This window comes from Buteo buteo, chromosome 6, assembly GCF_964188355.1.
Source record: "Buteo buteo chromosome 6, bButBut1.hap1.1, whole genome shotgun sequence".
Lineage (NCBI taxonomy): Eukaryota > Metazoa > Chordata > Aves > Accipitriformes > Accipitridae > Buteo > Buteo buteo.
In genome coordinates, this window is record NC_134176.1 from 39,208,549 (window position 1) to 39,471,617 (window position 263,069).

General features: G+C 43.5%; 5 protein-coding genes across 9 annotated transcripts; 1 reads left to right on the top strand and 4 right to left on the bottom strand.

The window, feature by feature from the left end:
• Positions 1-7,232: 7,232 nt before the first annotated feature.
• On the bottom strand, positions 7,233-56,939 carry COX16 (cytochrome c oxidase assembly factor COX16). Its single transcript, XM_075030537.1, has 4 exons — positions 56,782-56,939; positions 43,828-43,905; positions 21,425-21,487; positions 7,233-7,610 (listed from the first exon to the last, which is right to left on the bottom strand). The coding sequence occupies exons 1-4, from the start codon at positions 56,863-56,865 to the stop codon at positions 7,494-7,496; spliced, it is 342 nt and encodes a 113-aa protein (XP_074886638.1). The 5' UTR covers positions 56,866-56,939; the 3' UTR covers positions 7,233-7,493.
• A 3,387-nt stretch (positions 56,940-60,326) lies between these two features.
• SYNJ2BP (synaptojanin 2 binding protein) lies at positions 60,327-158,617 on the bottom strand. 3 transcript variants are annotated; one of them, XM_075030534.1, is made up of 7 exons: positions 158,082-158,617; positions 153,983-154,119; positions 83,929-84,001; positions 82,497-82,590; positions 81,320-81,461; positions 69,145-69,202; positions 60,327-64,021 (listed from the first exon to the last, which is right to left on the bottom strand). In XM_075030534.1, the coding sequence occupies exons 1-7, from the start codon at positions 158,152-158,154 to the stop codon at positions 63,795-63,797; spliced, it is 804 nt and encodes a 267-aa protein (XP_074886635.1). In that variant the 5' UTR covers positions 158,155-158,617; the 3' UTR covers positions 60,327-63,794. The 3 variants fall into 3 exon arrangements, with proteins under 3 accessions (XP_074886635.1, XP_074886636.1, XP_074886637.1); XM_075030535.1 differs by lacking the exon at positions 69,145-69,202 and having other exon boundaries at positions 60,331-64,021; positions 158,082-158,601; XM_075030536.1 differs by lacking the exons at positions 60,327-64,021; positions 69,145-69,202; positions 81,320-81,461; positions 82,497-82,590; positions 83,929-84,001 and adding exons at positions 149,358-150,853; positions 152,353-152,448 and having other exon boundaries at positions 158,082-158,490.
• Positions 158,618-162,191: 3,574 nt separating this feature from the next.
• On the bottom strand, positions 162,192-165,062 carry LOC142032195 (disintegrin and metalloproteinase domain-containing protein 20-like). The gene has a single exon (XM_075030530.1). The coding sequence runs from the start codon at positions 165,060-165,062 to the stop codon at positions 162,630-162,632; it is 2,433 nt and encodes an 810-aa protein (XP_074886631.1). The 3' UTR covers positions 162,192-162,629.
• Positions 165,063-167,266: 2,204 nt separating this feature from the next.
• MED6 (mediator complex subunit 6) lies at positions 167,267-182,606 on the bottom strand. 3 transcript variants are annotated; one of them, XR_012650774.1, is made up of 9 exons: positions 180,178-180,244; positions 179,396-179,555; positions 178,286-178,377; positions 174,421-174,503; positions 173,606-173,714; positions 173,018-173,133; positions 172,208-172,235; positions 171,358-171,607; positions 167,267-167,420 (listed from the first exon to the last, which is right to left on the bottom strand). XR_012650774.1 is itself a non-coding variant. In XM_075030533.1 (8 exons), exons 1-8 carry the CDS (start codon positions 182,527-182,529, stop codon positions 171,477-171,479), a joined length of 741 nt encoding a protein of 246 aa, XP_074886634.1. In that variant the 5' UTR covers positions 182,530-182,606; the 3' UTR covers positions 170,677-171,476. The 3 variants fall into 3 exon arrangements, 2 of the variants coding, with proteins under 2 accessions (XP_074886634.1, XP_074886632.1); XM_075030533.1 differs by lacking the exons at positions 167,267-167,420; positions 180,178-180,244 and adding an exon at positions 182,508-182,606 and having other exon boundaries at positions 170,677-171,607; XM_075030531.1 differs by lacking the exon at positions 167,267-167,420 and having other exon boundaries at positions 170,677-171,607.
• Positions 182,607-203,427: 20,821 nt separating this feature from the next.
• Positions 203,428-232,701, top strand: TTC9 (tetratricopeptide repeat domain 9). Its single transcript, XM_075030538.1, has 3 exons — positions 203,428-203,907; positions 226,217-226,399; positions 231,554-232,701. Exons 1-3 carry the CDS (start codon positions 203,538-203,540, stop codon positions 231,631-231,633), a joined length of 633 nt encoding a protein of 210 aa, XP_074886639.1. The 5' UTR covers positions 203,428-203,537; the 3' UTR covers positions 231,634-232,701.
• Positions 232,702-263,069: the final 30,368 nt, after the last annotated feature.

Genomic DNA, 263,069 nt, shown 5'->3' on the forward strand with positions numbered 1-263,069 from the left:
GACATTTAAATTTGTGATTATTTAAAATTCAGGGGGCATTAGCTAAACTGAAATGTACCATGAATAGTCCCAGCTGTTCCTCTGCAATGACTTCCCTAAGTCAAGTTGCAAAACACTGTCTGTCATAATTCACTTTTAAACCTTCCAGAAAAACCCCCCGTATCAGGGCCAGGGTGAACTTTAAAAAATTCGATCAAACTGCATTCAAGTTCATCTTGATTTAAAGGATGATAAAAATACAACATACGATTTTGCTGTCTATTATTCCAGCACAGCCGATAAGGAATTTTGCACTTCACAGGGAGCACACAGCCCAAAAGGCCCATTATATGAAAGGTGCAATCTCAGACTTTTGTACTGAAATATGTGTTTAACTTTAATCACATCTACAGCCCAGTCAGGATGTCTGCAAGGCAAAAAAGCACCTGCAGTGGGGTGGATAGCCAAATAATGGTAAGACATGACTCCAAAACTGCATGGACAATAGTCACTTCAAATATATATGAACATGAGTAGGAATGGAGTCTTTCCGTCTTTGATTGCCAATCTGTTCCTAGACAGGTAACTTAAAATGATGGAAACCCTAGACTTAGCACTTAAACAGGGGCGATGCCTTTTATTAGACTGGGGAAAATGTTGGGTTTCTTCTTATTTTATTATGACATATAAGCATGCTGTTTGAATATCTAATAAAAAAATGACATTATTTAAGATGAACTAAAGAAATAAATTTAGGTTGTAGTATTAGTGAAAGCAGGGAGGAAGGGGAACTAGTTTTTAGAGGCAACTTCATCAGTTTATGTAAAAGTTACAAGGTCATTACCTGGGATAGCAGAACATTGGATGCAGTAAGGGGTAGGTCTTTTCTTATGAGTTACCGAGTAGCAAAATCCTCTGTTAAATTGCAAGCATGCAACTTTCCAAATGCAGGTGTGCTCATCTGGTGGGGAGAACACTGGCATATGTAGCCACAGAGGTGTACAGTCACACACTCGTCAGCGAGCAGGACCAGTGTTCACCAATTAACGAAGGAGGAACTGACTGGTACAGCTGATAAAAGATCTTCTACAGTTTGGGTTTTTTTTTAATCTGGTTGATTGACATTTTGCAACTGTTCATTGAGAGGGATCTATTCTGATAGATCTTTACTCTTATTGAGAACACTTTTATGAAAAGTTTTGGGAACTGTTGAAATATTTTGCGCTGAGAGTCTTTTTAGTGAAAAACATGCTTTTAAGATCAGTGGTGGTTTTTCATTTCTAGAGTTAAACTACCTGAGGAAAAAGAATCAAGAATGGAAAAACATGAAAATCAAAATAAAACATTGCAGTTCACCCAAATATAAGTATTTCTAAAACCACTAGCTTGCAAAATATTATACCTGACTTTTCATTCTGACTTGAAATGAGTATTTCTTGAGCTCAAGTTTTTCCTAAGAAACAATTTTCCTTCCTACTCTATCCAGAGGGACCAGTCAGAAAGAACACTCTGTTTTCTATTACTATTTTTGTCCCTACTCTTTTTTCTTTCCACATTTCTTCTTTCCTCTTATTTCCTTTTTTCCCACTTTCATTTTCCTTCCTTTTCTTTCTTAAAAATGCCCTATCTGTTGCAGAACAGAAGAAACTTGAGCCTGGAACCAAGATTCTTTGCTCATGCTTTCCTCTTTTCCTCTGTTTATTCAGAAGGAGTATGAAAAGAGCTATATTAAGTTGAAATTTTATTCTGCTGTCCTCTGTTCAACAAAAGATAGTCCACTAAAGCCACTAAATCACAGATAACACTTCTCTGGGCAACATTATTAGGAACTGACAGCTGGTGATGGATGAAGATCTCATCTTTTAAAGAAAAATATACATTTAATTTCCTTTGTACATAAAATAGAGAGCACAGCATTGTGAATCTAAAGATAAAAAGAGACCCAGTGTATGCTGGGTGCCATACTTAAGGGGATATAATACTGGGTCTGTGTTTCTGAGCTTATATTTTCAAATTAATTTAGAAACCACTATTCTTCAGTTCTTAGTAGAAAATGAACTTTAAAAAAGAGGGTGACATTTTACAGCCAGTTCCATTAGAAAAGGGCAGTTCAGAGACTGAGCTGTTACTTTTTAGAAGGAACACCGGAAGACAGGACAGAAAGAAGAGGGAGAAGGGGTTATGTAGGGCAGAGAGATGGGTTTACCCCTGATCCTGCCTGGGATTAAGCCATACTCCTGCAAGCCACTGGGCCTCCTTGAGGCTGATACCATAATGGATTTGGTACTGAACACGCACAATGGAGTTGGTATTGAACACCAAGGATCTCATCTACCTTCAAACAGACATGCTAAATAAGCATGGTCATTTTTTTCCATCAACTGAAGCACATCAAGCCAGACTCCAAGTATGCTGGGTGAAAGTGCATAAATTTCTTCTACAGAGGCACTGGGAATACACAGTACTTCCTTATTCCTGGTTTTCGAGTTTTGTTTTGGGTTTGGTTTTTTTTCCCAAATGACCTCAGACTATACTACTTTTCTTTTCACATTTGCAATGTATAACCATATTTTACATGTCCTTTCTGCAGCACTACCAGCTGCTGCTTTGGTTGAATTTAATTTTAACACACCTCCCAAGCAGCACAAAGATGGTGAGGGTGAAAGTTTAATTGCCTGTCTGCATTAAGCAAGACAGTTAAACATGCAGTTAAAGCTCACGTTCAACAATAAAATATGGTCGGTCTGATTCCAGTGGTATGAAAGACTGCTTTGGGCTCCTGGGGTGAGGACAAGTTTAAGAAAAACATATGCATGGAGTTTTTGTTTCTAAGTCTAGAGACTATTTGTGTGTTGGCTGAGTCTGGCTGCAAGACCTTGTAGGAATAGAAGGTCTACCAGTGAGCAATTACCTTCTTTTGATTAAAACCTTCTAGTTAGCTAGTCTAAAATAGAGTGGAAATTTTTTTCAGAACTGTACTCCACTGAAGGATGAAAAGCGGTTTTCCACTAAAAACACTGACAAAAAGCAGCCTTTCTAACCATAAAAGTTTATGGAAAATTCTTTGACCATCTTCATGTAAAAATAGTTATTCTGCTTTCCCTAAGACTTCAGATCATTCCCTGATTTTCTGTTTCTTTATTCTTTTTTTTTTCCAGTGGATATAAGGTAGTTAGTAGCAAAGGATAATATTAGGCTTTCCCATTTCTTGCAGAAAGAAAAGCCTCTGGAAAATACAAGTTATAAAAATGAAACTTGCCCTGGACTTGTGCTGGAAATTCAAACATAGCAACTCAGAGCAAAGGCAAGATCATCAAGAAATACAAGGGTCTATGTAGTTATTTCAGAAGGTGAAACCTACTGTTTTAAGTTTCACCTATACACATGCACATACAGTTAAACAAAAAGTGTCCATGTAAAACATCCAGTGAACAGTGACCTTTAAATCACTCCAAGTTGCTGCTTCTCTGTGAAGAAATGGTTTTCTCTGCTTTTTAGAAATGGTGCCCAGCTGATGATGGGGTATGTTTAAGTAGCTTTTCAGAAGTTTCCGCATTCTATGTCCTGGTCAAAAACTCCTATCACTCACCTCTTATTATGCCATAACCTACCTTTTTTGGGTAGCTGGAGCTACTTTCAAGACCTTGGAGGATCACTATTGGCAAGACTGTTCTCTGCATCTTGATTCTAAATGTTTTTAACACCCAGCTGCTCATCCAGATGTATTTAGGAGCTTTGAAACTCAACTGTGATGCTATTGAGCAGGTTTTGAAACCTTTTTTGGATCACAGTATCTACAGCTTTTGCTAAACCTCTCCATCTGTGTTACAGCTGAACTAAGAACATTTTCTCTTTTGGGTCATCCATGAGTCTGCAAATTCGAAGTGCTACAGGAGAAACACTCAATAAGCAGGATCCACAGGGCTGATCTCATAGAAAGAGCTGGTTAGCATTTTGGGCTGCACATAGCTGCCGCTAGGAAACATCCAGCTGGATACCCACTGGTGCTACACTGAGCTCTCCCTATCCCTGGAGACAGGTGCCCCAGATCCCCTCCACTTCTGTGCCCAACTGCTGTTCTTGTTATGGAAGATCCCAGAGACCAACCTTGCCACAGTTTCTTTGAGCAATAAACCCTTTCTCCTTTCTTGTCCAAACAGGGATTTTGAAACTATTTTTTCAGTCCACATACACACAGACATTTAGCCAGACTTCCTTCTTTATTTCTAATTTCAGCAACACTGACTAGAAGATCTGTCTTCTTCAGTCCTCTCTTTTACCCCTTTAATACTCCATACCTCTCACTAAAGCCTTGTTTTCATTCCCCTCAGACAAGTATATGCCAGTTACCAATGAGGATGCAAAAACATCAATCAGTGTCTCAGACTGACAATTGCATTTAATTACCACTGACCCGCTCAGCTACAGATGTTCAGAATAACAGTTCAGGAATTCAACAAGGTTGTTCCCAGGTGCCTTAGACATAACCAGAAGTGCTGTAACATGGCTTTCAAAAGGATAGGTCAAATAAGCAGCCAAACTAAGCACGAGTCCTGAAGCAACTGAAGTTTGCCTCTCTTGCTAGTGTCGTGAACTATAATTCTCCACATTTCTGGAGTGCCTTCTACTTTAGGATGCGTGACAACTTAAGAGACTTTAATTGACTCTCAACACACCTTTCATAAGTATTATTTCCATTTCAATGGCCAAGAAAAGCACAGCATAAAACATGAAGCAATTGTCCAAGTGCATGGCAATAAAGAGAAATTGCTGAAATAGCTCTCCCCGATTTATGAAAAGTACAGTTTCTGTACCTGCCAAAACTTTTTCTTTTTTTCTTTTTTTTTTTTTTTAATTCATAGATGAGTGAACAGCATTAAAAAACAAGAGGTGGGTGGTTTTTTTAGTGGATTGTCAATAGATATGGGCTGTCTCTTAAAAGGGAAGTTGAAGAGAAGGGCAAGTTGGAAAGTTTTCCAACTGCATGTCAGTGTTTCTCAGAGATGCCAAGATAAATCCTTCACTTTCCAGAGATGCCACTTCAAAGGCAGTTATAAATATGCCCTCAGAAACTACAGGAAATTTAGTGCCTATAAAAAAAGGGAGCAGTGGGGGGACCCCACAACCAGCAAGCAACCACCTAAAACTGGGTCCTAAGTTACGACATAAAAAGTGTTCTCCATAGAAGTAATTATTTACAACCACATTCCAGACCTGCTGAAATAAGATGACCGTTCCAAAATAGTTTTGTGGGATATCAAATTACTAAACATACACAGGATATTTCAGTAAGTGTTTTGTTCATCAAGAAACCTGATAAGCCTAAGGGCTTCATGAAAGAGAAATATCTTTGCTTCTTCCCCTGGGGGAAGGGGTAGCTTTTCCTACACATGTTCCTAGAACGCCATGTGTTTATTTCAGGGGTAGTTTTGGTTCATGTTGTGAGCCAATGTTGCAAGACTGGGAGCTGATCATGCTTCTCCATATGCAAAGCAATGGCAACTTCCCCTCTCCTTCAATCAAGGCTCAGCAAAGGAAGATACGTGTCCTCTGGGAAGGACACAGTGAACTTGCAGTGTCCATAGAAGATGCATCTATCCCACAGAACGTAAAGAAACATTTCCAGTAGTCCAGCTAGTACCCTAACAGTAGCAATGATGCTGCAGGAGCCTTAACTCAGAGAATACTCTGTCAGTGTAGTCAATGCATTGATGTCCTTTGAGCAAGCAATCTTGCTGCTGTCAGTGGAACCAAACCAGAATTTGATTTTAAGAGCTGAAAAAATGCTTAGCAAGGTATGCAGTTTTAATTACTCCTCATCTGTCCTATTTTATATCTTACTTGCCTAAGAATATTGTTTTATGTCTTAGGTAAAACTAATGACAAAACAATTAAACCAGTTTCCTTCTTGTCTAGGTCTAGCACAGCTTAATGCCTCCATATTCTATTTTTTCAGTTGTTTCCCTACAGCATTTATGATTACCTCACTCTCGTATTGCTCCTCTTATTCCTCTCCTGGTTGGTTTAATTTGTTAGTACATTTATTTAGAACCAAAGATATATATGATATTGAACAGGGAAATACACAAACACATGGCTCCAACTTTGTTCCAGATAACCTGCAACAGTTTCTGATGGTCTTCACAACTCTATCAGAACAAAACATACACAAAACATGGCTAAGATATTTCATGTAATGCTTTACGAATTGATTTACAACTCTCTAAAAATCAGCGTTGATTCTTCTTCCTGAGAGAAAGACTGGACCTCATCACAGAAAGGCTGAAGAAAATTAAGTGATGAGGGAAGATTTACATGAGGACAAGGAGGCTACCCTAAATAAAGTGTTAGATTGCATTTGACACATGTTGCAGAGAGGAAGGAGACCACACCTCTTCCAAAACCAGTTCCAAAAGGATTTATATATAGGTGTCACTGAACGCTTTGAAACTAGAATCTACTGTTAATCTGTGCTCTACCACTCCATTCCTCTGAAGAGGAGTTTTACAAGTCTTTTGCTACACTTTATCAAAAGCTTCATTTCATTTGAAAAATTGACTAGATGCTTCTTCATTGAACTGTCTCAGCAGAAGGGTCCTGAACGTTAGCATGGCTTCCTCTAACAGCAAACATTCAGCAGACAAAGACAACTATAAAAAGACAAGCATTTCAGAAGAATTCATCAAAAGATAAAAAAACATCTGTGCACGTGCACAAATATACAGGTAATAACATATGCAAGATGAGCTTTACCATTATGTAGTGGTTCAAGATTCTGTTACAATACTTGCTCACAGAGAACCAGCACAGCTTTTAGTGAGGAAGAATTCTTCCAACTTAAACTGAGAAGTTCCAGTGCAAAGGTCCTGCCTGCATGAAGGTATCAATAAACAAAAATCTAACTACAGCTAAACAAATGTTATTTGACCAATTACCAGCTGACACTCTGTATATGCCTCTGGACAGCCAGCTTCCTGGAAATGAAACACAAGAATATTATTTAGCCAAAAATGGACTCACTGTTCCGAACAGTTCATATGCCTGTGGAGTCCTTTCCAAGCTTAAGAGCCTGAAGTCATGCAGGGGCTCCCTGAAGCAGCATTTATCTGGTCACGCACATCTAGATGACAGCACTGTTGTTCTCATTAGGATGACAACTTCTAGTACTGACAAGTGACTCCTGCAATGTTATTCCTTGCTGAAGCATCTCAGTTTTGAATGATAGGGATTGAAAAACAATAGGATATTCTCAGTAGAATAATCAGCTATTTTTTTAATTGAGAATTGATATATGCAGCCTATGGAACTCTGTGCAAATGGATGCAAACAAAGAGTTTCATATAATACAGTGCCTTTTGGATTGATCTCACAGTTACTTATACATACACCAGCATGAATTGTTCAGTGCAATCCCCCCCTCCCGTGTCTGTTCCTGATACTGGATTAAAAAATACGACAGTTCAGACTGAGACTTTTTTTTTTTTTTGCAGAGGCACCAAAGTAGGCTTGCTCAGTCACTCTGTCTTGAGACGGACAGCCTCCCGCCGTTGCTTCTGAACAGTCCTAGAATCTTCCCACAGACGGGGTCCTCTGATGTTCTCCCAGTTATCCAAGTCAGACTTTTCCAGCTTCTGCAGATAAACAGCAAAAATAACAGTGTCACCTTGACAGCCCCATGATTTAAGTACGTTATTATTCTAAATAGTTTTCTTTTTGCACAAGAAACTCAGTATCACTATTGGGTTGACGAACTTTCATCTACCCTGCAAGAGAAGTTCAACAACAAGGAAAAAAAAAAGTGGGAGTTATCCATATAGCTACATAAATGACTAGGGTGGGCATTACTTATCAACAGATAAATAGCATGTAGGACAGGAAGCACTATAGCATCTGAACACAACTGAAGATAGCTTGTATTCACTTTTTCTTTCTTCTCTCACCTAGTTTTCCAGATCTGTTCTCCAGCTGCAAGTCTGCCAAGTACTGACATACCAGGAGTGATAAGCATTGGTATAGCTCAAACAGAAGATTAGTAATTAGTGACCTGAAGTATCCTGTCAGCACAGATATAAAGCATACCAGACAAGATAAATTATCTAGCACAAAGAGAGACAGTAACAGTGCAATCCCCTTCAATCCATGATGTGGTTTTAACTTGAGAGAGGTATGCGATGCTTTCTGCTGCCTAGTTTCTCATGGCAGCCAACCATCACAGATTGGTCTCTCACTAAGTCATACATGAGATATGCTAACTGGCCGAACTGTGAGATACTTAAAAACTATCTAATTACCTCCTTGTCTATTCCTATCATCCCCACTCAGAAGTATCAATGACTGCAGTATTTATCTAGCCTTAGAGGCGCACAAAAATGAAGAACAGGTGCCCTCCTGATGTCACCTACCAAGTGCTGCAGTTGAAGATGACAAACATATACTGCACCTTCACAGTCCTACCGGCAGACACAGAAGTCCCTTCCCAGCAGACACAGACGTCAAGTCTCATATACCGGCCTGCAGTCTGGAACGGTACATCAGACATGACAGGGCTCTGCCAACAGGAGACTGAGGAGGGGGTCTTGCACCACTGCCAGAAACAGGGCTATTCTACATGCTACTGAAAAGGGCAATACTGTATACCATTCATGACACGTACTGCAGTGGGATTTAAACCTCTGATTTGTGATCAGGGTCTCATCTCAGCAAATGCTGTAAAAATACACCAGAAAATACTTAACCCTGCCTTGAGCCTGTGGTCTAATTTGCCTGCCTTCAATCATCCAAATAAATGGCAAATACTGAGGGACTTGAATAATAGTCGCAGAATAATTTAACAGCTAGAACAGAACAGACCGACTTCTATTAGTTCATGTTATGTAAAAGTTTTTTGCCATTTCTACAATTGAGGAAATTGCAATGAGGTTAGTCAGATATCAAAAGAAATTAGGCAACATTCAACAGAAGATATATGAGAATGCACGCACAAACACAGCAGACTTTCACAAGGTAGGAGCAACTGAATTTTTTATACAGTGGAGCTGGCATAGGTCTTTCTGAAGAGTTCTCTTTACTACTTTATACATCTTATGATTAGCTGGTACTTCATTTCAACCAGAAGGGATCCAAGCTGACATGGAAGGAGGGAGAAGGAGGGAAGGTACCCATCATCCCACACAGCAGTGACTATCCACTCTGATTGCAAATTCAGAATTTAACATCTAATTCTAATGGAAGCTTCAAGGAAACTACACTGAAAATAACCTTGTGCTTTAACAGAAGGGAAGCATGCTGATTTTATTAAACACAAAGGTACCGCACAGCTGTGAGGATCTAAATTATTCCCAAAGGTACTCAGCCCCCAAAGTCTGAACAAGAATCAACATTTAAAATATATACAACAAAACTTGTAGTATCTAAAGATAGGCTACAGAAAGAAGTCTATCAAGACAGACATGCATACCATTCATATTAATCTGCCCCTGAAACTTCAAAGGCTTTCCAGAGAGGAGGTTTGTCCAAAACAGGAAATATTTCAAAACTATACAATCTAAACAAACCCGTACAAGAAAGTATTTTGGCAGTTTCCAACTGAAAGCATAAAGCTACCTGGAAAACACACTGTGATATACTGATAGAATAAAACAACCAAGAGTTATGTACAGTGAATGGCATTGCTTCAAACTACAAATGAGATCTATTGACAGAGTTAGTTTTTGTCAATTAAAATATAAAGAATTAAAGATTCTAATGAATACATAGAGACACTTTTTTAAAATTTTCTATTCTCATTATATTTATAGAGATCATTAACATTTTGTGTCATGTCTGAAGACTGTGTTTGATACCTTGCTACAATTCAAGAAGAAAGCACGTCCCTTACTGGCACACAACAGTGTCTGCAAAAATTAGTAGTTTACAGGACAAGTGTCTGTTCAGTCATCAGAAGGCAGCATGATTAGACAAACCAATTTTCTAAACTGATGCTATCAAGTTTTGAAAGAATAAAGGACTCCTGTTGCATGTGGATAAGCATAAGAGTATCACAGGTAAAAGTGGACCCGAAAATCTGTTCTGCAGTGCTTTCCTACTGTATAGCTATTTTCACACGTATCTGCCTCTGCTGTTTTTGACTGGGATAGAGTTGATTTTGTTCATAGTAGCTAGTACAGAGCTATGTTTTGGATTTGTGCTGAAAACAGTGTTTATAACACAGGGATGTTTTCATTATTGCTAAGCAGTGCTTACACAGAGGCAAGGCCTTTTCTGCTTCTCAGCTCACCCCACCAGCGAGTGGGCTGGGGGTGCACAAGAAATTGGGAGGCGACACAGCTGACCAAAGGCATATTCCAGACCATATGACGTCATGCTCAGCATATAAAGCTGGGAGAAGGAGGAAGCAGGGGATGTTCAGAGTTACAGCTCCCAAGGAATGGTTCCCAAGGAAACGCTATGTGATGGAGCCCTGCTTTCCTGGAGATGGCTGAACACCTGCCTGCCGATGGGAAGTGGTGAAAGAATTCCTTGTTTTGTTTTGCTTGTGTGCACGGCTTTTGCTTTACCTGTTAAACTGTCTTTATCCCAACCCACCAGTTTTCTCACTTTTACCCTTCTGATTCTCTCCCCCATCCCACCGGAGTCAGGGAGTGAGCGAGCAGCTGTGTGGGACTTAGTTGCTGGCCAGGATTAAAACACGACACTACAACACATACAACTAAACAAAACCTAACCTTTTTGCTTGGTCACTGACATGAAAATTCTTACAACGGTATAACCTCAGAATAAATGGCTACATTAGATGTAGGCCAAAGACATGTATGTAGCTACTTTTAAAATTAACTTAGTGCTGAGAATAAGACCAAACTGACAGTCCTTCTATCGATTAGGTGCAGCACAAGCTGCAAAGTTACACAGCTCCTTCAGATTGCCTGAGCTGTACAGTGAGAATTCAGGCAAGCAGCTAGTTCTCCTCTCAGATGAACTCAACCTCTTTCATTCTAACTGGCTGGTTCTTTTAATTTCTTATTTTATTTCTTTTTTTCTTTTTAGCCACCTGGACTCTGCCCACCTAACTTCATGGAGACATCACATAAAGATGGTAAACTACTTGAGCTTTTACTAAATTGAAATCCATATGAACTGGCAGTCTAAAAACCAAAAAGCTTTTTCTCCCAATTCAAATGTACTAAATAGTATGTCATTGGAGACTACAATGAAATGTAATCAGATCAGACCAGCACCACTTTTCCTGCTTGTCTCAAACAGCCCAAAGGATATTGAAAATTAGCTGTTTAAAGTAAGATCAGCGTAGTCCATTAAATCTACTGATTCACTTCCTAAATCAGCTAAACTGCCTCTTAAAAGTACAGGACTGACAGAAGCTGTAAATTCAAGAAAAAAAATGCAGCTATGCAGACAGGCACAGCGAACAAAAAAAAAAGTTCAACTGTTTGCCACACACTTGACTTTTAGGACTTTTGTTAAACAGCTTGCCTGGTGCAAAGGTACCAATAAGGATGTAAAGAGACCTTCAATTCTTAATTGCTGGTTATGCCTGACTTGATATTATGTAAAAGCCATAATCCTCTGTCAGCTTTAAAATACAATAAATTTTAAAAAGAGTTTGAATTCTACTCTTGCAGTACAGTCTTCATGCCACAATAAACAAACTGAAATCTGCAGAAATTCATTTAGAGCTATTGGTGCTCTGGCTGAGTTAATTCAATGTGGTCACTTGCAAAAAATGTTTGGCTTTAGTCTCTGTTTCCCACATGTGAAAGGAGGGATAAGAAAATCCTGTTTACTTTACAGCTTGATGCAATAAATTCTGTGATGAGCACCACAGAAAGAAATTGCTCTAATTCAGAGAGACAATCATTTCCCATCATTATAGTAAGCAAACCCATTGTATTGGGTTTGTGTGGCAAGGTTTTGGTAGTGATGGGGCTACAGAGGTGGCTTCTGTGAGAAGCTGCTGGAAGCTTCCCCTCTGCCTGATGGACAACCCACATGTCCCAGTCAGAAAAATGAAATAGATTAGGAAAACAAATACATACTGGTTATGAATGAATCCTATTTAAACATAAGACTATGCAAACACTTGAGCTGGCACAGCTGAAGGAATCTCTGGGTGAAGAGAGAACAGAAACATCTTTTAGTGGCTATGTTGTAAAAGACGTGTATCAAGGAACTGCACCACCAATTTGTCTCTGCATCATTTTCCCAATTTGAAGAATGAGAACAGGACTTGCCTCCATCTCAGAGGTGTCACAGAGTTTAATTAATGTTCACAGAGTGCTCTCATAGTTTTGTGTGAAGATGCTACAGTGATACAAACTACTCAGTAAACAGAACAATTATAGCACTCAGTTAAAACGACATGATTATGCAGCCTTGAATTTTTAAAATAACAGAAAATAACATTAGGCAGATAGACTTCCATCTAGGAATTAGGGTTTGCCATGATTTCCTTCTAACTGACAACCTCCTAACTGACAATCCCTTCTTAAAATGAAGAATGTCTTAAAAACCACATTAAATCTCAGAGGATAACCCAGTGCCATTTATGCATTACACCTGCAGATCACCCAAGATGGACTTCTCGGTCTAAAGGATTCACAAGCTCTATGGGTAAAGTCAAGAGAACTCATGCATGGGTCATTTTCTTTCGGCTTATCTTCTTTTCTGGAGCAAAAATGAAACTCTGAACCATCCAACATAAAGAATAGCATGAGTGCAATAGTATACCTTCAAGATCAAACATCCAAAATTCAGCAAATTCCACTTTTAATTAAGCAGTGAAGTACATTTAGGACCATTTTAATTTCCCTTGTATATGGAAGTTTTATCAAGCTATGGTTAATGTGCCCCAGAAAGAGAAGTGCTGCTTATTAAGGTTTATCTCTGAATTTACAGCTTGGGAGACCTAGCCAAGTTAATAGGACCAAGGAATTTCCCAACTTTGAGTGCTTGATCTTGCCAATTTTGTATCATATCAAACTTCGTAAAGGTATGTCCTAGTTACTGCAGCACAACCCTCTAGAAGAGGAGCAGCCAGGGACAGCCTTTTGGGATGTCTGCAGGATCTTTTTCAGCTATATGAAGCTGAGCTTGGCTGAAGAGGTATGTGATCTTTTACAGTGCAGGAGAGCAGTAAAAGCAAAAAATGACAGTTCTGTGGCTAGTAGGAAGAGCATATGGATTTCCACAGCATGTCCCTGTCTGGAGCCCACAAAAGCCTCCTGACACCACAGAGAAGATTTATTTCAAACATCTTGCTAGAACTATGAATACTTGGTAGCGTGGAAAATTTTTTTACTTTGTATATATAAAATTTGGCACACTATGTCCTTCTAATAATGATAAAAAGATACTCTAATCAAAAAAGAAAGAGGTGTACAAGGATCAAAAAATACTAGATCCATGAGTCACACATGGTGTTTTTCCTTCTGAAGAGATCTGAAAAATAAGCTTTTACAGGTTTCTTATGTGAGAGGAAAAAGCTGTGATGAATATCACAGCGAAGGGCTGAGATTACCACAACAAGAAATGATCAGTTACCACTATGAAACTACTAACAGAAGTGAGTGGGCCTAAGAAAATAAACAACTAGAGAAGGTTTACAACAATAATGTCAAATTAAACTTAAATCCAGGACATTAAATAACTGCCTTAAAGTAACCATGGTCCTTCAAATCAGCAGTCAACCTTATTAAGTAGTTGACCCTTCTGAATTGGTGAGTTAAATCTTCTGCCTTTCACATACTGCTCCTCTATCCTCGCCTCAGTTAGTTCAGGTAACGTTCACACAGAGTTAGTGTAGTTTAGGACTTTTGTTTCTTATCTACACTTTCCTGCTGATTTTCCACTCATCCTTCTTCCAGAACTTCCTTGTCAACTTATATGCTGAAACAGAATGCTTTTCTCGGTGTAAAAACTATGGTTTTGGCTAAATGTTAACAGAGCAACTTCAATCCTTTCAGCCATAACTAGTTTTTCAGTGACATTAATGGCTACTGTTTGATGTATGCTGTTGGGCAAATTTCTCATAAGAAAAAAAAAACCCTCCTGTTTCTTCTCTGTGGCTAACATCCCCTGTCTATTTGATGAGGATAGTAATATGAGTGTTAGTCCCCTGCTATATCGCAAGTGACACTAAAGCTACTTCTCAGCAATATTGCTGCATGTACAGTACTCAAATAACTTGTGAATAAATCTACCTTTCATTCTATCAGAACCAACAGGTCTTCAAATCAGAAAGACTTCTATCTGAGAAGGATCAAGGCGTATATCTAAATTTTTACAAGAATGAAGAGGAAGTTTTAGAAGGTAAGGTCTGGCGTCTTTCTATGTTTGGAGGGTATTTTGGTTTTGAACTGCATCGTGCTTAAAGACTCCGTCTTTATTTTCATGTTAGAGCTCTAAGATGGCACAGGAGGACACTGGCTCTCCAATGACTTGCTGGGAAGATACCATGAACAAGATGGAGTACTATATATTGAATTGCCAATAGCATTTCCTCCAGCCTCTAAACTTCTCAGTGACGTCTCCAAGCTATAGCTGGGCAAAACTCAAGTCTTACCACATGTACGATGAAGTCAAGGGTTGAAATAGGGAACTTTTCCGCTCAATTTTTTGAAGTTTGATTATTTAGTTAAAAAGTGTGCAAACTCCATGGTCAGTCTCCACCATCATCTCACGTCTCATTTTTCCATTGGATCAGTAAGCCTCTTAGGACAGACAGTGACCCACTCTCTGACAGTAACTTGCTACTGCAGAGTACATTTGTTCAGTACAGTTTGAGCATTAAATAAGATGGGTAACAATAATTTGAGAAGCAAAGAACATGCAAGAATTGTATAACAATCTTTTAAAGCAGTTCAAATTTAGCCTGATGATGTCCATGTGGGCATCATCTGGAATTAGGCTGGCAGTCACAGAATATTCCAGGTACTGTTTATGAAATTGGTCAAAAAAAAGAAAAAAAGCTAAGCAAAACAAACAGGAGGATATTCTTGCAAAAAGCCACTTTGCCTGGTTGCTGAGACAAGAGCTACCTGTTTTGCTGTATCCTCTTCAGAGGCAGTCGATGAGAGGAATGTATACAGCCTCAGCTGTGTAGTTAAATTCCCATACTAAAGTTACTTCAGAGGTATTTCATACCAAAGATCTAGCAATTCCCCACTGGGGGCCTATTAGTATGACAGAAGTGCTTAACATTTCCACCTAGTCAGCTGCATAAGAAAATGTTCCCAATACTGCCTGGTAGAAACTACCAGCATCCCTTAGGACAATAAATGAAAGAATTCAGCCATGCTGTGTGGATGCCACTTTCCCTACTCAAACTTTTTTTTTTTTGTGACCGAGACAACACAGTGTTGGCCCTAACATGGTTAAGTGTTGGTTGGTTCCTCTGGGATTAAAAAAAAGCCTACAGGGAGCACAAGCAGGTACAAAGGTTTCTATTTCGGAGAGGAGAAAGGGTGAGGAGAAGAGATTATTTATAACCGGCATTTGTATGCCCCGACCATGTTTGCTGTCTGATTGCACTGTTAAGTGCCTTACTTTGTTTACCATCTATGAGAAATCTGTGTCTTCTTATGGGGTAAGAAAAGTGCAAATGCAACACACAAGAAAGAAACAGCTCACAAGTAAGGAAAATCCTGTGCAAAGAGGTATGTTATAAACATGACCAGGAAAGAATTTACAGGACTATTTAATAGACATGAATTCCAGAAATAAGACCAGTAAAAGGCAATACCCTGTGAACTTTCCTCTGGAGGCTAAGTGTCTTTCTTCCTGCAAGAATGCTTTTCCACCAGAACTCTTCCTACACCATACCCATCACCAAATCCCACCTTCTTGTGTTTCTCTGATCATATTTTGACCTCTGGCACACAAGACTTTTGAGATGTCAAGAAGAAAAGGAGCAAACTGTAGCTTGGCTATGGGTTGTACATCCACTCAGAATAAAATGCCTAGCCCAAACTATTTTAACTAAAATCCTTTCCCATAGAAGTCTCCATTAATGATAAACTAACACCACTTTGTCCTTCTCTACAAAACATTAAGTGAAAAAGACTCACAGTGAAATAAAAACTCTCAAGACCATTTTACATGTGAATAAACAAAAATGCAAGAAAGTCCATTCATCCCAAACACAACCTGGAGGACAGTCAGAATCTAACGGCTAGGCTGGACAACGCACCAACAAAGAAGAGAGCGTGGAAAGGACGGAGTGATTAAAGAGGGAAAGAACAATATCTCCATCTCATTTAGTGTCACAACAGTCACTAAGGAGGGATTTTTTTCCCAACATCTTTGTCATCTCTCAAACAGCTCAAGGTATTTAGCCACTAGTATCTTCACAGACACTGAAGTAAATCAATTCAATACATTAATCTGTTAATTCTTAAACAGCAACAAAACCGGTAATCCTCTAGTACTGATAATGGCAGCAACAAGATACTTGCAGATTTCAACTACTGGCATTCAGGAATTACCTTCCTTCTTGAGTAGTCGCCATTGTCCACACATTTTGATGCATCTATTTAATACTATAAATTACTATGTTACTACACCATCCCTTCTTGAAAAAAATGTTTCATCCATTCTGCTGGCACTACAATCCCCAAAGTTAAGTCAAATGAGCTTTAAGTGGCTTGAATCTTTTTTAGAAGAGCTTATTCAAATTCTTCTTTTACTCTTAAGACAGTAAGTATACAGGTTATATTCCCAAACCACCTCACCACATACCTGCTTTTACGTCTTGAACTATCCTGAGCAGGACACTGCAATTAAAATGCTTTTGCTGTAATTCTCAGGACAGTTACACAACTTTTGTCCAGAGCTAATGCTGACCTTTGGTGATTTATCAAATTTTAAGGAACAAAAACTGCTCAATATTCATATACTTTAAGTCAAGAAAGCAGCATTCTCTAGACTGACTATTCAGAGACCAGCATTTTCCCTCACTTACGCCATGCTGAGTCCAATAGCTTGCAACCAGTTAAAGGAAAACTTTAAAAAGTTTTACAGTTTTGATATTCTGAAAGACAGAGAACGCATTTTTCTTGCTGTTGTGTTCAAATTATGTTCCCCTCTATTAATAACAGACCTTACTTCTCATTTTAGTATCTTTGCTGCAGTAAAAAAAAAATCTTCAATAGCTAGAACTTTCTTCTTATTAAGGTATTTATATATAACTAACATTCTTTTTTGTACCTTTAAAAAGATTTACATCTTTAAGTTTCTTTTAAGGCATTTTCTCAAGCCCTAAGTAAATACATTCAGCCTGTTCTGCAACCTATACCATTTTTAAAGCCCTGTTCAAAATGTGGACACCAGAAGTAGATCCAATATTTCAGTACTAGCGCCACACTCAGAAGTAAAATCACCGGTTCCTACCATCTACCATTCCTGTTTATATTCATGAAGACTGAAATAGTTCTTTGTGCCACAGCATCACAGTAGAAGATCGATCTGAATTATTTGTTCACCGACTCCTAAATTTTTTCCAGAGTTGCTGCTTTCCATAATGCAGTCCACTCTGGCCTGCATTTCCAGTTTTTTAAACAAATAACTTTGGCTACTTTAAAAGGTACTTTGCTCATTTAATGGGCCCAGCTTACCAAGTAATACGAACAGCTCTCTGTCCCTGCCTTGCCATACTTTTACTGCTTCGATACTTTCGTCACTTGTGCATCACTTGCACATCAGTGATGATTTTACAGTTTCTTCCGTATCACTGAAAAAGGTACTCAGTATTGCCCAGATATGTCCCAAATCTCATAGAACACTTAAAATGATCACTCTCCTGCCTAGTGATGATTCCCGGAGAACCATCATTCCTAGATTGAGATTTTCAGCAGCCATTGAAGTCTTCCAAGCATTTTCTTGGAACACGGCTATAAACCATCAGAGCCTAATAGATATTAAATAACTTCTTGTTTGGTTATTAAGAGGTTTGGATGTACGTCCCTTGTCTCTTCTGATTTGAATACAAAGGACTTTTTTCTCTAAAAGAAATACAAATATATTTTTTGAATGCTGCTACTTTGCCAACATGGTTACTCATGATTTTACATCCTCATTATTTTATTCTTAGTTTGCTGCAACACTATCCTCTTACCCACACCCTTGTCAGCTCACTTATCAGACAACTCTCTGATGTCCTTAGTATCTTTTATCAGTCTTCTTTGCTTTCTACTTCTCATTTACTGTTTCCATAGCAATCCTTCACATTTTTTATTTATTGTGGGTTTTTTTCCTCTGCCTTCAATTGCCATTGGTTCCCATTGGATATCACATATTTGATTCAAACTTAACTGATTTTTCCATTGTAAAATGTTAATAAATTCTTCTTAAAGATGTTTTTACTTGCTTGAAAAACCCTAAACAACAATTCTTTATTTTGGGGTCTGATAAAACTGACTTGAGGCCAGATATTTTAGCGTGTACTAGACCATTAATTTCACAGAAGTACAGAAACCAAGTGCTAGAATAAGGAATATTATTTTGAGATTGCATTTAAACCAATGAAAAGGAATGTACTGTGATTGTTAAACATCCACGAGAATGTTTTTAACTCATCATATTAATCAGTTTTTTATCCCCCCTCATTCAAATAATATTTTTGTCCTTAGAAATAAAATACTCTAGGCTTTTATCACAGGTCAAACACTTGACATTTTTTACAGTGTGTTCTACAAGGCCCAGCTCAGCAGCAGAACTACATTCACATTAGTACCAGTGTCACTAGTGGACAAAGCCATGATTTATTAGGCAAAAGGGAACAGCAAAGGCTAATTGGCCACATGAGGACACATAAGTGAGTGAGAGGAATGCATAAACAATGGAGAACACATTCAAAGGTAGCTTGCTCCTCTGGCATGCCCCAAGGCACAAATAAATGGCATTATTAACAAATCTGAGATATAAGAAATGCAGTGCAAATTACACATGCAAATTCTTTCTTCCTCAAAAGACCATCTTGGTCAGAAATACTCTTATATGAAATAAAGTAAATTTTGTATAGTTTGAGAAGATATAATTTAGGAAATTAGAAGGTGAGAAAATGTCTTTATGTTAAGTTCCTCACAGTAAATTGATTAAACCTGCGATTACAGCTTTTTTCATCATTACCACCACCACAATGGAGACAAACAGACTTCAACATGTTTGAAATATTGGAAATGTCTTTATCTTTTACAATGTGCCCATAAAGGTGTATGCTTATAGCAGAAATGATGACATTCTAGAAGAATTCAGTATGTGTTCAATATGCACATATCTGTAAGAACAATAAGATATTTTTAAAAGTCTTAGAGAGGGCCCATGGACATTTGCATGCATCAGGCAATCATGCTTCAAAAGAGCTGGCTTGGTATCCTCAGTAACAGCTGCAGATATAATGCTAATAATATTGTAAAATAAGGCTTTACATATCAGAACAGCAACTTTTTTTTTTAACAGCCCTTGATCTCTTATCATACCATATTTAGTAACAGCCACCAGTGTAATCCTCCGATGTGACCTATATATAGAATTAGAAGATGCTCTTAAGAGCTGTTTTTTGGGCAAGTAAAAAACATTAAAAAAGGAGAAAAAAACCTACCCAAGACCCCCTAGCCTGGAACACACAGCTATGCTCCTAAATGTCGGCTGTAACTCAGTGATTGGTTAGATTTTGTCCACCAGAATACAGAGGTAACATTGACTAAAATTGTCACACAGTCAATGTGGAGCCTGCGAACCATGTGCATGACTGCTGGTAGTTCCACAAGTTTCACTGAAGTAAGAAATCAATATGCCTAGTGCTTGCAAGTTGGTGCCCACAGTAAAGTATATATTGAGAATAGAGTTCAAAACAATAATCTGAATCTATTTTCATTAGGTGGAAATGCAAATCCATTTGTTTTGTTGAACTAGTCTGCTCCCTATAACACTCAAATGCTACTTTGGAAGAATTTCAGCCTGGGAACTCTCTGCAGCTTCCATGGAGAAAAAAATAAGATGGCTTCTGTCATTTCTGTCCATCAGGAAGGAGCCTCATTACCCAAGTAGGCTTGTAATATGTAGTTATGCCAGTTGTATTTTATTACCATTGATTTATCCATAAAGATAATGCCATTATGGTCATTTAAATATTATCCTTCAACTATTTACTTATCTTCTGGAGAAAAAGCAAGGCATATCTGAATACAGATCAGTTGATTTTGAGGTTAGGTAGTGAGTTAAAGAGAGAGATGTGGTTCTTTTTCCTACTTGTGGTTCTTCCACATAAATGAATCAGAGCAGCCTTATAGTATATTCTATGGAAAGCGAGAGGTACAATAACCCCAGAGGCAATCAGAACTTAATGGATTTGTATGTTTTGAGTTTCCATTGGAGCTTTCCATATGTACTCATGGATCAAATCTTTTTATTCCCTACACCATAAAACACAGTTCTTTGTAGAAGAGAGACAGCCCAAACTGTTTGCAATAATGGTAAAACACTATCACAAACCTAGCAGGTAAGTAGATGTTCTGTGAAATTAGGCATGTGAAAATACAAAAGGTAAGTTTTATTTTTATTTCAGACAAATCACAAAAGAGTAATATAAGGTTTTATTAGCAAGATCACGTACTGCCATTTGGACGCCTAAGTATGAGAGCTATGGGTGCAATCAAGCTCTTGAAAGGCTTGTGACAGGAATGTGCTATGGGAAGAAAAAGAAAACCTGTGTTCAGCATAAAGACCACAGAGATAGATAAAGTGTTAGCTGGACATATGATACAAGTAATTTTAAAACATAAAAATTATCTTAAGTAGCTTTATACTTTGTTTCTGGATACAGGGAGGCTCTTTCCACTTTTCCTAACATGGCTTTTTGTAGGCCTGAAGATTTATGAAACTCTGGATATTAAACTGGCCAAAATAGCCATTTTGGAGCTCAGTAATGTTTGAAGAAAACACATTGTTGAGGAAGGAGTGAAATATTTCTCTATAAAATTTTCTGAAATAGTGAAAAAGGAACAGCAGTTGTTTGAAAGATGCATGTAAGTTTCAGAAGCAAGAAATAACAGAAAGCACATCAAGCACATTGTTCTGTAATTTGGTCTAAAGATCATCAAAACTCATGCAACAGAAGTGCTGACATACACATACACACATTCCGTCTAAGGCCAACATCAGCCTTACATTTATAGGCTAGGTTAACCACAGAAATCATGGAATTTATTTGTACCACTGTACTTGGCACCTGGACATCAAAGTAAAGCTGTGTTCAGAAAAAAGCACTGCATGTTTTAAAACCTTTCTTTACATAAAACCTTGTTTTTATTGGACTTCAGTGAGTCAAAGGCAGATGGCTGATCTAATTTTAGTTAGGGACAGATACAACCCACCAGCGGCCAGGGTAATCAAGGGTAGCCAAAGTTATGAGCCCCAAGCAACAAATTTATTTTACCTCATATTCAGATTCCAGTGTCACAGTGTTCTGTTTTAATTTTTCTTTCAAAGCTGGATCAACCTGCAAGACAAACAAAAATACAGCAAATATGTTTGTTTTTAAGAATTTTTTGGTTTTTAAAGAAATCTTAACGTCAAAGAAACTAAATATTGGTACATGCAAACCCTCCTCTCCTCTAAATGAGCTTATGTGCAGTTTGTTCAGATACCAGGATGATGAACACAGTACAAGCATTGGGCTGAAAATAGACAGGTCAACAACCAAACTTTTCAACTCAAAACAGAAGTAAATTTGTAAGGAGCCCTGCACTTGCATTACCTTAGATATTTATCTCTGTAACAGTTTAGTTTGAAACTGTCAAGCTAAACAAAGCCTTAAACAAATGAAACAAGAAAGACCAAGAAAGAGAAAATTGTGATCACATTACATATTTTACTCCTGAATGTTGTATTCAGTGAATAGGCATACAACATATTCTGGTTTTCAAAGTCTAAGCATGAGTCAAGCTTCCAATTTTCTGAACATACAGCTCACTCTCTACCAACAATGTTGGCGATTCCTGCCACCTTTCAGAGAAGTTTGTTCAAAGAACAAATCTAAAACCAGACATGTTCTCCTCAAACAGACATCAACCACATATGCAGTATTCAGACACAGTCTTTAGGCTAATCAATTAAAATATCAAATAAATCTACCATCAGAAAGCATTCTCATTTTTAGACTTTAAATACAATCAGTGTTAAACAAACTAGACATGTAAGAAGACTGGTAACGTGTTTAGTTCAGCATCCATGGTACACTAGTCCAACTATGACTAGTTCAGTGAGGAAAAGTTGTTATTATTCATTTGCTGCTTCTTGATCTGAATGAAAAGGGCTCATTTACCCTCGTCACAACCAACCTCAAATGTCTATAAGCAGTCTAGAAAAGAAAAAGGAGGGAACACGTTATAGAATTTGCCCGGTCGATGACAAGATCCACCTTCACATTCTGCCCCAATACAAGCTCCTGATCCTCAGAGGTACTTAAAATACACACCTACCATCTGTATTGATGGGAACTGCTCTGAAGAATCTCCCTAGGCCATAATGTTCCCCTTGATTACAGACACTGCCTGCTAGTTAGTATGCAGCCTGTGAGACCTCAATTCCTAAGGATGCTAAGACAGGAAAGTCTAACACCATCTGTGCATGGCCAGAGGTTTGATTTCGCTATCTGATCGGAGATCTGGCCATAGAAATACACGAATTTGCAACCTCCAGACTCATTACACTTGGGAAGTAAGCCAAAATATCTAAAATGGTTGAAGTTTGTACAGGATACAGCTCCCACTTTCTCTGCAATTAAAAAAAAAAACAAAAAACCAACCTTGTAAAACAAGGCACTGTCTCTGCACTGGCCCTCTTCATCAAATAAAAAAATGAAATGCTACATCTCTGCTTTGGCATTCAAGGCCTCCATAGAACTGCCCCTCATTAAAGAGGGATTGCCTCTTTCCTGTGACCATGAGCTCCAACAACAGCCACGCTTCATTAGAACAATGAACCCATCCATCACACAAGCAGAAATGGGAACTCTCTGGGCAGCCAGACAGGCTTTGGAGCTTGCTTTCACAGAGATAAGAGTGATCGTGGACCTCACTGTATTCAGAACTAAATGCAAACACTATTTGTTATGCTTGGTGTTCTCACAATACACGTATGGACAAGGGGAAATAAATGCTCCAGCAAGTAAAGAAGCAAGAGAGTTTTATTTCCTCTTATGTTTTCCCTTCACTTAATAATAAGGCACCCAAGATAACATGGTTGGAGCAGCATTTTTACTTAATTAACCGCAGCCGGAATTTAACTTACAAAGACAGTTCAATATCGCCAGTATCAAGTTTTATTTTAGCAATTTTTAGTGTTTTTTTTAAATGTGTGGTGTCTGCATAGGCACATTTGTGTAAGGTAAAGGGAAACAAGCAGTGAAGTTACTGCTGCTTCTTCTCCCTTCCAGGCCCTTCTGTCTTCAGACTTCCTCATGTGTTCATTCTCCTCTGCCTGCACAAAGGGAGAAGACTAGCTGAAACGGAGACAGAGCGTCCCAATACTCCTAACTGTTTGAAGCTGCAGCTCTAATATTGACAAAAACACAGAAATGAAGGAGGCTAGTTGAAATTTCTCAGAAAAAAGTTATCCTGCAAATGAGAAATGAAGAGAAACTCCTCCTCCTTTAGAAGAAGGAATTTTATTCAGCAAATTAACTTACCAAAAAAGAGTAGTTAAACCCTGCTTTGAGGGCAAACTATACACGCATCTTGGCAAGCTCTTAATATTTAACATACAGGCACATGAAAGACATAAGCCCACTCTGCAGAACATGTTATTTTGCTCCAAGTTCCACAAAAAAAAAAAGGGAGCAAGTATGTACTTCCTTTTATCTTTACATTTTCTTGTTCCCTACATACTTACCCACGTAGAATAATTTAAATGTACTTGACTCCACACAGAAATTGAGTCATCTGCATGTTCTAAAGCCTTGGTTGCAAACCCCTGCTTTTCAGTTGCCAAATGGAGACAGGTTACGAATTGTTTTCAGAAGCAACATGGCAACTGAAAAAAAGTATATGATAAAGATCTGTTTCCACAGTGTTTGTACCATGCTGCACTGTATTTGCAACATCGCAAGAACAAAAAAAGGAAAACAGAATGGTGCTATTTTCACTCTGAAAAGGCAGATAAACATCAATATGAGCCACGATCACAGATCATAACCAGGGAACACTTAAAATGTGGGCAGAGCCAGGAAAACAGCCTTGCCAAAGTGGTAGCTCCTTTACATTACACATCTGCCACAAGATCCGAACACAAACACATGCATTTCGCTTCCATGATGACTGCTATGCCAAAACACATACTGCCAAATGAGCTAAAAGTATTTAGTTATGTACTGGCAAATGAATCATCAGCTAAATTACGAACACAAATCCCTATTAGTAAATATGACGGAGGAAGCAGACAAAGCCCAAATGCCGTAACAGTCTCACCATTATTTAGGAGGCAGGAAGGAACAGAAGACAATATCCCTTTATACTAGAGGACTCCTCCTTGTCAAGCAAAATCTCAGATTTAAGTTCCATTTAAATTCAAGCTTTGTCTCTAAATATGGAATTCAAGGATGTGTGGACTTATAGCATAACTTCACAAATTCTTACTGAAAAACTATCAAAATACTTGATGTAAGTTTTCAGACGGTTTTCATGAGAAGCTGTCTGCAAGGCTTCAAAAACAATACTGTAAATACAGTATTTCAAGGCTTTCCTATTTTTTATTCTGGGGCATTGGGGTTTTTTTCCCCTATATAGCACTTGCAGCAAAAATGAATGAAACATCCTCAGAGTATTTTGCACTATAGAGGCTTATTTCATATTACATCAATTCGAAGTGCAAGGGCAGGTATATAGACAAACCTCAAAAAAGGTTTAAGAACAAAGTTTTCAAATTAGAATTTTGTCCCCTTTCACACTCCACTGTTCCTTCAGATTTACCCTTACTACACTTCAAAATGTTCCCAAAGATAGAGACTTAAAAAATATTCTTAGGTGGCTAAAAGTAAGAGAGGTTAAGCACAAAATTATTCTTAGAAATCTTCATAGGTAGCTATTTGAGGCTCTAAGTACCTAAATCCTTTTAAAATCTAGCTGTCACTTCTCATTTTAAGGCTGACATTTCAGTTTTTCAATTAGAACCTGGACAGGATTTCTGGGTGGAAAACAAGGTGCACCTCAGGGTGCAGACAAGGGGCATCACTTCAGACCAAAGCAGGAATACCTGGTGCTTCCAGCCCCTACCAAACCAGGGACTCCTGCAGTGCACTGTGATAAACTGTTGGCCTCTCTACACTCTTTTCATTCAAAGGTATTTTTTGTTTCTGACACAAATATTTCTGGTACAGTTATAAACCTAAATGTGCTTCTACTAAAAAAATTCTCTAGCTAACAATTCTGTGCTGATCCTCAGTGACCACAGTTCATTTTGGTTCAGAAGTAAATAATACAGACAGAGAGCAACTGTGAAATTTTTGAATGTCACTAACTTTACCTTGAGGATATGGAAAGGATAGCTCTTCCACAAAGGAACCCAAAGAACACCATCACTATCCCCTTTTGATGTTCAGAGGGATGGAACAGCTCCCCTATGAAGAAAGGCTGAGAGAGTTGGGGGTGTTCAGCCTGGAGAAGAGAAGGCTCCAGGGAGACCTTATTGCAGCCTTTCAGTACTTAAAAGGGGGCTTGTAAGAAAGATGGAGACAAACTTTTTAGCAGGGCCTGTAGCAATAGGACAAGGGGTAATGGTTTTAAACTAAAAAAGGGTAGATGCAGACTAGATATAGGGAAGAATTTTTTTCTGATGAGGGTGGTGAAACACTGGCAGAGGTTGCCCAGAGAGGTGGCAGATGCCCCTTCCCTGGAACATCCAAGGTCAGCTTGGACGGGGCTCTGGGCAACCTGATCTAGTTGAAGATGTCCCTGCTCATGGCAGGAGGCTTGGACTAGATGACCTTTAAAGGTCCCTTCCAACCCAAACTATTCTATGATTCTATGAAACACAGGAATACAAAACAGATTAGCAGTGTCCCTTCTGTTCAGCATTCAGAGAGGAGGAACAAGTTGATTCACGTTCTAATTTTCAGGGTAGCATCCCAGTCATCCACAATATGTGCATGCCTGGATCTGTAATTTAAATAGTCAAATTTCACAGGCAGTCTCTCTGTCTCAGCTATAGCCATTATTATTTATTTGTCCACTTACTATTTGTGGCCATGAGTTCTAGGGCAAATCAAGTCTCAAATATATTACATCTTCTCAAATTAAGGGTTCAATTACTACACAAGGAAACTGTCAGGAGACAACCATGTCATGAGAAGAGGACTGTGCTTTTAATAGTCTCCTCTCACATAAGTCAGCACAGTAAGTTGTATACTTGTGTCCAGAGACTGGCATGTACTGACCAAATATTTGTATGCCAAAGTCTTACAAAACTTTCCCTCTAGCAAGCACTTCCAGAAGGCAGTAGATTTTTACTAAAACACGAGTATCCTTTCCTACCCTATCCTCCACAAAATAACATCCCACTGAGAAAGATTTCAGCTTTTACTTTGGAAATGGGCAAGGATGATGGCTTGAATGTAATGAACATGAATTAAGCTTTTTTTTCTTTTTCATCTGCTCACACCAGCATAAACAGATGGGACACAGTTCTCCTGCAGCATCCACAACTCGGAGAGGCCACAAAATGACTGTTTATATGAAATTCTTCATTTTGTTCTCCCCACCCATTTTTTAAACTTAGACTAAACCAGAACCACCAGTTCTGGCTCTCCCAATAGAATATCTTCTTTGAAAACATTTATCATACGCCTAACTCCTCTAAATGGAAAATCGGCAATCTTGTGTGGATCAGTCAACTTTAATCTTCCTTGAGAAGAAAAGACTCCTGTAAATTGTTACAAAAGTCTGTGTCATAAATGTTCCAAATTGTGGTTTATGAGCATAGTGAGAAGCTGTAGACAAGAGAGGATAAATCCCAGCACTCAGGAAGGGCAGTATAAACTACAGCCAAGCTGAGTGCCATTCTACTTAAGGAATTAAGGGAACAAAGCTTGTAAACACTGTAAAGTACAACAATGGTTGTACTTATGCCAAACTCTTTGGCATACAGGCTTTGGTAACAGAGAAGGGCAAGGCAAAACATACCATTTCGTGCAACTTCATTCACAACATCTTTTAACTGAATTATTTATAATATCTAATACATGAAAAACACTTAGGTAAGGCTACTGCATATGGTTGGATAGGAATACTTCTGAACACTGGGGAGACAGTTGAGACTAGATGCAAAACCTGGCTTTGTGTCCTTTGACTCCTTCCTAAGATCTGCATAGAATACAGACAGTTAAGCAAAAAAATATTTCATCCAGCCTCTGACAGAAATCAATGCAGACATTTCCAAAGGAGCAATATAAAGTCTTATTACAGCAGCAGTTCCCAGAGTTACAGTACATGGTGCAGCAGTGATCTCTCTAAATCCAAATCTTCTACTTGCTTTCAGATGGATCAAAAAAAAGACCTACAATCCCAAACTCTGGACCATACATTTTCACATGTTAATGCCACAGGAAATGCAATTAAGATAAAGGCTAATATGATGACGAAACCTCCCATACTTCAGCAAGCACTTCAGCATATCTAGATTTCTCATATATAAGGTCATCAAAACTAACAGCAGTTCTACAGCTTTCAGTTCCGAGAAGAAAGTACTCAAGCATTTAATCAATGATTTGTATGCTTTCGCATCCAGATTGATTTGCAGGTGCACATTTGTTTATTTGATTTATAAAACATAAATTAGTGCCTTAAACCTTGGCTCTGAGTATGTTAGCATAAATTTCATTTCACAGTAAAATTCAGTGCAAAAACTGTTCCTTCCAATATAAAATAAAACATGCCAATAGAGAAAAAAAACCCACAAGTGTGGAACTAACAGCAAGACCCTTGGTGTTTTTGAAAGGTCCCTGCAAGGAAAAGCAAATTTTGCTGCATTCATAAAGACAAACCAGCTCTAAGTATAGACCCAACCACACCTCTCGCCTTAAGGTCAGAATGGTAGAGCTCTCCAATACAGGATCTCAAAGCTGGCATTCCTGGGCTTTGCTAAATCTTGGTTACTCTGCAACCCAATAGTACAAAGGGAGGAAATTGCTAAGTATTCTGTGCAGTTTTTCCCAAATTTCCTTTTTACTTTCTTCCAAACAAGAAACAAAAGTGTAAGACCTCCCAGGTGAAAGGGACAGAACCGCTGAAGATCCATGGTGTAAACTATGCAAGAAAGGCAAGAATGGTTCAGCCTGATTTACTATCAGAGGATTTAATGTGTTTATTTATTATCACAGAAAGAGGTGAAAAGTAAGGCAATAGCACATTCTTTCCTGTCAGACAAAATGGGGACCACGGGTCACAAAAGAAGATTCTTAGCCTGGAACAAGAGTTGCAGAATTTGTTGAGTCAGCCATCATAAAGCATTGACAGAGAAAACTTGCCCACCTCTCAAGGTGCCTTTGTAAAGTCTCTTTAGTATGCTATACCTGTCCTGCTACAGCCACTTAAACGTCATGAAGTACAGGACATAAACTAAACACCCTTAAGGTATCAGTTCAGAAAAAGGAAATGTTGCATAAAGCAGTACTTTAAAAATTCCTTTTCTTCTCCTCAGTGTGCAGGTATAATTTATAAAAAAAATTAATGAAATCTACTAAAAGATTTTAAGTTCTTAAATATCAGTTTCATCGTACCTTAAAATACATACGAGCTCTTTGCAATGTTTTAACAAACCTCTCAAAATTCCTTATAATGCATCTGCTGCTTATATATTTGACATTTACATTTTCAAATGCATTTTCTGCATATTTCAGTTAACCCATCACCATGTTATTCAGTTACTATTAGTTCAGGATTAACCATGTATGCAAAAGGAAAGTCCAGTTCTAATATGAAAAATGTCCAGCTCCTGCATTCAGAATCACGTGATCTTTATTGGCAAAAGCAAAAGCTTTTACTTTGAATAAAAGTTGCACAAATACAAAAGGAACTTCGGTAATAGTTCTTAAACATTTACTAAAGGATGATTTGCTGTATCCAAATTACAGGGTTAATCGGTCCCATCTGTGCCAACTTTCTGAAAGTAATGGACATGCTACTGAAAGCACACCTAAGGTATATGTAAGGACTCACAAAGAGTGTGAGCTTGTGACACCAGTATTTAGGCAAAAAAAACCCCTTTTTGCCTCTAAATGGAAGATACTTAATAGCTAGAAATAATAAAGACAAAATACAACTTTTGGATGCAACTCCTGCAGACTCAACATTTTTTTATCATATTTTTAAAAGATTGTTTTTTAATGGCTATGTATCTACTATGCAAGTTAAAGCTGGAAAATTACTGCAAATATAGTTTAAGTTTTTCCTTATCGCTCTCTTAGTCATATCCCAACTCTGGACACAATCAACTTCTTTGTGGTAACTCTGAAAAACAGAAAGGTCACTTAAGTTTCTGTTAAAAGCAAGTAACTTCAAGAGAGAAATCATGAATTGGCAGTTGAAGGCAGCATGCAAGCAGCCTGTGTTCTGTGTTCTTCTCGTCTTAATCTTTTCATTGCTGTACAAGCAGACAAAATAAGATTGGAAAGGGTGTCCTCTTTAGTTCTGTACTTCAGCAGAAATACCTGTGTTCAGGTGTTCACTGATTGTTCAGTTAGGCTCATCCTGGTAAACTAGTCCTGGTAGCAGCTTACTTTAACAATATAGCAAAACCAAAGGCACCATACTCTATCTAAACCACTATCTTTCACTTGGTGTACCAGCTCAGAAACACAAAGGAATTCATTTAAAGGGAAACGTCTTAACTATCTCATAGGAGACCAAACCTTAAAGCTTCAATAAAAGCACTGAAGCTTCAATAAAACACCACCACCACAAAACACCCAACAAACCCCAACCCACCAACCTTTCTCATGTAGGAGCAGAGAGAGTCTGATCTTCAAATGCCATATAAACACATAATACGGTTAAAAGAATGCAGAAGCACACTTACAGATTAGTAATGCTTTCCTTAATCAAACTTAAACATATATAAATATACATGCATCTTCTTCTTTTCTAAATGCATAAGTTAATGCCTAAGCCCTGTCTTGAGCCATGTGAAAATATACTTGCTACCCTCATACAAACAAGTCCAGTTTTCACAAACCAACAGCAAGAAAATATACAGTAACATTTTTGCTGACTCAAAATAATCAACATAAAACAAAAGCAAGAAGTCTGCTGGTTTTAACCCTAAAAATTGTTTTAAATTATGTTTTTAAATGTTATTTTGATTTATAATACAAATCTCAAAACTTTCTGTAAGTACTGAAACAAATTTTGATTTTTTAATGTCTATTTGAACAGAAACAATTTTCAGAATTCAGTGTGAACTTATCAAAATTGCTTTCATTGTTCTGAAACTGCATTTCTACAATAAATTACGTACTAAGAAATCCCCCAACTACCAAATTCTAATAACCGCCATCCTAAATCTGCATGTGTTAAAGGCATTAATGCTTCTCATTCTACAGTTCACATAGCATTTAAGTAAAAATACTTTCCACACTGACATCTAGTGAAGTTTTACAGTACGAAGAAAAAGCCTCTTCTAATAATTTGCACTTCCAGAAAGTTTTTCATCTTCCAAATTACCTGTATTTTAGATTAATAGAATTTGCAACACATTTGTACATCACACGCTATTTTCTTTTGAAAGATATTTTGCCACTATTTGTAATAACTAACACGTTTACCTGCCAAAGGGTCAGACATTCTGATGGGTACATTAGAGAAAGTTATAATTATAAGATCTGGTGTAATTAAATTTAAAACATGAGTAGCCAAGTTACTGTTTTGCTATTATGCCGTATGTACTTATAAGGGCTAAACGTCCAACATTAACAAAACAATTTACCAAATTCAGTGGCAATTATGAATGCAGAAGATTTTAATTCATACGTTTTAGATATTAATAAGACAAGTCATCTCTCTTCTCTGTGCAATATCCAGAAAGCTTGTACTCCTACATTCTCTTTGTAATCAATGAAGAAAGACGGGTTCCTCTGGGAATACCTAAATTAGTCTCCTGCTCTGAATCATCCCAGAGCTTACACTTGGTAGGCTTTATGAACAAGCACACATAGTCTTTGAGGGTGCAGAAGTGGAGGGACTGTTAGGGAGAGCTTGTGAATTTCTTGACCCCATAGCTGCCCGTCTACGCGCATAGGGACAACATACAATCTCAGATACCTTCTACTCTCCTTGAGCTACGCTCCAGGGAGGCAAGACATGATGTTGTACCAGCTACAACATTAATTTCAGCACTCATTAAGGTTCTAAAGGCAAAGTCTCATTTTTATGCCTCATCAAAAAAAGGCAGTTAAGCACTGCCTGACACAACATACAGGAGGTTCAGTGCTAACTCTGGGGAAAATGCATCACCTATTGAATCACAAGCAAACCTATAAATGCTTTCTGCAGTGACAGATATTCAAAGAGAGACAGATTATGCATTTTCCCCTCTCATTAGTGGTTGTAACTCCAGCTACGAGTTTGGGCTCTGCTTTTTCAGACTGCCGCACAGAACCAATTGACTTCTTGAGTCTTTCTCGCCTCAAAACACAAAGGAGAAGGGAAGGTTCATTTAGACAGAGATCACACTTAAAACGGAAACATTCCTGGGCAAAGGGTTTTCAAAACCTTCTTGGTAAAAACTACAAGTCCAGAAGTGCAGAAAATCCTGATCTAGGGACTGGGACCCCAGTACTTCTGTTTGAGCTTCAATCTGCTGACACCATGGCTATTGGCTTCACAAGATGAGTCTGGAAAGCTAGATGTTTTCTGGTGCTTGAGGGAGGTGAGGGAAAAAACAGCTGGATACTAAATTATGTTTTGGCTAAAAGCTGCCTGAAGCTAAATTACACACTTGTAATCACTTAAATTGCAAAGCAAAAATACTAGTAATTAATTGTGGCAATGTGATAGGATTTAAAGCAACCAAACAGAATTCTTGGTAGTATATAAAATATAAAAATCTGAAAGCTAGCAACATTTTATGTACTGAAACTAGTTCCACTTGCAATGGCATAAGAATGAGTTTCTCCAGTCAATAACCTTCTCTTCATCTGAGTCTAATCTTGACAACAGAAACATCATGAAGAATTATGAAATGGAAAAAATGGCTTCTGTTTAAAACGAGGAACTCTTAATACTTGTGCTCTATTTTGTACTTCATCACAGAGAAGCTCAATAATCTGAGGTAAAGCTGCCAGATGTCCAGGTTTCTCCAGACACAGCCCTTTTTTTCTACACAGAAATTCTGTCCTGGCAAAAAAAAAAAAAAGAAAGAAAAAAAGACAAATTTGGCCATTTGCCTGGAATTTCCAGATGCTGGGTACCACAGTCAGGTGGTAGCTCTAATGTGGCTGCTTGATGCTTGGAAATCCTGAACAATGTATATCCACTGGGACTTTTATGCATCCAAATAAAGAGTTACCTTGTGTGCAGAACATACCTAGCATGCTCCCTTTACTGAGTACTCCTGAGTAAGACATGCCAGATAGGATCCAAATTCTGTCCTGAATTTCCTGGACATAAATATGAGAGGCCTCACATGAAGCACTCACTCTAAGGCAATCTTCTAAGTGCATCCACAACTTGCGTACGCATATGAGAAAGCTGGAAAAATGCATAGGGTCACCAAGGTATTTATTAGTTCAAGATAGGTAGCAACAGGCACATACATGTTAGTATGCACATGTGAAGATTCAGAAGTAGATTTACATGGACCTAGCACCTGGTTGTGTAGCCCAAATTAAGACTTCTGGAATAAAAAAAATTTTTTTTTTAAAAGTAAGAGAAGATTTAGATGCTTAGAAAGGGGACACACACTGGGCAGCAATTAGAGCAGCAGTAACTACAGACAGACAAGAGGAAAGGCTGAAGAGTTTGTAAGTACTACACAGCTTATCCTGAGATTTGAGAAGATACCTCCTTCCAGTTAGGATTCATAGTCTTTAGCCATTGCGGAGTGAGGTGGACCAGGTTTTGTTTGTTTGTCTTAAAGAAAAAGAACACATCCCTCATTTCAGAGAAAGAACAATGCCCTAAAAAAGGGGGCCCCAGCTTCAAGATGTTTAATATCGAATACTCATTTGATTAAAATACAGAAATTCAAAATGGCATAGGAATTAAAGCCAGGTTTCCCTTACTTGGCATATATAATGTAACTATCAGGTCACAACCACATTTTCTCCCTCATTCTTCCAATTTCTTAACTAATTCCATATAGAAATGAGTTTTAAAAAGGAAAGCTGATAATGCCTGCAGGTCCAGGCAATCCACAAATTTACAGTTACTGCATGTTTCCCAGAGAAAGGCGATGTGCCTTGAACCTCTCATCCCCATCCTGGGTACCTCCGGCTGAACCAGCAGGTCACAGAAAGCAGCATCCCTGCTTCTAACAGCCATTTTGTGTGATGCCTCACAAGTTGCACTCAACAGCTCACTTAGCGGCGGTCACCTCTCAGCTAACACAGATTGAGGAACCTCTATTTAATGGAGCCTAAAAGATTTTCTATATATTTAATAGATGCCAAGCTATGCAAAACCGTGAAAACTGTGGTATGAGAGAGCTTGGCCAAAAGTGGTGATGCAGGATGTTTTTCTGAGTACAATGGCCTTGCTGTTTCTTTGCCCGATTGTTTGCTGATCAGTGGTGGATGGGGGTTCTGTATGTTGCAAAATGTGTGAGAAATTGCTTTTGGATGGCCTTGCAGTTTCTGAAGAAGATAAGGACTTTAGCCGTTTTAGGTAGCTTAGCTTAGAAGTATCCATATGAATTATGTCAAAATGTAAGCATAGATAATAGAAGCACTCACGAGCATTCTTTAGGATAAGATGTATCAAACGTGCAGAAGATCACACTGCGCAGAATCATCTGAGAAGGGTCAAGTAGTGGACAAGTGAGGAAGACTATGGAAGACCACCAGAGGACTCCTGAAGACCACCAGAGACCTTCAATGTGCCTGCATAAAGGACATTTGCACATGCTAATAGTTTCCCAGAAAACTAATGAATATGTATAACATGTCTTGGAAATCTAGTGAATATGTATATAGAACATGTACTTAACGTGCACAATTAAGCCTGACAGTGTGCACGATAGGTGGAGTGATCCCCCATGCACCCTGTGCTGCAATAAAGAATGCCTGCTTTCTAAAACTCCAAAATTGAGTCTTCGACCAGCTTTTTTGGTATCAGCGGAATTTTAGGTATGTAAAGGATCTTCAGTCCAAAAGCAATATGCATCCAGGTAGCCGCAGAATGGAAGTTTTAAGAATCAAAACTTTAGATCTAGACAGATACTAAGCCCCTGAAACTTTAAGTCCATTTTTCCAATCTTTATAAAAGGCACAAGATCTCTCTGTCTCTCAGAGACATGCTGTTTTGGTTGGACTTGATGATCTTAGAGGTCTTTTCCAAACTTAATGATTTGATTTGATTTTTGATTCCATGATGTTTGTTAATGTATACTTACATACAGGATCTAGCATGATATCCTAGCATGGATGGCAGAAAACCCCTGTGATTTCTACAGTAGTAGTAACCACTGCATACATGGAAACTGATAGGTAAGGGCTTTTCTTCATTAAAAAAAACTTATTAAAAAAGCTTGACAAGGATTCAGTGAAACACTTTACCATGGAAACCCTGAATATTATTAGTTAGGGTCTCTGGCCAAACTCAGTATCATTAACAATACATTTTCATATTCATTGCCAAAAAATTATGCTGGCACAATATTACAAGATTGAAACTAAAGATTCATTTAAAAAACAGATATTTCAAAGTTAAAAATTAGTACAGCTTTAATTCTTCATCAGCGAACAACACATATTACCAAAATAATCTCTGTATTACTACTGTTAACAACATCACATCCAGATTTAATGAGACTGCCCCAGTGTTTAACAACCATATTGTGATTTTGAGAGCCCATACCTGTTTCAGGTTATTAACAGAAGTCTTCTAATATTGACAGATCTCCTGATCTCATCAAAACAGGCTAGGTGGCCTTGGTCTCATTTTTTCAACTTGACACAAGATGGTAGAAAAGGGCAGGCATGGGCAATACCTTATTCTCCAGATTGTCCTACAGTGCTGTAAGCTGTTTGTGGTGACAATATGCAGTGGGTCTAGGTGGATCCAATCCCTGGAAACCATTCAAAAGCATACACACAGTGTCAGCCCCAGAATGGGGCAACAAAAATCTTACTGAATCCCAGACTGACTGTGTATTTGCCTTTTACAGAAAAATGGTGGTTAATATGCTAAACTGAACGGATGTCTGAAAAATTAAAACACACATCTCTGGTATCATGGCAAATTCAGTAAGTAGCTGTTTAGAGACAAAATGGGGAAGTCATCTGAGCTCAAGCAAAATAGATTAGTTTTTGCTGAAATCAATGCAAGGACCCAACACTAGCAGCTGAACTCAAAATCTTCAAGAATAGCATGGATAAAAGAGCTCATTTCCATACAATCCCTCTGGACTGATCTGAAACAAGAAAGAAAACTGATGTCTGAACATCTGGTACCACCACAATACAGAGTATGAACAGCTCTGCTACCCTTTCATTTCTGTGCCATATTGAAGGACTGAAATTACTACCTTGGATGATTCTGAACCATGGTCAAAAGATGTAACAAGTTCCAAATTCCCCCTGCCAACAGAAACAAAGACACTGTAAGGGCACCTGCTTAGCCATCAATCAGGAGCCAGGCTGCCTCACTTAACATCCAATTCTAAAACCCTCCACTAAGCAGGCCACGCTTGAAAGCAAGGTCTGCTTTAATTTAGTAAAATGTGCTTCATTACATAAATGACTGACAAAGATCTTTTTTTTTTTCTCTTATAAGCAATCATAAACGTATGCCTCTCACATTCTTTAAAGCACCAAACAACATTTCAGTGTATTATTTTCTTAATTTTTGGAGGACCTAGGGCCAAGCTCATTAATGAACTTAGTCTTTGAAAATCAACTAAATCTACTTACACAAGGAAACTAGCCAAAGTTTGTCTTCATTAGAGTTGAGACTCAGGCCAACCTGACCTGCTTAAGGAAAAAAAAGAAGAAAACAATAATCACCAACATCAATCCCTTGCCACACTGTGCTTGTGTAATTAGCTTACTGAAATCAATTAAACACATGAAAATGCATCTATAAATAAATAAATGCTAAAATGCTAGATGAGAAGACTTAATTATTCTTCCAAGTTCAGTGACAGATGCTCAAATCATCCCACGTTCCCTTGCTGACAACTTTAGAAATGATACCTTTCCCATCCAAAAAATTCTACCAGACACCAATTAAAGATATTCTGATTTTGTTCACACTCAAATCAAACAGGATGTTTTTAATACAACCTCCTATGAAATCATGGAGGAAACTCTCCAGAATCACAGAATACCTCAAACACAAACAACAGATTAAATAAGATTCCTTCTACCTTCAAGCCATCTGCTAGTTTGCCAATGAAACTTCAGATAAAGAATATTTAGGGCGGGTTTCATCTCACCTAATTTTATCCATCTAAACTTTTGACTTGAAGCATAAAGTCTCTATTTAGGCTTCTCCTGCAGTCAGCTGAATAGAGATGGGTGTTTCTAGAGAAAGTAAATCCCACTTGAAGATATATGTCCAAAACCTTAACTCATCTGCACCTTAAGTTAGGCAGAGGTTTATCTCACCTACCATTCACTGGTCAAATTAAATATAAATACATTCATACACTAAGGATGGTACTCATCTCACTGAAATGGGGTAATAATAAAGTGTTGAGCTCAATCTCTCTACTTTTCCATTGGTCAAAAGAGAACAATATATTTCTCGATCATGTATTTTAAAATTGAATGAAGCATATTACGGGGGCATTTCTCTCTCAAACCATCTATATGGGCTGCCTGCATAGCTATGTCAAACTAGGCATTTCATTTAAGACAATGGAAACATGAGCAAGATGAATCCCTGACTTAGTGCACAGCACCACAAACATATGTTTAGATTTAGCTGAGCAGATACTGAGTGTTTAAATTTCACCTCCCTAACTCTAACAATATAAATAACCCATTTAGAGTATTTTGAGTACTAACAGTGTTAATGTAAATTGACCTTAGCATTGGTAGGGAGTGTTGGCACACCTGGAAGTCTAGAGGATGAGTCTAAATCCATGTGGAACAAAATCAAGCAGAAAGCCTGCAGAACACAGAAGATAACTGAATGCATGGAACGACCTGGGCTGGCAGCAACAGCATTAAGTCCATTAGTTGTCATTAGAACGAACTACACCACCATGGGCTTTGCCAGTCCAGTCCAAACACAATGAACTGGCCTATCCAGATTACTCCTTGAAATGGCGAAGTCAGTCAAGTTTTGGTCAGACTTATGATCTTTGGGAGCACCAGGGTGTAATATGATTTCAAGCACGGATGCTTATCCATTAAGAACTGCAATAAAAACACTTTGCAATTTTCAGTCAACTTAACAATTTGGGGGAAGAAAGTGAAAAACACACCTTTATATCCTGCTACAACACTGTTCGCTTCCTCAGTTAAATTCTTAGTATCTCTGATGGCTTTGCAAATAGAGTAAATACTGTTTTCTAATACAGATGCAGGTCCTCAAATAAGATAAACAAGACAGCTTGCTGTAAAGCAGCTCTATTTAGCACTAGTAGCTTGCAATGTGTTTAATGATGGGGACAATCTGCTGACATGCCACAAATGTAAGTGTAATTTTTAAATGCCACAGATATTCAGAGGTTTAGGTGATTTTGTTTTAAAACCTTCACCTCATATGAAATACATTATTTAAAGGAAGAAAATGATGTGACATATAGAAACATGACAGATTGTTCAGAAATCATACTAACTACAATAACCTTTTAAATTATGTTTAATTCTGTAATGCTTCTTTTTCAGAAAAAAAAAAAACACACAACAAACCAAAGAAACAAACCAAACTTCTGGGGTACAGAAATCCTATCCAGATGGAGTTCATAGGCAGGTAAAATACAAGCAATAACCAACAGACAATTTTAGTTGTAATGTCAGGGCACACCTATGTGTGCAACTCCTGCAGACATACCTGAGCTAGTTTACATAATATCAGCAATATGAATATACCAGCCAGCAACTCAGCAAAGTGTTGTCCAGCGACTCACAGATTCACTCCCCTTTTTGGGTGGATGTTGCAACCTCATTTAAATACTTTGCTGCTGCAGTTGTCACCATCTCAACTCAATGCTTTGAAACAAACTGCAGTATGTCTGTGAACCAGAGTAATGTTTTAACTGCAACACAAAAGCATTCTAATAGGCAGACACCACTTACTTCTCAACTATCCACTTACAATAATGAGAAAATGCTGGACTGATTTCCTGGACCTTCTTGAGGCAAATGTCAGTTGTGTTCTCCTCTGATATAAAAGCCTCATGGAAACTGGTCAGTTTTACTGCTCCTGTTTCCTCCTGAACTATTTCACCCTGACCCAAAACACTCGAATTAATGGATCTCACCTGAGGAAATATTTTTTTAAATACTCATTTGAATTTAAATAATTCCTTCTATTTGATTTAATTAACTTTCCTGTTCCCTATGTAAAGTAGAGCAGCATTAATTATCTCCCTTTTACAGACTGAGAAGGTGAGACCGACTAAAATTCAGTGACTTGCTCACAGGCAGAGAAGAGCTCCATGATAGAGAAGGAAACTGAAGCAAGAACCTGAACAAGATGGAAATAAGATTTCCAATGAGATCAGTGGCAGTTATTTAAATCACATGCTGCTGTAGGTCCCCTGACACTCATTTGTGAGCTTCAAGATATGATGTTAAAGGACAACATCAGGGGCCCACAACAATATTCTAAAACTGTAATACTGAGCAACCAGACAGTCAAGACACTTAAATAACCAACCAGAGAGTCAACACACTTAAATCACTATCAAGCCCAATTATGAGAACAGTGTAAACCAGTAAAATGTCAGAGTATCATAAGCAATCGTATTAGCCTTCTTTTCTCTTCTACTCCCCATTTTTTTCTTTTTTCAAACGACAGCAAGGTTTCCAGGATAATCCTCTATGCACCATATGTGCTCTTCTTCCCAACTCCAAGGTCTAGGATTATAAAATAGAAGCTGAGATCCTCACAGGTATATAATTTCCTGAGTTAGGACTTCAAGAAACCAAGTAAATTCAATAAATGAGAATTGACAAAGGCAACACTAGCACCTTGCACGTGTCTATAAGCAATGTCTCATGGGTAATTACATGCCAGACAATTGGTCAAAAAGATTAGCTAAGAAGCTCAAAACACTGCCATTTCCTTCATAGAAATTTTAAAGGCAATCTACTCAGTCTGCATAAAGCAAGCTTTATGCTCTTAGCACTTACTAATGAGTATGCTTCACACCACCACCATTACTCCTTTTATACTCTTTCTGGGTTTACAGTTTTATTGCTCAGATGGCGCTCTGAAAGAACAGGTCAGGTATTTTCATTTTGACTTGGATTTTAACTCCTGGAGTGCCATGCGATGGTCATACATATTTTAACGCACAACAGCTGATTCAAGGGTGAAACTCATGTAGGAGAAAAGACTGAACTTCTGTCATTTTGAGTCTTCACTGCCTCTACTTTCTGCCTCAGTAAGACGGAAAACATTATTATTATTATTATCATTATTATTATTATTATTCTCGTTTCTTAGCATTCTACTTTTGGGGTGCACTCACTTTGCATAGGACAAAGGAAAAGTGAACAGCATCTGCGTAGTTTGTGAACACTAAAGAGGTCAGTATAGTAACACTGTCATACATAATCCACAGCAGGACCTATTTGCAGACTTGAACGGCTAACTGATGTTTTGTTTCCTGACAAAATGACCTAGAGATTCTAGCTTTCCTAGAAGTGCTTCTGCTGCATGTTACCCTGAAGGAACTTGCTCAGTCCTATCACCTCCCCATGCTCTGAGAACCTGCCTCGCAATAATACTTCAACAAAGCAGTTTTGGAGCTTAGAAACTCTATTTTATTAGTCTAACTGGTTTGCTGAGGGGCTGAAAGCCTAGATTTTCCCAGGTAGTTAATATGTTGCTCCTCTTCAGCCCTCTACAGTAACTATCAGCCAATAGTACAGACCATTCCACATAGCTGAGATTCTTATATCCAAAATTAGATCTGAATCAGCAAGTCTCTACCATACCTTAAATGACAACAATGGGCACACAGTAAATAAAAATAATTTATTATTACATAGTTGAAAGGAAATATTTTTTGTATATTTAATGGAAGTCACATTTTCTGTTAAAAAACTTAAACAAGCATCTCTATTCAACTGCATACACAACAAGAAGACAAAGAAAGGGCCTAGTTTTCCATTTGAGAAAAAAGGTGTTTGGAACAATGCCTATACAAACCTACTCATTTCTTCTCCATTAATTCCACATGATTTTCCCGTAAGCATACCTGGTTTTCTATAACCAATTTTGATTTGCATAAATTCTTCCCAGAAAAGAAACAATTACCTAACCTAATGATTTCTCCATTAATGGACATTTTGGCAACAATAGATAATGGAGAAATCCTTGATTAGTTTCAGGAGAATAAACACACATTTACATCAATAAGAGTCTCAGCGTAAGTCCACTTTAAACGCAGAATATTCAGTGTGCTGAGGGAATATGACTGATCTAGGTATCCCGAGTAAATTAAGGTGTACCCCAAATATTTTTTTGCTTTTGCAAGAGATGGGCATATACAAAGCCCTGATATCCAAAGATGCTACACTAAATGGATAAAATATCTGTCCTCGAGATGCTAATAGCCCCTCTTCAACTGCAGCTCTGGACTCTGTCTCTCTATCATACACATTGTCTGAGCCTCAGCCCAAGATCCCAACTCACGGCCCAAATGAACAAGAGAACAGAATTCCTTTTGCAGCCCCTTCCCAGCCCCACTCCAGCTACAGCTCTAGCCTCTGTCTCTCTCCTAATCCCAGCCCCAGCCCCAAGCACCACCACCAAACCATACTCCCTTGAAAGTCCAAACCACCATTTTCTCTTGAATTTTATCTCCTTTATCAAGGAACGTTCTTCAAAAGCCAGCTTGACATTAATAACACAGGCATTATCACTAATGCAGCTTTTGCTCATTAAGTCACAAGTACACAGAGAAAGTGGCAGTCAACCCCGTAGTCACTGAAACACAGACACTAGTTCTACTATAATGCTTCTTTCAAAATGTCACTGTCAACTGAGAACTTGCCTACTACTGTGGTATCCCTCTCAGCACAGTGAGAATGGTTAGACTGAAAAAGGAAAAGGACAAATACTTTTGAATGGAAGGGATCATAGTTTAGTATTTGAAATGTAGTAGAGATATACCGCAGAAGGATTGTCTAAGTTCTGTCTATCTAGCAGTCGAATTAGCAAGAAAACAAGTTTAGGAGTCATGCTTACAAAAGGGGGTGTACTATAGTTTGCACATCCTTAAAACATGATCATAAAAGATAGGCACTCAGGTATTACAAATCCTAGCCTAGTTTTGGATGAGTTGCTTAACTTTTTGCCACCTCCACTTTTTCAGCAGTTAAATGGAAATAATAATCCTGCCTTTTCTGACAGTAAGGCTACGAAGCTTAATTCATTTAAATTCTGTGAAAGTCTTTTGAGGTCCTTATATGAAAAGTGTTATTTAATTAAGCATTGCTATTATTCCAAAGGAGCAACTGTAACAAAAAATTCCTATTTTATTGCCTATTGCAATTTGCATATAACTGTCCAACCCCCCAAAAGGAGCACTTGTCCCTGTTCCGATAAGGACTTACACTAATCAAAGTATGTTATACGAGAAAAGCATAATCTACTCCAACACAAAAACATTTTAACCAGTGACAAATTAAACAGATGTCATGACCATCAAGATTTTTAATAGCATTTTTAAATCACTAAGATTAATGTTCTTTTCCTGAGTTTCATGTACATTTTAAACTAGGTTTGTTCTCTTTATCAGTTAAAATACATTCTAATCTCTTTTGCTGTCTTATTTAATGAATTAGAATGGTTCTTAACTCTATTTTTATGGACACAGAAACAGAAATTCATGCAACACATTACTTTGATTTGTCTGTCTACAAATGAGCCCAAAGTTGGTGTTGCTAGTTCTCAGCCAATACTGCATTGTTCTTCATTTAAATTTCATCTATTCCTAAATAAAATCATAATAAAAAGAAAAAGAAAACACAAAAGAGATGTTGCAGCCTTAAGTAATACCAGTTAGAGCAGAACCTAGATGTCTTCTTTTAGCTTTTCAGAGCTTAAGAACTCCAGGGTGTAGTAGCTTCCCCTCAGAGCTTTCATGTACTACTGTCTAATTCAATGATGCTTCCCTTGATTATAAATGCTGGGACAAGGAGTCTCATAGATCTGAATGAGCACAACTACTACCTGTTTTTTTCCCTGAGCTGCGGTCATAGTGCAGATCACGGAGGCCAAATGTAATTCACTGAGTATGAATCTGACCAAAAAACTGACAGAAACACAGCAGGCAAATTCTTGCCCCTGTTATGATCCCCATCCGGTTGGAGAAAAACTTAAAGGCTCCAACTGGTCCTAAAAGCCCAGGACTGATAGAAAAAAACTACCCAGAAGACAGCACTGGAGAAAAGATTTGTAAGATTACTCTCCCCTGTCTACGGGCTATGTCAAATACGGGACTGAGCAGGAGTGGGCCACATGGTGTTTCAAAGGCCACAGCTAGGTATGCAACACAAGGAACCATGAGGAATGATTAAAGTAATTTAGATGGCCCACAACAAAAGTCAAAGACAAAACAAGGGGGTCTCCAAACTCTCAACAGCTCAGGACCTCAAAGATTTGACCACAGGAGAAAGCCACTGTGTCCAGAGTCTTACACAAAAATTTTTTATATGAAGTGCCATATAGTCTTTAAAAAAAATTCATGCCACCTGCAAGTCAGCAGCACTGAGACCAGAAAGTCTCTCTGCATTGCAATGGCAGACCTGCATATTACAAAGTTAGGGAAAGCAAGCCAATATTATTTTCTGCTGAACTGACATACTCCTTTCAGATCAGTTCATATACAACTTGGAACTAGTGTTACACTTGGAGGTGTAAGTAGCACTAGTAAGCAAGCCATTTCCTTCATTCAGAAGGGTTCTTCCATATAGTACATTCTGACGTACTGAGTGAAGACTAGCTCCTGTTTCTTTCACAGAGCTTAAAGAACAGCTGTAGCACGATGTTAAAGGTATCTGCTTATCTCAGTCAACACAAAGCCAAGCCCTGAAAACCATCTAACAATATATACTTAATGCCAAGTATTGTTTTAAAACAGAACCTTTTAAAATACCAGTTTTCTTAGTCTAAATCAGATACAATATCTTTATAATAACCTCCTTCTAGATATGCTACGCTTCTTTCTGGGGATTCAGAATTGCCACTTACAATCAACGAAAGGAACAAAATTTTTCTATTATTTATGTTGATCCATTCCACAGACAGTAAAAGGATTCATCATCATGTCAGCCCCTTTATTGTTACCTATGCTACTCACTGCCTAAGAGCCTCAGCTGTAGCCCAGGGCGCAGTGGTGAAAGGCAAATCCCCAATATCAGTAGTTTGCTTGTCCTAGCAATCCTTTCGCAGGCAGTACATACACAAAATGAAATGAAAAGGAAAAGTAAACTGTTTCAACTACCTTGCCATGTAGTTTGTGGACATCGTATCTTATCTGAGCAAATTCACGGAGTCCAAAAGATCCTCCAATAAGATACAGCTGAAAAACAACAAAATGAAAACAGAGGTGTTAGGACTATTATGAAAACAGACCACTTTGCATACTGACCCAATTCATTCACCAAGGGACCCTACTCTTCTTCCAACAGAAACACCAGGAACTGAAGATAATAATCAAGTGGAAGGTATGTATAGAAGAAGGAGTATATGGTAAAGTCAGAGCCTTTTCTTCCACGATCTGGGCCTGAATTTCACAAATTTCCTCCTTTATACAAAGACAGCTGCTTCATGACTCACATTTTCTAGGGACTTCCCCTCCTCTTACCCCTTCTTTTCCCTCCCCATATGGCTTCCTGCCACAACTGCAGCAAAGGAACCTTTACCTCACCACCACAGGATTTATTCTTATCATTTTCAAACTCTATGGGGAAGTAACAATGCCACATTGACTTACTCTGATGTCTGTGGGTAAGAGATCTAATTAAGCTTCTGAACAGACCAGCTGATTGGAGCTGTGGTTCAATAATACATTATCACACAGGCTAAGAAATCATATCCAGCACACCTGCACTTTTGTTATTGCCTCCTTAGTTGTCTTGCAATTCCCTCCACACCTGTGAAGCATATGAATAAGTATAATAAAGGGTGAAATGGGGGGAAAAACACCTTCATATCCACAAAAAGAAATTGTTAAATTATTCTTTCTTATGACAGAGGGATATCATAAAACTGTCTACATATTTTTACCATTAAAAATGGACAGACCAACCAAAAGATCAAGTATTGTTAACAAACACAATTAAGGATGTGAAAATTAGCTTAGAAGTCTAGGTACTTTGTGGAAGAATAAGGCCTCTTGCTCCTGATGTGGCCTGACAGACCGTCTGCTATTCTCTGTTAAGGCAGATGCACAGAGGCCAAAAAGGCTTCATATCTAGAGATGTGCATCTAAGGAAGGTGGAAGCATGAGGCAACTCTAAGGACCTCAGTGGGAAAAAAAAACCAAAACCAAACCCCAACACCACCCTATTTTATCACACCGCATTGCTGTTACAGCCCTTCATTATAGGCTGTCGCTGCACCGGTAACTGTTTTCTACACAATGCTGGCTGATTTCTTGCGACATATTAGGTTTGCAGCAATGGCCTGTGTCCAAGAATTGTTATAATTATGCTGCACAGGCAGTCAAAATGTATGTTCTTTCCAAAATGTATGCTATCTTAAGTTCAGGTCACTGAGGCCACAAAGCCATATTAATTCAATTTAAATTGGGGGGTTGGGAGGGGAAGCCTTCTACATTTATTCCTTCTAAAACTTGCAGGACTACATGATTTCCCATCAAGCAAGTAAAATTACTCACAACCATATGAACGCACTCCCCACACACACTTAGATGCTGGGAAGTTACAGACTGGTACCCAGGAACTAATGTGCTTTGTTCACAGAACAGGGAACCCGTCACCAATAGGCAGGAGTTAAAGGCTCTACAGTCTCTTTCTGGCCTGGCCCTTTCAATAAGCCTAAGAATCTAGCTGATAATTAGAAACAAACAGACCAAAATTTTGTGATACAAACATCCAGCTGCTAGGCCACAGAACTCTGATTTCAGAAAGCCAATCAGAAAATCATCATGTGGTTGCAAGTTAACTTTCAGCAACTAGAAATTTGACCTACCAAAAATGGGATGGCATCATACTTGTATCATAACTGTTCAAGGAATTAATGATGCTTTTGCAAATATTGAATCATCAAAATACACAACAGAAAAAAAGGTATTCTTATAAAGGAGGGGAAAAAAAAGTCTTCCTCTTGTCATTATCTTGGTAAGAAGGAATAACAGGAAACAGAAAATAAAGTATTCAAAACGGTTAAAAAGAACCTGAACATTATTCAAGATTTATTCCAAGTAGAAGATTTGTCAGCTGAAGATATGGTAACGCATAATGCTGAAAGTCTCAAGGATCAGACTATAATTGAATTTCAATATGGCTGACACCTCAGCATTAATGTTCATCAGGTGATCTTCTTTAACTCCTAACAAGTATTACATTAATTAACAGCCAATGAGTTAACTTAACAAACTTTGAGTCCTAAGTGCTATAGACAAGTTTAAGGCTGTTACAAACCACAGCTTATTGCCTTTGTGTATATTAGTATGTTGTCAAAGAGTGGCTATGGCAGGGCAAAAGCACCTGCACTAAGAATCGTTCAGTACACAGTTGCTAAACCAGGCAGAAAGTAGCCATTACTTGTGACATCAATTAAAAATTAGTTTGCCCAACAACAAACTTGCATGAAGTATATACCATTATGAGAGGCAATATGAACAAGTGGAAGACCTTTAACTGGCCTGTTCCTCATAACCCAACTATTATTTAACATAATTAAAAGGTACACTGTGGCTTACAAAGCCATGCTCCAAGCTAAATATTACATTCTTTAGCTTTGATCTTTTAAAACTATGTAATGTACACTGTAACTAAGGGAAATCAAATAGAAGGTTGTTGCATGAAATAAGTCATGTGCTACTCACTTCGTCTGATCACATCCTATCACTTGTTTGACAGCAACCATCTGTTATACAGTGCATTTTACATTTGCAGCTATACACATGATAAAGAAGTTGATACACACACACCTCTCAGTCCCTTTAGACAGGTTTTGGCTCGAGACTGTAATTTTACTCACGTCACCTTTATACCACTAAAGGGAAAAAACCCACTTGGTTTCTGATGTATTTTTGCTCTTCATTCAGCATAAGCAGTGTAACTAGCCTGGGAAATTGGCACATTTCACTCATCAGACATCACTAGCATAGTTGTCTTTACACTTCAGTACTGCAATGGTTGATTTATCTTATGATGAAACACCAGTTAGGCTGCATCAGAATCAAAGCACATTGATGCTGTAAGAAATTACAAATGCCACTGAAATATTACACAGTGTAATGCTGGAAGGAAGGTTAGGATTAAGATTAAATAATTTTCAAAAGCACGGAAGACACACAAAAATATAAATCATATGTTTACGAATTTACTTGACCAATGTTCTGAAGAACCAAACACAATGTCTAAGACTTCACTGCAAAACCAGACCAGAATCAGTCATATTCAGCACTTATTTAATCAACCAACAGCACGTCAATACAGTTAGCTGACAGCCCTGAGCATGAATTGCCTTGATCTACACAAGCCAGAGCAGCAATGGACAGCTATTCAGTCAATTAGATTTTTGAAAACTGTGTTCAAAAGCCAATAAAAGAAGGTATAAATGAATTTATGCAACTATAATAGCATTAAAGGTAGTAAAGGACTCAGTGACTGACAATGCATTGAGTGGAAATATTAGTCTTGCTTTAAGCGTTTACTTTCTCTTTTCTGCATTATGAGGGAAGATGTCCTCACTATCTTCATTTAAGTTAACTTTATTTAAAAGGAAGAATGCACACATACAAACAACAATGAAGAATCAAGAGGCAACAGTCAAAATAATTAGAAATGGGATAAGACTCAAGCTAAAAATTCCAGCAACGTTACCAGCTTGTTGGCTTTGCATATTCTGTATGTCTCACATACATTTCTAGTTTCCCAATTTGTAAAATAATCTCTACATTCCTTGCAAACACTCTTCAGTTAAAAAAGCGCTACAATGGACAGATCTGCTCAATGTAAGCCAAGGGCAACAGCGAAGTCCAGTATGTTCCATCCACTAGTCCAGACATAAAAGAGACAGTAGAAGTTATTCAGGATGCCAAATAAATAAAACAGTTAGGTTGGCAACATCCTAATGAAGTCAGGCTCAAGTTCACTCTCCAGTTAACTGAAAGGGGAAAAGTAATGCCACATACAACATAAATTAAGATATATTTTTCTTCATTCTGATTTTAGAATCATACAGATACTTAACTTACACCATAAAATATTAAGGCATTGGCATCTGAAGAGTACTCAAGCTGGAATGTTCAAATATACCTGCTTTCTTTCATTGTGAAGGAACTATTTGTTTTATATGCTTCAGAATGTGGAGCAAAAAACATTATGTAGTGAACATCATCTGTCTTAGTTACTTGAATACATTCAGCAGATTGATGAAATGATAAGCAACCTGCTCTAGTGGAAGGTGTCCCTGCCCATGGCAGGAGGGGTTGGAACTAGATGATCTTTAAGGTCCCTTCCAACCCAAAACATTCTATGTTTCTATGATAATAACTTCTCACTTTCTCCTTTACACCTGAAGTTTACCTTAAGAAGGCAAAAATCATAAAACATACTAGTTAGCCAGCGCTTAACACCAAAGCAAGCAGCCTAACAGCACTGCTAGCACAAACCCCCATTAAAGATCTCACATTGGATTATTCCTTTATGTTTCAGTGAGTACACAAAAAAACCCCTACAATGTTGTAATGCAATTACGCATGCATGGAAGACTTGCATGTTCCAAAACAAAATGAAAGATAGGATGTGACATAAGAGCACCATCTGTCACATACACTCAGCAACCTCAATAAATGTTTTATGTAAAAAAATGACATAAAATTCTCTTTAATAACACTCTTTTAAAAATTCTATTTGTTCACTTCTCCATTGGGAAGTATGTTATGCAATCAGTTATGGATGGCATCAGACTGATCCCCTGAACTGCACCTTAGGATGGGAAATACTCATACTTGTCACCAACTACAGTGTGATGGTCACTGAGGACTCATAATAGGAGAAGAACTTGGGACTTACAGAAGATGCCCACTTTTTTATTTCCTGCATCATCTAAAGCAGCCACCTTCAGTTCCTTGGGTTAACAAAATAACAAGAAACTATTTCTCTGGCAGCACCAGCAGTTTGCCATATTACAGGTGTCCCTGTTGTTAGAGAAAGCCACTCCTGCTATAGTACCAACTGTGAAAGCCAGACTACAAAATTACATTTGTCATAAATCCCTAAATTAACCAAATCACAATATTCAGTGCTGGCAACACAGATCCTGCAGTGGTGGAAAATGTTATGATACATATCACTGGAGAAGAAACATGATAATTTTCTAAGCTCTTCTTCAAGGCTGCTGCTACAAAACCCTCCAGGTATTCATCAGGAGCTTCAAAACAGTCATGTGAATTATTTTATTTTAGCTTGCAGTGATCACAGTAAAAAGGGTTTTGGGGTTTCCTTTTTAAAGAACTGTCACATGTGCAGTGCAAGACTGGTGAAAGATGGCAATTTGACAGCCCAGAAGACTGAAGTCTCTTTTTTGTTCCCTAAATAACGTAGCAGGGCAAACTGCCAGTCCCAGAAAAGACCCAGGCAAGTCATCTTAACCTGAAGCGCCCCCCTCTGCCAGCTCTAATTCTCAAGAGCTTATTTCCCACAGCCATTCCAGTAAAATGCCTCTAACACTGAAACTGCTGAGAAGAGAGAAAAATGGTTCAAAGTCTTCTCAGAAACTTACTAAATCCTGTCCCCACCCTCGATGGGAGCAGAAGAGCATCTACCTTTTCTTCTTGTCTGCAACAAATGGAAATCGTTTTAAGTTCAGATCAGAGGCCTCCTTTGGGGAAAAACAAAACCCAAAACTATACATCTCTTATAACAACTTAGTAGTTATTTAATTCAAAAGCATGACAAAGTTAAGAGAATGCACTGACTTAATACGTATACTAGAATTCACAAATTGCAGAAAGATTTTACCGCATTACATTCAAAAATGGATGAAATGTGCCAGTAGATGACCACATGGATACCATGCTGGCAACCCAGGACAGCAGGTGGTATAAACTGGAGCCAATCATAACTCACTGATAAAGCCTAAGAGTGTAGTTTTCACAGCATGTAGAACTCTGTGCAGAATATTGAACTTGACCCAAGGTATTGGGCTAACTGGCTCTATATAGAATATGTTCAAAGCAGTGATCTGAAGATGCAAATATGAACGGCTACAGGCCAAAGTACAACAAAAATTGTCTGTATCCTCTCAATGTTATTACTCTATGTCTTAGAAAGAAAACAAAACCTTTGTCTATTACAATTTCCATTTCATAACAGCTTGGAAAGCACAGAAAATGCATTTAATAGAAACCAATCTAAGAACAATGCAGAAGAGACAGAAACCCATATGCTCCTCAGCACAAGCATTAGCGAAAAAGGACATTTTCAGCCACAACATTGTCATTTTGCATTACACACATTGCTTGGGCTGGTCAGATGACAAGGGAATTTCACTCAGCAGCTGCAGCAGTTTGAAAACCAAGTCTGCCATGGTGGTCAAGCTGCAGTTTCTGAACACCACCTTCTCTTTCTTCATAAGCTTCTAAAAGTCAAAATTTCGATTCCTTATTAAAATTATGATTCCCATTACTCACAGGTTCAAATCTAGCCAAGGTACACTACAGTGAGAAACTATTTACATCTCACGGCAACCTGGTGTTCTTGTGACGTGTTAGTTCCAGCTCAAAACAGCAATAAACTGAAACTTGCATTAAAGAACAAAAAGAAACCACTACTAGTCAAGTAATACTTCCCTATTGACAACACTGGACAGGGGATGACGATGAAATGTACTATAGAGTAAATATTAATCTTACATCTTTACCTTCACCACCCCTTGAAGAAGGTGGAGTCTTAGAGCAGGACTAAACACACAAAGTGAAAACAGGCAAGTCTGTACTTACGTTCCTGTACTGAGGCTCAATACAGAACCTCAGTTGCCCTGAGTGCCAGATTAGTCCATTCTAACAGCATTAAACAATGCAAATATCCTCTTCATGTTTAAAATGAAACAGAGGGGAAATCTGGAGTACTAAAGAGTGCCTATTTGTTTATTTAACATTTATCTGGAAAATAGCACTCAAAGATTAAGAATCAAAAGAAAAGTTTAAGGTGATGATTCAAAAGATGAGCTCAGAAATTTTAAGGCCTCACAGTCAACTGAAAGATGGAAGTCAGCTAATTCAGGTTGCACAAACTGGAGTCCACAGAAGCCCTTTCAGCTTAAACACACTGGCTTCCACTCCAGCACAAACAGTTCCAGGCAGTGGTTTTGTCTGGAACAGCTCCACACTCCACTGTGGATTCAAACACACACGGATGAACAGGAGATGCAAAGCAGAAGCACAACAGAAGTCGAAGACATACGTCATCATAAGCTTAGAGACCCAATATTTACAAGTCATTGAAGCATAAAAGCAGCACTGTGATTCGCTGATTGGGCGCAACCATTTTAAAATTCTAAAACCAGTTTGGTATTTATTGCTTTTCTAGGCTACAAAAGTAATACTTGTGACTTTTACAGGCAATCACAATTTATCTACAAATACTAGAAGTCAGAATTCTTTTCTCATGGGTAAATGTTAACTTCTATTCATCTCTCAAAAGCATATTAACATTTAAATCAACTGTTCTGCATATGTTGAATTTTATTGTAAAGTTACATGAAGTAATAGATATTAATAAAAGTCCTGCAATTCAATATTATGAATTGGTCAAGGCAATGATGTGAATGGTGTTAACAGTAACACTCTAATATCTAAAACTGAAAAACAGCTGACTGTAGTAATCCATTTTCAAATAATATAAGAAGATAATGCAATAACAGTTTCTACACATAGACACTGATGGCAACAAGAGATCTCAGAAATGTGATTGCTCCCAAGAAGAATTTTCCATATTTCTCAGCATCCATAGCATCTTTTATGGGCAGATCCTCCAGAATCCATGGGAAAGAAGTGTGCTTTGTATTCAGCATACCCCAGGACTCAGAATTCAGCAGCTTTTTATGAGATGAATTAGGAATGTTGTATTTAAAGGACTCTTTGGAAACTTAGTTATTGAAATACATTGAAGTGATAAAAACATAGCTTCCCTACCCAGTTACCCCGTAAAACTTCCACTTTCAGTGACTCACAGCACAATAAAATACCATTTCACAATATTTGCAAAACATTTCTGAGCATCAGTCATGGTTTCTGGATGACCCTGACTTCACCAGTGAACAAAACTAATCCACAGACATGTAATTTCATGTCTTGATGTCTGGGAAAAGTGTTTTGTTTATCGAAAAGCTTGAGAGACAACTGCTTCATTAACAAGGGCCCGAGATGCCACTGACCTTCTCTAATGGTGCCTGGAAGCACTGACCACATTTCTGCAGCATTGTTAGGGACTCTCTCTAATCTGACCATTTTTCTTGTCCTGTATGCATGACATGCATTCTTGGTGTCTCTTGACGAAGTATTTATCAAAGTAAACTTGCACTGTTCAAGGCAGCAAAGTAGATGGCATTGTAGTACAGTCTGTGTGCATAAAAACTGATGGAAGTAAATTTTAGAAACATGTTTATTCACAGAAAAATCTTTCACTGTTCCAAGCTACCCTCATCTTTTTGGCAACACAAGGCACAGCATGTAAAACACCAAAGACAAGATCCAGAAGGGGAAGCAAAGTATGTGTAAAAGTACAGTCACTACAGGATGAGGAAAAAAAAACCCAACAGAAAAATGAAAATAAGTCAATATCTACAGCTATAGAGAGAGAGAACATTGTAACATACTGCAAATTTGAAACTTGCAGCACTACATATATAGTGCAATATACTTATTTCAGGTGTGCAATGAAAATCACCAAATGAGCCACAGACTATATTTTCTGTCTGCTAAGATGCCACTTCAGATCCTCAGAATTTAATTTTTCCCTTTTAACATGTTGACAGCAGAACTGGAACTGCATCTATACATTCATTTTTTCAACTTAGAGAGTATGAAAGATACCTGTCTAGAATCGAACAGAGACAGAACCACAAACATAAGTTTTGGAAAGTGGTATGAGCATAAGAAATAGCGGGTTTTTAATGTGTGTTTTAAAACTGTTACTGCTTTGCAATTTTGAAATCCAAACATGTTTCCTCAACGATCTAGAATCACCATTTATACTTGTCTGAAAAAATACCTTCCAGCAACCTTCAAACATTCTAACTGCACTAGAGAAGTAACCTTACATGTTCAGTGTCTCTTAACAAAGGTATGACACTGGATCCACTAGCTGTAATACCAAAGAGCCTTGCTCTCTCAAGGTCTTACAGAAGCATCACAGCAGCAATAGGACATTGATAGACACATCCCTTTTGGTCAGGTAGAGTTGACTGTGGAATATAAAGCAGCAGTGACTGAAGCTCTTCTTTTATAACAGAACCAAGTATCCTGAAGATTTGTAAGCTAAGGTTCATGTGATAAGGAAAGAGTTCCCATTAACATGATAAGAAACAGAGATGTCGATACAGCTGTCAAAGATGTTTAAGTTACCACAGAGGTGGCACAGCCCTCCATCATAACAGCAAATTTTACAGATACATCTGTAAGGTCACTAGAGTTCATCCCAACATCTACACAGATGTTACCATCTTCACCAATGCTTTAGGACTACTAACCCTGCAGCACGCAAGCTGTTAAGATATCCCATGCCAGGTTACATCACTCTCTCCTGCATGCTTACTGGTTTATGCCATGAAGAGGTATCTTATCTGCTAAGTTTACAGAGTTAAAGGAAACACTCACAAATCAAGGTTTCCTGCAGGTTTAATTCCTATCCCCTACAGTCTTGTTGGTGCTCACAAACAAACACTCTTATCTTCTGAGAAAGTATGACTGAAAACTGTGATTTACACATCTTGCTCCGAAAGCTGTTGTCAGTTTGAGGTTTAAAGATCAACCAAGAAAATTCCTGCTGCACTGAAATATTCAACCAGCCCCAAGCCCAAAAGAACAAAGAAAAAAGGATCAAGGTAATTTACACTAAAAAGTAAGAAATATTTTTAATATATATTTGTGCGTGCGTGTGTATAATAAGATGGTCATCTGCCTTTGAATTATAATCTCTTTAACCTTGGAGCCTTTAGAAAAAGTGGCACAGGGACTTTTCATTCAAATACGCAGTGTAAGAAAGGAAGATGTGAAAGCTGTTTGATTTTTTTTTTCATAAAAAAAGCAAATATGGTACTGATGAAAAGTCCAGCAGTACTGAAGTATGAAGTCCTGTACCTATCTAGTGAAAAAAATTATGTACAGGATGCAAGAATCTAACAGAAACCTTTGGTTTCAGTATTATCAACAAATTCAGCAGAATTTAAAGGGTTCCAAAGGCATGCTGCTCCCGATTCTGTGCATAGATTCAGTGTCTTTTTTGCTGTTATCGATCTTTTAGCACAACTCTGTTCAGCTTCAGAGATGCTTTCAGAGTTCAATAGACAGCTGGGGAACTAACAAGAACTGCATGAATTTTCCTTTTTCTTACTCCTTGGGAAGCCTTTGGGCAGCAACACAGAAACATTCTGAAATATTGATGGGGAGAACAATTTTAAGGCAGGGAGACATGAAACCCTGGAAATAAATATAATATTTCTCTATATAATATTGTCTCTGGAGGAAAGAAAGAGCTCTGCGGTAACAGAAATGGAATGAAATTAGGCAGTACAAAGTCAAAGAAACCAGTCTCAAAAATTTATGGTATGACCCATGGCAAATCATGCAAAAACACTAGAAGGGCCAAAAGGACAACCACAGCTCTACCTTGGCCTGGGAAGCTGAAGTCCTAGCTCCAGCACCGAAGCACAACTGAGAAAATCTACACCATTGCTGCCAGATGGTTGTTCAACCTCTCCTTGAAAACCCTAAGTATGTATCACAAGTGCTCTTTCCTAACAAAAAGTAATATTTTCCTAACATCTGATCTAAAGCTCATTTATTTTGGTACTTCTTTCCCAAGCTATAAAAAGCAATCACCACTCTCGATATATGATGTACGTCTCAAGAGTTTTCTAAAATAAATTAAGTCAATTCCTTCAGGCATTCCTTAAAGGTGGAATGTCTGCTGTATATTTCATGTTGCTCTCCTCTAGACCTCACAGCTTGTCTTCATCATCTCTACAATAGCACCACAAAGCTGAAAACTACTCCAGCTGAGGACTTTAAGCAGACTGGAAAAGACCTATTCCATGTTTCACTTTAGACAAGTTTCTGTGTCTTATAATGACATTTCTGTTTTTTCACAATATTTTTCTGCAGGACCCACCTCACCTAAGATACCTTTCAATTTGGAAGGCAGCTGATAACTACATTCTACATTTTTTCAATTCTTCGAGAACACAAATTACAAAAAGTATATCTTTGCCGTACTTCTCACAGGGAAGGTAATGTAGAAAGCTTTATCAAAGTCAAGACCTTGTGTATCAGTTGCGTCTCCTCACCTACTATACCAGTTCACCTATCAAATACCAAATCTGATATATTTATTATCGAAAAGCAATGATGACTTTTTTCTCCACCAGGTCACCACCTCTAAGTATCTCTAATTTAATGACATAATATTTTCCCAAAGCCTTTTATGGAGTTAAAATTGAGCTGGAGAGTACTAAACTGCCTGGGTTCGCCTCATTTTGAGACAGAAGTAGCAAACCTCAAATAATTACATAAACAATAGGACTGTGACCTAAAACTATATCCAATGTCAAACATCTAAGAAAGCTGTTATTAAACTAAAGAATAATGTCAGAGCACTGAAAAAATGACATGAAAAATTATAAAGCAAAATAAATTCAGTCTAAGCATGAAAGCAGAAAAGTTCTGGACAGCCTTTTAGGTATACCTGCAATGCAGCAGGATATCTAAACAGCTCTAACACTATGCTTGATCACTTTATCAAGGTCTTACATGAAGAGGTTGTCTGCAATATTAGGGAGTAGAGCTGCTGATGCAAATGATTCATACAATTGTGGTATTATCACACTAGTTTGTTGGTTGGTTTGGGGGTTTTTTAAATCTGTTTTCATTTCTTACAAATGACTTCACCAATATTTTGAGAAAAGATACTTCAGTGTATTCAGCTGCATGAGTGTTTCCACTTAAAGTCCTTACTCTAGAACCTCTGTAATACCGCTTTAAAATAAATGGCCTCAGACTTTTTTAACTCTAACAAGTGTCGCTGTCCTTCTTTGGACCAATCCATCTTTCTGGGGCATGTTCCTGGACATTTGAGGAGGATGACATTAATTTCTCTAGTAGTATTACAAATATGTTGGAATTATCCTTTGCCCTACTCTTTATCCACCTTGAAATCTACTGACTTTTTCTAAACCAATTGTATATATGGAAATGAGACATGAATTGCATAAAGAGAAACCACACTGTCGTGGCTGCTGCTTTTGTCTTCCTTCCTGAGTTTTTATCCGTACGTGCATCTGAGTTGTTTAATTTTTCCCCTAATGCGCACAGGTACTTAGGTAGGCAAGTGCAATCTATTATGCTGTCCGCCTTATCGTTTTGTTTTATTCCTTTGACTTTATTGATCTTTTCCAACCTCGACTATTCTAAACAGTTACGCTTCACCTATCACTTTGAACACAACTGCAACCATAACCCATCAACTCACTTAACTCAAATCCTTTCCACTCATTTAGGCGCACAAATTACGAGACCAACGCTGCCGCCGCGGTTTAAAATCCGTTGGAAAGCTGCAGAAGCTCAGACGCAGCACATAAGCGGCGTTGTAAAGGAAAACCGCCACACGATGCGTCTTCCTCACCCTTTAGTCAGGAATAACTTCAGGAGTGCGCTTCCACACCCTCTCCCAGACCTCCGAAGGCCACCGCCGAACCGGCGGGCACAGCGGGCCTCACGCCCCCGCCCCGGGCACCCTCCAGCCCCGACCACCGCGGGGGAAAGGAGGCACGGCCCGCCACCTGACACAAATCCCCTCCTCTTCCTCCTCCTCCTCCTCCCGGCCGGCATTAATTCCTCCGCCGTTGTCCCCCTCACACACGGCCTGGGCCGTGCCCTCACGGTGCCAGACCCCCGCCCCGTCCCTCAGGCAGCGGCGGGACCGCGGCACCCCCGGAGCCGGCTCCCGGGCTGCCGGTGCCCCCCCCCCCCCGCGGTGCTCACCAAGAGGGGGACCCCGAAGGTCATGGTGCGGCCCCTCCACAGCTTTCGGAGCCTCTCCATCCATCCCCCTCCCTCCCTCCCCATAGGCCCCGGGCGGCCACCTGCCGCCTCCGGACCGGCCTTCAACGCTTCCGGCGTGGGTCCGCCCGCCACAGCGGCCCCCTCCGCCGCCGCAACGCGCCCGGGGAAACTGCGTTCCGCCGCGGGGGCTGCGGCCTGCGCTCCCTCCCGTGGCATGTCTGGGAGAAGGGGTGGGTTTGGGCATCCAGCCGGCCGCCCCCTGCGCTCTTACCCGCGCTTCTGCAGGCGTAGCTGATCGCTGGTTAAAATAATCCTGAAACAGCGCAGTCAGACTCACTCGGCGAGCCGGGCGCTTCGCCTGACATGGCTGCTGCGGGCAAGTGACCGGCTGTAGGCCCACAGGGTACTTCGCGGTCATACACACACGCACACAAACGCGTATCGCAAAAGCTCTTTGAATTAACGGGCGTTTGTCGAACGTACACAACCGGTACGCTGGTACCAGACTGGCCTGTGAGTGGTTTCATCTACCCCGCTGCCTTCCCTGAGGAGAAATGTTTGTTGGGGAGCACGTTCCCCGTGTCCTAACGCCAGCTGTAGCCAAGTTGCTTAGATTTTTAGGTGGCTTCCACTGTATCTATGAGAAGAAAAGGATGGGGCTGGAGCCATGCTGTCGCCCACACAAGAATGCAGCTAGGATTTAATGCCAGGGGGTGCCATTAAACAGCACGTGTGTGCCGAGAGGGGAACTGACGCTTAAAACGATCAGGCTCCGTGGCTGCCGAACCTGGGCTGTCCTGAAGCCCCTCTGAGGCTTCTGCCCCTGGGTTTTTTCATCCGCCACCTACAGCACGTGGAATGAAATCTCCCCGTCCATTATTCCTCCTGGAAACTTTTTTGGACAAACGTGCTATTTTTGTTAGGTGTTTGTACCACTCCTAGCACAGTGGCATTCTAATTTTTGGATTAGGAATGCTACACTTTATGCTCTTATTCTTACTGTTGATTACTTTCGGTACCTGTGAATACCCATTCACTCATATCACAAAACATTGTATGAGTATACTGTGCTATTATATGAAGGTAATTACATCCATGAGCAGCAATTCAGTCTGTCTGTATGTCAGGACTGAAAATTCAAGTTAGTCACTACAGCATAGTCCCTAATGGTGAGATGAAAGCACCATCCACAAAACTGCAGTAACCCAGGCCTGACCTGGAATTATCCTACTAAGATAAAATTCCCTTTGCATGTGTGTGGGGAAGAGTAGTTCACCTTCAGTGAGGTTACCTCTGAAGTCACAGAAATGAGAAAACAACAAAAGACTACAAAGACGACTTGCAAGATAGCCCTGAGGCTGATGAGGAGCTCAGTGCTACCGTGTGGCCAGGTGGTTTGGCACAGGAAGCCCCTCAGGAGAAGTTCCCTTCAAGAACCTCAAAGGCAAAAGAAAGAACATGTTTCCCCAGACAAGTCCATTCCAGCAGACAGAGGAAAAGCCTGCAGCAAATAGTTTGGGAAGAAATGAATGCTCATGCTGTGCATAATGAAGAAAAATCCATGCGAGCATGGGTAGCTTCTGCAGCGTTCCCAGCAGTGAAGACAGTGCTCTTCTACCTGTCAGCAAGGCGAGAATTGCCTTTTCTCGCTCGAGGAGGTCTAGGTACTGCAGACTGGAGCCTAGAGAAGATTTAGCACTGCATATACATACTTTGTAAGAACTTCCAGCAACAGAGATGTATTTCACATATGTAGGGTTACTAGCCTCTGAGCATACCTATCTATGTTGTGTTGAACTTTTACAAAGACTGTCAAGTGAGAGGACTTGACTCAGATTACTAACATTTTTCAGTGTTCTGAACTTCCTTTTGTGCTTCCATGGGGTATTTGGAAAAAGGACTTGGCTTGGGTAAAGTGGACCTCAGAGGCAAAAATCTGCCACTCCGCAAAATCACAATCAAATGATGACTAGTTCAAATAACTGACTCGTTCACTGAATCTCAACAGAGCTAGGGATTTCACCTCCCCACACACATCAGAAAAGCCAGCCTGCAGAACTGAGGTCAGGGAAGTTTCAGGAAAGCAAGTGGCAGCAAGAGGCTAATTGCTTCTGCAACTTACACCTGGGATACCTTGGTAGGGTGGGAGGGCTAGAACAGCAGCAAACATTGCCATTCGGGATCAGTAAGCACGGAGGGCACCACTAGGGAGAAACATATGCAGCCTCTGCCATCTCCAGTGAGAGCTGAAGGCTGTGTTACTATTCACCCGGTGGATGACCAGAACTTAGCCAGCTGAGTCTTTACTTCTAACAAGAGACAAGCCAGCTCAACACTTAAGCCACACATGCAGTCCCCACCAGCTTTTTTGTGGGTGAACACACATCTTTACTGAGGGCCGCCTTGTGTAATTTTGAACTTTCCATCAAAACACGTTGATTAAAGCAGTCATCAAGATCTGGCCACTAGCCATGTCTTTCATTCTGTAGCCTGGTTTCCTAAGCAGAAAAGATTGCCATGATCATACTGCCTGTTTTCCTGACTTCTTATTCCTTATCCCAATCCCATCGGACCCCCATAAACTTCTACAGCCTTTTCAAAACAAAGCTGGCTACAACCACACTAACGGACAGTCTTACTCTGAGATTTAGAGCCATTAGTTATTCATTGCTAGTAGTAATTAAAAGTGCCCTGTCACCCACTCAGACACCTCTTGGCTAGAGCCACATGCACAACAGTGGAGCGCTGACGTGTTGGAGATAAGAGCATGTATTCTCCACGCACAGGCTATGATGTTTTCACATATTATTGCAGCCAAAGGCTCCAACATGTTCTGGTAGCTTGTGGCAATGGTAGAGTGGAGCTGGCATCATAAAGTTCCTTTCTTAAATACATCCTGAGTCAGTACACAGCCTTTCCACAACCCAAATCATTGCCTGATGGTGAGCACAGCAGGGGCAAAGTGGAACAGGGCACCTGCTGCCTCAACTCAAAGAGTAATTTAAAACCATTTGAAAATGAAACACTGATGATTACTTCCTTTGGTCTTCTCCATTAATCACATCAAGGAATTGGTGGAGGTACTTTACTTAGTTTTCTGAACATGTCAGTAAGCCACCACATATATGCAAACTAAAATGAGAAGAAAATCAAACACATATAATAAGAAGATAAGCTAACATTATTGCCACTAACTTGTTCTGAGAGCCTCCCCAGCCTAGAGACAAATAAAGAGAATGGAAGAATAAAGAAAGTAACATAGCAGGAAATGACTGCTTCTTGAGTACCTCAATAACACAAAGGCAACATGGGTCTGAATTCCAGAAATGCGAACTCTCAGCTGGGAGCGATGAGAGCAAGAGAACAGGTCTGTGTCCATTCCTGCGCTGTGCTGAGACCGGGATGAACTCATCACAGAGCACAGGCTCAGTGCTGGGGGACCAGCTCACCTGGGGCCTCTGAAAGCACAGCTGTCCCTTTTAAAACTTTGTAAGAGTTTGAGAGATACAGGCCTCAAATCACAGACTCAGGAAGAGGAAGCACACTGACAAAAAAAAATTCAGTAAGACTAATCTCCTGAAATTAAGAGAGTTACTATTATAGATACAGACATGCTGAAAAGAGAGATTACTTACCTCTTTCCTCTCACCCTAACTTTCCCCAGAAACAGTTTGTACTGTAACTCTAATATTCCAGCATTAGGCTAACCTCACCTTCAGCCTTACTGTCCCACCTGAGGACTATTAGCGCTCTGCTAGAGAGGTAACCCACAGCTGCTGTTGCCCATTTGAAGAGTTGGTGCCCTCTCATTCCAACTTTTAAAAGGGCACCAAAAGTCCTGGCAGTAAGAAGAATGGTTAGGAGTTTGTGTTGGTGTTGTGGGCTGCTCTTTTTAAGATTTATAAGCTGCTCTTTTGTTTTCATTGGTAACTGTTGGTATCTAAAGTTTTCTGATGGTGTTATGCTCTAAAATAACAAGAGAAAGCAAATGTGTAACTAATACAAATATGACAGAATTACATAATAACAATAATTTTGTGACAATTGGAGGGATAAGAAAAGTGCCTAAAATAAACAGGCTGTGCCAGAGATGAACAGTAAATTAGACTTTTAAAATGTCTTTGTGTTTAATAATCTAAAATGCTGTTAAATTACATAGGTAAAGCTATCATCAATATATATTTTATTTCCACAGTGTCCCTTTGTTCTTGTCATTATTGGTTGGTTGCCTTGAACAGAGAGGGGTGGGGAGAAACGCTTTTGAAGATTGGAGTATATTCTGGTTTTGATTTACAACAGAGGTTTGATGCCTTCTTGATGTGACCCATACTGTCATAAACAGATGGACAAACATAAAAGTAGATAAACATCTGGGTTTTGTGACATTGACAGCTTGCCCCAAGTGTTATTCACAATACTTCAAGCACATATTCATATCCTCAAGGAGGCTGAATGTAGCTTTCTTGTCCAGGTTACCACACAGCCAGTTAAGCATTTTTTACTTTGTGAAATACTGTGAGAGGGTTTTCCATGCGAAACGTGCCTCTGGAGCCCTAGTTCTCTCCTAGATGTATACATGGTGCTTTATCTGGAGTTCAGGTGCAGAGCAGAAACACAAGGCTGATGGCTGGCTGGCTTTTGTCACATCAGGAACTAGGTGTTTCTGACTGCAGTTTCCCTGGCCTAGACAAAAGCTCTGGGAAAGCCTCTTCTCACTTTCCTCCAGAGAAGGACTTAAAAAGAGATTTTAAAATTCACTGCACATAACGTGCTGCTGGCTATTGGCAGGCGCCCTGGGAACTTCAGACAAATGAAGCTTGCGCTGCTGGTTTAGGCTGCAATGACCATGACTGCAGGGGAATAGGGAGTGCAACAGTACATTGTGTAACGTGGTTTCTGGGCAGTGGGATGGAGAACAGGATGGAAATCTTATTAAACATCCCTGGACAAGACAGGGTAATCAAGATCTGTGCTGGACTGGATACCAGGAGCTGCAGAATTGCTCACAATGCAGTATTGGCTGTGAGTGGCCAAGGTTAATAAGGAACGTGACTTTAGTTCAGTACAGAACTTGCAGCAATTTGTTCAGAGGATGAAAATGAGAGGCGTTTTGTAAAGGTTTTGTTGCCCAAACATGCATTACTTCAGGAGGCGGTGGAGTGAGGCCATCCTGTGAGTTTTATTTCCATCCAACAGATCTCTCCAAAGTCTCCTGCTTCACTAAGAGCGTGCACATGTAACAAACCATTAAGCGCTGTCTGTGCAGACATGATGTACATCGTAGCCAAGACCTTCAGCCCTGAATGCACACGCTTCTGTATACCTGAGCTAAAGAAACAGCTGGTTGGACTTAGCATGCTATTGCGACCAGTAAAAGGAAACTACCAGCCATCTTAAGGGCTGCTTGTAGTTCTTTGTGGGTGAAGGGTGGAAGTCCCGACTTGGTGGTAGCTGCTTGAGAACTGCATTTCTAAAATGACAACCCCTTCTCAACACTGTGCCTGTTCCATTTTCATCCTCCTTTGTGTAGCCAAGAGGAGTCGCAAGGAAGAGAGGGGGCCTGGATTTTCCCTTTAATTCTCTCCTACCTCTTCTGACTAGAACTCCTAGTGAGGTAATTGAGTGGAAGAGTTGGTGTACTTGTCCTTTCCTCCTCCTCTGCTTTCTCATCAGCTGTCAGAATGAGCATAAATACATCCAAGAACCAGATTCTTGTCAAGAGAGAGCCTGGAGAGGCCAGTGAGCCAGCTACGCCCATTTTTCATACCACTGAAATAGTGGTCGCAACAGAAGGCACCATGGTGGCCCATGCATTGGAAGGGTCATCCATGCTTTCCAGATGTGGCCCTAAGTTTCCCCCTCCACCTCCAAAAAGGGAGGAGAAGGAAACATGTTGACATTCTTTGGGTTCATCACTTATTTTTTACCTTCTTGGGTTGGCTCAAAAATAGGCTGGGGGAGGGTGACTCTGGAGCCACGTTTTAGGTCTCTGAGTACATGAGGAAAAGCTGAAGGAAATACTGACTTTCCCAACAGATTCTCTCCCCTCCTCCTTGTGCTCAAGAGGGCCATTCTCCCAAAAACAGCCAGCAAATGTCAGCTATGAGAGAGATTCCTCAGGGAATCTGGGGGGAAAAAAAAGAAACCCAGGAACACTGCCTACCATTAGGGGGACTGAGAGGGTTCTGTGCCAAAAAGCACCAATATGGTCAACAGTCATCTCTGCACCTACTTAGTAGCTGCCTCTAAGCACTAGCCCCATCCTCTTTTTGATCCCAAAGAAAAGCCACGGTAACACATTCATTTTCTAGGTTCTTTGTTATTATTTTCAAGAGCAGGACAGTCATTCGAGCTCTTAAATTTGAGTACTGAAAACTGGTGGTTGTAGAACAGCAGCACCTTTCATTTGTCCTTCACATGAGTTAGAAACCTGATAATTACAAAAGGGATGGGGCTGAGTGGAGCTTGTTGCTGGTCTAAGAGATGAGAAGGTTGAGTTCTGGCTCTGCTTCCTTCACTGGGTGTGGGCAGGAGATTTGTCATAGGGGAATGGCAAACCCAGCCAAACTAGAGAGGAGGCTGCTGGGCTCACATGGGTGGGGGAAGAGATAAAAAGATAAAACAGTTCCAGAGAAGGAACATCACAGTATGGAGCCCCCCTGCCCATACGAATGATCTCATGCCCGAGAGAGCCAGCAGTTCTCCATGGATCGAGGAGCATAGGGGCTCTGGAGGGAGAATCCAGTTTAGTCGCCACACTCCTTGGTTCAGCGTTGGGGTTCACGGTCATTTTGCCGAACAACTGTAGTGGCAGCCCTCGGAAAAGGGACTGAAGCTTCACCTCCTTAGTAAAAATGGTCTTCCCTCCCCTGTGTTGTCCGCTGAAGAAGAGAGAGACCAAGGTGTGTGAAAGGGTGTGAGAAATAAATCGTACAAGAGAGAGGGGGATGTTATTTGAGGGCATGCTGGGCACAGTTTAGACCCGGGTATGTCTACAGGTTCGCGAAGTGCCTGAGGCTGAGGGGGCTGCAGAGGTGGAGGGGGACTCCTCGTCCGTTGTGTCCCCCTGCTCCTCCTTGTGGAGGCCGAGGCTGATGTGGCTCTGCAGGGCTGCTGGGGTCAGCCACTCCTTGGGGAGACAGCTCTGGAGGAAGGGGATGCACGAGCTGAAGTAGGCCAGGCGGTTCACCCAGCGGGGGATCTCTTTCCCACATAGTATCTGTGGAGCAAACCGAAAAGGAGCATGGTTAATAGTACCAAAACACCTCTGTGGTGGCAACGTCATCCCCATCCTCACCACCACCTCAGCAGGGTGAATTCCCTGTTGCTCAGAAGAGAGCTGTTTGAAACGTAGGGACCATCTTCTGCAGTCAGAAACAGCTATGGCTACGCAACTGCTCGACACGCACGGAGAGCCCTGCCAGCCATAGCCCTTGTCGGCGTCGTAGCAGAGACTGGGGAAAATGGTTCGTGGCCCTCGGTGGCTTTGGACACCCTGTTCTCCAGGCAGTCCGTGGGTAAAAGGACAGGCCTGCTGGTGCTTCTCAACCAAGACAAGGACACTCATTTTCCAAGTAGCTCAAAAATTTTGGAAAAATACGTAGGCTGTTGCTGGCCAGACCCTAAGGAGCCCAGAAGCTGAGCCTGACTAGGTGGATGGAGATGCCTGAGAAGCTGTTCTTGCTGGTCACTTTTCTTCCTTGGGCTGACACACTGCATCAGTCAAGTTAGAGTATCTGGGGGTCCTTTTCCTATCCTAGCACATCACCCTTTAATTTCTCCTCATATGGTATTTCTTAAATGTGGGAAAGCAAGCAACAAACAGAAAAATACTAGCTTCTCACTAGGCCTGTGTTTCATTACAGATGCTCCTGGCACTGATTTGGGTTACACTCTGCTAACACAGGTATTTTTTTCCAAGGTCATCTCATATTCAGCACAATGAAACAACCTGCTGCATACAGCAGCTCCCTCCTGTAGCATTTGACCACACATACATACAGGTGCTAGATTTTAGTAGCTGTATTTGGTTAGGCCACAGGAGGAAAGTTTCCCTTTACATTTACCATTTCCCTTACCACACACAGAAGAGGTACGTGGAACTGATCAGCTGGGGTGCCTCAAGAGCCTGTCTTTAGTAAATACACTGCCTGTGTGGCCCTACACCAGTATAGTAGAGCCTGAAGTCTGTGGCAGGTACAGTAGTCATAACACCCGAATTCTCCTTCCCTACCAGCGCTGTCTCCCATGGAGCAAGAGAGGCAAGGAGGAAACTCCACCCCACAGACCTTGTCCCACAGTTTACATGGATTAGTGGTTCCAGGATTGTCCATAGTGCACCTTCTGCCAATACTAAATTCCTTTGCTCTTCCTTCCGCCCTCTTTCTGTCTAAAACTACACTTAATTTAATACTAATTACTGCAAAAACTAAGAGGGTGTTTGTCTGTAATCCACTAAAGAGATTATTTGGCAAGATGTCTGTTATTGACAATGGAAATGCAGTGCTTGGAGGTTTCAAGAGATTTTCAGGGAGCACGACTGGAGCAGTTGCTAGAGGATGGGCTGTGCCGCATTACAGTTGTTACGGCTGACGACCAGCTGGTCCTTCATGCATATGGCCTGGGCAGAACAATCTAAGCCCCACTCCAACAGTCACCTTGAGGATAAGGGAATTAGCTTGCTCCAACAGTGTGGAGTTTCCAATGAGGTGTGGAGAAGGAGGCAAACCTGTGAACGTGCTAATTTGACTAAGGAACTCACTTTATTTTGACATGCATTGTTTAAAAATCAATGTGTGAAATTGAAGACATCATTATCATTAGGTACCAGAGAATAAGCAGAGCCATTTAGCTGCTAAAATTACTTGCAGGCATAGACTGTTCTTTACCTAATACACCCCAAGGACTTTTATTTCAGTTCTTACCAGTGCTGCATTCTACTTAACCTCAGATACAGCTATATGAATCTGTATTTTTGAAATTTTTAATCTGGGGACAATTACTTTCTGAGCAATTCTTTGCCTCCATCCAGATTCCTGGTTTCCATTGCTAGAGATATTGCCTGAGCATATAAGCACATTACTTCTCCACCTGTGTTTCTGTGCATTCATAGACAATTTGCTGATCCATTTGATTTTCTCACCAGACATATCTGATCATTTTCACAAGAATACTGCTGAATTTTTTAAATTGTATTCAGTATGGTCTACTCAAACGCTGAACCTGAGCCAAAGCCAAAAAAATGCAGCACAATTGTCTCTATATTTTGTAGCATTTCTCTTTCTTCCTCTCCAGGAACTTAGGCAACATGCTGCCAGTGTAGAACGTGACTCAGTTTAGGCTTGTGATGTATGCATGCACGTGAGTTTAGTTCTCAAGCAGCCATATGTCTTAATAAAGACTTCCCCCCAGATATTAATAGGAAAACAAAACCAGGGTATGATTCTTCGGAAAATTAGCTGAAACAACAGAACAGCACAAGGTAAGACTGCCTGAACTAGAAATAGTGTTTTTAAGAGTTGGCTTTCTTTTCTAAGCATATCCACTAGCAACTGAAATAGCACTTCCCAATGTGGAAGCAATGCTGAGATGTTTGCCTTTTGTTTAAGGGAGCTTCTTCACCCAGAATGAATCAGCGAGGCAAGGAAGAGCCAGAAAAAGAACAGAGATGTGTGGGCATAAGGCCATCAATCAGCAAAGGGCAGTTTGTGGAGCTTAAGGATAATGATGAAGTCAAAGTGGTTTCCCTTTCCTCAGTCATGCTTGTCCTTGCCTCTTGTCAGCGAAGACTCGTTACTATTCCACAGCAAAACACAATGCTCAACAGGAGCAAAAGGGCAATGGCAGGGAATGCCACTAACACTACAGCCTGCTCCTGTGTTTTTCACTCCTTGCCATAAAGCATATCATGCTGGAGAATCCAGCAGTACTTTGCTAATGGAGAAGCATCAAATAAACTGACTGCAGTGGGATTAAGCCAAGTGAGTTTAAATAAAACAGCACAAGCAAGATGAAGTGGGTTTTTTCCAATTGCATATGAAGACACAGAAAAATCTAGCTACTGCAGCTCTTCAGGGTAATTCCCAACTGAAAACCTCACCCTGCAACAATAAACTCACAGAAGCCTGTTACTGTCCATTGTTTCCACCAGCAGAACTCTTTTTTAGAGGACTCCAGAGTTTAGGATTTTAAGTGTTTTTTTCCTGCTTGCCAAACAAGTGGAGTTTTCTCTTTTGAAGGGAGTAAACTTCTCTGGGATGGGTCATGTACTTGTCCTGTCAGACTTAGCAGATAAACTGTTATGGGTCAGAAATCACTGGTCCTGACCATCATACCGATTGTCCTCCTACCATCCCTTCAGGAAACTTCACATACCTGTAGTGGAGCCTGAGCTTGACACCTGACAAGAAAGCAGCTGAGCCTCTTAAGCTGACTGGAGAAGGAACTTTAAAGAAATGAACAGTCACAGAAGGGCTAAGCCTATGCGAGATGGAAGTCTGAAAGGTAGCTCAGGGTTTAGTTATGGCTTCTCTGAGGCAGAAGAGTGTTTGGGATGGGAAACCCTGCGGAGTACATGAGAGGCTGGACTACCAGCAGCAAAGCCTGCAACACCTCAGCCCAGCAGGGCTTCCCTAAGCTTTGCAAACCTCCTGTGACTAGTGTCCAGCTATCATTGCCGAGCATAGCTCTTGCTCATCTTTCTGTCACTGTCAGGGCCCTGAAGGTGTGAGTTATTCCCACCCAGCAGAGGCAGCCAGTCCCTCCACGGTCTGAAAACCATCATTTCGGATAGCCAGCGCAGCTTAATCACCAGCCCACCAAGAGACCTGTCCCCGTTTCAGGCAGGAGCTTCGGCAGAGGCTGCATGTACTTGCAGCTTCCACTGAGCGGCACCTCGGGATAGAGCCACGTCTCCCATAGCTGCAGCTTCTTCTGGAGACTCTGCCGAAGAGCTGCGAGTGACCCGGCTGGCAGCTGCAGAGTCAAGTGGAAACAGCAGTTCAGACAACAGCAGTTCAGACATCCGTGGCTGAAGCCAAACGTGAGGGAGAAATGGGACATGACAGTTTGGGTGCTATTTCTGGGCAGCTGTCAAATCCGCACCCAGATTTCAACTCGCCAAGAAACAGCTAATTTAGGATACAGAAAGATCCTCTGAGCGTCCTTAGCTGTGTCATTTTGCACTAAACAGTTGCTGGCTAAAACGTACAAACTGCCCTGGGAGTAAGGACTGCATCCTACCGCTCCTCCCTCCCCGAAGTGCCCGAAGAACTAGGCTTTGTTGCTCGGCAAGGCCTTCAGGCTCCCTGCAAAGCTTTACTCTGGGCAGGGGAGCAGCCTAGCAGCTGGGAAACATGGGGTTAAATGGAAGGCCACAATGGAAGAGGCCGAGTCTTCTGCCTTCTAGAGGACAACGCTATCGATGTGCTGCCTTGTGTGAGGGCTTTGGGTCTATGGGCATATGCTAGACATTATCTGAGATCGTCTAACAGGCTGAGAGCCTTTCAAAATAAAGTGAAGGGCAGATTAGTTGTAGATCCTAAGAGAAAGTTCTTGAATGCAATAGGTACTGCACTGTGCTGGGTGATGCAATTGGGGCAATTCAGGCCATGCACAGAAGTATAACTCAAGGCACTTAGGAATTTTTTTTAAGTGAGCCTTCCCAAGGGCACCATGTAGTGCTCCGATCCATGAAAATCAAGATGAGCGGAGGCAACATTACATTCCTCCAACAATACATGCTAATTACTTCAATTCTTGTCTTCAAACCAAGGCTCAGAGAGTTCAGCACTGAACATCTGCTGAACCACCCCCCCGCCACTTCCACTTAGCAGCCTTGCTAAAAATGAGGTGGCATCCACACAGGGCATGTATCCATTTGAGCTACTGTACAGTATTCCCCTTGGTGTGCCTTAGAGAATGCAAACGGCTTTTACTGGTGCCTGAGGAGTCTAACACACACCCCAGAGCACTTTAAGAGCAAAGTCTTTAGAGCCCAAGGGGAATCTTTCCAGTGTTTGCATGAGTTGGCTCCTATGAGGCCTAGACAATATAGCATAGATGATGCTTATCAGAATTTCAGAATAAGGACATCAGATACAAACCAGCACATCTGCTTAGGCAAAGCTTGCAGGCTGTGCTAGGGTAGCCAAAAAACATATGTAGAAAGAGAAGCATGGCAATGCGATGAAATTAGTACGTGGACGCATGTGGAATAAACCATTAATTAACCCAATGCACAGGGACATTTTTTTTACTACCTTGCAAAAACTAAACTGGTAGTATAACTGCCCAGTGCTGGCAGAGATAAGAGAGTCTTGAGTGCGTCAGTGAGGAACATACCTCTAGCTCCGCACTCCTGATCAGCTGCTGCACATGGTATACGCTGGAAATGCCATTCCTGAAAGAGAATGGACACACAGCCTTCGCAACACACCTGGAAGCACAGTCTCACCTTGGTGGAGTTGGCATGCTAGGATCACTTGCTTGAAAGAGATCTATTGTATAGTTACTGTGTAAAAATGACAATTTCTACTCTAGGGAATATAACTAGCCTGTGGGGATCAACATAATAAATGAGGGGGGCCGCTTCACTGGGCCCCGAACCTGCCTGCAGCACGCATTCAGCAGAGCCAGGAATGGCCTGCGTCTTGCAGGGGAAAGGGTACAGCTGTGAAATTGTAGGTGAGGCTGAATGAGCTCAGTAATGAGGCTGCTTTCTGGGAGCATCTCAAGCCAAAGGCAGGAAGGGAAAAAACTTTAAATGAATTTAAGCAACTCTCTAAAATGCCCCCATTCTCCTATGCAATCTCTTTTTCTTCCACAACAGGCAGGGCACTGCCACTCCTACGGGTCCTCCCCAGGACTGCAGGTGTTTCTGCCATGTAAAGCAGAAGAAGCATCTGCACCACCTCCCTGAGACCAGCCAAGAGTGAGAAAAAAGGAAAGCACTGAAAGGAGGGACTAATACCCACAGTCTTGCTCCCCCTGTGATGCTAGTGGGAACATGTCAGTCACCTCTGTGGTCTTGTGGTGGAAGGACAGAGCTGTCTCTATGCAGGAATCTGCATGCAGAGAGTTGCCAAGAACAGAGACGATGGAGTAGATAGCTCTGGGTCAAACGAGACAGCTGGCTTATAGCACCTCAGCACTCACAGCGCTATTTCAGCTTCACTGGCCAGGCCACCAGTGGAGAGGCACAGTGGCTGCAAACGTGATATCTTGATGGACCACATTCAGAGCTGAATTCTGAGTGGCATCACTGATTGGTTATGTACCAACACTGGAGTATGGCAATACCCTCTTTGAGCATGAAGTTCCTTATACGTACAGCCAGCAGCTGCAGGATGACAAAGTAGGCAGCGAGTGGCCTCACAACAGATGACCATTTGGGGAATACTAAGTATAATTAAGTCTGGGCTTGTTAGTGACATTTAAAATAATGACTCTCCCACCAAATGAATGAGCAACTGCAATTCATTTATATTATCATGATGGTGTGAAGAGGAGCTGCCTTCTAGCAGGTGCTGTTTCGAGGGCAGTGGCCGAGAACAGCTGTTGCCTAACAGGGTCGTTCTTTCCAGTGTTACAGACACGCCGAATGTGACCAGGCCAACCCATATGCATAGAGGGGCAGACATCAAGAGCATCTGTTTTTTCCTGCATAGCTAACCAAGAAAATCCTGCGTTTCAGTCTCAAGCCTTGTTTCCTAACGTTAGTGAGCAGCAGGTTACTGCGGATGGAGAAAAAAGGAGAAGAGAGAATACAGGAACTCAGAGGAACAGGGAGAGACCTTCTGTCTGGCAGTGTTGGCAGGACTCCTAAGCAAAAGGTTCCAGTGTCTAAAGCCTATCACCACACTTAGACAGTTCATTTACACTCCTGACACTTTTCATTTATCAACAGGCAGCTGGTGAAAAGGACAGGGTTTTTCCTTGCCATCTTCATTCATGGAAAGGAGGCATCTGTTCTCAGGCATTCACACACACAAAGGTTCAAAGGCTCCATGATGGTGCGACTAGAGATGAATTCCCCAGATAGTACAAACTAACAGCTCCAAGGTATTATCCTTATTTATAACAGGTAAGGACACAGGGCTTTTGGTTTGGGAAGACAGATGCAAAAAGCAAATAAAATAAAATAGATGGTGCAAAATACCCACATTTACACCAGCCCCCAAAAGCCTGAGGTTTTATTTGTTTGTTTGTTTTAAATTCACTCTTAAAATATCTTCACATTTAATCTTTTTTGCTAGATGGATCACTTTAAAGGGAAAACCTGAACAGTTGCAGAGGCAGATGTGGCAAAACCAGACCATTTTCAAAAAAATTGAAATGATGTACTAAAAACTTGCCCGGGGGGGGGATGATTTCTGTTTCAAATTACTTGCCACCTCATACTATTCCCCTGCATGCATAGATAGATAGGGAGAATAGGATGGACTGAGAGAGCTGAAAGATCCATATGAGAGTTATTCCACTAATCATTTTTGTTGGGCTATAAGACTTATTCAGGATAGCAAGGCTAGAAAGGTTAATGATGGAAAAAGACTTTTATATTTTTATAGCAGCCTTTATTCCAAGGACGTCCCAAATACTTCATAAATTTCAACTAATACACAAACTACACCTAGAAATCTCATTTTGCCCCAGCAGAGAAGCCACATCTGGAATGCAATATAGCAGTTTATTAACTGCAAGCAGTCAAAATTGTCCATACTTACAGGCAGAAACAAGAAAAAATGACATCCACCTGAAACTATGAGAATAATTTACGGATGCAGGATGTCTTTATTAATAAGCTCCTTCTAAACATATGTGGCAGTTAAAAACCTCAAAACAAACACAGCCTGTCCCCCATAGAGCTAACAACATTCAAAGGCTGCTGCAGTGAAGCAAATCTTTCCATCAGCTTCAGTGAAGTCTGGCTCAGGCGCCAGGAAATAGAGCTTTCCTAACGTGCTTTCATGCCCTGTAGTTGTTTGTTTGTTTGTTCGTTCATTTCCTTCTGTCCTTTCTGTCTGTTGGGAGCATCATGTCCCCTGCCATTAACAGAATCTCACACAGGCTTTTACACAACAAAACACCTATCTCCTCCTCTACAACAGAGTCAACTGAAAAGCAGTTGTTGACTAAGGAAAACACAGGTATTACTTGTCTACTTAGGATCTGCTGAAGACTGGGTTATAAAAGCTTCTGCTGCTTTTGACTATGACTCAAATACCACCTGAAGCTCCCTTCTCTGGTGTTTAATCCTGTCTCTCTGATAGCTTTCAGGCTAAGGAGAGCTTCCTAGTTTTTAATAACGTTATGATGAGAACTCATACGTGCCTGGAGATGGACCTGAAAAGCTTTAAGCTTGAATTATTCACTGATTATTAAAAACCTGCCCTCGTTTTGTCGTTGATTCAGCACACCTGCCTTTTTCAGAGAATTTACTGAAAGTCAAGCTCCTCTAAGGGAAGTAGAATTCTGATGCAAGTTTGTTATATGCTGTCAGCTTTGCCTTGGCTGAAAAAGGACAGGTGAATAGCCAGAGAGAAAAGAATATGCACTGGCTACCATCTCCTGTCACTTCAGCACAGCTCCACACCTTCTACCAGTAAAGTAAGATCCCTCTGTTCTACCAAAGCTCCAACCACATTGACAAAGGACAACCAAGACAGCCATGCTGTCAGGGAAGTATAAATCAGACATAGGTCTAAAGCCAATCACAGAGATATCTTACGCTGCACTTCAGTTACGAGAGATGCTTATTTCCTGCTATCACACTCATACACAATGACAATGCCTCTCTCTGCTGCTATCAATAGGACAGATCTTTACCAATAATACAGAGGAAAGAGGAAAGAAGCCTTATCATCCAGCCTAGATGTGAACCACATGCAAGCAAGCCTGATTGCACCAAGATCAGCCCCTGCCTCCCAAGGAAATTCAGACTGTGTGGCTTCACCAAGCATTTCCATCCAATCTGGCAGGCAGGTTTAATAATATCACTGTGGTATCAGCATCAGTAGTGGGTATGCTCAATGCCTACTTCAGTCCTCTGCAACCATGAGGTTGCAGGATTCCCTGTGCAGACTCCATCTGTTACTTTTCAACTTATTTCCTATTGGAGACCATCCTTTTAGGCTGATTTGAGAGAGTCCTGCTGACTTTGGGAGACTGGGAGTTATTTACCTCCCAGGTTGAGCATTGCAGTGCTGCAGCTCTAAGACTGTGGCTGCAAAGCATTTGCCTGTGACAGGGTCCGTAATCCCTGCCCTGTAGGAGTCAGCCCCATCCAGGATGCCAAAGAATTTTCCAAGGCTGACCTAAGCCACCTCAGATGCTTAGGAGACTCTCTTCCCCTCCTGTGTCCACAAAGAATGGGCCAAGCTCACTTCATTAACCCCCAGGCCTATTTTCCAAGGTCCCTTCAGCCCAAGAACAAGACCCCCAGTTCCCCAAAATATTTCTCTCTCTCTGGAAATTTCTGCAAATCCTACAACTTCAAAATGAGCTTCTAAAACCACAAGCACACAAATTCTGATTTAGGCCTCTCTTCTCCTGCTGAAATGTGTTCTCTCCCTGTTTATGTAAATAATTAAAGTAGGACAGTTCCCACAGGAGAGGTTGAGGGACTCCCAGCTCCAGAACACCTTGTGGCTGATTTTCAGGAGAATTTTTGCTGAAATGTAGGAGAAAAGGTAATGAAATCTTTAGTCCAACTTGCTCTCCCACACCCCAGCAAGCTCCTCTCTATCCAGGAAGCTATCAGTTACTTGAGGATGAGTATGTCTCACCAGCTAGTTCTGCCTGAACTCACAAAAACGCCCTAGCAAAAGTTTTACTAAATCTGTCAGATCCCTCTAAAAGGCTCCACTTTTGATGACTTGGTTTAATCTGAAGATCCTAGTTCAGCTCTAATAATTAGTTCAAATTTTAGCCATTTACCCAGGTGGCATCTCTGAGCACTGTCCCCTGGATCCAATCCTTTGTATCTAGAAATGCTGAGCAATAAGGAAACAGATCCTTTAATATTCAGAGGAATAAAGGGGTGAAAAGGAAGAGTGAGTACAAAAAGAAGCTGGATAATGAGATACCAATCTGTTTTCCTGAAGGATTTTTAATCCCTCAAATCCAAATGACCTTAAAGAGCCTTCTGAAGAATGGTCACATGTGGATGTGAACCATACACATTAACTTCAGAGTTGGTTCTAGTCTTTTTTAATAGATTTCTCTGGATATAAGAGAAAGTTGTGATAATTTAGGAAGCAAATAGGGATGTTTAACTGTGCTTTACCATCCCGCAGTCACGTGGCCAAATTCTGCTTTCATTGACTCTGGGGGAATTTGTACTAGATCACTTGGGTGTTTCTGAGCTAGCTTCGTCCCAGGGGCTACTGGAGATTCTCTCACCATACTCAAAGAGACAAGTAGGTCCTACTAACACAGATTCAGCCTTCTCCTGCCTGCCTTTTTTTAATTTAAAAAGAAAAAAAAAAGAAAAAAAAGAAAAAGAAGAAAAAAAAAGAAAAAGAAAAAATAAAAAAGAAAAAAGAAAAAAAGGAAAAAAAAGAAAAAAAAAGAAAAAAAAATAAGTAGGGTAGTTTTAGAGCAGTTGCAAGACAGATAAATAACTCCAGGCTGGGAAGCTGCTACAAAATACAGAGGGTTTTTGACCTTTTCTGGTACTTAAGATAAATTACACATACAAATGGGAAAAAAATCATTCCCCTTTCAAGAAGAGGGAGGAAAGACATGATAAAAGAATAAAACCTTCTGCCACTGCTGTCCTCAGGTAAAGTTCCAACATCAACAATTTTTAAGGAGAATCAGATCAGTACCTCTCAATTAATTTCCTAATTATGATGAGCATCAGCTTCATATCTTATCAAAAGGGCTCATAAGACCCACTGACTTTATTGCTATTCCACCACTGGTAAGGATGTTGGGGAATAAAAGGGACTATCTTCCCTGGTGCTCAGAAGCCACACTTTTTTGATAATTATGTGTCATGTGTCCTATAGCAAGGTGCTAAAGAGTTTCCTTAAATAGAGATCATTCCAGTTACTTGGCAGTAATCACATTGATGAAGGGAGAAGGAGTGGTTTCCTTGAGTCATTCCACCTATCTTCCAGTTCTGGTGCTGATTCAAAAGTGTTTTTCTCCCTTCCCATGGTGGTTTGCCCTTTTCTGAGACATGCTGTTGCAACTGTCATCGCTCTGGTAAGAACACAGCTCCATAGCTTATCTTAAGACAGGAAACTTCAGAAGCATGGAAAATTGCTGGTGGGAAGTCAAATGAGTCATCTTCTGTTTGTGAATGGGCTAAGCAGCAAAAGATTTTTCAGAGTCTTTAAGCTGCAGTGACATGGTGTGATCGTTACACTCAATACTGAGGAATATCACCAGGCTGGAACCTAGAAGCAGAAAATCTTCATCCTCCCTCTAATCCTCTAGTTACTGCTGTCTTCTCTAAAGATGATGTCCTCAGGCATTGTATGCTCACCATACGCCTATGCATCAGCAAGGCTTATATTCTTATATGCCCATATATGAACCCCTGGCCGTCAACCTTTTTCCTTTACACACTTTTGGGGGTACAACCTGTGCCAAGTTTGCTTTTGCCTTGTCTAGTAGCTGCCTTCCACAAGCCCAAACTATATTATAGGCTTGCAGGGCAATCATGAGCCATGCTCTCGCATTGAAAAGAGCCCTCTGACAGCAATTTCACTGTTCCCTGTATCTGCGTGCACCTACCCTTATCTATGCCCAAAGAACAGTCTTCATGACAAAGAGTGTGTAACTGCACGTCTGTCTTGGCACCTCATGGCATACTTCGTTGTTGCCCACTGCTGCAGTGACAAGTGCTCCTGCAAAGCAATGGCATGGCTGGGACTTCAAACCTGCGGGTCCTTGCAGGGGAACTTACAGCCCAAGAATTATTTTGAGTTTGGCTTTTTCCTGAAAGCACAGATGTATTCCTCTCCCTTTATGTCTGCTTTACAGCAATTTATAACTTCTGTCCTTTTGCTATATCACATCTCCTTGTTCTGAAAAATCAGGGAGTTCAACAAATCACATCATGTAAATAACTAATTATTCTAGACTTTCTGTTTTAAAAGGTTTTTCTGATGTTCAAAAGCCAATATTTTTTCCATCTGGCAGAGTTTAAATAGCCTCTTTCATCAGCCAGGACAACTCATAAAGAACATAAATATTTTGCAATTCCTTGAAGGGCCATTTGAACGTATTGCTGTAAGTATACACGGGGGATTGTTAGGAACACAGTGACTTAACAACAGATGATCAAACAGAAGGGCTTTACCCAATATTGATGTGGTCCTAACTGAATTCCCCACACATGCATAACCTTATCAGAATGCTAGAATCCCTGCTGTTTGCCAGCAGCATTACCCACCTGGAGTACCAACACGCAGAAAGGCACATAAGCTCAGAACACAATAGGAAGTTTGAGCTCTGTTGCTGATGGCCTGGCTGATTTTTCTTTGCAGAAATTGCAATCATAACTCCTCCAAAAGGATTGCCCATCCTCCTGGACAGTTTCTTCAAAGAGAGTGGTACTGATACTACTTGATTTTGGGGACTGTCAACATGAGCAACATGAAAGGAATAAGCTTCTTGTAGGCAAGTTGCTAATCCCGGTTTGAGGAACATCTTCATTTTAACCCACAAACAATTTGCGTAAGTGGTTTATAAATATAGGTACCATGGGACCATGTTGCAGGAGACAGAGTGGCTGAGGCAACCCTAACCAGATTTTCACTGCTTAGATCAAGCCCCCCTCAGCTTCCCACACTGACATAGATGGTGAAGGTAAAGGGAGACCACAAAGGGGTATTAAGTGGTGTGTGTACCAGCAACCTGAAATTGAAGCTGGGCAACTGCACAGGGATTGCATCCGTTTTCTTTCTCATAACTATCCACTAGGAAATTCTGCCCTGCTTTACACCAGAACTCCCTTCAAAACTAAGTAAGATGGTGTGTGGCACTTCCTAGGCAGAGACTTACGCTCTCTGGTAGTTCTTCATTTCTTAAGTAACTCAAAGTTCCCTGATGAAGAAGAATTTCTCAGGAAATCCACAGAAAGAGAATCCTGATCATGCAGCATGTTCACTGAATCACTTACTGAGAAGGCTGCCATGAAATGGCATTGCAGAAGATGAAGTCCAAACTGCTGCTGCTGAAATCGGGGCATTTTCTGTTTTCTTTCCACAGGAGCTGCTTTGTGAGTAGACCCAGCCATGCCTCTCTGATCCAGTAGCTGCTCGTTAGAAGTCCATAGGGAACTGGCAAAGTGGGGAGAGATCTAAGTCTTGAGCAAGTATGAATATGCTTGGCAGTCTGCAGTAGGGAGTAAGGAAAATTCAGAGCTAAGTGCCAATGAGGGAGTAACAAAGCCCCTTGCAGCTTACAAGTGAATGTGGGCAGGAAGATCAGAAGAGATGCGTGGTGTTGTAGGGAGAGGCTCAATGCCACAGCAGCACGCAATTAGGCTGCAATCGCACTGCAAAGTGAGTTTTTCCAAAGGGAGATAGCAGGTCGAAGGCATGCACAGTGGTTAAGTAGAGCTTATCTGCCTGGGCTGGACTTGCTACAGTCCAGGGATTTTTCGTGGTGCATGGCCAAATGGCAGAGTCATGAACATAGGTCTGGACATGCCCCTAACCATTAGCAGTCAGCCTGCATATAACCGTTAAAGATAACAGTTACCAGTCACCGTGGTGGGACCTGAGGCATCATTGGGTTAAACAGGAATTTGACAGAAAAATCATTCATAAACAGATGTAGATGGAAGATTTCTGAATGGCTGTTCTATTTGCTGAGAAAACATTAGTAAAGGACAAGAAATCAAAAATTTGAAAATAAAGCCTGACTCCTGTGGCTTCAGCCGTCCTTCTGAGGCTGGGGAACCTGGCTTACAGGTCCTGGCAATTAGACATGCAGCCGTTGTCTCACAGTGTGATCCTGAGAAGGCTGATCTGGGAGGGAGAGCCAGCCTTACACCTCCTTCCCATTCCCTCTGCAGAGTTGTGACCTCAGCCAGCAGGACACGTGGCTGCATCTGCCCTCAGTCCGTATGACCAGATGGTATCTCCAAACCAACGGCCCAGCCAGCGGGGCAGCATCTGCATGGATACTAATGAGCAAGCCCACAGCCAGATGAGGAAGTTAAGGTGGCCAAACACGGCTACGTAGCACGTGGCCGTACGGCCAAAGCTCAAGGCCTGCCAGACGGATTTGTGTAAAACTCTTACATCGCCACACGGCCCGGTTTTGTGTGCTGATACAGAACAATATGAGCCATAACCCAGCTAGTTAACCTTGGCAGATAAGAGAGCTGTCATCCAAAGATTTCCGAGCCCTTTTCGAAGGAAGGAAATAACCCAGCATACAAGGAGGGATACTTAGGCACAGAGCAAGGATGCAACCTGCCTGGCATCACCCAGGAGGCTCAGAACAACCATCTCCTGAAGTTGGCACAACTCCTTATGCCCATGGGCAGAAAGGCCTAAAGGGCTGTAGGGAGCAGAGCTAGTCATTCCCTCTCTCATGCTAAAAATTAGCCTCCACCCTGACCCCTCTCTGTGGTGAAAGGGCACTGCGGTACTGATAGCATCACCTTTCAGCTGGGTTACAACAACAGAGAGACGGAGAATTTATACCCACTTAAAATCCTTGGCTGCCTTTTGTGTGGCTGGAGTTAAATCCCAGTCCCAGTGAGCAATTCTATTCTGTTGAACAAAGTTTCTACATCTTTTTTTTTTTAATTCTTTGAATACATTTCCCAGTTTCCTGTCTTTAACTGCCGCGTAACACAGCTATGCATAAAGAGATGCTAATTATTATTATTATTATTATTATTATTATTATTATTATTGCTGCTTCACAGGTGAAGAGTCTGAAGGAAAGGGCAATACAAACACTAAACAGACTCATCTCAGAATTGGGTTTAGGGCACAAATATCAGTTCCATTTTCTGCCCTCTGTGGTGACACATATCTACACAGTCTTGAGAGCTGCTCGTCATGTAGCTAGCATGTTCTGCGCACTATAAGGCTGCACCTTATAGCTCTACATGGTAGGGCCTGGAGCTTCCTAATGTGGTGATTTTTGTTTTGTTTAGTTTTAATGGGAACTACAGCAAGAAGAGGGGAAAAAAAAAAAAGCACTAAGGCTGTAAAGTTAAGCAAGAATTTGGATGTTGGGAAATGAGAATAGAAACTTCCACTGCTTTCAGGTCAAGCAGGTTCTGTCTCAACAGTTTCCAAGCGGTCTTTCCTCCAAGAGGTCAGAAGTATCCCAAGATAAGCTATGCTACTTTTCACCCAGCTCTAAAACACAGCGATTGCCAAGTTACTGTGTTTATCAGAAAGGATGTAGACATCATTCATAAGGCAGCCACATGCATTTCTCATGTTGCTGACTAAGGCACGTTAAATGGCTAGGACTTTTGCTTAGTGTCTTAACACCAGCTATTTCTTTAAGAATTTCAGCTCCCATTTTCTGTATTTTGATGCTAGAGACCATCCAGGGCCTTCTGCTCCTGGGCCTGAATTGCATCTCCTCTGGTTTTGCCTTTGTAAAATATACTTTAGAGAGGGGCGATAAACACAGGCGTATGTGAAGAGCAACAGCAACAAAAAAATCCTGCTTGCCTACGAAGGGCTTATTTAAACTGACCAAAATCCTGAGTAAATTCTGCTCCTGGGAGCAGAAGTGTCAGAACTAGCCATTTAGGCTTTTGTTTTATTATCTGGACAGGTTATGGGGCAGTGAATGAGCACACAGAATCCACCAAGAAAGCTCTTGCAGGAAAACTTAACCCTAAATTCCACTCCTGTAAAGACATTCACTGAAGATGTATTGAAAGCAAAATTTAAATTAAAAAATACTAGGGTATTTAAGATCTCTTATTTGACTTCTGCTTGAAGGTTGGACAAGGAATGGGCAGCGAAGGGTTCACTGATATGTAGCAGCAGAATCAAGGAAGAATGGCTTTGATCGTATGGCTTGGACATGAGACAGAAATTTTACATATCAAAGTACGTAATAAGCAATGACCTTATTTCACTGCTGCAGGTAAAGGCCTTTTTTTAGCTTTTGCTAAAAATCACACAGCTGTCTCTTGGGTTTCCTTCATAATTTTTAAAGTTCCCATTTTCTGTTGTAGTAATTTGATTATTTGACTCCAAAACAGTACTGTGGCTAACACTGATTTGACCAGTGTACTGCTTGAAACTTCATTCTCTGTTTGTACCAATACAAGTCCTTCCTGTTTATTTTTATTTGCTAACATTTACAGAAAGGACTCAGTCATTTTCTCTTTCTATAATTAGCAAGGATTAAATCAATAGAGAACTGGTTTTCCTAAGAGCCTAAGCTGGTCCCTTGTAAATGAATGGCTGGTTCTTGGATTCACTAGGGATTTTCTTACAAAATCATGCAGTATTTTTTCTACGGAATCTCGTCTTGCTCGGGATCCATGGTGGGTGTGTTTGAGGATGAATGGACACTTGTGGCAAAAGAGGTTGCTGGCATAGGACTCTTGTCCCACATGATGAAGAAAGGTGAGAGATACATAATGAATGATGATGGAGACTCCAGAAAGAGAAATTAAAGTTTCACTGTTAAAGCAGTTGAACTCTATTGTGAAGAATGATATTCTCTCCTTGTGTTTGCTGTAAAACACTTCTGGAAAGCACAGAAACAGTATTTATGGAAGGTCACTTCCATTTTGTGCTTTTCTCGTCTTTCTCTGGCACTGGGTCAAGATCCTGAATTCGGATTTACACAAGTGCTGAATGCTCACACCTTAATTCAAACACACATTAAACACCTCATCTGGGGGTGAGGAGGAAGGCAGCTTCCCCCCCAAATAATCAGATCTTTGGGAATCAAAAATCAAACATGCCGAATTAGCAGGTAGGTGGGATAAATCTGTGCTTCTCTGTGCTTCAGTTCTCTCTGAAGAGAAGTAATAGCTCTGTTATAATTCACAGTGGTTTTGTGAATGTGAAAATGAATAACCACCAAAGATGAGAAAATCAATACTTTTTTTAATGGGCTTTGGATGGTGCACATTACATAAGGAAAAGGGACGCCCACTTCCTGAACACTGCAAACTTTTGTTTGCAGAGCACTGATAAGCCATTTTTATTCCTTTACAGATCATGTACGGTTATTTGTGTTTGTTATTAAAATGATGCACATTTGCATGCGAGCCAGGTCCGTCCTTCCAATTCCTGCTCAGCGAACCAAAATATAGGCACTTCTAATTTCCCACATAGTTTAGACCAAACGTGTGTTAAACCTGCTGCATCTCCACCTCCTGATCCCATCCCTTTCAACAGCAAACGGCTTCCAAAAATATTAAAGGCAGAGACAGGAGATTTGGCTATAGGCTCTGGCCTGGCAGGCTGTGCTGACCCCAGTTCCCTTTCTGTGACCACTACTACAGATCTGAAGCAGAGAAAAAAAAAAAAAAGAAAAAAAAAGAAGCTGCGCCCACCTCAGCCAAAGCAGCAGAGAAGTGATTACAGTTCTTGTGCATCAGGTGGTACGCGTTTCCTTTGTACTCCTTGCCCAGCTCTTCCATAATCTTATCCACATCCTCTTCTGTGAAGTCTGTGGTGCCCAAGGCAATGGATTCTCTAGTTTAAAACAAAACACACAACAGGGAACATGGAAAGATACAGTGAAGAGAGTGGTACGTAGCCAGGGAGAAGGAAGTTATCAGATATTGGCAAGAAGGACAGGCTTAAAACATGGACATGCATACCTGGGGCTATCAAAGACTCTCACTAATAAAAACGGCACAGTAATATGCCCAGCTTATGCACAAAGCAGGTTACAGCACAGGCAACAGCCCCAAGAGCCTCATCACCAGGGAGGTCTCAGCTCTCGGTGCCTGCTTCCACTCTGCCCATCATCCCACAACAGAAATTTCCAGTAGGACAGAAGAGATGCTTTTTTCATGATTGAGAGGGTTTCCATGGGGTGGGCCAGGAAGGAGCAGACTGAAAACTTTATGCAGAAACCTATTGCTTCTCCCAATGTTCACTCAATAGCGTTCGTTCTTCTAAAAGTCTCCAACGACCCTCAGCATCAACTGGCAGTCTGGGAAGGTCAAGCCTCACCTCCCGCGGCAGTTCCTTGACCCACAGCCCCACAGTCTGAGCACCTTGAACAACACATTAATGCAGCATCCTCTCGGACTCCTCTAGCAGCTGGTCTGTCCATTGTGACAGAGTAGCAAAAAACACAGGAGATGACTTCTGGTACTCTGTGCAGTATCCACAAATAGGCAATACTCATAAAAAGACTAGGTTTTGTTTTACCCCTGCGCATTGGCTCGGTGTAACACACAGTTACTCCCATTCTTGCTGACAGGTGAAACTGGGAGCACAGAAAACAAAGAAAATGGGAAAAAGAACTGCATTCATTTGTAAGTATGCTTTTAAGCCCTGCCAAACACAGTTCAGCACTCTTCCCTGTTTGGTGTACACACTCTTTTATCCACCTCCAAAATCTCTGCAGGGCTGCCTTTGAACCAGGATCATGTAAAGGATGCAGTGAGGGCACTTATGAGGAGAAGGAAAGGGGGACCCAGAGGACAGGACTTCCCTGCTCCCCCGACACTGATGGCTACCAGGGCCAGAGGGGAAGATGTAGAAAAGGGCTCTTACTTGAATTTAAAGGTCTCGCCAAGTTCTACCGCACTGCCAGGTGTGATCTCGAAAATCCCACTGAAAGGGTAGGGATGCCCTCCATAGGCAAACTCTGACAAGGAAAGAAACAGACTGTGAGTAATTGAATGAATGCAATATCAGGAAAAAGTCTATGGCAGCTGTCTGCACGGCTCAGCATCAGCACCAGGGGCTGGGCTCTTGCCAAAACCCATTTCAGCCAGATTCTGAAAGCCGTTTTTTCTGTCCGGTTACCTATTAGCCTGAGGATGCCCTCACAGCCACCTTCCATGCTAACACTACTGCTTTCCCACAGGGCCAGGAAAACTCTCCGAGTCTGCCTCTGTGCCCGTCCAGGTGGCTTCCTCTCAGTGGAAAGTTGTGCTGTGGAGGCATCTAGATAAACTGTGAGAGGCTGGCAGTGGTGGTACTGAGCTGGAAGAAGTCTTTCCTAGAGTAGGGACAAATCAAATCATCTTCCAGAGGGATTTACAGGCAGCGAGTGGGAATTCTTTGCAGGAAGGCAAGCTGATTGCCCTCTGCTGCCTCAGCACGCAGGTCAAGCCAGGAGGTCCCTCCATGTCCCCCAGGCCATCTCGCATGGCCCGCGAAACACCGCCCGGGACCTCACAGGGTCATACGGGCCATCTCGCGTGGCCTGTGAAAGCTTCTGGGCTTGAGACGGAACGTGGCACCCCAGGGGTTTTGTCTACTGCATGGCACTGGCTAAAAATACCATGAGTGAGTAGCCCGAGTCATTCCCATTTAATGCTGAAGAAGGAAACCAAGTCTGTGTTGCTAGTCTGTCCTTCACTGCGCTACAGCTGTTTTCCCAGATCCCTTGACTGCGTCTTTTGCAATGGGTGCTCTAATCAGCTTCAACCCCATCCAGACCATTTCAAAAGTCTTACAAGACGTTTTCTTTTCCTTGTAACTCTGCTGTTTCAAAAGGACAGTTTCCAAGATCTGGAAATCTAGATTCCAAGATTTCTAGTCCTTAGACATTCACAAAGAACTACTGCAAAATGGAGTTACCCTGACAGGGAATTACGCATATGCAGGTCTCAAGACAACCACTGATCTACCTCTCTTCCTCCTCCCCCATTTCTCCCATTCTCTCTCCCCCTCCTTTCCTGGGGAACAGCTTTCCAACATTGCTTGGTCCCTCCTATCTGCCATCCTGCTACACGCCTGCACAAGCTCTAGAGGCTGCAGTTACATGCTGAAAATAAGAAAGGCTACATGGTTCATGACAGAATTGCACAAGTTCCTGCAGGACTCCACGATAGGCTGTAAAAAGGGAACTGGATGAGTTTTTCATTCCTCAAAACATTCCTTGCCAAAAGCTGTAAGTTGGGGTGCTTTTCCATATCAGACTAGCCATACAGTTATACTCATGTTGTGTGGGTAGCAAAAAGGAAATACTTCATACCTCTGCCGTAGATCTCGATGCCAGAGTGGAAGACACCAATCCCCAAGGTGGAGGTGTATTCATTTATCCAGTACTACAGTAAGAGAAAAGCCACATTTGGAAGCATTAGTGGAAAAGAAACACACAATCTTGATCTAGGGTATATCCCCCATCTCCCGTCCTCAGGGCAACTTCTCTTAAGGACAAGAGTGATTTTGAAATTATCTTGAGACAAACAAATTGAGACTCCTTACAGACCAACAGAAGTGGGCACTGTGTTTATACAGCTGGCTGGGATCAGGTCTCAAAAAAAATGCTCATTTAATCCTCTCCACATAAGGCATTAACCTGTATTAAGATATAACTGGACCTGAACCTGCATAAACCCAGCTGCTACAGGATGTGTGATTATTTATCTATCTTCTCACTTAAATAGCTGACACTGAGCCAGTTTTACCAATGCACTTGTCTTCAAAATCTTGAGTTAGAGAATCCCCAGATATTTTCCACACACCTTTTTACATCACCTCCCGACATCTACTTTTTATTGAATTGGTTTTAGGCAATGAGATCATAGAGACAGAGGTCCGTTCCCCCCACAGGTCAGAGGAGCACCATTTAGTAATTATCTATATGACATTGGCAACTGCTTTATAAAAAAAAGAAACTCAGAGCATGCTAGTCAAAATTTTGCTCAGAGGTACCATATACTATCAAGCACTGTTTTCAGAAGAGACAAAGGCTTGCTGCTCCAAAATTAGGTCCAAGGTGACCACAACTTCACCCAAGTCAAAGACAAATTTTCAAGCGGAGCTGTTAAGTGACTTCATTGCTCCGGAGTCCAGCACTTGCCCATTACATTAAGAGCAGAGTAATACTGCAGTCTGGTGCATGCATGCGATGCTCCTGCACCAAGCACTGCTCAGGGCCCGTTTCCACCATACCGTGAAGGACAGTGCAGACACCCAAACAAGTCCAAGCTAAACTAATTCTGGAGCGGGAAGCCATACAGCCATGCCAGGGCAGTGCTGCATTGGAGATAATTAGCGCTGCTCAGCACCAGTATTTATTAGGTTAGCTGCAGAGCTGTGCTGCTACAGAAATTATGTTTTCAGGCACTGAGTGGAAACTGCCCATGCCTCGTATATTTGCAGTTCACCTGCAGCTACTGTGCAGTGAAGATGCATCTCTAGTAACTCAGAGCAACTAAATTCTTACTTTAATCAAGCACTGCAAGGAAAGTGAGTGTTGTTGGCTTGTCCCTGTACAAGGACATGACAGGTTCATTAAGCTAAAGTTCTCTTTTGGGTCTGGTAGCTGCTTCTGGTGGAGCCAGAATAAACTGCACCTTCCCTGGTGTCTAACATCACTGAGCTGCCATGGTATGAGTAAGAACCCCTCTGCTGTCAGGTAACCAGAGGTCTGGCATACTCCATCTACCTTCCTCACACTGCTTGCTTATGTATTTTTGATGACTGCAGTAGCTGTGTAAATCACCTGGAAATGCTTTCTGCGAGACCACTGCTACTGTGGAAAAACACAGTAGCTTTGATACAAAAAGTGCAGTCCCAAGCCTGACTTAATGTATGGCCAGTCTTTAAACCACGTCCCCAGTAATGCTTGCCTCTGGCAGCACAGCAATTCCTTTTCCCTCTAGAAAATGCTGTAATGCTTCTTGTTCTTTGCGAGTTTTGGTATCACAGATGATGTATTACTGCAGGAGGGCAGCAAACCACCTGACCCCAGCTGGGCCCCTGCCCACTGCTCTCTTCAAACCTTGTATAACCTCCATTTACCTCTTCACTTGAATTATGCAAACTCTGGTTTTTAGGATACATCAGAGCATTGGGCTGGAGCTAGGTCAGGTAGCTCTCAATCTCCGCCAGCTGAGACAGCGCATTAGCAGCGAACCCTCTGTTGAACGCCCTGCCTGGTATTTAGGGACATGATGTGCCCTTGCCTTTTGCTGCCCTTCTCCACAGTTCTCTGTTGCCCTGTCCTCTGCAGCAGGAATATCCCTGCTCTCACTGGGGAAGAAGACACAGAGGTGGAGGCTTCATACAGGAGCCCATATGACACAAGCCACATGTGCTGAGGAGACCACAGCCTGCCTCCCATGGACACGTAGCCCTCAGTTCAGTTCTTTGATCTCCCAAATCTCGTGGGTTAACTCCTCAGATATAGTCTCAGTAAGCTTCAGAGAAAAACTGGTTTCTAGAGTGCCACTGTAACAACTCCCAGAGGATATGGTAAGTAGGTTGTCTTCTTCCCTCAGGCTGAGCTATTGTCTCACAGCAACAATACAAGCACAACATGCCCAGGTCACGCCAGCTGCTTTGCTTAGAGGAGTAACTAATAGGAAGAGAAGGGAGACTTTTTAAATTAGAAATGCTCCTGCCAGTTATCAAAGTCAGGGCTATCTGCAGAGGCTGGTCTGCATCAGGCTTTGTATTTTAAACAAGACAGTTAAACTCAAAGCCACTTTCAGCTATAGCTTTTTCTTCTTCCATGTTAAACTTTATGTTGGATTCAAACAACAAATGAGCAAACAAGCAGGAAAAAACCAAACCCCTCTCCTTGATTAACATGAGAGTAATGCACTGAGACCTGTTCACCTCATATGTGCAGAGCGCTGTCAGATCACAAGCTCGCCCTGTCCCCCAACCACTCTTGTTCCCAGAACAGAGCTGCAGCCCCCCAAACCCACCCTGCCCAACTCGGGGAGCCGAGAGCCGGGCTGCAGGACAGCTCTGGAAACACAAGTGATGAGGAGGCTCCACCAGAGATAACGGAGAGAGGAGCAAAAGTGCTTCTCTGGCTGATGGCAGGTGTTGCAGGATTACAACTGTCACATGGACATTTCTGTATTTAAATAGTGTATTTTTTGGCATGAATTCCTTTAATGAACTATTATGGACTGAACCGCAACAACCTCAGCCATACCTGAATTCGAACCGAACAGCAGCTACACTGGTTTAGTACTTTCGTTCAAATAACTTCAATAACACCTTTGTGTTATTGAAGTGGGATGTCATTTGCATCTTGGTTCACTGCAAATAAATACTTTCAGTATGACCTACTAGCAAGACCAAAATGCAAAGCAGCTCTGAATCATGGCTGCTACTGTCCTCATCTCACCCCTGTCTCCAGGGTGCTGCAGAATCTGCCTCTGGTGTGCGACTGAACACGCAGCGAACGCCTCACGGCACTTTGGCACAGCCCACGGCTTGTCTCGGGAGGAAGCTATGCTAAAGTGAACATGTCAGTCACTTGCTGAGCTGGAAGAAAGAATCCAAGCCAGATTTGAAACCAGGTCTGTACACACATGCACGAGCTGGGCTCGTTTTCCAAAGGGTTCGCAATTCTGAAGAACAGCAGCAACAGTCAGCAAATACTCATCTCTGAACTAAATTGGCTATTGCTTAGACTAAAAACAAAAATCTGCAGCCTGTTCTGAGTCAGATGAAAGAGCCAGGGAATCAGATACAGCAGTATCTTAAAAGGGAGTTGTGATTCATGCCTGCATTGCATACTGCCTGCAAAATCATGCCATAAACCCTACACAGAGAGACTTGGAGCATTCTGTCTCATTTCCATCTTCAACAGAGACAGAGAACAGCTCAGAAGCTAAGAGAGGGAGGGAGGAAAGCTAACCAGAGTGTAGTTGCTTCGCAAAAGCAGCAGATAGCTCAGGACTCAAAATTCAAACCCAGAGAGGAACCTCTTTGCATTTATAGTTTGTAGTGTATCAGTTAAGAGTTTTTAATGCTGGTCCCTGATGAAGTCGAATTTGAAATTTTCCAGTTTTTATTCAAGTCTTCCCTGATTTCCTGGTTGTTTGGTTCAGAGAGCAGAGTATCTGGTGAGATAGTTTAGATTCTGGCAGATACTCTGAGTCTGTTGTTGTGTATTCACTTCATTTATCTATCTTTCACACAAAGGTAGAAGTGAAAGTCCCACTCAGACAGTGAACCATGCCCTAACTTTCCAGAAAGGAGAGAAGCTTAAAAGCTTCATTGTATTGATATGCTTCTGGTAGGTCTAGGATGGAGAAGCAGATGGTGTGATACTAGCGGATTATGTCATCCTGGGACTTTTCAGAGCAGGAGTTCCGGGGAACTCCTACCAGAAACATAGGTTTCCAGATAGAAGAGGCCCATCCATGTAACCGCTAACTTCTACCATCAATTAATATCATACTATAACGCTGAAGTTTCTGTCACTAACTTTCTCTTTACCTCCCTACTTCAGACTATTGTTTTCCATGGTGTGTCACCAAAATCTTTCCTGCATCACTGTGCTGAGTGGCTTAACTAACCAGCTCCCTAGAGGCTGGAGACAAGATCACCTCTGTGAATATCTCAGATATTACTTTCTCTAAGCAGCCAACACACTACGCAATATTCCATTTATCACTCCAGTACAGACTGGATATTCCACTCCACCAGATCCATCCACTACCAAACAGACACTAACCCATCCTTTCTTATGATCTGTATGAACATATAGAAGAGAAATCCACTGGGAGTTGCTAAATAAATCTGGTTTTGGCAAATAGTTGCAAACTCCGAGTACTCAGTGTCATAGATACTTGCCGTGCTCTTCTACTCTTCACTAGGTATCATCACATATAATCATCAGCTGAGCCAGGATACCAGGCTAGACAGAGCTTTGCTCTGACCTAGTCTGGTTGCTCTGCTGTCCATGTATGAAAACACGCTGCTTTGAACAAGACGCCTTTACCAAGGATGGGTGCAGATGATAAACCAGTAACTAACTTAACCGTATCTCCTCTCAAAGCACCATCTGCCTATAATTCAGTAGAATTACTTCCTTTTCCCCGTGAATCTACTGGGAAAGCTTTGCTTCTAGGAGGAAGTAAAAAAACCAGTAAAGGAGGACAAGAGATACAGATGATATTCTGACATTGCTCGTGAACAAGGAGCACGTTAAGGGACTGAAGGAAATGGCCAGATCACCTCATCCTCTGCTAGTCTTCATGGAGCACTGCGGCCAACACAAGTCCAACAACAGACTGTCTGCCCTTCCACCTAGGCTTGATTTTAATCCTTTCATCTTTGAGGGCCAAGTCACACACTAACCCCCAGCTCTCCTTTGCAGAGGTGTCTCCTCTCTGTAGGATGGGAAAGCTGGCTCAATGCAGAAGAGACCCTTGGCTCAACAAATCCAAGTGGAGGACACCCAGGGCTCCAGCTGCTAACTAGTGGGCTCCATGAAAGGAGTCAGACTGGCAAGGAGCATTTCTTCGCACCTCTGCCTTTATACACTGTGTAAAGCCTTTTCCCAGAGGCTTTGTCCTGGGCTTAGCAGTGCTTGGCCCCTGCGGTCAGCTTACCGAGGCAGCCTCACGAAAACGTGCAGAGGAGCGTGTGTACTAATAAATGCACTGATCGGTCATAGCTCAAACACCAGGAAAATTCTCTGCAATGTTAAAGCTCAACACAAAAGCCGGTATTAAAGGCAACATCAGATTCATGCAGGGATGATGCAGCCAGGGAACACGAAAGTAATATCTCGGCATTATTTTCTGAGATTTATTTTCTGAGATGTGTTGATCCAGATGTGAAATATGAGAGCACAAAAGACAAAACTAGAGGGGAAAGCTAAAGAATATCACTTCAAGAAACCAGCAAGTAAAATCCCAGCCCTATATGGTCAGCAACTTCAGAAGAGTTTCAGTTTCCCCCAATACATTTTTCTAAACCAGGATCCAGAATCTTGGGCCCACAGAGGTGGAAGGAGAAAGCCCAAACCAGATCCGACTTTATTCACTGAGTAATGCCTGCAGGGGTGAAGGAAGCATTACCTCAACTACAGACACGCAGGACAGGGGTCTTCCCGCAGATCTTTGCCAAGGCACTTCAGTCATGTTGCAGTAGCGCTCACTTCTGTTCCACAGCCCTAGGCATGCAAACGGTTCTGCCAATATGTCTCCGTCCTTCTGCTCTTCACCCCTTCTGGCCTGGAGCTCTAGTAATAAAAACTCACTATCATGCGGGATGACATCAAATTATCCAGCATGGCTGCTATTAGTAAGTTTTCTTTAGCAATTGGATGAGACCCAAGCTCATTTCAGTGTGACCTGTGTCTCTTACACTCAGTTCTCCAGAGGTCCAAGGCTTGTATAGTCACCAAGCCTAAACCGCTATTTTCCTAATATACTGTGAATACTGATTAAGCAGGAAAGGATTTAAATGCATGTGGGCAGAACAGCAACTAAAAAAGAAGCTTAGCAGAGTATTGAGAAGAGGGGTGATAACACAGACCTGTCTTTGGTACTTCATACCCGGGAAAAAGCTGGGTGGGCCCTCACTCCAGCACACGCAGACTGTGACTTTTCCTGGCTGGAGGATCACCTCTTATGTCAGGTTCTCTTCGCTGTTGGCAAAAGCTATCAATCTGCAAGTCAGGGACCAGGGTGTGACAGCCCGTCAGGTCACTCCAAACCCAATTAGCCAAAAGCACCTGCTTTAGTCAGGTATGCTAACTTTCGCTTAAAATGCCAGATAAAGAAACAAAATACTGCAGTAAGCAGGTCTCTGTTTACAGACAGGCTCAGCCTCCAGTTGCAATAGGCAATAACTTGTAAGTCTGAAGAAAAACAGTTCCCAGAGTGTGAGCATTGGCCTGTTTACAAACAACCCAACTGGCAGAACTGATCAAAGCTTGAGGAACTACAGGTTTTCTTCCAGGAGAGCATCCAAGTACTGAGAAATCTGCAGCTTCAATGCAGCCAGAGAGCTTGATGTAGCTCTGATGAAGCAGGGATACAGGGTTATACAAGGACCCCACTTCAGACTTGGACTGGGACACTTCAGACTTGGACTGGGACAGGAGAACTGGCTGGAGAATAGACATCTGAGGAGCAGAGTCACATTACAGAAAGAAGAAAAAGACAAGGCATCTCTTGGTGTGCAACTGGCTCCACTCTGCTGCATTTTGAATGAAAGGAGCTGCTGCTGAGGACAATTCTCCACCCTTCAGGTTAATACACTCTAACAGACCGGGAATTTTCTGGGAAATGACAGCCTGAAATTTACAACTTATACTGCTAAACAAATTCCCTCATTCCCTCATGCAAACTCACAAATGCTAAGAGAAGAGACGCACACAAGGCAAGATGCTCAACTGCACCCTTGAGAGGAACAACAGCCCAAGCCTCTGTAGGACTGCGACAGCCAACTCTGTCTCAGCAGCTCTTCCATTTCAGCCAGGTTCTGCTCTGTAAAGGATCTTTTCCTCTCAGGTTGGGCTAAATACATTCCTTAGCTGTCTTTTCACAGAAATTTCTTTGGAGGTTGCCATGGCTTTTCAGACATTATAATATGCTTCTGAATTGCCTGATGCATGAGCCAACACTGAAATATTTGCAATCATGAAGCATAAAGAGCTTACTTCACAGTGGCTTCTAAAACGCTGTATGTGGATTAAAAACTGATGCTCCTGCTGAGGGACAGTTGAAAATCTACTTATGCCTCAATGTTGTGACGCAATGTGATTTTACTGGACAAATAGCAGGACAGAAGAAAATATTAATCATGCTGCAGAAAGGAAATGGTATGCATTTCAGCAGTTAACTTTTGGGTGTATTCAGAATATTTTTAATTAAATGTTTTTAATTTAAAATAACAAACAAGATTTAGGGAAACCCTCAGTGATTCCACTTACAGCCTCATCCTACAAAAGGGCAGGCACAGTCCTGGCTCAATATACTGGTATTACTTGAAGTCTTTTATAATTTTCTGCTTTCTCCATTACTGTTCCACTTTCTACCACGTTGCACTGACAACAGGCATTGTCCTGAGCAGAGCCTCCTTCCTGCAGCCACATCTGGGAGGAATTTTACCACTGTGTATCTTTTGCCTCAAGCTGTACACATTTGTAGCCTGCTATTTAGGAGGTAGCTGATCCAGCATGCTTTGCAGTAAATACAGTTGACTCTTGTTGGAGACAGTAAACACTCATCCAATCTATGTTTCAGGGCTTGAGTGAGAACCTGCCTTACCAATAGAGAGACAGGGCAACTAGCTGGGTAAGTTAAGCAACCATTTTCTGTCCCTGCAGAATGAACATCCCTGTTTGCAAGTTCACACAGAAGCCAGCAGAAGTTAATCTACCAGCCCAAGGGTTTATCACACCAGTCACGACACTAATGGCCTAGCTTGGGTGTCTGTGTACACAACATGGTATTTGCAGTAGATTGTTTGTGCCATATGAGAAGCAATATCCCATTTTTCAAACCTCCACCTGCTTCCCTTAACCTCAGTCCTGACTCTGCCTGAAGGAGTCAGCTGAAGGGGCTGGGGTGGGACTGGGGGCATCAAACAGAAATCACTGAGGGGGACTCGTGCGACGTGGGTGCAGCATGTGCCAGTACCGAGAGCCTGTCCGAGACGGTCTCATAAGCAGCCCTGCAGAAGGACTATCCATGCTATTGCACACCACTTCACATGTTGTATCTATCTCCTTAGTTTTGACAACTTTCACGTACAGTCTTAACCTCAAGTACATGAAGCCAGAAAAAAAAGCGTCCAATTGCAGGATTACACTGAAGTGTATTTACTCAGGGAACGTGCCTGAGAAACTTGGATGTGTTATAAACTTAGTAAAGTGATAATGCCTTTGCTTTAGATGCATTCACAATGACAAATTGAGAGGTATTCAAAAAGAACAGCAGCAAAACGATCAGGGAAATGGCGAGACTGACTTATAAGAGAATTAATTCAGAAGAGTTAACAGCTTGGCAAAGCAATGACTACAGATGACAAATTTGCAAACATTTGAAGGGCTGACATGAATTATGGGAAAAGACTTCTTAAGAATGATATGAAAGGATTCGAGTAGGAGTAACATACTCAGCTTAAAAAGAAGAGACTTTGGCTAAGCGTTTAGAAGTTTCCTAGCAGTAAGAAAGCACAAGAAAACATGTGTATGACTGAAAGCCAGATACCAAGAAAGCCTTAATGTGCCTGTGCAGGACAGACTATTGAATGGTCCGACATGTTTTCCTCTGCTAACATCTAGGAGGCTGTTAACATCCTCAGCTGAGCATATTTCAGACCCTGCACACCTATGTGCTTTGTAAGCCCGCAGCCAAGTCTTCAGAGTGCGTTAGGAAGTAGGCTTCCTGTCAAAGAGGGTTCAGGTCACTTGAAAAGAAACATAGGAAGATAAATACCCTACAACCCCGTTCACCAGGAGATGTCTGAAGCACAGTGCAGATGCTTTAGGTCTGGAACCAGCTTGGTCCTGGCAGGCCCGGTAGGGTCAGCAATATGGCCTCAGGGCTCTCCACCCTTCATCTGGCAGGAAAGATGTAACTTAGACCGGTAATAATAAATAGGGCTGTTAAATGATTTCTCAGATGGGGAGTAATGATGTGGCTAGGCCCTGCTCAGACCAGGAAACATTAGCACCTCCTTCTCCTTGTTGGTAAGGATCCTTGCTGTCTTCTGTGGACCTCTACCAGTCTTTCTCTCCAAAGAGATGATGTCCAGCATTACAGAGGGAGAACGGACGTTTAGTGCATCCTTCGAAAATGCACTCCAGTTGACATATCGGTTTTGCCTAGGCCAAAGCATCTGCCTTTGTTCAGAGAATCAGGCTGCAGGTAACATGCACCCCAAGCCCCCCCAGAACGGCCGATTGCCTAACAGCTGTAGCATGTCCCTGAAGCACTGACAAGCAGAATTCCTCTCTCCGCTTTGGCAAATTGGTAGCAGGGATTTGAACTTCAGCCTTTCATATCCAGGATGAACATCCTAATCACCAACTAGAGCTTCTCCATCAAAGTGATACATGTACATCGAAACAGCTGCAGCAGAAGAGATTGAGCAATCCATGCCACCAAATAAACTGGCAGTTAAGACTTTTCTACCAAGGGCTCATCTAGATCCCTGTTCAGGTTCCTAAACGTGTCTCCCATAGTAGCAAAATGCTAATATGACACTAATTCTTCCTCACTGGCTTGCTCTTTCTTGGAGTGTTCCTGCCTGGCCAAACAAAAATACCTACTTTTTGGCTAGCTCAGGCACACCAACAGTCCATGCCTGACCACCTAAGGCAGTCTCTTCTCAGGTTTCTAATGAGAACATCCAAAACACTGGTATCTTTCAAGCAATGGCATAGTTTGAAACACAGTAGTTGGAAACACCCTCCACTTTGTTGTTTCCATTCATAAGTAATTCAGGAACGAAGTATTGCTCAGCAGGATCCAATTCATAGGTACAGCCATCAGAGCCTTTGGGCGAGAAAATTAATACCTATGACAAAAAAAAAAAAAAAAAAAGTCTGTTTGCTCATCCTATTAACAAGGGGCAAAGCGCCATGGCTTGGTGGACAGGAGCATCTGCTCTTCTTCCCGAATGCCGTTTCTTTTGGTTATCCTCTGACAGTCACTCAGACCTGCCAGGTGATCCAGACAAACATAGTCAGTCCTCATTTCATACGATAAGGCTTGCGCACCTGCCAAGATCAGTCTGCCTTTTCTCCAAACCATATCAAGTCAGTGGCAGGGGAAGGGAGAATCATCTCCAAAGTGGCAGGCTGTGACCATCCTGAAGGGGGGGGTGCAATAGACTAACAATAAAGCCCCTATTGTCAGACATATGACCTTGAAAATTTTGATTGGCTGCATGCAGGCCACTTTTAACTTAATTTTGGCAGGAACATTCCCTTAAGTGCTGCCATCTGAAGGCATACTGTGCTGAGGTAGAACAGGAGTGGGGAGAAAAACTCTGAGATGACTACCAAGTGGAAGGAATTAGGAATCAAGCTTGACTCAGAGCTAGAAATTTCTGTAAAGATGAAAGGATTAAAAACCAAAAAGAAACAAAGCCAGGGAGGGGGCAGGTTCATTATCATCTGGCTTTTTGCCTATCCCTGGAGAAGTAAACCTCTCTGATGTAATACTAGGGGGGAAAGTTGCTCAGGAATTGCTACTCTGGAAACTATGAGGCTGAGGATTGTTCCTGTGTATGGCAGAAAAGGCAACTATTGAGGTATACACTTTCTATAAATTTAAAGATATACTCAAAGGTTTTGGGTTGGTCTTTTTTATGGTCTCAGATCAGGTGATTTCAACAACACTCTGCTTCTCTACTTTGCAGTTCTTCCTAGGATTTCAAAATACTTTACAAGCATTAAATTGTTAAGCCTCACAGCATTTGTGTGAAGCAGGAAAACATTCTTCATTTTAGAGGTAGGGGAAGAAAATACCAGCATATAGCTTGTGCTATGACTACAAAGACACAGCAGATCAGGAGCAGAGATGAGCTCAACATCCTGGCTCAAAGGTTAACAATCCAACAAGACTTCCATACTGCCCACCAAAAAGAAGTGATCTACAGGACTGTCATGAGGTTTGTTGAAGTGGAAAGGAGTGAGGCTGACCCACCACAGTTCCTCTTCTGAACAGGGATATCACAGCGGCTTCCTTCGGCAAAGACACTATAACCTACTGAAAAACTAGCATCCTATTGGACAAACAGAATTAGAGAAGAACATCATGGAGGAGGCTTTTAAAAGTTTCAGCTGTGATTTTTCAGCTTGAACTATCTCCTGAGGAGTTCTAGCCTTAAAAGTCAAACCTCTTATTGCCAACACTGTACTCATTTTTGCATTGCAACCCAATTCATTAATGCTTTCACCAAGGACAACAGCCTCCTAGATACACAAGACAGGGACATCTACTGTCTTTATATCAAGTATAAGAAACTAGTTAGAACAACTTCTGACTTCTGTCAAGTTCCTACATGGATAACTACTTGGAGAGGACTGAGATAACAACAAAGTCATTGTAATTACAGTCATCACAAAGGGATGAGAAGTCCCTTTATGATGTCACAGAAGGACCAAGAACACCACAGGCAATGGAATAAATAGTTCCTTTTGTTCCACCCCATTAATGCAGAGCACAACAGCATATTGTTTTCAACCTGTTGTGCAGAGACCCAAGGGAGACAGCAAACTGCTTCAAAGGACTCTGCAGGCTGGCAGGCTTACATTTGTTAGACAAAAGCTGACATCTTCAGTAGGAAAAAAAAAAATAAAAAAATGAGAGGCACACAGATGTTAAAGGAAAGAAAATTTTTGCCAAAAAAAAAAGCAGAGAAAAAAATCTTGGGTTCAAACAGGAGGTGGAAGCATATTTGAACATTGCTAGACAACTACTGATGGATAGTCCCATAGCTAGGATGTCAAACAAGGACTTGAGAGGTTCATATTCCCTGCTCTGCTATGGACATACTACAGATTTACTTCAGACCAGGTCAAAACTAAAATTTCATCAGCATGATACTACATTCAAATTCAAAACTGTCATCCTCCACATTCTTCTTCAAGTTGCCATTTGCCCTGAAGTGTTTAACACCATCAGTATCAGGAATCTGAATGGAAGACCTTCCCACTCCACTACAGCTAGAACAGGTGGGCTCCATACTCAGATAATGAGAATCCCCAATAGAGATAGGGATCCCAGCTCTCCTTTTCAACCCTGATTGTTTGCTGCTGGAAGTTCACAGACATAGGCCTCACCCTGGGGTTCCCAATGGCAGCAATAGCACCTCATACCCAGGAGTTAAACCTACCCACAAGCCAATCTGGATCCCTACAGAAAATAAAAAAGAAAGTAACAATCCCCAGATCTCCTCTCCATGCCAGTGCTATCTAAGGCCAAAATCCAGTCAAGCACTTACATGTCATATAGGCATGTAAATTCTCACTCCCTGTCCCATTCCCCCTCACTTGCCAAAACCAGTTGTGCCTGTCCTGGGAGCCAACAGCAGCAGCAGCAGCAAAGAGCAGGATGGGGGCTCTTTTGCACCTAGGGAATCTACACTCTGTGCTGGCTTTGGTGTGGCGCGGTGGCACGTGTTCAAAACACTTTGTGGTGCCCGTGACAGAAATTGACTGCCTGCCGTTAGCATTAGTTTGCTATAGCAAAAAAAATCAATATTTATCTCTAAGCTTCTGAGAAGGGAATCTCTTCTCCAGCATGGATGGGGGAAACCCTTTCACAATGTGAGCTGAGATTTTTTTCCTGGAGAGGTTCCAGGGGCCATGCCTGGCTGGCAGCATGCCTAACCAGCTTAGCTTAGAAAAATATTGGGAAATACACATTCCCGCAGCTAGTGACTTGTCCTTTTTCCCTACAGTGCTTTGTCCTGTCTTGGATAAAACTCTTCAAATACAGTGCCAATTTCACACAGTGTCTCATCTCTCTGCATTATCTTTTCCTACAAGAAAAAGGATATGGGTGCATTTTTTGCCATAATCATACACTCTCTCTGTCTCTGCTGTTCCAGCACAATTACCGAAGAATCGCATTGCAGTGATGTCTCCAGATTAGAATTTAAGGGATAAAACAGAAAGCAAGGAACCTGAATATAACAATGATAAAATGCTGTTGTGCCATGCAGATTCGAATACACTTTCCCCCAAAAACCCAGTTTCTGCTGGTCTGAAGAAGACAATTTAAAAAACCAAACCAAACAAACAAACAAAAAGGAGTGGAGCAAGGAACCTTTCCTTGAAAAGGGAACTGTCTTAAGAAGGGGTAGCTGTATAACCTAGCCCAATGCTAAATTGGGTTGTTGGAATAATTATCTTCTACAAAGCACAAAACTGATATAAAAATGACTGGGGAAGTTCAGACAGAAACTCTTTTATAACTCATGACCCAAGGGCTTCTATGCTGAGTGATTTTAGCACTGTTTAAAATGACCAAAGATACCAAACACTAATCGTTTTGAAAATGAGTAATCATTTCTGATTGTTGGCATTTAGCTATTGGATGCTGACAAACTGCTTTAAGGATACTTTTGCCCATACAAATATGCAACAGAATGATTAATATATATGCAGCATGCTATGATGGCTGGGAAAAAATTTAAAAGCTGTGGGAGTATCTTAACGACTCTGATGTAATGTGCTCTGCTCTGGTTTGTCTGGGGGCTACGGGGGATTTTTTTTTTTTTTTTCCCAAGGATTCCCACTGTCTTTATTTAATGAGCAGCACTGGACATGCAGCTCTGCAATACCATTTAATAGCCATCCCTTGCTGAAAGACAGAGATGATCATTAGCAGCGGTGCCTGGCAACAAATCATCAGCGTTTAGTACTATGAAGATACTGCTTAGGGTGAAAACCATTTCAAATTAAAATATGGGTGTTTGTCCCTTCAAAGGGATGGCCTCTGTGCTTGCTTCTCCCAAGCATCATACACACCCTTGCATAGGGAGAGGCACAAACATGCCAGTGCAGCTTCTTTGGAAAACATTAAGTTATCCTTGCTTTCTTCTTCTTGCCTCCACCTCCTAAACAGCACAGCATGTATGAGACCAGTGTTGGACCAGCATTTCAGCTGCCCTAAATATTTACCTTCTGCTGGGCACAGTAATAATTTTACACTTGTGCTAAAGCAAATCTTCTGTGCTGGTCCACTGTGTGTTGCATACATCGAGAAACAGACCTGAAATGACCCTAGTGATTCAGCCAACTGGTTTCTTCGTGGACATGCATCTGAGGGCATCTCCACATCTGAAAGGTACTCAGTGAGATCAGGGATTGAAGGGGAAGAGGGAAGATAAGGAAATACTTCAGTAAGATCAAGGAGGAGAATTTGCCTTATGTAGCAGGTTTCACTGGGAACATTCCTTCCCCTTCCTCCCCACCATTTGTATTTATTTCTATAAAAATCCATTAGATACTGCAACTACATCTTGGCTTCTGTTTATTTTAGTGAAAAGAGAAATGGTTGTATATTTGTACCATGGGATGCAAATGGTATTGTCTGCCAGATACCTCAGAGACCTGCCAAAAAATTCTCCTGCATGCAGAGTAGACATCTAATCTGAACTGTGGCCAGGCTACCATAGGAGAAAGAGGTAAGCACTGTAAATGTCTCATCTAGCTCACAACATCCCCTAGTATCAAAGACATCTGCTCTCAGATTAAACTATCCCCCTAGTTTGGCCCTTTTAAGAACCTTCTAGATGCCCAGATATCTATTGTAGGAAAACAAGGCCTTACTCAGCCCTAGCTGACAATGGCCCACTACCTTTCTCAAAAGCAGACTGTAACTTGTTTCTAGGAGTGAAGAAGCACGCTCCAAGCACACCCTCATTTTGATTAGTACCAAAAATAAGAGCCCATGCTCTTAATAGGACACTACACACATAAGTCATATTCCATATTCACCAAAGAATGCTTCCCAGAGAACCAGAGACCTAAAACAATTACCACACTCTTTCCGGAGTGATCTATAGGGCAGGAGAGCAAGAGCAGAACTCCATACAATCAGGCTCAGCTTAGATATGGACACGACTCCCACAAGAGATGAAGGGTATTGTACAACAGATGTGGATCTCAGTTCTCCTGTGTTGTTTTCTTCAAGTTCACTCATGCAAGCTAGGGAATACAAATGGTCATAAACCTATAAATTAAGCTAATTATCCTGCAGACCAAGAGAAAATAAAGATTTCTATTCCTATGTAACAGGGAAGTATCTGGACACTCCAGCAATGAAAGTCATGCAAGTGATGCATCATGCAAGTGATGAATGGATAGGTCTGAGACCATTCAGTTCCCACTCCATATATCTGCCTTCTCCCAAGTTAGATGGATGCATGCAAGAGGTAAACAGATTCATCAAACAAATAAGATCAGCAGCCCAGCCCGATATATTTCATCTCATGCGAAACTTCTGTTTGCTCTATAAAGTATGAGTTCGGTAGCATCTATATAATTCATTTTACTGTGCTTCCCTTTAACACCTCAAAAATCTTGCTCAGCCTCACTTACTGGAAGAGACCAAAAAGGGATTAAAAAAAAATTAGTCAGTATAAAACTTCATAGTGGAAACAAAGTTGCATTTGACTGGGCATTATGACCAAAGGAATGCTTGCATCAGTGGGTGATCTCAACTTGGAAGGAGGGGTTAGGGTTGCCAGATGGAGTTAAACCAATCGCTGTTTGCATGCATCCTATCAGATCTAGATGAAAAGTAGCCTGTAATCTCTTTGGAGCCAGAACTCTCTTTCTTGTTCTCATTTATACAGTGTCTTCATGAAATATGGTGGAATCCCAGTTCACGGCTGGGGCTCGTAGTTGGTATCACAAATAATCCATTAACAGCAGGACAAGGCAAATGCTAGCATGCCGTAAGCAGGAGAGTGTTACCTCATTCTACAGGAGAACAGAGATAAAACTTGCACAAGCAAATAGGATATATTTGCTCTTGCATCACATGTGCAAACATATAACTACAGTCTGTACATATACAATGAAGTCTTAGAGAACAGCAGTGTTTTAACTCTCTGGTTTACATGAGGTGTCCTGCTAGCAATAAGCAAACACGCCCAAGAGTATGTACAAAGCCAGCCATGGAGAGACTGACAATCAGCCTTCTTTCACATACGGCATTTTAGTAATCAAGCCTAGAAACAGGCCCAGTATTGCACCAAAGCTGCAGCACTATGGATTTGTCCTTGGCAGGTCTCCTTATGGGAACAATCTTCTCCTAACCATCTCCTTCCAGAACATGGTCACTTGCCCAGGAGTGCTGCTGAATCCCTAGAAATGCCTATGCTTTCTGTAGCAATAGTTAGCACGCTCAGAGGACAGCCTCCTTCAGCAACTGAATTACAGAAGATGCAAATTTTTTAACTCTCTCCCAGCTTACTTTATCCTCCAAGGTGCATTTGTACATTGTGAACAATGAGAGTAAATACACAGTGTGGTTCGCTACCCTTCAGCAGCAGCAATGTCTGGATAACCAAGCATGAAAACAGTGCTGGATAGATAAATCCTAGCCGCCCATGTATCTTCTTCCTCTCTCTAAAAAAAGACCACACACTCTAACATGAGCTTCATTTCTAGTTTGTGTAATCGTGTAGCCATGGGTTCTACCTCACTTGATCACTAATACCATCGGGGTTTGTGCACCTGTGCTTGCAAGTACCTTCTTTGCCTTCCCTTCCAACTCAGTCCTAGCAAGGCATGGGCTCTTTTTCATCCGTTTGATCAGATGGCAATACACAACGGATGTGAGCAAGACCAGCCTGACGCTGAATTGCTGTGTTGGTGCCAGTTCTAAAGAAAAACACGCCCTCCAAGAGAAAGAACACCAACTAGGTTCAGCAGAGAGATGGGATGGAGAATAACATGCTTCACATCACAAGTGAGCCTTTGGAAGGTGGCTGAAGTAAACAGGAATCAGTCTTGAGTTTTAAAGGCTTAAGAAGACCTAAACTTTTGGAAGCACCCAGATGCTCCATTTCTTTGGAGTGTGGAACTGCTTAGCATTGTAGCACTCAAACCTTAGTTCAAGAGCACTCCCATAAAAGATCGAGACAACATGAACCCACAAATTAGGGGTGGGAAAACCCCAAGATACACAGCAGAGAGCACTGCAGACAGACAGTTCTCTTACTGATCATTCCTCATCCAAATGGCCTTGGGACCCTGTGCTTTCAAAACCAGGTGAAAACATTGTCACTTTTAGCTTCTACATGGACCTAAAAAAGATAAAGATAGCCTCTCCTGTAACATTTAGCTATTTCTTCAATCCTTTCTCCAACATGTCAGAAAACTCTGTACGGCCACGTGATGGCGAAGCTGTAAAAGGAGAACTCAGACCTGACACAGCTGTTGCAGAGAAAATAAATTAAATCTTTGCATCAGAGCGTTCTTGTTTCCACCATGCCCGAACCTCCCACTTTTATTTTTGTAGAAGGAGTTAGGGAGAGTGAGGAAATGAGAAGAGGCTCTGTTTAAAGTTGACATGGACAAGTGTATGATACAGAGAGAGTTGGCCCTGGAGGATCCCAGGGGCAGAACAACACTTACCCAAGAGTAACAGAGGAACCACAGGGACAGAATAGCTGAATTACTAATGATTGTGGGCACCCTTTCATGTAAAGTGTCTCTGGGACCTGAGCACCAGAAGGTAGCAACTGTAATGCTAATCTTCAAACAGAGGTCCACATGACAGCCAGGGAATTACAAGTCTGCAAGCCTGGCATCTAGACTGGATTCATTAGTAGAAGCAATAACAAAAGATAGCATTAACAGACAATAAATATGATCTTTTTGTTAAGGATCAACATGACTTCTGTGAGGGGAGGTCCTGTGACACCCACCTCTCGGTATTCTTTGGAGAAATCAGTGATCTCATTGACATAGTTAACTCATTTTAAAAAATGTCTTTAAGGATGTAACTAGTTATGAGACAAAGAGATATGGTGGGGTTCTGCAGGTGGCATGAAAAAAGCGGATAGGAATTGACTATTCTGTCAGATGTAAAACCTATCAGAAGGAAGCCATTAAAAAAAAAACAACCAAAGATTAAAAAAAAGGACTTGGCTTTTCTCTAGGTAGTAGACCTGCAAGCTCCCTGGCAAGGGATGATGATACAAAAGGTTACATTTGTTCAGGAGAACTGAATGGAAGAAAGAGCCATCAAGGATTAGTAGAGAGGTAGACATCAAGCTCAGAGAAGCCCCAGAGTTGAAAATGTTCGGAAGCTGTGGAAGTGTTAAAAGGAAATGTCATATATGTTCGCGCTGCTCCATCTTCGATAGTGGCCACAAGCAGGCACTGAGGGAAGAATAAGAATAATACTGGACTAGATGGACCCTTAGTCTGAGCCAGTTTGGCCATTCTTATGTTCATGTGTTCTTCTGTGTGAAGAAGACTGAAAACATTGAAAGGAAGCCTTGGAAATGAGTTCTCCCATCATATTGCAGTGATTAAAAAAAAAAAAAAAAAAAAGTAACAGAGAGGTCTTATTTCCCAGAAGAGAGGGAAAGATAAAGAGGGGAGGTATTTCAAACACCCACCTGAAAAACTCTGGGCAAACCTTACAAATCACTGGAAGAGAATCGGCCTCACACTTTGATAGTCAGGATACAGTTTAAGCAAAGGTTTTGAGATTACATTCTAATTGCCCAATTAGCTCTTGCGTGCAAAAGGGATTCTCTTGCATTTATCCATATCCAGCAGGGCAGAAATCCAAAGCTTTCTGCCCTCTGTGGATTTGCTCTTCCAATTCATTAGGATTAATTTCACCACCCACACAATTCTCTGAATCTCATCCTCCCCTCCTGCCCCATTGCCACCTGTCAAAGTTATAAAGATGATTGGTGCTTCTTAAAAGCAGCACAGAGCATCTTTATCCATCTATTTACTGACAGATGCTTCTTTCCCCCCTCCTTTGCTAGACTAGTTCTTTCCAAAAGCCTGCAGTCTGTCAAGCTGTCCCCAGAGCACATATGTGCATGCAGTGTTTAACCACATCACCTCCTGTAACCCTAGCATGTAATGTAACTGTGTTCCTATCCCCCTAAAATCCTAGGTAGCATTTTATTTTGACAAGTCCCAAGTAAAACCACAAGAAGATTTTCAAATCTATTAGCCATCCAAATAAATGATAACCTGTGTAAACTGGCCAGCATAAAGACTTCAGGCTGCCCCAGAGGTATCATTTTTATTTCTAAAGCAGAGGATAAATTTTGGTAGATTAACATGCATGCAATCCTGTTGTCGAGTCATTGGGCAGAACCAGGACAGACTGTTTCTCCTTACCTCTCCCTATCTCAGTCCAAGGCTTGTACAGAGTCATAGGAAACAAGGGGGGGCATTAATCTTTCATGCTCTGGCTCCTCTACCCCTGTTTATTAAGTGACATATTTTCAGAAAGCCTCTTGAATTATGGTACCAGAGCTGCTCTGTAAATTAATTGGTTTGGGAAGAACCATCTCTGATCTTGTTGGCGTCACAGTACGAAATGAAATCCTAGGAGTTTTCTTTCAAATTGGAAATCGTGATAGCAACAGAAAGCCTGCACTTCCATTTTAAAAAGACCGAGCGCTGGAAGAGTGCTTCTGACCCCCAGTTCCCTCCAGTGCTGGAAGCTATCTAAACTCCATCAAAGGGGAGCACAGGTAAACTGGGAACCCTCAATAAAATGCTTTGCTTTGAAACTTCTATCACAGTCCTTGAAAAGAAATCAGAGCATTTTCAGCAGCCAAAGCTGGAGAAGAGGAAGAACAGTCTGACAAACATAACTTCACATCAAAAGCCAAGGGACAGCACAGCAACAAGGCGCCGAGTCATAGAATCCCTCAAGTTGGAAGGGACCTGTAAGGATCGTCAAGTCCAACTCCCTGCTCTTTGCAGGACTACCAAAAACTAAACCATAATGACTAAGAGTGTCATCCAGACTCTCCTTGAACTCTGACAGGCTTGGTGCTGTGACCTGTTCCAGTGACCTACCACCCTCTCAGTGAAGAACTTTTTCCTAATCTCCAGTCTGAACTTGCCCTGATGCAGCTTCATTCCATTTCCTGGTGTCCTAGAATCAGACAAGCCAGCCTCTCTGCACACCAGTGCCTCAGCTGCGGAGTGGGAACAACAGCCTTTTCCTTTTCCAGAGAAATACTGGGAAGTACACTAGAGAAGAGGGAGAAAGGATCATGTGCTGGAGTGGAAAAGGCTAAGCAGATCTCTTGGGTACCCTCCTGTTCCAGCGCCTGCAATGGCAGCACAACATGGGGATACTCACATTTGCTTTAAACTGGCAAGTGCCATCAGCAGGGTCCAGAGCACAGAACTGCTCAGAGGGAGCTAATGTGTCCTTGCGAGAAGCACGGCACACAGCCCCCTCATGCTGTGTTGTTTTCTGACCCACTGTTTCTGCACCCCCAACCCCTTGAACAGTATCCACCGTGCTGCAACACGAGTGTCTGCAATTTTTACACTGTCATCTCAAGTTGCTTGGGCTTTCCTGACAGAATTAAATGAACAGCAAATTGAGTGCTCTCGTTCCCTCCCCCTTACTTCACTCTCCCCTTGCTTTTGTACATGCTGAAGTAAAAAGCTCCCTCTGAATCAGATTTCAGCTGTCACAAAGCCAGCAGTTTTCTCCTAGGAAGTCTGGGTGCTAATGACAGAAATAGCAGCTGCCTCCAAATACTTCATCTGCTACGTGCGGTCAAAGGGCAGTAAAAGCCAAGGCCAGGAGCAGGTGGGGGGGCTGACTGGCAGCAGACCCTCCCTGCCCTCCCCCAGCAAGCTCCGGTGGGGAAGGGAGGGGGACCACCGCCTCCTGATTGACGGGAAGCCCAGAGAGAGCCCCTGAGGCAGCAGGAGTCAGGCTGCAACAGGGCACGGGCTCACCTGGGCACCGGTCAGGCGGGTGCTGCCAGCAGGACGCGGGACCGCTGCCCCTCAGCCCGCCACCCAGAAACCCTGCTGCTGCCTCCCATTCCTATGGGATCCACATCAACCCAGGCAGTTACATCCTGGACGCCAAAAGGGGTTTTGACCTCTCAAGCATCCCACAAGCATCTCCTCCCACCCCAACAAGAGCGCTCTTTCCCATCTTACAGGTGAGACAACCCAAGGCAAAGAGATCGAAGCGACTTGCTGGAAGTGTGATTGAGGTGGGAACTAGGACTAAAGCTTTGGTATTTCTCTTTCTCAACATCCAGTGCTTTACTCAAAAAGAAGGTTTGGTTGTTCTCGGCTAGGGTCCAAGGACATGCTTTGTTGGCAGCATTACGCAATCTGTTTAGAGCTTTTTGATTCCCACATGTTCAAAGCACTTGTACTTTTCACAAAACAGTGTGGTGTCATTGAACACGATGTTATGTTTGAACTGAAAGGAGGAAAAAAACATCTCCATCTATTATTACATGTAAATAAGAGTTGGTCTCCTACAATCATGCTATCTTAGTAGAGAATGAAATAAGAGTGAGCTTGACCCTAGCTGGCTAATTAGTGATGATCTATCATCAATTTACTGAGACAAAAAAGCATCCTGTCAGATCCACCATCATTTCTTTCTCTCTGCATGAAGGCATCCTGGGATAGAAGGGAGGGTGGAGGAGAACACAGAAGTACCCGAGGACCTACTCATGTCATAGGGACACTAAAGAGCACAGTTTAAGTTGTGTGCATGATCCTGTTTTAATAGGGTCACTTACCTGCATCACCTAAGTCTTCCCACAGTAGGAGTTGAAATGGTGGCAGGGAAGTGTAATATTGCCTGCAGGTGTCAGCTTCAGCAACTTATTAGAAACATGCTCTTACGGGAGAGAGCCTCCAGAGTACTCCAGCAAATTTTTGCAAAGGGCACAGAGGCTGGCAGTGCTTAGTGAGAGCTACCCCTGTGACAAGTGCCAGCTGCAGGCTTCAGGAGATAGTTTAGAGAAGGTATCTTGTGCCACATTGCTAAGACAGACTTCAGGACCTATCTTTTTATTTGGGTCATCCTGAGAGTACGACATTATTTAAAGTGCTGCTTCTGCAGATAGGCAGAAGGAAACGAATTTATTCCTTGTAAAAACTGCCCTACAGATGAGTGGAAAGTAGCCAGGATTTTGGTTTATTTTCAGATCTGCTTCAATGTATGTTATCAAAACTAAACCAGAAATAAATTCTGGTGCCATTCGATTTCCACTAGAATAGTCCCAGCTAGAAGGAGCAGGGGGGTCAGGTTCTCACGTTTGAATACTCCCAACAGCAAGAAGTGCCTTGATACAAGCTGAGTGATTTTCTTCTTTCATGCCTACTCTCTGTTCTGTCTCTGCTCAGTCTCTCTATTTTAGAGTAGCATACAAGCTGAATACAGAGAGCAGGCAAGTCCTAGAGCCCCGCAGAAGCTCACATGTCTCACTGTTTCTAGAGCAATGGTAAGCAGCAGCATCCCAAAGACAGGCACAACAGCCACCCAGCCAACAGTCACAGGAAATTAGCTGTGCCCCCCAAGATTTAAGAGGCCCTCAGGTATCTTTCAAGAGAGCTAAATACTTAAGTATCTTTCCCAGTAGGTGCTCATAATGGGCCACATACCTATACTGCAGTAGCATTACAGTTCTAAACATATCCAATGGTACAGCACCGGTTCTGTTGCAGGATCCATGATACAAGTTAATTTTCTCTTCTCGTTTCCCAATTCACAGATTTATTGCCCCTGCTAGTAGCAGGTCATCTGGTGTGGGGCTCAAGTGAGTTAACTATCACTTCTGGGCACTTAAGTTCTTCGACAGAACAACTTTACAAATAATGAGTGGCAGGGCACTAAAACCTTTCCAACTCAACTGTTAAAGCAGTTCTCCATGCTTCATGGGCAGTTCAGATGCTTGACATAAGGGGTATTGTGATGATTAATAATTAACTGGCTGGAGACACTGAGAGCCCAAGGACAGATGCCTCCCATCTGCAAGCCCCAGGAGCTGAGGCTGCACTTTGCAGGAGGGAGGAAGGCGAGCTGGTCGGGTGACAAGGTGACAAAGTTGGTGTGCCCCTGAAAGTCAGCAGCCTTTTCAAGACACTTTGTCTTTTGTCTCCCAACACAGAAGAAGGTATAATCCTGCACTTCTCCAGGTGGCTTTCACTATCCTAGCCACCGGGGGACCAGAGCAGCTGTGATGCCTGCCAATTGCTGGTGACACCTCACCTAAATGAGATGCATCATTAGAAGCTACATTCATGTTTTTAACAGGCTTTAACATCAGCTTTAATGAGACACCTCTGAGACCTCTGGAGAGGCAACAGACAGCTGGAAACATGCTTTAACATCCTGTGGGTATGAGAAGTAGAATCCAAGTTCAGAGGTACCAAGTACAGGACTTTTAAGCACCTGATGTGTTAGAGACTATTAGATTGTTCTTTACATTAACTTTAAAATCCCCACCTGCATAGATTTGTTTGATCCAGCAACAGCTTTAACTGTATCAAGATTATCCGAAACAGCAGCTGCAATAGGCACTGAACTGCGTGTATCAGAGTATTTACACATTACAAAGGGAATCCTTGAAGCATTTCAATAACATGCTGTATTACAAACAGCATGTAAAAAGCCACAGGTGGACGTGTGAGCTGCCTAGCATAACTTTACTGCAGAGATGGATTTGGAAGATAGGATGTCACTTTTACTTCAGCTTGCTTCCTTGCCTTTCTCATAGAAGTAGAGGGTGTTTTAAAGAGTGTTGAAAAAGTTCAAGTTCTGGTTGATCCTGTGGTGTTGAAGACTCTGAAAGAGAGAATGATGAGGAGTCTCTCCATCCCCATCCCTCTTTTCTCTTGCCTGTTGATTCAGCTCTCAGATGAAGTGTTCCCTCCCATTTGCTTTGCCTGAATACAAGGGACAGAAGAGTATGCTCAGCAGTCAGGGGGGCGTATGAGCAATCCAGTTAACAGGGTGCTGGGATGAACACCTTTCTGTCCTCCCTTGCCCCCCAAGGCATGTCCTGCCTGCTTGCTGGGCTTTGCCAAGGCCTCTGGCTACCACGATGCAGAGCGTCTCCTGCCAGCAGCACTCTGCCCAAGGGAGGAGACAGAATTTGACCTGGACAACAAACACAACTGAAATGTTCATGGGTCCATGTGGTTTGCATTTGTTTATCCTTCCCGAGGCTTTTGCTTGGCAGAAGGCACAGCTCTTTTGCTTATATTACGAGACCCATAGGGAAAAAAAGGATTTGTAGTACTTCCTTCCTTTTGGTCCCAAGAACACCTGAGCTTGAAATGGACCCACTTAGTTTGCCCCTGTTTCTTCTTGGCTTACACTGGAATGAATCTGTTCCGTTTCAGTTTGGTACAACCCATTCCTTAATGCATTAGCCCCCAATATTCTCGCAGTAGCAAGCACACAAGGCACAGTGCTCCAGCAGCAGAAAACAGAAGAGGTCTATTCCACATCCCAAAGAACTGCCAAAGAGAAGATAGCCAGCTGTCTTGGATAACGAGCAGCCATAAAAATTAGAGTGAACAAGGGCACAGCAAATGGCACTGCAATCAAGAACAATGAACGTTAGAACTGGAGACAGATGGTGGGTGGATTTCAGCTCAGGACATGCATTTTTAGCTCTGGCCTCTGCAGATTTGGAAACCTCCAGCACTGCCTTCCCACCTTTACACAATGCCTCCATCACAGGGGTACTCTCTGAGAAAAAAGGCTGCAGAACTAATTGACTCTTCAGGTTAGGTAGCCAGTTACAGAGGAAAGGGCAGAAGAGCTCCTCTCAGGGCAACAAAGCCTGACATCTGTCTAACAATGCCCTGAATGGAAACAAAGCAATAGGAGGAGGGAAGAGCAAGGTTGGCCTTTACTTACCAGGAGAAGCACATGTTTTCTGCTTGTACCTTATAACCAGGAGTCCAGACACTTGTCCAGGACGATACAGACCAACTTTCTAACCCCCTCAGCCTGCCAGAGAGGATTTGGCTCTCCACCTGCCTCAGAGGGAAGCAGCAGCATCACCCTCTCATGGTGTATCTGGAGTCAGGCCTTCTTGGTCCTTCAAGGTGAAGCAGTTTACTTTCATATGAAGTAAAGATTCGTTTCATATAAAATACAGGTTCAGTGGGCCAGAGAACAAGTGTGAGTAACACTATAGCCTGGCTCCAGCCTGGACACCCTCTGGAACAGCTAGGATCCACTGGAAACATCCACTCTTCTGCTAAGTGAGTATTTCAAACAAAACCTAAATGTTTTGACACAAGAGACCCAGAACAACCAAATCCAGAGTTTCCTGCTGTCTGTTTCTATGGCAGACCTGCATGAAGAGGCAGTTGTGTTCGAGCCCCTTAGGGATTTTAACCAGGCCTCTGTCACTCCAGATGCATCAGCACACTGGATGGTAGAAGTCAAATGCAGAACTACTACTGATCCTCCCCCAGCACATAAGTAGCACTCATGTCAGAACCTCTGGGCATGTCATGCCAACTCAAATGCCCTAAAATATTCAAGACATCTCTACAAAGTTGATAGCTATGAAACAGGATCCATGAGGAAAGAGACCTGGACCTTTGAGAGCCTGCTGAGGCTCTTGCCCCAAGTACTACCCAAGAGTGTAGGTTAACGACAGAGGTAATGATTTAGCAGATTAGTCCCATGCTTAATTTATCAGATTAGTCCCATGCTTAACCTCTGGGTCCTCTCCTTCTGTCACTTCTCACATTCACCAGACTAATCCAGAGCTGGGGGAAATGACAAATACAGGGCAATTATAAAATCATCTCCTCCAAGTAGTCCCAAGCAGAGCCAGACACACAGATGAGCAAAGAACAGATGTCTAGAAGAATGTCTAGGGATTTCCCCAGATGTCTAGGGAAAACTAACCTATGGCAAAGCCTATAATTCACTCTAGAAGGCAACACTGGGCTCCTCACACACTCTAAACCCTGAGGCAATAATCAGCATCTAGGAAGCTTTTTTTCTTGCATCAGTATTCAGTGTAAATCAATCACTAGCAGAAGATATTGAAGAGAACAGCAAAGGGGTTGATAGTTCCTTGTGGGTTTAAGTAAGACTGCATGGAAAGCATAGTAACAGATCCATGGTTGAAGGTTCAGCAAACCACGTTATCAACAGAGCTTGTGCTGTGCCAGGTCCTCCATCTCCCAGAGATGTGAATCTATCAGTAGTCACATGGCATTTGACCCATATGATGAAGGCGCTTACTAAACAGGCTGAAATGCTTTCAGCATTTCTAGCATCCGACACTTGCTTCTGTAGATAAGCATTCCTACCTATCAGAGATCACTTGTAACCCACAGCATTTCTTCTTCCCTTATCATTGCTTTTCCAGACACCTTAAGATTCATTGCTGAAAAACTAAGTTACCAATTAAAAGAATTTTCCACTCTTAGGACATACCCTCATATTTTGCTCTGAGATGAGAAGTCTCACAGATTCACTTGCTGATTAGATAAAGCTCTGAAGTAAGGAGATAACTACTTTCACTCCTCTAGATTTTTCATACTCGAAAACATCCAGTGCCTACCTAGAACAGTATCAAACATTTTTTTCTTTCCTAACAGTCTGAGTCCATTTGCTAGAGAAAGAATCATCAGACATGTGAATTTCGCTTCTTTTCTTCCCCAGCAGAAATATAGATTTTATGTATTGATTGATCTCTGCCTCCCTTCCCAGCTTCAGCTACGTCATCTTGGCATAATGACAGGAACAAGAGAGACTGAAACAAATAGAGAATTAGAATAAGGGCAACCCAGGTCACTAACGTAGCTTTTGGCCCTAGGATACTCATTTAAATTCATTCATTGCACTAATGCACAACTATATACCTGCCCATCACCACACTTAGAAATGGATCTGACAGCTGTTCCAACTTCGTAGCTCTGTTGCCATCACTAATGCTCAGCTCTCCCCAGCAGAAGCTCCCACCACACGCATAACTCGGCCCTCTGGGCTGCCTCGGTAGGAAGCTGGATGACCAGCTGAGCCATGGAACCACAGCAGCTCAACCAGGGATGAGGTACAAAAGGCAAAAGGGTCTGCTTTGCTACTGCCAGCATAAATTTAGTTGGTAGGAGAGTGACAGTCTCCCGTACTGTCAACGCATCAGCTTTCATCAATACTAAGAGGGTTTTGTTTGTTTGGGGGTTTTGCTTGTTTGTTTTCTAGAATAGCAAGTGACACTAGGAAACTTGACAGCCTAATGAGCCAGAGGCTAAATCTTGCTGACAGAAGTGTCATGTTCTAAAAGGAGCCTGCCTTGCCATTTTGGGAAACCCCAAAAAGCACCAGAGAAAATTCACTGGAAGCCAGCTTCCATATGGTTTCAAGAGGAAACAATCATTTCTCTCAGGGTTGCTCAGAGACAGGCCAAGGGATTGTCACTTTACTTGTAGATGGGGTTAAAGGACAAATTCCAGTAGCAGCAAAAGTTTTCTGTATCTCTAGGTTAGAGCTGACCTCACCTTGAGCCCCTGGGCTTATACCTGAAATCCTGCCCATAAGACTCCTGACTCTGTGAGAGTTCAGGCTGCCTTGAAACGAATACTTTAGAGACACTAAGTCAGATTTGTCATCTGCAGGAACCGACTCAAGAGCACTGATGTGGGAACTGGGCTAATGACAGGACCTGTGAAGCTTTGCTCCAGAGGCAGAGTTCACACATTTTTTGCGCTGTGTTAAGCTTTCCTAGGTTTTCCTCTCTCATAAGGGTTTCTTGTGTTCACTGAAGTAGAGGAGAGCATGTTGTGGAGCTGTTTTCCTAGCGCATGCAGGACTAGCAGAAGTGAGAACTCCTGCGTTGCCCTGGATGAGTCAGTTCAACTCAGTCCACTGGGCAACAGAGCACTGGTTCAATGAGCTGGCTGATGGAACGAATGCTGTAGCTGAAGATAGCAATGCTCTGCATACAGTCAAGAGACAGCTCTTAAAACATCTCATGCATAAGCATAGATTAGTCAGCTAAAGAACTGCAGTGCTGGAGAAGATCAGCAGTAACATGGACAGGTAGCCAGCTTGTCACCCTGACAACATCAAAACAGACTGTTCCCCTGATGGATAACACATCTCCAGGCTGTTGCTAAGACAACAAAAAACCATTTATTATGCATAAATGGGCACACTTCATCGCTGGACTTATTAACACAGGCCACGCCACTTACTCTTTAGCTTCTTAATTGGTTTAGATCAGATGCCATGTTTAAATTCCTCCTTCTTGAAGGAAGGGGCTCAGCTGCAGCTCAGTGTATTAGGTTTCTATCTTTTCTTCCTCCAATTGATTTCCTCTCTCCAAAGAGACAAGAGAAAAGGGATGTCTAGTTGCATTTCATTATTTTCTTACAGGCTTGAACTAGGCACTGACTACACCAGAGTGCTCTGCATCACCAAACTGCTTTCCTTTTCCCTCTGCTTCTGAGTTCAAGCAGGGCAAGGCAGCAATCCCACTCTATGACTGGACTACCTGAGGTCAGCCTGTTGTCACTCAAATTAAATTGATGCAGCCTAGGAGGAAAAGAGAAACAGAAACAAAGCCTTGTTTTCCTTACCTGCACACACTGCCAGGCTGCTCAGCCCGATTTATTTGAAAACTCTAATGTACTGCCATCAGATTTTCCATAACACCTTTTGTTGTTTGTTTGTTTTAAATTTTTTTTTTTTCCCAAAGTCAAAAGTGTTTGCACTTGGAAATGTTGCATCCAAGAAAAGCAAAGCAGTCTGGATAGCCCTCTCATATCTTGGGTTCAGGACTCTGCTGACATCCAGTGAGAGCAGCTTTCTCTGCCTCCCGTCTCATTCACAGCAGTGGTCTATCTGGTCTCTCTGGCCTCTAAGAGTCTTCCCAGAGAGTTTTTGGGCCCATAATAACAAGTATCATAGTATGACATTACTGCTACAGATTTTGCAGTAGGACCATTACTTTACCCGAGTGATTATGAACCTCAGACCTATTACGCAGCATAAGCATCATAACAGTCTAAACTCAGTCCTACCCCAGCAAAGGCAGCCAACTAAAAGCTCTAGGAAGGCGCAGAAAACGAGCATCTGAGATCTGCCTGATCCCTCACAGTGCCACCTGTGACTAGCACTATGTTCAGCTACTCTTAGAAACAAAGACAGTTTAGCACTTATGTAGGACACATTTTAACACTGTGGGGAACCCATTACTAGACACCAGGCACCTGCTGTCTCGCCATTCCATTTTGTGATCCAGTATACTCGACCTGATAAGGTTTGAAGACAGCAGAATGAATAAGGCTCTGGATAAATGAAGAGTCAGTGATAAAATAAAATTCCAAGGCTAAAATCTTGCCCTTTTCCTTCAGGAATTTAACAATTTACCTTTGACCTTACCCTCCCCAACACACCTGTGAAGAAGATAAAACACCCCAGATCTTCCTTAGCCAGAGCTTATTTGTGGAAGGGGAATTCTTATGAGCTTTGAGAGTGGCCACAGGATAAATAAGAATAAGATACACCTACCGAGCCCTTCCAAGAACATGGCAAACTTTTGAGTGAACAGTGTGTTTTGGAGACCTGAAATGATTCAGATTTGGCAAATAGTTTTGGCCAGTGATGATTGGCAAATATTTTAAGGAAGAGTCAAAACACTTCATTTAATGCATTTCAAAAAGCAGTGATTTTGTTTCAGAACAAATTTTTTTACATATATATTAGGAGTTGCCAGAATTTAATTAAAATCTCCCAAAGGCAATATTTCGCATTTTGCTCTCTGTTTGTTGAATACATTCAGTGTGGCCAACATATGAAGGAGGAAAATGAAAGAAGAGATCCTAGTGACTCTCTATCACTTAATCTTTCAAGACCACAAGTTGCTCTATTGACTTAGAGCATCTCTTCAGCTCATCGCAGCAAGAAACTCCACAGCTATCAACCTACTTGACAAAAAACATCCCTTTGCTTTCCACGTGGCTTCCTGGAATACCAAATAGAGTCAGGTGATGCTGCACTTCTCCACACATAGCAGCTCACAAACAACTAATGAGTAGTGCAGAGATGGGGCCACCACCCGCAATAGGATTTCTCACTCTTCTGACTAAGTGAGCTGAGAGCATCCGAGACTTCCACTAATAGTAATCACAAACAAGTTGACATTTTTCTGAGTAACTAGACTTATTCTTTCCTCTGGAGAGATAATAAAGTGTTCCATGATCTAGTCAGTGCTTAAAACAATCACTTCACAGAATGAAGTGCTCTGCTTGCAATCCTGTTGCTGCTTCTAAAATAGACTCAAAGGCTCCTTATGTGCTGAAGCTAGATGTACAAAGCACCTCTATTCCTTCAGTCCCAAAGCATTTAATTATAGCTGCCAAGAGTCTCACTCTCACTTTTCCACTTGCATAGGAAGCCAAAAAGGGACACTAGGATGGTAAGTCTGTGCTGGTTTTCAGTGATACACACAGGTCAACACCTCCAAATCACATGCAAGCAATGGATGTTAAAGCAAAATACTGAAAATGACAGAGCTGAAAAGTGCAAAATTAACTCCCACCTCCACAATATTATTTTGTATCAGAGAAGTTGGCTTAAAGTACTAAAGTTTTATGCATTTATTCTGTGGCCATACAGACCTTCTAGCTTTACACCTTTCCTCGCAGATAGCTGGTGTGTCCTCTTCACTCAGGGACTCTCTCACAATCCTTTTCTCAGAGCACATAAAACCCAACTTTCACCCTATCCCAGGGTCTGCTGCAGAGTCCCACATACGGGTTGCCACATCATAACAGCTTATCCAGAAAAATTCTCCCTCCTTCCCTCCTGGGATTGACAGAAAAACCAGACCGCTTCTTGCAACTTCTCCTTCTTGACCCAGCACCCTCCTGCCAGCCCTCAGTCCCTAAGCCCAACTCTATGTAGAAACAACTGTAAGATGACAGACATTTGTAGAGCCAGATGGAAACAACCTCATCAAAGCTCTTCCCCCACCTAAGCTACTCACAGGCCGTGATCAGCCTCTGATCAGCCTCTGCTGGGACATCACAAGCTGATTGGCCACACAGAGCCTGGTCAACATTTCTTGGTGGTACACCTGAAACTACTTCTCCTCTCCCACGGAGGAAGATGAGCTCATTACAAAACCTTGTGGCTTGTAACACCACCTTCCTCCTTCTTTCCCTCCCCAGAAATGCTGCCCTCTGTGCAGATACAGCCTCCCAGGATGCTCTGTTCCACTACGCCAAAATCAGGAGTGAGATTCACGTTCCTGGAACTCTTAGAAACCACATGCATGACTATAAGCTTTTACATCCTCAGCCCAAAATGCCACCCCTACTTCAACACAGGCTGCTTGCCATAATATCACAAACATAAAACAGGGGCCTTCATCACTGCCATGGAGACAAGAATGCTACTATGCTTGTTTTTCTGTCAGGGCCACTTGGATGATCCGCTCAGTGGTGTGATGGAGAAATCAAATCAATGACACCATCACCCACTGATCAGTGAAGCAAGAGAGACCACAGTCAGTCACCTGCAGGGCCATCCTTTGCCATCAGCCATTGGCCTTCAGCCATTTAACTGGCAAATTATATAAATTATATAAAGAACTGAAAGAATATGGGAGGACCATTATAAATAATTACATTTTGGCTACCTCTCTGAAGTTGGAAGTCACAGGGACAAAATCTCAGAGCTAGTGTGTCTACAGTGGCCTGAATCTTATTTCCCTCTCGTTCACTCTGGAGAGGATGACAAGTAATGTCAGTGGAATCAATTGAATAACAGTGGGACAAGGCTGAGAAAGAGACTCACCCCTGTTGTCCAAACAGACCCTACATCATTGCTTCCTGGCTCCCTGCTGACCAGGGCTCCCATTCTCCTCTGCAGCACATCTCAGGGGCTCATTTTCCCCAGCATAAAGAGTAAGCAAAAATACCAGTAGATCAAAATGACAGGTTTGTATGTTATCAGCTGCAAAGACAGTGGAAATTCAGGACAACCATATCTGTAATAAAAGAGGGACAGCAGTGATATGAATATCTTTGCTTTTAATTTGATAGCATGAATGTGCTATCCAATAAGCTGAAAATATTATGAGAGCCCCCAACTTGAATCTCCGCCAAGCAAACTATTTTTAGTGGAATGTGTTTAGCTTGCTTGTTAAAGATTTAAACCTAGGCAATAATTGCAGTAACTCTTCTGTCTGATTTAAGTAGGCAACATTTATTAATGTACAGTGATTAAGTCAACTACTCCAAAGTAAGCCACAAAGACTTAAAGTGATGAGGAAACAGGATGATATCCTGGCTGAAGAAAGTCAACCCTGTGATCTAAGTAAGATCTGATCCACGATAAACAGCTTATTAAGGCAGAGTGGAGGGAAGAGAGCTGCAAGTTATGAAGGGGAATTTGATTTATCCCTCTGAAGGCAAAGTGATAACTGACTGATCAGAGCAAACTGCCATAGATTCTACAGACCCAGTTATTTCATGCAGGTCTCTGAACAGCTGTTGGCTTAGAGTAAGTCCATGCAAGAGTGGGATTCAGACTGGGAAAGAGATTCATCCATGATCAAAACCCTGATCCATATTGTTATTCTGTGTTCACACTTAACACCATAAATCAGAGTTCAGTATCCTGCATACTCACTCTTTAAAATGTCCTGGTTGAGCAGCAAAGTTCTCCTGCCCTGTCTGTTTTGCAAGTGTACAGGTGTGTACAAGCTCTTTACCAACAGATAAAACAGGATATAATCACCCTGCGTGCTGGGGGTGAGGGAAGTTGCTTTTGATGACGATATTCTGAACACTTGGAATACCAAGTGATTTTTGCTCAATTTATTTATGTTGAAGAAAATAAATCTACAAATGGATCTACCTGCTTCAGCTATTTGTGCAAAACACCTCATTAAATAGAAGCACTTTTTTCCTAAAGAAGCCTGGTACAAATCCAATGGGTAAAAGGATAAATGGCTATAATCTTTGAATACACAAGACTACACAGAGTAGGTATTTCATAGCTGCACAAAGCCCATAATTGAACTTCTGCCCTAGGGGTAAGTTTTCCTGCAGTGTAAGTGCTTCCAGATGCCATACAGGGGTCATGTTCCTTGTCAGGAAAGCAGAGCTTTACATCCAGTTAATTGTTATCCCCAGCTGTCTTTTTTTTTTTTTCATTGAGGCTAGTTTTCCAACAGTCATTCAAGCAAATGTGCTCATTTCCCAGTTCCCCCGCAATTCCCCACCACAGTGTAACAAAGTGCAGATTTTGCATGGCTGCATTCCAAACTCCATGGTGTTAAAATCATAGCAGCAATGGAAAAGCATGTAGCCTCAATAATCATAATGTAGGACTTGAACTAGAGGAGACTCAGTGGTAGTCAAACAGATGCTATATGAAAATAGAACATTTTCTATGTACAGAGTGGTTAACCCATGGTGTTAGTACTCACACATGAAGGTTTTCAGCGCTTGCTAAGCAGCAAAAATTACTCAGTCTGAATTAAACTGATGACCTCAATTCAGTTCACTGTGTCTGGGTGTCCATCTCAGAACACAGTGACCATGAACAGCAAGTCCCTTCTCCCATAATTCCTTTGGACTTCATCTTTGGCATCAATCATACAAAAAAAAGGCAAAGATCATATCCATCCAGTATTCAGATCTTTTCAGCTCAGTAGCAAAATATTCACTGATTTGGGACAGCTCAACAGTGGCTGAGAGAGGAAAGTCCACACCACAGCCTGCTGCAGAACAAACTAAAAAAATTGCAAGGAAGACAGTGGATATAATAAAAGGGCAACCCAACCCCTTTATCTTCCTCAAAGTATTAATGAGAAACTCTTGTGCGTTCATTTGCAATGCCACTCCCTTGTTACCAAGCACTAGCTACCAGCTGCTTGAGTTACCAGACCTGTTGAAGAAAAGCTTGGGGGACTTCACAGTTCAGGCTGCCAAGCAACTGACATTAAACACTCAAGACCAAAGTCTAGGGAAGGATTTTACACCAACTTGCTCAGTATTACCAATAATAGCTCTGGAAGAGGCAGCTTCAAGCCATTATAGTTGTGCTTTTCAGACTGTCCTTCAATACAGATACAGTCCTACCTAAATAGCCCTTACCACTCTCTTTCCTCAGAAAACAACCCAGCTTTTTTAGTCAACAAAGGATCACTTAATCTTTGTAATAAGAAGAGGTCTGACATTTACAGCAATCAAGTGCTAATCTCTTTGGTGTCTATTCTCTGGATTCCCCCAACAGGGAAACCCACACTATTTTGTAGGCTTCCTGTTGAAGTTGTCACTGCTTGATGACAAAAAGCAACTGTATGCCATAATCTGAAAGGTCTGGAGCTAAATATTTAGAGCTCAGTCAGCACCTGGGCCTCATAAGGTTGTATTTTCCCCAGCAAAGTTCACTAAATTTTTGGAAGATCTGAAAAGTACTTCTTTTTTATCATTAGTTCATAAACAAAAAAAAACAGAGGGGAAGTACATCATCATCAAAATGTTCCTCATCTGAACATGCCTCTTCTAAGCTTCTGTTGGACCAGAAAGCAAACAGGTTGTGCCAAGCCTTCTTCTCTTTGGGGGCTCGTGCCAAGGCTAGGGTTTGGATCTTCTGATTTGTTAGCACAGATAATTCCCACTCACATTCCCCCTTGCAAGACAAGGGCAAGGAACACTGTGAACTTTCAGGAAACATTGCTGAGCAGCATGTCCCTGTGCTCCTCCCTGTGCTGAAACTTCACCAGTTCAGACAACATCTTACTGCTGTTGTTGCAATTAACCTTCAGAGAAAATTATTAACTGCAATCTTATGCATATGAGGGACTGATCCAGATTATTAGCCTAGAAACTATGTCCTTACTGCAATTCTACAGTTGTTTCTCCTCCCTGGATGAAATCCTGACCCCTTCCCCACAGCCTTGGCAGTGCTTGCTCACTCAAAATTAAAGGACAATTATCTCCAACAAGGAGAGAGGTGATCACAGCTCCTTCCTTAACTGGGACACTGGAAATTAAAAAGTCCTCCCCTCACTAAGTGCTGCTCCTGAAAGATCCTGCACAAAATCAGGCACAGTTTTACCTGTAATCTGGCTTGATATGCTAAGTGTTTCAAAGAAAAAAGCTGGGGTCAGCATCATCTCTGACAGCCAGAACAGATATGCTTGGATGAGGAGTTTGGGGGGTGGGGATCAGCCTCTGTGGGGACCTGTGCTTGGCTCCTGTTCACACACTGCCTGCCTCCAAGCACAAACTCCCACCCGGCCCCACTGCCCGCCCTCCCCCCCCTCAAATCAGTACTGTTTCATACTCACCATGTCATAAACGTTCAGAATCACCGGTTCATTTGCCATTGTTGATTGCAGTAGAGGCTGGATTAAAACCTTTCAGTCCCTGCCAGATGTGTGTTGCTGCCCCCAGGGTATGCTTTTACCCTGAGCCAGATAGAAGGAAATGCCTCATGCTACAGTCTCCAAAGGAAGGAGCGTGGAGGGAGGAGGAAAGGAGGGAATTCTCGACGTTGGGGGGGGGGGGGGGGGATAAAGTTGGTTGCAAGGAGGCAGGAAGGGTCGGGCTGGGTTTGCTGGTTGTATAGGGTTTATTTTACCCCTCCAGAGCGCGACAGATCCGAGGTTTCTTTCTAACTCTGTAGACTCATACACCACCGTAACCAGGCGCCGTCCCAGCTGGTAAATCCCGATCCGCAGAAGACAAACGGACTCCGAGCCCAAAGATAAGCCCGCTTCTGGCACCGCCGGGGAGGCGAGCGGTAGCGTGTGCGTGCCCGCGGATCTCTCGGCGTCCTTCTGGCCAGAGCGGCGTGCTGCTACGGCAGAGGGCTGCCAGCGATACGCAGGAAACCGGGGCACCGAGGCACGGAGCCGGGCCGGAGCCGGGCCCCGACGGCCCCTCCGCGGGCAGAGCCCCCCGGCGCCCCCCGCCCTGGCCCGCCGGCAGCGGTCCGCGGCGCTGGGGCTCGGCCGGCCGGCAGCCGGCAGCTGTCCGCGGTGCTGAAGCGCGGCCGGCCGGGGAACCGGGAGCTGTCCGCGGTGCTGAAGCGCGGGCCGCCGGGAGCTGTCCGCGGTGCTGAAGAGGCTCGGCCCGCTCTCAGGCGCACCGGGGAGGGCTCGCCGCCCCCGGCAGGACATGGCGAAGAGGCTGCGCCAGGGGGGCTCCGGCGCGGGGCTCGGCGGTGGGAGGAGGAGGAGGAAGGGGCTGGCTGCCCCCGGGGCAGAGGGGGGATGCTGCAACCCCCATCCTGCCCGCAGCCGCGCAGGCAGACCGGGCGTCGGCGCCGAAGTTAGCGGGCAGCTCTCCGCGGGAGATAGCGCGGGGTTACCCGGCGCCGGGGCTGGAGGGAGGACGATGCCGGGCGGACGAAGCTTCCGGGCACGGTGCGGGGCCGGGGCTGGGCACCCCCAGCTATGCGCGCTCTGCTCTCCGCCAGGGTCGGTGCTTATTTCGGGATCAGCTCGTCCCGAGCCGGGCAGCCCCTGCTGACTGACAGCCGGGGGGACCTACCCCGTCCTCTACTGGCTGGATGCATCTCTGCATGGCACACGGTGGGAGGGCGGGGAAGGGACCGGGCGACTGGGCAGGGCGAGTAGTTTCACTTCTGGCCGCGGCAGGGTCTGGAGTTTCTTCCGTCCTGGAACTACTTTACACTCGTGTTAGGCCCGGGCAGCTCTGCAATGTCTTGCCAGCAAACGCTCCCCGCTGACCTGGATGCGAGAGTCAATTATAAAATCCACTGCGGTAAATTCATCTTCCTTTTGCTCCTCCTCTCTCTTTAAAGGGAGAGCAGGGTCTGTGATGGTGCTGGGAAAGGGTGCAGCTGGGGGGGTGGGGAGAGGGGGTTTCCTGCACCCGAAGATTTGCAGTGGTGTGGGAATTAGCACGCTGACCTTAAATGTTCAGACACCGCAGACTCCTGAAGCAGCCTCCCCCCCCCCCAAAAAAAAAAAAAAAGCAGGCATGACCTCATCTGAGTTGGAGGCGTATCTGAGGCTCTCTGCCAGCTTACAGCCAACCAGATCTGAATGAAAATCGCAGGAAGCCCGTTACATCAGCAAAGCCCAGCATGCTCCAGCCCTTCCCAATACTGTCTTCAGCCACATGGGAACCATCCCATCCGGGAGAAGGGCTCACCTGCCTTTGTCAGGAGCAGAAGGACAAGACCATAGAGCTGCAGCCTTGTAAACAACGTGTTACACAGCATGCAGGAGAATTTGTGGTGAAGGGAGGCAGCACGAAAGGAAAGTAAGTCCATGTCCTGCATAGCTAAGTGTGAGCCCGACAGAATCGGACATAAAACTTTTCCTCTAGCCAGTGCCAAAGGAGACCCAGAACTGCTTTGCCCCAAGAGTATGCATTTGCATTTTGAAAGAGCAAAGCCACAGCTCGGGCCTGGGCATGACGACATGCAATGTGGCAGAGACTCCAGCACAGTAATTTCATCTGGACTAGTCGTTCCATGAGTGGGCTAGGCAATTTTATGCACATGCCACAGGGGCTGAGCCAGCACCCCAACCACCCCCCAGCCCTCCAACCCACCAACTCCAACTTCCCTGTTAGGTGCCATTAACCATCTGGCTCAGCAGCCTGGGCCTGCAGGAGCAGTTTGTGCAGGTGGGAAAAGGTGCCTCCTCCTCCTCCCTACCATCTCAGAGTCCAGATACTGCTCAGAGGACAGACTGAGCCCCCATCATCATTTTAAAGACTATGAAGCAATGAAAAGCTCCCTCTGCAAGGGGCTAAGCACCATCATTCATGCCCTAACTTGTAAAACAAACCTCCTACTGAATCCCACAAGGCTCCTGCTAAACTCTCAAATATACCCTGAGATTGTCGCTTTGGGGTATGTGTCTTATTCTGGTGATGGTGATGTTTTAAGGAGACTTGAAAGGAGAGGGAATAGCTGATATTAGACTGACTGATGTAATTGGAAAAGAAAAGCAGCACACAAGCTCTTCCCACACTTGTCCACATGCTTACTTGCTAAATTAACTCCAATGTCTGCTGTGCCCAGAGTTCACTAAAATAAATTAAGAGACTTAAACCAGATTCACATTCCAGGGACAGATATCTATAAATACCTAGGATTTGGGAAAGGTGACAGGCAGCCACAAGCTTAGATGTTTTGTCCTATGAACATTTCTAAAATAATCACCTAGGGCAGAAAAAGAAAAAAAGCTATAAATTAAGAGCAGAATTCCACTTCTACATTTTAGAGCTAGAAGATGGAAAAAAATTAAAACCAAAAGCTTGTCTTCAAACTCATCTTCTTGCTTTAAGAGATCAAAGCCAGTCTAAATGTGCATTTGTTATTTAAAGGACTTTTGCTGTAGGAGAGACGGTAAATGTCACTTGCACAGTAAGACCTGGATTCACTCCCCCTAACTTGAAACGTAACTGCGAGAGCTACATTACGAAAGTCGTTGCTCTAGGCTCCCTTTTCTTCCCCTTCACGGAAAGAAGCTGTTCCACATGGTGACAGCCTCATCAGAGTTGTGGTGATCCTTTGAAAGTTCCTATTTGTACCCCATTCTATTCTAGGCAACTTATTCTAACTCCAGATAGAAGGGATCAGTCTGAAAATGAATGTCCTAACATTAATATAAGCTGTTTAACAGTCACACAAACTCTTCACAAGGCTTGGTTTGCTTCGGGTTGTGTTGAAGTGCTTCATCAACAGCTCAGGCTGATGGCAGTCAAGAAACTGAACTGTTCTATTTCAGGTGTGTGAGTACAATCCTGAGTCCAAGTCTTGCCCTGTAAAAGCATTAAAATTTAAAAGAATTGCAAATACAGAGGAAAAAGGAGATTCTTCTCACTACTGGTTAGAGCAGTTCGAACTAGAGCTTTCTGTTTTGAATTATTCTTTTAACCACTTACACTACTTTTAGGACATAGCAGAAACACACATTTTTCCCATACGTATGCCTAAAGCTAGACAACAACTTCATTCACATTTAAGCAGCCTGTTGCAAGGCCTGATTTTCTCAGGTTCTTCACATCCCTAATACTCCCCTCAAAGGGATTTATGTATTTGAGTTTAACTGTGGTCATCCACACTTACTATTCATGGCATAAGTAAGTGTACATCTTCAAGGATGTTGTGGAAGGTGGCAAAGCTGACCTACGTGAGCACGTGGACCACACCTGAACGAGATGTAAACAGCACACGGCAATGGCAATAGTGGGATAAGATTGTGAGGCTATAATAGCACAGGAACATATATAAATTATACAGGCTGTTAATATGTTTTGGAGGGCTTTAGGGAGTCTGTTTAGCTGTTTAAAAGTAGTCGTTCATGGTAAAGCTGAACTCAGAGCTTGCTTAATGCTTTTGCTTAACATTGACCTATTCTCTGATTGGAGGAGTAAGAAGATTCAGAAAGCCCCAGAACGGGTTTGAGGCAGGAAAAGGAGACATAGTAACCACTAGCCTAAAAAACAGGACAGAGAAAGAACCCACCTAGAGATGAGAAAAAGGACCCAATGAGAGGGAAGAAGACCCCAGATCCAAATATTACTATCGGACCAGACTATGGTGTGAGGGGCAGGAACTTACATTGTAAGAGTAAAATTGCCCAGGGAGTTTACTGTTTGGGGTCCCTCTTCGGAGGCTTGAGCTGTTTAAATTTGTGTACCATAGATAGAACAAATTACGCTTTTTATTTTGAAAGCCTTGATTAGAGATTCTGCTTTGGGGAACCTAGAGGCGAGCCTGAAGGCAGAAGAAGCACCCAAGGGTGAGCGTGTGAGACGTGGAAAGGGGCACCCACCAGCTCACTGGAGTCACCCGCTGCGAAGGGACTCCAGTCTCCAGTGGTGTGTGCAACTCCTTCATTGGTGTGTGAATGCTCGGGCAGCAGCTTCTCCTTTAACAACAATCACTGTCTAAAGCAGACAAATGTGGTCTTGTGTGCATTCTTCGATAAAGAAAGAGGTGAAAAGGGTTAAAAGGAAAATAATGCCACCATCCAACATGGATTAGAAAACCAAGAATAGGGTACAACCTTCAGTAATTGCCTGGTACATTAACCAAGGCTGTAGCCGAGAGCTTCAGTCACCTCCTCCAGGTCCCAGTCACAAAAGTGGCAGCGCTGGGCACTGTAAACAGTCCTGTGACATTCCACTGGGGACAAGAACAAAAGAACAGCAGTGCAAGAGAGAACTAATGGATGTATTAGAGATGATGGTCGTATCTGAGGTGCTGTCTACTTGTGTCGCTATTCAGGAATTCTAGTTTAAATTAACACCTTGCCTTAATTTACCCTCATGCACTTTCAAAGGCTCCTTAGCAACCCAGTAGACAATGGGGCTTTCAGGCATGTTTCACAGCAGGGCTGCCCAGTTTAAACTTCAAGACACTTAATGGTCTTGTCTCCACATCAGGTACAGCACCCCTGGCTGTCCATTATACTTTTTGACAACTTGCCATTTTGGATTGTATATAGTGCTTTTGCCCATGTCAAGTTGTCATTATTATCCCATTCTGAGTACATTAGCCAAGACTATCCTTTTTAAAGGAAGTAAAAACAATGGCCTTTTAAAAACTAGAGACAGTATTTTTTCAGGTCCCTGAGAATAGTGGAGGGTATTTGTCATGGTTTAACCCCAGCCAGCAACTAAGCACCACGCAGCCACTCACTCACTTCCCCCTCACCCAGTGGGATGGGGGAGAAATAGGGAAAAGACGTAAAACTCGTGGGTTGAGATAAGAATGGTTTAATAGAACAGAAAAGAAGAAAATAATAATGATAATACTAATAAAATGACAACAGTAATAATAAAAGAATTGGAAAATACAAACGATGCACAGTGCAATTGCTCACCACCCACCGACTGATGCCCAGATAGTCCCTGAGCGGTGATCCCCCTGCCCCCACTCCCCCCAGTTTCTATACTAGATGTGATGTCACATAGTATGGAATACCCCGTTGGCCAGTTTGGGTCAGCTGCCCTGGCTGTGTCCTCTCCCAACTTCTTGTGTCCCTCCAGCCTTCTTGCTGGCTGGGCATGAGAAGCTGAAAAATCCTTGAATTTAGACTAAACATTACTTAGCAACAACTGAAAACATCAGTGTTATCAACATTCTTCTCATACCTAGCTCAAAAACATAGCACTGTACCAGCTACTAGGAAGACAATTAACTCCATCCCAGCTGAAACCAGGACAGTATTTGAGAACACAGAGTTGCATTGCCCTTCTTCCATCTACAACAATAAATCACCTCCTGGGTAGGTACTGGAGCTTTGTAGCCTTATTGCAGGAGTGTCAGAGTAAGTATTTTGATTGCAAGAGTTTTATCTCACATCTACCCAAGACATTTGCATACACCAAGGAGCTGACTGATTCTGGTCTGACTTGAGTGTGGGATACGGGAAAGAATGGACAGAGAAAATCAGCACAGGATGCCAGCAATAGCAGAGGGGTTGTGCTTTGCCCTATGTAAGGCAATATGTGAAATATTTAACTTCAGATTGCACCACAAAGAGAAAGAACAACAGTCAAATTGGATGATATCAACTAATTAAAAGATTTTATCCAAGACTGTGGGGATCTGTAGCTGGAAGCTAAGGTGCATGTTAGTAGCTGGGGGAAACAAAGTTAATATTTACATTGAATTCTTCATCGAGTCACTCTTGATTTTGCATTTCGTCTCCCTTCTCATTGCAGCTACACTTTCCAACTTAATTGTTTGTCAGGGAGCAACAAAGGCTGGCAGCTCCTAAAGGGATGGGGACCTGAGTGCAGTAACATGGCTGGCAGGGCAAGGACTTCACTATCCAGGGCCCCATCCCGCAGCCCATGAGCAAGGTGCGCAGGGCAGGCCTGGAGATGGCCACCACATTCAGCCAAGAGTCCAGATCATCAGGCAAGTTCATAAGGATAAGGCAGGTCTAAAGTCAAGCCAAGATGTCAGTCCATGGGTCAGGCCCAGCAGTGCAGAGCTGGAGACCAGCGTCCTACCTACGTCACTGGGGCAGGCATTGCTGGGGTGGAGACTTAGGGCCCCAGGCTGGGCTGAAATGGTGCTCCTGGGCCAAGGGCAGGCCCCAGGGGACTAGAGGACTCTTATCACCTCTGTTTACATACAGCAACGCTGTCAACTGATAGCCGAGCAATGTACATAGAGACTTTCAACCTGGAAACTGGGATGAAAATGCTGAACGTGTTCATTCTGATGCTAAGGATTAGGCAAGTAGCAGTTGTTATTATTATTGTTATTATAAATCACAGCACAAACAATAATGGTTAAGAGCGGCCACTGTTACCCACAGTTAACAGTAATTTGTGTTGTGTATCTGAGGTGCTAAGCAAGTTTAGTTTCAGAGGGGTTTTCCATCAGCAACATCTTCAGATTATTTATTTGCATTATGTTATAATAATGTTTAGAAGCTGCAGGGGGGAGCAGGGACCCATGTTACTGGACACTGTATGAACACATAGGAGGCAACCGCACCTACTTAATGAAAGATGGCCATTTAAAGAGATGGTACAGGTGAATGGCAAGAGAAATGATACATCATCAACCCTGTGTCATAGAGGTATGGGGAAGCAAAGTGGCCAGACTTCAGCCAAACAGCCAATCTGCTGTACACTCGGGACTGAAGAGAACTGAAGGAAGGTGCAACGCCACACTTGTAAAGAAGGAGATAGGAACTGACATCATAAACTGTAATCCAAAAAGCCAGATGCTGCTTAACCCTGAATGTGTCTAAGCTGCCTCCCTCTTGGACCAGGACAATCTTTGTCCCCCTGCTGAGCATGCCCCAAACTACCCCAACCAAGGCACTGTCATTCTCTACTCCTGTTGCAGTCAACCGAGACCCAGAAAATCAGAATGGTGGCACATAATACCCCCAGATAACTTGGTCTGCCTGATGTGCTCTGATCCCTCCTACCACGTGTTGGCAGCTGAATACAGATTCCTGAAGAAACAGCCAAGCTCCTTCAAAAACACACTGCTGGGGCCACTGCTTTTTGTATAATCACCTGTTAGGTAGATTACAGGGAACTGGAAACCTGGGCTCTCTTAGTTCTGCAGATTTAAAGCTCAATTCATCAAGGACAGCATCCAAACCTTCAGATTACAGAGCTGGTGTAGGCACCTTACATCCTTCTTGCTCACCACACAGCAAAGGATGCAAGAGCCTTGGGCTTGTTCCCAAAGCAAGTTATGCATTTAACATTGGGTGAAGACAATCCACAGAAAAGGAGATGGGTCCTCCTTCACACATTCCCTAGCTACTAAGCTGTGCTGTTCCAACACACTCAAGATACCAATTGATTAGCGTCCAGGCATTAGATGCCCAGGTAGTAGGTCTCTTTTTCAGTCAAGCTAAGTATCATACTCTGCGGCTGCATCATAGCTGCATTCCAGTCATTCTAGAAAAGTTATCGAAGCTAGTGGTACAGGATATTGATTAGAGAGATGCATATACGCATCACAACTTATTCACAGAATTTAGGTATTCCTTATCCTATACCTAAGCCTCTCTTTGCAGTCCTTTCATAGAACCTGAACAGAAAGGAAATTAAGAAGTCACAAAAATATTGAAAGCTGTCTCAAAACTGGTCCTAATTTTTAACTTTTCCATTGAGTTTTTTAACTATGTGCAAAGTAGGGTAAAATGCGACTTGCAAGTTAGTCTTACAGCTTGGTAACAGTGGTTAGTAATTACAAGTGCTTCACTGTCTTTGATTGTATTAATTTCTTTACAAATCACTGTGGTTGGGGGTTTTTTTCAGAATACTAAAACTTAATTCCCTTTTTTTATTTTACTTGCCGTTCACATTGGATGATTAGCCAGTAGATACAACAGCACGCTGCCATTCTCTGGGGCTATTACAGCATCCAGACAACACAAGGAACCTTTTAGCTTCTAGCATAACACACCAAAGACCACATCTGATGGCAGGTGCATCCACAAGTCCCTTCTGATAGGTTCAAGACTACTGTGCTCTACTGACCAGCACCACCTATAGGTACCGCCATGCCAGCTTTAGTCGGTTCATTTTTTCTACTAGTTTTAACCCTTGTCACTCAAAACCCTCTCTTAATTTTAAGGAGTGAGCTATATCTATCTATGCCTAAGCAAAGACAGTAGCTCTCCAACTCCCCAGGAGTTCCTCATCCTTTGTTTGGTTAGACACAGACAGTGGGCAGCTCATTCCCTCAGAACAAGAGGGTACGGCTTCAGTTGATTCATTTGATCTCTGAATGTGGATAGCATTTTACAGCTTTAAAGGCTTAGGGATGGGTTTTGTTTAACCTAATATATTCTGTAAGACATAGCCGGAGGGCTGTAACAGGCCCTCACACATAATCTGTATCAGCAAACAGGCTGTGGCTAACCATTAGACATGTGTACACTACTCAGACTCTTTATTTAGACAAGCCAAAAACCCACTGCAGTGCCTTCTCAAACAAAAGCGTTCATATATAAAAATATCATCAAACAGTGAAGGAACGTCTGCTGATGAAGAAGAAAATCTAGCAGGATTTGGAGATGGAACTCAATAGATATTTTTTTTTCCCCTCACTCCTCCCATCCTAAAATTTTCATAAGCCTGCTCTGGTACACAGGGCATAATCTGGCTACCAGTGTTTTTGAGTACTGCTATAACATAAGCTGAAATCCATACCAAAGAAAACCAGTAACAGAGTCCCATCCCACCCACATTTCAGCTTAGTTTGAGGTCTTACTTGGCAATGGTGAAGAAATCGAAAGAGCCCACTGCACAAACGCAGCCTGTGGCAGTGCACATTTTCCATTTTCTGCTTATTTTTGTTGATGCCATGAGAGCTGCCCCAGGTTTAGTCACAATTTGCAGTCTTTCACAAAAGACCTATGTGCTCATCTGTTTCAAGTCTAAATGCAGGGAGATTCTGGTTAATGTTGCCAAAGCAAAAAGCTGTGTGTTTGTTTCTACAGAGCTACCAAAACCCAAAGCTTCAGATTAAATACATTTGTTATTTAGGAAGGCAGAAGCTATCACGGATGTCTTGGAAGTGTATTGGTCAGAAATGAATTACTTGAATTTATTTTCCCCATCACTTATTAACAATCCTGTAACACAGCAGCAGATTGTCATCTGAACAGCAAGCAAAAAATGTGAACCCAGCCACCCAAAGGGTGAGGAAAAAACAACTCTGTCTTGCAACAATGATGGAGAAGGTTCAACTGGCAGGGAGGGCAGAGAGGCTGGGAGAGGCACAAAGGCCTCTTGCAAAGTTGGCGGAGTTCATGGATATAAGGACATGTGTGTTACCCTTTGCTAACCTCCTGCCTCCAGCCTGATTTGGGGATGCTGTTCCCACCCTGCATCCTTGCTAATGTCTCAGTCTCTTCCTCCAATTCCGGGACTGTGGCTCCCCATGAAACACAGCCAAACGGCCATCCTGCAGCAACTACCGTCCAAACCCAAGTACCCCAACTTCCTCTCACCAAAGAATCAGGGAAGGAGGAGGAACGGGAGAGCAGCAGCACTGGCTCCCCAAGGCACGCATGGGCAGGGTAGGCAGCAGAGCCTTGGTTCCCCTTTCCCAGGGCCAATTTTCCCCTCAGCAGTCTGCCCTGGCACCCACCCAGGGATGGAAGCCAATTCTGCGTGACTCCTTCAGGTAGCAGAGATGTTAATATCAGCGTCCCAGCAGAACTCCATTTGCTGCCTTCACTTCCCCACATAATTCTACCCCATGAATGCCATGAAATGCCACAAAGCACTAGTGGTATGTCACTAACCGCTCCAACTTCACGACAGAGATGGCAACTCCTGACAGGACTACTATCAATAGTCTCTGAATCACTTTGAGATGAATCAGACTGTTAAAATATTTAATAGGCATGCACCAGCTTGGCTGCTTCCTTACCAAGCTCAGACCTTAGAAATTATGAGTAATACTTGCATTGAACAAGGACCTAGCATTTGGAAGAAAAATAATCTCTAGTTCTCCCCTGGTTTTTCCCCCACTGGCCGATCCCAGAGCAACAGTTTTCAGACTGTTGATGAAAATCTTCTGATGAGATTGAATTACTGTATCTTTAAACAAAGGGGAAAAAAGATCACTACATGAATTTTTTCCAAGTAGTTTTTATCTTTCTAAATATTCATGCCATACTTTCTGCTCTCCAAAGGATGAGGAGGCTAGGTGGCACTGCAGGCTAATGGACTAGCTTATTACTATAGGAATTAATTAAGTGAATTTGGTGATCTTATCAACAAGCTTCATGGCTAATATAGATTTCTTCAACCCTCAATCGCTGAAAAATTGAAGGCAACAGGCCTAAGTATATAATTTTGCAAGGTCAGTTGTGAAATGAGTAGTCAATAGGAGCCTACTTTTCCTGAAGTACTGCTCATCCTCATAACTTTGCTTGAAGTAATGGAGTAAGTATATAAAAATGTCGATATTGCTTCAGACATATATCAGAGTTTGCCTGTTCTGCCAGTTCCTCACTGTAGGTGTCACGAACACTAAAGTGCACACATTCCCACCTACAGCCATAACCTAGCCTAATAGAGACAGTGATACCTGCTTCTCTCTGGTTAAAGCCCTGAAATAAAGTTAAAAATAAAATAATAAAATAAAAAAAATAAAAAATAGTATCATTCTTCCTGTGTTGCCTACTCTGCCTAAGCAGTATGCCAGTGTCGGAGGCCTATCTATGTTCGTATTAGGAAAAAATTATATCAGTAAAGGTGTTATGCAGGTACAGTCCTGCTGACCCACAAAAATATACGCAAGGTCCTATTTCCACCAACAAAGCAAAAACCCATAGCAGGCTTGCACCTCCCAGTGAACTCTGTGCCTTGCTCCATCAGCATCATTCCTGATACCTTCTCTCTCAGTCTCATACCTCCCCAGGCACACACGCGCACACATTTTTGGTTCTCTGCATTTTCCAACGCTCCAGACCACATGCTTTAGCCTTGCTCAGGCCCTATCTTGGAGTCTACTGCCTGTTGATCACTCCCACTATCTCCTGTTATTTTATTCCACAAAGAGATTTAATTTATCTTTCTGCGTGTCTTGAAAAAATACATAGTGCCTGCCTTGCCCTTACTTGCGTCTTTGCACAGCAATAATCACTGTCACCTTCTATAACAACAATAATTCTCATGTATAAAATAACTGCAAGGAAGGATCTCCAGCTCTGAATTACAGTGAAGATGTTAGTTTGAAGGACAGGCGTTTCTAGAATAAAAGCTCCTGCATGATTATTACTTAGAAAATGACTTCTTATTGAAAAGCAAAATACACCCTTAGCAGTATTCTAACAGAGGCAGGGTAAGTATAAGACACAGCACTTGGGAGGACAACAGTAGATTGAGAGAGCAAGGTCTTCCAGCTTCTCAAATGTGACACTCCTACTTGTACAGTGTAATTTTTCTTCCATGCTTTATGACTTACGTTTTGATTGTCATGTGTTAAATCTAAGATTATGACATGCCTTACAATGATATGAGGATTGTGCCTTTCAATAGATCTTGTCTAAAGAACCTGGGGCCTTAAATTATGCCATCTGCTCTTTCACCTGTTCCAATAGGATAATGCTGTGATCCTTAAAGCACATCATATCTGCTACCTTGATTTCACACGCACTTTTGTTGCAGTGACACCAGCATTCCAGAATATATAGCAAAACCTTAACATCATTGCACTTAAGAGACAAAATGGTTGTCCTTACGCTAAGGCTCCAAAGATACCCAGCCTGCACTCGTGTACCTCATATGGCTGTGGACTTACCAGAGCAGAAGGGTCTTAACCCCCCCCACACACACACCCCCAGCCCTAGCCCTCTCCCTTTCTCCGACCAGGGGGCTGTGAATTCGCAGACCAGCACTTTCTAATTCCTGAACTCGTGAACCAGATGTGGGGAATGGCAGAAAAAAGTGACAGTGCTGTGGCAGGAGAAAAGGAGATGAGCAAAACCCTCTTCCTGGGCAGAATTTGCTGAGTAGGAGACAGGTTGATGTGGCTCCCACGGGGTCCGTAACAGAGTCCTGGGGTAAGAAGGGTGCAGGAAGAAACAGCCTCTACATGTCACACCTACCCTGCAATGAGCACCACTGTCCTTTCTCACCAACAGGACAAGACAATATCCGTCAGTTCTTCTGTTTTCTAGTCTTATCCATTTTCCTCCCAGGTTCCTCTTGCCATAGAAGTCATCTTTGAGTCCAAGAGGAAATCCTGGCCAGGGATCTCACGGTGACATGGGACAGATCTCACAGCTCCTCTGCAAGGACAGAGGGCAGCCCCTCTGCTTCTGTAGTCCTGGAAGAGCCAGAAGAGGGAGATGATTTACAGAGAAGCTGATGAGAAAAAGGGGAAGGGGAGGGAAAAAGGGGGAGGCAGCAGCTGAAAACTGACCCTTTTTGAACCCGTCCTAGCTGAGTCTCAACACGGTTGTGTCTCACATTTTCAGAGGCAAGAAACACCAGGCTTAGCTTCTGGTCTGTTCCCAACCTTTCTCCTGATTTCCACCAAGAACTCCAGTTAGTTCTTGTTATTTATTATTTGATGAAGGGCAGGGAACTGATCTGGCTGCTGGCAGAACTTCTTTTTATTTTTTAGAGGTGATTAAAAAATGGTGGGAAAATAAATCAATTGAGTTGCAAATCAATTGAGTTGAATGGGCAGTCCTTGCAGATCTAGAAACCAAAACATGTCACAGTATTTGTGGAAATGGCAACTGCTTCTGGTATTCTTCAACAGCTAAAAAGCTCAGTTATAGCACTGCAGCAACACAACCTCCATTCTTCATGAAAATAAATCCTTATGGGATACATAGACCCAAATGGTGTGTCCTATATAATTTCCTGCTCACCACTAAATAAGACAGATGAAAACAGCTGGCAGGCAGTAAAGACCAGCACAAATCCTTTGCTGGCTAAGGTGTGCTGAAGCAGCAGGTGAGAACTCTGCCACCTTAGCACTACCAGCAGAGAGCCCTGGCTTGCAGACACACCAGCCTGGGACACAACTCTAAGTGGGAACCAACAAAGATGGCAATTCATGTCTTTCTACCAAGGGGAAATGTTGCTTTCTGGGTGAGAAAGCAGAGACAGTTCTCCCAGTGCCAAAGCAGCAGAGCTAAGCTGTGCAAGGCTCTGCTGTAACACAAGGGCATGCTCCTGACGCTATGGAGTGACTAAGCCAAGGGTACAGCCTAAATAGGCAGAAAAAGAGAAAGAGAGAAAGAAGATACAATAGGAAGATCTGCTCTGTTGAACTGGGTGGGTGTGGGTAATGAAGGAGAAGCACATTATTTGAGTTCCATCAGGCCTCCCCATCCTGCCCCACAATGACCATCTGTAATGCTCTGGAGGCCCCTCTGGGATGCCAGAGATTGTACCAATTTTAGCACACAAGGATGCAGAGACTATAAGCCCAACACATCATCAGAGAACAAGGGAGAAGGGGTCTAGACAATGAATGGGTTTGATCCAACATAGAGACTGAAGCCAACTGAAGGATAAAGTCACAGGTGCAGACTTTGACAATCCCCAAAGGAACCTGGATTATTAGAATTGAAAAGGAAAGTCTGATGAAACTGAAAATATTGCCATGGACATTTTTCCACAAAGTGCTCAACGTTTCATTAAATATGTATGCCCATGGGTATACGTTCATATGTACACATAGATTCACATACATATAAAAACCTTAACTTTTGACAAGAGTTCAGTGCATTATTATTCTCACTTTGCTAAAATCCCTTTAGCCGCTCCCCAGAGCCCCTCTATGGACAATGGAGAAGAAGGGAATTTGCTTCTTTTGATAAATCCCACTGAGACTGAGTGGGAAATCAATGTTTCCTGAAAAAAAAACACTCTAGCCTTTTGGATGAAAAAGCCAGTTTTTACTAAAAACACATTGCAGCAGAACAACTCCTGTCATTATAAAGAAAGGAACCACTTGCAAAATGGAATCCCAGCAGGCGCTCAACCTTTCTCCTTCCCCAGCTTAAAAGCATCCCAGCCTCATCAAGCATCAAGGCCTCAACGAATTCATCCTTAGAAATTTAAGCAGCAGAACTCCACCTTTAGCCACCAAGTCACACATATACACATCCTCTCTCTCCCACTCAGGGAGCTGTCATGCTAATAAACGCAAGGGGCTCAGCTGTATTTTGTATTCTGGGCATACTCCAAAGGGGCTCTTGAGATCTCGCTATGCTGATGGAATTCAGCTTGGCCTCCTTTGCAGCTGTTACTGAGATCCCAAACGGAATCAGATACAGGTCAGGTGTTTTCCGTTATATTGAACTGCATTGCTTTTGAAATCTCTCTGCTAATAACATCTCCTGTACGTGGTATGAGAAGAGAGATTCAGATGCTAGATTCCAAAAAATGTTGGTTTAAAGGAAATTTCTTAAAATCTGCTTAGTGGCATCCTCTGTCCCTGCCACTCCGTTAAACTCATCCAACCTGCAAATGGATCCTGACACCAGCAGCTGAGGGACAGTCAACACTATCCTCTGCACCAGTTCAGCTGTGTTTCTGTCCAGATACCTGCAACAACTCAGAACACCTGAATTTTCCATCTATGAAACTCACTGCTAGCAGTAAGGAGACTTTCATGTATGAGGTCTTTTCAGATATACATAGGGTATGTAACAGCACAGGAATAACCCTACCTTCCATTCCAACAAGGTTTTCATCAGGGTGACGTGCCCATCTCCTTCATACCTATTCTACTACCCATCACTGGCCAAAGATGAGTTTACCTCCCCTGGGACTACAATGCAAGAGGGGATCAATCATTTCTATAGGAACTAAAGAATCCACAACAGAATATAATGTGAAGAGTTCCCTATAACTGCCCTGTGTTGCCTCATCACAGCTGCAGGAACCTGTGAGGGAGGCAGCATCTAGAAAGAAGAAAGTAGGATAGCTCAAAACCACCATCCAGCAGAGCGCCCGAAGTTACAGAGATTGGCTTGGGACTGCAACTTCTTTGTGGTACACAGCAGCAGAGCAGTAGCAATCAATGGCTGTAAGTAGAGCAGATAGGCAAGAGGTGAGGATCTAGGAGAAAAAGACAGAATGTGGAGCTACAGGAATCAAGGTGCAGCCTTCAGAGCCATGTTTCACGTGTGCACAATGGCACCTCCATCCACTTGGGACGACTAGGGACACATCTTTGTACAGATGCTTGCCACATCTTGAAGCTCCACTTTTCCTTGATGTGTGCTCTACTGGAACAGTTACAGAGTCAAAATACTTTGGTAATCTCATCTTTAGATGTACTCAAGGGTCATACCCTATGCAATGTCTGACTTGCTGAGTCCAAGCTATAAGGAAACCAATACCTTCACTCTCATTCATACTAATCCCATCCTTCCGTCGTGCCTAGCCCAAAGCATACTTTGTTTTCATACAGTCATTAAAACACCAGCAAATCGCAGGTCTTAGAGTTATGATGGTCCATGTACCCGGAGTCTCCCAATCTCATTGAGTTACACTAGTTTCTCAGGTGAAGGGAGAAAATGCATAGGCTCAAGCAAGAAACATTCTGTGCTGTGTTTCTGGTGGACACAGCACGCTCTCTGGAGGGTGCTCCACTAGCAGTGCTGCGAGCATGATGCTGTTTTCCATCATCTTCCCATTTCCCCTTTGCCTGGCTCGCATTCACACAGACACTGCCCGATAAGAGCAGCGCTCGCGTTTGAGCAAAGTTTGCAGACTGCAACTGTGGCTGCCCAAAAGGGGGCGGGGGGGGGGGCACTTCTCTCTGCTCCTCTCTCAAAAGTCAGCACCAGGGCTGTTGGATTTATCCCCAGAATAATCTCTGTGTTGATAGTAGTGAGAAGCTAAAAGAGACCAGATGTGAAAACTCTCCAGGGAGGCATTTCAGAGCCAGGTCCTCTAGGAAAGCTTTTGCCTCTCTCAGAGAAGCCCCGGAAGGTCAGGAGATAAAACCTTTGCATCAGATGTCCTTAGCTCAGCCTGAATGTCTGAAGCCTCTTCTGTTTGCTGGAAAAAGGCCAAGCCAGAGCTCTGAGCACTGACAGGAGAAACCCACTCCTGCTCAGGTAGGAAGTCAAATTCAGCAAGAGCAGAGGACACGGCCACAAACGTTTTGCCTTCTGGCAACTCAGTTCTAACCCAGTTCACGTTGTGCCTCCGAACCGCACAGCTGACAGATGTGTTCTGCTTATTGCTTACTAGAAGAGCACCAAAGAGAAAGGATTTCAGTGATCATACCCTCTCCCTTCTCCACTACCAAAGAAAATCCTATTTACCTAAATGAGGAGGAGGTATTCAACCATACAAGACAGCTACAGGATGGGTGGGTGCTCAAGGAACCGATACACTCAATTGAGCAATGTAGAGTGTGTATGTATATAACAGAAGCCTATTTCCTAATAAGCTATACCTGCCAAGCAAAATATCTTGTTCTAACACATGGTGTCTTTGACATTTACCTTCAGTCGTGAGGAGACTTACAATTCACAAGTGCCATAACCATGCATGATTCATCAGCTGTCTCCACTGGACTGAAAAATAAATCAGATTGAAACCATCATCTTATTTTATAGATGCTTATTAACACGTTATTTAATGTGCCAAGTTTGTTTTGCTTTGTGTAGCTGAAGGATTTTTTTAGGATTTTTGTTTATTTTACATACAGCTCAAAAGCACTCTGACATAAAATGAATTACACCTTAAAAATGCTTTGCTGCTCAGAATTCATGTTTGCTTTGCTTTTTAAAAACAATGTCCCTCTCCTAATATATTGAAACTCTGGACAGCAGTCCCACTGAATTCAGAAGCAAAAGCAGACCCAAAAGACGCAGGGAGCAGAACAGACTTTAGTGCTAAGAAACAGCAGCAATTTCACAAGTCCAGGCATCATGGCACAGGGGAAAGAGGACGTGTCCTACCACACTCAGAGAGCAACGCAAGGTGGAAGGAAAAAAGGAAGAGCCCGTATGCCAGTCTAAATGTGGGTGGTGAGGTACAACCCAATTCTGCAGGGTGCTGAGGGCCTCTCGGACAGCAATGAGAACATCTTGTGGTGCCAAGTCTCTGGTCACTGAAGCTTAAATGCCCCTGTAAAATAATGCTCTTAAAAAGGAATTGCAAATGATTCTCCCCCAAAAAAGAAGAAAGAATGCACCTCTGCTCCCTGCTGCTGGGCTTTCTTGCAGTTTTCAGCATGTGCCCACTGGCTGATGCCCACTCAGCCTAGCTGAACTCACCACGCTGCTTAAAGACAGTAGCAGAGGCTGGACGTGGCCATGATTCTGGGAGGCAGGACAGAATTAGGCCCTGGGCAACAGCCCCTCTGTCGTGCAACACAGACTGCATCACTGTGCACGCACCGCTACAGCGGCGAACCCCGTCAGCGCCTCTGCTGATCCCCAAACTGCAAACGTGCTTCCCGCCAGGCTCTGACTCGCAGGCTGCAAGGGAGCACCACTACTGCACTTGTTAGAAGAGCTCGCAAAGACTGCAATTCCTTTTCACGTCCTGAAAACCTGGAGCCCAGTGACAGCTTGCTCTGAGCACTGCAGAACGTCCCTTCGGTAAAATTGCACTGGCACGCGGGTCCAGACAGCCCCAGTCTCCGCTTCCTCTGCCCCTCCAACCCCGGAGTGCTCCGAAGGCTCCGATTCCCTCTGCTCTGCTTCTAGATTCCTGGGTACCAAAACCCAGGGGCACTGGGTGTCATCCGCAGGACTGGCATGGGATGGCCACGCCATCACAGGGGAGGATTAAGAGATCCCAGGAGCAGAAGCTAACAGGGGCCAAAGTAAAGCCCTTAGCATCTCAGTGCAGGCAGCAGCAGCTGCGGTATTCTGGGATGGCCCAGCACTAAAAATAGTAGTGAGGGCAGAAGAGCTGTTTTATTGACACATGCCACCACATAACTTGACACATGCTGAGCTGGCCTTACCCACTAGTGCTTCCACCAGTTGTGTTTATAGCCGCAACCTGGGAGGTATTTTAGGATTACATTCAAAGTCTGCCACCAAACGCAGACACAGACACACACTCTCATGGCTTGCACATCTAAACATTGACTTTTGAATAGTTCTCAGACAAATGGATTTTGTAGGTAGTCCATATATAGCACAGGCACGCAGAAGTCCATATATTTAAGCTGTACCTTTGCAGGGGATGCTTATAAACATAAAGCTGAGTGCATGAAAATGGAGATGAAGTAGCTGTCGGCCAGAAGTGATAGCCTTCAAATACTATCACTCCTGGTTTAACTTTCATTAAAAATGACAGGATAAAATGGCTCTCACACAAATGTCATGCTATGAGAAAGAACCACTTCCAGTGCAGGTATCCTAATAGCAATATTCTAAAGAGGAACTCAGATTATCAAACTCATGTAGCTCTATTCCACTTAATTAAAACATTACTAGTAATTAGGGAACCCCACTGGCTTCCCTCCTTCCTTCCTCCTGATCCTGCCCATCCTTGAAATTCAGATTTGAACCGCCCTGAAGTGTGGAGGGTGTTTCAACTCTGGATTCATTTCAAAGCAGTAGGCAGATAAAGCCAAGCAACAGAGTTTGGATTGAAACTCCAATCAAAATTTCTTTAAAGTTCAGGAGAGCAGGACGGAGATCTGAAATTTGGAGTATTCACCTCCACTCACAGATAACTAAGGACATTGTCAGCCTTTCAATCACATCAAGAATCAATCTGTCCCATTAGACCTGGTAGATCTGCACAATTTAAATCTAGGGTCAAATAAAGGTAACAGTTATTGGCATATTGATTGTAAAATATCTTTTTTTATCCTATAACTGGGAACAGTCTGAGCGAAGGAAACTCTCAGCAGATGAAAAAAGAATGGATTGAAGCATAATACAGTATGTCAGAAAAACAGTCTGCAGAGTGAGGGTCCAACAAAAGACACCAACAGCAGGAGGGATTAGATACAAGTATATTGGAAATTAAACCCTGGAACACTAGTATCTAATTCCATAGTTTTCAAGCCTACATTTTCCCCGCACCCCCACTCACCCTCATTTGTGGAAAACTTGCTAGGCTAAGAGAAAGGCATCACATTAAAGCCAGATAAGAGAGGACACCACAGTGTCCCTCTTTTTTTTTGTCTTGAAGTAATCCAGAATCAGCAGCTAAGCAGCCCTTTCACTCCTAGTTTTGCAACCCAGACCATCTTTTACCATTTTGTTCTGGAAAATAAATAAATAAATAAGGAAAGCCATTTTAAAACCTTAGACCACGTTTTCTGCATTTGTATGCATCGTGTTGTTCAGCTCTGGTAGAAGGTTTAGCATGAGCAATATCTCACCTCCTTAAATCCAGCTACCCTGCAAGCTCAAAATGCACTCTGTGCCACTGTTAGCAATGCTACTGCAGTTTCACCACTGTGCTGTTGAATTCAGGAGAGACTCCAGCCTGTGTTTCTGCCCATTAGGAAGACTGCCAGCTGCTTATTTGCCTCCAGCCTTCCTGTTGCCATAACTGTTGATGTTTGAAAGAGGGAAGGATAAAGACAGGGAAAGGAGAGGGCATTTTGTGGATAAAAGAACCTTATCTGCCAATATTCTTAAGTGATCTCAGATTCTGAACAGGATACAAGAGTGGAACAACCTGGAAATGGAAAGGAGGTGTTAGACCACTAATTACTTGGTTCTCCGCAGAAATGAGATAACTACTTCTAAGGGATGCATGTATTACTCCCCCAACACTATAGGGTCACTATAGCTTTATTAAATTGTCCCAGAAGACAAAGCACTCCCTGTTGGGAGCTCTTCCACTTGCTTCACTGCAATGTTATTGGATCACTCCTTCCTGAATCTCTCTGGGTGCTGCCATCTGCAAAGGGTTGGCTCTGACTTCCATACAATTTTAGAGCTTATGGGAGCCACAAAAATCCAGCCAGTGACTTTCTGATGAGCTGAGCACTGAGAGCTGCCCAGAATAGTCACTTAAAAAGAAACATAGTGCCTTCCAGAGGGAGTCTTTTGGGCTGGCGCTCTTCTGACCTGCAAAACACCAGCAAAGGCCCTAGACAGTTAGTGCAGCTTTTCTTTGGCATCTTAACCAAAAATCATACTATCTCTTAAGATCAGCTCCTGTTCCAGAGGACAGGAGCGTAGAAAACACTGTATGATGTTCCAAAAAGGCACAGGGAGGAATCTGGAGAACTGTAAGCAGAAAGTCTTACTTTTCCTCCTGGTAAATTTGAGTGGTGAGAGAAGAGGTAAAACTGAAGTTCATGGAGGAGCAAAGCAAATAAGAGCCTCTACCCAGAGCTCACCTGCAGGAGGAGGGACCGGAGCTCTCTCTTTGGAACAACCTTTGCATTCAAGGATACGTTGCCAGCCACATCAGCACCCTGAAGCATCTCTCCATGTGTGGAATTTTAGCTGACTTGAAGCTTGATAATAAAGGTAAGAACCTATCATAATCAACATAATACGTACCGAAACTAGTAGAAAAACTAGGACTCATTATTTAAGATGCTACCTGAAAGAGTTTAGCTGTCTGTATAACTAGTGTGTATAACTAGACACTTCTAATGTGCCACTTATTATGGTTTGCAAAGCTGAAGATGTGCCAGGTAAAATATTAAAGCTCTCCATTCTTCTTCCCTCTTCCTGCTCTTTTAAGGTTATTTCAATAATCGACATGTATCCTCTTAGGCAAGGGAAAACAATACAGCCAGTCACTGATGCTGGCATGGATCATCTTGCTGGAGACCCTCTCCATGCAGCCATGTGTACAAGCAGCTGTGAACAAGTGGCTATGAGCGACAGCTCTTCAACAGTCTGTGTTGTTAAAGCCTGGGGATAAACACACAGGCCCAAATGATAAGCTTAAACCATACTAACAACTGTTTGAGAAAGAGTTCCTTCATCAATAACAGCTATTAGCACATCTGAGTCTGACTCATCTCTTTCACCATCTGCGACAACATGTCATTTACACTGATCCCTCATTTTCCTTGCTCCACATTCTTCTTAGCATTCATGCTTCCCAACTTGCAGGAACATTTGTCTGATCCTTCCCCATAAAATGACAACCATCAACATGTGTATTTAGATGAGCCACTGATCATAACCAAGAACACTGTACTGATTTGATATCACCATCTTGGGAACCAATGAACTGAGAATTGCTAATGAATCACTAATGCTCAGTGATTATGTCTTCAACAGGCAGTGATTGTATAGATGGGTCATTTCTGTGTGTACACAGTTTTACTTCATTTTTTTCATGCCTGCTCTACTACACACTTAAAAATATATTCACATATAGAAAGTATATCAAGTGCCCTCATGAAAAGCATGGGGTCTAAACCATACAAATAATGTGCATCAGAAAGAATTTACCAGGGCAATTGTTAAGTGACAGAAATACACCACTAGGTGTGGTTTCACAAAACAAGCATCCTACTTTGAACACCTTCGATTTAATCCATACAGGAGATGTACAGAATACCTTTAAAAGGCAAGTCAAGCAATTCAAATTCATCTCTGAAGCAGAATCTCAAGGGGACAGCTTTGGGGCACACTAGGGTTTCTCTCCTGCTAACCCGTCCCTGTCCCACAGGTGATAATTACCTCTCTGCCCTTCAGTAAGGGCAAATAGAGATCTCTTCTGCACAGGGAAAAAACAGTTTTCTCTCTCAAGTTGTCTACCTGATTAACATAATAAAGTTAAATTCAGAGAAAATGCATCGGCCTGTATTTAGCCTCACGTTTGTGGTTTCCATTTCAGACTTGGAAAAGTTCTTGTTTCCCTCCACTGCATGGAGGAGCTGGTGACAGGCAGAAAACTTTCAGAATTAGGTGGAGAAAGGTCACATATGTTTTGCTGATGGCCCAGCAAAAAAGCAATATATTTCAGGCATTGAAAAAAAATCACTAGAAGGCCATAGCAAAGTTACAGAGAATGGTTTCCAGTCTAGTGCTTTTAAAATAGATCAGCATTTGACAAGCAAGAGGGACAACTCTCTGCCATCCTTCTCCTCCCACCTGCCCCCACTGCCAGGAGAAGCATGGTGGGAACACTGGCCTAACGTTGTTTTTCTTTTCCCAGCACAAGATGTTCATTCTCTGTATGCCCTGTTGTTAAGCTCTGAATCAGAAACAGTTGCCCCTATTAAAGGGCAGCCTACAATCTCACCTCTAAAATGTTAAATATCACGACCGTGAGAACCTATTTCAGTCAGGGGAAGCCATTGAGAGGAAATCCCTTTAACTTGAACCACTTTAAAATCAAGGGCATGTCGGCTTTATGCAAAAATAAGCCTGCATTTTGGGAAAATAGGGCCTGCTTCTCAAAGAATCAGCACAGATACTGACACGACACTGACTGAGGCACACACAAACCGTGGCACAAGGTGGCCCAAACCTCATCCTTCAGCAACAACAGTTGAGTCCTCGGGGTTATCCAAACCTTCATCCCTCTCCAGCCGATCTTTTATAATCAGTGCCTTTCACATCCAGCCCACATCTCCATACTGCAGTGTTCACCCTGAACAACAGCATACATGTTCTGACGTGAGCATTTAAAATAGCACTTAGAGACGGCAGTAGCAGAGTAAAGTGGTTTCCCTGGAGCAGCACTTTGACTATGCTTTTTTTTCTTAACCACAACCACAGAAGTCCGTGTGCTGGATTGTGTTTGGGTTTATTTTCCAGCTTCATACCACAGCTTCAGAACCACGTGTTCTCATTCAGCTGATCAGTGCTCTTACATCCTCCATTTAGGATTTTTATAAGTATTTATATACTACAAACAAATTCAGTAGCCAAAATGGGACATACCAGCAGTTCAAGGAAAGATTAATTAAAGCTTGCCAGACAGGGAGAACTTGAATACAGAATGGGGCAGGCTTTTTCCTCCTCATCCCAGCACGTCTAATTGTTCACACAAGAACATCTGAAGTTCTGTTTCAACATCTGAGCGAAATGCAGCGGAGCCCATAAACCACTGCGCTGGACAATTTAGGTACAGATTCAAACACTCCCTTTTAATTACCATTAGAAGAAAGTTAAGTTTGATCAGATTCCTTGACAATGTCTATACACAACACTTCCTCGGTGGTTTATAGTTAACTGGCAAAGCTGGTACCACTGCTAAGAAAAAGATTCAAGCAATTTAAGAAAAAGGACTCAAGACTGAAATTTCTTTGTAGAACTGTGATCTTCAAGTGCTGGGCTGGCAAACAAACCGGCTTTTTGCGGCATTCTTGCTGCAATTCAGCCACGTGGCATGTGACAGCTCAGCTGGGACTCAGAAGCCCCACACTGCTGCAGGGACTTGGTTGAAGGGGCCAAGGAGCTTGGTTTCTGCAGGGAACCTCCCAGCGTAGAGGAGGACTGCTATGCCAAGCAGACCGCATCTCTACCATATGTCCCGCTGATACCTACCCTGCTCCTGCAAGACCTCTCTGCCTTTTCTGCCCTGACTTCCTACCTGATTTCTGCTCCCTTCCCATGCAACACCAACATGGCAAAGCCAAGAATACCTGAATACTTCCCTTGTATAAAAGCACTTTACAGCCAAAGGTATTATCTTTGCCATTAGAGTGCATGACCAGCGTGCATTTTTGTGCATCAGCTGACAACAATCTGTGGAGGATCATAAGCAGAGCTGCATAAAGTCTTCTCTAAATTCACTAGAAACCCTTCTGAAGAGCATTATTTACACAATGAAAGAAAAAAATAATACACATAATCATGGATTACTAGTCACCTTTCAAAATTAAATTTCTGAACTATATTCCCAAACTTTGTACTATACTTGCTATATTTAGAAAGGAGGAAGTGAAAGAAGCCCTAAATATTATAATTCTTTTATCCCCTTTCCTTCCATGTTTTATTGATTCAGTGATTTAGAAGTTTACTAAAACATGCTGATGAGCAATAAATGCAAAAGACCATTTGGGGTAACTGTGACCCCACTATTTCATGTGTTGCATTTGGACTCCCATACAGCCTATGTACTTAAGTGAGACAGCAAGTATTTCACCAGTTAAGCAAGTAATTTCTTTCATGCAGTCTCCAGTTCCACCTGGGAATCCCCATGCTAACAACTTTTAACACCAGATTGCTAGTATCTCAGTCATTCTAGATTTTAAAAAAAAAACACCTTTAAGAACCCAAGCATGTTCCTGCACTAATGAATGTTAAATAACCACAGAACCATCTAACACAGACTACTTCCTATTTAACAGCTTGATGTCCTTCAATTAATGCCAGCAATCTACCTTGAAAACTATCTATGAACTCAAAATTTGAAGTGATTCACGGAAACAGAGCTTCTTGTCTATTTGCATGAATGTTATTAACATCCAGAGTAGCTCTAATGGTTCATCAAGTGCTTATTACTAGTTAGACTAAAGTAACCGAAGCAGGTGGCTGTGTCAAAGATGGAAAAACCAGCATGGCTTACACCTTATACTGCTACTTTTCCATTCCCAGAAAACACTGTGTTTAAATCAGCCGGCCCCAGCTGTGTTCCCCGACTTCCCACCCCCTTGCCCCATGCAAGCATACTGAATCAGGTTCAGCCTTTATTTCTTTTGAATCTCATTTCCTTCTTAGGAGTACACTTCCCTCACACACTCACTATGAACAAGAACAAAGAGGTTTTCTTCAGCCCTTCTTTTCTCATCTACTCTAACTCTCCCCCCAAAACTTTTCCCAGACATGTTGTTAGCCATGGATATATAGACAACCCTGCTCTCAAGCACAAGTACAACTGTCTTTCCAAAACTCTGTTTGCCTTTGCTAAACTGTCTGTCTTCCTTCTCTGGAAATACTCTGTCCCAGCAGAAGAACGACATGCTTAGCATAAATTGTACTTCTGCTGCACTTTCCCAAGTAGTGGACACATAGTCATCTAGCTGGTGAGCCCCGAGATCTGCCTATCCTGCCCATCCAACCCACTGCAGGAGATGGGTACAGGTCTAACGTAGACTGCCACACTCTAACAACTAGAAACATCTTTCCTCCCAGGACCACCACGGTCAGCAACTTGGAAAGGTGAGACAGACACATCGTTAAGGGCAAAAAGGGCCGGCCTGGAGCTGGGAGTTCTCACGACATCAACGAAGGTCTTCAGAGGCATTGCCAAAACTGGAATCCAGCCCTTAGTGCTGTAGAGACTGGACCATCCTGCTTAAAATATTGATACTCAGCAAGAGCTTCTAGTGTCCACATCATCACAGAGTGAAGCTCTTAGGGCTTCTCTGGGCTCAGTTCAGAGCTGATCAGAGCCTCTTACTGCTCCAACTGTACAGCCTCCACTACCTCACAGGAGAACACGCTCGTGCTTGGTGTTCTTGTGATCTGTCCTCCAACACCTGACAAACCAGCCAGAACGAGGGTAGTCACAGAATTAAGTGCCAACATTCTTTTCCAGAGGGAAAAGGAAAAGAATAATTAACACCAAGTCTGACAGCTAGTGCAGAGCAACTAAGGGGACACAGTTGAATTAATGAATATCAGTACTTGCTGACACAGAACAAAAGCAGCAATTTTTCTATGACAATTGCGTTTGTGTCACGGTAAAAAATGCAAGCCAGGCACAAATGCTAGGCTGCCGACAGGTGGTCAAAAGGGATGAGAGGGAAGAGGACTTTACCAAAGGGAAACATGGCTGGAAGACTTGGACATAAACACAAGCACGAAAGCTTGGTAAATGATCTCCAATCGTTCACATGCCACTTTGAATAATTACCCTGCATACTTAGCACAGTTACTCTTCTTTACTAAGAGTGCCAGCCTAGGAAGTTGGTTTTGACAGCCAGGTAGGAGATATACAGCTCACTCCACAGTGAAGTTTGCCTGCCACCAGTTACAGCTGCAGCAGCAAGGACAAAAGCTTTCAAATTAGACAAGGAAAGCCGTTTGAGTCTGCACAACATTGCTCTTCATTTAAACCAGCGTACGTTCTCATCATACGTGGATCCTTCTTCAAGGCCTGGAGTCCCCGCTCAGCCGCACGTGGGGAGAGACAGAGCAGAGCTCCAGGGAGGACACGTGCCAAGCACAGCAGCATGGACGCAGCAGGAGTCTGCCTACAGCTAGTCACGAGGAAAACCCTGAGGACAAGGGTATAGTCAAGGCCCTCCTTCACACTTCTCCACATAACCCTTCCCTTGGGCCCCCAGCCCATGGGACACTCTCACATTAGTAAGTTATCTGCTCTTTCCTTCTGCCCAAGTAGAGGAAAATGACTTCATAGGTAAACCCCACATCAATAAATTAGGAAAGAGGATGGCAGGAAGACTGGCTTATAAAGCTCACCTGACCTGATTATTACCCCTGTATCAGCTTCTGCCAGCAATAGAACAGATTAAGTCTACTGACCACTCAGATGTGATCTACTTAGTACTATGCAACATGCTGACACATGTATTTAAATAAAAAATAAAAAATGAATGCTATACACTATCAAAATGCATCCGCTAAACAAAGAACCCAATAATCAGGAGATACCAACAGTTACTGAAAAATCCTAACCACGGGGGGAAGTTGCCCCTGTACCAAACTCCATTCAGTGTTTTCACCAATGATCTGGCAGAAGACAAAACCAGTATTGCTAAAGATAGTGGACTGGTAAATAATACAGCAGACAAGGCAGAGAGTCATCTGGGCCTGTCAGTGCACACAGCCAATACAAATAGGAGATGCAGTCGTTCAGCAAAACGCAAAGTCAGACACCTTCACCCACACTTTGCAGGTCACATCGGGTATGGACATGGATTTAGAAATCAGAATATACAGGCACTGAACACTCGTTTCTAGTGTCACACTATGACCAAAAGGGATTGCTCTTTTGATCTACAAACTGGAATTAAGAGAATTTACCTCTCATGTGGCAATGGTGTTTATTCTGTGGTTTACACATTCCTTAGGGCACTTGAGAAAGCAAATGAAGAAGGAGAAAGCTGTATACCACTTCTAAGAGATTTGTAAAAGTTATTTAAGAAAAGCTAGCTTTTAGGAGTTGGCTTAAATTTGCTTTCCACGTGTCTCCACCTTCACCAAAAGAAATTTAAGCGTTTGCAGATAAAAATAATACAGAAAACTCCTAGTATATGGCACTGCCATGCTCAAAAGTGAGACCCCACACATGGTTGGGGTGTCTGGATTTTACAAAGCAATACAGAAACACTGGAAAGGGTGCAGAAAGCCACAGAAACTACTCCAAGAGAGAAAGTATCTTACACTGAGAATCTTGAAGGGCTCAGTTGGCTTAATTTCTTAAAAATGATGTGAGAGGTAAGGCAATTACAATGTACAAATCCCCTCACAGGGAGGGACTATCCATTATTAGAGGCCTCTCTAATCTAGCACAGAACAACCTAACAAACCAGTTGTTGGAACCTAAAGGCAAACTGAAAGTAAGGCACCTTTCCCTCCCACACACTCCTTTCTAGTTTGTTTTAATTAAAAAGTGCCAGAAGTAGTGCATCTTCCTATCTTCAGATCAAGTCTGGCTGTTCTTTCTCACTGTTATGCCAAAACCAAATACGTATTATTAGCACGTACAATTCAGGAGACTCTGTGAGACACAAATGCCTAGAATATACAGGAAGTCAAACTAGATGGATTTGTCTTTAAACTATGGGTATGAAAATCCAGGCTTCAGCAGGTCAGTAAGTTCACAATAAGGTTGAGGGAACAGAGAAGAATGGGAGAGAAACACAGGGATTTAAGAGTTTCAGCTGCCCTCAGTATTAATGGTAAACGAGTTCTTAAAAAAACCAAACATATAAATTATTTAGGATGCTTTTTATGTTTGCCTTCAAGATTTCAACTTACCTTCTTTTCAAAACCCAGAGATTTAAGTTGTAACAAAAGCTAAAACTTTTTCTGATTGCTTGCATTTACAAGCTGTCCTCATTAGATTTTTTTTTAATTCATTTCTTCTGCAATGACAGAAAATTAGTATACAGCATTCAGTGTAACAATGAAACTCAATGCTACAGAAACCACATGGTGGAAAAGACTTTGGAAAACACAGAAAGTTTAGGTAAGACAGCCCAGCTGCTGAAAGTAATATGAGCCACAGCTCACAGGAGAGTTTGGGGTTGAGATGTATTTTCCATAAGGATTTTGTCAATAAATGGGACAAGAGGTGGCTGGGGATTGGAAAAGGGATTGTTTGGTACTCCTCACACACTGGTTTGATGGTGGCAGACACAGAAAGGTGTTCCTGAGGCTTAGACTGGATGGTTTAAATTCTGAGTAAAAACTACTGTTCAGACTTCTAGAAAAGCCACTGAGTTAATGCTGTGGTATTAAAATTATTCAGTAATTGTGAAAAGAAATCCAAAGGAACACTACGCACCAGAAGGGCCTTTTCTTGCTCAGTAAGCCACATCAATTATCTGGGCATTGGATATAACCCTCCCCCCGTAATAAACTGCCTGCAACACAGATGGCAATCATGTCTGAACAGTATCAAAATCCCAAAGCTGAAAGGTAAAAAACAAACAAACCCCCCCAAACCCCAAAGGCTTTGCTTTCACAGCTTACTTCAATGGGAAATGAGTAAAACTAACTACTCCTTTCTGCAAATCCTCATCCTCCTAGCCTGTCCCACATACTCCCCCCTACAGAAACTGAACTCAGGTAAGGGCTATCAAGAGGTTTGTCCCAGACAGACCTTTGTCTTACTGTCTGCATCTTTATTCTGATGGCTGTGATACAACAGCATCAACTTCTAATCATCCATCCTAACACACTCGTGTGCTCCACATGGACACCACAGCCAAATATTCAGAGCAGGTCACAGACAAGCAAGCTGGTTCATGCTGCATCTGCAAAGATCTGTCTGAACAGCAGCCCTTCTGCTATCAGGCATAAATGGTTTGCAGGCCAAGGCAAGTCACTGTATGCGTTGGCCCAGGCCATCCACCACCAATATATGTTCACCAAACCTCAAGTCTGTTCCCAAAGTCCCCTAAAAACATTGAGCAAAATTCCTCCTGTTTCCTCTTCCCTTGACACTAGAGCAGTTTATAAGCCAAAGCAAGATTTCATGTGGTCTAAGTGCTCTGAAACTCCGTGCTGATTTAGGAATGTCGTGTATAACAGCATACCACTTCTATCTTCAGCAGACGGCAGGAACGCAGCCCTGAGCAAACACACAACAATTTCAAACCTATCAGCAATGTTCTGCTAGAATAATAAAGAATAGAGATAAGTAAAGCACCGAGACAACAGTTTTTCTTTGTCTGAATACATATATTGCATATGTGATTTTTTTTTTTTTTGGCATCATACAGACGAGACCATGCATTTCGCTTTTCTTTCGCAAAAACAACAAAACACGTTGATTTCTTGGAGACAAGAGAAACAGGTCTTATCCCACAGAGCTCATGTCAGCTGGGGCATTTAAAACCATTCAAATCACAGCAAGATGAGACCCTGCAGGTAAATTCAGCAACACGCTTTCCAGAGCAAGGGTGTCTCCCTTTGGTTTTACTTGCTAAGCCCTACCCTGGCTTACACCTGCCAGTCTGTCTCCTGAACATCTCATCAGTCTTCACAAACAAGCAATAGCCAGGATGATCCCAGCCTGCTCTCGACTTCTCCCTTTCAATCATCGTAAGATTTTCTGACTGCAGGCAGCAAGTTAGCTGCTACAGAGAACTTCATCTAAAGTATTCCCCGTGCAAAAAACAACCCCCAAAACAGACCTTTAACCTGAGAGATGCAGACTTCAACCCACTTGACGGATGGAGGGACTATTGCTTCATTACTAATTTAAAGACTCTTCTGCAGCTTCAGCATGCCCAAATCTCTTGCCACTGCTTATGCTTGTGATTCGATTGTCTGCCTGCCTCTCTCCGGTATGCTAGCATTTTGTGGAAAGCTTTCTCATACAACTCTGACCCAAGAATGAGCAGTCATTCTGACAATCAAAGTCTTTTTCTAGCAGCAGGCTATCTTCTGTCTTTCCAGAACTGGTAGAATACCTCACCAACACTGCATATTACTGTTAAATCAGCAGCTACACTGATGATTTTACCTGTGAAATTACAGATTAGATTTTATACATTTTTCTTAAGGCATTTATTTAACAACAACCAACAAAAATTCAACAGAAAAAATAATATACCCTCCACATTGCTTCTCTTTATTCACGGTTCAGACAGGGATCATTGGTTTCAAGAAAAATTCAGTGGAAACAAGGCAAAGCCTCTAGTAAATGTTTTTGATTTAAAACCACCCCAACCCCTACTCCCTTTAACCAAAACTCACATCTTAAAACACGGATTAGATAAGTATGTTGGAAAGTTCATGGTGCAAAATAGGGCTGATGGCAAAACCTCCTCAGATTAGTCAAAAAAACAGCTATCCCACTCTATACATGAACACAGTCATCTCCCTTCCCTTTTTCCTCTTTGCGTCCATTCACCCTACAACAAAATCAATATATAAAGAACATCAGCAGCAGCTTTATGATAGGCAATGATCCTTTTTGACATCAGTCTGTGATAAGATCGTTGATTCTCTATCTTTAAATTACATCATAGCTGTGTAAAATACGCAGTGATATCCAAAACGTGAACTCTTCACATCCGTTGTCGATACCTCAGCAAGATCCAGACTGCTGCTGCAGCAAGCGCCAGGCCTGGCACAAGAATGGCTGCTAGAGGAAGCCCACCTGATTCTCCATCACCTTGGTGACCCACAGGGCCATTTTGTGGCTGCAACTACAAGGAAAAAAAAAAGTATTTGTGTCAGAGCACATCACAGGAGAGCCCCCAGTTCTGCGTTAGGACCAGGTGGTTCTGTAAGGAGTGCAAGATGGTTTCCCCGGGTACCTGTACACTCCACACATAGGAGGGTTAGGACAGCTTTGGATGGACTGAGCTTTACTGCAGGGTACCCAGTCACTACCAGGCACCCTCATGATTCTCTGCCACTTTGTAAACTAGGACTCGAACAGCTGGAGGCAGGGTGTGTCTCATACAGCAGAAGCAATGACACACACACATATCCAGTCATTCCTTGATGCACTTCCCACCACACCATCTCCTGGTGTCTTTACCAGGAAAAGGGCATCACTAATTCTCTCTGGTTTTCTTACTTGCCCTGTATACTGGTCAAGAAGATTTGCTCCTTTACTAAGGGAGTAGGAAAGGGGCCTTAGCCCACCTCTCCCCACCAGCATGCTTCAGGCTGATCAGTATTTCTTTTGACAACTTCAATAGTAGCCAGGGGTGGTCAAATCACACCAGTGGATTAAGGATTCCTCTCTTTCTATATCCAAAATGGTGCCAATATATTTAAACTATAGCAGCCCACATTTCATAGAATCATTTAGGTTGGAAAAGACTTTTAAGATCATTGAGTCCAACCATAAACCTAACACTGCCAAGTCCACCACTAAACCATGTCCCTAAGCGCCACGTCTACACATCTTTTAAATACCTCCAGGGATGGTGACTCTACCACTTCCCTGGGCAGCCCCTTCCATTGCTTGACAACCCTTTCAGTGAAGAAATTTTTCCTGATCTCCAATCTAAATCTCCCCCAGCACAACTCGAGGCCTTTTCCTCTCATCCTGTCACTTGTTATTTGGGAGAAGAGACCCCCATCTCGCTACAGCCTCCTTTCAGGTAGTTGTAGAGAGCGATCAGGTCTCCCCTCAGCCTCCTTTTCTCCAGGCTGAACAACCCCAGTTCCCTCAGCTGTTCCTCATAGGACTTGTTCTCTAGACCCTTTACCAGCTTCACTGCCCTTCTTTGGACACGCTTCAGCACCTCAACACCCTTCTTGTAGTGGTGGGCTGCACATACATCTCAACACTACCATGAATGATGACCTCTGAAACAACAGGGCGGTTTTGTCTCCAGTAAGGTTTTGTCCTCTGAAACAAAACTGGAGAACCTGAGATTCTGTCTTCACAGACAAACCTTTGCCTCTGACAAAGGAGATCTGTGAGAAAACCTTACTCCAGCAAAACAAAAACCTGGGGACTTCTCCAAGCTCACCTCTTCACTGATACTGTTACAAACAAGCAATGCACAGATGATTACAGCTGTGGTCAACTAGAGAAAGCCATAGTTGAATCAAAATTTTTATATGCATAATCCACACAGAGCACCTGGACATGGTATTTTTCTGCCTCATGAAATACAGAGCTATCAATCATAGAAACCAGTCTACACTGAGCCAGAAATAAGCCTAAGAAACAGGTAAAACATACCCTACGCTGAATTTTCAGAGACACGTCATAGCCTGCATTCCTGAACAGTTCCACAGCATCCTTGTGCCGCAAATCCTTCAAGTCTCTGCCATTGACCTAGCGAAAAAGGAAAAGGAGAACTAGTTGCATCATTAAAAATTTCCTATTCGCCCTTCAGCAGGCTAACATAGGAAGGATAGGAGATAAAAATCTTCCTACTTCACAAAATTCTGCATTTGGGGCATGATACTATAATCAGCAAGATCCATATTCATCCATTCATATTATAGATGTATTTTTATACGTTGAGAGATAACATGAGAAACTCCAAGCCAAAACACAGAAGTACTAAAAAAACTACCTAGAAGCAAAATCAGAATATAAGATGACAGTTGTGTCAATAGCAGCTTCTTATGTTGTTGCTTTACTGGAAACAAATCAAAGGTGTAATTCTGACAGCTAATGGAAATAAAAGAGCAGGAACAGCAAAATTACTATTATGAGTCTCTTTCCCACATTGTTCCCTCTACTGGTCTACCTTTGAAACCTTTCTGTTTGAAAGAGTGTTGTAAACATACACTTAAAAGCATACTGATGTAAAAAAAGCAAAACAAAAAAAAGACTTACACACCTACTGGCATCCACTTGAAAGTGTTAGGATTTTTCTTAATTTAAAATAATATCTCATGGCAGAAGGTTTTATAACCTACTTGATTTCATTCACTAACTGATGATATTCATCCTAATTTTTCTTTTTCATCCCCATTACCCCTAATTGTATCCCCTGAGATCACACCCAGTGCCTCCCTTCTCTTGATATTTAGACTCCCCAAACACAAGTACGTAAATATTAAACTGTCAAGAAAAGATAGAATAATATTCTCCATTTAGCTTGGTATCATTTTCTGGATCAATAATAGGCTCCAACTAGTGCAAGGTACTCTATACAGGCTAAAAAGATTAAATGTGAAACATAATAAGCAAGTATAAAATAAAATTAAGGCGTGTTAAAAGATCATGTATCACACTAGGAGAGGCTACTTCTTCACTCATCACTTTGTAAAGCATATTGTCTTGTATGATTGCCAACTGTCTGAAGAACCAGCAGGACTGAACCTCAGTCACTTTAAAACATTTTTCTAAAAGGAGAAGCAGCCTGTACTATTCCTGATGAGCTGAAACGGAGAGTTTTATGGCCCTGAACTTTTATGGCCTAAAAATCTCCCTAAGCAAAAGGATCAGTAATCATGGACAAATGTCAAAATGTCAAAAAATGGAAACTTGGAGGTGAAAGACCTTTATTTACGTGCGTGTAAATGACAATCCATTGTGAGCAAGAGAAGGTCTGATGGATTCTAAAACCTTAGGGAGGCAAGTCACAGGAAATACGAACGCAGCACCAAGGAGCGCTTCTGAGACAAATCAAGAAGGCAGAAGAGACGGGCCTGTGTGTAGAGGCACTCATCTCCCTAGTGCTCAAGCCTTCCCCAGACGCCCAGGATAGTTCCTCCATGAAGTCTGCTCAGCATCATCTAATTGCATTCATCACATCCTTCCTCTCTGTGCACTGCGATGGCAAACCTGCATCTCATATCACATCACTGGTCACAGCATTTCAAGAACACATGGGGCAACAGAAGAAAGGGCTTACCGCTAAAATTTTATCTCCTTCTTGTAATCGGCCGTCAAGGTAAGCTGCCCCATCCTTTTTGATCCGGCTGACATAGATGCTGCTGTCATTGCAAATGTACTGCTGATCTGTCCCACCAACAATGTTGAAGCCCAGCCCTAAGGTAAGCCAAAGAGAAAGCTGATGAGAAAAACCTCAAAGCTTCAGACATTCTTGCTATTGCTGGGGACTGTACCCTCCCACGCTGTCCTGTTTTCTCCACCATACTAAAACTCACAGCACACAAATATGCATCATCCTTTCCAACTATCACTGTCTAGAAAGGTTATTCTCATGAAATTGATCTTGAAAGCAGAGAAGAGACCCTGAATGTCTGAAGGCCCAGATGCTTCATTCCATAAAGCATCCACAAGCCGTTTTCAGGTGGGTGTTGGGGAATACTGAAGCACATGCCATTGTTCTGAGATGCCGATTCAGCCCTCAGCAGGAATATGCCTCTTCAGCACAGCATGAAAGGAAAGGAAAGCATTCTGCATTTCACAGGAGGCTATAGTAACATCATTACCTTTGAGCAACAAATCATGCCTGACAAGCATTTCATGAGCTGGGAAACAGAGTTAGGAAATGCAAGGAGCATCAGACCCTGTCTACAGATGAAGAAAAAGGCAAGAGAAGCTGTGCTACCAGCTCGAGGGCACCTAGAGCTCCAAAGGCTCCCCTTCCACATGTCAGGAGCTGGAACTGGCGTCCTTCGCCTCCAAGAAAAAGACTAGTTTAGATGCAGCTCCTTAAAATTGTATGTAATCACTTTGTTCTGTTTCAGGAATTCAAAACATGACAGGAAATAAAGACAAAGTTCTCGGATTTAAAGCAAAACAAAAAGGAATACACATACATTAAACAGAACCAATGTCCACATTTTTGTTATATTTCATACTATTCTTTAAAGTAAGCCTCAATTACAGAACCCTAGCTGGAACCAGCTGCTGGATTAAAGTGCAGTTAAAGATTAAGACTTCTCGTTTCATCAAAATCCAAAAGAACAAATTGAATTCAAAATCTGGAAAACCACAGGTTACAAGAGCACGTTCCCCACTGCACATGCAGCTAAGTTTCTCTGTAAATAATAATACGTGACAAGGGACGGGAAAGATTCTCTAAGAGGCTTGCAATGAAAAAAGAAAAAGTGAAGGAAAAAGAAAAAAAAAATCAAATATACAATCAAAGTAAATGGAGGAAAAAAAAACAACTTTTTTTTTTTCTGCCATAAACCAGTCATCCAAAACCTATTGCCAAGAACAGCTGAAAGCAAATTCCCCCCATGTTCAGCCAGGCTGATTTATTTTCTCTTTCTTACTTTCTCTCAAAGTTGCAAATAGAAACTTTGAGGAGGAGAGCTGCAAATGAAAGTAAAACCACCATGTGCCTGCTGGGAGGCAGCATTTTAAATCAGTCATAGGAGATCAAAGGATGTACAAGATGAGTCATGCTATTTTAAGCGTGCATCTACAGCTGGGAAGTAAAGAAATATTAACAGCAATCTAGCCACACCTTTTTTTTTTTTTCCTCCCCTTCCTGGCAGCTTGAGAGAAACGAGGATGAAAATGGAAGCAGCAGCAGATTGAAGAAACACTGACATTTCAGCTAGACTAATATCTATTCCAAGAAGGGACAGTTGTGCACAACAACACACCCTTCGATGCGAATTAAAAAAAATAAAAAAATCCACAAACCTAAAAATTATTTGCCATGAATCCAATAAACTGGGAACAGGGGGAATCGATACTACAGAAAGTATAAGGTTTAATCAACACTTATTAAAAAGCCAGAAAGAAGGAATCAGAGTTTCAGAATATATTGATTCTCTCATATATAAAAAACCCCAAATATATATCTATATATATGAAAAAAGTATACGTTTTCCAAGTTTTCACCTACGACTGGAAAAATAATCAAAAGTCACAGCTTTCATCAGCAGAGGCAACATGAGATACGAGCAGATCTTCGTGACAAAAAAGAGGCAGCAGTTTATGCTAGACCAAGTTAAGTATCGACAGGGCTTTTTCACTGTGTCTTTCCTTTCTGGCACTTAAACTTCCACTCTGGCTAAAAATATCTTCCGTCATTCCGTGAGCTCTCTGCTATTCTCCCCCTTCCAGTTCATGCAGCCATAGGAAGAGACACAGCGCAACCAGGAGAAAATGAGCAAGGGGATGAAGAGAGCACAGGGCACTAAATCCCTTGTCTACGATGGACCAGAAGTGGAATGGCAGAGCTTTAAAAGCAGGCTCTGGGCTAAACTGCTGACCCTCCCTGAAGCTGCAGACCTCCCTATGCCCCTGAAACTTAAAAAGTCCCTCACAAAGACATTAAAAAACCATCATGATCAGCAGGATTAAGAAAAGAGAGATCGGATAATATTGCAAATCGAACCGATGAAGTTATTTAGTTTTCCATAAAAACAGATTTTTCTGCCTAATTTCAGCCTAGTACTTCAGAAGGAAAGTTGAAAAAGAAGAGACATACACACACTGTTTTGCCACTGTAAATATGTTCAACTCCTTAGCAAACTTTTGCCAGAGGTGTTTAGCATCAGACCTATTTAAAAAAGTTGCAGTCAGAACTCCAATTAGAGAGATTACGGGATTACATTGTGCTTTACAGATAACAGTGTTTTCTTCCTTCTGCAGACATGAATAATAATTCACATGGTAAACGCATCAAGGTCGAAAGGGGCTGTAGCACCTTCAAATCAAGTGACATAGTTAGAAAGCTAACTCGAAAAATACACAGCCCATCTTAATGACAGGACAAATGCTGCTCACAGTAATCAAGATTTAAATTGCCATGGCCACATTGAAGACCTCTCCACTCTGCCCTACAACATCCCCCTTCCACCTCCCTCAGAATCCTAGGTTCCCAACGTACGGAAACAGCTTTCCCGTCAGAACCGGCTTCGTTTGGCCAATAATTGTCGCTGACACGGACAGCTTCATTAGCTTGAGCTTGTGGCCGTGCAGGCAGGGCTACGCAGCTTTCAGACCAGCGGCCACTCTGGCAAGCAGGGAAGGAAGAAGGTTGCCCAGGGGGCTCGCCCTTTGGGTTGCGACTGCGGGCACAGGGGCCAGGACTGACCCCAGCCCTGCACGGGAACTACCTTCACCCCAGAGAAAGGAAAATGGCACGTACGCCAACGATGTGGGTGCTGTGGGTCCCTGGGGGGCCCACGGAGCCAAGGCCGGCCAGCAGCCGCACACAGCAGTTATGCAGACAGAAAGGCTGCCACGTTTTCTTTCACGCTCGTTTTAATTAAAGAGAAGGCCTGGCGCACCATAGTACAGCTCTAGCTCCAAAACCTGCCTGGATCCCGCGGTTCTTTGGAGGCAGGATTTTGCTCCGGAGCCGTACGTTTGGTGCTAACTTGCCACATTTCTGAAAGCGCGATTTGAACGGCATCGTAAATCCTGTAAAATTACGAGGGCGGGCAGGCGTCGGCAGGCTTCCACGAGAGCACACGCTGCCGTGACAGGACAAGCAAAGCCAAAAAAACCGCCCCACAGACTGCCCCGCTCCCTCTCCCTTCCAGCCTGGGCTCCTCTCGCTCACCACCCCGAAGAAGGCCTCTCTGATGCTACCCCGAGCGACGAACGCGCAGCCGACGGCACGGGGTACGGTCGCTTTGACGAACGTTCTTCCAAACGCCCCCTCCTCTGGGGTACCCAACGCGGCCGAGCGCTCAGCACCTGCCACCTCGCTCCCAAGCCACAGGAGCTGGGCTGGGGACGGCGACTCCTGGGAAAACCAGACGCGGGCCGTCTCACCCGAGGCACGGGCCGCAGCCGGCCGAAGACAAAGCCTGACCCGGCTACCTCTCCCTCACGCAGGTCACGGGCTTTTCCCGCCGCGGCGGGAGAGGCCGCTGGGGCCGGGGACCCTGCCGCTGCCTGGGAGCGGGCACCGTGCTCGCCGTCCTGCCCCCGCCGCCGCCCCCGTGCCCGCTAAGGGCCTTTGCCGCCCCCCCGGGGCTCCGGCCTCGCCTCCCCGCCCCGCCGGGGGCTGCGCAGGCCTCGGCCCGGGAGACGCCGAGGCCCCGCCGAGGGCCGGCCGCCCCGCGCCTCACCTGAGGGTCTGCGGGTGAGGCTGATGACCTCCTCGGAGAAGCCGCCGCCGCCGCCCGCCACGCTGCCGTTCATGCTGCGGCCTGAAGGTGAAGTCGGCTCACGGGGCAGCCGCTTTCGTTTCCTCGGCCGCCGCCGCCGGAGGGCCGCGCCGCGGAGCGCTGGGAGTTGTAGTCCGCGGCCCACGCCGCGCCGACCGGCGACGGGGCCAACCCCCCTGGCCAGCCGGCGGCCCCGGCTCGCCGCGGGGAACCGCGCCCGGGGAGGAGCGCCGGGGCCCGGCCCCGGCCTCTGCCCGCGGGGCCCGGCGCTCCACGGCCGGCCGGGGGCCCCCAGCGGCCCTGCCGTCGGCAGCGGTAGCAGCCCGCGGCCGGGGAGCGGTGCGTCCTCGGCGCTGCGGGCCGGGGCTTCTCCCTCCGGTCCCCGAAAGCCCCCTGCGAGGGGCTCTGAGCGCAGAGGCGGAGGAGGACCGGGCCCGGGGGGGGGCCTCCCTGCTGCCGGGGGTGCACCGGAGCTGGGAACAACAACTGCTTAACTGGGTCCCGGAGAAGCTGCTCAGTTTGAGGATTTGGGAAACTTCCTCAAAACTCTACGGAACAGATAATTACCTAACAAGAAAAGGCAGAGTTAGCGCAACTTTCCGTCACGCAGAGGAGCCACTTGAACCTGGGACTCCTGTACCTCAGGGAGTTCTTGAACCAAAAGATTATTAGGGAAAAGAGAGTAAGGCAAAAGTTAACCCTACTTATTTCCTTATTAAAACTTTATCCTTATCTATTTCAGCACACGCTGCACATATGGCAATACAGACAACGACAACAGGGAACAGTGAACAGGGCCCGGTGCAATTTAGTCACCTAACTGCTTGGCACTATTACGACAGCCACGTCTACACGCTGCAGGAACTTTTCTGATTAAAATGAGGACCAGGTGCTCTGGTCTTCAGTGTTACACTACCAATTTGTTTGTTCCTCGTTACAGTACTGATGACAAATGTTTTTGACTGCATTTATTCCAAGATTATCCGCACTTTGGGATTCCTGAATTTAATAGGGAGAGGCAGCCTGGGTACTGGATCTCTGGATTAGAGGAAGAGCGTGCCACATGCCTTAGTGCTACAACATTAATGTTTAGCGCTGAACACCTGCCTCAGAGATGGGAGACAGGCATTCAAGGCCCTATTACATCTGCAATGACGAGCAAAACCATGGCTTGTCTATCACAGGAGTTCTTAAACTGTTAAGCACATCATTCAGTTTCACACCTGTTTCAGTCCAGTCCCCACAGTTACCTTGTCCTGGATATCTATACTTATTTTTTGCCAACAATTAAGAACACTGGAAAGCAAAACTTGTGCAATGGCCACCAATTATTTCTTCCAAACTCAGGTTCTGCTAATACAGTACTTGGCAAACTCCTTGAAGATACATACTGTTCCTTGGCAGCAGTTTTAATGTATTTCAGAGATGGCATTTTTGGCTTAGTTCAAGATAAAATCGTTCTTGTTCTGAGGTAACTGCAATATTAAGAGTTTTTTTAAAAAGTCTTATTTAGCCAGGAAGAGATTTCAAACAAGAAACATGGGTAAATCATTGCTGTAACTTACTCCTAGGCAGTTCCAGGCTTCACCCACTGCTACTGGCCTGCCACATGTTAACAGCTGCCTAAGACTTAATACCTTGCTGCACTGGCACAGACCGTTTCATATGTCTCCGTAGTCAGACACTTCCCTCCAACAGTTTCACATACTAGACTGATCCACATCTCTGGGGAGACAGTGCAGCAGCATTTGCAGGCTGCCTCTTCCATGTTCAAGTGACTTCTACGTTAGCCAAGTTCTCACATCCATTTAAAACATTAAAAAAGGCAATTAAAACTAAGAGGAAAAAAAAGGGGGGGAAACCGGAAAGATTAGGACTGAACTTAGACTTGCACCTTCATACCACAACAGAGTAGTGGGACATTTCTAACAAACCACCAGAAGTATCAAGTTATTTGTTGCTATGGTGAAATCAGAAACAACAATATTTTCAAGGAGAAAACCTTAGTGAGGGAGCTGACACATTTTATAAAACATAGACTAGGTTGGAATGCATGTTTGTCTTGCTCATACGGCCTGAGTAGAAAGAGAAGAAAAGCATACAGAAATAGTCCTGTCCAAAGCTTGCTGAAAGCTTCCTCCCACTTAAGTCATGGTTTTTTTCGATCAATCTTTAAGCACAGAGAAGAACGGAAACTACATCATTTTATTGCTTTGTCTCTTCCAAAACTGCATTTACAAGTAAGCTTTCTAGCCTAAATTCTGCTTGCGTTTACACCTCTGTTTCTTCAGTACACAGGTCCATAAATAAAAACTCTGACTCTCTAAGTGTTTTCTCTGGTCTCAGCATAGATCTATACTTGGCAATTTATGGTATACTATCAATCAACAACAGCCATCAAGGTGGCAGCCTGAGACTTCTGCCACTGATGTTTATGTATCAAAAAGTCTGCCAGTACTTACCAGTATGTCTGCTACTTACCAGTATGTCTGCCACTACTTACCCCAGGCCCAGATACCTTCCTATGCAAGTTGTGCATAGCTAGTTGGAGGGTGCTGGGTGTAGTGCTTGTGTTACTTTTTATCTCCATCTTTCACCTAATCCACATCCCCTTTGTTTGTCACATATCCCTTGTTTCTCACACCTGAATTGTTATTTCTCTGAGGTAAAAAAAACCCTACCCCTACCCCCCCCCCCCCAAAAAAAAAAAGGTCTCTAGTTATAAGGAGTAAATTCAGGGTGTTAGTGAAGGGGCAGTTATCTTGTCTTTTGACATAAACATAGGATTAAGTTTTCTTCATCTAATCAAAACCATCCATTTTGTATCAAGACAATAAGCATAACCTGCTGAACAAACAATGTGTTGCCTCATTTCCCCAGAACAAATATAGATAACAATTTAGGGACCCATTTGCTTTAGACAAAAAGCCATGAAGAACTGTGCATCACATCCTTTGTATTTCACATCCAATCATAATGTAACCAGCCCTTTTTGGATGCAGAACACAATCATGTTTAAAAAAAAAAGTACAGGAAAATGTGTATTCTAAAAACATAAATGTCATACAAGAGAGTCAACAAGAGTTTACTGTCATCATTTGTAGAGTCACTAACGTATGTCCTCCCAAACGTTGCAAGTGTTGGGGTACTTATCCTGCCTTTATAGAATGTTTGCTAAAAATGTGGTCTTTGCTTTCCAAATACAAATAATTCTTTTGGTAGCAGAAAAGTGCATTATAGCCCTTAATCCAGAAACACCAGTCCTTTAAAATAAAGTTTTCACCGTAAATCTAGACTACAGACTCCTCTTTATGCTGATCTGGTTGAAAGACCTAATCACTGCTATAACATAAATAATAAAAATAAAACTTTGTGAATGGTATTTCCACATCCCCCATATTTTTTCCATAAGTTAGACACATTTTATCTCATGTTAAAAAATAAAAAAATACAATGCTTCTGTGTAGCACTCCGCAGAGCCGCAAGGACATATTCAGTGATAGCTTAAGAAGTAATCACAAAGTAAACCAAAAGAAACCCCCTAAGATAGTTAGATAAAACATCTACCAAATATTGCAGGAATTCTGTGTGGAGGAGACTTGCAGAATAGTTCCAAATATTTTAGAAATCCAGCTAACTTGTGCAACCTCACAGACAGCTCCTCTTAAGAGACAGTAAAATACAGAGCAGTTCTCAAAAGAACCCAGCAGTCAAGGCACTGGAAAGTTCCCAGAAAAGAAAGACAACTTGTTCTTCTGAAATGTCAGGTCTGGTGTCACTACACTCTTGACGTATATCTGATGGCTCAGAAATGTAATGCTTACTGGCGTGACCTGGATAATACTTCTCTACTGTCTGACAAAATGAAGACCCTGTTCTCTATGATCTATCTCCCTCCTAAAGGGCTACTCCCTGGAAACAGTTGCAAGGGCTTATGCCACAGACACCTGCATCTCACTGCAATACCTATACCTGTTTCTTGCCTGCTTGCGTGTCACAGATGTGAATTAAATAGAGACTACAAGAGCAATTTTTTCTCTTTGGTTATTGATGAATGACAGAAGCCAGATGTTCATGAATATCTCTCTCCCTGAGCTGGAGAAAACATTAGATGAAGGAGTAATTTATTTACACCTGTTTTAAAGAGTTTACATTTGTAAACTGTTGCTATGAAGCATAAAAGCTATACCTACAGTTTACCTAACTACTTCAGTTTAAGAGGTCGAGATGCAAGGAACAGCATGCCTTACTGCCTGCATTTATTAACTTAAAATAAACAAAGATAACATTTACTCTGCATTTAATGATATCACATTAGATTAGAACTATTCAGAACACGTTGAATTATTTTGATGAGTTATCAGCTGGCTCTGCTCAAAGGAGATTTCCCCAGGAGCATCCAAAGCTACTGTTTGTTGGTCTTCAGCAAGTGCTTCGTGGTGGATTTTGACTCAGCAGCAGGTGTTCTTCTTTAGGAACTGCTTGTGTTTCCAGTATTTGAACCAACTGCTATCTTCTTCTGTGGAACTGGGCCTTTTTGCTCCTAAGCCATCCCACTATTTCCTGTTTATAACATATGGTAAGGGTTACTCCAAGGATACAGAGAAAAATAAGACCAAGTAGCGTTACTCCTATTTTTGCTCTCTGAAAAATCTCTGTGGCTGGAGGGGGCCCACTGTCAATGCTACCTCCAAGTCCTTCCCATTCACAATACGGAGGAGCCCAGCCGTACCTGCAGTGACAGTTCTTACGATTGTTACACACTCCTCTGCCATGACACTTTGTCACATTGCAGTCGTAGTTCAGCAGCGATATACTGGTACATGTCCTGTTGATACAAAGCATATCGCTACCACATGGTGTGCCATCTTCCACAGCTCCCACATCAGCTATCGGCATCCCTATGTGATAGTCAAGACCCCAACACTTTTTATTTCCAACAGGGGTTTGCACTAGCGTTACGTGGTTCTGCAAGAAAGGCAATTTGTGTATGTTTTCACATTGGATCCTACCACATAAGATATTCTCAATACTGCACTTTGTAAAATGGATATTGTTACGAATACCGCAATTCCCAAACCGGTCACCTCGAGTGTTCACTGCTTTGAAGCAATCTAAAGGAGCGGCCCTGGCTTTTTTGCCAAAGAGACGCTGGCACTGTTTACGGTGGGAAGAACATTTTCCTTGATAGCAATAAGCACCATCTTTGCACAGGGTTCCATCTTGTACGTACACGTCCAGTGGGCACCAAGGGGAAGTCCCATTGCAATACTCTGGCAGGTCACAGTCACCAGTACTTGCCCTGCAGAGCGTTCCTGCTGGAAGTACTTGGCAGCTCTTGCAGCATCTTCCAGAAGCACAGACTGAACCTGCAGTAAATGTACAGTTTGGGTGACAACAAGGATCCTTTCTGCAGTTTGATTCTGAACCACAGTCACACTGCTCTCCGCTTTCTGCTATCTTATTCCCACAGTATTCACGCTTCATGGTGTAGAAAGTGCCGGGTGCTGGTGGTTGACGAAGGCAGCCGGCGCCGCGCCCAAGCAGGTCAAAGTAGTCTTTGTAACTGCAGTCACTGAACGCATCAGTGTCAACATCGCTTTCGTACATAAAGCATCTCCTTCGTCTGCATTTACAGCCCTGTTCATCGTGGCGCATCCCAAGAGTATGGCCCAGCTCATGGACAAATGTGGTAATAAACGAGGACAACTTCCTATCAGTGAAGGAAACAACTGCTGATGACCACTGGTTATCACATATGGACCCTAGAAACGCCAATCCCAGGCTCCTTCCAAAGCTCTGAAATGCAAATAAGTGAGCGGTATCGTGGCGCATCCGTGGAGACAGGTTTGACTTTCGCCATTTGTTAAAGCTGTCAAGCGCCTTGTTGACAGAGTTAGTAATGTTTATAAGGTTGCTTTTGGTCCAGATCTCCAATCCCACAAGAAACAGCCGAACAGAAAGCTGTTCGTACAGAGAGTCCCCAATGTTGATGATTTCTAGGACTTGCCTCAAGACTTCAGATTCGTTCCTGCCCGACTTCACAAACCGCACGTTGTCCACGACCACTATCATCTTCACGTACCTGACGTGCGTCCACCAGTCCTTCAGCATCTCCTCCTCCGCCGCCTGGGGGGCCTTGAACCACGGCAGCAAAGCCTTCTGGTGCTGCAGCTCCGCCAGGGTCAGCCCGCAAGCGGGACCCCCGGTGTCGTTGGCCTCCTCCATGCGGTAGAGGACGTGCCGGAAGGCCAGATCGTCGGGGACCGGCTCGATCTCGTAGGTGCCATCCTCCACCCAGAGCACGCCGCGGAGGCCCCTGCCGCAGGTGCCGAGGGCCGCCAGAGAGCCGGGGCTCCCCTCCACCTCGCCCTGGTAGAAGCAGTTGTCCCGCACGAAGGGGTGCTCCTCCCAGCGGGCCCCGTCCTTGCCGTAGGTGACCAAGGCGAAGGGGTGGGCGACCAGACCCCGCCTGGGCCGCAGGCGCAGCACCCGCGGCCGCCCCTCCACCTCCAGCCAGTAGAAGACGGCCAGGGGGTTGGCGTCGGACCGGGGCCTCAACTGCCGCGGCACCGTCACCCACGCGGCCGTGACACGCAGCTCCCCGGACGGCCGCCCCGCCAGGCCCAGCAGCACCAGCAGCCCCAGCAGTGCCCCCATGGCTGCCGCCCCGCGCCCCGCTTTGGGAGGGGATGGAACCTGGAAGGGCCCTGACCCCCGGGGGGGGGGAACCACCCCGAGGCCTCCAACTGCCCCTCGGCAGGCGGGGCGGGCCGCGGCCGGGGAGGAGGGGCGGCACGGCCGCCCCCGTCGCTTTCCCAACGGCGTTCTGCCGCCCGAGGGTCCGTCTCGGCGGGCGGCGAGGGTGCCTCGAGACGTCCCTCCCCTCCTCTCTGAGAGTGTACAGCGTACAGCGGCTCTCGTGGGGAGGAACGAATACATTCGCCTACCACAGGCGCGCCCCCAGCTTTTTATAGTCTTGATTTTCGAATTAACGGGCGTTTCGCCTTCTGAGCGGACATAGCGAGGAGGGGCGCCTGCTCAGCTTCACGCTCCTCGTCACGGACGTTCGTGTTGAGCAAAGGGATCATTTGGTTAGTCCACAAGGGGGGGGAAAATCTGTTTTAATAGCTCAAAGGATGGCTTTTGCTTTGCTCGCTTTTTCTGTTAAAGGATAATTTGTGAGTGGAGATCAGGAGCAGACTATTTCAGCTCAAAAGAATATTGGAAAAGGTTAGAGTCTGAAATGAAAAGGTACAGAAATACTAATCTCCTAGCCGGTTACTAGGACATAGCACTCCTTGGTGCCCTTTCTTAGCACGTGCCTTACTATAGCTACTCCAGCTATACACACACACACCTCCCCCAAAAAGAAAGGTAGAACCAGGGAGGAATTAACTTCCGAGATATATAGATATATACATATATATATATATATATATATTCCGTAATATAGAAGCAAACTAATAGCACCAGGTATAAAAGCGCAAAGCCTATGTGCGCCACAGCTGCTACACACCTACAGCCATGTGCCTTAATTACAGACATCACTGATGCAGCAGTCGTTTTCCCACATCACGGCCTTTCTAAAGGTTTGTCCTTGCAGAGCACTGGGAAGAGAGCGCTTACAGGTACATCTACCACTTGGCTGCCACGTTTTAAACACGTTTTAGCTCCATCTAGACACAGCTATAAGATTGTAAGCTGAACTGAATTGTGGTAAGATAGGATGTCCTGTGCAGCACAGCTATGCACACTGGATTTTTGGCACATAGTGCTCGGATTCAACAGAGCCACAGGTGTTACCTTTCGGGAACTCTTCACAACTTTCCTTTCAGCACTGAAAGCATGCCTGGGATGAAGTCTGACCTGCTATGGCCCTTATCTTTCACAGCTGCAGGAGGTCCACCCTCCCACCACCCCACCTCCATCTCCAGGATCCTACCTTTCGGCACCAACTTCTGGGTGCTGACCATCACCCTGGCACGAGCGTGGCACTTAACATTTCAAACTGCCCCTCAGGAGGCTGAGCAGTGAGAGAAGCTGGCAGAGTGCTCAGAGCCTCCCTCTGCCGCCTCAAGCCCCAGGGTCGAGCGGTCCGGTACCTTAAGCTGAGCACATGGCAGGCCTAACCAGCAGCTGTGGAGGTTACCAACAGTTGTCCAAAGGGGCTTCAGATTCTGCAAACTGGCACCTTGCTCATTCACTGCAAGTGTGGCCAGCATTAGTAGTGTACACCTTGTAATGCAGTACCCCAGATGAAAGGAATGAAAACGGGAGGACACCTGCTTCTGTTAGGATTTTTCTAGATATCTATAATTGTATATTGTTTGAAATTTATTACTGCTTTACCTAGAAGTGAACTCATGACCTATGTTATGACCTTTGATTTATTTTCTTATTAGTTTTAATTTTAAAATTACAGAAACTATTTTCTGTGAGGTTTTTTTATGTGCAGGTAGCTGTTGAATAACTGTCCACTACTTTTCAAGTATCCAGGGCTGTGGATTACATCTTTTGAAATAAATATAACTCAGACCACAATAACTATAATAGAAAAATCCTGTTACATAATCTTTGTGTGCAGTCTCTGTAGCACTATTTTTAAATGCATACTTCTGCTGTGTGATCACTCAAGTTAGAGAAAAGGCCCTACTAAATCACTCTGCCAACTTGCTAGAGACATGTCTTACCCCCTCCCAGAAGTTGCCTACTACTTTTTCTCTTTTAATATAAACATAACTATATAGTTAGGACTAGAAATTACTCTGGTTCCATTGTTGAACTCATGGCAGGTTATTCTTGGGGGGGAAGTGTCAACATAAGTTTGCGACGCTGCATTAAGCACCTAAGCTAACCCTTCAGCATCGAGGTTACATAAAAAGAGATGACGCTGTTGTGTTCAGGTTACCAGAGCCTTGCACTTCTGTACTTTGATCAGGCAAAGATCAAAGGGGAGGGAAGGAAAGATTCCCATTATATGACAATGAACAGGTTGGAAGAAAAAAATGACTGACCTTACAGTAGAGCAGGAAAAACGTATCACAACAATCTGTAGCTACTTCAACTGCAGAAACATCTGTTTGGCAGGTGTAACTGGCTTTCTCATGATTCATCAGTGTTTTTCAAATTTTTTTCAATCTCGTAGCCCCCTAAAATTTCCAGTGAAGGTGCCAGCTCCTATGGAATTGAATCCTACCAGCAAGAGGTTTACTTTTCTCACTTACCTTCTGTTAAGTCTCTAGGAACAGGTCACAAAACCCCAGCAGCCTTGTGGACCACAGGTTGAAATCCACTGTCCTGGCAGAAAGAAAGGAAGCCTTCTGATTGTTGAGAGATCAATAATACATCATAACACATCCCACTGGGAAAATTTCTCCCCACCACCCATCCATCTATGATCTATGTTAGACTACAGAAGGATACTTGTCACATAGGTGACCATTTGTTCATTCTGTGCATGATTACAAGACCAAAGCAACACTTTATCAAAAATTCACCTTCCTCTCCAAGAAAAAAAGAAAAACTGTCTTGAACCTTGAACACCTAGTTATCATCATTTGCTTTGCCATTGAGAAAATATTGAAAAAAACCTGAAAAACCATATCACACTAGCTTTTGTTCAGAAGCCATCTGTTGGTCAGTGAAGCCACAATCTATTTGCATAACATATCTTTACCATTTTTCTCACAGGGAACCTCCATGTCTCAAAATAAAGCTAATCTCTCCCCTTTGCCTTATCCTTCCTACTGCCTATACCCTTCTAACCTTGCACCAAGTACAGCTTGCTTTGGCAAACAACACGTACTGACTGTCCAAATGGCATCTAAATCTCTTTGCTAGGAAAAGGTTACCAAAATACAAAGTATGGGGACAGAGCGGCTAAGAGGAATGGGCGAGAATAACACATAGCCTGGTCAGACCTTACTTAGTGAAAAGTTGAAAAAGACAGGATTTCTGCTGCATCCGAGACACCATTATAGCTTTACACTGTGAATTGAGGTAGCTCGACTGCCCCTCTTCCTACAATCTTTTTGCATGTATGTGTATACATATGCACATGTATATACATGTATGCATATCTGTTCACATGTATACAAACATTTACATGTATTTTCAGGCTCTCAGGAGAATGTTTCCATTAGGGTTCTAGGTCATTTTTAGCTCCTGATACCCCATGATTTAGGCCAAGAAAAGCCCTTTTGAATTCTGAATGGTTATTATTTAAGAGCAAAAAATAGAGATAGCTCTCCTGTACAACCAAATCTCTCCTTTATGCAAAAGAAAAGTGAAACACAGGGCAAACTTCAGAACTGCATGCTTATTTCCCTTTCATCTATAAGCTTTACAAATATACTGAAGGTCCTTGGAAGGACTTTGGACTTCGGCGCTTAGGCTCCAAACCAAGAGACAGTGTATAAATACCAGAAAGAAAAGGCTTAGATTCTCATACACTGAAAAACATTACTGACTAGAAGATAGCTGCTTAACAGCTTTTTGACAGTAAATTACTTGGAGTTTAACAGTAATATCTGAAATAATGTCACTCGAGTAAGTAAATATCAAAGCTCACTTAACTGATAAAATTATTTTAGAATATCTTGTCAGCAAGTAACAAGATCAGAAGATATTTCAGTCCCTCATACAGCAAACCTTCAAAAGCTAAGAAATTGACACTCATTGGTAACATCCCTTACTGCTTTATAATATAATTCTCTCAGGAAAAGATCATTCCCCTGGAAGAGGCTTATCACATTCAAATGTATTGTTTCATGCATAGAAGCCATTTGCTATCCTCTCAATAGCTTAGATGCTGGCACTTGAACTCAGATGGGATCAGATCAGAAGTCCATCCTTTTTAATGCCCTCTGACACCAGCCAATACCAGACATTTCTGCAGAAAGCAAAAAGGCTGGTAAGAGATGCAGACATGAGGACAGTCGGCCCCTTCAAGTTCCACCCTGATCTCTGAATCAGCTCAAATTCTGAGTATGGAATATAAAGATTCAGTCTAAATGTAACTCCAATTCAGCTTCATTAACTTGTCCCTCTATTCTTGTGCTACAAGACAGAAAAAAAGAGTTCTCTACTCTCCTACTTGCTTCACAGTACTCAGTTTTATAGACTCAATATTTGTCTCTTCTTTCCTAAGGAACTAAAGCCTTGGTCCTCCCAGTGACTTCACAGGAGAAACTTTCTCCTAGTCATTTTATTGCCCTTCTTCAAACCCTTCTATTTTAGGAGAATTCTTTTCAGATATTGAGCTGTACAACACGCTTTATTTCAGATGAAATCCAGTGACTGACAGAATACTTCACTCATACTATATGTTCTAGCATCTGTTTTTGACCACAGCTGTATGGGCCTTCAGCAATAAGCAAGGTATCTTTCTTCTGCTAGTAATGTACACAAAGGAAAGATTTAACAAGTTGTTAATTTTTCTCCCTCGGAAAAAGAAAACCCAAAACACCCTAGATCTTCATTACAGTGCAGTCTAGTCATCTTTCTTGCTTAAGTTTTTCCAAATGACATATAGGTTCTTAGTAACATGAGTAACTACAGAGAAATTCAGCTCCTTTAATGGCCATTTCCAAGGACTTTATTCTGAATATCAAAAATCCAGCAAGGACTCTTGAGGTTCCTCACCACTCATGCCTCATTTCTGGAGATCCCCCTTTCCATCATGGGGGTGGATGAGACAATTGCTTTGGTGCTTCTTGAGCTCCTTGCTTTCACAGGAATTTCTTTAATATAAGAAAGAATCTACACCCTTTTGTTCTAAGTGTATTCTCACTACCTGGTAATTATTCAATGCTGAATAATTAGCTCTGTCTTGTTTTGAGCATCCCAGAATAACTGCTTTCTATATCTTCACTTGATTTAAGAGTTCGCACTAGCTTATTACGTACTTCTATCAACATTTGGAGAAACAGCTGTTCAAACTTGACCCACATGGTATGAAATAAAGCTAATACACACTTAAGTACACCGATATATGAGTTTTAGGTCTGTATCTGCATCAACAGCAAACAGCTATTGGCTTATCTACATCTTTAGTGTTACAGCTTTGGATTACAGGACAAAAATTACATGGGTCTTTCCATCATTCAATAGCTACCCAGAGCTATTTATTACGTTACTGAAACAGAAAAAGAGTCTCTTATAACCTCAAAATAAATTTGACACAGCTGTCTAAGCATATCTCAGTCTTCTTTCCTATCTACATTTTGTTTACTATGTACAGACCTTTTTCTTGCTTACTACAGTTTACAAGAACACAGGTAACAGTTGTGAAAAGAAAGCAAGCTATTTCAAGAATTGCTCCATTACTTCAATGAAAGAAACAAAACCAACAGTCATTTCTTTGCCATGGATGACTTCTAATTTTTTTTGGGGGGGAGGGGGCAGGTGTAAGCAACATGCTTAAACAGCAAAGTGTACAGCTTTGTATAGTGTCAGTGATGTTTCTCTTCCACTGCCCTACCTCCCAAGGTCTAAAAGGCAGATGACTAATCAAGGCGATCAGATGCAGCAAGAAAGTGCTAGAAGCACAGAGGAAGAGATGTAATTGATATATTTGAGCTACAGTAAAAAAAGAAGAAATATAAACAGCTTCACTAAGTGTGCAACAGCAAGACATTTTAGCCTGTTTTACGTCATCATAAATCTCTCTCGCAGAACACTAGCTTTTATAATAAAAGACCAGCTTAGCCATTAAATGAGTGCTCAAGAACACTTAGAGACTGAGAGCAGTTTGACATCTAATTACACGGATTTGAGCCTCCAGTTATCAAATCTTTTATCCGTATTGCAAGCATACTAAAGGCACAGCACTTTCTAGCAGGCAGCCTAAATCCTTTAGTTGAACGTTTCTTCCTCAAAATAGCACAAAATATATTCCAATATCCAAGCAAAAAAAATGCTGCCAGCACATATGGCATATTTGCTACTAACAAAGTAAGCATTTAAGAAAGGCATTCCAGCAGCCAGAAGTTTCATTTGCCAAAAATTCAGGTTACTTTTTTTTTTAATAGATAAAAGTTTTTTCTTTTTACATACGAAACCAAGACACAAGGGATGCAAGAGTATGTAAAGATTTCAGGAGGCTGCAAAATATGTCCATATAAAAACCATTCTCAGAAGCCAACATTCAAAATAAGAATTTTGCCTTCTTTGAGGCAGCTCACATCCTGACATTAACATTTGTGTGACAGGTTTCTGCAGAAAAAGCTCTTACAGGGACTTCAGTTCCTGAAGTGTCAGTCTCAGCAGAAGAGCTTAAATATAAAGAAAGGGGAGCAAGAATCTCCTGTTTTCCAGGTACTGACTAATCCAGATGTGTAACAACTTCTCCCTTCACTGCAGTCTCATCCGTTTTTCAGGTGGTCCTTTAGCGCCAGCACTCTGCTGAGCATTCTTTACAGTCTCTTTTTCTTCTGGCTTGACAGCTTCAGGGGCTGGTTCTGGTTCCTTCTTGATTTGATCCACTTAAGAAGTAACAGCAAAAGAAAGTTAAACCTCCAATTTTTATTCCTAAAATACTATTCACAGTACTCAGAAAATATTGTTGATGTCAAAGGGGCAAAATTCATTTCAAAGATATAAGAATAACCAAGGACTAAACTCATACCTATAGGGGTTAAAAAGTGGAATAGATTGAAGAGATACAGTTCATGCTTCTCCTGTTTTGAGGTTGCTTACAAACAACTCAAAGCCTTCACATGCTTTCTTGAGCTTGTAGCACCCTGCAAAATCACTAAGATGCTGGACTGACTAAACTGTTCCCTCATTCACCCTTTCACCCTCCTCCTGCTTTCAAAGACCATTTCCCGTATTTGGACCTTTAGGCAATACAGTTTTACAGACAGAAAGGGTAGGAGTAGAATACACATTTTTTTCAATTTCATCCTGGCTGTCACAGAGAACTCTTATCTAGTACTTTGCTCTTACCTAGCACTTTGCACAATTAGGCAATGCCAGAATTCCTAACCCCCTCAGTAGCAGCAGCAAGGAGCTTATATGGCAACTGGAAGACACTGCTATATACAGCCTAATTTTTAAGTCTTGTGAGAATAATAGTGTTTTACCTGGGATAGGCTTTTCTCCAGGCTTTTGCTGTGGGGGAAGAAGCAAAAAATAAAACAACACATCAGTGGAACCAAAGTCATAATTCTTAACCCTTCCTACTATTCATTTAGGAATATAAACCAACCAATACACTCTTATACATAAGAGTTGAGGGTAGAAGGGATCACTAAATACATTTTCAAATCCAATTAACATTTTATAACATCCAGTTTTTCCTCTGGCAACTGAAAAGCACTAAAGCAAAAAATACGCAGTTAGCCAGTCTTTCCCACATCTGAGGAGTAAACAGTTTTGTGAGATGCTATAAACACAATTTCCTTTGCTCCCAAGCAGAATACCTGGTGGAACAAATGACTACTAGAGAAGATCACAGGTAATCACAACAGCTTTAGAGAATGCCAAGAATTTCCACACTGATTAATAAGCCTACAGAACAATGGAATAACTAAAACAAAATAGCTGTGGTGGCTTGACTGAGCTCACAAAGCAGGGAACTGGAAGCAGCAGCAAAATCCGACAGCTGACAAGAACTGACCTTCTGTGATTAGATATGGCATTTGTATAATAAAATTCGCCCTCATAGTTTAGCCAAGGTCTTAATGACTCCTGCAATTACAAAGGGGAATCCTACACTCCAATCAGAGCCTTCCATTTCAAATTTATTGTCTAATCCATGTTATCATTGCAGAACGAACACAAAATTCCCATTCAGTTTCAGCTGAAGTACTTATGTACTGAAGTGCAAGTACTTATGACTGCCTTAAGGTCTAAGTAAATTACAGTAATACTACAGCTTATAAGTGCCATACCTGAACAAATCTAGGTGGAAACTTTTGTCTTAGGTCTAAAAGCAAAGCATCTACCCGTTGCCTTTGGAAAATAGAACTTGGTTCTTCTTTCTTCTTGGCTTTTGGTTTAGCTTTCTCTGCAAGTCACAGAAATGTAAGAGAAAGATGTATTAGAAGTTCTATTCTTCTATTCTCTCAACAGCTCTTTGTTGCATGACAAGTTGGTATTTGTCTCTTCTCAAAACTTCACCTATATTTTCCCTTTGACATCAGGTGGAATTTTTTTGTGGAAGATAGATTAAGGACAACTCTTACCTTCTGACAAACTGGTTTGGCTTCTGGAAATGTACTTGGGTCTCCAGTGGGTTAAAGAGTTTCCCACTTTGTTGACACACGGCTCACCATTTTCATCTCCCACCCATGCCTTGATGTTCATCCCCACCAGCACAGAAGAGCAAGATTCCTTCCACCTGATAGGGAGCACTAACTTACCCTTCAGACAGACAGACACTCAACCTCATCTCTACACCATCACCGTGCATTGCCTCAAGCTTTTCCCTACATTACCTTCCCCCTCCCAAAGCACGCAGGAGCAACTAGGAATCATACCTCGTTCTTCTTGATCTTTGAAATGCCACCAGTAGCCCTTGGATGGGTGATAGCGACAGTAGGACATAGCTTCTTCAAAAGCAGACTGAATTCCATGCACTGCAGTGAGCTTTCAGAACAAGAACATAAGGCAGTATTCAGAATTTAAGGAGAAAATACTGTATAAATTTTAGAAAGCAGGAATTTTAAAATTAGTATTCTATATTAATTTTTGTTCTGGGAAGGGAACTTGAGACATCTAGTTTTGGACCAAGAATGTAATCTCTTTAACACGCTCTTACAAGACCTTTTCTGAAGTGCTTTTCTAAATTGACAGAGAAAAACTTGCAAAAGCAGTAGTGTACTAGAACAGAAGAAATCAAAACAAACCCAAGTATCCAATTAAAAGAAATTCCACATCAGCTTAAAAACATAAGCCTCATTTAAAGAGAAATATTACATTACCTTAACATTAACATTCCAAAGCAAGCTTCACTGAATATGTATTTACTTATTATTTCATATGTATTTGTCATGTAATTTTTCTTTTGATTTTTCGAACCTCACGCTGCTCTCCCAATTGTGTAGGTTCAGCTATTCTGATCCTTCATCCTTAAACAATGTATCCTGCTTTTTGGACCATACTGCACTCTCCCAGGATCTTTCATTTCCATGTGGGATGCAGGCCATATTAACTAGTGGGGTTTGTTTTAAGTTACTGTATACCACACAAGATCTTTCCTCAAAACAGTGAAGGAGGGATTTAAAGAACCTGGGGAGGAACCAAAAGTAAAAGCAATACAAACCGGTATACATCAAATGCACAGAACACTTACAACTCTGGAGTTAATGACAGACCCTAAGTCAGGTGCCTGATAAATCACTCCAGCAATAATATAGTAGTCAGCCAATGGGATAACTGTGGGGAGAAAAGAAAAAAAAAAAAAGGCAGGATCAATTTAAAGCTCTGGCTGAAGACTGTGTATTTGTTGCTGAATATCAGTAGTAACAGCAGAAATTGTAATATTTACCTCATCACCAAATTTTCTCTTTTTAACCTTTCCTTCAAGGTGCTTTATTTGAACCTTAGCCACAGACTCATAAGGGGAAAAAACCCACAAGGTCTGCTTTACAGATAGAAAAGCAACAGCTTTAAGTCCTGTCCTACTGCAAACAAATAATTGACCTTACAAGAGTTGGGGTTTTCAGAGCTACACAAGGGGAGTCAAATGAACTGCACTGGAAGTAGTTCCACTTGCCTTTGCTACTGGTAGAAACCCACAACAACGCAAGATCTCATTCTTCCAGCCTCAGCTTTCTCCAACTTGTACAGTCCTCTTAGCTAGATTTTGCAGACCCACGGGTGGCTAAGCACACACAGAGCATGCCTTTCTAAATTAATAACATTCTGCCAAAAAAAGACTACCTTCCAAAGGCATTTGTTAAATCAGATTTGGAACCTCTACTGACCGATCAAAAATTGTTGTTCATTAGACCTGCAATGCAGGGGAACATCACAGTTGCCTCCATAATACCCTGCCAAAGATTCTTCAATTAAGGAACCACAGTGATGCTATCAGCTTCACATTCCTAAGGATCTTACCTGCGCACACATTGTTCCAGTTCCTCCATCTGCATTAGCACATTCTGTCTGAACCTTTTTACTGACAGGACCCAATTCATCCAGTACTTGCATTTTATGAAGCTTGGACACCTGCCTAAATTAACAGACCAAGACAGCTGGGTCCATATTACAGCCAGTCCCCACTTCTCAAAAGAAAGAGGATTCTCAGCATTTCCTTAGAAGTGGAGCAAGACACAGAACAGCAGCTTTACTGTCTCACAGCTCTGTACTAGAGCAGCATGCCTTCCTAGACAGGTAACTCTCCCTAATCATTTGATCTAAAGATTTTTTTCCAAAATCACTTCAAACAGACAAAAAAACTTGGCTTAAAGAATTTAAAATACAAGTGTACTTTTTTTAAAAAAAAACAAAACACACAGAAGTCATAAGGCAGGCCTGCACCAGTTCTGAGTACTCAACACTAGCTGTGAAATCATTAAATTTTTGTTTTCCATCCCCACTCTCACATCTCAAATACACTAATGTTTGTACCATGATAAAATGAAACACACGGGTAACATTTGAGCTAGGGAACTTGTCACATGAAGGATAAAGTAATTTGGCAGAAAATAAACCCCCTTGCATTCCAGTTTATCCTCAGATATCAGAGGGGCTGAGGATGGCTAGGTTTAGATTCTGAGTGATATCCAATTTGGCACTCTTAGTCCAGTTGTGTTCAACTTACTGAACTCTCACTATTACAGATGCCCTAATAGCGCACTGCACTTTCACTTTCAGCTTAGTCACACTCCATGGACACATGCGGCCAGACAGAGAATTTAGCGGCACCCAATGAGAAACTTTTACAGCTAGCTTAATGAATAGCGCAGTTTAAAGCAACAGAAATACAGGTTCTTATGGATTGCCGGTGATACATACACTGTCTGCAAAAGCACGTGCAAACATTGAGATTATAAATAATACAGTGTGCAAAATCAGAAAAGCGACTCTATAGAGAGAGATGTTTAAGTTTTCCAAGTAAGCGCTCAGTATAGTCCAGATCTTACCCAAAGGCGTCCTTATGGGGGGCAAGAGAGGCTCAGCCCCTTGACTGACCCCAGGAGTCAGAGGTAGTCTGTGATAGCGTCTTCCCTGACTTGTTTTCAATGATGCCTTCCCTAACACTCCACCTTTCTTAGGCCATTTTTATACAATTCTTTACCTTCAAGGTGGAGCTTGAGTGACTCTAGTCATACATACCTTTATTATGATTGGTATAAAATTCTCTCGCTTCGCCTTTAAAGGTATAGTTTAACAAAAATTCAGAGCACAGGCTCAGTGAGGGGTGGTCCCACTTTGAAGGCAGGTAGTCTTTGGGATGGAGGTGTGTTTTGCTATTATAATGACATTATAATGAGCAAAGTTTGCACAAAGGACAGCATTTTGTCAAAATATGACAAACTATTGGCCCAGGGTGGCAAATATGCAGCTTATCAGTACCATAGTACCATGAAGTTCCTATCTCTGCAGTGATTCACAAAGCCTGGCCACATAGTCTTCGCTCCACTCCAACCTCTGTGCCGTTTTGCAGGCAACATTGTCTAGGGAACTGCTGTGGAATGGATTCCTTGCATACCAGTTGCATTCCACCCTGAAAGCTTCTTCAATGTTATACCTTTCCTTAATGTGTGAACAATGCCATACCTTTAATATAGGTTTAATTTCTAAGTCACCTCCAGTAATTATTCCACAGAACTATGTGACTCAATCAAGGTACCTAGCATAAACTTTACAGTTTATGGGAAAAATATTACCAAACAAATCCCAGTTAAGTTCCACCAAATATGTATTTGGCTTACTGCAGAAGTCTGAACACACATATTGTGGAAGTCCCAACTCTACTCTCAATCTAAAAAGTGTCAAAGCAGGAAATTAAGGGCTGCATGTTATTTCCATATGTGTCTTTTGAAAGCTAAATTCAAAACATTTAATAAAGAAACAAATCAAAAAATCTATTAAAGAAGGAATCATATATGTTCTTTTTCAGTATGGAACTGCAATATAAAGAGGCCATTACTTCATACAAGCAAATAAGCAGCACTGCTAGACAAAGCAAACTCCTATACAACACTAAAATGCATATGCAGAGCCTAATTCGCTTAAAAAAAAATAATAAAAATTTAAGAAATAACTAGCATTAACCCTGCCTTTCTTTTCTATAAAGCTTACTCTGAAATAACCTGAATTATTTTACATATACAGGCAGTAAACACAGAAGTCAGTCCAATAACTATTGAAATGTGGCTACTTTTTTAATTAATCACACACACCCAAACAAATTTAAGGTTAAAAAGGAATAATGAAGCCAGTTGCATGCAAATGGAAAAAGAGCTAAGGTATTTCATTTAAAACTTGAAAAGGTCATCAGTGACACGGTAAGAAGGAGTGGTGCTGTTGTTACAAGATTCCCTCACAATGCCAAAATACTCAGTTCTCACAGGAATAACCAAAACAAGCAGCATTTGCAGTATCTCATGGTCATTTTTCACATGGGTCATCGTCTTCTCCTCAGAAGATCCTACTCAGCAGTATAACCAATCCACAGTTGAAGGTGGAAATAATGCAGAATAAGACAGTGACATGACACGAACAAAAGCATGAATGATCCCTCTCCCTAACTAATGGAAATCATGGTTCTCCAAAATAAATAAATAAATCGCATACTAGCCACTTCAGATGATTAGGTCAAATTAAACTAAGCTCATCAGTCCCAAGCAAGGATATCATTAGCCTTATATTCAAATAATTAAAACGAATACTCTTGCATAGCCCAACAGATAAATATAACACGGCATGAATGCTATTATCAATATCCCATGGCAAAATACACGATAGGGCAGCACTTTCTCATTGTACTCTTCACATTTCACCACAAGATGGCAATCCCTGCTATTAGCACACTAGAGGTCACTCTGCTAGACAAAATATCTCCACCCCACCACAAAGCCTCATACCCTTTTATTTAGACTTAAGATAGACATAAAAGGGGAACCAGAAGTGCTTAAACAAATTAGGAACAGATAAAAGGGACTAACCAATCGGCCTTCTCAACAGTGACATGAACTGAGTGACCTTACCTTGTGCTGGAGATTGCCTTTGCTGCTTTCGGATAATGAAGAGAATGGGCTCTTGTGCATGAAGAAGGATGTACTCCACTCCAACCATTTGGCTGAAAAAAAAAGCAACCAGAATAAGTATCTTCCTCAAAGTAAAATCTGTAGGATGTATAGAGCTACCAAAAGGCCTGGAAGTAAAGGGATGACGTTCTGATGCTTTGGAAGCTCTTCTATGTAACGGGCAGTAAATAAAGGCATAGGATTTCCTGGGCTAGCTATAAAAATCTAGCTTTATATATAAAGGGAGCCACAACAACCTGACACAACATCTCAGTAGAATATGTTGGCAAACAAATAAATAGCAAGAAGGATAACAATCTATCGTCATAGAGATGTCTTTTAAACTCAGAAACAAAGGACCAGTGTATGATGTGACCATCTGTGTGTCTGATGTGAAAGCCCCTCTGCAACCACATCTGAGCACAAGTGACTTCACCAATGAACTTTTAGCTCAGCTTGCACACTCCCTATCTTATTGTGGAGTCTTTAAATAGTCCTCAAACATCTCACTTGTGCTCAGTGTAGCAGATGGGGAACTGCAAAGAAAGTTAAACTTCTGCATGCTGCAATCTCATTACACAACCATCTGTGATCAGTTTATTTACAACACTCACTACTTTTATTATCCATACTAAAAAGCCAGCTCTTTGGAGGAACTATGTACTAATTATGGCACATAGCCAGCAGGATACAGAAAGACAAACTCAAAGCATCCCCTAACATAAACCCTATTCACCATAGAAAAACATTCAACTACATTACCATTACTCAAGTTCTGTTGAGCTGAGAGGATGAGAGAAGACATCTTTTCTAATTCAGAGAAATATCTGAAAGGCAATTTACTGGAGTCTCAGAACATACATAGAATCAGTCATGCTTAACACCTCCTTGAAATGGCGTAAGAGGAAGTAGAAGACATCCAAATACAGAAAAAGCTGGGCTCCCTGGCAAGTGGAGGGACTAAAAACCACAGAACAGAAGGTTTCCAGCATGCTTCCATTCAACCACCAAAGCCTCTGGATGGAGGGACAAAGGACACTGCAGAAGAAGCAGTTCCAAATTACAACTTACTTCAAATGGTCCAAGGTCATCCGCTGCATTTTGACAACTTCGTTGTTACATGTTCGGTCATAGAATGGGTTACTTCGCTCTGAGAAATAGTCCAACACGCTCCCATTGTTTAATATTGGAATCCAAGAGCTGTCAACCCAGGAAATTCCCAAGAGATTATCTGGGAAGAGAAATCTACAATGAGTACCAAAGCAGCCAGAAACACTACAAATACCTCCGAGAGTAAATTGCCACCAGTTAATGAGTTAATGATTATAGCAGGAGACGGAGGTGGAACACAGTCTCACACAAACCAGTTCTAATTGAAAATGTGCTTCATAGAGTTCAAATAATAATTCATATCCTTCCACCTTCTGCAGTTCTGTTACACATACATAACAGAAATACAGCCTTTTTTCATTATTGCACTTTCCTTGACCACTAGCTGCTGGTATACCTTTATGTCTCAAGAATGTAAGCAGGGTCTGTGTGCACGTGTGCGTGCGTGCTGTGTTGGTGGGAGTTAATTAGCTCTGATACTGTATATAATATTATCATACCAAATCTACTCAGTAGTATTACATAGTTTATTTTAAGAACCACAGCATTAGGTGAGCAGAAAGACAATCCAAAGCATGGTGCCTTTTGAAAGCTACGTCTCTGGTAAGTTGAATTTACTAAAGTAAGTTAGAATCAGTTACGGGGCAGGGGGGACGGATTTTATTATCACACTGCAGCAAAATGATGTTCCTCAAGCAGACCAAAGAAACCAATGTCAACAATTGGTTCCACAGTCAACAAACCTGCTAACGTTGAAGATCCATGAGGCACCTTGAAAAGCACCCTGAAATTCATCCATTTTAAATTGCAGCAGCAGCAAATAGAATTTCCAAGACACAAGAAAGCAGGAAACAAAGGCATGCATTGTTTAGAATTAAAAAACATAAGTGATGAGAATTCATTGAAGACTGAATGAAGAACTGAAATTCCCTTTGCACAGGAACCATTCCCTTACGTTCACGCATTATATACATACCCAGAACTCCCATTTATCATTCCACTGTGAATATTTTACTTCTGCAACAACTCTGCATGCTCAAGGATGACTGGATCAGTTCCAAAAATGCCAACTCATACACTACTAGCAGTTTCACTGAGGAACAGTTAATAAAGTAACACTAGCTGCCCAGCAAACCAGGAAAAATGCAGCTTAAAGTCATGTGTAAATCATTTTGCCTCATTAATCTCAGAACTGCCAGCCTCTTTCATAGAACTTGGGGTGGGGAGGAAGTCAAGGCATTCATGTCATTTCATATACACTATTCTCTCTCCTCACTATAAAAAAAGGAAATCTCAGAAACACAGCACTAAGATCCATTATTAAGCACTTAAGCTGTGGTAGTGCTGATTATCCTAAATGCCTTTCAAAACCAAAAGACAAGCCTTCCTTCCCAACAACACCAAAATATTAAGTGCTAGCCATGTTCTTCCCATAATAAATTCTCCTATTACATTTCAAATACAGACTTTTCTTGCTTGTATAATTAACAATAACTACACTTCTCAAGAGGAATGTCAGGCAAGCTTCATATACATATAGCTATAATGCTGTATATAGACTGATAAACATATCATAAAACAGAATATAAAGTTGGGCTCTGAGGCTCAATTATCCATAGCTGCTTAGTGCCAATATTTGTAATTGCCTTTGTAACTAGCAAGACTGCTCTCTTAAACTATTTTTGGAAAAAAAGGGGAGGAAGAACAAAACCAACCATAAACCTGACATGTCTGTTATTCCCACTAAGAAGTGAGTACTTCTGTTTATTTTGGGTATGAGAAAGGATGGTGTTCCTGCTTCCCTGTTCCTTTCAAAAACAAGACATCTTGTTCAAAGCAATTTTTGTGGAATTTGCATCACAGATGGACAAGTAAAGTGCCTGTGACAATACAGCCAATCTACCATAAATGTCAAGACAATTTGGGAGACAAGCCAGCAGGAGAAAACCTCTGTGGCATTACCAAAATTAACCCCTCACAAGCTTTCCTTAAATATCTGTTCTTGGTCATTCTCAGAGACTCCATCACACAGGCTTTTGGTGTGATTCCATTCAGACACCCTTATGGAGAAAAATAATTTCCTTTCTCATGCCCTCTCAAGCCCCTCTTCCTCTCTCAAAGTTCAAACGCTTCACAGTAATTTAACCTGTATTTTGTTTACAATGTAAACCTTTAACACTTCATTCAAGTATCACCCCTTCTTCTTCAAAACATTCTCTCATTCTGTTCATACCCCTGAATTCTCACCAAAACTTTCTTGTTCTCAGTTACTTCAGCTTGCTTTCTGGCTTTTCTAACAGCCAGCTTGCCTCATCACATCCACCTGAAGCACTGTTAAGATTACCAGCCTAACTCACTGCTTCGGTCTGGTGCAAGTCCCACACATGCCAGTTTCCTACCTTCCTCCAAACTTGAGAGCTAAAACTATCTTTTTTCAGCTGTTCCCTACGTTACTGTCTCACCCCAGGACCTCCTTATTCCACCTGAAAAGGCAGAAGTGTACAGAAGGGAGGCTTGTTTTTCCCAGGTGGCCCTGAACACACCCTCCTAGCCTACTTCATGTCCGAGAAAACTGCCTTTTGGATAGTTTTTCCTCCCAGTCCCTTTTCCTGACACAGATGCACTAGCAACGCTACTAAACTCCCTTGTGCATTCTTTTCAAAGGGATACAAACAAACGCAGGACTTCTCTTGCCCCTACAGAGCGCTAATAAAGGAAGCAGCTCTATCAAACTCCCACCTTTGGCCACAGCTCGTCCTCCACCAACTTGGACGCTCCTGGGAGCGAATACTATTAGCACAGCAACCTCCGGCCAGCCAGCCAGGACGGTGCCCATTACAACAACCTCCAGCCGCCGCTGCCCCGGGGCAGCCAGGCCCGCCGCCCTCTGCCCCACGCAGGGAAGCTCACCCCTCCGCGCCCGCCGGCAGAGCCGACCCCAAGGCGGCGGTGCGGACCCCACGACCCAACACGGAGGCGGCCCCCGGCAAGACCCGGAGCCGCGGGAAGCGCAACCCACCCGTCAGGGCCCTCAGCGGGGAGCCCCGAGCGCCCACACACGCCCCGGCCCTACCTCGGATATCCACCGCCGCCATGGCCGCGCCGCGCACTTCCGCCCGGCGCCCTGACGGGGCGGGGGACGGGAGGCGGCGAGGACAGGAAGCGGGGTAGAGCGGCGCCGGCAACCGAGACGGGAGACGAGAGCGGCGCCACGCCCGGCGGGGAGGGGGCGGGGCCTCCGGCGGAGGGGCGGGGTGGGGGGGCGGGGTCTCCGGCGGAGGGGCGGGGCCAGGCAGGGTGAAGGTGGTCCTCGGGCAGCCCTACCGTGCCATGGGATGGGATGGGGTGGGATGGGGTGGGATGGGGTGGGATGGCATGGCATGGCATGGCATGGCATGGCATGGCATGGGAGAACATCCCTCGTCCCCGCACGCAGTCGCTGGCCGGGGAAACACAAGCGTGAAGCAAAGGGCTGTGCTGCCCCGGCCTCCCACCAGACTCGCGAGGTGACCTGCTCTTCACCCATGAGTGATGCATAACCAGAATGACAGCATCAGTGACGAAAACTAAGTGCGTTTTTAATGCTAATTCTGAGCTGTTTGTTCAAAACCAGAGATACAGGCGTTACAATTGTTTTCACCTCATCTTGGCCCTCTGGTGATTGCCAGTCACTTTCAAAGGGAAAGAGATGCGGGCTGCAGGTTCCTGCTGAGCATTACACCCCTCCTGGTTGGGGTAGCCCTGATTTAGATTGCCCTGTGGGAATAATATGGGATGTTTAAGATCACACCTTCAGAACACTGCATGGTTCCTGTCCTGAGGATTGGTCCTTGGGCATCTTGACTCTTAAGTGATATCACCGGTCATTTACAGGGTGAAGAACAACATTCGGTGGGTAGAAGAATATACATACCTGAAGATTAACAAGCTTTTATCTAGGCTGACAACCGCAATCTACCAATCTGCTGCACAGGGCACCCAATACCCCCACATCCCACTAGCGTAGCTCCCCGTGCCTGTCTCGCTCGAGCCGTTGCGGAGATCTGCCGAGATCAGCCATTCCCTCGCTGGGAGCAGCAGGGTCTGTGAAGTGAGCCTGGAGGTTATCCCCTCGCTGATGGCACGGCGGGGTGGTAACTGGTGATGGAAGCTCTTCCCCTCCCGTTAGAGATGTGTATAGTGTGTATAAAGTACAGGAAAGGGATATTATTATTGTACGAGAACAATCAAAAAGTTAGGACAAACCAGAGCTGATGCGGCTTATTTGTTCTTTATTCAGTCCTCCTGAACCAATGCATTAGGAGAGGGACTTTAATTGTATAACCACATACTCTTTTTTTCTTTCCCCCCAGGGTTCTGTCTTGTTCAATATGTTAGAGTCACTATATGACTTGCAGATATAGAGGGGTTTTTTTCTGTGAAGGAGAGCTGCCTACAAAACACTTGCTTTACATGTTTCAGAAGTTGAAAGATGTCAAGGTAACAAGTGAAGGTTACAGAAAGTGACAAGATCAAATAGTTAAGGCAGAAGAATGCTGCTTTGGAGAACTGGACTCTATTCTTGCCAGTGATATAGTCCTACATTATATTAATGAGGTTTTTTTCGACCTAACATTTCACAGTTGTCTAGTGATTTTGGTTCCTCGTTTGTTGGAGACCGACACCAGGGATCCGATTTATAGATGCGCTGAGCCCTTGCCACAAGTAAAGTTACGGTGGTCATGCTTTGTGTGTTTTATAATTCTCTGCACTCTGAGAAGTCAAGTTGTCTGAAATCTCTCTCAGTTTAAGCACCCAAGATAAGATTTTTGTAATCTCTGTGCCTTAAGGCTGCATCTCTAAAAGGGGGGTGATAACAGGTCCCTTAGTTCTGAGCGATTTATGAAAATAAATTTAATAATGTCTGCAAAAATATAATGATGCTGGGGTGGTTAGTGTCATGAGGAAATTAATAATCCCCTCTTCAAAAAAGGATTTGCTTAACGTGCAAAAAATAAGTAAAAAAGATTGAACAGTGGAAGAAAACAAGTAGTGAACAGATGAGCACTGTCCATCCTCAACACTGAATACAGAAGAAAGCTATGAAAACATGGCACTTGATAGCCTGTAATGGCACAACTATATTAAAAATCAAAGCTAACCTTAATTTTTCAATTTGCTTATTTCTGAGTGCTTGTCTCTGTTACTGAGGTAATACTCGGTGTAGTACACTTTTCCACCGGGTAATTCCCACGTGTGCACACTGCAGATCCCCACTCATTAGCTAACTGCTACTTGTTAGCAGTTTCTACCTTTGCCAAACACATCTCTCTAACGTTATCGCAGCAGAGTGTTTCCCAATAATGTTATGATAGGTTGCCATTCTAAACCCAATATTTAAATATCCCTCTCATGAACAATCCTCCCGGAGAGCAGAAATGCCAACAGACGTAACAGCCACCCTTCTGGAGCATCTCTGACGCCCTGTCTCATTCTATTTTTGTGCAAACCATTTCTCTTCAGTAGCAAATGGGAACTCAACCTCCATTTTAATTATTCATGTTGTCCATCTTTCCTGCTGACTCTGCACCTCTCCTCAGCAAGTATGTCTTCGGATGAGTGAGGGGCTGAAAAGCAAAGACTCCTAGATGGAAAATAATGGGGTTTGATGGTTTACAATAAATCTTCAATTACATGGTGAGACTAGCCAAAGCGCTTCTGGAGAGAATTGTTTATCCGGTAACATTTTCACCTTCTACTGCAGCATAAAAGTCTAGGGCTTTTTCAGTCGGCTTCCTCTTAAGGGAGAGTCCTAATGAGTATTGCCGGTCTGTCCTTGTTAGCAGGAGGTGTGGATTACAGATGGAGAGCGAATGAAAGCTATCAGGTAAAATGAGGAATTTATGCACACTGCTTTTAATGTCAAAGAAAGGCACCTTAAGCAATGAATATTTAGACAGATGCATTCCATTTGTGTGTTTTAAAAATGCATAAAATACTTAGATAAAAACTGGCACCTTTTCATGCCCCGGTGTTTGGATGCCATTTAGCGTCACCCTCCCCCCAGTGTGATTATTTTTATGTATTTCTCTGATCAGAGCTAATGAGGAATCGCATCCTACTATGCCTCCTCTGTGAGGCTCTACACAGATATATACCAAAAGAGAGTGCCCCTAATTTACAATGTTCGTCATCTCCAGTGGATACAGGATTGGTAGCGCTGAGCGCTCTGATCATGTTCTGGGTACAGCGGGGACACCACCAAGGACTCCCTTTATAGTCTCAAATAAACACAGCTAAATTGAGAGGACTACATCTACAAATGGAAGGAAAACCATCTTTGTGCACATCGCTAGCAGTCCACAGAGACAGAACAAATTAACTAGCTATACGCCATCAGGTGAAAAGTGTTGCGTACGTATCCTTATCATCATACTCTGGGCAGTTTCCAAAGCATACCAGAGGCTGCTGAACAAGGAGATCATCACAGTGCTTTGCGTTCTGCCAACCTGCGTTTGAACTCACAGATTAGTAGCAAAAAGCTCCAAGTCCCATTCCGTGTTCTGAGCAAATCTCGTTCTGCAGTGAAGCACAAGGGAGATTTAAATTTCTATGCTAATGCAAAATTGCTGGGCTTGAATTACTTGTGAAATGAGCAATTTGCTACTGGGTTTATCGTAAATAGGAATGGGAAAATATTCTTTTAAATGCTTATCTTCTGGTTTGGGAGAAAGACATCCAAAAATGAACAAACCAGTGTTAGAAAATTACAGGCAATGCAAGGAAAACGCTGAAATCACAAAATTTTAAAGGGGGAAGGGGAAGGTTTGAGTGGGCTACTATGAGTTCATCCCCCTTATTTTGTTTTAACATTTTTGCTTGTGAAGTTTCCTTCTTTCCACCCTGAAAACAATGACAACGTTACCAGTATCTTCAGATGGCATTACACGTGCAGTCATTTACAGAATATCTTCCCATAGGCCTCAAAAGCCATCGTTGAATCATGCTTTAGAAACCCATAGCACGGCCAAATTGCAAAATTCTGGTTTTTAAATCCTTAATCAGGCACTTTTGCTGACTTCAAAGTCTGTTAATTTCTCTTTTCGTTCAGTGCATCTGCCTGTACTTTTCCTTTTCCTGAGATGCTGTTTTCTGCACAGTTTTTATAAATACTGCTAATCACATGCATTGACTACAGAAAAAAATAGCCAGGCTTGTGTGCTCTTTTTTTCTCCTGGAAAAATGCCATGGGGAACATCTAACTAAAGTGGCTGCAATGACGGCTGCAGCTGGTGCCCTTTTCAAAACTGGGTCCCCCCTTGTTGCTCTCAGCTCTGGGCTGCAAAGAGCAGAGAAGCTGGGGGACAGTGAGAAGAGGGATGCTCCTGGCATCCTCAGAGCATTTTAATACACCTCATCGTGCTTTATTAGAGTCACCTGTTCAAAGGGATGGGGAAAAAAAAAAGATAAAACCTTGCTAACAATCCAAAAGCTTCCGGAAAACAATTCATCTCCCAATAAAACCCAAAAGGCTATCCCTCAAGAAGTGAATAAAGACAAAATGTCAGGATGCCACATGGCTGCTAACAACTGCAGGCAGGAGGGGAAATGAGCTCCCAAGCAAGGAAGCACCAGCTATGGCATCTCGCGCATAATCACGTATTAGAACCACACGGAAGCTCCAGGTGATGGCTTTTGCATTTCTTCAGGCAGCTCAGATCTTAGCATCTCTGCTGCTGCAATGGCATTATCAACGCAAAAGCCCACGACGCAGAAGGATGCAACGAGTCCAATCTGGAGGTGTTGGATCACCCAGAGGGGACTGGTGGGAGAAGCAGAAGCTGCCCCGTGTCCCGAGAGCCGCACGGGTCAGACACAGACCGAGTTCAGGCTCTCGGGTAACCCTGGAGCACGGCCTCCATCCCGCACGCCTCTACCTCTCCTCGTTTGTTTGCTGGACTGGGAGTCAATGGGTGTTTTAATTCCAACCCGTTTCAAAGGGCAGATGAGGGAGCAGAGCCCCGGCCCTGCTCGCCGCCAACGAGGAGGCAGTGACCGCCGGCAGCCCAGGCTTGCCCAGAAGAGGGAAGGGAAGAAAAGCAAAGCAATCGCCTCCCTGTGCATCCTCCGTATTGCACATGCCTAGTAATCTAATAATCCCCGTCTCTGGACCGCACCACAGAGTTGGCGTTTGTAGAATACCTCTCAGTAAACTTTGAATGCCATCATGTTACTCTGTGTTTGTCACTACCCAGACGAGACAGACCAGTCATGTTTAATTCGAAATTCCCTTGGGCTAAATTAAGGTGAAACGACACCAAACCATCAGGTAAAGATTTTATTCCTGACAGAAGCAAACTGAACTGGCAAGACATGGTAGTAGGTGGCAGGGTTTCTCACAACAGGAATTGGCATAAGACTACTTCTGTAAACTGTGTCACCCGTGGTAACCATATACTGCAACTCAGGGAAGAAGGAGATCCCTCCCGTTGAGTCACGAGGTTCAGAGCGGACCCCCTCGCTTTCTAGACTCCGACTCAGAGAAGGGCCCAGGGGCAGCTGGATCCACTCCTAGTCCCAGACTTGGTCAATGGTTTTATGTCTTAAAGGGATGCGGTGTAGGGATTGTGGAAAGGGAAAGAGAGAAGAAGACAGAGAGAGAAAAAGGAAGAGAGAAAGATTTCACCAGTCCTGGGTCCAGCGATGGTCCAGTCAGCCGATCATCCTTGCCCCTCCTTTGGGTGGGCACCCGAACTCATTAGGCTAATGAGCAGTTTGTGAGCCTTTGGGCTTGGGGGTCGTTTGTGGAGTAACTTCTCCTTCCCTGCAGACACGGCCATTGTTTGATCTTTGTATCAGAACAGCTTATCAGAACAGGGAGGTGTGCACCCTCCAGCACACCCTCCTGTTGCTGATGTCTGAGCTGATGGGCTTTTCACCTGGGTTCCTTGCTGTGCAGGGTTTGTCTTTAAGCAGAACTTGCCCCGCCACAATGTTTGAGACATTAACTCTTTCAGTCTCTCACAGTGTTATAAACCCTAATATGGCCAAATTGCAAAGCCCTTGATTTCTATGCCCTTCATCAGGCACTTGGCTGATCTGAAATGTTTTAATAAACTAAAGAGTCTCTCTAGTCTGATGAACAAAATCAGGATTTGCTTTCCTGGTTTACTGTATTTTCTGTTAAAAAACAGGGCTTTGGTTTGGCAGTGAGCCACGTGCTACCCAGTGGGAGGATGCAAAATGTGGACAGGCTGACCAGATCAGGAACTGAAAAGAAATGCTTGATTTCAGTGTTTCAAGATTGGAGCGAGCTGTAAAAGCCAACAAGCAGCATCGGTGGCAGAACATGAATGAAACCCCTAAAAATCTCTCTGCTTGAACAACCCCAGGCCTTATAATGCTTAAAATAAAGGTGGGGTTTTTTTTCATTTCAGTGAAGAATTTTCATCTCTGCTTTGTCCATTCAGTCACATACATTTTTTTCCTGCACCTTCTGCCTACCTAGAACAGATTTCCTCACCTACTATGAAATCTTAGTGTGCTCACTTGATGACAGTCTCAGGCACCTAATTGGCCAGGCAGGTCCTTGATTGGATCCCTTCTTCCCCGCTCTCCTTGCACAGTATTTTTTACTGGTGTTGGTTGCCTGGTAACCCTAACACCTCTGCTTCCTTCCCAGGAATTTTACGTGTTCCCCCCAACAGGTACTGATAAAAACCCAGTATTTCCATCCTGACTGCTGTGTTCCTTCTTCGTCTGTGCCTCCACGCTACGCAACGTTGGAGGCAGACAAGTCACCCAAGCATTAACACCAGGCTAGCTATCTCTGCATAGCCAGGGCTGCTCATCCCCAGGTCCAGAGAGAGAGTGAATTAACGCTAACGACTGAGCTACCCTAAGGTGGGGAACTTGGCCCATGTGCTGAGCCTGTGAAAAATGAGCTATAGCGAAATGTTCCTTCTCTGCCGGGTAATACTGCATTATCAAAGGTTATTTGCGAGGTAATTGGACACTGTTCTGGAGAGAGGAAAGTTCCAGTTTGGCAGAGGTGGCATGAGTTTAAGGGTGTCTTTCAGCTCAACAGCTACATGGGGCTTTTGCCTGCTTAGTCTGCACAAGGTATTTTCAGAGAGGGGATTTACTCGGTCACTGCAAATGTGGCTGAGAAGGTACGGGTTCCTCTTCCTTCCCATTCAGAAGCTGCTGCAGAGAGCGCCGCTATAGGCTTCACCTTGTTGCCCTATAGCCTCTAAGCTACAAGGTCCTCTATGGGGTAGGAAACTACTAGTGAAACAGTGCTCAGCACGGGCTCTGGAACTAATACAGGGGCATAAGTTGGCTGAAATAGCTCTGGACTGCAGTTTGCAGAGGAATCCCATTCTCAGGAGCATCCATCCCTTCTCCTGCAGGAGTAGCAAAATTCCTATCACAGGCTGAGTTGAAAAATGATGGATTTTCCTCCCCAAATACAGATTATCTCATCTTTGGCTTCAGTATGGTCCCAAAGAAGCAAGGCTGATCCCTTGGGTATCAGAACAATATCAGCCCACCATGCTGGTGCTTCACTGTCCATCATCAGAGACTGAGGTTAGTCTTGCTATGGCACTTCACAGAAACTTAAAATGGCTGTACTGGTGACCCTGCCCTTACAATGTACAAAGCTGGAAACAATCTAGCTTAGCAGGAGGACACTGTCCAGTCCATTTTGCACATGAGAGAAACCTCCATCTGGGGATATTCTCTTGACCGCATCAGCCAAGAGTGGGCCAGTTGTGAGTATTTTACACCAGACTTCGATAGGAAAGAGTAGGTTAAATTAATTAAGCTCACATCACAGAGATTCAGCATGTGCTCCAAACCTGCACAGATACCAGAGCTTCATCTGTACAATTGAAAGCATCACAGCACCTCTCTGCTTTGCAGATCATACTGAAGTCAGTAGGTATGTGGCAACTTACAGAATATGCTGGGATAGTTGCACATCCAGCAAAGAACTAGTCATGTTTTTCTATCAGTGCAATGGATAGTGGAGCAAGGACACTGAAGGAATAACAAGCAAAAGATCTTATTTGATCATTCCCCACACTCCCCTCTCCCCAGTGTTTTAAATATGCCCTTTGTTGAACAGGAAAAAATCACAATAGCAAGGCAGGAGATACACGAATATAGCTGATCTACTGGAGTGAAGCCAAAACAGCAAAGCCAGGCATGGGTTTCTATAGGACTTAGCACAGTGGGGCTCCACTGGGACTCAGAAGCTATCATGATCCAGTGATAAATAATGATTATAGGAACATCAGGAGATGAATACAGACAAGCTACATGTGCTACAAATCGGTCAAAAATTAACATTTACCATCAGCAATACACCACATGACTGACCTTCATAGCTTGATTCAGTGCCATGAAGCGTAGACTCTTGTCTGAGGGAAGAAAAGGTAAGGCAGGGCAACGAGCACCCTCCATCAATGGTGCTGTTTCTCCAGGACAGGCTTCCCCAGTGTGGGACAAATTAGCAGCAAAGTGTTTCATTCACATATAGAGCACTGCATCTGTAAAAAATTGCATCTGTAAGAAATTGCATTTCTGCCCAGCAGAAAATGCCCTTACATCATCAGCCTGGGCTCCGTACTGAAAAAGGACACCGTGAGCCTTACCAAGCTAGATGGTCTTGTTCCCCCAGCCCCAAGATAACCCTTGTTTAGCCTCTGATGCTTTACTAAATCTCTCAATCATCTTAAATTTTTTTTTATTCCAAGTTGTAACAAGATTTGGATTTAAGGAAGGTTGGGTTAAAACAAGTTTCCTTGCAATTGTAAATCCACTATCAGAGCTGTGGCAAAAGCAATATCCTTCAGACTTAAGCTCCAGGTTGACTGGAGTATCTTTTCCATCCATATTATCCATCTATGCAACTCACTGTGGTTGTTCCTTCCTAAAAGGGAAAGGTGGGCAGAAAGGAATATTTTATGGCTTATGACTTACTAGCCTTTGAGACGAAACCTTGGACTCCAATCTGGACAGAATAACTGATCATTTCAAACTGTATCTCAGGTGAGTATCAAGGATACAGAAGCTGTAGCCTGAATTTTTGTATTGCTCATGGGTTTTCTACATTCTCATCCACAGTGGCTCTTATGGCAGATCAAATGTCTCGTCCGTCCTTGAACATTTACAAAAGTGGACATGGAAAGCTATATTCATCACACATGTCTCTCTCTGTATGAGTCTCATTTGCTAAAATTCATATGTCTACCTATGTTTTATAGTAATTATTTATCATATTTATCAGTACATTTTACAATCTCTTTCAACCTGTCTACGGGAAATATACAGAATATATTAAATGTTGTAAATCCTTGGGTTTCACCCCAAAGACCTCAGGCCCTTCAGATCAGGAGACATTGACTTTCCCACTTGTGAATACTACGTTTCTGAAGCCTGACCGCCTTTCACTGCTGATGGAGTGGCAGTGACTATATACAGCGTTTGTTTTCCAGATTGTAACTGTGGCATCTCCCATACCAATTTTCAGTGCAACAGCTTGTCTCAATGACATCCAGAATCCAGTTCTTCTTAGGAGCTGTGTTTCTTATTTCTGTAACCCTGAGACCTCAGTCAGTTGAGCAGATAAACACTGGATTTATGGGTGCAAGGGTATGTCAGAATATGACCTCTCAAACAGAAGAAAAAAATCATCAGTGAAACTACAAAGATGTTGCTGCTTATCCAGTCTGTCTACACAAATCAACTTTTTCATAAAATAATTTGCTGCGACATAAAAGTGACCTGCTTGCTTTCAATCTATAGGAGACTGTGTGTTACACAATGATCTGATTTGTAACATGAGCATGACACTAAGTGATTATATAAATTGCCATATCCTTAATGCAGCTCAAATACCTCATTTCAGCACCATCCCAATTTTAAAGCACTCTTAATGCATATGGTAAATATTCAGAAGCAAGTTTCTAAGTATTGTGCCCGTGCCTGTCATCTCTTCATTCCCTCATTCATTAGGAAAACGCTAAAGACACATCATACGTTATAAGGTGGCTTCTATACTGATGCTGGCCCTAATCCCCAAGCCCCTGGAAGGGATGGAGCCGAGAAGCCTCACGGGAGCAGGTGATGCTGCGGGACATCTCAGAGGGGCTGGGTCCTGGGGAGAGGGGGGAGAGACTCGGGGGAGAGAGGTGGGAAGGTAATTCGGCTGAGGTGCACAAAGGTGTTGCTAAGAGGTTGGACTTTTTGCTAAGAGGTTGGAATTTAACCTCGGGCCCCTGTAACCTGTCCTGGTTCACAGTCCCAAAGGTTAATGCCCTGGCATGTGGCAGGGGTCGGTCTCTGAAATCAGCAGCTTCGAGAGCTCTGTGCTGCTCATGAGCGTGTGCTCGCCCATTCTGTGTTATCAGCTGATGGGTTTGTGGCAGTGTCTCCTGTTCTCATGGGTACCCAACTACAGAGGGCATCACCTACAAATAATTTGAGTAAACTGTGTGGCTTACGTGGAGCCCTTCGCATTTAGTAATGTAAGATATATATAGGAGTTACTGTAGGAAGCACCATTAAACACAAAGAAAAAAGAATAATCAATAAACTAAACCAAATACTAAATGGGTTAGCAAGTAAACAACACGAGGACAATTGCAACATACCCCATTACTCCCAGCACACTGGCCCGATTCCCACCAATTCCCCTAAAGCCTCCCAATACAGAATGAGCAATCTTGCTAATAAGGTCAAGCACAGCTTATTCTTCTAACTGCTCTGCATTTTTCAGTACTGGTATTTCTAAGCCTAGCACTGTAATGAGAGCAGTCAAATAATTGTGCAACTCCATAAAGGAAGGCAACAGCCCAGTGAGAGATTTTTCTAGGCTGATCCTCACAAGCAAGCCATCCTTAATTGAAATCCAATGGCCTAAGAGTTAAATGAAATCTGGATACTGAAGTCAGTGGGTAGTTGATGGGAGATGCAATCAGAGAAGCGAACAGAGGCATGGTCAATGAGTAATTTCATAAATCTATACTAATACAGATATTTTTGTTTTAGAGGAAAAGTGTCCATTTTCTTTCTGTTCAGTCAGTGTGGACTTGGTTAATATAAATTATGAGAATAAGGAGGGCAAGAAAAGCCTGGTTTCAGATGAATTCCTCATACACTGCACCTGACCTTGGCATGAGAAAATCCTAGAGACCTGCAAAGTCTGTTATCTACTGTAGATATGGCAGGTTTGCAGACAGGCCCTCAGAAAGTCTGTCCCAAATGCCCACATACTTCACTGGTATATGCACAGACCTCTGAATTTATGCAACAGGGATTTTGCTAGCCCATTTTTGTAGAAGGCGTGTCTTACTGACCTTAGCTGGACCAGATCAAGCCCTTCCAACTTTTTGTCCCTGTTTAGAAAATGAGATTTTTCCTTAACCACCTTTCTCCACTGTGCCCATCTCAGTAAGTTTGGTTACTCATTTGGGAATAGTATCTCCTTTTTTATTTGTAGACATCCATGCCTTTGGTGTCTTGACTACAGTCCACCTCTGGTACAATCTGGAAAACAATCAATGCATGTCACTTCACAGTTTTGTCCGAAGAAAACAGTGAGTCAGGGCTCAGACAAATTCTGCTTGCTATTCCTGTCACAGGGATTACTAAAAAAAGGCTGGCCATTTTTTAAATTAATTTAGGATTAAATTGCCCTCTCCAGAAAACCGTCATGTGGATACCAAATGCTACCTGCAGGGTGATGACAGATAAAAGGGTTTTGCACATTTTGCCTGTTCATGCCTCAACATGGATTTTTCACTGCCACTGACATTTAGCTTTGCTTCCTCAGTCCTGTGCTGCTGTGGGCTCTGTTTGTCCCTGCTCTAGAACTCCTGATTTGTACAGGTGTTCCAGCCACCAGCTCTCTTTCAAGAAATTGCATCAGCTCCATCTTTAAACATCCATTGCTTCCTCACTGAAGTGCAAAGGTACTGTTTTTATTGTAGTATTTTCCATTTTCTTCCTCACCCATGACATCCATGACTTTTAGTTCATCTTTCTCTCTTTCCACTCTGTCTTTGTTCTTTCATATTCTCAGTACTTCTGATTTCAAAGCTCCTGCTCCTTCTCTGGAGCATCTATCTGATGCTCTCCAGACTGCTGATTCTCCATTTTTCAAATCCCTGCTAGAAATATATTTTCCCCTTTCCCTAGCTAGTATTTAACTGCTATCTATCTGCCTTGAAACCACGCAGTATTTTACAGAAACATTGGACTGGATTAAAAAATTACTTCCAGCCTCCACTTCCAACATTAAACCGGACTACTATATCTCTGTTTTTAGTAAATACTACCTATCATATACACTAAAGTTTTAAAATAAGACATTACAAAGAAGGAAACACATTATTGATGTATCAAGACAGGAAGCTCATAGCTGCTGTCCAAGACAAAGGAATTTCCAGCTTTAGTTGCTCAAAGCAGCAATTTTCCGTAGTTCTCTGACAACATGTGCTATATTTTTTAATGATTTTCATACACTGATCCTCTAAGGCAAGTGCAGGGTAGGGAAAGAGGATCATGAATACAGCTTGCAATGGCTCTCTTTTTTGAGAAATTTGGAAACACTGCATTGAACCTACCTTTTTTTACCTGGTGTATTCTGATGAAATGTATTTTATATTGCCCTAACAGTCATATACAAAGCATCAAACTTCATGTCATTTAACCTTATATTACCTGAGGGACACAATTTGTACAAGATACTGCCTCCAGAGCAAAACTGACCCATGTTACAGCTCGCCCACAGTTTAGATGACCTAATTTAGAAATAGCCCAAATAGAGCTGCATGAAAGTAATGCTGAAGATGATACTTTATAATGGCAACTGTTTATTTTAAGAACCAAAGCCTTTGGATTGTATTCCCATTGCTGCTGATTTAGCTAAGGACTCTTAATTCCTGTGTGTGTAAGTACACGTACATGTATACGTCTGCAGGACATGCATTTTTACATTCACCAAGGACGTTTCATCAAAAGTCTTCACGTACTGCCTGTCAGTGATGTTTGGGAGCCAAGCCACCAGGCCATGGAACATTTCACTGTCACACAAAATGCAGAAGTGAATTAGGAAATTATAGAAAAGGCACAGAAAAGGCCCAAGACAGGCAGCAATAAGGAAAAAAATCTCAAAACATTGGAGAAAACCCAAATGCCAAGACAGCAGCCAGAACGTCCTCAACATCAGGAAGCCTTCCTCTCCTGAGGTGCCAGGACACTTCTGCTCAGGGCTAAGAAATTATTGTGACAGCTGTGTGCAGACAAGTAGGGCCATAAAGACTGCTCTTTGGACTCTCCTCAGTGCGATCTTGTTAATATAAGCCGTGTACAACACCTTATGGGGAAAGAAATACCTTTTCAAAGAGTATAACAATGTGACAACAGTGTGTTGCAGGGACCAATAAATACATTTTCTGCAGTGAAATCCTCAGTGAGCTTCCATTAAATAGTGATAGTGCTAATCTCTATGTGTCCACGCTTGGGACTTTACATTTGCAATATCACGTGGCCCCTCTAAATGAGTTTGAAAGGCTTTCATAGATCAAGGGCCATTAGAATTTCTCTTCTCTTTGCAGGATGAAGCAATGATGTTTCCTCACTTAGGGTTCACTTAAGCACCCAGTATACACAGAGTTATACTGCTACCACACTGTACTGGCTACCTTCCATCACTGCAGTGTCCTGGGAGATGAGGTCTGGCCTGGAAATCTGCCTGGATGGGGAACAGAACCATTTTTGCAACAAAAGAAGAAAGCCGAGAACCTTACATGTGAACTGCAGGCCTGACACTACTAGGATCGGGCACAGATGGTAAGCCTGTGACCATGCTGCCTGGGGCTTTGCACTCACCAGACCTCACAAATTTGTTTCTAGCAAATCTGGGATTGCATGTCCTCAGGAAAACCCCACAAGTTGCAGGATGATGAATGTTGGGGACGCAGCAAGAAGTGTTCCTCTTTCAGAGCTTTTCTCCCTTTTTCTGCTTTCTTGTGAGCAGATCACCCATACGTGTGGTAAATAACGTTAAAGATCTCCAGTTTCCACTGCAGCTTTCACTCAAGTGGTTTCACGCAAGCCCTTCTTTAGATACGAGAATCCCCATGCTCAGTCATGGATCTGTCTCTAGGATGAAGTGAGCCATCTGCTTAGCTGCGCACTGCAGCACCCTCAGCATGTTAGGAGAGAGAAAAAAGCAAGCAGAATAATTATATCCAACTGGAAAAGCAAGTGCGAATGCATTTACACTGAAATTTGACCTAGGCCCTCCAGCTTACACTTCAAACTCAATAACAGCACAAGCGTATTAAAGGTCAGGAACATAAAACACCTTCATCTCACCTCTCCTCCGAAGATAGCGTATCTAACTGAGCTGCAGGGCCTGCCAGTCTGCCGACGGAGTGGCTAAGTACTCTCTTAGGGGAGAGTACCATTTACTGCATCATCAGCCACACTTCCTGAAATAGCCTGTTTCTCCTTGGAGGCCACTCATCTGATCACCATCGACAACTTGCAGGGACTTTTGAGACCAGCCAGGAAAGCAGCAGACACTTTCCCTTTGACATCAGCCCTGTCAGGCACGTCTAGCACAGCAAGCGCCGTCCCAGAGGCCAGGGTTTGGTACCCATCAGGCACGACAAAGTTGGTCGGCATCGAATCTTCGCCTTAGCGAAGACTGCCCCGTGACGTAAGACAATAAAAATGGATGCCACGTGTGCGACAACTCACGGAAGCCCTGGGTTTCAAACATGTCGCCAAACTAGGAACTTTCCAGACAGCTCTGCTTGTTATGAGATCTTAACTCCTTCACACGTCACTGGAACAGATATTAAAAAGGCAGCCGCTTCTCTAGCAGGTCTGCTTGCTCTGTAAAATTAGTGCTCACAGTTTTCCTCTTGCAGTTCAGCTGTAAGAAGGGTTGGGAATAGCTGTGCCTCGCACTATCTGGCTGTCACACAAAGCAAGCAATTAGAAGCACAAGCGTCCCCATTTGCTCCCACGCTTCATTTTTAATCTCATAAACAGAGATTGAGCCACAAAACTGAGAGAGAGACTTTTTTTCAAGCTTAGGGGTAGTTAGAGGCACATTTATGTCTGTCTATATGTTACCATGGAAGAATTCAGCTGAATGAGAGTTACAGCCATTATGTGTGAGTTCAACCCAGGGGTGCTGGTGTTAGTTACGTAGGTAATGGGCAAGTAATGATAAATATGCACTTATCCTGGGTGCCGTTGCAATCACTGCTTGATCCTGAAGGTGCAAGCATGACGTAAAGACTAGGTAACAGCCCTGACGTGGACAGATAAACTAAGCAGGCTTTACTGCTGGTGGTCACTGGACGGCGTTTCTCTTCTGAGTGCCCACAATTCAAGATTCATGGGGAGTCAGTGCATTTTAGGATTCTTTTTATGATGTTCAGTAATTCCATTTCCAGTTACACTCACACACTGTGTGACTAGACTCAAACCCAAGTGACTGACTTACTCCACACTCCTGCACGGATCTGAACGCCAAGTGACACCTGGTCCACCTCTTGGAGTTAAATGATCTTTACTGCCCTTGAACTACTTGCCATTTACCTGGGCAGCAAGAGGATGCCAGACACGAGCAGCCCCGCAGTAACTGCTTCTGTGCAGTCTCTTACTCCCCACTAATGCTGCACAATATGCAGCCTTTCAGCGTGACAGGAACGAGTGTCTTCACCTTCAGGAAGGGTCAGAGCAGGCACCCTGCCCGTTGTGGTGGAGCAGCTGATGCCCAGTAACTCGAGCCCATACCGTCATGGCATAGCATTAAGCAGTTCTGCAGGTCTCCCCAGGGCAGCAGTAACTGGGACGATGGAGCGAGGGTCTGCTTCCTCAGGGTCGCAGTAAAAGCATTGTTCTCAAGTCAGATCTAGGTCACCGCTAACTCAAAAAACTCACACCATGCTCCTTCCCCTGGCATAGATGTGCCTTCAGAATTAGGACAGCCTTGGATGCTGGTAGATGAGAGAGAGGAAAAATGAGGGCTGAAAGATACAGGAGTGCCTACTTTGCAATTCTCAATATCTGCCTGATAAGAGAGATGTGGTTAGGTTTTTTTCCAAATCTACTCATTTCACACACAACAGAGGAATCAACCTCGCTGCTCCTCAGTCCACCCTGAGTGATGTGCAAGGGCTTTCCCAGAACACTGGGGTTCACTTGAGAGATTATATCTGCAGCCTGCAGATAGGCTGTCAACAACTGATTTTAAGAGATTAGAAGTGTTTCTCAAACTTTGTTGGCATCATTCCCTTTCAGTGCAACCGTTCTGCAAGTCAGAGTACTCGTTTTTAATTAAAGTGCAAAAAAAACCCACTAGGATGATGATAAACGGTTTTGATTTGGCCCATCCGGGGTCCTTTAGTCTCCATGGCTAAGCCTCGTAGTCCGCAATGTGTTATTGTCTTTATGAAAAAGAAAGAAAGAATCCAGTTTGTTAAAAACGGAATTCAGAACAGCCATTTTAATTTTGAACAGCTCTTCTGTTTAACCATCTACCTCTTAATATTCTTTATCAGCAAACATTTCTGTGACAAAGATGCTGCTCATACACGCCCAAGGAATGGCTGGTCACAGAGGCACTCTTATGTGCCTGCAAACATTTCCGTTGACTATTCTTCCTTGACTGTATGCTATTCCTGGGAAATTCATTGCAGTCCTGATTAACCAGGCAATCAGCAAGCACCAAACAGCCCAGCAGGATCAACTGACCAATCACACAACCCAGACCGTGGAAGAAAACACATGCACAATACTCTCTAAGTGAAGTGTGTTCCATTTGATGAATACTTGCAAACAAAGGATCTCTTGTGCTAAAAGGAATTATTGACTGCAAGAAATGATATGGAGAGATCAAAGGAATTTGTACCAAGGTGGCAACCTTTTGTTTCATATGATTTTATTTCCCTTTCCTCTCTTCCTTGGATATAACTACGTAAGGCAATCTCCCAAGCAAAGGATTTCAGAGGCTTCTCTGCTTTTGTTTTCCCAGGTCTTTCAGAATTTCTGTCTCTTCTTTTCCCTGTGCATGGACAAAAGGCCACGGTGCAAAGCTTTACATATGATTTGGAAATAAATAATGGTTGATTGACTAAGCTGGTGACAGACTGTAGCAGCAGCAGCTGTGTATGCTGGAAGCTCGCTGCAGCTTGGGAATTCTGCAGCTGAACGGAGGCAGTGAGGGATCTCTTCTCCCGTTCACAAGGGCTTGACACCATTTTCATCACAGCCTGGTTTTGGCCCATTCAGAAAGGGGTGAGGCTTGTGGTTTGCCCCTATAATTATTCATGAAGGACTTGATGAAAAAATTCTCACGTGGCCAACAGTCCCATCAACGCCGATGAATGCACAAGGAGAACTGGACTGAGGCCTTACAGGCTATACTGCTTTCCAAATTGGTATCTGGTTTTGAATGTATATATAGACTTGAGACCTCATAGCGGCCCTTAAAGTTTCAATTTAGAAAAATCTCACCCAACAGCATAAATGCTACAGCAAATTCACATCCAGCTAGAAAAATGCATCACCAGAGCCCAGGTGCCCACCCTCCTTAGCTCTCAGAAGCCTTTCTACTTTCCTTATAGCACTGTCCTGAAATGCAAAGAATCCGTCCTACACCTGCCTGTAAATTAATTATCCTATTGGGCAGACAGAAGCAACCACAGTTAGAGGAAGGTCTGAAGATCTCACAGATACGTGTCCAGTATCTTTCTCAATATTTACAGTTTCACCCAAGAACACATCTCCCAACCATGAACAGGACCCCACAAAGGCAATTTTCTTCAGGTAAGCTGTGAGCAGGAACTTATGGTTTAGTGAGTCACAGATCCTAAAATATCCCTACGAAGCATGTGACCACTGCATCATCATCAATAATAATAATAATAAGAGAGCAATGCAAACGAACGCTTTTGGAACGCGCTAAGGAAATCTCAGCGTGGAGGAGGAGAGACAGGCACACCCAGGCCGTTTTAGACACGGCACCTAGGGGCATCCAGACAGACAGGCACGCCCCATCTATTACAGAATGAGACAGATAAGCACGCTCTGCTTCTGCGGACAAAAAACCTCACGGTTGGACAAAAGACAGGCACGACAGCTAATACTGACCAATACCATGACCTCATCTCACGGCATACAGATAATGACTGCGAACTGGCTTCATTTTATCTGAATGTACCCCTTATTTCACAGTCCAGTATATCTATATAATATATAAGCCTACTCTTTCTGATGCTCTCAGGTTCCTGTCAAGTTTTCAAGCTGGGTATCATTAGAGGTACTGACCATTTGCAAGGCTGTACTGGGAGTCTAGTGGGCCCCAGGCAGCTGAAATCTAGGTCTGGACATCCCGTCGTATGTTAAATGAAATGTGAGGTATCTCTCAAGTACAAATCTTGTCTGACTTGGAAAGGTGATAGCTTCTCGTGTTTTCCCTCAATCACCATGTTCCCCTCGAAAAAGAAACAAATAAAAGCGGTCCCTTACAAGAACGGTCAATGTGGTGACCCTATGACTGACGCTGTGATGTTTCCTAAATATTTTAGTGCAGCCAAGACATTACTTAGCTCCTCTCTAGGAGGAAGGAGACGATGGACTAAACTGACCTTTGCCAGTCATCCTGCACAAATCTTACGGCAGTTTTAAATTCTCTGGCTGAGAGATCCAGCTCTCAGCTGAGGGATACTGTTTGGTATCAACACAGAGTCTAAGTTGGCCAACAAACAGCAATCATTTAGACACTTCTGTTATCGTCTATTTCGGGATTTACACAGTTGTGACATTCCTCTTCATACTCACCAGCAATCTGTCACGAAGAGAGCTTGGACATTTCTGGAAGAACTACAGGATGGAAAACTCCTTTGGGTGCTTAGGCAACATTCGGGACTAAGGCACAGTTTGATATATTCAGTATAGTTCATAATGCAAGGAGCACCCAGTTTTGTCAATCTTTTGTGACCTTTTCTGACCACATCTGCACCCGTATTGGCAGTGACCACTGCCAGACTCTTCTATAAGAAAACTTCAGCTTTGCATAGCTTGTTTCAGGCATCCGCTGTTGACCAGTAACCAAAGGAAGAAATCTCAAAAACTCCCTTAAGGCTAATGCGGGGCGGGGGGGGGGGAGAGAAGGAAAAGTCACCTATGTCTCGGTGCCCCCATACACGCATGTCCATGGGCTCAGGCAAACTCCCGAAGAGGGAAGCAACATCAACTCCCAATGTCACTTTGCCGCACCACCCTTCAAGACACCAGGGCCGCCTTCGATTGCTTCTGCAGCTGCTCAGATCTGAGGAACTAGACCTCTGTGGCAATCTCCTTTCCTCTGGCAAAGTCAGCGTTCCAGCACAAGAGACATACATTGTCCTTGTGAATTCTCCTGAACAGCAATCAATCACGGTACAACAAAACCATTGAAGTTACTTAAACTTACTTTGTGCAATATGACTAGCAGATAGATTAAAAAATGACCCAGCAGGAATTTTCCTTCCTTAATTCTTAGGTTCCACACATCAAATCCACGCCAACTACTGAGACTAATACCTACCACCACTGCATCCGCCCCCCAGGATTTCCTGATTCTAGATCACGCGTACTTTGAGCAAGATTTGTAACTGATCTTATTCTTGGCTCGAGGTACCTGAAAATGCTGACCATTCATTTTCATAAAGTAAGATTTCCTGAAGATGTGTCTTGTAGGGCACCTGGAAATCAAAGCACTTGAAATCATGTAATCATTGCTGCATACCTTAGCTGTAATTTCTCTCACGCAAGTACTTTCAAAATTATACTTTTAGCACAAGCATAATGCTATTTGCTTCTCCTTGAGGCTCTGGCTCTTGGATGCAAGTGAGTAGGTGTATGACTGTACCACACTGTGACCACAACCTCGGCAAGGTCCAGAAACCCAGCAGCAGCAGACTCACATTACCGATGCATAAAGCCCAGCTTATTAGCCCTGCTAATGAGGAATTATCCAGGCACCAGCTCCAGACCTGCATTAATACTTTTACATGGAGCTGTGCTGCACGGCTATCCCAGTTTGCCCAGCGCTGCACCACCACATGCCATCACACTAGGCTGGACACACCTCAGAGAGAACCTTCAGACTCCATTTTAAAATGTCCTCCTGGTTGCAGAGGGAAGCTTGAACACATCGTACCACAGCTGCAGCCTTACCATGTAAAAGTTACCCGGCTAATGAAAAGACGCCTCCCAATACATTACTGAGAAAAAAACCCCACTATATTTTCATCCATCCTCTCATTTTTAAGCCCGAGGTATGGCCTACAAAACGTCTTGCCACAACAACGCACCCCAAACACACCCAACTGCTCTAACGCACAGCGCAGACACGGCGTTCGGCGGAACAACAGCCGAACCCGGTGCCGGGAGCGGTTCTTCCGCCGTTTGTCTGCGCGAGGGGACCCGCTCCCCACCGATACCCCCAACCCGGGAAACCTTCCCGGCACGGCCGAGGCGTCGACCCATTTTTCAGCAGCACGTGGGAGAACGGGGGTCAGGAAAGTCCAAGCCCCCGAGGTTCTGGTGCGGGGGCAGTTGCCGGGCCCTTGGTTTCGCTGCCCCGGTGCAGAGGGCACAGCAGGCGGGCCGCTCCCCGCGACACCCCCCCGAGGGACCGCGAGTGGGTGTAGGCGGTGGACGGCCGCTGGTGGGGTCTGGGAGAGGCGAGGGAGAAGGGAAACTGGGGCGAGGAGGGGAAGGCAGGCCACGGGGTCCCAGCCCGCGGCCGGGGACACCAGACCCTAAGGCGCCGGAGGGGAAGGGGCTCGCCTGCCGGTGGCTGCAGGGAGAGCGGGGGGGGTCTCTGCGGGGGTCGCGGCGGTGCCCGCGGCGGGCGGCTGGTGGCGGGGGCGGGCGGAGGCGGGCGCCCCGCGGGCTGCGGGGCGGGGGAGGAGGAGCGGCGGCCGCCGGAGGATGGGAGCGAGCGGCGGAGCCGGGGAGCGGCGCGGGGGCAAGGCCGGCAGCGCGGCGGCATCGCCCGCGTAGGGCGGCGCGGGAGCCGGGCGGCGGCGGCGCCGCGGCCATGGAGAGGGCCAGCCCGGCGGCGGGGAAGCTGAACGCCGGCGGCCGCGGGGCGGGCGATGGGCACGGCCCCGCGGGGGGAGCCCAGCCGCGGGCGGCGGCGGCGGCGGGCAGCGCGGAGCCGGGCGAGCTCATCGGGCGGGCGCTGGATTTCAAGAGCGAAGGGGCGCAGTGCTACAAGGACAAGAAATTCCGGGAGGCCATCGGCAAGTACCACCGCGCCCTGCTGGAGCTGAAGGCGCTGCTGCTGCTGCTGAGCCAGGAGCCGGCCGGGCAGCGCCCTCCCGCCGCCGCCGCCGCCGCCGGGCTCAGCGAGGAGCAGCGGCAGGCGGTGGAGGCCATCGAGGTGGACTGCTACAACAGCCTGGCAGGTCAGCGGGGCGGCGGGGGGGGGGGGGGGGTCCCAAAACCTTGGCCGCGCACACCTCCCTTCCCCTCCGCGGAGCAGCGCTGCCTCCCTTCTCCGCCCGTTTCATCGCCCTTTCCTTCCGTCGTCTTCCATTGCCGGTTCTGGTCTCGCGTTCGGCACAGAAGGGCTCCCGGTGCCCGGCCCGGTGCCCGGCCCGGTGCCCGGCCGCCTCCGGCAGCGCCCGGCCAGGCCGCTCTCGCCTGCGGCCCCCCCCCGGCCCCGGCGGCTGCTCCGGCCGCCGCTGGTTAATCCCCGCTCCCTCTTCCCCTGGGAGACAGGTGACGAGGCAGCGGGCCGTACGTGGGAGGCTCGGACTTGGAGAAATTGTGGCTGGGGAGCCGGCCGAGATGGCACGCTGCGCTCTTCCCTCGGCCCGAGATGTCCTTCAGTCCCCTCACCGCGGCTGCCGGGCTGGCGCCGGTAATTAGCGGTATTACAGAGAGGGAGGGAGACTCCTTCTACCACATTTGATGCAAGGAAGGGGAAGGGTTTGGGCGCCGCTGCAATGGCTCCAAATAGTACGAGATATAAAAAGAATTCTTTGGCCTCCTAGCAGTGAAAGTTGAAGGCAAATACAAGACTGGCTTTTCGCTAGCTGCCAGTCAGCGCTGTGGTCGGTAGCCGGTTGACCATCCCTCCCTTTGCTCTCTGCCATCTGTTTAGAAGAAGTGCTGCAGGAAGATGGAGGGGAGGGGTGGGAGGTTTAACTACTTTGTAGTCTGATTCTGAAGTCCTTACAGAGACAGAACTCCTGTTGACTTCGGGGAGCTTAACCTCCCATCCTGCAGTTCTTGCTAGGGTAATTTTTGGTCCCTAGCAGCGCATGGATTCTTTCTTTCCAAGCCTGAAAGCATCCCTAAACCAAAAACTTGTGCCTAGGTACGTACCGAGAAGAGAGCGTTCGTAACCCGGACAAGGTGCGCAAAGTGACAATGTTAATAAAGCTCTGCCGTTTTCCACAAGGATGAAAGGTCACTCATTACCCTTCATATCCTTGGGGGAAAAAAATGGCGAAAATCAGGACATTAGTGTGTCAGCTGTCACCATCGCTCGGCTTTTGGCTTCCTAGACAGCATTGGTTAGCTTTGTTTCCTGTTGTCTGGTGCTAAAAAAGATGCAGAATAAAGCAAATGGTTTGAAACGCCAAGCCAGCATCTTCTCTTGTCTTAATCCACGCCAATCTGTTATACTCACAATGCCTTTTGGGATGCAATGGGGGCACAATTTAGCCCCCTTGCATCACGTTTTCAAATACTCTTACTTCAAAAGCCTGTTGAAATGGCATGGAGGGAGAGGCAGGTGAGATTCCAGAGTGATACCATAATTGCACAGCCGTAATTATGCCTCTCTCCAAATTTCTGTTCACAGGTTTATTAAAATCCATTGTATTTGGCAAGGATCATTTAGATTGGCGGGGTTATACAAAGAGCCCGTAATACTCTGAACAATATAGCTTGGCGAGTCCCTGGGCTTGAAAAAGTACTCGCAGGCAATATCTCTGCTAAATACCAATGAGACGTGGTAGGTAGAAGGTAAATGAAGTGGGAGGGAGGGATGGGATTTGCTTCTGTGGCACTTTCTGCTGAGTACACAGGTTCCACTTGCTAGAAATGTGTCCGCTCCTGCTGACGGAGTTGTCCTGCGTAATGGTCATTGTCCAGCTCATTTATTTACCGTTTCGCGTTTGTGCGGGGAATTTTTTTCACTGTTGCTTGTATTTCATCTTGTCAGCAGTAGCAATCAGACAGTGTGAGAAACATGCTCCATCTTTAACCTAGATTTGAACAGATTTTTTTTCCTAAATTTAACCAGTGTGAACACAAGAGGAGATGAGTATAATTAACCCTGGAGCTGCAAGCAGTGCTTTTCCTGGGATAACCTCACAGCAGGTCAAGCTGTCATTTTGCACAGACGGTTGTCACATGTTTTCAGTAGATGGCACGCACAGAGCAGAGAACAGCATTTGCCTCGGAAATGCGTAGCTTCATGTGTGTCTGCTGGGCTGCCTGCAAGCAATTTTAAAGAAGTGCCCCGCATGTTGGGGAGGGGAGTGTGCAGTTGAACTGGAATTGCAGTGTTGCTACTCCTAGCCCAGTCCCAGAACTCCCATTCTAGCAGGAGGATCTGTGAATTTGTGGCTGAAGAGAAGGGAAGAGGGGGGAGGGGGTTTCCCCAGAACTGTCATAATAATTAGTATACTGTTCTAATAGCAACTTCAAGAGGTGCAGCAGTGGGACATTATTTTCTAAGCATGGTGCAGCAGAAGCCACCAGTTTCTTTACGCAGTGGGCTCTAGCAGAGGCACCAGCGCATGCTGTTAGAGTTGAAGTCAGGGTTATTTGACGTGGGGAGGGGAGGAGATGCAGAGAGTTTTGCTCCTGAGCACCAAATGAGTGCCTAGAATTGTTTTTAAAATAAATAAATCTGCATAGTGCAGAGAGCATAACAGCAGTATATATCAATTCGAGAGAAAGCAGTTTTTCACTTAGCTCTGATGTATACCCGGTAGCGTTAGCAGCTGTCATCTGAGTGTCCTTATTATCAAGTTCTTTTAGCACCTCCGCTTACTCTTTAAGCTTAGCATTTAAGAAGCCCACCTTGCTTTTGCACCGTCATTTTTCATGTGGCCACCACACATCCACCTGTCAGAGGTGTTTTGCATCACAAATATAGATGCACACATACAAAAAATTACTTGTTTAGATGCAATGTACCAGTCAGAGGAGAGCATCAACTAGAGGTAAATATGCACTTAGCCAAACAAGTAGGCGCGAAACATACAGCCAAAGGGGATTTGGGACAATCTCATGGGTGAAGGCTGGCGTTGGTTGTTGTTTTTTTTTTAATCTGACTGATTACATGAGTAAGAACATGTGGGCAAACACTAAACTGTTGTCTGTGCCTCTGTTGCCTTGCAGAATGTAAATTTAGGCACAAACGTGCACACAGATTCTTGTTTAGCTCTGCTTCTTTTGTAGAGCACCTTCAACAGGCAATTCTTATACCGTGAGGTGGGGTGGGCAGCTCTTGTGTTTAACGGTACCCCCACAATATTCAGTGGGTTTTCTAAGGTCCCCTGTTGTGGAGCTATGTTGCACCCCCGCAACCTAAACTATTTAGCCCATTTCAAAGGATCCCAAATCTACTGGCTTTTAAATTCTTGTGATTTTTTTTTTTTTTTTTTATATTTTAAATCGGCCTAGGATTTTCACTGCTTGCCATTGGCAGTGCTGCTCACATTTCTTTCACTAAGCTACTATCTGGGCTTCAGTTTAAGCTCCCAGAGTTTTGCCTTCAAGGGACCCCCGCCTCACATCTGCAAAATCCAGCACTGCCGCGTTCTTACACGGGCCTGCCGATACCCCTTCCTTTTACCATAAGTCTGTCTGATAAATGTCACCAGAGGCGAGAGCAGCAGCATGGTCAAGGCTCCCAGAAATTGCTAGGCTAGGCAAAGAAAAAGCCTACCAGCAGCATAGAGCCTTGCGGAATGAATGCTGGGCTGTAAGGCAAACAGTCCCTTCTTTATGACTCACTGACAGTCTCTGACCTTGAGGAAGTCACTTGACCTCTTTTTGCCTCTCTTAGCCCTATTGAAAAATAAAGAACAGGGACCACAATCTCATCCTGATGGTGCATTCAACTGAGTTTCCTCCAAGTCAGTGGTTTGTGTTCTTTTAAAAAAAAGAGGAATGTATGAAGAATGCCTGCGGAAAAGCAAACTGGCCAAATATCCCTCAGGTCTGAGTCTCCTTTCCACTCCTACAGTATAGCGTCTTTGATCTAGAAGCAGCTTAAATGCTTTATGCACTGCATGCAGGTAGGGATCATTTACCTACTACAAATGCAACCATTACTCTCATTAAATGCAATGATTATTTTATTCCAGCATTACTGCCTAAAAGTTTACAGGGTCAAAAGGACTATGTCTACTCTGCAGAGAGAAACAAGTCCTAGTCATTCCAAAGGAGCAAAATGCTAAGGGTAAGCATAGCTTTAAGCTTTTCTGGTGAGGGAATGTTGCAGCACGATAAGCAAACCTTTGCTGGTTTTCCTAAGCATGCAGAAATGCTAGAGCTAATCCTGGCAGGAGAAACGGAACCAGGGAGAGAACTGGGGATGAGGACTGGCACTCGGGGATCTGGGTTTTTAATCCTCCCTCTCTGCACTAACCAGTTGTGGTATCTTCACGAAATCTTTCCATTCTTCGAACCTCAGTTTATCCATCTGCATTTATGACCTCTTGGGAGTACTGGAAGGCTTTGTTCAGTACATGAATGTAAATTAATGTAACGTGTTTATATCCCCATTCAGGTATGTTTAGTTTACTATAGGAGTCTTGGCAGTATATTACAAAATGTAGCAATCCAAGATACATCTCAGCCTGGTTGATGAGGTTTGGCCTCCTACGCTGGCAGAAACTTGCCACTGGTACCATTCACGACTGCAAAGATCACAGCAACATTCCCACAAAACACGGCACTTCCAGCAGCGCAGGAACCCCCTAGCATCCTCGGGCCCTAGACTGGGGTGTAGGTACTACTTCCAGCCATCACCAGTTGCGCAGACTTTGGTGAGTAGTCCCACTGAGAAATCCAAATAAGAATACTTATAATACTTAATCCAAGTAAAAATATAACTAAACGTGAGAAAAGCTGGTAAAACTTGTCTCCACTGACCACCCACTAGAACTCCTCACCAGGAGTCTCTGCTAAAATCCCATCCCAGTATATAGCCGTTAACAAGTACAGACTCTACCAGGACACATGGTGCTGTGGGTGTTAAAGCAGTCTTGGATTGTTGCTTGATGTGAAGGGTTTTTTTATCTGCTGCATCAACAAAAAACACCCTCTGTAAAGAGGCCATGCAATGGGAAAGAGAGACAACAGCAAACAGAGCAGGATGTGGTCTGCACTTCCACTGATTGAGGGGGGACTTTCCCGACACTCTTGGTTTAGGTAGATCTACCCAGCCAGAGTACATGGGAATATCTTGTTTCACAGGCCTGATGCAATTACTGCTCCAGGTAGGTGCAACTGCAGCAGACAATAAACACAGATGACTATGTGTGGTTTTTTAGTGATAAGCCCAAACCCTGACATCTATTTAAGAAAGAAGTGGGGTTTGAAGCCATTGTCATGAATTACTCTTTGGAAATACTCAGTATTTACCTGTTCCCTTTTATTTTGGAGAACGAAATCCTCCCTGTTCAGGGAGTTTCTTGTGCATTGAGAGGATGGGATGGAAATACATCCAGATGCCGGGGGGGCGGGAGGGAGGAAGAGAAAGGATGGCGAGCTGCCACCAAACTTGGTTTAAGTGATACATGTCTGACAGCATCTCTCTTGCTGAGGCAGGAGATGCATTTTCCTCTACTTATGTCGCTATTCTTCCCAAGACTTTTAAAAACTTCAGGCTCTGGTGGGGTTTTTTTGCAGCCACGTCTACCACATGTTTAATTCCCTTTGCACGAGGAGAAGCCTGTCCCAGGTGACGTTGTCACCATTTGCCTGAAGCAGAGTACTGAGAAGGTATAGATCCCCTGGCCAGACTGCCCAGAGGAGCTGCAGTCTTGGTGAGCTGAGATCCATCCACGTCTAGCTACAGCTTACCATGGGAGATGAAGCAGGAGGTGTCAAAAATCACAAAGCTTCTTCAAGAAGAGAGCGGTGGTTAATTTGTTTACCTGAAGAGTACTGGTTGTTCTCCACCTTGAGAACGCTGGTATGTTTTCTGCGAGTTCTGTAGTAGCACATCCTGCCAGCTTTACTCCATCCTCTTCTGAAATGCCGTCCTAGAGTTCCTCCAGCAAAAGTCCCACAGTGAGTCACAGCCTCTTACACCTCCACAGGTTTCCATCAGTGCTGTGCTGAAGATGGTTCAGCTGGTTCAATAAAAGCTAGTGTCAAAATGAAAGCTGGTTTCCAGTCTATTGCTAAACACACCCGTGAGCTCCATGGTTACCTCCTTTTCTGGGAGCTAGGCCACCTCTACATGGTTCAGCAGGTGGAGCATCTTTCTTGTCTTTCTGTTCACTTCGGCTCGGACCCAGAAATTTCTAACCCAACTCCAGACCTGTTTCTCCACCCTTTCTCCTAGAACTGCTTATCAGTTCAGCAGCACATCCCCAGAGTGTCCTCTGAGCAGTGTAACTGATGCTCCAAGAATGGAGGGTCATCAGAAATTTTCACATTAGGATTTTAGGATGAGATCTAATGCACACCTGATAAAGGAGCTGCTGTGAGGAAAAGAACGGTAAAAGTAAACAGTATAAATAAAAGGGGAGGTCTAAATTGCCAGGTCCTAGTTTCTTCTTGACATTGTGCCATCTCACAGAAAATAACATACAAAAGACTGTGAAACTGAGGAAACAAGATGAAGAAAGGGAGAAAATACATCATGAAGTTCTGAGAAAATTTACCGGCTATTTATTTTCTTCTTTGTTCTCTCACTTCACGGATGAGAAACTGATACAGAAGGAACAACTGTTTATTAACCTTGTTCTCAGCTTACTCAGGCGACCATACCAGTGACTAACACTGAGGGTTAAAAATGCTCTGAAAAAGAGTCAATATTAACTATCATTAACTAGAAAGTTGTTACTAATGGCTGCTGAGGAATCTGTCTCCTTTTGTTCATTCCTGCACTGCATCTTGGATAGGAAACAGTAAGCTTAGGACATTGATGGATGAATGCAGGTAAATCTTCATGGGGTGGCGTGGAGCATTACTATTCTGTTCTCTTTAACAAAGGTTGTAGAGTCAGCGCGGTTTCTGGAAGCTTTGCTAGAATTGCTGAAGGTAACTCCAGCTGGGGCACACTCACTTGTGTGAGGCTGGGAGGTGGTAGTGGGACACTGTGGCTTGCTCTGTTCTTATGCGCTTGCCTAGGCAGCTGCAAATGGCAACCACTGGAGGTGGGTTGGAGTAGACAAGTCTGTCTCAGTATAGCCATTCGGAGTTCAGGACACCTCTAGAAACAGTACCAAGACAACTCATGGAAACGAATTGGGCAAAGTCACGTTTTCTCTCTGTGATAACCCATGGCAGAAGCGACAGCTGGGAGCAATGATCTTTAGCTGTCATAGCTTGACATGCCAGAGCTCATCTGTTACTATCCATCGGCAATAGCTAATGTCATGATCTTTACTTCAAAATCCACTCCATTCTCCCTGCTCTCCAAAATTCTTGACGTGCCATTGCCCTGAGGCTCGTAGGCTGGATAGCACCATCTGCTTCTCCTTGGCTTTGTCCTGTGTACCCAGTTCTCCCATCATGTTTCTCAGCTCAGGAGTCAGGGCTGCTTACACAGTCCGTGCCTTTACCCTTTGAATTCCTCTACTAGCTCTCCCAGTTGTAACGCAGCTAGGTCAGACCTCCCGGACAAAGTTTTGTCCCTTCCTGGGCTTCCCCCATCTCTGTTCTGCCAACAAGGTCCTCTCATCCCCTTTTTGTTCTCATCCTGTGCCCCACAGCACCCGATTCCTTTGAGCTGATTTTGCCTGCGGTATATTAGTGCAGGTTGGAGCTTCTCTCCCTTCCTGGTTCCCCTCAAAGCCCATCTCTGCTGTGACACCTACAGAAAGCCAGTCAGTTGGTGCTGCTTACCAATTTGTGTGTAACAAGGAAGAGCACATCTCTACAACAGCGTGTACATGTGCAAGCACGTGACTATATTCTGTGTCTATCTTCGCACCCTTTGTCATTCCCCTTGGTAAAATGACCAACTCTTTTGATCAGGGGCATGAATTTTAACACATGCTTGTCCTGCGTAGCCATGATCACAACTTTGCCCATCACAGCAGCACATGCTCATCTTGAAAGCCTTAGGCTGTAGAAGTCACCACCCCTGAATGGTTCTGCAACAGCCTTCTGACAGGAGTCAGGGGAAAAAAGCAATCATCTCCTGCTGTTTGCACCTCTAGCAGTTGTGGATCTGTTTGCCGAAGAACCCAAATTGCCTGACAAGTCCTGTGTCCCAAACTCCTGACTATCATGACATCTCTGTCCTATTCATTCATATGTACCATCAACAAGGCAGGAGCTGCATCTCTGTACATGTCCCTAGGTGGAGCGAACAACCATCTTTACGTTGCTGAATAAGCCTTTCAGGACACAGGGCACTGATTGTTGGTTGCAAGGCTACAGCATTTTTCCTTCTCCAACGCATCCATGTTTGACAGGTCAAATCTCTGCCCTACTAAAGCAAATACTTTTCTAGCCACTGCTCAGTATTCCCTTCCTTTCTTTAGTAGGAACACTGCCCATTGCATTTACTTGCTGCCAGTTTAGGGGGCTGTCATGTAGGTTGTTCTGCATCAATGGCAACAGCAACTCCTTTCATATCAGAATGGCAGGCAGCAAAACTCTGCTAATCTAGCCGTCGATCTAGTTGCCTGGGTGCTGCTGGAAGGGAGCCGCTGGGTCAGCCAGCAAAGAGCCACCAAACTAGTATTCCTCAAATTTTGATTCCAGAGCTCCTGTAATGCCCTGATTACAGCTGTCAGTTTTCACGGCTCTGGTGTTACTCTGGCCTGGCCACATCAGGGACATCTGAACAGCTCATTTTCAACTTCAGGAAACTCAAGTGAGGTATCTACCTTGCTGTAAGTCACCTTATTCTGTAAAGCAAGAAGGTTCACGGCCCTCTTGGTAGAACTTAATCAGGCAGTGGTGGAAATTTGCTACTTGTCTGATGCATCTGTAAGGCTTAGCCCAACATGCAAAGACTGATTTCAGATCAGCGCAGCTGGATGCTGCTTATCTCAGGTCTTTTCCAGCTTGGAAGACTTGACTCCAGGCAGCAGAGCTGTTTACTGCTACCTGAAGCAGATGGAGAGGAGAATACAAAACAAGCAGTGGGGTACCCTTGCCCTGCACGTTCCCCACTGTAATATGTGGGAGAGGAAATTTACTCCCAGAAGCAAACCAGAAGCAGAGGAAGCGTTGGGGACTTGAGAAGTTATGTCAGACCTTTAGTGCTTCCTTTGGCTGTTCCTGGGCTGATGTGACTAACAAACATCTGCCTCCGGTATGCTGTGCTATCCCTACAGTCACCATCTAATCCACAAATTCACCCTGATATATGATATATATGATATATCATCTTTATGATATAAAGAATGATCTCTCAACCAACTGCAGGGAAGAAGCTGTAAGCATTCACATTCCTCTGCCCAATCCTGCTCCCGGAGAGGGAGAGGCCGGAAAGATTACGTTTCATCCAGCTTCCAGAGAACAAATCCATGGAATGGCCATAGCCTCTCCCAGACAGGAGCTGCCCGGGGAGGTCATCACCCCACCCAGCTGGTCTTGCAGAAGCAGAACGATGAGGGAAGGAGTCTGTTATGATGCTCTGGAAAACCATCATAAGTCAGCCCTAACCATTGTTGTGCAAAGGCACTTTTTTTGTTGTCTAGTGCTTCAAAAAGAATCAAATTGGAATCTCTGCCCCATGCCTGTAGCAACGATTCTCTCATCAAACAGTGTGGTGCAGAGTTAAGCCTCAGCTCCTTTAGTCACCATATTTTTTTAATACTAGTATAATTCAAATCCTAGATTACTATCCTCTTAAATGCTTTGCACTGATTAATTGCTTAAGACACGGTAGTGCATTCATGTTGCAAGGAAACCAGAGCAGCACAAGGCCCTCACCTATATTGGAAATACAAAGAAACTGTATTCATTTTCCTTTATACATTCTCTAACTAGCGTGATGGAGCTCAAACTGAGGCAGCTCAGGAGCTTTGCTCATGGGGTGGGGGGGTAAATTGAATTAATAGATTAATACAAAATAATTTTTAAAACCCAGGGCTGATTAACTTGGAGTACAGTGCCAGAAGGTGTCATGGAGTTAAAGAACCTAATAAGGTTAGAAAAGAAAGCTTAGAAACATAACTAATCAGAATGTTCACTGCTGTATTAGATAGGATAAAAACTGTAAAGCAAATATTACATTTTCATGCTTGAGAACCACTGCTAACTGGTTTGGATTTATGAATAAACTTCCCCGAGATTTTCATTTCCCTGTCCACAGCCGTGTCACATAAATGACTCAGTCATCCTGTGATCAGCTAGCATATTCACATCCTTTTCCTCTTTGGTTGTTTCCAGCTCATGAGCTCACAAATTCTAGCAAAAATTCTTATTAGTCCCAAAGAGCATGGTCTTCAATTTTGTATTACCAACTTCCATCCCAAATAAATTCACTGCTGTGTACCAGGTCATGTAGTTCTTTTTATATCACATTGTCGTCCTCATCCCTTTTGACAGCACCTTCCAACTTCACAGTCAGTAGGGCACTCCTACTTTTACACAGGGGTATTAACAAAACACTAAACAAGCTCAATTCTGAAATTAATTCCTGAGGTATGCTACTAGTGATCTCTATTTACAGACCAATATACTTGTCAGCAGAACCCATTTCAGCTTCTTTAGCCACCACATAATTCTTCACAATATCTTCACCTTCCCTAGCTTAACTGAAAAGGCACAGTCAAGATAGAGAATTGTATTATTGGCCTGATTCAGTACAACGATTCCAGTGTTCCAGATGCCTGAAAACAAGCTACTGTCTGCTTGGGGTGGAAGCTACCCTCCACGTGCTGCAAATCAGACACACACTCCTACTTCATTCTTCCACTGCCAGCAATGCATTGCACAGACGTAGTTTATGAAGGGTTTGGGAATGATCCGAGATCTTTACCTGAAGCACTTTGCCACAGCTTATATTAACGAGAAGACATCTTATTAGAAGCCTGGCTTATGCTCCTGCACAGTTCAAACCCTGACTTTTTCAAGCAAATAATATACTGAATCATCCCTCTGGTCTTTAGTTTATTCGTTTTCAGCCTGATTTCCGAAGGAAATGAGTCATAAGCACGTATGTTTTCTGTGCTCTGCTTGTCAGTCCCATCTCAATAACTTTCAAACCTGTTGGCCAACTAGATTTGATGTCTCAATGGTGCTAAGTTTATATGGTATAAATGGAGGGCAGGGAAGAGGCAAGGAGAGTAGAGGCCCAGCTACACAAAAGGGTAATGCTTAAGCTCACTTTAGACCGTCTGTCAAAGCACAGCCAGGTGACACAGCCTGACACAGCCAGCATTAGTTGGCTCTGTTGCTGACAAACCACTCTTCTCTGTAAGTTTGTTTAGTGCATTTTTAAGGAAAAGAAGGTTGAGAGCTTTGTTTTATACCTCTCTCTCTTCAGTTAGTTAGAAAACAATTGACTCGAGCATCCTCTGCCTCTTTGATTCTGTCAGTTGTTCTCCTCTCCATCCCTCCCACAGAGGCCATAAAGGTTTCTCTCTGTTTCAAAACATCATTAAAATGGAAAGGCTTTGGGCTACACTGGACCTGGATAAAACATGTGAATGGGTTCTTATTTTAATGAAGGAAATGTTCCTCCCCATTTGACCTCTCCGTCTTGCCAGATGAGTCTCTTCAGCTATGGAGAGTTCAAGGAAAAACCAAAAGCATTTCAGTCCCTATCAATTATAGATGGTATGAATACACAAGGAGGTGGCCCCGGAGACAGCCTGCTCTCCACCCCTTAGCGGACTCTGCAATTGTCAGCTCTTTCACGTGTCCTGGGAGGTGAACTGTGAGCCACCACAGGGCACAGCGCACAGATGTTACGCAGCCACGTCATCCTGCCTTGTTTGTGGTACAGCATAAAGTGCTAGCTTTCATCCCAAATTGAACATGCCGCAGTAAGCCAGGCTTGAGGCAATCGTGGCATGCACAACTGTCAGTGGCTTCATCTCGGAGCCTTCAAGCTGTTCCAGCTGCATTTCACAGTACTGCTGTCAGTTGTTTGAACCACTATGAGCAAAGGATGCTTTACCCTTCAGTAGGGAAGGCAGCTTGAAATCCATCACTTCCTCCAAAGCGTCTACCTGCTTACAGAAATCCCCTCCTTGTCTCAGATGGGTTTAAAAAAAAACAAAACAAAACTCCATTCCATTAAGACCTTAGTGTCACTGTGTAATACACTCTGGTAAGAATCATAAAATATTTGGTAGCACTCATTAGGGTTGGATTGCTGTTGAACTCCAGGCACTTAGTTGTCACCATCTGATGTGGCTAATCTCTGATAAAGTTCTATGTACTTTTCCCTTGTGAAAATGACTCTAGAGACCAGATTCCTCCAGTGGGTGTCAATAGCAACAGGAGGCCAGAGGAGGAAAGGGTACGATGTAGAGAAGGTGCCACAGTGAGAGAGTAAAGCAACACAAGGTGAACAAAAGCAAACGGCAAGGAAGAGGCGGTGGAATAAATAGCAACTGGAACAGTAGATCTGAAGGCCAAACATATCTGAAGTCGTATTGACTGGACTAGATGAGTACTGATTTAAAAGATAAAGGTAAGTCAAAGATTACTAGCTAAATATAAAGTCATAGAGGAGGAAGCCTCCAGGGGGTTTAACCTGGCAGATCAACAATAACAGCCCTGGCAAAAACAAACAGAAGGGACTTCCATCTCTTCTAAAGTGGCTGCAGGAGGAGCTAGTATTTATGGATATTATAGAGTCAAAATGATCTAGTAGTTAAAAGCTGACTGAAGCTCTTGCTCTACCAGTGCTTTGCTAGGACTTTGCTCCTACCTCTCCTGACTGGGAAGATCAAAGGCGTGGAGATTAGAAGATGCAATACGAAGATCATCTCCACCTTAAGCTCTTTATTTTGGTAGAATAAAGATTTGCTGGTACACAGCTAGGGGCAGATTTTGGCTTCAGAAAACAATTACTGTTTGCTTGGCATTTAGGTTTTAACTATTTCTTTAATATTACCGTAACTAAGAATTTTCAGTAAGCCTCTGGTTTTGATTTGAAGGACCAGTAACTACAGGAACTGGTAGGTCAAAATACTCTTTCAAAACAGAAGCTATGAGGATCAGATGAAAAGTTTGCTGAAATTCCTTGCTTTTCAAAGCTTTGGCCCTTTCAAGGAAAATTGCAGTATTATATCACCAGATTTGTGACAAAATAGAAGCATAAATCACCACAAACTTGCCTTAAAGTAGCTTAAGAATCATTTAGAAATAATGAACACTTCTAAAGAACTGCACTCTTGCAAATTAGAAAAGTCTGCAATATGGGAACATAAACACATGGCAAAGGCAGAAATCATTCATGCCTGCTGTTACTGAAGTGCTTATTCACATGTCTGGCTAGGATGTTGCTCTGACATCCTCCAAGAGGACCTTCTCATAGGAATTAATACTAATGGCAGCCATCAAGAACTGAGGACCCTCCATGCTCTGAGTGTTACAGGACAATCAATAATGGGACTGCAGAGCTGAACAGCAGTTCAAGAGTCTTCTATCCATACCCATGTGTGGTACAAGGGTACAAATAAGACATATCCCAGGTAACATTTGCTTAAGCTGTTCTTAAACACTTGCAAAGCTGGGAACCTTCAGAACTTCCCCAAGCAGTCTCTTTCAATGCTTCACTCTCTTCACTGCTAGAAAGTACTTCCTAGCTAAAATGTAAGGCCTCTTCTTACTTCCCAAGTACAAGAAGAACAGATTGTATCCTCGTTATACCCTTCTTTGCATTACAAGGTTTGGGATTTTTTCTTTTTACACGTATGAACACTATTAGCCTATCTTCCCTTACTGTCTCCTTGAGGGTTTATTTTCTGTCTTCTCTGGACCACTTGTTATTGTCAGGATCCTCCTGTGGATTACATCCATATCTTCTTTCAAGATTGGCATCCAAAATGAGACACAGTACTCTCATGTCTTGCAAACTGCTTCTTTTCATATATGCTGGTGTGCATTTTTCTTCATTAACAGTGTAGCCTTGTTGACTTTTCTCTCCCCATATCCTTTTCAGCTGAATTGCTCTCCAACCAACTGTTCCCCTGCTGTACTTACACAGTGGGGTTTTTTTTCCTGCCTAACTGTAGGACCTTTAACTTGCCCCTGTCAAACTGCACCCTCTTTTTATCAGGACACCACTAGTTTGTGGGGATCGTTTGGAATTCTACCCTGTCTTCCAACATACACCAGTTCCTCACATTTTAGTGTTACCTACAAATTGAGGAGGCAGTCTGCAGTCTGTCATTTAGCTCTTTATTGACAATACTAAATACCATGGGGCCTAGGACAGATCAGTGCAGAACCCTACTTAATATTGTCTTTCACTTTGTTAACAGAGTTAAGTCTATTCATTTAGACTGCGCTCCTTCAATTTGCTTAAGAAAATGTCACTAAAATTTGTCATTTGACTAGCGTAAAAGCCAAGATACGTAACAACTACTGTTTCTCCTTTATCCTCAAGATTGATCACCCATCTCAGACTGAAGTTAAACTGATTTGTTCCGACAGCTCACATTAGCTGTTACTTATCTCCTTGTTACCAGCCCTGTGCACTCCGAGGGATGGCAATAGGCAGAGTCCTAGGGTGGGCTGCCAGCCACAAAAAGTCTGACACAGGCTCAGCACCTCCTCTGAGAACTGCTGGGTGCCTCTTCATGTGCATGATGGTGGAAGGATCAGCATACTTCAGTCACTACTACTGTCTCTTTTTCTCCTAAAAAAGCTAATCGGAACAGTGAAGTAAGGGTCTTTCTTCTGGAAGAGGTATGGAGGACTCAGGAGCAGCAGAGAACTGAAGGAGACCATGCTCTGTATTGGAAGGAGAGCATGGCCAAGAAGGGAGGATGGGGAGGAACAGCTGGTATCTCGCTATAAATTGAGAGGCAGGCTGAGGAGAAGGGGAAGGCATCTTGGAAGAGGTGGCTCTCCTTGGGCTCTCCAAACATTTGTGGATCCACACCTCATTTAGCATTAATCCCTCCCTACGGAGAGAGACAACCTGTCATACAGTTTGGATTTTAATTTTCCACACGTTTCCCCACAAGCAGCAACATACGGGCATGTTTAGGCCTTTTTGGTACCTGCAGAGGAATAAATGAGAACCACTGGCTGGAAAGGTGTACTGTCATTCTGATATTCCCTTTTCATCCCATTAAGGTTGTCCAAGAACTAGGAGTCAGCTGATCAGATTATTGCCAGACATTATCAGGCTGTCTATAATTAGCTTTTTGTTGGTGAGAAGCCAGAAAATACTCTTTGTTTGCAAGCTTGGACTATAGAGAAAGAAGAGAAATATTTCATGGAAGAGATTGTTTGGAAACTGCAGATCCTAATTAGTGTCTCAGCCTAGTAGTGAAACTGCATTTGGCATTGCTCTGAAAGAAAAGATGCTTTAAACATCCTCTTTTGAGGACTGTTGGGTTGCATTCTTGAAAGGCACAGCACACATGGAGCTCAGTGCAGATATAGATGCTTTACCACCTCTGCTTTGTTCCCTTGGTGTAGGCTTCTTACATTCCCACACGTTATATGGCTCCTTTTAGTGCCAATCCGGATTGAAAATTTAACACAGGTTAAAACATAGGTTAAAAATTGGGCTGTGCCATCCACATGTAGCCTGTGCAGTCTGCATGCTCAGGATCAGTAACTTCAACTTCAGGCAAATTTGGATAAGCATTCCGGTAGTCCAGGTCTTTTTATGCTGTACATTACAATTACAGTAGTTTAAGTCCAAGGTGACTTTTAATCTAAGATAACCCTTTACATTATCAGCATAATTTTATGACACATTTTACCTAATTTCTTTTAGAATTTTAATTATAATTTAAATTACTAACACATGGCTTAAATTTTCAGTCTCATGTAGTAATGGTATCCCTTTTAATTTTTCCAGTGGACACTAAGCTCCATGTGCTTTTTGTAAATCCCATTTACAGAGACTGCAGCATGCAGAGATTAATAATACTTCCATTAGTAGCATGGTTAGAAGATTCCTGTCTATTCCAAGACAAACATTTTTTCTTTTTTTTTTTCCCCCCTCCTGGGTTGTTTCTTGGTTGGTTTTTTTGGTTTAGTTTGGTTTTGGGTTGGGTTGGGTTTGGGGGGGTATATTCCAATAATTTTTCTTCCCAAACACTTAACTCAAACCAGAACTTATTACTATCATGTTTTCTCTTTTCTGAGGAAGAACATCACCATGAAGGATGCCAACCCTTCTGAAGTAACAGAAGTATGAGACTCTCCTAGTCTGCCCTGTTAGTTCAAGTCTTAAAGAGATATGAGAACAAAGCCTGTTCAATGATATATAAAGGTCTCAATCAAATGTCTGAATAAAACCCCGAAACAGTTATATCAAGTATCAATCATATGTTTTCCAGAGTAGAACTAGAGCAAGAATATGCACCATCTTCCTGTAATCTAAACAGATTTTAAGTGAGCTGCTGGCTGCTATACTTGGGGCAAGATCATATCAGAAAGCAAAGTATTTTGCAGAGTTTAATTGTGGTTATTTCTGGAAATGACACTGTCAGTTTGTGAAATATACATTGAGTTTGCAGTGGTTGGAGTACCTAGCACTTGCTAAGGAGTAATAATCCACATAGGCTCTTAAACTCCAGTGGTAGAGTCAAGAATAAATACAGTAAAGAGGGAATATCCAGTTCGGGTTTAAGCAGTCATGGGTTTAGTTTAGCTACTTCCCTCTGATTTGCAACCAAACAAATCAATACAGGCTGTTTTTTTCAGTCTAAGGGGTGGAAAACAAGTGTCATTTGGATTCAGACCCTTTTGCATGGGTATACAGGAGTGGTTCAACCACATGACTATTAGCCCTTGCATAGGACACCTGCTCCAGTCTCCAGGGAGTATTTGGAAGGGCTAGCTTTCAGCATTGCAGGTTAGTATCCCTTGGTGAGTCTACCCAGCAGAGAAAAAGATGATTCAGAGCAAGAATGTGATTGTGGTTAACTGATCTGCTAGAGGAGCTGCTGCCGTACACACCTAGGGAGACTGGTTTCCTCTGCTGGGATTTCATTGCTATAAATGCTCCTCTTGGTTCCCAGGCTAGCTGCGCTGCGTCTCTACGTCCTTAGCACCTTGTCCCAAACTCCTAACTCCACTTCTCCCCCCAGACTTTCCCTCCTCAATAGACCTCAACTCCCCACCCATACACCCCTTTCACCACCCCAAAAGTTCTGTGCCTCTGTCCCCACGCGACCCTCAGCCCCGGTCTCCTTCTCTTGCAAGCATCTGTCTCCATGGCTTTCTGACATAACCAAGACAACCCCTCTCAGCTTGGTTTCCACTTTCTGCTCCTCTTTCTTCCTGTGACCAGTGAGCCAATAAGAGAATTTTTTTGCTCTCTAAGTTTCCAAATCCCCGCTTTTTCCTAGATCAGATTGTGCCTAGGGTGGGCTGAATATTCAAAGGATTTGGGTTCCAGATTCTAAAGCAACTCTGCTGAGTACTATATGCAGAACTATACTGGGTTTATTTTCAGAAGGTTATATGCAGTACTATACTGGTTTTATTTTCAGAAGGTTATCAGTTGGCCAGCTACAGGTTACCCCAGGGATAACAGAAGGCACCTGCTTGACACAAACGATACCTGCCAGAATTCAGTTTGCAAAGCCAAATGATGAGAGGGCATGAGACAAATCCAAAGACAGTCACCAGAGATCTTTAACAAGGGAAAAAATAAGGTATGTTTCCCTAGCCTGTTTTTCAGAAATACCTGAAGAGTCTTGGCTGATGTTTTCCAAAAGCAGACATCAAAGGCAGACGTCACACATAGAGTATTTTATCCCCCAAACTTAAAAGACCAACAAAGTTATAAGCAGCAGACTCTCTCCTACAGTAGAAGGCACAAGGCAATCTTAAAAATAGGCAGCGCTACCAGCTCACCTGGGTGATAGCAAACTGCAGACAAGACAGGAGTTTGTGAAATATGAACTTGCAACCCAAGATACTCCTGTAGGGCAAGGGCATTTTCATCTCCCAGAACAACAGCAAATGGAATTCCTGTTATGACTAACGCAGTGTGCTGAGCCCAAGGAACGTGCCACAGGGTAGGGATATGCTAACATTGTTTGCACAGTAATTTGGCTCACTCTTTAAGTGTTCTGTAACACAGATAGGTCTTGAGCCTTGCCTACAGCGGGAATTTAGCCACTGGTATAAACTGTGTCTGGAGGATAGTTCTGGCATGCAGATTTAACCTTTGGTGAAAATTGTCGGGTAGGCGAGGCTCTTGACATTGTTGTTCAAAATCTCCATGTTAAAACCTGTACATCCTACTTCCAGACTTAGTTCTTAGCTCAGCCAAAATTAGAAGCCAAAAGTCTGAGCCAAAATGAGCTATTTGCATAACCTGCAGAGGTATTCACACAGAAGAGGTTTCTCTGGTAAGATGCTAACTGACAGCACTTCCAGTTGAGCTTCATTTTGAGGGCAGCTATAAAAATGGGGAAAGCTGAAAAATATGGGGGGTTTTAGTAAGAGACTCCAGGCACTTCTTTATGCAGGCAATTAGAGAGAAGATGGAATGGTGACTTGATCAGACTCTCAGAGTACCAATGCAACAAGGAAACACAAGCTTTTCAGGGTAGCAAAGTGTGGCTAGTAATTGCAACTAAACAAAAAAATCAGTATAGAAACATAGTGATGTTTCTTAAACAATGAAAGTAATTAACCTTTGGGAGAAAAGGGCTGTCATGGATCCTTTCTCACTGGCACCTGTCAAGTGTAGCTATCTTCCTGAAAGATACTCTGGAATTCAAAATTAATTCAGGGTGCAATAAAGTAGAATCCAAAACCCTCAACTGCTGGGATTTTAGTTACAACTTCCCACCATTGCTAACCACAGCTATTGGTAAACATTAAAGGAGTAGATGTATTTTGGCTCTACAGGTGCTTAATCTTTGCTTTGCCTAACCTTCTGCTGAGCAGGGCCAAACAAATTAGCTCTGACGGTACAGTTATCTACTGGTACCAGGTCTGTACTGCACCTCTCAAATTGTTGCAGCTCATGGAATTGGCTGGCATAGATTGAGTCCACAAATTAAAACTTAGAAATCTGGGCTTAACACTCCTGTTATGAAGAATAACAGCCAAACTTCCTATTTCCTTGCTTAAACATCAACAGTCAGTTGGGAAGCATGATGGACAGGGCCCCTCCACTGGAGCTAATAGCATTAACCTTCGCCCCCTCCCCACAGCACATTTCACCCAGTAGTTTCAAATCGGCTTATTTTACAGCAGATAGGGATTCTTCATCACCATATGACATACATGGTTTTAAAAATTAGGAGTTACTTATTGCCTAAGCTGACACAATAAATCAGCTGCCAAATTGAGAATGATAATCAAGTACGGTGGATAACCATCGCACGCTGCGGGGAAGCAGGACACCCTGCATCCTGAGCTGGAGAGATGTAGCCACCAGATGCTGTATTACAGTGCAATGAGACCGGTAGGGAATGGGTGACTATAGGTTTGCATCTGCAAGTAAAGGGCAGCCTTCTAATCACCAGAGAGCTACTAGAGATGGTGCCGTGCAGGATCGAGCCCATTCGGTTTCAAGAAAGGAGGAGGAGGAGCTGGATAAACCCCTGGATTCGGTCCCTTTGAGTGAGCTCTGTTCCTCAGAAAGATTCACCGTGGGCCTATTAGGAATGGAAAAGGAGGGTGATGGGGTGTTTGATGTGGTAAACAAACACTGCCAGCCAGAGATGCGCATGTCTGTTTAGGAAAACAACACATTTTCAAAACAATTCTCCCCTGACTGAATTAGGTAGGAAGTACAAGGATTCCATGTCTCTTCCATTTCTGAAAGCTGAATTACTAGCAGCCTCAATATTTGCATTGAATCACAGTCCATTAAGATCATTTCAGTCCACCAAGAACTGAAAGCACACACCTCTAAATATTTATAAGGCAGATACTCCCTCCAGGTTCATTTCCAACGGCCGCTTCCAGCGCTGGATCTCCAAATGGCCAACTCTTCCAGCAGAACTGTTTCCTGCGCATCCATCTGCTCGCTTTGTTGGGGTAAACACGCGTATCTCCTGCTAGCCATGTGGTACTGACTTCTCTCTGCTGCGTGCACGGTTAGTGGGGATGCCCTGCAGAATCTTTACTGTGAGTGCGAGTCACAGAAAGGACCCAGCTGGATATCTGGAAGCCCATTCGGGTTTATGAATTAGCAGGATGTGGGAGACTTTTTATTTTCTTTTAAACCGATCCATGAAGCAAGTCCAATACGGAATTACTGAGTTAATATACACGAATAGACTGCCTGTCATTTTTCACAGAATCATTTCTATGACTAACTGGAAATACCAAGTAGTAAATGAACAGAGAGACTGAATCCACCCCCTGAGTTGCTCTGAAAGGCAGTTTCAGAGAACGCGAAAGGCTGGATCAGATTGGCAGCATGCAGAAAGCGACTGCCACTGCTGTACATGCTACTGGTCAGCAGATAAACAAAGCAATCCCGTTTCCAGGGCTCTGAAGCCAGCAGTAAATTTACACAGCCATCTTTTTAATAGCTTTGAAAAATAAAGGAAAACAAGGCACAGTCACTTCAAGCTCCATTAGAAATAGAGTGCGAAAAATCAATGTTTGACAAATAGGAAGGGACAAATTCTGGATAAGGAAATGCTGCTAAGCTTTTAGAAACATACATGTTTTTAACTGGCAATCAAATAGCAAGCAACCAGATGCCTTTGAAATACCTGTGCACTTTAATGGCACGAGCTGTTCAAATATATTGAGAGTCTACCATTAAAGCAAATGGGACAAAGCTCTCGTTAGTAATTACTGCGTCACTCAATCAAACGTACCAGCAGTGGGGCTAGTTCTGCAGTCCTTGCTCACCACATCTGTACCATCAGTTCTCTACTGGTAAAAGCCTGTTGATACTTGTTCCTAGTTAGCTATTTAAGCTTTAAATGTGTACTTGGGTTAGGAACGTATTCTGCCTGTGTTAACCGATCGTAGACTCGGACTAATGTAGGTTGGAAGGAATCTCTGGAGGTCATCTAGCCAACCTCCTGCTCGTGAAACATGAAGTGAGATACAGAGCGGGGCTTACCTGAGGGGGGCAGAGGAGGCGGATCAAGAACCATATCATATTCCTGACCCAGCATCGTATCCTCTCAGCTGCAGGCTGCAGTTACCATGCAAAAAGTGCAGGCTGGCTGTTCATTGGTGACTCCTGAGCTGTGATGACTGGGATTTGCAGGAGCAGCGAGTCTCCTCCTTGCCAGAGACACACTGAGTAACACCACCTGCCATGGGAAATTTCTCTCCATGCCCTGGCACTTCGCACTGCCAGTCTCAGAACTGGTCCTCGCAGCGGCATCCTGCCTTCCTTCCCCCTTCCCCAAATTGTGTCATTCCCAAAGTTGCCTTGGATCGCAGCACCAGGTGGGCTTGTGGACAGCACAACTTTCTTCATTTCCCCAAAGGCTGTGACTGCACCACGTCCTATTCTTGTCACTGCTCCCCAAACCATTCTTAACGCCCAATTCGCCTAATGAAGTTTAGCCCCCCCGAGTAAGCACTACGGTATGTCACGAACAGGGCTGTAAAGCATGCCTCTGGGATCTCCCCCTTTCCCCTTCATTTCACTCCCAGTTGTGGGAAACTCACTACGGGGATTTTCTTCAGCTCCTTGACATTTATGCAACAATTGTCCTTCAGCACACAGAGTCCTCAGCGTGCTGTTTCTTCACTGGGTTTACATTTTCCTTTAGGAAGTCAGCAGAGCTGACCTCTCGGGATGCACTCGTGTTGCAATACTCTGCAGAAAGCAGGTAGCATAGCATGTTTGTTCCCTGTACTACAACTCCAGGTACCTCTGGTTTGCTAGCAGCACATTCCAACAGAGCAGAACCCTTTGTTGTTCCTGTAGCAAAACTCCATACAGGACCTCCTGGATAAAAGGCAATTACACATTATTTGTAAATCTAACAGCCTTGCATTAAGCCAAATACAAAATTTGATCCAATTTAGTTCCTTTTTTCCTTGTCAGGTAACTGTTTGACTGCCTTTTTGTACTTTCCTGAGCTCCAGCCCTCAGTCTGAGAAGTGGTTTTACTACAAACGAAGCCGGTTGCTGCCACAAGACTGTGCGGCGTTCCCGCTCTGCCGAGGGATGTTTACCTTCTCACACTCTCTCCCCCGGCCCCCCAGGAAAAATCACAATCCCTTCACTTCACAATGCCAAAAATAGAAGCGTTGGTATTTAAATTACGAACAATCGTGTTTGTTTGGCAAACAATCCATATGACTGCACCCTTCCTGAATCACGGGTCTGAGTCATTTCCCTCACCTAAGCTGCTCTCTTCCCCCATGCAGATTGTAGGAGCAGGGAGAAATACAGCACTAATGTTCTCCTGTCTGTCTGTCTGTCTGTCTCCCCATCATCCCCATCCCCTGCAGCCTGCCTGCTCCAGGCCGAGCTGGTGAATTACGAGCGAGTCAAGGAGTACTGCCTCAAAGTGCTTCAGAAAGAAGGCGAGAACTTCAAGGCGCTCTATCGGTCGGGAGTGGCGTTTTACCACCTGGGTGACTTCAACAAGGCCCTCTACTACCTGAAAGAGGCAAGATCCCGCCAGCCGACAGGTATGGGGGGCAGCGGGGACGTGGCTTCGTGCTGAGCCCTTTTGTATTTCTTTTCCCAAGACTTAGGCTGTCCCTGACTTGATTTCCACAGGGATGAGCATGACTCACTGTGTGCTTAGCTGTACTCCCCTTCACGCACCCTCCCGTAGTGCAGCAAGGTTGCAGTGCCCAAAGATAAACCGCTGTGAAGGCTGCAGCACAAGCTGGATGATGACAGTATTGCTGGAATGCCATCTGTGTGGAGGGGATCCTGCCTCTCTTTCCCTCCCTAGTTTATTTTTGAAGAAGAAAGTGGGATGGGGAAGAGCGTATCCCGACCATTACATTTTCTGACTCTTGGAGAAAAAGCTTCTTCCCCTTAGCAAAGCCAGGAGACTATTTGTAATCCTCAATAGCCATGCCTTCCACCATCTCAGTAAAGAATTAGTATTCTACTTTGATCAAAGAGACAGACATTTACTCACCAAGCATTCATCAGGATGCTTCAACTTTTGCCGTTAAATCAGCCAAAATGTCTGTCATCCATGTGTCAAAACCCAACAATTAATTTTGGGACAGCAAAGAAATTATGTATTCAAACAACTTAGCCTTGCCAGATCAACCACCTTCATGCTAACCTCCCCAACCTCAGAAGGCAGGTAGAAGGCCATGACGCAGAGATGGTGCTTTTATTTTTCAAACAGTACTAGGGAGACAAAACCACACTATCGTTTAAACCATTTCCGTTAAAAGAAAGGAATTCTGTAATACTCAAAGAAAAATTAAAGGCTCACAAGAAAGCAAAACAGAAGCCATGTGCAAAGAAAACCCCACAGAGCAGCTCTTCCACCTGAACCTGAGAGGGAAGAGCGAGAACTGGGTGTGAAACAGGAGTGAGCCTGGGTCCTGGCGGAGCGCGGCGGAGCTGATGTTCATGGAACTAGAGGAGGCAGGGGAGGTCGGAGCTGGCTGTGCTCGATGTCCCACAGGCACTGGCCCTGCAGGGCTCCTGCGGTGGCTGTGCCCTGGAGGAGCACCGGGGAGGGTGCGCTTAGGGCTGTGCTGGGATCGCCGTCCTCTTCCACCTCCCATAAGGGTGCCTGGTCCCATCTGCCACGCTTGGCCACAGGCTCCAGGCAGTCTGACAGCACAGCTGTGCACCCCACACTCCCTGAGCAAATGTGCTTAAAAGCTCAGTTTAGCCTATTTTAGTTTACAGCGTGCCCTTCTGCTTTCAGCCCTTGCCAGAACCAGGAAATGGAAAAGCCTATGCAAGAGAAAAACAGTGGAAAATAAGAAGTTATCCTAACCTTGAGGTTCTGTCTAGGCTCAGATGTGACAAAGCCCTTTTAGCTGAACCACTTTGCTTTTGTTTTTTAAATATGTATTTCTGTGCTCCCCCCTGCCCCTCACCCCCCATGATACTATTTATTTGGTATCCCTCATTGCTTCTTGAAATAAATACTAATTTATTCAACAGCATCAGCTTCAAATACCACAGCTTGCTGCAAAAACATATCAGAAAGTGTCCCCAAAGGCCCTTAATGTATACAAAAACCAGTTCTGGCCTTCAGTTCTGCATCAGAGACTCTTCCCTGTTATTGTTAGTCCATTCAAGGCCATTATTCCACTGTTTTATTTATGATTAGGGAAAACTTGAAGGGTATTCAGGGGGAAAGAAGTGAATACATACAGTAAGAAAGGATGTGGCTGTTAAAACACAGCAGTAGGAATCAGGTAACACTATCGAGAATTATTATGTGACCTGGAGTAAGTCTGTGTCTCCACTTTCAGTGTCTCCATCTGCAAAACACAGTTGTTTTCCTTTATCTGAGATTTCACTAGGATCACTGTTAAAAGCAGTTGGTTATTATTACAGTCGTGTTCTGTATGTTCTTTTTTTTTTCCTAATAAGGAATGGTTTTGGCACAAATCACTGGCAGTTATTCTCTTTGGTGGGGGAGATTTTAAAATGGTAGAGAGGAATTAGCTAGCAAGGGGTTTTACTGTTCTAAAGGGCTGTCAGCACAGCAAATCCCTCATGGCTATTTACTGCCTGTCAAGGGTGAGGGTTGGGTTTGGCCTGATTTCCTATACTACCTCCACACAACAAAAAAAAAAAAATCAGAAAAGCAGATGGAAATAACACAAGATAATTGTATAACTGTCCTTACTCAGGGAGAGGGAAGCTGCTGTTAAGCTGTGCAAAGCATACATGCAGCCCTCCCTGAACTCTGTGTCCAGGGGCTGGTGCAGGATCGGCAGCCAAACATACACCTTACCTTCAAGCCTTCTTTAGCTCTTTCCCACTGGTGGGCCCACGTCGTCGACTGAGATTGAGACTGGACCATCAGCTGGCCTGGTAATATCAAATACCTGCAGTTAGTCTCTGCTGGCCCTGCGCTAAAAGCTCACGCTCAGACAGCACATGGACTGCACGTACAAGGCAGATTTCCCATGCTGCGTGGAGTGGGCTCACAGCTGAGCTCAGGAGCTGCCTTCCTGAACCCCTGCAACTTAGAAGTCCTGGGAAAAAAAACCATGCCACGGTGTCTGCACAGCAGATAAGCAACTGGGCTCTGAAGCCACAGGGAGAAACAGAAATGACCTTTAAAAAGGCAGGAGGCCAGTCTGCACAAGGACACCGGCATGGTCCTAAGAGCCAGGAGACGTGTTCCCATTGCAGCTTTGGCAGCCTCTCTTTGTATGGCTGACCCCTCATCTGAGTTGTCCTTACCTGTTATTTCCACGTCAGCAGAAGGGGATCACTTCTTCCTCACCGAGAGGTGAGACTCTTCTCTTCATTAACATTTACACGTAGCTTTGAAATACTTCTGCAGGCAGAGCTTAGTGTGGTGCAATACTATCTGATGGAAAAGACTTGACAAACACAGGGCTCGACTTCTGTAAACAGAGTGCTGCTCTCGTTATTTCTCTTTGGTAAAATAGCAGCCCTCAAAAAGGAAGCGAAGCATGCCAAATCCTGCCGGGGAGATTTATAACTAGCTCACGATGGGAGCATCTCCCACCCTCTATCAGGCTACACCTTATTTTGCCCCCGGCTTCCCAGGCGTGTGGAAATCTCCCAGGTGAGTGAAGCTGTGCCATCAGCAGCTAGCTACCTTACCCGCCAGCCAAAGGGAGTTGGCAACCCTTCGTTACCCAATTAATGCACGGAACCCACCTCCGCCCCCTCAGCCAGGCACGGAGTCCCTGCGGGCCCAGGCAGGTGTGATTTCCTAACACGCCTACGCACTTATCGCTCATCACCTGCACCAGGCAGGCGTTCCAAGCGTGAACCTCAGCAGCGGGGACGTGTGCCCGGACCGTAGCCCCTCGAAGCCTGGAAGGGCGCGGAGCGGACAGACCGCGGTGAGGCGCGGGCAGCGCAGCAGGACTCCGGCCGGGCTGCGTGCCCTGCCTCTGCGCTGCTGGCAGCTAGTTAGCCACCTGCCTGCCACGTGCACTGGTTTTATTTTAGGCCTAAAATGAAGGGCTACCGCCTCACCTGAATTTCTGCTTTTGAAAAAGCTGCTTTAAAATTTGCTGGGCTGGTGTGAAATGCTAACGCATGGGCAGCCCGGGATGCTGGTGCACCGTGGCTAACGCAAGCAACAGCAGAACTTACTGGCTCTGGAGGAATGCCCCAAATGGGGCAAGTTACTTAATCACTGAATCCCACCCTCTGGACTGACAAGGGTGGTGCAGTGGAACCTGCAGAATACTCAGCAGGGAGACCCACCTCGCCAGAGGCGGCTTGAGGAGTCACAACGGCATTGCCACAGCCCGCTGCTACCCCATGGCATGTTTGTGCAGAGCTCTGCGTGGAAGGAAACCAATCTCCCACTGTTTCAGTCTGGCTGAGGTCACAGCAGAGATGTCCCCTTCTCATGTTTAAAGGAAACTTTTCACCCACAGCTGCTTTGGTGTGTGCAATACCCACACTTGCTAGAGCTGGATGTGTTACCAGTAATTTGTTCTCCTCTTTGAAAGCTCAAGCACTTCTCGTTTCCCTAGCTGGTGTGGAGTACGTTGCTGTTTGGATGAGGAGGGGATGAGATTGCCCTCTGAGTGGACTGCAGTGCACTTCAGATTGGTTTCTGGGGATCTAATAACTTAAAGGGACTAAGCTGGCCCTCGTTGGCTGGCTGAGTAAGGCTGTGAGCAAAGAACCATTTTTCAATCAATACCTAAGTGAAAGTGGCTGGTTTTTTGCTTGCTTGCTTCTGATACCACATGGCTTTTGTCACTGTGCAGGTGCCATGTGCCTGGGAAGTCACCCTCATGATAGTAAGTCAACATGATTTGAGAAAGGATTGACCGTGACTGCAGAACCATGGGGTCTGTCTGGAGACACATACTCATTTAGATCAACTTGTGCTTCAGGGTTAACAGGTTTCCTCATTGCTGAGACCAGGAGGTAAAACAAAACTCACATGTTCTTTGTGCTGTGTTGATGCACTGAAATACTGGAAGGAAAAAGAGGGCTCAGCTTATCACCTGCACAGGGCTGGGATCTCACAGCTCTCTATAGGGACAAGTCAGTGGTTCTCTGCCCCTAGGAACTTTATTAGACAGGACAGACAAGGCAGTATGCCGCATACGGCATATGACAAAAATGCAGATAGTGTCATGGTGGAAGGACTTCCAAATATGAAATTTGAGGAAAGCAAGGGTACAAAGAGAATGTGAAGGATGCTCTTCCCAATTCAACGCATCATGGAAAAATGTGAGAAGAGTGAAATAGGCTGTAAAAGGAATAGGAGGGTGAAAAGGCAGAGCATAACTGTACACAAAATGCCTTTAGGGGCTCGCATGCAGGCACTGAGGGAAAGGAAGCCAATCAAACAGCCACAACAACAGGCAAGAATGACCTGGATAGTTTAAACTGTGTGAATTCAACTGTGCTGACCAAGAGTAATCAGAGAGAAGGTAAAAACTAGCTGAGGCAAGATCGTGAGCAACAGGGATGGCGAGCACAAATCAGACCAGGTTCTCCCAAGCCAAAGCTGCAGGGTTTGGTTCAGAGCCCCTTCCAACTGATACCGTTCCTGCAGGCAGTGCTGGAGCCATGTTGCTCCCCAAGTGATGCACCAAGGATGAAGGTGCAGTGTGTCTGTCTTCCACAGGGAGTTGTAACCACCGTACGTGTATGTGTGTGCTCTTTCCCTGCAGATACCAATGTCATACGATATATCCAGCTGACAGAGATGAAGCTCAGCAGATGTTCCCAGAGAGAGAAAGAAGCCTTGTGAAAATGAAGCTGCTTCAGCTGAAGTGCCCAAGGGGGAACATTTCCTTCCTAGAAGCTCATTTGGTGGATTTTCCTGTTTGCTCTGCCTCATCCTCATCCCCTCATCCATCCACTCTCCCTTGCTCTTCATTGAATCCCAGTTTTGAAAAAAAAAGAGACTTAGACGCTGGATATGGCTGCTTGCCAACCATGGTAATACCCCTTCCCCGTGGCAGGAGAGCACAACGGCTACAGCCAGCCTTGTTCCAAGACAGTGTCACACACCTGGAGTAGGCAATGCTGGGGGACCTTTCTGGTCCTGAGCTGACTGCCTATTACCTATTAGGGAAGCAACCCCCAGAACGACGAGTTCCTGACCAGGCAAGTTGGAGACAAACAGTTTCTGCTCTGAGTGATCGCTGGAGCTTGGAAGAGCTAAGAAACCAAGAGAGCCGCTGGTCGTTTCACAGGGGATAGCAAATGCCTTTTTACCATCAGTTCCCTCTGCCTGCTTCTCCAGTGTGTGTTATCGGTCTCCAGTGAGAGCTCACATGCTCCCAGTCTAATGCCAGTGAAAACTGTTTCTAAACATCCTCTTAATGAAAGCACAGAGCACCCTATGAACCCCCTGCAGAGCTGTCCCGGTGCCGGAGGAGAAGGCTGTGGGCTACCACAGAACGCTGAACGGACTATGAAAGCATGGTGTACAGTGTGAGGGAAAAACTGTGAAATAATTCATTAAAGGCAAATAAAAATTATTAATAGGCAACAAGTCCAGGCATTGCTTTTCAAAGGGACCTCTTGGGTACCCCGTGTCGAGACAACATTGTCTAGTGGGGGGCAGCATGGGGTGGGGAACAAGGGACGTCTCCATTCTTATCTTGGCTCTGCCAATGCCTTGTTGTGTGATCTTGGGCAAGTCACTTTTAGCCTCTCTGTGCCTCGGTTTCCCCATCTGTACACTGGGGGATAATAATACTTCCCTACCTCGCAGGGGTGTTGTGAGGATGTATTAGTTAATGTTTGTAAGTAACAGTACAGTGATGTACAGTGCTAAGTATTATTAGTACATTGGATTGAGGTCTTGATTCTCCCACCTTGTGTTGGTGCTTCCTGTGTCCTGTTTTTTTCTTTTGTAGGAGAACATGGTGCTGACAAACAGGGCAGGACCAACAGCTTTGGAGCCTATATCTCAGCAGCCCGTAGGGCCTGTTTAGACCTCCTCCAGCAGACTGATCGCTTCTAAGAGCTCAGGCTCCTTGGCTGAAGGGTCCTTTTCTGAAACTGCCAGTAATGGGATCAGTAAGTACGTGCCACAAACACATTTCCAGTGTGACTGCCCCATCAGTGGCCCACAGGGACCTGCTCCCAGTTGCAGAATGTACATGAGTGCTCTCATCCCGTGGTAGTCAGTGTGAAGTGGGATATTTCACTTGGCCCTCAGCTGAAACATGGAAACTGAAACACAAAGAGCTGAACAGACAAAGTTCGGCCAGGTGCTGCGTGCTTTGGTCCCAGCGGACGTGGTGTCTGCAGACAGTTGGCTATGGCATCCCACATTCCAGCTGTGGTATCTCGCCACATTTTTCTCTAGCCAAAATTTGAAAGGGCTGATAGAGAAACATCAAGAGAAAAGGCAAATCTCTGTCATTGTCTCTGAAAAAACTCAGGTCATATTCTTTAGTTCAGGGATGCATCCAGCCCACACTGGGGGTGGGGAAGAGAACATCTTAAAGTGGCATATAAGTCTCTGAGATAAGGTGGACCTACATCAGTTGTGTGACACTTATATTACCTGGGATGGCACCAGAAGTTCGTCTTCCTCAGGTGGGTGGTGGAAAGCAGCTGCTTCCCAAAATTGGGAGCACTGTGCGCAGCTACTCTGAAGGGAAGGGCTGCGTCCTGGAGGCAGAACATTCACCTTCTTCAGATGGCCCATGGTTCATACATCTGTGCCAGAAATACCAAGCACCTCTGCCCACCATTGTGCATGTCGAAGCAATAAATGAGGCTACAGCTGCTGCTAGGGCAATAATTGAGTTAAAGACAAAGAGGACAAATGAGAGAAATTCTGTAGGTGATTGTTAACTGGACCAGAAAAAAAAGTTAAGCAGAGGTGTGCTTGGGTGCATGTAAGGTGTACCTGGTACTGTATAACACAGAGCTAAGAAGATTCGGGTTCTGGGGCACACGCAGTCCTCCTATCCTAAATACATCACAGCGCGCAGCAAATTCAAATAGAGGTGACTCCCCCCTACTTCATATTGCTCATGACAGTTCATCCCACAGCTGCCTGTGTCTCTTCACTAGGAGTGAAATGAGGATTCGTCCTGCAGGCCATGCAGGAGGAGAGGACACCACCTACACAAACAGCCTCTGCCCCCGGAAAGCTCAGGCAAGCAGAGGCAGGCTTGTTACTCATGACCTTAATGTGAGAGAAAGGGCATTTTCCAGTCACTGGAGACATAGGTCCATGAGCTGTCACTTTGTCTGGAAACAGTTTAGCCCTCGCAATGGCTTCACTGACATACTGTCACTGCATCAGTCCCATGTATACATTAGTATAAAAAGGGCACAGCAGACTTCAAAGTACAGTCTCCTCAGTCCTCAGCCTCTTTCACTCCAGGAGCACTGTGAAGTGTGGGGGAAAGAGGGGTTTGTGAATGTGTCTATGGAAAAGATCTGAGAGCCTCCAGGTACTACACAACAACCTACTTTCTGCAGAAAATGGTTGTCCTTACATACCTTGACACTCAGAGTACCTGCAAACAGTGCACACTCACACCAAAGAGGAAAGTCGGGGACTGTTTTGCCAGCTATGTAGCATCTGTATGTTTCCACAGTGACACAGAGCTTGAAACATGAACAAAACTCCAGGTGTTGGCCCTCCGCATGTTGAGAGAGACAGCAGCAATGCCACCAAAGCCAACAGAGCTCCTGTGGACTGCATTCTCCTCATAGTAGCCAGCTCTGCATTGTAGTATCAAACATCCCAGCAGAGTTTGCAGTCTAATTTGAAAGATGTGCAGACACATCACCACTTCTACTGCATGTGTCAGGGAGAAGGGACGAGCCTTGGAAACTTCCTAAAAGGCTTTGTCTTCTGCAGAAAGAAAGAGAAGGCATATTTGACATCTAGCACATCATGGGGCTCTTCAGCTTTAGAGGAGAAAGGACCTGAAAGACCATGGGCAAGTTTATCCCCTGGCCATTGCTCAATTTAAGAATACCCAAGGGAGAAACTTGTGGTTTTGTCCAAGAACTGCCTTAAGAGGAAACAAGAATGCAATAAGGATTGGCCATAAAGGGGAGAACCTAGCAAGCCCCCAAGAAAGAGGTCTATGTATAAAAAAAAAGACCCTGCAGAATCCATAGTTAAATAGAGTTACACACCTTTTCGAGTGTGTGGTCCTTAGCCAGATGTGGAAGTTTGGGCAGAGGCCACCCAATCCTACCCAAGTTACCCGGCCATTGCTGTAGGGCATTGGAGAGACAGAGAAGGACACTCTGTTGGAGGTGGTCATGTCCACTACAAATTGATGGTATTTTTCTGTGGAGCGGTCAAATGGCAATGTGAGAATACACACCCTGGAAGCCAAAACAAGCAAACAAGGCTTTAGCTCAGCCAGGTGGTAGATGTGTATGTCCTCAACACGCAGTACATAGGGGAATGAACACAAGCCCCTCCATGTACCCAGCAGGGCAAAAATGTCTCCAGTGCAACGGGAAGTGAGCCCGTTCGCCTATCACAAAAACAGCAGGAACAAAACGGCAGATGTCAGGCAGGGCAGTAAGAAAGCTGACAGCAAGCAGGAACTGAGGGTGGAATGAGAGAGGGATGAGCTGATCATGGGATGCAAAATACAAGCCAAACACAGGTTCATGGGCAGAATGAGAATTGAACTAGAAAAAACCTGACCAAAGGCTTAGCCACGTTATTTGCAGTTCATAACAAGACACAGTTTTAACTGGCAGGATACACAGCAGGAAAAAAGGCAATAAGATTAGAGGTGATTTTCCAGCTGGAGGGGGCAAAAGAGGGGGAGGCTTCCTTCCTCCAGCACAATCATTTTTGAAAGTGTGAGGAGAAGACAAACACATGCTGGCTGCAGAATTTTTCCAAATATGTGTTAACTGTTGCAGTTGGTAAAAGTGGCTTGGACAGGGTGGAGAAGTCTTTGTTTAAATTAAGAAGAGGGTATGACTGGTTTCCAGAACTGACACGAAGGGAAAGGTCTGGCTATTCTTGCTTGCTAGTGAACCCAGGAGCCTGTAAGATGAAGAGGAGGATCTTGAGTGCAGAGCAACCCCCTCAGCTGTGCATCTCTGTTTTGCTTTCCCAGAATTTCTCTGCAAGTTTCATCTGTGTAATGTTCTCCCCAAACTACAGCCCAGCAGGCCCAGGAGCGGCTGCATTCTCATGATGCTTCCCATGAGATCTCCAGAGGTTTTGTCTGCACTGTTTTCTTTATGCTCAATCCCTTGATGATACCTTTTCTCTTTTCTTTTTCAAGGGGCAGGAGAAGGAAAAGGGGAGGGTGTGTACTGGGCAAAGGGGAAATGAAACCAAATTCACACAGGACCTGCTGACAACTACTCTTCTCTGCTCATTTACTCACCTTTCATTCTGCACCCTGAAGCACACTGATGTTCCTCCCAAGTATCTACTGTGAAACTTCTTGCTCTACACAGTAGTTTAGAGGCTTGGGCAGCGGTTACTTAAATAAGGAGGAACAGTGGTGGGCCAATGTGCCACCCAGATGGGATTCTTAGGAGGCTGTGGTAAGTTATCAGGTTCCTTAATACTGTTTATGGATTCGCATAACCAATTAGCAGGACTAAGTATTGCTGCAGCTAGTATGAGATGGTTTCCAGAGATTGTTGAGTTGATCTTCTTAGGAGTTCCTCGGTTAGTAAGTGCTGCAGGCTATACTACCGCACCAACAACAGCCTCGATGCTGCCTCAGTGAAGGTGACGAAAAGACAAGACACCCTCCTGGCTCCTCCCACAGCTACAGTCGAAGGAAGGTAAATTCATGGATACTTGGTAAGAACATGAAGGGAAACCTGTGGCGTTATGTGGCTTTGAGGCAGTTAGCAGCCTGTGGAGGGGAAGGGGTTGCAAGTGGTCCCGCAGAGGTAGGGAGGGGAAAAACCCCTCTCTTTTTGCTTCGCAGAGACAGATGCTCCCTCTGCCACAGCAAGGGGCCACCTCAAACTCTGTTCAGCCCAGAGACCTGTGCCTACAGCAACTGTTTTCAGTAGCAGTTGTGGTGGGGAGTCAGGAAATAAATAGACTGTGCCCATGAAATTACCTTGTTACCCTACTTTCATGCTCACTCCTTATCCTGTGGAAAGCATCTGTTGTGATACGTGGACAGATTAGGGAATATGTATGGCACTACTCAGCCATGGCAGTGCCTCCAAGACAGGCTGACTTCACAGGGCCTACCCGCAGCCTTTCTCCTTCCTTTATCGCCAGCCAGGTTTTATAAATAGCAGCAGCTCTGCAAAACTAACTTCACGACTTCTCTTTCCTCCCAGAGGGCTCCCCTTCACTCCCCCGTTTTGCCTGCCGGTGGTGGCGAACCTGTGCCAGCTCATAGCTACCTCTGGCAACCCCCCGTCACTGGTGAGGAAATAACCTATAACGTAGCCAGGTGGAACTGGCAAGGGCATTAGGGAACAAGAACAGGAATTTGGCTGGGGCTTTGGGGCCGACGCGGATCCTCACACAAGTAGTGCCACCAGATCTGCAGCGATTACACGTGCCCAGACTCCCGTCATACGCAGCACTCACGAGAGCTCCCTGTTGCCCACCACAGCCTACAGAGGCGATGGGAGATTAGCTCAGAGGAAGGGTGAATCACCAGTGTACTCTCCTCGTTGCACTGTTTTCTCCCCAGAGCTGAGCTAACAGAAGCATATGAGCATATGTTCTCTTGTCTATTGTCAGAGCTACAAATCAAAGCTGTGATTAATCTGAAACTGTACATTTTCTGTATTAGACCCCAGCTTACCTCAGTACTGTAAAGGTTTGGTGTTAACTACTGTGAAATACTGACATCCAAAATGCAAGATACGAGCATTGAAGATGACAGAAAAGCTTTCTATAAAAAACTCTGCCAAGGGAAAAAAAAAAAATCACTTTGAAAGGAAAGGAAAAAGACCTGGTTACTAGTAACAGAAGCTAGATTTAGTATTCAGTCATCTTAACCAGCGACTTTGTTTCCAGCAATTATGGAGGCATTCCTCAGTCTATCCATATGTGAGTGTGGGTGGGTACACAGGGGGGCTGTGGGGTGCAGCCCTGAGGGCAGAAATGTACAAGACGGAGCTGGGCCTGACCTCGTCCTGCTGTCCGGTCCATCCCACAGCAGGACCTGCTCTAGCTCAACCAGTCCTGACACGTTTTTACTCACTACTTGACTCTCTTGAAACGGTTACCAATTGCTGCTTTGATGAGTTCCCAGTTCTGCAGGCTTTCATCCAGCCACGAATCTGCAGTGAACATAACTGCTTACACATGCTCCCCGAGGAGGAAGAGGAGGGAGAAGAAATCCAAGGGAAGTGAAAGCTTTGTTGAATGTGAAAACCAGCCTGAGTGAAGTCTCATGACAAATCGATCAAAGCAGGTCCAATTCACAGCCTGGGATCCTGTTTAGGTGAGAAAGGAGAACAAGAGTATCTCAAAGGACAGTTTAGGTGGGAAAAGGAACAGAAGAGAAAGAGACACAGATACCCATAGCTGAAAGTCTGAAGGGACTGGCAGAAGTTCTGTCTCCAGGGCAGAGGAGGAGTTTTTGGAATGGGAGAGACAACAAGGAGTGAAACACAAGAGAAAAAGGAAATAGAGAAATGGAATATGGTAGAAAAATTAAAAGATGCAGCTGGTAGCAAGTCTTCCCATCCGTGACATAAGTAGGACTTGTGCCAAGTAGGACTTGGGCATCTGGGTGACCAGACCTTACCATAGATCTGACCCTGGAGATGGAGGGAGGATGGGTGAGACGGATATCATCTTGGGGACACAAGGAGGAGACCTTAGGCAGTGGCTGTCTGCTGGACCTTTAAATGCTGATCCCTTTCTTTTGCCTTTGTATTGCTTTCCATATGGTGAACCAAGAGATAGACCAACTGCCTTGCCTTAATGTACTTTTCAACACATGACAGCAGCATTGGGGCGGGTGGGACAGGGACAACATGCATAGGGTCATCATTTTAAGACCTGTATTAGCTGGAAGCGGTAACCCACCTTCATCATGTGTTTTGGGGACAGTTTTTCTGAGACCTAAACCAAAGCGAATGAGAGCTCTTTTTCAAGGCTGATAAGGGAGTTTAATTTTCTCGATGACTTCAGATTGCAGCCCTCCTGCCAATGGTGTCCATAAAGCAGGCTGCTGTTCCATTTTGGTGGGGGGAGCTTTTGCTGTCAATGCCTCTGCTTCAGCAGTGATTCAACCATGGATGCAGTTGGACCTTGTTTCTCCTGCAGCGGCATCTTTAACTCTTGTTCTAGACAGAAACTGTTGCTGAACATGCGATACTACAATTAAAATGTATTTTAATGGTCACTAGGGAAAAAAAGTACATATTCAGATTACCCAGAATGAAACAGATGGACTAAACGTTTCGCTGATTTTGCTTAGCAAAGACAGCTGGGGGATTTATAGTTGGAAACACAAAGATTTTCACTTTCTTAACCAACAATGGATGTTTGCAGCCAGTCTGGCTGCTGGTGTTATTCTCATTTCGTGATGGCAGCCCAAAGAAAGCAGCTTAGTATGGCCTGGAACAGCCTTAGGGGAAAGTCAGGTACTGGATGGATGGTGGCATCGGCTCCCTGAAAAGAGCTGGTGATAGAGCTGCAGACCCTGCAGGCTTCCTCCACTTCACACAGCAGCAGTACTGGGTTACAGCAAATCTTTTGGCATCAGATAAAACCCAGCTGTTTCATATTACCTCCTACAAACTTCTGGTTAGACAAATGGCCACATGCAAGTGGCATATTCCTTCACTCAGAGCTGGTCTCCTGCATCTTGCTGACTGAATTAGATCCAACCAACAGCTTGCTGAATTCAGTAGGTTATCTTTGAGGCTCGGCTGCCTGTTGGCAAGCTCTGAGCACCGACTCAGGGAGAGCCCATAGGCCCATTCCCTGAAATAACCTTAGCAAGCCGAGATGCAAGCCCTTTCACCGGGTCCTTTAGATGGCCTCTGGCTGAGCGAGATATGGGGGCTGAGCCAGGACGCTCACAAAAAGCCAGCTCTTAGCATCCGCCGGGCAGAACGGATGCGTGAGCCATTTGTGGTCCAGAGACCAGGCTCTCACATCAGCTCCGCAAGCTGCGGGGGCGGCTCAGGAAGCCGGGGCTGACCTCTGACTGGCACAACCCCACTGCTAACAGCTTTCACGGGTTTTGACTCTCCCAGTCTTTGGTGCTGGGGCTGCACTGTCATCCTGAGGTAGAGGTAGGTCCCTGTTTCCAAAAGCCCTTTAAAATCTGAGTAGTAAGGACTCCAAACATCAACAGGAAAATTGTAAAAATCCATGAGGTTTTTTGAGCTCTCATGATTCGGAGGGGCTCAGGTCATCGCTTCTTATGTTTGTGGCAGGTAATGCTGCCTGCTGATGTATCAATCACACAGGCCTGGGCTTTCATATAAGCACAGAAAATTAGTTATCTGGTCAGTGGCCCAGCAAAAATGGAAGGGCTGAGCGAGAGAAAAGCCTGCCTTGAACATCACCAAACCAACATGTCACAGCAGCACCCCAAACTTAAGTTTTCACCTCAACTTGGCAAGCTCAAGCTGCTGTTCAGCAGACTTAAGGCTGTCAGTCTGGGAGTTTTGATTGACTTCTGGAAAATTATTTCCATATGAGAGAAGAAGATGAAAAGCTCTACACAGGAATAGGGTATGAATCTGCAGATTACAGGTAATTCCACAGTTTGACTCTCAGATATGTGGCTGGGAATACAACACTGTCAGTTAGGAAAATCCCATAATTTATAGCACACACAGTCAGAATTCAAATCAACAGAAAAATTGAGGAACCCACAGCATCATTAGTACAGGTTCCCATTATAAAATGAGCTCCATTTTTCTTCCCAATGCATCTTCTTCTAAGACACATGCTGTTGTTGAGAGACATCTCACTTATTTTCTGTGTTCTGGGACAGCCATTTCCCACTCCACCTGTTATTAGTCTAGAGGCTGATGTGGAGCTTTAGGGATCCCAAATGTTTACATCTCTGTGGTTCAATGTCAGATGGACTCAGTTGACTAATGAAAGATGGCTGTCTAATAAAAGATAGGATCTCTCCTTTTCACTCATCACCATTATAAATGCAGATTCCCTGCAGGGACTTCACAGCTCTGTTCATGATGAGGAAGCCAAGCTGTGTCATCTCATACCATAAATCTGAGGAGGTACCAACTCTGAAAATAGGACTGGAAAAGATCTGCAAGAGAGCATCTACATCACCCCATTGCCTTAAGGCAATTAGGTCAAATTGAGTTAAACTGCTCCCGAGATGTTTATCTACCCTGTTCTTAAAAGCCTCCTATGACAGAATGCCACTGCCTTCATAGATGGAAAGTTAGGAGACTTTTTACTACAGCTTAAACTAGGTGTCCTTTGCAGTGATTTAAACCACTTCTTGTTTCAGCTACAGTAGATATGACCAAAAAAAATTATCTCACTTTGCAGCAATTTCTGATCTGTGTGAAAGGCTTTTCTCTAGGACTCTGATCTTTCAGCTTCCATCAACGTTTCTGCAACACAGCAAGTTTTCTGGCTCCTTGCTTGTTCTCCTCACTCTCCTCTGTATTTCTTCCAGGTGGTTTACACCTTTACTGGAGTGCAGTGCTGAAAGCAGGACAGTTCTCCAGGTGTGGCCTTCCAGCACAAGACAGAGCAGAAGCATTGTTTCAGAGGTCCTGTATGTGATAGGCCTACTTATATATTCTTTGCACTAGCAAGACATCGTTGACTCATATTCAAGTCTCGCCCCAGACTGCTTTGACTCACCCCAGTCTTTCTTCTGCTGTGTTGCCATCAGGTCCTTTTGTGTCTGTGCAGCCAACACTGCTTATTGAGTTGCATCCTATTTGATTGAGAAACAGTTAGATTCCAGGAAATCAGACATCACAATTCTTTCTCCGCAGAAATAACAGATCTGCATCTCTCTGCTTTGTAAAGGATACACGTGGCCAAATTTTAAGACAAAGCAAAAGTAAGATTCTGCATCAAGTACCAGCTTTTGGGTAGGGGAAAATCAATATATCTGTTCCACTTTTGTAGCATTGCTAAAAAGTTCTACAGCTGCACAAGCCCTGCAGTGCTTTAGCAGCTAAGAAAAACACTACTTGACAGTTAAGAGTCACAGTCTGTTGGGAGCATCACTCACAGTTGGCTTTCATCAGGCAAAGCAACTCCTTCTGCTCTTTCAGGTTACCTTGCAGAGTCAGGCACATTCAGATCATCCAAAACAAGTAGGATTAATAATGCCTGAGCAAGATGGGAACACTGAAGAACAATGGCACAAAAATCAAGAGCTAGTGTGTGTGTTCACCACACCGTGCTGGTTCTTTCCCCAGCATCCCCCAGTCAGACCCAAAATACATGTTTCTTTCAAAACCTTCTAAGCAGAGGTCATAGGCAGTGCAGTCCATAGATGTGAATTCCCAGCTCTCCCAGGTGTCTTGGTTTTTTAGCAGCTCATGCACTTGACCATGAACAGAAAACCAGAAGATGCTCAGAAGAAATGAAAATCAAGGATGAGAGATAGGAGGCAAAAAAAAAAAAAAAAAAGGAGGGAAAATGTTAATCAATGTTTGTCCAGATTCCAGTGAAGATTGTGGTTTGGATTCTCTTCTTCATAGATTTTTATCCTGTACTCACAGGTAGTGAGTAGCTCAGTATCATCCAGAAAGACATTCTGGATGTCTGGCTTGCTGTTTGCTCTTTCCCAACAGGAGAAAGTGTGTGCAACAGAGGACCTGGTTTGGTAAGTCATGGGATTTGAATGCACACATTCCAGTGTTTCTTTCTTTAATGAACACTGAAGAAACATGCCCTGCACAAGTTGCAAGCAGTGAGAGGTTTCTGAAAAGCTTGAAGTGGTGTTAGTGATCTTCTATCATCAATGAACATCTAATTCCAGGGCAAAGCCAGCTTTGAATTGAATCTGATACTCTACGGAAGGTGTGTGGCAAGAGCAGAGTCAAATCCATAGCTGCTTGGTTACATCGAACCAGGCTGTAGGATGCTGCTAGAACTCCCTACCCATTGTGGGCTCCATGCCCAGGTTCATGTTAAAAGGTGATAATTGCTGAGACCGGATCATTGCTTGCAGGGTACGTAGGTCCCTGACTCTCCGAGACTATCAGTGATGGCATAAAGCCTGTGATGTGTGCTGCTGTGTGAGATCTTCAGGCAAGCACAGGTTCCAGGTGTACCTCTGAAGTGCAGGTGAAGTGGCCAGGCACAAACACGCAGCATCCACCTTCGCTGAATAGTTTGTTGCACGTACAAACTCAGCCTGTCCTCATAACCAAACTTGGTGGGGTTCAGCTTCTGCCCAGAGAGGAAATAATCCAAACACTCACCACTCTTGATGGCAGCAGTGAGCTAAAGACATCTAAAAAAATGTTAAGTATCCATGGGAAATCCATGGGAATTTAGCCTGAGAACACGGGCTGGATCCAGACGAATGTCGGCATCTCCCCAGGGCATTGAAGGAAATAATGCTGATTAAAGTAGCTGAGGATCTGGCACATGGCTATGTTGCTGAAAAGTAGCTCAGAGGGGAAGAAAAGTTGTGTAGAGCTGTAGAAGCTGGACTTCTCTCCTAGTTCTGCAGCTCTATTTTACTTGGCCCATGTCAGAGAGCTGGGCTGAGCCTCATGTCTCACTTCATTGAACTAGCCTCATCTTCTGTTGCTGAGTGTGGAAGAATTCAGCAAATAATGTTTCCAGCACACTTTTGAAGGGACTCTATAAGCATGAAGTATTGTTGCTGCTGTTGTCAGAAACAAGAACACAGTCTGCTGCTGAATAATTCATTTGATGTGAAAAACAGCCAGCGAGTTGTTGAACAAAAATGCCGTACAATGAGACATAATTACAGAGTGGTTACAGGGAGCAGGATACAGATGGAGCTTTCAGGTTGGCTGGCGGTGACATCAGGCCACAGGCAAGCACGGATGTGTGTCGCGTTGCATACTTCATTTTCTGAATTACGGTAACACTTTGCCTTTCATCTTTGAGATATCCAAGGACTACCTGATTTGGAGGGACCATCTCTGGTAGAGAAAGGGGATTTGGTGTCCACAGCTTTTTTGGTACTTGACCTTTCTGGTAAGACTATAGAAGCAGTAACTAGGGCTGACTGGGAGGTACTGTCCTGTCACACCAATACTGGTTTTCTTGACAGGAGGAATGGGCAGAGCAGCTCATTCCCCACAGATGTGCCATGTTGCGGACACCAAAACTTTCTGTGACATTTTTTAAAAATGGGAAGGAGATTCTCTACCTCAGAGAGCTGCTTGAAAAAAGATACCAGCATTCACAGAGTCCAGCCTGCAGTGTGGCAGCTCTAGAGCCAAGTCTCTGTTCTTCGTCAAGTCACACAGGAAAACCTCCCTCTGCCCTGGCTTGGGAAGAAAACCCACTCCTGTCCCTAAGGCTATATCCTTTGCTCACCCATGGCCAATCATTGGCTTGAAAATGGATACAAGACCTCAAAATCTGCTGCAAAACTATTGTTGTTTATGTGCACAGAGCTGCGGTGCTCTGATTCTTGTTCAGGGACTATGAAAGCTTTCAGTGTACCGGCAAAAAACAGGCACTGAAGCTAAAACTAAACCAGAAACTGAGACCTACTTCAGCTTGCTTGTCATCAGAGTTAAACAAAAACCAGAACTTCCAGATACTACTGATGGATTGAAAGACAAAAGTCCCTCCTGCATCCCAGGTCCCTGGCTAATGCTGGCATGTGAACCAGATTCAAGGGATGGGGAACCTGGAAGATACGGATAGCTTGGAGCCAGGGAGACAAAGTGGAACATGAGAAGGGGCTTTATCATGCATTTTCTTTATAATAGCCAAAATACCCTTCTGCTCTTTCTCGTATATCCTAGAGAGAGCACAACTGAAGTGTGAAGAACTGTTTAATGGATTTAGTAATAGTATTGATCTTCTGTCTTTTAAAAAGGGACTTGGAGCTTAATCAGTTCTGTAGAAGTGTCTCATTATTTACTTTGCCAAAGGAAAGGATTAGGTATCAGAGAAAGAAAAGGCCCTTCAGCAGGCATGGGTTTGCTCTGCAGGATGAAAATCCATCCATTTACTCTTACCCACATAGGTATTTAAATAGAAAAGAATCCAAACAACTCTCCATAAGATTCTGCCTGGAGGAATTAATACAGCAGCGATAAACAGAGGTAGACTCAGCAATGCAGCAAACTGGCTCCTAGCTTTTCAACACCCTGACTTAGCTCCATAATCTGATCGCCTAAGCATTAACAGTAGAAATTGTATTGCTGGTAATGGTCAGAGACAGACTGAACAAGTTTTCACCTTCTGAGATGCCTTTCTGCTACTGAGATACAAAGCAATGTTTACTTGCAGGCTGAACACATCTGACTGGGAAGTGACACCGAGAAAGAATAAACCAGAAACTCCCTGATGCCATTTTTACAGTCACCTTTGAGACAACAGAAAATTGGCTCATCACACCGTTGCCCGTAATGCCCCCTCAGGAAATACTGCAATAGTTTCATTTCCTTGACACTTGAAGCCATAACTCCCTGTTCCATTTTTCAGGGTGGCTGCAGACAGGACAGCCAGTTTTGTATCTATCTGTGTTGTGGCACTACTAAAGCCATGCTGACACGGTGTAGAGGCTGGAGGATTGGCTACTCAACATGAGTCGGCTCTACCAGCAGTGAGCAAAATATTTCAGGTTGAACATAAACAGTGACTTTGCAGTGGGAATTTTTTTGTTAACATCTCAGAAATTCTCAGTATATTCTGGGATAGGCACACACACACATCTACCTACTTGCAGGATAACTATGATGAGTAATCTGGTTTGATTTGGCTTGCAGAAGATACCTTAAACAGCTAATCCAATTCCATGCAAGCTCTACACAGGTTTCTACCACTGAATCCCACAAACAATAGAAGGAATTCAAGAACCTCTGTATTTCCCATCACTGGAAAGATTTCTCATTAGTTTTCTTTCATGTACTTCTTTTTGGAGACTTTTACTTAAAACATCTCACTATGCAATATAGGAAGCTTGCAGGTGGCTTGCTTTCTTGGATCAATATTGATCTACCTTGATCAGCACTGCCGTTGTACTTGATCATCCTGATCCACACCTGCACTTAGCCGTGGGTTTGCCATTGCCCTGGCAGGTTTGCAGAGAAGATAACGGAACGTTGTTTGGGACCTGGAGGTTTTGGACATCCCCTGTCTCCCAAACATAGGTGAGGAAAGAAAGGTGCCCAAACCCAAATGACCAAGAAGGGGTTAATCCTTTCATTTTTCTAACCGTAAGGAACCTTCTCCCAGGGCAGAGGTAGGTTAGCAGGTGAGCAGGGTACCCACCTGGAACAGCACAGGCAGGCAATCCCAACGTGGCCTCCAAAGCACGGCAACATCGCTCTCCGAATCCGAGACAACTCCAGCGTGGCAGGAAGAGCCACTGCCAAATCTTACGAGAAGGCTGGAAGCGTCTGTCAAGCCGGCCGCCCCTGCCCAAGTGGCGGAGAGCAGCGGCGGTGGGCGCAGCGCTCCGCCACGGGGAGCTCGGCGTTCCAGAGACCGCGTCCCCCAGGCTGGTGGCACGCTCCCGGGGCGAACCGGCAACTGGCGGCGACTGCCGGGGAGGTGGAGGGTGAGGAGGAAGGGATGGTGGGAGTGTAAATTCTCACTCCTTGTATAACCAGTGGATTTCACCCAGCAGTCGCTGCCGGGTGATAAATTTAGCAGAAAAGGAACACCATTTTTTTTTAGCGTTCCTATTAAGAAGGTGACAGCATCGGAAAGGCGCTATTTATTATTTACCTGCACTGCAGTGTGTTACGTACTTTAGTCTGACATTAAAGTCCAGTATCTCAGAGATATTTTAAGAAGCCTGTACCTTTGAAATTCTGATGTAGATCCAAAAAGCTCACAGAGGCAGGAGTATCAATCAGCTACGAGTACATTTTCTGATTACAGAGGTCCTAAGTGAAGAGTAGCTTTATCTAAAAAGAGAACTTTCCCTTTTGCTCAGCCATCTATTTCATGCAATAATTGAATGTCTGCTGAAAAACTGTCTTGTCATCTGTTGCAATAAAAAGAATATGTTGGATCATAGCTTGGCTGCGCTTACTGAAATGCTGCAGCCCACAGCCTCGAGGGCAGAGAGCCTGACAGCTTCCTTCTCAGAGCCCCCCTCATTCCTACAGAAACATTTTGGTCCCCTTGCACGTCTTGCCCACAGTGCCAGAGCCCTTCCTAAGCCTTCCTGAGGCAAAAGTCTTCAAGCTCTCCTTCCACTGCTGGAGTATTTCTTACAGGGATAACTTGGGCTTTCTATCAAGTTTGTAACCTCCTCCCCAGATTTCATGCTCTGTATTATATCCACAATCGATTACAAGAATAGATGGCATTTTTGACTTCCAAAGTTCAGTCTGAACCCTACCAACTTAGCAGGAGCAGGGGAGACATGGTAAATTTGTCTTGGCTTGTATCATCTCTGCACCGCACCTTTTTAGTTGTAGGAGGACCCGCCATTTTATGAAAGCAAACTACTGCAGCATGATCCAGAAAGCAGCTAAGTGCTTTACTTCTAATTTTTTCATTTGTCGTCACATTTAATCTAAATTAAGTCTTGCAGCCTGAAAACAGATATTCCCTACAAGTGCAGAAAAATCAGCAAAAGTTAACTGCCTTTTTTAGAATTGCATTCTATAATAAGCAAGTGTTACTAGGAGTGCTAATATCATTAGGAGTGAGGAGAGAATTTTATTTTGGTTTTAATTCACGATTTCGAAGTGTACCACAGTTATTCTGGGTTGTTCTCTAGTGGCTGCTGCGACACCAGCTATAACTCCCTCTCGGAAACTTGGAAGAGAATGGATGTGCTGTTCTGAGCTGGGTGTGGATGCCTCCCCCAACACACACACACTTGGGTGCATGTGTGGACATGAACGCACAGGCACATATGCGCTTTAGAGGTATTTTATATTTCCCTCACCCTTATCCCATCTGCAAAAGGAGATGTTTGAATCCTGGCCTCTGAAGCTCAGTGTGTAGCTATTCTAGATTTTCCTTGGCTATTTGCTCCCTCACTTAAACTGATTTTAATTCTACATAAGACTTCCCCTCATGTAGATTAAGTTCATGAATTTTTGTTTTGACCTGGGGGGCCCAATGACACCAATAGGTCCCTGGTCTCTTGCATGGCCCCTGCTCTCCATCTCAGAGAAGCACGTCTCTCCTTGGCCATTTTTCACCAGCTCAGCTATTCCCATTCTGCCCTCAGTCTTACCCCTAGGCAATATGACTGGAGTGCCAAACCTTTTACGTTTTGTTGTTCTTTGATACAAAGAGGTTGTTTATTGGAGTGAGGCCCAGAATATCATCTTTGTTGAACGCACATAGGCAAAAGAGGGCAAGGGCATAGGCAGAGAAGGATATGCCCAGGAAAATAGGGGATCTCTTCCTCCCCTTGCCATTCAAGGTGAGATAATTCTTTCCTCACCTTTAATTTAGAGTTGTGCCAGGGTCTTGACTTGCCTCTGTCTTTCTTATCTATATAGGAGAGTATATTGCCTAGCATGCCAACCATCTACCTGTTAGGGAAGGTCAGAAATTATTTTCCTCTCCTTGTCCATCCCTGGAGCTAGAACAGCAAAAAGGCTGGGTATGGGAAAGATGTATTCACCCCATAATGCCAGTCAGAGGGGCATTAACCGGGATCAAGACTTAGAAATCAGCACTGAGTAACTGTTAGGAACACCTGGTACTTCACAAAGTGAAAGCCACTGTGCAGAAGAGCATCAAAGCCCAGCTTCCAGGTTAAGGGCAGTTCCAGGATATACGATGCGCAAAGGCAAAAGCACCTTTAGTTGCCTGGGCTCCTGTCCTCTCACTCATTTCCCCATCAGTGGAGGACACTAACTTAAAATGATAGCTCGTGACTTAAGTCTGTCTCTCCTGTATCATTCACCTCCTTTAGCTGCTATGCTCGGTCCTAAGTGGTGTAGAGCAGAGCAGGACTTTCCTTCCCCAGGTTATGAGGAAAGCCCTGTCCCTTTCTCCACCAAAAGGTATTTTGCTATTTTCCCTTTTATGTTAGCATTCAATGTTAATCCACAGGCAACTCTATTTCCAGCCTCAGATCCTTTTCTGAGGTTCTGCTTCTCAACCAGCATTTCCCTGCTTCTTTCATGTCTGTAAAGCTTATTCCTTTCCTTTGAATCAATACAGCTTTATTTAGGATGTCATCTTTCATAGAAGCTGTATCCTCAAATGCCTGTGAATAACTCCAGACCATGGCCTGTATCTGGGACAAATTACTGCAAGCAGTAAATATTGTATAGAGTGAAAACATTCAATCACACTATATTTATTTTACTGAACCTTGTATTGATTCCTTGCCTTTTCTGCAGCTCATAGATTTCATATCTGCGTACTTTTCCTCTCCCTTCAAATGGTGATGTTACCCGGCTTTGTCCTTTGGGCAGGTCTGATTACAGCCACATGAAATCCTGAGGAAGGAAGATGCTCTCAATTAAAATACGTGCCCAGCCTATATTTGCAATGGGCATTTGAGATGCCCAGCTAGATAGTTCTCTACCTCCCAGTATATCCAATCTCATTAGTTCAACCTAACTTATCTAAAGTATTGCTTGCTCAGAAGAGGTTCTGAGCATCGGCCCCAGGATATCAGCACTGGTGTGTAACATGCTACTGTAAGAAGTACCAGTACCACTGATGGACTAGTACCTGCCCTGAAAAGAACACTTGAAGCCCAGACTTGTCTGGTCTTCCCAGGTCAGTGACAGCAGGCAAATGGCCAAACTGTAGTAGAAAGAGGACAAAAGGCATATAGGCGGCCTCCTGGAGGGCACAAAAAGGAAAAATGATGGTTCTTCCCTAGATAGGTTCTTCAGACCATCTATATCCTCTCCCTATACATCCTATGGCAACCTCCCAGCCCTTGCCTCCCTGTCTCCACACATGCTGATGCAGAGGTACCAATACTGACTTTTCCAGAGGCATCTCCTGTATTCTGAGGATTGTCCCCTGAAATGTGAGCAAAATAGAGGGCAAAATGGGAAGAAGAGCCTCTGGCATTAAGATTTGGTTGCTTTTATACGACCAGAGTGTGTGAGAACAAGGATAAAAAGTATTAGCACACGCAGTGAAAACTAGAAGAAGCAAAGACCCCACGTACTCTGATCCCAAAATAATTTGGGTCCCCTCAGCACTCACCGATGTTAAGGATGGGTCACTCTCCCTGCCTGCCAGCTTGTGTGGCAGACAACCGCTATCTGCCACAGATTACCAGCAGCCGGCTGAATCCCCGGGTCTGGTGGGCTCAGGAGGCCCAATGCGCTTCTCTGAAGGGCTAGGGGACTCTGCCACCCCCAACACAGGGAGGGGGGGGACAGTAAACACTGCACAGAGATCATCTCCAGCAGCATGCATAAGGGAACGCATGGTTCAGATTCCATGGGCTCAGCACTCCAGTTCAGAGATGCTCCGTGTAACATACAGTCCCACTGAGGGATGCTGACACTTGCTGCATACTTTAAGCTTTGCCCAAGAGAAATGCTTTATCATTCTGCACTCACACACCTGTCAGTAACTTCCCTTTTATTAGCTGAAGCCCACAAAACTCACAACAAAATGTTTGACTGATCCTCTGGGTAGAATGCAACTTTTTTTAGGAAATAATTATCGAAACCCAAAACCAGCCTCAACTTCTGTGTGTCATTTTTCTTCTTAATGTGCCACTAAAAGGCTCATTCTTGTGCTACATTACTCAGGACCTAGCTATAGCATTCATCACTTTCCTGGTAGTGCTGCTCTTACTGACTGGAACATCCTGTGCTTCCCTCTAGACCTCTAGAGATATCCAGCCATTTTGTTTTAATATCGTTACCCTTGCTAACAACTTCCAAGAGAGCAAGCTAATGTATACCTCAAGTGAAAAACACTTGCAGAAAATCGAAGAAGAGAGCTGTGGCCATGGAAGGGAATTAAGAGGCAGGACTCCCAGGCTCTACTTTCAGTTCTGCTTAGAGCTTGCACCTTGGGAAGGATTTTTTAACCTCCTCTTGCCTCAGTTTCTGAACTGTAGAATGACCCATGGAAGAGGCTTGCTTGGAATATTAAACAGTGTTTGCAAAGATCTTGGATTTAAGATGCTGAGTACACACACAAAAAAGTTGGTCTGCACTTCCTATGCCCCGTAATCACAGCACTCTCATCCCGAAATGGTGATTCTACCCATTTCCTTCTCCCATCCTCCATCCTCAAATTTTTCTTCTTATGGGTTTTTCCTCCTTTTTGGTGATTATGTACACTCATTTAAATTGCAGCCAGAAGCATCTGTAGTGGGTGTTCGGAAAGCAATTCTAACAGGAAAGATAGCGAGGTGATGATAATTTTCCCCATCACGTATCTAAAGGAAAGGCAATGAGCCTGCCCCACAATTACTCTGTGTAGTTCCCAGCTGTTGCTGATCCTCAGGCCACACGGCTGGAAAGGAGGTCAAGGCAGTGCACTGCCATGGTTTCGTGTCCTTACTGCCAGGGTTGCTTTGCTGCCGTCTCTCAGCCTTCCCGCCTGCAGCATATGCCAGTTATCTCTCATCCTTCAGCACGCGGCTTTGCTTCGCCTCCACCGGCTCCCGTACCTGAGGCCAGGAACGGCGCACGCTGCACCGCTTTGCTGAGTCAGAGGCTTTGTCCTCATCTAGATGTGTGCATGCATTTCCCTTCCTCGGAGGAAGGCAACTTATTTCAGGGATCTGCACTTATCTGCCTCCCTCCTTGAATCGAGACAAAGCAAAAGTTATCGGTTTTGAGATTGTGTTACGGCTTTAACCACCTCAAAGACGTGGAAGGGTAGCCAAAACACAATTCACAGCTCACCAAGGTAATTTAGCCAGTGAACAACTTACGGAAACCAGAAGGGACAGGAAGAGATTTTGGGGAGCTGGAAGCACATAATTTGCACATAATTTTGCATTTGAATCATGACGCTCGCTGCCAGACAAAATCAGCACAAGCTTTAGCCTGTGTCTGCGCAAAACTGACAAAAGGCAGAGCCTTGATAGAGAGAAACAGAAGAAAAAAAAATCTGAAAAGCCATTACAGAATCAAACATAAGCAGCTGCAAGAGCAAAGCCCAGTTCTGTGATGGTCATATGCTCACCTTGGTTATTATTTTGTACCTAGTTACCAGTCTGTGATTGGCGCCTATAAATACAGAAAGTCAGTTCAGCTGGAAATAGATGTGATCTACACCAATTAGTATCTCATCTGCTCATCCGCTGAAAAATACAGAAAAAGGCACAGCTACATAAGCTGCAAAACTGAGTGCTAGCAGATGAGGCTCTGGAAACACATCCAAGAAGGTCAGGTGGGAATTGGGAAATGGAATGGCAAGCAAGAGGAGGGGAGGAAGGGTATATAGGGAGTGCGTGGGGAGCTCCTCTCTCTCTGGAGTTAGCAACGGGACACAGGGTTGCATGGTGCTCAGTCACCAGGCTGGGATGCGCAGGCACCCTTCTGTCTGACCACTCGCTCTCAACTTACGTGTAAGGCTGCTTTGCAGAAAACACCGAAAGCCCAGCGGCACCTGAGAAAGCCAGCATTTTGCAGCTTTTGAAGGCACTGGCCGCATGCTGGCAAGTCACCGAATGCCTGCTGTAAAATTCAAGCCCTCGGTGAAATGCAATTTCTGCACAAGCTGCATGTCGGATGACGAGAGGGCAGCAAGGTGCAGGGACCGAGCACACACCCGCAGCTCCCCACCCTGCCCGATTTCTGCCGTGGATCCTTTATAGCGTCGTCTCTTCTCTGTGGAGCCCTGCTCTGGTGCGGTTCAGGCTGCAGAACCCAGATGGGAGCTCTGGATGTTTTCCTTTCTATCCACAGAAGCCCTTTTATCTTTCAGCTGCCAAAGAGGCACGTGGATCCTGACAGGAAAACAATCAGCAAGTCTCTTTATCAGCCAGAGACATCAGGGACACAGGCACATTGAAGCCTCAGCCCTTATCTGCCCGTATGCAGCTGTGTGACCCTTTGAAGAGCCCGAGCTGCTCCCTCACCCAGCGAACTGCCCGGATCCGCTGCGAGACCGCTGCCTGGCCTGACACCCTGGGAACAGCCCTGTCCCTGCGCCAACCGTCTTGGACGAGGGTGACGAGGGCCATCGAACGGAAAGGGAGTTGTGACACCCGTGGGGCCCCTCGCGTCTTGTCACCTGCTAGTGCGGTTCTTCCCACTTCCCCTTCATCTGCGCTGAACTGGCACCAAGTGAGCCACATCAGAGACTGCTTCGTGGCTAATAATCATGCAAGAAACCCTTAATCTATTTTTAAATAAAGGCTGAGTACTCTGAAAGATGAGGGACTGGGGCAAGGAATACCACTAAAAACATAAAACGGGAAAGAAAATACGCACGTTCCCAGGGCCTTCCAATACAAGCTCCAGAAAGGTCATGCAGGATGGGCACCATGGTATTCACATCCATTTTCTGCCGCTGCTCAGAGCTGCTGCACAGTCCTGGAGATAAGGAGCTTTCAGCCCTAGGATAGATGCCGTCAGCCTGTCTGGCCAGTGTCCTTCAGTTCTGCCCAGGAGCAGTACAGAGAGCATGTAATCAGCTGTGATTAAAACCCATCACACCTACCAGCACAGGGAAGGGCTTCAGACAACATGTCCCCTGCTCCCCCAGAGAAGTGTCTGTCCTCACAAGCCTCCCGGGAGGGAGCAGGAGCCCTTTTCTTGCAGGGAGGAAAACTGAGGGTCATGTGCGTTAACAAAGGGTGACCAAGCGACTGCGTGGCTGGGCTGGGAGCAGGTCTGTGCGATGCCCCTTTTGTAATGCCCAGAGAAAACATCCGTCAGGTGTACCACGGGTCTTGGATGGGGTAGTGGCTTCTGTGCTGTGACTGACTAGGGGAACCAAAATCCACACAGCACAGGGCCACCCCGTGTGCTTGGTGCCTAAGAGTGGCTGCTGGTCACCACAGGACCTGAAGCAAATTAAACCCAGAGACCTGTCTGAGCAAGGCTTCTTTGCCACATTGTCTAATGCCCATGCAATAAAAGAAACTGGTTTATTTTTGGCCTGTCACTGACACAGCATTGCACTGAGACGCAGATGTGGTAAATTTTCTCAGGCATTAAAGAGCTGAAATGAAACAGTCATTGCAGCAAATTTTGCCCTTCAAGTTCTTAAGCAGGACACAGAGCATCACAGCCTGAGACATCCAGCCTCACAGCAGCACAAACTTGCCGCCTATACCCTGGGTTGCCTTTTTACGGTAAATCCACCTCCTTACGAGCCTGTCATGGCACAAAGCATTTAGCAATTAATAATATTTCTGCACCGGTAGGAACATCCCCTACAGTTTGAGGATGCAAACAATTTCTTCCTGGCAATCCCCAGTGCAGCTGCCAGAGGCTACCAATCTGAGCCGGAGCCTCGGTGTTATTTTAAGCACTGTTCCCAGCTGCAGCAGCACTTTGTTCACCAAAACCCCTCCTTCTAGAAAAGAAGAAAACTAGCCAGGCTGTATGGTGACTTTCAGGGAGATCAAGTGTTGACTCTTTCCCAGCGTGTCGTGAGGATAAAATTAATCCACGCTTTAGCACAGCCACTGTAGAATCCTACAGACCTTGCGTGTTCAAATCCATGTATTTTGCCTGTCCCTTTAACTCTAAATTTAATACACGTCCCTCACACTCCAGCCTGATGCCAGGACCTGGACGAATACCTTGTTCGTTCCTATCACAGAACAAATTATGTGGCACAGCCACTGAGCTGTATTAAAAGCCAAATGTAGGGACCTACCTGTAATTGAGGATGGATGGGGTCTTTGAGGGATAGGAGGTCAGATGGCGGACTGACAGAGGGCAGAATCCCAAGAAGAATTTGTGCATTTCTGATTCACCTGGCTGGGTAGCCAGCCCCCCCGCACACCTACACGGACCCAGGTGTGGGCTTCTGAGTGGTTTCCCAGTTTATTGATTTCTTGATTAGAACTGAGGTGGGGGTAGGGAGCTCCAGACGCACAGAGGGAGCGTTGATGCTACGGGGTCAAACTCCGGCTGCCAGTGACACCCCGGCAGTCCCACCCACGCAGTAAGAGCGCTCGTACCCACACGTGCGCTATCCCAGGCACGGGCAAGAGCAAGCAAAGGCAACACGCAGGCGTGCTGCGCTTCCCCAGGGCTCTGTGCTGCTTGCAGGCTTGGCGATGCGCACACATACCTGAGAAGAGTGATTCAGACAAGGGCTCTGCTTCAGGGTCACCAGGCACCTCTGGCCAAGCCCTGCTGCTTTTCTGCTCCCCTGCCTGCCTCCAGAAGCTTAGACACGTCCACCAGGGAGGTACCTGGGTATAAGGGTGGTGGGTGCCAGGCAAAGGCCCTGGAAGGACGGGAAAAGCTATGGTGTTCCGAAGGGATGGGGGGGCAGAGGCTGTCAGCGCCACCCCCCCGAGGGACACCCCACCCGCCGTGGGAGCCGGGTCTGCTGGGCCCGAGCGGCTTAACCCGCTGTCCCGTGAAAGCCTCGGGTGGGATGTGAGCAGAGTTGGCTGCGGGTGGGAGGCAGGACCTGCAGATCCTGTCCGGATGGTGCACAGTCACCACCAGACCCAGACCCGAACAGCTTCTGTTTTAACGGCCCATCAAGAGAAACACTCAGCTGTCATCTCAGTCAATTTAGCAAAGGATCACTTTAGCTAAAACAAAACTGAAGAAAGGCGAGTGAGCCTTGTGTGGTCTAAATCACGTTTACTCCCACACACAGAGTAAATAAAAAAATACCTGGCATACCGCGCGCCGCAGTCTCCTGAGAAGGGTGCGTATAATAAACATCCCCATTCTAAAAGCGGTTAAAGGAAGGGTGTAATAAGCCGCATAGGGAACACAACGGGAAGGTGAATCCAAGCGCTCAGCCAGCTCGGGGGTCTCCCAGCTTCAGTCTGCTGTCCTATGGTGGATCTCAGCAGTCAATACTAGCAAACTGAAGCAGACCCATTGGCAAAGAAAATGGCTGCAGGAGTTACAGGACCAGGTCCGTGGCACTTCAAGTGATGGTTTGCATCGTGCTTCAGTCACAAAAGAGAGGCTGATGGGGACGTTGCTGACCGGCGTGCCTTGCTCTCAGCTGGTTTTGTTTCAACTATATACAGGCAGCATCCAGATGCACACCAAAACCTTTAGAGAAGAGTAAGTTTACAAAGGGTCTGCCACAAGGTTAAGGCTGCCAGTCTGAGATGGAGCCCAAAGTGGGAAGAACTGCATCAAAATGAGGCAGTTGGGACACGCCATACAGCGCCAAGGGGGATCGTCTGTTGGATGAGACAAAACAGGAGTCGCACAGAGCTGGTCGGGCCCTCGGATGTCCTTGGCCACGTGGTCTCAAAGCTCTGCTCTTATTCTAGAAAGCTTGTGCACGAGCTTGCCACTGGTTACCCCACTACTGCATGGTTTAGATGAGGAAAGGAAAACCTTTTCCAACACCCTTACCAGTTGCTCATGCAATACTTGACATTATTGGTGCTCAAAGGCTCTCATGGCAGCTTCTGCCTTGGCCCTCCCAGGTCCCAAAAGCCCTGTTGTTCTGGAGAAGTATTAGATAGCACTTAGATGCTGAAGACTGTGTAGGTACAAGTCCAGAAAGGACTTGCGTAAGTAGCAGGTTATTATAGCAAATTCCTCAGCTCTCCAGGCACTTTCAGTTTTGCAGCGTTCAGCAACATTTTTTTTTAAATCTATTCCATGTTTAGTTGGATGGTAAAGAATTTGTGATCAAGAGGTAGGCAATGGGTTTTGTGATGGCTGTTTAAGTTGAGGGACCCTGAAGACTAAGTTGCTGTGATGCCACTTCAGAATTAAAAACAAATAATGCTCATTCCTCATCCACGTCTCTAGGCAGGAGGAGAGTGATGGACATTGCTTGAAATACCACTGCTCCAAGGTATGTGTATAATCAGGGAGAAAAAAGAGGCTGCCCTACCTTGCGTGCAATTTGCGAGGGGGAAAAATACTGCAGGCTAAGCCAGAAAAGCTGATGTGTGGCTGCAAGAACAGCGTGGTCCTAATGTCAGAATTGCATGCAGGTGAGAAATGGGTTGGCAAACACCGTTATGACAGACTGCTCCAGAGAAAGATATCCAATTGCAGAGAAGGAGCTTGGATTAGAAAGATGGAAAATTGCAGGGAGGAGGAGAAAGCCAGCAGAGAATGGCTTTTAATCTCAGCTGTTTGTACTGGAGACACCAAGCACTGAGGCTGCAGGAGCTGCTTCTTCCACCAGACTCAGCAAAACCTGGGGTTCTGAAACCCCCAGCAGCAGTGAAAGCTCCCAGGTTCTGGCCCTCCTCTCTTCCTCTAACTGCGCTTGATTACAATGATGAACTACAGAACTAGACAAACACAAACCAAGATAATTGTGAACTATAATAGATTTGCCATCGAATAGGTGTCTGCCCCCTGAGTATCCAACAGCCTCTGTAACTTCTTTTCCCCCTTCTACAGGTTTGGCTGCTCGGGCTCAAGGCCAGCTCACAGAGATACAACTGGGTGGCCTTGGATGCTGCTGCTGGGACAAGAGCTGCGAGAAACCTCATCGCAGCCTCCCCCACTTCACTAGGTAGCTGCATTTTCTTGCCCATGATCCTTGCCTCAGCTAAATTATGACCGTGGCTGTGTGAGCCCAGGTACCTTGCTGACCCAGGCCCACTCTTGCCTTCCTGGCTTGACCTTGGACCTGCCTTATCCCTACAGACTTGCCTGGCAATCCCCGGACTGTGACTGGCCCTGGTCACTGTCACTGCTCTGCTCACCTTGCTCGGGTACCCTGGGACTGCATCAGGGAGGCCACTGCCCTGCTGTCACCCTTTGCTCCGGTTCATCTTCCCCTACGGAGCAGCACCTGGCATTGCTGCTCCCTGACACAAAAACTTAATTAAGGAAACCGAAACGTTACAGGTATAACCTTGATACCACCGAAGATAATTGCCACCAGCAGCAATGGCATAGGCAGGCTCTTCAGAAAACCTTCACCTGCTGTGGGACTACATGGATGGTTTTACTTGGTGAGTTGAATAAAGATTTTAAATTAATAAAGCTATATATCTATATACCTGGAAGTTTTGCTCATGAGTTAGCAACATTACAGGTGCAATACCTCCTAAGGAGGGAATTTGGTTTTGCCTTGGGCAGGTCTGAACTTAAAATCCTTTCGGTGCTGACTTGAGATAGTCCTGAAACCACCCCAGAAATAACAAACGCAGACGTAGCAGAAATTACAGCTGTGCTACAGAGCCTGCCTGAAACACTCTTCCTGCCCAGAGACACCGTTTGCTTGTTTGGAAGAAGATTGAAATCGGAAGAAGAAATTTGAACTGAGTGAGTGAGGGTAATCCTGGAGAAGGGCAGAGAAGCAGCCCCTGTGAAGAGCTAGGGCTCTGTCTTAAGATTTAAGGAGGAAAAGGAGACTGTGCTGAACATGGCAGTCCTCGGGACAAGAGCAACTGGAAGTTAGGACCCCAAGTTCTGTTTTGCTGGTGGAAACCAGCTGCATGATCAGATATCAGTCAGGGTATTTCCTCTTCTGTAGCAACTCTGCTGGTTTCTCCTTATTTCCTGTAGCATCCCAGCAAAGTTCTGACCCACATTCTCCTCAGTGCTCATTCCTGTTCCACCCATCCCTTCCCTTCTGCAGGCAGACAAGAATAAAGAAGCCTCCCACCTTTTGCCTCCTTTCCCCCCACCCCCCGCCCAGCCTGAGACCTCTTCCTTTGCCCCAGCTTCTCCAGTCACAAATCATCATCATCATCATCACCATCATGCGCCACTTCAAGAACAATTCTCCTTTAGAACACATACCAGCTTTGAAGAAGATCCTTTTACCTCTGACTGGGTCCTGCAAGATCTGGGGGAATCTCTAGAAAAAAATTAAGAGAGCCAGATACAACTGCAGGAAGATCACCAAATTAAAACATGCCAGACTTCTGCAAAAACAGTAAGCAATTTGTACAATGACCAGTTCTCCGACTACTGGCTCAGGGTCCTGTTGGAGAACACGATGGCATAAGACATTCACGTCCATGAGAGCTGGTTCTTCTGATATTGGCCTCAATCTGTGACAGCTAACCCTAACCATGCTGGTTTTTTTTTTTTTTTAATATTCAAATCCATGTTTTATTTTTAAAGTTAAGATGCTAGAGCATGATTTGGGGAGAAAGGAATAAAACTCAAAGCAAATTTTGCAAGCATGAAGTGTACAGGCTTTAGTTATATTTAGTAAAGCGATTATAGTTTTGTTCTACTTTGTATTGGAGTGCAATCAGTTGATCCTGCCTCTTTTCATTGCACTTGGATTTGTTCTTTGTTAAATTAATGAGGACTTAACAGAAAGTAAATCACATGCCATTTAATAAAATTTCAGATTAAGTAGTAAAGAGCCACAAAGCATGTTGAAGTCTGCTTGAAAGCCCCAGAGCTTCGCTCATCCTTAGTCACAATTGTTTCATCCTTCCCTGCCAGAGCAAACTGTAGTGTCAATTGTGTCCAAAGATGAAGATAAAGCTTGTTAACCCTTGTTAAGATGCTCCAATGTTTGTTGCCATGTTCACTCGCAACATTTTTTTCTAAAACCTAGTCTGCTTGAGCCCAATACCAATACACCTGCAAACTTTTCATGTTACAATTAATTAGGTTCTTGTGATGCCTAGCTTTAGCAGGACAGCCTCTCCCTTTTTTTCCATGTAAGAAGCACCAAGCATGTCAAAATTTCACCAGAAACAGCAGATTAATTTATCATATGAGCTGCAGCCGCATAGTACAGGAAAGCCTGCCTTCTTTCCCCTTAATCTGCTTAGCCTTAGAAGGCTACGAGAAGTTTCAACAAGGTATGCATTTCAGAGCACCACTTACATGTGCTATTCCGGCATGTGCCATCCAAGGAACTTAATGTAATACGTGATGATTTCCTCACTTGAGTGTATTTACAGCTAAGGGCCTACATAAGATTCACGGTGTAGAATTTGTATGCCCAATCCTCGCCTACACATCAACAAATCAGTTTAAAGCATCTGCTGGTGCGTTCATTCTGCATCCGTGCTGACCCTAGCAGCCTTTAGGATCCTCCCTCTCTGCTAGAAGTGGTTAAATTCCCCTGCTCAGAAAAGTGCTAGTTTTATTTTTATGTTCTGCCCCAGTGCTTTGTGTTCCTGCCATTTTCTGCAGAGGCTGCATTTGCTGGCGGAAAGTTATCTGCCATGATGCATCCAGATTTTTGTTTCTGATGAGGCCAGCTTGAACATTATGGTAACCTTGTGGTTGTAACAGGTGAGTCAATTCAGCTAGAAAATCTTATTCTTTTAGGAGAGAATCCTACTCTGCAAAACATTACAGAAGGTAGAAATATTTGTTTTAGCTTGAGGCAGTCAGGATTTGGGGAGAAGGAAGGGAAAGACAGTTTGAAAGATAAAACATTGCAAGACACCTTTTGTTAAAACAAGTGAAAAGGCAATTCATTTTGCATGCTATTATTTCTGACTAAATTTAACTGACTGCCTGTCCACTCTCCTCCCAGTTTATCACAAAAAAAATCACTACAGCAGTTTGAACGAACATACTACTAAAGATAGTCCACCTATGCATTGTTCAGTCTCCACATCTGCTGGAAGGGTGTAGGATTTCTTGCACATACCCACATTAGAGAAAAATCTCTTTTCAAAGGAGATTATGAAACTTAAGTTCTTGTAGTGCATAGTCCATCAGTGCAGCTACATTTCTTAAAGCAGAGAAATGTGAAACGATGGCTTGGTGGCAGGGAAGAGCAAAGGCGCAACCTAGGAGTCAAAACCATGTTGTTCTGGCTTCCACACTGATAGCAGATGAAAGACAGCTTGGAAAGATCCTTGTTCAAGCAACTGTGTCTCATTGAATGATGCAGCGGGGACAAAGGCACAGCATCAGAAGTGAATCTAAACCATCTGTTAAATGTCATCATGCACAAAACGTGTTAGTGCATTAGCTCCAGATCCAGGCGTTCAGATTCACATTCTGGCTAGGATACTAAATAAAGAGTAGAAAAACCTTAAGCTAACAGAACAGAAATATTAACTGCAATAAAAAATGGTATGCAATTAATTACCCTGTTCAGAGAAAAGCCAGAAGGGGGTTAGCAGACAGCTACTGTGTGCCAAGACTGATACTAAGCTGTCCCGGGTTTCGTAAAAACAGATTTCAAAAACCCTATGGAAGACCCAGAGCTGGAATAGCTGATCAGGACCAAGATACGTAGCGAAGAAAAATAAACTTCGTGTGGCACTGGGAAAAATGCTGAATTCCTCAGAGTAAGGTAATGCCACTGATATTCTAAAGATCTGCTCAAAATTATTTGAAGCACAAAACCAAGAACTCAAGGCCTAAAGACGATCACTTTTATAACAGTTTTATTCAAGTCTGTGTGCTCTAGTGTTGAGACAAGGCCTAGATCAGCATTACACTGTAATACAATAATTTTAGCCATTGAACCAAGCCTGCTTGGCATCCTTGGTTTACAATTTACAGTACATCCAAAAAAAGAGCAAAGAGAAAAGAAATCCCAAAACGCCAACAACTTTCATTAGCTCTTTGCTTCGCTTAAATATTGTTCTATAACATAAAATAATTTAATACAAAAAAGAACTGTAATCCAAATACACATAATACATCGACACAGAACAGAGGAAAGATACAGTAGATTATGCACAAGAGTATTCAGTTGATGTGTTACCTACAGTGAAACAAACTGGACATTAATATAATTTAACTATTTAAGCCCAAGAGGGTCAGAGGCAACAAGTCCAGGTCACAAATAAAGCTTTTTTAAAAATAATGCAATCTTCTTTTCCTCTAAGCTTACTGCTGTACAGAAGTTAAAGGAAGGCTCCAACAAATCACTTAATTTGACAACATTTCATCACACAAACAAGAAAAACTTGGTGGCCTCCGTTATTTTACTCAACTCTGGGGTACATTACCATTTGCTAATGTAACTGCTTCATTGCAGGTTCTTCGGGCAAAACATACCTTCAGGTGCTACTTCCATAGCAAGAGACTTTTGAACACCATGAACAGAAGAGAAGACATACAGAGGTCTCCAAATACAGACTGAAATACTTAAGTTGAAGATGAATCCCAGTCCTGCAGAGTTTGGAGTTCCTTACGAAGTACCCAACACCTTCCACACAGTGATTTCAACACAAGCAGGAACTACCCCATACCTCAAAAGAACAGACATGGGGGCATGATCTTACACTAGAGTAATCTACTCACCTGGTTCTTCAGATTTACAACATTGTACCTAGTAAAGTCAGGTCACTGATTTTTGCATCTGGCTTTAAATAGAAGCAGGAGCAGATCCACAATTAATAAGGCAAAAGAAAGAAGTAGCTTATAAAAAGAGGGAGGAAATACATTCTCTGGCTGAGAAATTCTTGGACTTTCAAAGCCACAGAAGAGACATTGTTAAAAGCACAGGTATTTTCCCTGATTTTTTCCACCACTGTTGCCCTGACCACTCCATATAAGCCTCTCAACTTAAGTCCGGCAAAATATCGCAGATATTTCCAGCTTGCCCCAAATTTCTGACAAAGAAATCATATATACCAGCACAAAGTACTGCGCCAACAGCTGACGAACAAGAACCCTAGAACTCTAGTAACAGTGGTGGATGTTGATTCACTGCTGAACTTGTCAAGTCTGTCCACCAGCCTGGAGGGATGCATTTTTAAAGGGAGAAAAAACACCTGAGAAAAGGCCTCAGGTTAAACTGACATTTGCACATACAACCTCCACGCACCACTTACTGCCCCCTTAACAGCTAGTAATCTGCTAATGCAGAAGTTGTTGCTCCTTCTTCCTATGTCAGAAAACATTCTCAAAGCTTACCCTGTTTATGGTAAGAATTAGCAGTCAAATAGGCATGGCATGTGCAGTCATGGAAAGGCCACAAGAGTCTGCAATCAAACCACTGTGTACCCAGAGGCTTGTGAAGGAACTCTTTCCTCTGACAATCAAAGTACAGAGCCTGGTCCTTCACCATTAATCTCTACAGGACAATCCCCCAATTTAGATTAAAAGAGCTTTGCTGAATTGGGGTCTCATGCATTTTGACCCACAGATAAACATCACTGAAGTCAGTGG

What these genes read in the sequence shown, in the direction of transcription:
- TTC9 (XM_075030538.1), top strand. Translation starts at nt 203,538, where the DNA reads ATGGAGAGGGCCAGCCCGGCGGCGGGGAAGCTGAACGCCGGCGGCCGC. An exon ending in CTGCTACAACAGCCTGGCAG is followed by an intron (nt 203,908 to 226,216) that starts GTCAGCGGGGCG and finishes CATCCCCTGCAG; the next exon opens with CCTGCCTGCTCCAGGCCGAG. An exon ending in AAGATCCCGCCAGCCGACAG is followed by an intron (nt 226,400 to 231,553) that starts GTATGGGGGGCA and finishes CTTTCCCTGCAG; the next exon opens with ATACCAATGTCATACGATAT.
- SYNJ2BP (XM_075030534.1), bottom strand. Translation starts at nt 158,154, where the DNA reads ATGAACGGCAGCGTGGCGGGCGGCGGCGGCGGCTTCTCCGAGGAGGTC. An exon ending in AAGGAGATAAAATTTTAGCG is followed by an intron (nt 84,002 to 153,982) that starts GTAAGCCCTTTC and finishes CTCTTACTGTAG; the next exon opens with TACTGGATAAATGAATACAC. An exon ending in TCTCTGCTGCTTTGGCTGAG is followed by an intron (nt 69,203 to 81,319) that starts GTGGGCGCAGCT and finishes ATTCTCTTTCAG; the next exon opens with GAATGGCATTTCCAGCGTAT.
- MED6 (XM_075030531.1), bottom strand. Translation starts at nt 180,229, where the DNA reads ATGAATTTCAGGGTGCTTTTCAAGGTGCCTCATGGATCTTCAACGTTA. An exon ending in AAGGCAATCTCCAGCACAAG is followed by an intron (nt 174,504 to 178,285) that starts GTAAGGTCACTC and finishes TTCTCCCCACAG; the next exon opens with TTATCCCATTGGCTGACTAC. An exon ending in CTGTCATTAACTCCAGAGTT is followed by an intron (nt 173,715 to 174,420) that starts GTAAGTGTTCTG and finishes TTGTTCTGAAAG; the next exon opens with CTCACTGCAGTGCATGGAAT.
- COX16 (XM_075030537.1), bottom strand. Translation starts at nt 56,865, where the DNA reads ATGGGGAGGGAGGGAGGGGGATGGATGGAGAGGCTCCGAAAGCTGTGG. An exon ending in CCTTCGGGGTCCCCCTCTTG is followed by an intron (nt 43,906 to 56,781) that starts GTGAGCACCGCG and finishes GTTGTTTTTCAG; the next exon opens with CTGTATCTTATTGGAGGATC. An exon ending in CACTGGAATCTGAATATGAG is followed by an intron (nt 7,611 to 21,424) that starts GTAAAATAAATT and finishes GTTTATCTGCAG; the next exon opens with AAGCTGGAAAAGTCTGACTT.
- LOC142032195 (XM_075030530.1), bottom strand. Translation starts at nt 165,062, where the DNA reads ATGTATTCGTTCCTCCCCACGAGAGCCGCTGTACGCTGTACACTCTCA.